General features: G+C 38.2%; 1 protein-coding gene across 2 annotated transcripts; it reads left to right on the top strand.

Moving 5' to 3' along the window:
• Positions 1-44886: 44886 nt before the first annotated feature.
• LOC131037446 (uncharacterized) lies at positions 44887-287589 on the top strand. 2 transcript variants are annotated; one of them, XM_057969589.2, is made up of 13 exons: positions 44887-45209; positions 57027-57065; positions 78448-78565; positions 79786-79970; positions 80089-80196; positions 80406-80470; positions 105444-105549; positions 120389-120472; positions 120692-120838; positions 190355-190483; positions 211104-211171; positions 250797-250830; positions 287386-287589. In XM_057969589.2, exons 1-13 carry the CDS (start codon positions 45021-45023, stop codon positions 287572-287574), a joined length of 1461 nt encoding a protein of 486 aa, XP_057825572.2. In that variant the 5' UTR covers positions 44887-45020; the 3' UTR covers positions 287575-287589. The 2 variants fall into 2 exon arrangements, with proteins under 2 accessions (XP_057825572.2, XP_057825577.2); XM_057969594.2 differs by lacking the exon at positions 57027-57065 and having other exon boundaries at positions 44889-45209.
• The last annotated feature ends 769 nt before the right edge of the window (positions 287590-288358 follow it).

Here is a 288358-nt window from a genome sequence, read left to right as displayed (position 1 = left end):
GGATAGGATGCCATGGGATAGGGGTGAGGAGAAAAGGTGTTAATGTAATATACCACAATCACGCAAGTACCAAACTTATGAATGGTCAAAGGTTTACGAGGTCACGGTAGCAAGTAATGAACCGCAGTCTTGCAAACCCTTGGCCTTAGTTTATTAAGAATTTAGCGATGCTATGGTAAGAAGAAGGCTAGTGCTTAAAGGTTATTGTGCTATCACATGCCTTAAATCATAACCCTTTGGGTGGGCTACAAGGTAGCAGTAAAAGGATGAAGTAACATAAGTGTCACCACAGTCCCTCATAAGTGACATGTTACATGATTATGAACTTTGCAGTGGAGTGATAAATTAAGATGATGTCCCCACTAAACCACATGGTGTTAGTGGTTGGGAATAAAGGATGTTGTGGTAGAGCGATGAATAAAATTATTTCTATCGCAGTATTGCGAGGAACATAAACGTAACATAAAAGGCTTTACAATAACATGGTAACCATTACCGCATCCCCACAACAATTGAAGAGAGTGCTTGGGGAAGGTTTGTGATATAGCAGTAAAAGGAGAAATAAAAAATGCAAGAAGGGGATGATGTCAACACATCATAGGCAAGCTTTTTGAAAAGGGTGGCAAGGTTATAAGCTGGTAAATCAACACGTATGAAATAAATGCTGAGGTGACATTCACAGACCCCCATCAAAATGATAATTCCCACTTGACAAACTCATTCTACACTCGAGGAAGTTGATGGTTGAAGCTCTGTGACGGCGAAGGGAAACACAAAATTGTCTGCAAACTTCACAAGTACTAAAATTCCTCAAAGATTTGTGAGTTACAAATAATTTAAAGCGTAGCCAACTGAATTTGAGCTATAAATAGATAGGAAATAATGCTTAAGAAAGGGGATAGTTATAAATAGAAGGGAGAATCATCAAATCCTAAGAAGAAGCAACTTCAGAGGTCCATGTTAGATGTGTTACCACAATCTAAAGATATAGGGTCTATAAGGAAGTTAAGTAGCGAAACAACTTCCTACACTAATCTTGAGATGAGGGTAATACAAAAACTTTTACAAATCATCACAATAGTTACAAAAAACAGAAATATATATAATAACATTCAAACCATAACACAGTGAAAACCCTTTCGGGAGAAAAACCCCCCACTCTAAAAGCCACCCAATATATTATTTAGCAATAAAAAACATATTACAATATACTTGCAGAGCAAGCTCTTTGCAGGAGTACCACTAATCAGAGATTCAAAGGTAACTCAATAGCCATGAGACTCTTATACCCAACCTCTATCTGATGCACCTCATATATAGGAGATACAATACAAGAAACCTTCAAACGGTATTACAAAACCATGGGCTAAAACCACCCAATAAGGTGTAGCCGAATTTATCTCCCTTCTAGATGCCCTATTACATGTCCCTCCCTTTTCACAACTCATTTATGTGTCTAATGTATTTTATATTTCCTATTTCAGGAGTACAAACTTCCAAAGGCCATAACTTGAGAACCTTGTGTTCGATTGACAAACTGTTTGAAGCATCGGAAAGCTCATGAAGTGCTCTATTGCCTTGTAAAAAGCTACACTATTTATGCCCACTTTTTAGGGCATTTTGGGGCCTCTAAAGTCCTCAAAATCAAATTTAAACCTTTCATTGGACCCTTCCAAAACATAAAATTTAATATCTTCAAAACTAGTTGTGATCTTGCGACATAACTTTACCGGAATGCTTATCTAGCCAACGAGAAGCTTTGGGGAGAATTTTGCACCATTTTGTGCTCAAATGAAAACTTACTATAAATAGTAACCTCATGTAAATGCAAGGTTGGGACACCATTTTCATAATAGGGTCAAGGAATATTTTTACAGACAATATGCAAGGGTGTAGAGATGGCCTAATTCTCATAGCTAGTAGATATTTATTTTGGTATTTTTATATAAATGAGGATGTGAAGGTCACAGTATTGAACCCTTGGACTTTGGAATTGGATAAGCTAATAGTGCCCAATGTGTTTATTAATGTTGAGTTAATTCAAATGCTAGCTGAAAATTATCATCCTATACAGTGAGAATGCCCAATGGAAACCCTTTGTTGGTAATGACAAGATCGGCTATCATGGATTGTTTCATGTTGAACAAACAGGCCCTAAATAAAATTAGGTTGGTATAATTTGAACAAGATTATAAAAGGTTGAGGAAAACATATAGAAAGGGAGAGCTCCCACTATATCACAAGAAGGGATTCAACAACCGAACTGCAGAGATTCTAAGAAATGAATCTTTTGTTGTTGATGGGCTTTAACTTTATTTTTAGAGGACTTATTTTTCCGTGTGTCGGGTATTGGGTAAGGATTCTAGAGATAAGATGTTGATTTCCATGATGTATATGGCTATGAGGATTCAAAATTCTGAATCAAACCCGGAGTTCAATTTTGCTTTGGAAATTGAGAGAACGATCCTTGTGCAATTTGTGGCTTTTAAAGAGAAGAAAGGACCCTGTAATTTTCACCACTATTCATTGTTGTGTTATTTAATACTGTATCAAAACAAATAGGTGTTGGAAAAGAAGTTGAAGCTAGACATTGTTGATAATTTGGGAAACAAAATGATAATAGAATTATGGTGTTCCATGTGGGATAAAAGATGTGCCAAGAGAGACTATAAAACCTTTCATGATGTTTTTGTTGTTTCAATTTTTTTTCTTTAAATCACCAAGTTGATAGGTTGTTACCTCATATAATGGAAAAGATAAGACCATTGGCTAGAAATCCTAAAGCAAGGCACACTCAAAACATTAGTGACTAGTTTTAAACGGTAAACGACACTTTGATCAAGGTGTATGGATGTTCATTGGCCCCTCATCAATTGCCAGTATTTGTTTTTGACAAGATTGATTTCTTGGAATTTATGTGGCAAATGATTTGGATGGCAAAGGAGGTTATGGAGAGATAGAAGAAGGGGGCCTTTTTGCCCCATGTTTCTAAATATGCAAGATTCTCCACTGGGTTGCAAGGCTACATAAAAATGAACTATTCTTCGAAACTAGGCAAGGAAATATTGTGTGACCCTGAGGGTCACATCAATCATGTTAAAAGAAAATTGTTAACTAGCCTAGGTGTCACCCATGAAGTGTTGTTAGATGAGGATGTTATCAGAAACTGTGTTATTTTTTATGAAAATTTCCAAAGAAGGAAATCGAATGTTTTGATATAGTTGGAGGATGAGAAAAGAAAGAGGGACCCGAGCTTCCCTAGATTTTTCAATGAGGAACCTAATATCCTCAAAAGGATTGATTTGTATACTAATAATTTTGAAAGATTATATGGAAAATCAGTTGGCAGTGATACCTCACCCAAGAAGGAAAAATTACCTATAAAGAAACCAAAAGTGGTTGTGATTTCAAATGCTCCAAATGCTCTCTATTCAATAATGTTCACCCAGTCCTCCCCCACAAAAAAGGTATAAGAAGGATGATCATATCCCTTTGGTGTCATATGATGACACTGAAGGAGCAGATGATACTAATGAAGCCATCAGTGCCTTGAGAACTTTAAAGGATGGCAAGGGAGTTGATCAACCTCAAGAATCACCCCCTAGATATGAAGAAGAAGTGCATGGACATGGGGCATAGACTGAGGGAAATGTACTTCTAGAAGATGAAGAGGATGCAATAATTGTCATTTCTTTTAAATTTATAGAAGATGATGAATTCATCAAAACACCTGAATTCAAAGACTTTTGGATAAAAATGAAGTCGAAAGAGTTTGAAGAAAAGAAACAAATGAATATTATGGGTGTTGATGAATCACATCACGATGAAATTGCAATGAAAATTTTTAGGGAACTGAGATTTGATGAGATAAATGTCAACCCAAATGAATCCAAAGAGATAGTGTTGAAAAGTAATATGAGATTGTCCCTGGGATGGCAATGAAACAAATGCTCCTATTGGATCAAGTTGGGCATCAAGAGGACCCATTTATAGTGGAAGAGTTTGATTCAGAACAAGGGGTAAGTGGGATGAGCTACAACCCTAAGATGAAGACTTTAGTAGCATGGGTAAGATTCAAGTGCACTGGCAAGCCAAAGTTAGTTGACATGGTCCAGGAAACCAAAGGAGTTGCTATATTGAAAATACTTAAAGATACCCCCTCCTTAGAGGCAACCACCATGACAATGCATTCTACAGTGTTCACCAAAGATGTTGTAAAAGGCATGCAACAAAAGTTGGACGAGTTTGAAAAAAATCAAATTGATATGAATGAAGAGATAAATAAGTTGTACATTGAAAATGTTAGGTTGAAATATTAGTTGAAGGGTGGAGAGGCCAGTCAAAGAAAGGCACTTATCCTTCATAGACATGCACCACCAAAGACCATTGATAAAAATTTTGATACCGAGAGCTAGATTGCAGAAAACAAAAAAATATGAAAAAGAAATAGAAGAGTTGAGGAAAATTAATGAAGGTAGCAAGCAAAAGATGTCACAACAAATTCTCTCAAGATTTGAAAAGATATTAGCTCATAGGGTAAAATATGTTGTTGATAAGCTGGAAGATGTGTATAAGGGATATGACTTGTTGGTGAAGATAATGGAGATATTCAAGTAAAATAAACCTATATTGGAGTCATTATCCAGGATATGGAAACCGATGAATAATACTTTGATCACATTATGCAAAGTGTTGCAAACAGATCCAAGTGCTCCCCCTACCATCAAAATAACTAAAAAATGGTGAAAATGTGATTGAAGAGCTTAAATATATCTCTCTAGAACAACCTAGGGTGAAGGCTAAGATTGATTTCTTCCACAAATTCAAATATTGGGCTATCCATTCAATTGTGAATAAAGACAAGCATATCAGAGATTTCAATGATTGGAAGTGAATTCAATCAAATGGTGTCACAGATTCTCGCTCATATGCAAGAAGAAAAAGATATTAGTGTGCAAACTTTCAATCTCTTTCTGGATAGAGTGATAACATTGGATAATGAATACACTAGGTTCATCTTTGAGGTACATTCCATTAAAAACAAAAGATGAAAAGATCACATGTTGAATGTCCCAGAAGTGCAGAAATACAAGTGGCCTAGTGATTTTGATGTCTATCAATGGGAAAGCCAATGTTTAAAGAATGATGCAAAGAAGTGTCATCCAGTGGTCATGAAGCCTACTCCAACTAAAAATAGAACCTTTCTAGACCCATTGGTCATGGGTTACTATTCATATTATGAAGATAAGGAGTTGAACTTGTGGTCACCAACTTTCCTCATGTTTTATTTGTCTCTTGTTCAAAAATTTGGTTTAATTACAAACATTTCAAAATATTTTAATTATGTTTTGTTATCTTTAATGAAAAGGTATGTCCTTTCATTTTGGGTGGTTAACTGATATATAAGGAAGAAACCAAGACCGATAAATGGGTTAGGAGAAGACTCAGAAGAAAGAACACAAACAGCAAATTGTTGTACTTTTTTTTGCAGTGGTGATAATATAAATGCAAGGATATTGTTTTTCTCTCAATTGTTTGTATGGTTATATTTGATATGTTATGTGGTTGTCTCCAATTTGATTCCTTTCTTATTGTTTAAATTAGTATATCAAGGGTATTTCTGATTTATCAAAGCAACTTTCTAGCTATGTACGATTTATTCAATTGCCTTATGCAAGGAATTAAAATCTATTTGATAGGTCACAATAATTTGAAATAATCAATTGCATTAAAAATAAGAACCTAATAACATTAAATTTATGCATGTTTATGCAAGGCATGAACAATTAAGGTTCCAAGAAATTCGAATTATGATAAGGAGATAGACATGTGTGGTTAGACTATTTTGCCCTGCAGGAAATGCACCAATCCCAGATGTTCTCAGAGTTTCTTTCAGCTAAATTTTTAGATTATATTATTTTCATTTAAGTAGTAGTAGAAGTAGTCTCGTATTTATATTCATCTATTTCAATATCCTCATTCCAAAATGTAATAGATAAGGGAGAATGATTATATGATTAAAGATATTTACTCTCACCAATTGTGAGGATTTTAATATGCTTTGTTGTCATCAAACGGTGAATAATAGTTGATGATAAAGGTATACCCACCAAGGAATAGAAGAGCCTAAAGAGAAAAAGATATCTACCTTTGGTTTGATTCTTATTTGTTGGTCAAATCACTTCTGAAGCCTAATTATAGAATTTGGCATACTCTTAGGGTTTTGCAATTTGTTGATTTGGGAACCAACAAATTGGTGACTCTGCTTGGGACAAAACAGAAAATTTAACATTGTTGTTTTTTCCTTCTTTCATAAAAGAAGGTGGTGACTCCTAAAAATCTATGTGATAACAAGATCAAAAGGTTTTAATTTTGAATATTTGGAAGAAGGTCATTAAAACAAGGGCATCATATTCACCTTGTAAAGATTAAACAAAAGAGTAAAAATAAAAATAAAAATTTTAAAAATTCAAGCAGTACCCTGACAAACCCTATGTCTGCAAGTGATACTAGTACTTCATCCATGGATCAATAAAAAATATTGTCGGGAAGGATAAACCAATATTATAATCCACCTATGAGTTGTCTCACAACAATTGAAAAGGAAATTCAAAGACAATATGAAGAAGAAATGACTCTGGCTAGAGAATCAACTACATATAAACAATTTTGTGCGGGAACATCGACTCAAGCATCTAGTCTACAAAAGGGGCATCAAACACCTAGTACCCCTCCTAGGTTTTCTTCCTTGTCAAATGTTCAAAGGTTATTCTTTACCCAAGTGCATCAGGTTGCTTCACCGAATGCACAAAGTGAACCCACATAACAAGAATTGCAAGATCAGATAAGGGATATATTGGCAAAAGTAGAACATTTGAAGTTAATAAAATAGAGGGACCTTTTGGCTTAGGAAATTTTGAACCTGACATCTCAAACCAATAATATACCTTCATCTTAGAGTAATATGTTGCAGTATTCACAAAAGATGACTAGTACGCATGTGTCATCTCAGTTGCAATAAAGTATGCCAATGACGAATGTCATGCCTACCATGCAATCTACCATTATTGTTCATCCTTCTTCTTAAGTAAGCACATCTATTAGTGATGTATCTAGCTAGAACATTCAGTCATCTATGGTACCTGGGACTGCCCAAGTAAGTGCCCCTCAATCGTCAACTAATACTTCTCTTCTACCTAAAGTCAGGCAAGCTCAAGGGGGGAATGGGTTACCATAAATATGGATATAATTCATATGTAGGTGGATTTCAAGCACCTCAATATAATTACAAGTATGGTGGCCTAAATCAGAACTTACAAAATTTGCATCAGTATCAACAAGGATAAAAAAATTATGTATATCAACAGTTTCAACAAGGCCCACAAGTGTAAAATCAACAAGCACAGTATCATCAATATCATAGACAAAATCCATTTGCAAGGAGACCCATGAACCTGGTTAGGTTTATACAATTGGATGTTTTTTGAATCCTGGGATACCCAAATCCAATTGAAAATAAAGTAAGGAATGTTGTACCAAAATTCTCAGGGAATCATGCAATTTTTGTAGAGGATCATATAAGAGCCTTTGAGACTATAATGGATAACTTTGACGTCCAACATGAAGATGTTTATATGAAGTTATTCATGCAATCCATGATAGAGGATGCAAGGGATTGGTTTAATAACTTGTTGGATGCAGCAATTAGTTCATGGAATGAATTAAGAAGGAAATTCAAGGAACAATATGGGGATCACTTGGATCCCAAATTTGCTTTGCATAAGATAACCAACATTTAGAAGAACTAGAATGAATCAGTCTTAGATTTTAACATGAGGTTTATGAAATTATTGAATAGGATTTCACCACATATGAAGCCTATAGATCCTATGTGTTTGGAGTTTTGTCTTAATGCATTTGATCCCAAGACCGGGTATGACTTGAGAATGAGAAATCCTAGTGATTTAACTGAAGCATTCATACTTCCCTTGAAAATGGAAAATAATAGGAAGGCATTAGGGAAAGTTGGAAAAAGAAAAGGGGTTAAAGTGCTGCAAAATCCCAAGAATAATCAAAATAAACAAAAAAAAAAAGAGGAGGACAAGCTGGAGAAGGTTTGGGATGTAGTGAAATATTTGTCTAGAAAAATATCAAAAGTTGATAAAGTAGCAACTTATGATATCCCTAACTTTCATAGAAATGATAGACCTAGATTGCATGACATGCCTTATAGGACTAATTGGAAGGACGGTAAGCCTATTGAGGAGAAGTGGAATGTTAGTGAGGAAACTACAGACCCATTGAAAAAGCATGGAGCTGATATGGTGGAAGACATTCCATGGTGTATGGCTTGCAACCTGCCCCATGCCTCTAATTTTTGTGTGATTTCCCAATCAATAGAGGATGAAGCAGTCCATGAGCTGGATATAGGAGATCACATTGTTAACATGTTGTCATTTAGACTACATGGAATCAGTAAGGAGTACTCATCTTCAGATGATGATGGGCTAGAATATGACGTGGATCACCAGAGGTATAACATGCATATGGGTCAACAAGAAATATTTTTTGATCAAGGAGATGAAGATAGAAGAGATTCTTAGGTGTGTGTTTCTAAACAACAAATGAATCAAGTTCATTTGAGAAGGTTGATAGAGGAGGAAATCAAAACATTAATAGTTGTAGTAGTTGTTTAGGCTAAGAGCAATTATAACCTCGGGAATAGGAATGTAAACCCTGATCAAGGAACGCCAGCCGGTATGTTTATAAAGGATCAGTATGGTGGTGGTGCAAATTCCTCATCTACTCAAATGAATGAAGGAAATTTAAAATCTCAAAATGTCACTCAAAAATATGTCCCAAAGGAACTAGTGATTGGTGAGTATAATAAAATCAAGACTCTTCAAAATAACTATAAAAAACAACAAGGTACTGAAAGAAAGAAGTCGGTTGAAGCAGAGGTAAGTAAATTTGATCAAGTAATCAACTCAACATCATTGATATAGCACAAGATTTGTCACAAATTGAAATTTCAGTACCTCTTTTGGAGATGATGAAAGTAGAAGAATATAGAAGTAGTGCTATGAAATTGATTTCAAGTGTATCAAATAAATCTGGGGCTCCTATAGGTGATATTGATAACAAAGAAATGGTAATAAAAAAGAAGGTAAAAGTAAGGGGGAAAAGATGAAAACTTTTGAGGTTTACCTAGGAAGCACTTTAACAAAAAATCTCTCTTAGGTTGACCCTTTTTACACTTCTATCTAATTAACAATAAGCTGGTTAGAAATTGCATGATAGATTCTGGAACAGTAATAAACATTATGCCCGTGATAGTGATGAAGGAGTTGGTTTTATGGGTGGACACTATGTATGGGAAATGTTATGCAATGGATAACTAATCTATCCTAGTTATTGGAGTTATGTGGGATGTAGAGCTCAAGTTGGCATCATATCCTGAGGCTTCATACAAAATAAAAATTATAGTAGTTGACACCCCACCATATTATGGTATGCTTCTATCAAGACAATGGCCAGCCATAGTAGGAGGAAATGTTCACTCAGACCTATCTTATGCAACTATACTAGTGAATGGGAAAGATGTGAAATTTTATAGAGAGCTAAGAGTTGAGCACTTGATAGAATATATTGATTCAAATCAAATTAATTTATTCTATGATGTGGACTTGGGAAGTTTTAAGATTGAGCCTTCATAGCCACAACTTCAAAATAATCATCCAATTGATAATGAGGTTCAACGGGATGAGGAAGGTATCTAGAAAATGTATTTTGACAGAGCCTGTAGTAGAGAGGGCAATGGATCTAGGGTGGTTTATTGCACCTAGTGGCAAAAAATTTAAATTTTCTTTCTTAGTGTCATTTGAGTGTACAAACAATGTAGCAGAATATGAAGCATTGTTGCTAGGGTAAATTTGGCCATCAAGTATGGAATCAAGCTATTGAGTTTTTTTCGAGATTCGGAGCTGATTGTTTCACAAGTTAGATCCAAATATTCATCTAAGAATTAAAGACTAAAGTGGTACAAGCATGCAGTGTGGAATTCGATGAAAATATTTTATGCCTTTTCAATTGATTGGGTTGAAAGGTCAAAAAACATAATGGCTGACTTTATGGAAAATATGGCGTTGAGACAAAATGACCTAACTTGTGTTGGTATAACAAAAGTAGAGATCAAAATAAGACCTTCAGTACTTGATAATGTGTATCATTGGCAAGTTTTGACTGATTATGATGATTTGTTGAAATTTTTGCATGGTATGGACCAGTACGAATCATAATAAACATACTATAATTCTTTGGTCTAGGTTGTGGATGGTAAAGAAATAGTATTTAGAAATGAGGTGGTGCAATTGAAGACTAATAAGATATCAAATGGATTGGTGGCCTTAGAATGGGTCTTTGATGGAAATAATAGACTAAATACCAAGGTAATGCCTGCAAATAATGAAGACTTGGAGGAAATAAACTTGGAGACTGATACTACTCCAAAGATGGCATACATTGGTAAGAGGATCAGCCCAAAGATCAAACAATTGATCATATACTTGTTAAGAAAATATAAACATGTGTTTTCTTGGTCATATGATGATCTCAAATCATATAGGGAAGACTTGTTTCAACATGAAATCCCATTGAAACCTGATGCTAAACTATTTCAGACAAAAGTAGATACCCATAAATCCTACGCTAGCCCCAAAGATGCAAGTTGAGTTGCAAAAGCTTAGAGAAGGCGGCATAATCAAGCCTATCAGATACTCATCGTGGGTTTCTAACTTGTTTCCTATAAGGAAGAAAAATGGTGATATAAGATTGTTAGGATTCCCACAAATACTGAGAGGGGGGGGTGAATCAATATCTAACTAGTTTGATGATTTTCTTAACTTAAAACATGTAGAACATATTAATATTGTATACCGGTAAACAAGAAATAATGCAATAAATAGAGATAACAGCAACCACATGAAAAACACACCATAATACAGTAGTTTAACGAGGAAACCCGATGTGGGAAAAACCTCGGTGGGATTTGTGACCCACACTATTCACTTACTGGCCAATAAGAGAATATTACTGCTACAAGAGGGGCCTGCACATGCAGGAAGGCCAAGTGCCTAGAGCTCATTGCTCAATTATAAAATGGGAAGTCTCACTGACTTACAAAATGGATTATATAAATCCAATATCTTGTACTGCTTCAAAATATCATCTACTATGCTAGATCCAGTACCGGTTTATAGCTCTGCTTCATACATAAACCCTTATCCTATAATTCGCATAATAGGTCTGCCTTATTTCGCCTATATATTTTCTTCCATCTATTACAAAATGTTCTACAATGATCTCTTATATATATGAGTCATTTTACAACTTGCCAAGTCGGCTTACAATGATTTTACAATAATAAACAAAATATATTACAAACAAAATTCATGTCGGCTTCTGTGTTGGTATGCTTCCTTTTCCTGCTAGTGTCAGTGGTCTGTGTGCCGGTATAAAGTCTGATCTTGCTAGTGCCAGTAAATTGTCTTGCCGGTGTCATAGGATTGTAAGGTTGCCATCAATGACAAAACCTTCAATCACCTACAATGTCTCATTGGAGTGTACATTTTCCAACAAAGATTGTGTGTAGATTTCATGAACTTGAATATATCATCATTAAAGAACAAATATCCATTACCCAACATGGAGGATTTATTACAAAGGGTGGTTGGATTTGAGTTGTTACCATGATAGATGGCTTCTTAGGGTATAATCAAGTTAAATTTAAAGAACGAGAAGAGTATAAGATTGCATTCACCACTCCTTGGGGAACTTATGTCTACATCAGGTGCCTTTTGGCCTCACCAATGTTGGTGCAGCATTTCAGAGGATGATGGACATAGCTTTTGTAGATTTAATAAATATTATAATGGTGATCTACCAAGATGATTTGATAGCATATTCAAAGAAGGAAGAAGATCATAGCATGCACTTCGAAAAAACATTCATCAAGGCATTGGAGTATGGCATTTCACTAAATCCTAAAAAATGTCATTTTGTAGTCACTGAAGGTAAATTGTTGGGCCATATAGTTTCCAAAGAGGGTATTAGAATTGATCCTGAGAGAGTTGAGGCCATAGAAAAGATCTCCATTCCCAAGACAGTAAAATGTATTCAATCTTTCTATGGTCAGATAAACTTTGTTAGGAAATTTATTTCTAACTTTCTTGAGATCGTTAAGCCCATTTCAAATATGCTAAAGAAAGAAGCTACACTTGATTCGACACTTGAAGCAATAGATGCCTTTGCAGCTATCAATAAGGCTATAAAAAAGGCTCCAGAATTGAAATCACCAAATTTTTGTAAGCCTTTTCAAATTTTCTCATTTGCATCCTTTCATACCATTGTTGTTGTCATGTTACAAAAGAATGATGATGAACATGAACAACCCATTTCATTTTTTAGTAAGTCACTTCAAGGGACTGAACTAAAATATGACATCATTGAAAACAAGCATATGCATTGGTAAAAGTTGTAAAAAATTCCAAGTTGTACCTAGTAGGACCACAAATATTTGCATATGTACCAAATGAGGCAATAAAAGATGTATTTGTTCAAAATGGGCAGAAGGTGCAGATGGATAAACAGGATTCAAGAGTTCAAGGTTTGGCTATATTAATGGTGGAATCAAATTTTGAAGCGACTTAGGTAAATAATGTTGACACAGAAGAGGGTGCAGTTTGTAGCATTGAACACACCTCCTGGTATACTAATATAGTATATTTACTTAAAAACATAAAGTTCCCAGATGGTATGAATGACAATCAGAAGAGAACATTGAATCTCCAAGCATCCAAGTATGTCCTCATAAATGGTGATTTGTTTTGGAAAGATAAAGATGGTGTTTTGTTACTATGTCTGGATGAAGGGCAAGCTAATGCCATCTTGAAGTAATTGCATGGAGTATGTGGAGGGCACTTCTCAACAAAGACTACAACTCATAAAATATTGAGGGTTGGGTATTATTGGCTGATAGTGTTCACTAACTCTCATCAATATGTTAGGAAATGTGAAGCATGCCAAAAAATTTCTAGCAAATTGAAATACCAAGGTGCATTACCTTTGAGGCTAGTGCAAGTTGAAGCATTGTTCCATTAGTGGGGGATTGACTTCATAGGATAAATACTCGATAAATCTAGTGGAGGGCATAAGTGGATTTTGGTAGCCACAAATTACTTTATAAAGTGGATAAAAGCAATTCCTACAAAATAGACCACTAGTAAGGTGGTGATAAAATTCTTGATGGATAATGTCATCACACACTCTGGGGTGCCTGTTAGAATTATCATGGATAATGGGATGTGATTTAGATCAGAGGAGTTCAAAGAATTTTGTGAGTCAAATGGCATAACAATTTCACATTCTTCACCCTATCATCCTTAAGGTAATGGGCAGGCAGAATCAAGCAATAATAGTATATTGAAGATAATCAAAAGGATGCTTGAAAATAATAAAAAGGCCTAGGATTCCAAGTTCAAATTGGCAATATGGGTTGATAAGATAATATTTAAGAGGTCTATTGGAAAGTCTCCTTTTGAGCTGGTATATGGGGCTTAGGCTAGAATGTCGATGCACAACTTGTTGCCTATGTATAGATTCCTTCTGTAGCAAGATTTGAATGTTTCTGAACCCATGGAGGAAATAATGGAGCAGTTAGTAGAGTTGGATGAAGTCAGGGTTGAATCTCAAAAGCAAAATGCCAAGTTACAAAAATAGGTGAAATATTTGCATGATAAGAGGGCCAAAGAAGAAAATTCATGATCAGTGATCTTGTTCTTATGTGGAATGCAAGGAGTCAAGACAAGGGGAAGCATGCAAAATTTGATGCCTTATGTTTGGGTCCTTTTGTCATTATGGATAAATGTAGAGAGAATTCATACCATCTACAAAATATGGCGGGTGAAAATTAGGAATTGATAGTGCATGGACAATTTTTGAAACACTTTTTTTCTGAAAGAAGTTATTTTCCATGCACAGTAGTTTAGGTTTTTCCCCTTTCTTTGTTCCCTTTTTATTTTATTTTTGGTCTACTTCTCGAAGTTGTTCTGGATTCTTGCAATGACTAAGTTAGTCATTCATCCCCAATTGGAGGCACTGTTAGAAACCTTAAAAATCCTTTAGAAAACATGAATTGCAAGCCTATATTTTTGCCCATATGTCTTTCAAAATTTTAACCACCCCTATGAATTCTTGCATGTATCAAAGTTCCCCATTTTTATGACCTATAACTTTTATATTTTTTTCCCGTTTATCGTAATTAACTTATTACATTGTCTCAATAGTTCCCCATCACATGTTACTGCAATCCTGTAAGTACTATATTTCATAGTGGCTAGGAGGTCGCGGGATAGGGGTGAGGACAAAAGGTGTGAATGTAATATATTGCAATCCTGCGAGTATCAAACTTTTGAATAGTCAAAGGGTTGCAAGGTTGTGGTAGCAAGTAATTAACCACACTCATGCAAACCCTTGGCCTTAGTTTATTAAACATTCAGTGATGTTGTGGTAAGAAGGCTATTGCTTAAAGGTTATCATGATGTCGCAAGCCTTAAATCACAAACCTTTGGGTGGGTTGCAGGGTAGCAGTAAAAGGATGAAATAACATTAGTGTCACTACAGTCCTGCACAAGTCACATGTTACATGATTATGAAATTTGTAGTGAAGGGATAAACTAAGATGATGGCCCCACTAAGCTGCATGGTGTTAGTGGTTGAGAGTGGGTTGGGAATAAAAAATGTTGCAGTAGAGTGATGAATAAAATAATTGCTATTGGAGTACCACAGAGAACATAAATGTAATATAAAAGGCTTTGCGGTAACGCGGTAACCGTTACCGCATCCCTCAATGGTCGAAGAGAGTGCTTGGGGAAGGTTTGTGATACAACGATAAAAGGAGAAATAAATAAGCAAGCAGGGGATCACACCAACACACCATAGCTAATATTTCTTTAAGGGTAGCGAGGTTATAAGGTGGTAAATCAGTTTGTATGAATTAAATGTTGAGGTGACATTCACAGACCCCATTAAAATCATAATTACCACTTGAGAGACTTATTCTGTACCTGAGCAACTTGATGATTGAAGCTTTGCAAAAATGAAGGGAAACACAAAACTTCTTACAAACTTAACAAGTATTAAAATTTATCAAATCTCTATGAGTTGCAAATTATTTAAAGGGTAGCCTGCTAAATTTGAGCTAGAAATAGACAGGCAACAATTCCTAAGAAGGGGGAGAGTTCTAAATAGAAGGGGTAATCATCAAACCCTAAGAAGAGGCCACTTTAGAGGTCCATGTTAGATGTGTTACCACAATCTAAAGATACAGGGTCAAGGAAGTATTTCAGGGACAATATGCAAGGTTATAGAGGCGCTCTAATTCCCATAGCTAGTAGAGATTTATTTTAGTATTTTTATTCAAATCAGATGGGAAGGTCCCCATATCAAAACCTTGGACTCTAGACTTGGCCAAGCTAATAGTTCCCAATATCTTTATTGACGTTGAGTTGATTCAAGTGCTAGCTGAAAATAATCATCCTGTTACTGGGACAGTGAGAATGCCTAGTGGAAACTCCTTGTTGGTAGTAACAAGGTCAACTATCATGGATTGTTCCATGTTGAACAAATAGGTCCTAACTAAAATTGGGTTGGTAAAATTTGAACAAGATTACAATAGGTTGAGGGAAACATATAGAAAGGATGAGCTCCCATTGTACCACAAGAGGGGATTCAACAACCTGACTATGGAGATTCTAGGAAATAAACCTTTTATTGTTGATGAGTTTCAACTTTTTTTCCAGAGGACTTATTTTGCCTTGTGTCAGGTATTGGGTGAGGATTCTAGAGATAATATTTCAATTTCCATGATGCATATGGCTATGAGGGTTCAAAATTCTAAAATAAACCTGAGTTTGATTTTGATTTGGAAATTGAGAGAAGGATCCATGTGTAGTTTGTGGCTTTGAAAGAGAAGAAAGGATCCTGTCATTTTCACCACTATTCGTTGTTGTGTTATTTAATATTGTATCAAAATGAATAGGTGTTGGAAAAGAAGTTGAAGCTAGGCATTGTTGATAATTTGGGAAACATAATGCTAGTACGGTTATGGTGTTACATATGGGATAAAAGATGTGCCAGCAACGACTATAAAACCTTTCATGATGTTTTTGTTGTTTCAATTTTGCATTCTTTAAATCACCATGTTGATAGGTTGTCACCTCAGATAATGGAAATGATAAGACCATTGGCTAAAAATATTGAACCAGGACACACTCACATTTTGGTGATTGGTTTTACATGGCAGACTACACTTTGAACAAGGTGTATGAATGTCTGTTGGCCCCTCATCAATTGCTAGTATTTGTTTTTTAAAGGATTGTTTTCTTGGATTTTATGTGGCAAATGATGTGGATGGAAAATGAGGTCATGGAAAGATAGAAGAAGGGGACCCTTTTTCCCTATGTTGTTAAATGTGCAGGATTCTCCATTGGGTTGTAGTGTCCTCATGTTTTACTAAGTCACAAAAACAGGATAACCCTTTCAAATTTTGTCCAATTTGTAGCTCATGTGATCTAAGCATGCTTTTCAAAGTAGTCTTCATTCCCCCTCATGCGTGATTTAGGACCCTTGATTCTCGATTCGAAGGTTATGGTCCTTTTTTGGGCCTTTTAAGTTAGTTTTTGTGTTTTGGTGTAAATCGAGTTTACAACCCCAAATTACACTTCTCTTAAAATTTTATAGTCAAGTGCAAATTGGGTTTGTAACCCCGATTTATACTTCTTCATTGCAATGCCAAAAAACTTGATAGGTGTAGGTCGGGTTTATAAATCCAAACTACACATAAGGCATTAATCCAAGATCTCCCATTCTGGTGCAAGGCAGGGTTATAATCCCGACTTGCACCAAGTCCACCCATTCTGGTGTAGATAGGGGTCGTAACCCCGCCCTACACCAAGTCTTCTCAAAATAGTGTATGTCGGGGCCTTGACCCTGACCTACATCGAGGCCTTACCCAACAATGCATGTTGGGGCCCTAGCTCCGCCATACACCATTTCCTTTGCATTTTGCCAAGTGTAATGCCCCACCAAGAAACCCAAAAGGATAACACTAAAACATAGGAATAAAAGTGGATATAATTTATTTTTTTAAACATAACATATAATCAAGGTGCATTAAGTTATAACATTGCACTAGCTAATTACACAAGCAAAAGACATATCCATACTCCTAAAGGGTTTCCAATGAAGATTACTTTAAAAAGAAACTGAAATCCTAAGGTTCACTTAACCACTTATGATCCATGTTAACTATCCCTAATACATTGCAATGATATTCATTTAAAGAACTGAATTAGACATGCTTAACATTACATACTTGCATATGATTTCATTACATACTAATGATTACATACATCTAGTTTACTACAATAAATCATTCAATAACCTTATAATTATCATTATAAAATTTAATAACTTATAATATCTCACATACATTGCATTCAAATTATAGGATAACATATGAATTAAATAAAGATCATATAATGAGTTACATAGTTTACAACATGCAAAGAAGGCATAATAATACAAATGATACAGCTGAACTTATAAGGTTCAAATAGATACAATAATAAATCCATGAAGTACAAAGGAATCCAACTGGAACAAGAAGATGATCAAGACCAAAGAGCAATTGGAACACCTGCAAAAACAACCCTCGCAAGAAGGAAGCGAACATGATACCGATGGAAAGTGACACTGCCACCCAACCATGTGGCTCAAAAGAACCACCCCTCCGTGCTAGGAGATAGCACTAAGACCCACTAGCAAACAAAGGAAAGAATACATGGTCTAAAAAAACATCGGATCAACTCACAAACATATAAATACACATCAAATAAGACTTCGCAAGTATGCTAGGTAACCTCTACAAGTCTACACACTAGTGCATATAAGAGAAGAGTGTCATCGCATAGTTTGGCATGGTTATCCTGGCAAGCCTCCATAGGCCCCGACCCCCATCATGGGTTATCTTGGTAGCCTTTCTCGAAACCCGACCCCATCCAAATCTAATGCGGACCCAAGCTATCCTTTTGTGATGACAAGGAAAATGGTTTTCCATTATAGGCCTTCCCACCACATCTTGAGTCTATACGAGCACTCAACCATGAGCGAGGTAAATTACTCTTGTTTAGTGTTAAAGCTACCTAAACCCCTAATTCATATTAGGATTATCACTTATTATCTAACTTTCGATGGGTTATCCTGCTAACCACTTTGGGCACGGCCCCCACTCGAAAGCCACTCTCCCTTACGACACTACAACCCTACTGAACTCTAAGGTACGACTCATGATACCAGAATATTTCAAGAAATTATGTCACATAAACAGTTTACTTGGTCACACAAACTTGGTACCTAGGTTGAGTAAACTAGAGGACTTGTATAAAACAACTTAAACAATACAGAGAAACTTAATCATAGTCAAATACATAAGCAATCCAGAAGAATATTTCATGATATAAAAGAATCCAGTAATGTTGTTATTCCATCTATTTTATTTGACCAAGTACGCTATGTTTCCAATTTTTGTTTGATTCCAAAAATAATTACCATTTCACTATCCCAATTTAAATAATTCATTAATGATCTAATTAAAATATCTAACAACATAACTAGATCACTAAATCATTAAAAAAACATATATGAATATATAAATTTCCCAATAATTCATTCTCCACTAAATTTCCATCTTGCGAATAAATATTAATACATATAAATACATAATATTTTATACATATATATGTCTAATATATATATACCCCTCCCCTCCGTGCAAAACAACATTCGTTGCTTCCCCCCGTAACCATTAAAAAATAGTGGTTTAAAAAATATATATATTTAATTTATTTTTATTAATATATTTTCTTTTAAAAAGAAATAAATATCTCTATCAAATGAGAGAACTCAGAAAATTTTTTGGGTAATGAAAATTCTTTTATGAGTAAGAAATTTTTAACAAAGAGGCAAATAACAATTTTTTTTTTAAAACTCACAATTAGATTTGAACAAAGATAATCTAATTTACAATTCTGAAAAAAACAAAAATTAGAACTAATTAAGTTTTTATCAGCATGTACAAAATACATAAATTGGCAAAATTTTGCCAGCATAACCCCCACACAGGGATAAAATTAACAAATTTAAAGACTAATTTGACAAAGAATGAATTGATTTTACAATTCAAACACTAAGATGAGAAAATCAAAATGAAATCTTGGGTTTTCAACACCCAGAAAGAAATTCACAAAACTAATTTTTTTTAGTTTATTCTTTTCACAAGCAAGAATTTTGATTTGGGGAAAAATTAACTAAATATGTTTTACAATCATTCTAATTTTTCATTCAAACTAAATGAATGTTTCCAAGAAAATTTGAAATCAAACCATTCGCACAGGAAACTCACAAACCTGATTATTAATTCAATTCTTTTCCCTCACAACCAAGAAAATTGATTGAAACCAACACAAAAGGATTCAAAGCCAAAACTTAAGCACTTTTTTCCTTTCTAACAAATTTGAAAGAGCTTCTTAAATCAAATTCATTTCCCATAAACCAAATTTTTAAAAAGTCTTTCTCTCCAAATTTTATTTTCCAAACAAATTAAAACTTAAAATTCTATTTCAAAAATCAATGAGGGAAAATATTTCTTTTATTTTAATTACTATTTAACTTTTCAAAGAAATGCAAATACATGATTTAATTTTCACAATTTAGAATATCAATTAATCAACCCTTATTTTAATGCATACAACAAATTGATTTAATCATTTATAATACTAAGGGATCTAATTTAACTTTTATCTATTTATTTAAATAAACAAATAAAATGCATTAACTAATAAAATACTTTAAGATTTAATAATCAATTTTACCCAACACATTAAACACAACTTAAATAATTCAAATAAACACACGACTCACATATCGACAAAGGGGAAAATGACAAACAACAGGGACACTCACTTTGAGCATGACTAGGGTAAACCGTAGGTCTTAGGACTACCTCCTCCACTTCCATCAAATCAATAAGGTACACTTAGATCTGTGGAGCCAGATGGAGACGATGCCCCGTACTTACACGATACTTGTACCTACAATTCCTTGTGTCAACGAACCACATGTGCATATATATACAGACACAAAAAACACACTGGTGAAGGAGAATCGTGATGTTCCCTGTCTCACCGAAGTGAGTGAAGGAAAATCATCTCCTCGCAGCCCATACACTTACAAACATGAAACATGAATATAACTCATCGTACGTATAAAATGAATATGTCGGTCCATGTCAGTAATCCAATAAAATCGCATTTAACCATCAATAAGGAAATATTGCATGAAAACATACAGTGCAACTCAAATTAAAGCATATTACAACATCACATAAAGTCTAAATAAAATATCACAATATAATGTATCCACTGAAAAAGTCAACTGCAGTCAACATGAGCCTTAAAAGTCTAATCGAGGAAGGGGTACTACACCAAGTGCTAAGAGTTGATGCAAATTGGGGTTGTAACTCTGACTTGCACCATGATTCTTTCTTAGGTGTAAATCGAGGTTATAACCCAGATTCATACCAGAGACAATATTTCTTTCCTTTGTCTTTTGCATAAGTGCATATCAGACTTGTAAGTCTGATATGCACCTATATGATTGTTGACCCTCCCCAAGTGCTTATCGGACTTATAAGTCTAAAATTCACTTTAGGAACCACATCTTTGGTCTTTTTTGTCCAACTCTGGGAATTATTCAAATCCATTTTTGCAACTCCGCTCTAGATGCCAAATTCAACACATTGAAACCATATGACAGTGAAATATAGGCTACCTTGCGATAATATAAAGATTTCTTGAAGAAAAATGGAGATAGTAATGAATAAGACGAGGCTCCAGACACTTAGTCATTTTTATGCATCTCTAGTTTAGTGGCATTTTGTAATTCCAATTGACATTTCAAGTGTCATTTTGTATTCAAGTTTTTGTATCTAGAATGTGCATGAGTTCTAAGTCGAATAGGACTTCTTTGATTTAGTCATAATTTTCCTAGATTAGCTCATTGCACCTCACCTATATATATGAGGTTGCTCTTTGAAATATGGAGATCTAGAATCTTTAATCTATATGCAACAAAACTTTGCCGAAGTGAAGGGAAAAAGTGAAACTTTGTGTTCCTATTGTTATTTTGGAAACTTGATCAAATAAGAAGAAAGATCTGGTATTCAGACTTTGTGTTGGATTCATTGTGATTTATGGTGAAAGTGTTCTTATGTAATTCTTTTTGTAAATTCTTATTTTGCTCAAGTAAAGGTGTAGTTGAGGAGATATTGTTAAAGAGTAGAAACAATTGTTGGTTTGTGAACTTTGTGTCATATTTTAGCTCTTGTTAATAGAATTAGGAATTATTAAATGTGATATCATTTTGAAGACTTTGAGCTTAATATTGGCATTTTCCAGATAAAAGTTAGTTGAAATATAGTAAGATAACACCTCGAAGACTTTGTTCTTTATTGTGCTATCTTGGAAAAGAAATCTTAATTTGAAGACTTTGAGCTTCATTTTATCATTTTGGAGAAATATTGTTTAAAGTTGTAATAGGATATCAAGATAAAGACTTTGTGCTTTACTTTGAATATCTTAACTTGATACCATGGGTTACAGAACAAATTATTTGAAGAAAGGTTGATAGGACAACAGTGATTTTTAAGACTTTGAGCATAAGCACTCTTCCCATCCCAGAGAAGCCACGAAGGACTTTGCGCCTTTATAGAAATTTTTCTTTTGTTAGAGTCAGGGATCCCTGAGAGGGGGGAGGGGGGTGAATCAGTGATCTATTAGAAATCAAATTTAGAAACTTATTCTTTATCCACCGGTTATCAATGCATAAAATTAAAGAACATAAACAAGCAATAAATAAACCACAAATCCACAACATTGGAATTTTTACGTGGAAACCCAGAAAGGGGAAAACCACGGTGGGACTGGAACCCACAATATTCATATACTATGCCCAGGAGTACATAAATATTACATAGATGGGGAATGCACTTGCATTCAGGCTCACTGCCTAGAGCTCACTACTCAATTACAAAGACCCAGAAGGCTACAATCCTCAAGGAAGTCACACTGACTTACAATTCAATTACAATGAGGAAATACAGTGAAATGAACTCTGAAGTAGCATTTGATAATGCATGAAATTGTTTCAGTTAAGATTTATGACTGTACTTGCTCTACAAATACTCTATTTTTGTCTCAGTCAACTACCAGATTATCTATAAACCAAATGTGCATGTGAAATTGCGCTCAATTGCACCAAAATGGATCACCCCAACTATATCACACCAAAAACCAATTGCCAAATCAATCTTATATATCCGGTCTTATAAAAAATAATCTCCTCCAAGTCGGCTATCAAAAGTGTAACATGTAGCTTCAAGTTGGTTTGAATCTCTAACAAAACATAGCACCATACCAAAAGAGTATAATCACGCACTTCCTAAGGATCTTACCATTCATCGAGATCAAAAAATAAATCACCGCAATCACCGAAAATATTTCTAGACCAAAACATCACTGAGATAGCCTTGATTTACCGGTTAACTCCTGCTTCTGGATAATAGGAAATACAATCACCGGATTGAATCTCCAAAAAGAGTTGCCATCAATGACAACCCTAAACCATGAATCAAGCATTGAAAGTCACCGGATGAGTGTCAATTGCCAACAACTTCTTTACCTATTTGTATCTTAAGCATTCATACATTTTGTATTAATTTGTAACATTGAAATTGTAAAATTATTGCTGCTTTATATTGTAAATTCTTTCCTGAAGAAAGAGGAAAGGATAACATCTATTGTTAAAAAAAAGGATAAGATGATACATCACCCAAGTTTAGATTAGAAATTGAAAGTTGTATCTTGTTATAAAAAGTAGAGTAGTAAGTTAAAGGGGAGGCCTTCCCTTAGAAATTAGGAGAGATTTAATCTCACACATTGTGGTTGAAACCATGATTTTGTAAACTCACCTAGTTTGCAAAATTTTCAACCAACAATTTTTTGGTGACTCTATTAAGGATACAATACTCATTCAAAGGCCTCATGCTTTTGGTTGAAGTATACCAGTATCCTATTCATTGTAATTTCTTTTCTTGAAAATTGTCAAGTTTTCACAAAGGACATGAAAAAATGACTACTCAAGGTCTCTGGGGAAATTCTTTTGGTCCATTGAATCTAACTCCTCCTCTACATGCTCTTTTTGATGGCTTGTGAAAAACTTCTCCAAGTTCTATGGAGATGGAAAACAAAATCCAAATGAACACATCACTACTTTCTACATTGCATGTGGGATTCTTGGTGTTGAACATGAAGATATTTTAGTAAGGTTGTTCATTGAAACACTCCAAGGTGTTGTTGCTAACCAGTTCTATCATCTTGCACCACAAACCATCACCAATTAGCAAACACTCAGAACATAGTTTGAAGAGAGGTTCAAGCATATAGAAGATGCTCATGTATTGTTAGCACAGTTGACTCAAACGAAAAAGGAACCACAAGAACCCATGCAAGAGTTTGTTGCTAAATTTAACAAGTTGTCTAACAGAATTCCAATGGTTGCTCAACCCACTACTAAAAATTTGAAGTGCTTCTTCATCAATGCTCAATTACCTGAGGTGATTTTCTTGTTGAGAAGGGAAGTTCTGAGAGACCTTGCAACTGCACAAGCCCTAGCAGTTGAGGTTGAAGATGATCTTATCCTTGCGAGTAAGATAAAGATAGAGCCAAATGGTTCCAGAGAAAATTATCCTTTGGAATCATCATCTACAAAGAGAACAGATCCCATGGTGCAGAGGTTGGATAAGGAAGTGTTAGCCCTTAAAAACCAGATATTTCAAGGTGTATTCTCATCCCCTTACAAAGGCATTCCAAGGAGGACTTATCAAAATAATAATATCTATGACTATGTTGAAGGGAATTTCAACAAGCTTTTACCACTAGAAAATATTGTACTTGAGACACCATCAAAAAATGCAATGGAGAACTCTAAATCTGAACAAAGTGATCTTGATATTCTCTTCCAAGAGAAGGAAGCAGACATAGCTAGTGACTCTCATATCTGGTCAGCGTGTTATCAAGGAGTTGTTGAGAAAGATATCATGAGAAATAAACAAAAAGAGGTTGAAGGCCACTTTTCAAAGGTGTTGATAAATGAGGACCATCACATCATGAGATGTGAAGAGATGGACATGCATGAAGGTATCATTCAAGTTGAAAGATAATGCATCCATGTTTCAAGGTCATGAAGTTAGAAATATTATGCATGAAGAAACTAGCAAGGAACTTGATGAAGATCTTTTTACCAAGTCTTACTGATAGCTCAATATATCTCCCAAATTTGAAATTTGTGAATAACATGATGAAGCAAGAGGTGCAACCATGTTTTCACTTGAATCACATGAGGAAACTCATTTCACTCAGTATGAGGTTGTGATTGAAGAAGAAACCAGTAAAGCTGGCGCAACAGGTGAGAAGAGGTTAGAGTTTGTCATATCAAGGGGATGTCCTATAAGACATCTAGCTTGGTTGGAAGCTAACAAGATGTCAAAAGTCACACTTGAACCTGAACATGAGGACATATATGAACATGAAATCAAGCATGCATTTTCAATTGAGAAGAGGCAACCCAGATTCATTGATCTGCTTTGGAGCAACAATACATATGATCAACTTGAGGAGGCAATTGTATTTGTTCATTTCTTCCAAGAATCAGTGAATCATCTCATTGTGCTACTATTTGTTATTCATCTACACCTAGTGGTCTATGATCATGTCAAACGTGGAACCTTGCTAAAGAAAGGAAGCTACCTTGGAGTACTAATCAATGGATTTATTTGAAGGAGTTCTTGTTGTTGGTTAGTCTTTAGGTAAGGATAGTTTCTCTTTCCAATAAGTGCAGTTGCACAAAGTTGAGTCTTGTTTCAGTAGTTTGTTTTTAGTTGTCTTGTCATCCTTTTGTCCTTTATGTCTTTTGTTGCTTGACTATGTAGCCCAATGGATGATAAGGGCACTTATATTTCTAGATTCTTATCCCTTCTATTGTTCTAGTGATCGAAGGAATTTCCCTTGTTTGCTATAGAAGAAGCATTTGTCATATATTGATGTTGAAGCCCCTTTTTTCACTCAATTTCTCTATCATACTGACTTCACACAATTCATACTCCACTAATATATCGCATGTACCTTCCTATTCACCTCATTACCTTCACAAATTATTTTTTCTTCTATAAATGCCCTTTGCAACACTTCAAAACATCAATAAGGTCGATTCCAAAAAGACTTTTCAAATGAAACCTATGATAGAATATAGGTTGGCTTCAAACATATGTATCATAAACAAAAATAGATTGCAAATAAACCTAAGGCATAAATGAATTTCAAACACATATCAACACATCCTTTAAAGCAAATAGGATAGGTTAGGATCAACCACAAATGAAGGAACTCAATCTGTTAGCCCAATCAACATCAACACCACCAAAATTGCTAATTGTTCATCTTCAAGCTATCGGGGAGAAACCAAAAACATCATGTAGAGCAAAATTAAAGAAATGTGGACCATCTACAACCTCTATACAACCATCTCCCAAAGTAAAGGATTATTATGTGTCAACGCAAAGGAAGAGGCCCACAAAATTAATAGAAACAAGGCATCCTGGTCTAGTTGTGTCATTTTATTTCCTTGAAATTTGCACTTGTGGACCAATAGATCAACTAAAAACTCAAATATATCAATCTTGGAACATAAAAAACATACCCTCAAAACTACATGAACTAAGCTATCTATATGATGAAGTGCAAAGCATTATACTAGAATCTACTAACTATATAACACTATCACAACACTATTCGGTACATAGAAACTTATATATATTACTGCAAAGGGGGACATCTACTAACACTCATGAAATAGAATGCTTATAACTATATCAACCAGTTTTAAGAATTGCAAGAAGAAATCTTGTTGTACATAGAGATGAAAACTAAAAAACCAGAGACTCCACCTTAGAGAAATCACTATGGAAGCCTTAGCCAAAAAACCTAAACCTTCCACTGTATGTGAAGCATTAAGCCAACATAACATTACTATAGGAAGCTGAAACATATCATCAAACATTTATTTCCTCATCCACATCATACTTGAGTACAAAAGAGATGACAATCATTTATGTCTTCATCATCATTCATATGCAGATCAACATTCTTGTCAAACCTTCTCTCTCAAATCTTCCACTACCTTACCAATCTCTCTAACCGTTTCTTAGCCTATTCAACATCACCAATGACCTCAAGTTGACATCATTGATAAAACATATTTCCAACATTAACATTGTTGTTTATTGTGTAAAACACTTGAGATAGTTTAAGCAATCTTGTGGTGAAGTTATTTTCCCTTCGTTTTTGTCCTATTTTCCTTACCTTTATGCAAAAAATATGAACTATTACAGGTCATAAATTTTGTCTAACAGGCAAATAAATATTTTAGGTTATAATAACACTTTTATGTCCTTCCAGATGCTCTTCTTAACATATTGAACCTAGTTGTGAAACACTATTGCAAAGATATATGAAAATTTGAATTGTGTATGGCATGGGCCAAGTTATTGATTATATTGTGTACCTAAAACATAAGTATAAGTTTTGAAAACTATTTTGGTGCATAACCTTAGTAGTCATAGGTTAGTTTCAAAACATCCTTGTTTTCTTTTTCCAAGCAAGCAATAGTTTTAGGTGAGAATCCAAGCAAACCAACCCTCTCTAGAGATGCACTCCAACTTTTAGGTAAACCACATGATTGTGAGTGTTTTCATGTGTCACAAGGTTGGTGGGTTAATATCTCAATGAAGGGTGCAAGCTTGTGTGATTATATTACTAAAAATCAAAATATCATCCAAGTAAACAAACAAATTTACTAAAAAAATCTTTTAATACCTCATTCATGAGTCACATGAATGTGCTTGTTGCATTGGTTAGCCTAAAAGGCATGGTATTATTGTTCATAATGTACTTGAATACCTTTAAGTACTCTTTTCCTTAATGTTTTGAATAGTTTTAGTACCCCTTCTTATCTGTAGGTTTCTAGGAGTAAGCCTACTTCTAGGGGGGATGTAGTACCCCTCCATGCTTTGCTTCAGATACTTATTACTTTGACTTGTTAGACTAAGTTTGAATCATTATATGTGGTTCATTTCGTTGGTATGTGTGTATGGATACATTCACATGATCTATTGTATTGAACTATTTTATGATGCTTATATGTTTCACGACGTGACTATTGAGATGCTTTCTTTGAGATAGATATATTGATGTTAGTGATGGTATACCTATGACTTGGATTCTTTATTGGTGATACATACATACATACATATATATATGTGTGTGTATGTATGTATATGTATATATACATGTATATGTACACACACACGCGTATATACATGTGCATGTACATGTACATACATATACATATACATATATACACTTATATATATATATATACACACACACACACACAAGTATACAACACTTTGGTGTAGGTTGCAGATACCAGTCATCAATTCCACCTGGTCCCACAGGTCTAAGCATATCTTCAAATCCCAATGGTGGTACAGGAGATAGTACAAGGCCCAAAATGTATTTAACCCTAGCCATTGTCCTAATCCAGGGACATTATCTAACCTTTATTTTATCCCATTAGATGTGTCATCTAGACAATATCCGATCACCTTGTTGTCAGTGATAAGTCTTGTTTTGATATTGGCATTATTTTATAATTTATTTGTGTGTGGAATTTTATGTTATTTTAATTATTGATATTAATTATAATTTGAGTGTCATAAATTAATTAATAATTAATTATTGTTTATTGTTGTTTTAATTGTATTTTTGAATTAATAAATATATTCATATTATTAGATTTTATTTATTAATTGATTAATTATTGTGCATGCGACTATTTTTATTGTGGGAATTATTTTATTGTGGAAACTATATTTTATTATGGAACTCATTGTTATATTTTTATTTTATTTTGGTGGAACTAGTTGTCCCATTTTTATGGATAATTATATTTTTAGTTGGAATTGATTATTTATTTTTTGCTTAGTTGTTAAGTGGGAGTCAACTATTTTTAGGGGATTTTTAATTGGCAATTTAATATTTAATAATTATTGCTTAATTCTTTTTGTGGGGATTTTGATTTTGGAATTAATTTAATATTTTTATTTTTATAATTTTTGAATTAGGGTTTTTGTGTGTGTGATTTTGTGAGCTTTATTTAGCAGATAGTTGATCTTTATTTATTCTTTATGAGAATTATTTGAGGTTACTTTATGAAGTTGTTGGGAAGAATTGTGGTTGTAATTTTGCGAAGAATTTACGAAGGAGAATTTTGTGTTAGGGAGTTGGAGAAGGTTTGCAGCTCTGATTGGAGATTGTTTTCTCCGTTTGCTTGGAACATGGATTGGTTTCTTGATCTTTCTTGCTGATGTTTTATTGCTGATTGGAGAAAGATCCGTGGTTCATAATTCATTTGCAAATCTTCTCTCTCTTCTATATCTTTCTTAGTAAGTTTTCCAAGTAGGTCCCTATTTCCCAGTTTTAATTTCAGTTTAATTTGTAATATTGGTTAAAATGAATTATTAGGGGTAATTTGGAATGTGTTGTTGAATTTATTTACTATTTGAAATCAGTTATTTAATTCATGTTTTCAAAGATTGCATTTTTCCAAAATCGAGTGTAGGTATTTAACATTTTTATTTGTTTGTTTTTTCTCAATTTTTGATTGAAATACTTGTATGAATCCCTATGATCGATTTATTAATGTTTTAGAAGGTTATCGGACCCTTCCCAAATGGGTTTTGATTTTATTTTGGCACTGGAGTCTCTGTGTTACCTATTTTTCAATGTCAAGTCTCCCTATTCTGGCAAGCAATCTACGTCGTGTATGCATAGGAACAAAGTGCATATGTGTAGCAATAAGAATCATGTGAATAAATATGATTCATATGTGAGGAAAGATGAATCATATGTGTAGCAAGATGTAAAAAATGTGCAACATGATTGAATGGATGCACAAGATCACTATTTTGGGGGTTTGATTGAGTTGTAAGTTTTCATTTTGTTTCTGGTTAGTTCTAGAGGCTTGTGTAGGATCAATACTCTATTGTTAGTGTGATTTTGAGATTTTAAGATCTTATTGTATTTTGTTTGTGTTTATTTTACCATTCCCATGCTTGGTTGTGGAAAGATCCAGTAATTTATGCTCCAGTTTCAGTTTCAAGACTTAGCCCTTGTTGTTAGGGTCTTGCATGTAAAGTCCTATTTCAATTATGAAATCTGAGCTTGATAATGGATTCATTATAGTTTATTTTATGTTGTAGTGAATTCTATTTTAACCTTATGTGTTAGGATAGCTAGGTGCATTAAGGGGGAGTGGCTCTCTATGGGGGTCGAGGTCTTAAGTGGCTGCCATAGTAGCCCATATGAGAGTAGATTAATAAGTGATAACATTAATAATAATAAAAAATTGAGTTGGGTTTCACACACTAATAAGATGATGGTTTTTGCCCCACTCATGGCCTCATATGCTCGTATATATAGAGAATGAGATTGGGAAGGGCTATCTGTTTGAAGAGACATTGGAGCTAACATGTTGTGCAATACCTTCGCTTAATGAAATGATTGTATAGTATCACATGATTTCTCCATGGGGGTTGAGGTTTGGAGTTAGGAGAGGGTTAGACTGTCAAGGTAACTCATGAGAGGCTATGCGATGACACTCTCTCCTTATGTATCCTAGTATCATATTGAGTTGTTTGTTTATGTGGAAGCGTTTGGGAGCCTTTTGGATGCTTTTGGTTGTTTCTTAGGAGTCTTTTGTTAGTTCTTGAAGGTTTTGATTGATATCCTTTTCTTGGATTTTTTGGATGTTTATTTGGTTTTTATCCTTACTTCTTTGTCTTGAGGAGTGTTATCTTATGTACCTTGATATTGGTGTATGTTTTTTTTCTTTTATCCCTAGCCTTGTTTTTTGTTGTTTGGGGCCTCATGTCTATCTTCAACATGGGGGGTGGACCTCTAGGTTCCACATGGTTGAGTGGTAGTGTTTTAACCATCCATTGGGGTTTGTCTTTAGAGTTTCTTGTTTGTGAGCAGTTGAATGGATCTTACCTTGTGAACCAGTGATTCTATATTCATATGCAGATCATTCCACCTTTGTAATGTATTTGTTATGTATCTTCTAGAAATGATGTAAAGAATGTGTAATTGCATAATTGTATTCATATTTGAAAGGATATTTTCAAATGAATTTTCCAAGTGGAAATGATTGTATAGGGTTGTTATGATAATTTCAATTGTATTAATGGATATCGTGTAAGTGAATGTATTCATGTGGATTATTTTTATGCTCTTTTCTTTATGAAGGTTATCATAGGAATCTTTTATTTGGTGCAATAAAATGAACAACATATATCTTTCTATGATGAGTGTAGACATCTAAAATTAATTAATATTTAATCAATTTAAGCCTTTCCACATAATTAATTAATTTAATTGTGTTGATCCTTTCCTCTAATTAAAACAAGTTTAATTATCTCATCACTATAGTCCTATTATTAATTTATCAAAATTAATTATTTCACCATTCTTCTCAAGTCATTCCAATCATTATTTCTTCTAAACATCTATTAGTTAATTAATTTCAATTAACTAAGCTAACCATGTGATTCCTACAAATCACCCTTTGTAATCCTATGATCTAGCCTACTTAACTCATTAATCATGCTTATCATTTTCCCCAATTTTAAACTCCTCCACTCATTATCTCTCTTCATGTCACATCCTCCTAACTTTCCCACTTGCACTCTAATCCTCTATTAACTCACCTAATCTATTTCCCTAATCATTCACACATTCCTAATCACCTTAATTAGGGATGAGTCAACTCTTTTCCATAAATGGTTTGTCCCTCTCACCTTCCAGACTTAAATGCACACACTTTGTCTCTTCCAAGGTATGCCAAACCATTGCACATTCCCATGCCCCCTCTTCCCAATGAATTTTCAATTCCTTTTCTCATTTAGTCTTCCCACACAATCTTCTATTTTGAAATTTTTAATTCCTCCACCCTTCCTCCAAGGAATTTAATATTCATTTTCTCTTCTTAATGTACTTGGGTAAATCTTCCCCATGTACCTTGAGAAGTGTGGAGATAAGAAATGCCTTTGTGGAAAATCTCTTGGATCTCCCACATTGTCTTCTCAATCCTCTCCCACTTTCTTTCAATCCTATCCCTCCAGTTCAAATCAATCTTGGCCCTCTATTTTGGCCTCCTCCAATCTATAAATTGGAGCCTCCTCCCTCCATAGATCATCCATCTTTTGAGTATTGTCTTTCTGTCCATTTGAGAATCAAAATCCTTTATCACACCCTCATAATTCCAAGATCTTTCCACACTTAACCAATTCATCATCCTATCTTGTTGTGTAGTGGAGAGCAATCTACACATCACTCTTTGAAGAGAAAATCAAATCAAGTGAAGCATAGGGCACATCCACTTCATCAAGCTCAATTGGAGGAAGAAGTGATCATCTAGATATAATGGTTGTTCATGTTATTTGAATGCTTTTATTCACATTTTATATGATTTATACAACTAACCATTTATCTAAGTTTTCCCCTTTTCAATGAGTTATATGATTAGTGAATGATAGTTAGTGTTTCTTAGTAGCGATGTTAGGGAACCCTTAGAGTTTTATTATGAGATGTGATAAAGTTTTTTGCTTAACATTATTTCCATTCATCTATGATATGTAATTCATTTACGTAGTATTGAATGAGTTAAAAGAAGAATGATATGTTATGTTTCCTTTAAAAAAAAGAGTTATTTGTTATGTGTTTCAATTTATTAGTTGATATCCCTCTGAGGTTCCCTATCGGGGTGTTACAACTTGTACAAGCCCTCCTTGGTTTTGAATGCTATATTCCAATTATCTCCTTCTCTAATATGGATTTCATGATATCCACTCTTCAAATCTATTTTCACGAAGTACTCAACTCCACTCAAACAATCCATTATGTCATCCATCCTTGGCAAATGAAATCTATACTTGATATTAATCTCATCGATGACTCTAGATATTATACAAATCCTCCATTCTCCATCCTTCTTTAATGCTAATACTAGGGGTATCACAAATAGACTCAAACTCATTTGAATCAATCCTTTTTGCAATATTTCTTGCACTCATCTATTCAAATTTTCACTCTACTAGAGTCATTACATGGGTTGCATTATTCAACAAACTGGCTCCAAGAATAAAGTCCATCTAGTGACTAATCTTTCTTACTATGAGAAAACCCTCAGGCACACCATCAAACACAATATCTTGAATTTAATTCAACAATTATGAAACCTCTATAGGTATTTCTTTATCATCTTCTCCATTAATTCTAGGAATCAAAGCATAACACATTTTTTCGTGCTTCATAATTTCCAAGCACTTTCTTCCATTGACTAAACAAATTTTGGCATTACTGCATACCTTTTCCTCCACCTCTTTTAAGGGCTTCAACTTATGACAAACTCTATCATTTTTCAAGGAATAGATGTTGACATGTCCATCATTTATTGCACATTGATCAAACTAGCATGATCTTCCTAACAACATATGACAAATATCCATAGGAATAATATCACATAATAACTTATCATGATAATTTTTAATATTGAACTTTACAAGACATTATTAATTGAACAAATCTTTATGGTCCTTTTGCAACCAAGAAACCCAATATGGGTTAGGATGCCTTCTTCTCTGTAACTACAACTTACTAACTATTTATTTTGAAACAAAGTTGTTTTTACTGCCTTCTTCAAGAATCACTTTACAAAATTTACCTTTAGATTTATATCTTGTGCAAAAAAAATCTTCCTCTAACCTAGTTCTTTCTCTTCATTCATAAAGGATCTTCTAATAACAAGAACCTCTCCTATTTCAACATCTTCGGAATGTGAAGACTCAACATCCTCATCTACAATGCGATTTATGCGTTATCTTTGTATCTTCTATTTTTCCTCCCTTGATGTTAGAGATAGTGATATGCTCTATGTCCTTGTCCACACTAGATACAAGCTCCACATAATCCGCCTCTTCTAGATCCTCATCCAAATCTTCCTCTTTGTCTTTGATCACCATTTTTTTAGTCACAAGGTTAATAGGTATTATCACCTTTCTAGTTTGACTACTACTAGATTCTTCAATCTTCTTCTACTCTCTATATGATCATTTGCCAGTCTTTCCTCCATGACCACTTCCTCTTTGTTTTCTCTCAAATCTTCTATTCATCTCCTCTTGAACATTTATGGTAAGTTGATAGGCATCCTTAATAGAATTCATTATGACTAAAGTTAATTGTTCTCCAATACTTGGCTTCAACCCATTAATATATCAGGTACCTTCTCCTTGTTGGCCTTAAAATGACCTGTTTTGATCAACACTCTATAGAACTCTTCAGTATACCCTTTAATCCTTTGGTATACTCTTTAATAGATTTTCCTACTTGCTTCAAACCTTGCATCCTCTTTAACAAATGTAGCGTATAATCAAGGAGGAATTGCCTCTTTAACTTTTCCACCATTCGATCCCATTTTTTTATCTTCTCTTTTCCTCTTCTATTTCTTTCTATCTGGACCTCTTTCCATCAAATCTTGGCATAGATTTTAGTTTGTTCTTTGAAAACTTGACCCTCTCAAGATATTCTACTTCTTCATACTCAAAAATTTTTCCATACCATTGATCCAATCTATCAAATCTTCTAGATTAAGATTTCTAAAAAATGTGGAAACTTCAATCTTTCGCCTTTTTCCAATCTTGAACATGACCCTAAAATATATAGCCTCATCAAGATCTCTTGTTGCTTCTTGTTCTTCTTCAAACTATACTTATTTAGATTCATCCCAAGTTTAATCTCTTCCTCTAATATCAACTCCTCTGTGTATCTCATCTTGCAATTCTTGAACTTGTCTTTGGAGGGCTCTAAAACCCTCTTCTATCACAATAACATTTGTTCCACCATGGTTCCTTCGTGGAGACACTTTTCTCACAAACCAACAACCACAATCCTAGTAGAAAATGCCTCACATTTGGAAATCTATTTTACACTCAGGAACTTCTAATTTGACACCACTTGTTGAAGGGATTTTCCACCCAACAGACACACATGGAATAATAAAAATATTAACGAGACAATTACAAGAGAGAGAAAACTACTAATTTCTATTACTTTATGAAAATACATTACAATACTATTGACAATGGTGTTAGCATAGCCAACAAAAAAAGATCCATAATGAAAATACTCTCTTGAAAAGCACACAAAGTATCCTCCAAGGTTCTGGAAGGCTAGGTCTTAGTCGGGCAGGATAGGTCAATGGGAGCCAATGTGCTATAAACAAGGGGCTTGCTGGCTTTATGCCTAGAAAATACAACTATCTTTCCCTAATATGCACATTTTTTTTGGTATTTTTGAAAATATATAAAATGAAATGCAAATATAAAATAACAATATATGCTAATTATTCTTATGCTAACTGTGATTATAAAAAAATGCAAAAGATGCAGGGTTTAGAAATGATTGCGTTAACAAAAACCTTAACAAACAATGTCAAACAATGAATAATTTGAGAATGGAAGGTAAAACCACAACATTAAACCACACATAGAAATCAAATCAACACAATTTATATGAACATGGTGCAATCATCAAAGGAATACACAATACCATGGTCATTTTCAAAACCCATCAAATTGCATAGTCAAACTGAATGCGCACATGCAAGACAAAATTCTTAATATTCTCCCAAGAAATATGCCATAGCTATTTTATCTGTTTTCTTCAAATCATTTAATGATCAACAATTCCAACTACATAAGTTGTTTGAACCCTTAAGCACAAAACTGGGATATCAAAATATGAATAAAGTTCATCCACATTGAGCAAAATTTTAGCAGAAAATTCACACCAAAATTGCATTAATATCCCAATAAATGTCCATGCCAAAAATCCAACCCCTTTTACAAACAATGGAGGGGTTTATATAGAGTGTAGAACTAAAAATGTCCAAGCCCAAAATTAGGGTTTTTGGGTGAAATTAACACCCGAAATTACATAAAACTAAATAAAAACTTCAATAGAAACAAGTCTAAATTGAAGCTTAAGCTTCCTAAACTCTATCTAACACCTAAACAACCGATTTGGGTGGTTGAAACCATGCAAAAGATGTGACAGATCCACCATTTCGAACTGCCAAAATCCAGTTGTATTTTTCTCGTGGGAATGCACAAAACAGTTTTGCTACTGATCATTCGACTTATTGAGATTAATAGGAAGTTAACTGGAGGTTCTAGGTGTGGAAAACAATGAATAAAAATATTCCCTACTCTCCATATCTGACCCCACCAAATTGGGAGCTTTGAGTTGGAAAACTGCAGTCTGAAATTTAGCTATTTTTAGAAATTTTACTGTACAAGCTGAATTCAAATTTTAGAGGGAAAATGTTGTTCAAAATTTTACAAAATTGCCTACAGCTCTTGTACATCTGGAATCTTTATATACTTCCTCTTTATTATTAGATTCTGAACAAAAGATCGAGATTTCTTACTGGCTTCAACTAACTAAGGCAACTTGGCTTGCATTGTCTCCAAGTGCTTCTTTGTTGACATAATCTCTTCAATCAATTGTGGAGAAATTGTTATACATTTTATCTTTAAAATCTTGGATGACCTCTGTAGCAGCTTCCTGGTCCAATTTTCCATTTGGAACCATCTCATGCAAGCCTTTGATGAACTCTTCAATGCAAGAAAGAAAAGAATGGATAAAGCTAATCTAATTAATAATTTTTTTGTGTGCCTTAGTGTTCTCTTTTATCACCATTTTTGTGGCTCTTATCCATTCTACTACTATTTCCTTATCGACTTCCTCCTCCAAAATTTCCTTATCATGCAACAACTTCAAGTCAATCTTCTTTATTTTTCTCAAAATAGGGAGATAGTCTTCCCATAAATGAATTGAATCTTGAGTATTAATGTCTTCCTTCCTAGTCCCTTGCAATAGATCATTCAAAACTATTATTTGGGATTACAATTGAATGTAATCTGACAAAACTTGGTGAATGAAACCCTTTCCTAATTTCTCAATCTCATCTCTCCAACTAATTGCTGTAGGAATAAAAGAATCTTTAATTACACCTATGCCTGACTGTTGGCATATGCACACTCCAATGAGACATTGTAGGTGATTGAAGGTTTTGTCATTGATGGCAACCTTGCAATCCTATGGCACCGACAAGCCATTACACCAACAAGATAGTGCACCGGCATCAACAGATCACACTCTACATCGGCACTTAGGACACCAACACCGACACAAAGAAAGGAAGTATACCAGCACAGAGGCCGACATGATTTTGTTATATTATATTTTTTTTATTATTGTAAAAACTCTATAAGTCGACTTGGCAAATTGTAAGATGACTCTTATATATAAGAGAGATCATTGTAGACATTTTGTAAGTAAATGGAAGCGAAAGAAAAAGAAAAAATATAAGGTAGACCTATTATGCGAAATATAGGCTAAAAGGTTTATGTAAGAAGCAGAGCAACAACCGGTACTGGATCTGGCATTATAGATGTTATTTTAAAGCAGTACAAGATATTGGATTTGTATAATCCACATTGTAAGTCAGTGAGACTTCCCATTGAGCAGTGAGCTCTAGGTAGTTGGCCTTCCTGCATGTGCAGGCCCCTATTGTAAGTAATATTCTCTTATTAGCCAGTGAGTGAATATTGTGGGTCACAAATCCCACTGAAGTTTTTCCCACACCAGGTTTCCTCGTTAAATCCTTGTGTTATGGTGTGCTTTTCATGTGGATGTTCTTGATTATGTTTATTACATTATTTCTTGCATACCGGTACTCTGTTATAATATGTTCTGCATGTTTTAAGTTAAGAAATTCTAATTACCGATTAGATATTGATTCACCCCCCCTCTCAGTATCTGTGGGATTCCTAACATTGACATACTCTGTGTAAGAGTAGTCTGGATGCTCAAAGATGGGGCAACTGAATCAATTGGACCAAGGAGTTGACTGATGCAGTTCTTCAATTCATCTTTTGATTCCTTCAACTCATCCTTGGTCTGATCCTCTTTGTCCATCTGACAAAAAATGGTAACAAATTGCCTCAACAAATGCCTCTCTCCCTCTTTATTCAGTTGGCCGAGATCTACCTCTTGGATTTGGTAGTCTTGCTGTCATTTTTTACTTAGGCTTATCAACCTTTGACATGACAATTTGGGGCTTTTGATGCCCAAATTCATCTATTGATACAAAGGCCAATTTGTAGGCTCGCTTCTTACTTTCAGGAGTCTTAAGAGCTTTCTCCAAGATGGAGAAATCAGTTTCAATCACCTCCTTATAGGTTCTTCTATGACCCATAGAATGTGCAAGCCAAGGAGTAATAGAACTAGCAGACGCATCAGTTACCTATAAATCATCTATTTCTTCCTGATGTCGTTGCTCCTCTCTATCACCAAGTTGCACTTGCATCTTGTTCTGAGGTTCTTCCATAGCTTCCTTTGTTGGTTATTTAGAGATATCTTTTGGAAGCTCTCCAGTAGGCATCTGTTGTTCTTGGGTTGTTTCTTCTTGTATTGGACTACCTGCAATAGTTTCTCCACCTTCTATTTCATCTTGTTCTGTTGAGTATTGAGAATTAGGAGGGAGAGTTTCTCGATTCTCATCTACTACTACTATCAAATCTCTCTCGAGCATTGACAGAAAAGTGTCTTCAATGACCTTATCAAATATTTTGATATCTTGAGGCACTTGGTGTTGTTGTTGTTGTTGTTCAACAAGGATTTTAATAGATTCTTCAATCCGCACTTTCAGGGATGGATCCTTGCTTCTCAATTTATCTCCTTCTTCTTGCACATGAGGCAATTGTTTTGAATCTTTCTCTTTTTCAAGCTCAGCCTCGGTACCGATTTCTATTTGGATGGTGTCATGATGAGGTTCTTGGGAGGAAGGCTCTGGAGAGGAAGTCAATGTAATCTCTTGTTAAATAGTTGGAGCTTGTGTAATATCTGGAGTTTGGGAAGAGGGGCCTTCAGATTGAAGTTGTTCAGATTCAACTCTCGACCTCTTCCTCCTAATCAATTGGGGACCTACCTCACCTTCATCCTCCTTAGACTAGTCCCTTATGATATTAATTGGTGGGACACACTTATGCTTCTTCAACCTTTTGAAGACCCTTGTTGGATCAGTAGGGGAAAGTCTAACTTCCTCTTTATCTCTAGCTATTGTAGACCTAGTCCTTTGATGAACTGAAGAAGTGACTGGGCCTGCAGGAGTACTAGGTTGTTTTTTTCTCTTTTTCGATTGATGAGGAGTAGAAGAGGAAGACGTAGGTTGGTCGATACCCTTTCCCTTTATTTTCTTATGCACTTTAGAAGGAAGTTGCTCCACATAAGGTCTAGCATGCCCAGTTGGATTTCTTAGAGTGGAGTGTTTCCTTGAAGAAGAGGAGGAGGGGGAACTAGGAGTTTCCTTGCCAATGAACGAAGTGGGTATTTGCTGCTGAGATGGAGTCTTAACAGAAGGCACCCGAAGCATATCATATGGATTTCCCATCCATTGTTTCATCCAAAATAATACATCCTTATCTCTTAGCTCCATATCTTCCCGCTCTAGCAAATGAGGATAAATATTATGAATAGGGATATCAAAAGTTGTATTTTTTTTTTCGTAAAATGGGTGCAACACATTTTCATCCCCATAGGCCTTATGTTGGTTTGAAACCCATAGATTGGAAACATTTGATGCGAGGTTCAGACTCAACTTGCGTTAATCTCTTACCCGAATCTCATGATCATTGATGAAATTTGCCTAGTGATCTTAAAGATTCGGTACATGTGTGAAGTGAGTTCCCATTACTTTGCTAAACGTGCCAATGGGATCAAATTTGTCCCTATCAATGCGTAGCAGGTCAAGAGAAAAGTCTAGCAACTCAGCCTCAATATTCTTTGCTACTTTCATATCGGAGCAAGAGTGGGCCCTGACTACAATCGAGAGATGAAAACATGGCTTACATTTTCTCTTTATTAAATTATGTGCATATGCTACCTGCCTGCATAACTCCAAAACAATGAGATGATCACAAGGATATCGGGGTAACTTATATGGTGGCACCATGCACCCTACAACCCTTATATATCCTCTTTCTAAAATATCCTTCAATAGATCTTATTACTGCAAAAACAAAGAAAACATTGACCACCTGATGATCTTTTCTACTCCTATTTAGCTGCAGTTGGGGGTAATGATGATAAATGTGAGTGTTAGGAAGGGATACCTCTCTCCCTAGCCCGAGATAGGTGTAGTGTCATTTTATTGCAACCCTAGCAATTTTCGACTGCATTAGGGTCTTCACACATGTGAGTTCGAATCCTCTAGCCTGATCGAAGACCAAAGATTGCTCAGCCCTCAGAAACAACTTCTTCCTTGACCTCTACATCACCTCGTCCGCACTATGCCCTGGAGAAAGGGGTAGGACAGGGGCGTGGCGCCCCTGTCCCTGCCCTATTTTGGGGCTGGACCCTTCCTAGGGTTGCATTATTGGTTGTGCATCGGGCGGGAAACTCCCCCGATGTTGGCCCGTGACGAAATTTAGATCCACTAACATGTATTTAAGGGGTCAGCCGTACTCACATTTGCATAATTTGGATAGGTCAAAGTTGGATATGTTCAAGTTGTATAAGCAATCAAGCATTCAAGCATTCTTTTCCAACATTAAACATTCTCAAGTCTCCCTTCAAGGCTAGGTGTTGCATTCAAGTCAAGGATTCAACCATTGAAGAGAAGATTGATTTTAACATTCAATTTCACACAAGCATTTCTATCAACATTGCTACCACAACCGTTGAGGTGATTTACAATTCAGTCTTTTATTTACATCTACTTGCAAGTACTTTCTTTTATTACTTGGTTAATTCCAAAACTAGGGTTTGACCTAAAAGCAAACCCCCAATCCCAACCCATTTTCCTCTCTTTTCTGTGTGTAGGTTGCAGGTGCGCAACTGTACTTTTGGATTCGGGCTTCATTTGCAGAGGCAGAAAAGCCCTTTTTCGTTTTGTGGATTTTTGGGAGGACCGTGTACATTCCTACCACGGTCTGGGCAATGTTTCCTCAAATTCGTAGGGCAACTTCGTCTTGACATATTACTACCAGATCTAGGTGTGCAACTTCATCCCATATTCCAATCTCAAGTTATAATCAATTCTTTGTCACTTTTGCACTACATAATTCAATCAATTCCTTTCCATTTCAAACAAGGAAGAGGGGATCAACTTAACATTCCTAATTCATTCAGAATTCAATCTACCATCTTCATGTGGAGAGATTGAATCTAGTGAATTCTCCTCTTCTCTTCATAATGTAACATGGTGAAAAGTGTTTGAAGGGTAATCAATAGCGAAATTCTCATCTCTCTTTGAGGGAAAGGGTAGTTTCCTTCTTGATCTATCATTCACCATTTTTCCATCATTACAATATGTAACTTGGGCTGCAAGCATGTAGACAACATATGAGGTCATGTATAATTGTGAATCCGTCTTTACTTGCTGGAACTTCTCATCTAAGTTGTCATTGATCATTTGTCCCTAGTCAATATACTCCTTCCTATCCAAAATTCTATTGATGTAGAGCAACATTCATGGATGAAACTCCTTGGCATTAGGTAATCCTGCCACTCTACAAAGGAGAGTGACATATTCTTTAACATCCATATGGAAATAGGCCCGGTGAAAGATTTTAATCTATTCCATTTGACTAGGCTTCTTACTTTTCTCCATCAAATTTTTATTTATATATGTCATGGGGTCTCCTTCCTCTTGAAAGTAGCACTCCCCTCAAGTTATTGTAACATGAAAATAGGAGTCATATTTAGGAATATGGAAGACATCTTCTAAAACATCTAGAGAGATATAAAGGATGACATTACCGAGAGGGCCATAGAATCTCCTTTCATTAGGCTTAAAATTGTATGCATAGGCCATTATTGGATCTAGAGACTGCAATGCAACTAGAAATTTTGTTGTCGGAACAAGCCCCGAATGAACCAAAAAGGTAGCCCAAGTAGTCGTTCCATCTGGCTTGGCCATCCTTTGTAAGAACTCATTCAAGCCCATGTGACCAATACCAGTGTCTCTAATATCCCTGTCTGATGAGTGTAGTTTAGTAGGCAGGATGTAAGAATCAAACTTGTACTTCATGGCTACTACCCTTGATCTAGACATCAACAATTTTGCACCCAAAAGAGTCATATAAGAAATCCTATTGAAACAAAACAAACATAGAAACAACTACAATAATTGGTGTCTTCCACCTTATTAAGAAACAACATAAACTAAACTAAGAACATGAAAACTGTACTGCAAATAATCGGGGGTCGGGGATGGGAAGATTCCCAATCCCAAGCTTTATTCTAAATCTACAAACCCATCGAGGGTCGAAGATCTTCACATCTCTAATCCCCAATTCATACATAAGAAGGAGGCATGGGGTCATTACTTCCCTGATCCTCAAGATATCAGACATAAGGCAAGGGTCGAGGGTTAGACCATCCCCGATCCATGAACATGGGAATTGGGGATGGACAATCCCCAATTCCCTGAGAAGGATAAAAAAAGAGGAAAAGGGCGGGTTTCTGGGATCATACCATCCCCAATCCTCAAAAATGGGAAGCAAGGATATAATATCCCTAATCCCCCAAAAGATCAAAAGAACACAAGGGAAAGAAAAAAGGAAGACTTGGGAAATAAGAAAAGAAGGGAGTCGGGGATCGGACATCCTTGATCCCTGAAACGAGACCTAGAAAAAACTCAGGCAAAACTAGAGAGAAAAGAGAGGAAAACAACAACAAGGTCGAGAAACAAAGAAGCTAACACAAAACTAGGACACAACCCCAAGTTGAAAACACGAGTAAAGACAAGGATAAAAAGGACAAAACAGAGACCCTAGATAAACTAGAAGAAAGAAAACCAACAAAAAGACAACAATGCAAAGGAAAAACAAAAATAAAAAAGAAAAAAAAACACAAGAGGAAAAAAGAAAGGCCTACCTCAATAGTAATGAAACCAACACAAACCAAAGAGTTGCCCAACACCACTCACTTGATTAGCCTCCGAAAATCACTCGGGAAAGAACACATGAATCACACATAGAAGGATAGAATTCACAATCACAAGTGAGGGAAAATGAACAAGAAACCAAGGGCATTTATTGTAAGTCATGGTGGGACCTAGAGGCGGATGTCAAGGATCGGGGATCCTCGAGATACACAATCGAGGGTCGGGGATAGGACCATCCTCGATCCCCGAAAGACTAAAAATTAAAATGAAAGAAGAGAAATCGAGGATGGAGGATCTAAGAAACCCAAAGCCCAAACCGAAAAGGGAAAGGGGGTAGCTCGAATGCCGACCCCCCAAAAATAAAAAAACAAAAGAGAGAAAGAAAGAAAGAAAAGACAAACATAATAAAAGAAAAGAAAGAAAAGGAAAGGGGGGCACATCTCTCGAAGAGAAAGATGGGGTGTGGGTTGTGAAGGCACAACAAATACCAAGGAATTATTCTAAAACCACATGGACTTTCTTATTACAAGAAATCTAATTTTATCAAGAAAAAATTGCAAGCCAAAATCACAATCTGCACTACTGAACTATCCTTTGTAACCCCTGTTTGCCTTCTTTATCATGAAAAGTATAAATGCTCTAAAATGCATTGGAAAGTGTAACCCCCATTTTGGGCACCAGAAGTCCAACCATCTATCTTCTCGCTCAAGAATATATTTTATTAGAAATTGAAAATTTGGATTGTGGTAGAACAACTTCTAGAGCCATAAATTTGATCCAATTGTTGGATCTCCAACCATTATATATTGTTGGAAATATCATGAAGAAATCTATGACTCAAAGCACACTTAGTCCAACTTTTAGACCTATATGAGGCTTCTAAGGGCCACAAATTTGAATTTGAAATTGTATTGAAAAAAATCCTAGAACAAAAAATTTAATATATCTCAAATGTTATAGGATATTGAGATGTTTCTTTCACCATTCACTTCATATTTGGGTTTTGCTCCTTGGAGTAAGTTTTTAGGTTCATACACGCACAAATGAAAACTTCCTAAAAATAGTAACCCTACCATTTTAGTGCTTATTGAAAAACAAACAATATTTTTGGGTGATGCAAGATTTCTCTTACACCTTAGATGCTCCTGCATTGGTATGGAGTCAATTTGTTGGCCCAATAACAATAGATGAAAAATTAAATAGAATAAAGAGCATATGGATAAAACAATATACCAAGTTGATGGGTAGATGGAATATTAAAATGTAATCTTGAGAGCCCAAACACTAATGAGGGAATCAAAGTATATGCGAGAGAATAAGTTAAGACAACCACGAGGAAAGATAGAGAGCATAATATTAGAGAATTCAAGCCCACATATGAGCACAAGCTTATAACATATAGTGGACTGAAAATAAAAAGGAAAGAAACAACGCTGATAGCTAAACTAAGTACTAGCTCATTCATATCATTTTAGGTGTGAGACTAGAAAAGAAGATTGGGTAGATATAATATGCTATTTTTACACTTTAGGATTAGTGGAAACATAATAACACTACCTCATGAATTGTCTTGGATTACAAAGATATTAAAGATATTTGGATTAAATACACTAATATTTTGAAAGCTAAATCCTTAATAGTCATATTACAATATTAATTATAAAGAACATAATAATCAATTATACATATATAGAACAACAAATATAAAAATATTTCTATACAAAACAAAATTGTCTCTTTTAAGCCTTTCTACAAGTAAAAATGGTTACTTTAAGGCTTTATTCTGACATATTTCTTCAATTTGTTTCTCTTTTCACACAATTTTAGGTCTTATCAATGAAGAATGTTAAATCACATATCAAATTCAACAAATCAAACAACAAGGTATGAAATTTCAAAATTAGGTCTTATCAACGAAGAATGTTAAATCACATATCAAATTCAACAAATCAAACAAGAAGGTATGAAATTTCAAAATTATAACAAATTTGACCAATATAAAAGAATTTGGTAGTTGATAAAATGATTGTATTGTCTCTTTCAACCTTCTACTAACTACTTTGTATATATTGACAATTTGGTTTATGTTTTTTTTTTCAATTGCCTATTAGTAGCTTTGATTCTTTAATTTGTTTTGGTCAATATAAAATAGGGGAAAGGACCTAGTAGTCGCCCACCCAAACTTTTTTACTCTAAGCTTCTAAAAGGTAAATCATTTTTGGATCAATTTTTTAAATTTCTTTGTATGTGACTTTAATGTTTTTAGCTATTGTTTTAGCTTTTAGATAGTTACAACAAATGTGACATGATCTGTTATGTACATAAAGATCAAAAACTAATCATTTAGAGACTCTTCATTATAAATGCCCCAATAACTATACATATACAGTACAAAGAAATAAATTATAAAATGTTTAAACAGATATCTTATAGAAATACCTACCCGAGTAATGGACAAATGGACGACTTTAAGTATTTATGAAATATTGTAGTGTAATAAAAATAAAGGGTGGCAGATTCATAAATAACGCCAAACAGATACGAGATCATATTTGGATGGAGGTGTCCCACTTCGTCTCCACAAACACCCAAACCATCCGAGTCCATGGAAGTGAATAGGTGTTGCAGCACATTCACCATAACTCCCACTGCCACTGCGTATGAAGACGAGTAGCATGAGCATGGGGTTCACACTATCACTATCCTCTTCCTCATCAATTATTTTCCACCCTTGTACTAAAACACATGATGTTTTCTGTTTAGCAAGATATCACAAGAAAAAGAGGAAGGGAATTAGAATGCAAATCGCTTCATCAACGGCGCAGGTTTCAGCTCCTTCCAGGACTCAGGTCGGTGTTTCATGGGGTTTACTATTCTCAATGAATTTGTCGTCGTTGCTGGATTTTAGGACCTTTATTGTCAATCCAGGTAATTACTGGTGGGAAGCTAAGTTGGCCTCAATGCAATTGAAACCGAATCCATTCGGATGATACTGCCAGCTTTCCTTCTTGCTCAATAGAAATTATTCTGCTAACCTCGGACTGGAGAATCTGATAATATATATTTAAAAAAATATCATTGACGAGAGAGACCCCATTGTGGTCCTCAATTTGAACTCCAGGAATTTCAGCTAAAACTTTGGGAATGTGGCCGTTTGAAATCCTGAACACTTGTGGAGAGAGTGCAATGGCACACCTCTTTCAGTGGTCTACAATTGAATTAGTTACAACCCATCAAATTGACAAAGTGTTCGTTATTTTTGGTTGGATTCAGAACTTATTTGAATTGTCAAAAGGAGTAGAACAATTAATTTAGTGCCTGAGCTGAGCAGCCATTATTTAGCACTGGTTTGATGCAGGAGCATTCCAACAAACCGCTAGTTTTGAGGGGTAAATGGCATATCTGGGAAGAGAATTTACATTTTAGTGAATTGGCTATTTTAGGAGTTTCTATTTTTGGTAATGTTATTTTTAGGCTAGGAGGATAAATCTTTATTGAGTTGAGAAGCTTGGTAGGAGTTTCTTCCAACATAGATAAGTTGAGGAAATTTTTTTAGAAACGCTTTGCATGTTTTGCAATGGTGTATATATATCACATTAATCTGGGTAGTTATCTTATCTATAGAATTTAAAGAACCTTAAGGAGCATGAGTCATATATTCTGCTGGAGGTTATTCTTGCTAGGGTTTTATATTTTTTTAAACTCAGGTCAAAACCATTTGGACACCTTAGAGGTCCTAACGAGGAGCACAAAGACCAAAAAAATGCATCTCTTCACCTCCAAAAATAACTTCAATGCATAATGTATTTACCTGAACCAAGAGGCCCTTGGGTAATCCCCACAATAGCTTGAAGATGTTGGTCTCTAACTAGAAAAGTGAATTCTTGTGCACTTGTGCTTGAGAGGCCTCCAGGCAAGTAGGTCCATAGAGTTCACTGGGATAAATTGTATTGTTAAACCAAACAAAAGGACAAGCAATGAAACCAAAGATAGAGAGAGCTGCTAAACAATAGGATAAATAAGCTACTAAATGGAGTCTTGAACTAGTTTCCACTTGTGCGTTATGTGATGAAATCAAATTTAAATCTGATTCGTTGCTCACTTGTAATCAAGTGACTTATGTTTATTTGGCTTGATCAAATTGTACTTGACCCAATCTTTTCTTTTAATATTGAACCGAATACTGAATGGATGGGATAGATGATTCGTCTAGAGGAAAGGTATTTACCTCTAATATAGAAATGTATTGTTTAGATTATTCGATGGTGTTGGTGGATTAGTCAATCTAGGCCCATAATAAACTTTAAGTTTTAATATAAATAAAAATTACGAAGTATAATATCAATATCCATAATCTATAAATGGGTGTCTTGAACTAGATTGTAATGATGTAGCCTCTTGTTGAAGAACAACATCATCCTCAATAGGAGTGTCAGGCATATAATTATATTTTGAATGTGATGAAGGCCCCATCAATTTCTCACCCTTTGCCTCATATACCAGTACATTCCTTTTCCATTTTGTTGCCTCTTGAACCCTTTAACTGATATTGTTAATTTAATGACCAATTTCTCCCTACAAGGGCTTCTCACAACATTAAATGGTATGTTTTATAGTACCAAAAATTGACGCTTGCCAAGTTGGCCTCATGAGGCATTTCTTGATTCCATGTAGTACTTGCCAACAAAGGGTGCACACCAATAGTGCAACGAGGAACATAAAAAAATTAAATTATGATTGCTTGGAGTTTGAAATCTTTGTATTCATGGCCCAATGGAAGATGAAGAGCCCCCAAAATTTCCCTTTGACCTTGTAGAACTCATGATAGCTACTAGTGCCTCTGCTTTCCTCTTTTTCTTTGTTTTCTTCTAATCATATGTAAGGAGTGTTGAGACATGGACCAGCTAGGACTTGAACCTAGGACCTTCCATACGTTGCTGGAGTGCTCTACCACTGAGCTACTGGCCCCTCTTGGACCAGTCCATCATCGGTCCGGGTGTGGCTTATTTCCAACACCAACAATACCATGTTGAGACATGGACCAACTAGGACTCGAACCTAGGACCTTCCATATGTTGCTGGAGTGCTCTACCACTGAGCTACTGGCCCCTCTTCGACCAGTCCATCGTCGGTCCGGGTGTGGCTTATTTCCAACACCAACACCCCCCCTTAAGCCACACCTCTCGTGTGCTTGGGGCTCCTAGCCTGGACTTGGCTCTGATACCATGTTGATGTATTTCAATTTTCAATTCAAGGTGCAAGTTATATTCAAAGTGATTTTCCTTTCAAGTATATGTTATTTCACAATATAATAAATCTGATTTCTTTTCTTTGTTGCAGGTGGAGAGAGAGCATTAATGTTTTCTATGTTCTCTCCACAACATTTTATCGGTGTATATATATCATGGAGGGGACCGATCAAGTGGTACCTTGATCGATCATGTCCTTTGGACATGACCGACTAAGATACCCCTTGGTTGTGTCCCTCCATAACCGATTGCTTAATCGGTGCCATCACATATGCAAATGAACCGATATCATTTCGGTTATTAATATAACTAGGCCGATGGTAATCGGTGGCAATTAAAGCGGTTTAAACCCGATAACTTAAGTTAGTCGGTTATCAATTAGTTTACCCCGATAACATTAGTTAGTCGGTGGAATGCATTAAGCCCGATCATTGTAAATTTGGTGGCTATTAAAGTGGTAACCCGATAATGAATCGGGAGGGTTAGAATAAGACCCGATCATTATCGGTTTATCAGATTAATAGTTTGCACTCAATTTAATCATCAGTTTGCATGAGTAACATAATTGATAAATGCTATAACAGAATAAGGAGAGCAATTATAACATAAATATCAAATAAAGGAATAATCAGTGAGATTTGAATTTATCTATCGATGAGATAGATGATTGAATGGGAGACTTCATTTATCTCCCATTCAATCATTTATCTTACCGAAGCTATTATGTATCAACACTCCCTCTTAGCTTGGGAAGATGAATAACAGACAAAGTGTCTAGCATCACATTTCTCTTGATGACCAGTATTCCTTATATAGTTTATAATCTCATTCTCCAAGGGTTCATATCATTTGAACACATGACATGAAGTATCATCAAAACATATGATACAAGTAACCATATCACCTAAGCACGTGACATGGAGTATCACCTAAACACGTGATACAAGAAATTCATCACCTTGTGATGATATGATATCACCTAAGCACGTGATATCAGTATTGCAAAACAAGCAATACTAAGGATTAACACATGAGAATAATTAAATTCTCAACTTATCCACATTGTGGTATGTGCACTAACATCTTTCCAAATGTTTTACCACAACATAATCATGGCACATCCATGACATATCAGAAATCACACATGATAACTGGTTTGATCATTATAAGATCGTCACCTTATAATGTCTATATACAAGTGTTCATTATCTGAGAGATCGTCATCTCTAAGAAATGAACATAGGGGGTTGAACCCATAAAAGTCCTAACACGACAAAGAAGTTTACACATTAAACATCTTATTGATATGTAAGTACAGATTACAAAGCAAATTACCTTTCTATCATACCCAAGCCTTTTCTGAAGTGTTCAACCTTTACTTTGGAAAGTGGTTTGGTAAGAATATCTGCTGTCTGATCTCCTATACAAATATAGTCCAACTGAATCACATTCCTGTCTACCATATCTCGCACATAATGGTATGGAATCTCAATGTGCTTGGATCTGTCATGGAACACCGGATTTACTGAAAGTTTTATGTAGCTCTGGTTGTCACAATGGATAACAGTAGGTTTCATTGGTTCATTGAATAATCTTACAAGCAACTTCCTGAGCCATACTACTTCTCGGGCAGCCATGGAAGCTGCAATGTATTTGGCCTTAGTGGAACTCTGTGCTACTGAAGACTGCTTTCTGTTGTTCCAAGATATCATGGCTGAACCTAAACTGAAACAACATCCTAAGGTGCTTTTCCTGTCAGTCACACTTCCAGCCCAATCTGAATCTGTGAATCCGTGCAGATCTAGATCAACTCTCTCATACTTGAGACCAAGGTTTAGAGTACCTTGTAGATATCTCATAATGTGTTTTACTGCTATCAGGTGTATCTCCTTTGGCTCACACATAAACTGACTCAAAGCATTAACTGCATAACAAATATCTGGTCTTGTATTTACCAGATACATCAGGGCCCCAATCATTTTCCTGTAGTGAGTAGGATCAATGGGTTGTGACTCTGCTGCTGCTTCCTTAAGTTTATGAAGATTTGTTTCCATTGGAGAGGTCATGGGTCTGCAGTTTATCATTCCAAATCTCTTCAAAATGTCCAAGGTATACTTTCCTTGGTTTAGTATAATGATATCAGAATTTTGCCATACTTCCAAGCCTAGGAAGTAATGAAGGAGTCCCAAGTCCTTCATGTCAAATTCTTTAGAAAGATCTTTCTTGCATTGATCTATAAGGTGATCTTCTCCTGTGATTAATAAATCATCAACATATAAAATCAATATTAGCATATCACCTTTGTTTTGCTTATAGTAGAGATTAGGATTTGCATCATTCTTAGAGAAGCCTAGTTCTGAGAGGTAAGTATCAATTTTTTCATACCAGGCCTTGGGAGCCTGTTTAAGCCCACAGAGAGCTTTCTTGAGTCTACACACATGAGACTTTGCATCATGAATCTCAAACCCTTCAGGTTGCTCTAGGTATACTTCTTCTGAGATCTCACCATTAAGGAATGCTATCTTAATATCCATCTGATGAACTTTCCATCCCTTTGCTGCTGCAATGGCTAAGACGACCCTTACTGAGGTGTATTTGGCTACAGGTGCAAATGTTTCTTCATAATCAATTCCTTCCTTTTGAGAGAACCCTCTGACTACAAATTTGGCCTTGTGTTTTTCAATACTGCCATCTGCAGCATGTTTGATCTTAAAAAGCCATTTGGAAGAAACAACAGATTTTCTAGTTGGCCTAGAAACAATTTCCCAAACATCATTCTTCATTATGGACTGATATTCCTCAGACATGTCGTCCTTCCATATTTGATGTTTAAGTGCATCTGATACATTGTTAGGTTCAGGTTTTGAAAGATCATTCATAAGGGCAACATAGCTAATGAATTTGTTAGGCGTTTTGCTTTCTCTGAAGGTTCCTGAAGGAGCAACATACTTTTGAGCTTCTTCTATAGTTTTGGTGGCCCAGAGTGGTCTTTTCTTGAGACTTTCTCTAGGTGAGTTTTGAGTTTCATCTTCATTTTCCTCAAGATTCTCCCTCTGAAGCTCAGGAGCAAGGTCTTCATCTGTGCTAGGGGTAGGGATATAGGCTTCAGGTTCTATTGAGCTTTGGGCTCTTTTGAAGGCTAAGTCTTCTTCAAAGATTACATCCCTACTCAGTTCAATATTCCTCTGACTAGGTATATAGATTCTGTAGGCCTTGGAGGTTTCACTATATCCTACAAGTATTCCCCTTTTTGCAGAAGGCTCTAATTTTAATCTTTTCTCCTTAGGTACATGAATATAGACAGGGCACCCAAATATCCTAAGGTGGCTGATATCTGACTTTGTTTTAGTAAAGACTTCCTCATGGGTTTTATCTTCAAGATGAGAGTGAGGACATCTTTTCTGTATATATACAACAGTGTTGGTTGCTTTTGCCCAAAGATTGGTATTTAGATTCTGAACAAGAATCATGGCTTTGGAAGCTTCTACAATTGTCCTATTTTTCCTCTCAGTTACCCCATTTTGTTGAGGGTTATAAGGTATAGTAAGCTCCCTTGTAATCCCAGTATTTTTACAAATATCCTTAAACAAATCTGAGGTGTATTCCCCCCCATTGTCAGTTCTCAAGGTTTTAATTTTATTTCCTGAGTAGTTTTCTGTTAGTGATTTAAATTCCTTAAAACTTTTAAGGATCTCTTCTGATTCTTTACATTTCAGAAAGTAGATCCAAGTTTTCCTAGAGTAGTTATCAACAAATATTACATAATACAAAAATCCCCCTAAAGAAGGTACGGACATAGGTCCACAAACATCAGAATGAACTAACTCTAAAACTTTGCTTGTTTTCTTAGTACTATTTTGAAAAACACCCTTAGTATTTTTACCTAGGGCACATCCCTTGCATGCCCTTGAATGATATTGCTTTAACTTAGGTAGACCTGTGACAAGGTTTCCCATTGATGACAAAGCTCTAAAATTTAGGTGACCTAGTCTTCTATGCCAAACTTCATTAACATTTGTAGCTTCATGGATTAGGGCCAGGTTGGGCTCTGTGCACAACTCATACAAGTAGCCTTGTCTTTGACCAATGGTTTTAGCTTTCTTGATAGATGAATTCCTTGGCCAAGCCAACACTCTATTGTCTATGAAGGTCACTCTGTACCCATTATCCTCTAGTACTGATATAGAGACTAGATTTCTCTTGATGCCTGGGACATATAGTACTCCTTTAAGTTGCAATGATACGCCTCACTTTAGTTTGATGGTGAAGGTTCCAACTCCTCTAACTGGATGTGTGGAGTCATCTCCGATAGTCACTTCCTCATCATTCTCCTCTATCATGGAGTCTAGCACTTCTCTAAACCCTATAATGTGTCTGGATGAGCCACTGTCGATCACCCAGGAGTTAACCTTGTTTGATGCTTGGTTTGTAAGTGCTAAGTAGAGTACATACTTCTCGGAGTCGTCTTCCCTTTTAGATTTTCCTGCTTTGGCAAATGTGGCTTCTTGTTTGGTTCTTTTTGGACATTTGGCAACATAGTGTCCGAATTTGTCACACCTGTAACATTGAATATGTGAAAGATCCTTCTTGGAAGTGTTCTTGCCTTGACGACCTTTCCTCTTCCTAACTTGTTTCTGCTTGCTTTTCTTATTAGAGTTTGTATTTAGGACTTGAAGATCTATATTCTTTTGTTTGATCCCTTTCTTATTTAATCTTGATTCTTCTTGGAGACAGTCTGCCCTTAGCCTTTCAAACTTTGGATATTCAGCCCTTGCACTGATGCCTTGGACGAACGTTTCCCATATACTAGGCAACCCATCTAGAGCAATGAGTGTTAATTCTTTGCTTTGGATCTCATATCCAAGGGCTACTAGCTCATCCCTTAGGGCTGATATCCGCATGAAGTAGGCATTGACTGACTCCCCTTTGATCATAGCTGTATGATTTATTTCTCTCTTTAAAGCCAAGGTTCTACTTGCATTGGATATCTCGAATGCATCTTCAAGTGCTTTGAACATGTTGTAGGCCATTTCATGTTTCCTTATGATGGGCATAATATTATTCCTCACCCCATCAACTATGATTTTGATGGCTTTTTCATTTCCCTCTATCCAAGTCGCTTTGTCAGGTTCAGTCTCAGGTTCCTGTAGTTTCAGCTTTTACAAATTATTCAACTTTATTTTCTCTTAGAATCATCTTAATTCTGAACTTCCATGCTGAGAAATCATCGCCTCCTCCGAGTCTATCTTCGAATCTGATAGTGCTAGCCATTTGGAGAAATGTGATGTTGGATATATGCTTGTCTTGAATTTTCCACAAAATTGAATAGCCTCAGGTTCGATTTAACTATAGCTCTGATACCATGTTGAGACATGGACCAGCTAGGACTCGAACCTAGGACCTTCCATACGCTGCTGGAGTGATCTACCACTGAGCTACTGGCCCCTCTTGGACCAGTCCATCGCCGGTTCGGGTGTGGCTTATTTCCAACACCAACAATACCATGTTGAGACATGGACCAGCTAGGACTTGAACCTAGGACCTTCCATACGCTGCTGGAGTTCTCTACCACTGAGCTACCTGCCCCTCTTGGACCAGTCCATCGTTGGTCCGGGTGTGGCTTATTTCCAACACCAACACCCCCCTTAAGCCACACCTCTCGTGTGCTTGGGGCTCCTAGCCTGAACTTGGCTCTGATACCATGTTGATGTATTTCAATTTTCAATTCAAGGTGCAAGTTATATTCAAAGTAATTTTCCTTTCAAGTATACGTTATTTCACAATATAATAAATCTGATTTCTTTTCTTTGTTGCAGGTGGAGAGAGAGCATTAATGTTTTCTATGTTCTCTCCACAACATTTTATCGGTGTATATATATCATGGAGGGGACCGATCAAGTGGTACCTTGATTGATCATGTCCTTTTGACATGACCGACCAAGATACCCCTTGGTTGTGTCCCTCCATAACCGATTACTTAATCGGTGCCATCACATATGCAAATGAACCGATGTCATTTCGGTTATCAATATAACTAGGCCGATGGTAATCGGTGGCAATTAAAGCGGTTTAAACCCGATAACTTAAGTTAGTCGGTTATCAATTAGTTTACCCCGATAACATTAGTTAGTCGGTGGAATGCATTAAGCCCGATCATTGTAAATTCGGTGGCTATTAAAATGGTAACCCGATAATGAATCGGGAGGGTTAGAATAAGACCCGATCATTATCGGTTTATCAGATTAATAGTTTGCACTCAATTTAATCATCAGTTTGCATGAGTAACATAATTGATAAATGCTGTAACAGAACAAGGAGAGCAATTATAACATAAATATCAGATAAAGGAATAATCAGTGAGATCTGAATTTATCTATCGATGAGATAGATGATTGAATGGGAGACTTCATTTATCTCCCATTCAATCATTTATCTTACCGAAGCTATTATGTATCAACAAGGAGACTATTAACCTTTGTTGAACTTCTACCTCTTTACACGCTATGTAATAACCACCTTGAATTCAAAATCATATATTTAAACCGATTTTTTTTGTGATTTTCACAATGTGTGACACACAGGCATTTTGTCAGACAGCTTGCATACATCAAAATAAGTAGGATTTCTGAAAACTAGTAATCACATGAGCTGCAACTAAATTTATGAATCATATGTTCATCATTAAACAAATGATTTTTGCCAAACAATTTGCAGTTTACTAAAGAGCTGGGAACAATGGAGAATAAGGAAACAATCTGCTGTTATAGAGATTAGAAAATGCAAATATACAAGTATTAATTTCTCTAACCTCCAATGAGGCCAAACAATAAGAAGATAGGGAATTGATTCTCCTTCTCTGTTGCTATTATTCCTATAGACCCACGTCCCCAACGAGGATGCTAAGCAGCTGGACTTGTTTGTTTTGACCTACTATATGCTTCTCTTAGAAAACACTGAGACAGTTGTGTTGCAAGGATAAGTGCTAAGCGATCAATTGTAGGAAGGTTAGTTTACAATGTATGCAAATTTAACTTAGCCGTTCAAAATTTTGGAGACCTTTAGAATACTTCCCATGTCTTCTTCAAAAGATCATGGGCTGGAGTTTGTTCCAAGTTGGCCAAAGACAGACCTTCCAAACTTCACGTCACTATTCTTGGAACAGGGGTGACTAGAGGTATGTAATGTAGCACCAGATATAGGGTTCCACAATTTTATTTTTATTTGCTAAGCACTTGAAACTTCATATGGCTGGTAGTTATTACCTTGACGTTCTCTTTTACTTTTTACCATTCAACTTCATTTCTCACATCTCCTTAGATTGGCCTTTAAGGTTGGTTGACTAATTCAAATAAGTTGCCCTTTGTTCTTTGATTCCCCCTACTTCACTTACCTGCAAGCTCACAGCTCTTATCCTCGATGAATATCATATTAAGGAAACTGGCAACTATGTTTTTTGTCCTTTCCCTTTGACCAGCAACCAGCTCAATATGTTCCATGCCTCTTTTAATCCCTTTTCTATTGCGATGGCCTTAAGGTATTGATTTCCACTTGATAGGCTGGTGGCCAAGGATTTAAATCTCGTATCTGCAATAGGTCTCTCTGTAACACTAATTTTTCATCGCCTATTTTCCCAAATGGCCGCTGCTGACCAAATTCCTCCTTATAATATGAAGTCTTTCCAACAACAAGGTAATGCCACTCACATAGAGTTGTTGAAGTCTTCCCAATGACAAGGTAATGCCACTCACATAGATTTGTTAAATCATTATTTGCTTGCATAACTTCAAAGATTCTTTTGTTTGCTCACATTTACGAATATAAATGAAACTGGAAATATATATAAATCTCTATGAATCTCTGTTCCACATCAATCAATCTCAGACCTGTATTTTTTCAACACACGCGTGAAATCTGAATGACTCCACTTGCAAGCTGGCTAGGGCAGATCTCTTACTACCAAAAACGATCTTTGCTATTTGTCCTACAATTGAAAAATTAAATGACAACTCAAACTCCCACAAAGAGCTTCACTAAAGACGATTAATCCAGAATGCCTCAAATGAGTCTCTTGAACCCTTTTAATAATCTTCTTGGGAACTTTCCAAAAATTAGATTTTGAAGTCACTTTTTAATTAATAATCCCCATTTGATTTATAATATGACTTTATTTTTTCTAAACTTTTCCAACATTTCAGTCACTTATAATTCACCTTCTTAAATAATTAAAATAAGTTGTCTTTTAATTTTGTTTTTTTGACAGCTTAACATAATTATTCAATTATTCTCTATACATTCAGCTAAAGTTGCAGAAAATACAAAATAGCATGTAGGTGAATTGTGAATGTGCCAACATACGTGGAGGCCCAGTAGAGACCCAACCTGATAAAAATTAACACTTACCATAAATAAAATATTCCTCCAAGAAGTTTGGAATGAATCTGAAATGGCAAAATCACCCTTGGAAAGCATAACCATCAGCAGCCTCATCTATCCCCTGAACATGTAATGCCAATAACTAAAATTTGTTCTAAAAATGTTGGCACTCTCCAAGAAAGGTGGAGCTAACCAAGATGTTGGAAATTGAATGACCAAAAATGGGGACATTACAGTTCTCTCTCCCCAAAGATTGCTTGTCCTCGAGCAAAGCGAAATCATATACTAATTGATCTTGGATTGAACCCAATGCGATTCCAAGATCCCAAATCAATTTGAGGAATATACCTTCTCCATGATTCCATTGCTCTACTTTGATACAATCATCCACTGCAAATTTGTTACACCATGAAGCAATTCCACCAATTATATATATATTCCTAGATTCCAAATTTTTATATCACCATACACAGAGGCTGAAAGGAAGATCATCACTCCTCAAATTACCAGCAACAATCACACATCCCCCTTTGAAGTGGCTGACAGGGACTGATTCAATCACTCATTAGGCCAGCTCCTGAGGCTTATTGGGTTCAGCGTCAGAACCCCATCTTTGTCAATAAAAATGTATTATAGCCGCACTTATGACCTCCAATCGGGCAACTAAACGGCAACTATAGTTGCAGCCCGAGAAATAGAAGTTCCGGCAGGATATAGGCAGCCGGGTGGTTAAGTTGCGATTCAGTTGTTGCTAATAATCCCACCTCCTCAATGTATAGAGGAGATGGGCAGTTAAATCTGGAAATCTGTCACGAACCATATTTATCTATAATTACTTATTTTGAAAATGATGCTTATTTTATTTATTTATGAAATGGAAATGGAATTCTTAGTGAAATAGATGATAATGAAATAGGAATTCAAATGCAATGAAAAGATTTACATTACGTTATTTATGTAAATGCAATTGAATGATCAGTATTATGTTTTTGTGAAACTGGGGATCTTCATTGCTAATGAGCAATTGAGTGCAAGTGAATGCAGGAACTGGTGAACGCGGATGAAGGCGAGAACAGGGTTCAGGTAGAGTTGTTTTATCTCTTGGACTTCGCTAGAATAGATGGGAATCTCACACACCACATTAGAATTTATAATCTGCATCTTGTAAAGATGGATAATTTAAATGACTTTATTTGAGTGTTTGTTTAAATTGGAATGAGTAGTTTTAATTGATAGATTGATTTAAATATTTTTACATGTATTTTGATGTTTGTATGTGCATCTTGTGAAATGGATTAAATATCGCGCTTATATTTCCACTTCTTGATTTATGATAATGATATATATATAAACATATATATACATATATGAATTATATGATGTCTTGAAAAAAAAAAAGATAATAAAATTTGAATTGATTTATTGCTATAGTTATATTTATATATATATAATTATACGTATTATATATGAGTTCGAATAAAAATTCGATTATACACACACATATATATATATACGTACATAATTATTATATATGTAAATATATTGTTGAAATTAAATTATTTTGTTTTATGATAAATCATTATTTATATATACATATATAAATAAAAATAAATATATGCATGAAAGTGACTTATTTGAAAGCAACCTATCCAATAGGGTGGCGGGTTATCATTGCAAGTCACAGTCGACAAAGTACATTTATAAGGGGGTCGATACTAATCGACTTAGCATAACGTAGAGACTTAGAAACTATTGCAAAGTGAAATCAGTATTAATTGACCATGCCGCAAACAAAACTTAGAGTTCAAGTTGAATATGGACTGATCAACGTGACTAAAAACCGTTAGAATAATCATCGCATGTCATGCAAACTAATCCGCATACCAACGGTGGTGCATGGGAAGCTAACAAACTGCATTGATAGCAGTGGGAGTCGATAGTAATATCGACTAAGCAATTGCCTAGCCCACATAATAACACCAGTAATAATGAACTTAACGGCTTGAGCAGTTTGGTGTCACGTAGTAGATAATGAATATCATTGCATGGAGAACACATAAGTGTTCAAAACCATTTAGGACTGTGATGTTGCAGTTAAACAATGTGTGGTGTCACTTAGATACCAATAAATCAGTCCACCACTATGAGAGATTGGCTCGAAAATAGGAATTAATATAGATTTGGTCACGAGGGAGAAACACGAGGTAGAAATATGCAGAAAATATAGATGAAAGAATAGAGAATAGAGATGATAGAATAAAGAATAGAGATGATAGAACAGAGAATGGAGATGAAAAGATCACAGCAAAAGGAATTGTAAAACATAGAGAAAGAAAAGCATTGGAAATCTAGAAGTCTTGCGGTTAGATTTAGAAGAAGAATTAGTGTTGAACATCACAGTTTTTGGTGTCGAATTTCAGAGGTAGGCTCTTAATCGAGCAATAGTTTATTATATATGAGTTAAACTTTGAATTAGTTTATGCATTAGAAGTCATAATTGATTATATGAAATTTCGTTTGAAGAAGCCATATAGGTATGTGCATTATGAAATGTCGTCTTACTTAATACTCGTTGTAGAAAATTTATTGAATTTAGATAGTTCAATTCGCAAATCATTGAAAACACATTTTAGTGTCAAATTTAATATGTTATTTGAAGGAAGAATGTGTACTCATATTCTATTCGTTTATATGTAAATATACATACATGTGTTACACCTTATTTTAATTCTCGTCTTTGATTTACTTGAAAAGATAGAAGTGAAAGATTGTTCTCTTTTCGGATATATATTTGTTTGCCCATGAAAGATTGTTTTCTTGTCAGATAAAATTGGTTGTAAACGAAAGATTGTTTCCTTCTATTTCTATTTAACGAAAGATTGTCTTCTTTAACATTGTATTTTTATCATGCGAGAAATAGGAAGCTAGATTTGGAAAATGAAAGATTGTCTTCTATATATTTATTCTAGTTTCATATGAACATAGAAAAAGCTAGATAGGTTTGTGTTTGTGGGAAAGTTACCTTCCGGGACGGGTGCTGAATGTGGAATTATAGAGAGAATAGTTTGTTTTTCCAAACTATATTTTATTGCTATGCATGACATTATACTCGACCGAGTAACTAATTGACCATTGAAATAGATGGATTTATTTATGCTCTTTACCATATCCTTGATTGATCTTGCTTGTTTCTTAATGGAATTAGAAAATAGAAAATGCATGTATCATTCTAGGCACGCACCAGATTCCCTCTTGTCTATCGAATTCTTTTTGCTAAGCAATTCGTGCAGGGTCGGGTATTCTTGATTGACCAAGAATTCTGGGGAAGTGTAAGCTCCAAGGTTGGGTGGAAAAAGCGCCTAAATCTTGTCCTCGTCTTCATTCTAAAGATTGCATTGAAGATAGCTTGGATTGCAGATCAAAGGACGCATCTCATTCTTTACTTTATATTTTCTTGTTATTGAACTTAAGGCATTAGAAAGGCCTAAGTATTGTATGTAGATATGATTAAAATACTACTACATTTTCTCATTGAATAAAGAATCTTTATCTCTTTATAGAAATCTCGTGTCTATTATGATATAGATAGAATAATGATTTAGAGATAAGAATGGGTTATGGAAGAAAATAAACTTATTAAAGGAATTATGAGTTTATTTAAGAATAAAGAGTATTTCGTTTTATTATTGAATTTAGAACGTTTTATGTCTTTACAAAATCAGATTCATAGCTATCCTAGGAATGCTTCCTCTATCATAAACTAATAACACTCTTTAATACTCAACCTCTGGGTGCTGTACTGGCAATTCCATGCACACAAATTCATGCAGTCAGCTGCAATCATCAATACAACATCTGAAAATATGAAGGTTAGCAACATGAAATGATTGCAACAATCATGAATCACCATTGTGGAAAACTACCACAATACATTCTATATTGTTTAAACTTTGCCAAACTTGTGAAGGAAATATTTGTTCATCCACTAATAATGAATGGAGAATAGCAGATTGGGAATTGGAAACCATGAATTTCTCATTCAATATCCTCCTTAAGAGAGTGACCAATACAAACCAAACATTATCTTAATGAAGTATCTTTCCAATAGGTAATCTCATGGTTTTTTTAATCATCTATTCAATAAGATACATCGAATGCAAACTCATCATGATATCAAATTCCCTACATACCTTACGTCCTGCCATTGAGATAACAAGTAGTGATGTCTTCATGATGCAAGGAATGGTAGGCCTATCATGGATGTCATATCTCGTACGTAGCTTGGTTCCACAAACACCATCTCATGCTTAGTTATGAAATCTAGCATAACCACAAGGTTATGCCTCCTACTAATGACGTCCTCATAAACTCATCAATCACCTTATGACGTGCTCCTTACTTTGTACACCAGTGTCTTCCATAGTATCTATAAGTCCTCAAAACAAATTAGCTCACTGGCTGATTTTATCAAAATCAGCAATGTGAAACCGTGACAGCAGCTGCAATAATGAATAATTATAATATATATAGGAGATGTGAGCATATAATTGATTGAAAACACTTTTTTCAAAGATTGACAATTTGTAATATCCCCATTTTGGAAGAAGAATTAGTTAATTAATTTAATTAATTAAGTTGTCCAAATTATTGATATTTTTTATGGATAGCTTGATTAATTATTTTAATTAATAATATTAAGTTAATTATTTATAAAGTTGTCAAATAAATAAAAAAATTAAAAGATGACTTTATATTTAATTAATTTAATAAAGTGACTTAATTTAAAATAATATCATAAAGTCACTTAAGTGAAATAATAATAAATAATATTATTTCTAGAAGCTTCTGGATGATGGGTTAGAAAAGTATAAAAGGAGGTTTAGCTCAGCTTCTTGGCATCTAGAATTTGATATTTGCTTTTCTGAAATTTGTGGAACCTAGGGTTTTTGCAGATTGTTGGTCATTGGGAACGATACCTCCCTTTGATTCGCATAACTGAGGGGGTGAGAGATCCTCTGAGGGGGTGCTTTTAGAGTGAAGGACATCTAGTCTTTCACATTGGAGCTCATCAAGTTGCAACACTATCCATGGTGAATAATCTGAAGACATATTTAGATTTGCAGAGTTTTGAAGACTAATTGATTTCAGCATTGTGGAAGGAGACAAACGATTTTTGTGGGAGCATTTGGTGAGATTTTGTGGTGTTTGCAGGTGTATTTCAGATGTGAGAGAAACTAAACTAGACTGCTAAAACCCTATGATTTTGTCATTGCTTCATTGTTGAGCATTGATTGGGTCAGCACACTAAGAAAGGGTTAGGCGATCCTTAGGAGCAATTTGGGAGGTGATTTTGAAGGAGAAATCAGACTCATATCAGGTCTGATACAAGGTCAATCCGATCGGTCATACCCCACATTTTTGCTCATACTAACTCTTTGGTGCATCGATTCCTTCCCTTGATGGGAGTGCTCACTTTGGAGAAGGTCAACGATGATGCTTAAGGCTTGAAAGGAGCTGTACCTGCTGTTATTTATTTATTATTGACATCAACATCAGAACAGGGGCAGATTTGCAAAAGGGGTTATTTTGGCATAAGGAAAGCATAAGGGTTTTCGATATTGCTTACTTCTTCATCTATGCTCTTAGGCACTTCATTCCAGGTGCTTTTGGCATTGTTTTTATTGAGTTTCAGTTATGTATGCATGAGTTATTAGCAACCATTAATACTCAGAAATTTCTGAGACATACTTCATTGCCAGCCAAGAGTATTAGCCATTATTTGACATTTGTATCTGGCCTATTTTCTATAATTAAAGGAGGAATAAGGTGGCACTTTGTTCATATGTTGTTGCTTCAATCTTTTAGATGCATACCAACTGTTTGATTAAATGTCAGTTTGTTGTAGATGCATATTCTCTCTTTGAAAGTCATGTATATGGCATTACATGTGACTGAAAACTCAGACCAGCATACTATGGTTTTGTATATGAACTGTTTGACAGTATTCCTTGCATAAAAAACTATCATTTCTACACCTATATGAGCAGGGGATATTACAGTGGTATCAGAGCCAGGTTTCCTGCCATCTTGTTGGGGAAGTCTCTTACAATCAGAACAGACGGAAGATGGCCTTTGACAAATCCATTGTTGATTTGTTGCAGAACTTGTATGAATTATTGAGTGATCCGGAAACACAACAGGGAATTCGAAGAATGTTTTCAAAAAGGAATAGAGTTACTTCACCCATGATAGGCAGAAATTTATATGAAGACTTTGTTAGACATGCTGATTCAAGGACAACCATGGGGAATGAGTTTTCTACATCATCTTTGCAAGAAGTTTCACTCGAGATTTCTACTTTGGAGGCTAGCATAGAGCATGTTAATGGTATGGGTGGCAATGGCATGGATGATCATGTTGCTTCTTCACCTTCACATGATGAAAAATCAGACTATGGCAGCCAAAAACAGTTGGAAAATCAGTCCCTTGTAGCAGCTACTCCTAGAGAAGGAGATGAGACAAATCAAGACTTGTTGGTAGTAAGTGTTGAGGATGGAAATTCCAATAGAGATGCACTTGTGAAGCTTGAAGAATATGACAGTGTTGCGTCATAAAATTGTGACCTTGCAATTTTCAACCACATTTGGGTCTTCACATTGGCGAATCGAATCCCTAAGCCTGACTAGAGACCCGAGACATGCTCACACTGCCTGAAGCTTGCATCTCCTCACACCCCACACTCTCCTATGCTGCTTCCTGTCCTGAATTAGGGCAGGACAGGGGCGTGGCGCCCCTGCCCTTGCCCTATTTTGGGCTTTCTCTGCATTTATCCTTCATTGGGCTTTGCATTTGGAAAGCGGGAAAAGTTTCCCTATGTCAGCCTATGACGAAAAATCAGTCAATTAACCCTAATTGACGAATATATAAGACACATTCTCTCTCTCATTTGCATAAGTCAAGAAGTTTGATAAGATAGATACATGAAGAGGAAATTGCGATCCTAAGTGAAATCAAGCATTCAAGCATTCAAGTGTCCATTCAAGCATCCATTGAGCATATCAAGTCTCCTTTCAAGGCTAGGTGTTGCATTCAAGTCAAGGATTCAACCATTGAAGAGGAGATCTCTTTCATCATTCAATTCCACACAAGCAACTCTATCTACATTTCAATTGCATCCTCCCTTGAGGTGAATTCTATTTCAGTCTTTCATTTACATTTACTTGCAAGTACTACTTTTCATCATTTGGTTAATTCCAAAACTGGGGTTTGACCTAAAGGCAAACCCCTAATCCCAACCCCTTTTCCTCTCTTTTCATTGTGTAGGTTGCAGGTGCATGGCTGTATTTGCAGATTTGGACTTCATTTTCAGAGGCAGGAAAACCTTTTTCGACGCGTAGATTTTTTGGAGGACCGTGTGCACTTTCAACACGGTCCCGACAACTTTCGCTCAAATTTGCAGGGGAGCTTCGTCTTTACATTTTACTGCCAATTCCAGGTGCACAACTTCATCCTGCATTCCTATCTCAAGTTATAGTCATTTCTTTGTCTCTTACATTTAGTCTTAAATCGCATAATCCAACCTTTTACATTCTAAAAGAGGGGTTACTTTTACTTTCCAAATCCATTGTCAATTCACTTAGCATTCAATCTCTTCCTATTGAGATTGGATCTAGTGAATTCTCCCCCCTCTTTTAAATTGTAATGTGCGTGAAAAGGTTAAGGAGAATATTTTGTGAAATTTTCACTTCTTCTCTTGAGGAGAGAAAAAATTTCCTCTTGATTTCTTCATCACCCTCTTTCACCACCATTACAGATAGGTATACTGATGACAGCAGAAACAATTCTTCACTTCATCATGAGAATGATGATACCTTGGAATCATCTCTAGATGGTACCCAAGAATTGGGATTTAGAGATGAGTTTGGAGGGATGAATTCAAATCTTGAGCATTCTGATTATTCGCATCAGACTTGGGTGGATGTGAAAGTTGATCCTCTTCTTAGTGGAGTAGTCACTAATGTTTCGATTACTCATGATGAAGGTAGCAGTTTGCAATGGCATGATATCATCACTGATTTGTTTGAGGACAGCAGCATTATCTTCCATATTTCTCATGAGATTGCAGTCCTTACATATGGGAGAAATTGTGAAGATGAATCTACAAGTATGGGGCATGAAGCTTGCATTGAAGAGGTGCTTGAGAAGGGCAAATGCTCTACACAATGATATGACAACTATTCTGTTTTTTATAACAGCAGTCATACTTCTTTACATCAACATGAAGGAACTACATTGTCACATGAGAAATTCGAAGGCAAGGACAAACAAGATGAAATCAGTCCCTATTTTGTGCGCATGAACAACAGTGGTTTCAGGCACTTTGGAGCAGTTGATATGGAGTAGTCCCAAAGGTTGATTGATGGATGGCTAGAAAGGGCAAAGAAAGCCAAGTTGTTAGCTCAACAAACCAAGCTTCATCTTCAACACATTCATGATAGGCAAAGTTTGACTAATTCTGAAAAATTTGAAGGTGATGATGATTTTTGTGATGACACTTATAGTGGATCAGCTACTCAAGAGTTGTATCCATCTTTGGATTCATATGATATTGCAGCTATCTATTTTTTGGTTGGTGATTTCATCTTCTTAGATTTGTCATTGATCGATGGCTGCCTTACTTGGGTTCCCATTGCACCTTTTCCTTTGGCATTGTCTACATCAGCTATTCAGCGGCACGAGAGTGTGTGGGAACATACCTACTTGATGGGCAGTGAGTATATGATGGATGGTTTATTTGATGGCTCACTTTGGGCAGAGATTAGAAGCAAGTATGGTCAGTTACTTGACTTGCTTCCTCATGAGGCTTATACTCATGTGGTGCGTGATGAGGTGATTGAATTGATTCAGCAGATTCAGTTGGTGTTACAGGAGCTCTTTGGTGATAGCAGGGACATTACACATATTTTTCCTTGGGATCTAGGTGGAGTAGAGTTTTCCTTGCAACTGAAATTGCTTGTTTAGGAGGGGCAAATTGTAATGTCCCCATTTTGGAAGAAGAATTAATTAATTTAATTAATTAAGTTGTCCAAATTATTGATATTTTTTATGGATAGCTTGATTGATTTTAATTAATAATATTAAGTTAATTATTTATAAAGTTGTCAAATAAATTAAAAAATTAAAAGATGACTTTATATTTAATTAATTTAATAAAGTGACTTAATTTATTTCTAGAAGCTTCTGGATGATGGGTTAGAAAGGTATAAAAGGAGTTTTAGCTCAGCTTCTTGGCATCCAGGATTTGATATTTGCTTTTGTGAAGTTTGTGGAGCCTAGAGTTTCTGCAGATTGTTGGTCATTGGGAATGATACCTCCCTTTGATTCGCATAACTGAGGGGGTGAGAGATCCTCCGAGGGGTTGCTCTGGGAGTAAAGGACATCTTAGTCTTTCACATTGGAGCTCATCAAGTTGCAACACTATCCATGGTGAATAATCTGAAGACACATTCACATTCACAGAGTTTTGAAGACTAATTGATTTCAGCATTGTGGAAGAAGACAAACGATTTTTGTGGAAGCATTTGGTGAGATTTTGTGGTGTTTGCAGGTGTATTTCAGATCTGAGACAAACTGAACCATACTGCTAAAACTCTATGATTTTGTCATTGCTTCATTGTTGAGCATTGATTGGGTCAGCACACTAAGAAAGGGTTAGGCGATCCTTAGAAGCAATTTGGGAGGTGATTTTGAAGGAGAAATCAGACTCATATCAGGTCTGATACAAGGTCAATCAGATCAGTCATACCCCACATTTTTGCTCATACTAACTCTTTGGTGCATCAATTCCTTCCCTTGATGGGAGGGCTCACTTTGGAGAAGGTCAACGATGATGCTTAAGGCTTGAAAGGAGCTGTACCTGCTGTTATTTATCTATTATTGACATCAACATCAGAACAGGGGCGAATTTGCAAAAGGGGTTATTTTGGCACAAGGAAAGCATAAGGGTTTTCGATATTGCTTACTTCTTCATCTATGCTCTTAGGCGCTTCATTCCAGGTGCTTTTGGCATTGTTTTTATTGAGTTTCAGTTATGTATGCATGAGTTATTAGCAACCATTAATACTCATAAATTTCTGAGACATACTTCATTCACAGCCAAGAGTATTAGCCATTATTTGACATTTGTATCTGGCCTATTATCTATTATTAACGGAGGAATAAGGTGGCACTTTGTTCATATGTTGTTGCTTCAATCTTTTAGATGCATACCAACTGTTTGATTAAATGTCAGTTTGTTGTAGATGCATATTCTCTCTTTGAAAGTCATGTATATGGCATTACATGTGACTGAAAACTCAGACCAGCATACTCTGATTTTGTATATGAACTGTTTGACAATATTCCTTGCATCAAAAACTATCATCTCTACACCTATATGAGCAGGGGATATGTTTTGCGAATCGCACACCCATCCCCGTCTTGGACAGGGACCCCCCAGTTTGTGCCTTTTGTTTTTGCGGAAGAGGAAGGGGATATGAAGGGTCAAGTGCCGCCAAAACCAAATTCGGCCTCTAGGGGCTGTTGTGATGTATTCACATTGCCCCATAAATGGGACCCCTGCTTTTTGCTTTCTGTGGTTTGCTTTTCTGGTTTTTTTTAAGGTTTTGTTTGTTAGCCTTTGCATGATGAGTGCTGTCAGGGGAGTCGCTAGGATGGCAGGCTCTGCTTGAGCCAAGGTGAGTCAATAGGGCCCCAGAATTAGGGTTTCTTTGAGAGTCTTCCTTAGGGCCTGGTTTTGCTCTTGTTGCTCATTGTGTCTTGCTTGGTGAGTGAATATCATCCTTGAAGGTCTGAGTTAGGTCAAGTTGGTGAGTGATGGAGTCTGGAATGTCATCTTGATCTCCAAATGCCTTGAAATTTGGCAATGTCATCTTGATCTCCAAATGCCCTGAAATTTGTCTAAAGTTTGGAATGTCCTGATCTTGAAATTTGGCTGTCTAGAATGTCTTGATCCTGAAATTTGACTAAGTCTGGAAAACTGAGGAATCCTCCAAAAACTAGAATTTGCAATATAACTCCTGGAGGTCCGAAACCACTCTCAAACATCTTGAAAGTATATATGGAATATAACTTAAAGTATAAGTGACATTTCCTTATATCTTACTTAAATGTTATATTCCATAACATGATCCTTCGGCGAGATCTTGACAAACTCGCCCAAGTGCCCAAGCTCGCACTTCTTGAGGAAAACGTTTAAAATCGCTAAAATGCCCAATTTCGGACCTTGGGGCAAAAAGTTGAAAATGTGAAATGTTGCAAAAAGTGGGTTTAGGTCCGAATTGCAAAAAAGACCCTTTAGGTCCGAATTTCACTTAAAATACCCAATTTCGGACCTTGGGGCAAAAAATGTGAAAAGGTTCAAAAGTTGCCAAAAGACCCTTTAGGTCCGAATTTCACTTAAGTAATCCAATTTCGGACCTTGGGGCCAAATTCAAAGTTTCCTACTTGGTTCGAAAATGCTTTTTAAATATTGCAAAAGATGGGTTTAGGTTTGAAAATCACTTAACATGTCCATTTTTCGGACCCTGGGGCGAAATGTGAAAAATGTTAAAAGTTGCAAAAAGACCCTCAAGATCCGAAATTCGCTTTAGACCTCCAAATTCGGACCCTAGCTCCGAAATTTCAAAATATGACAAATTTGCCAAAAACGCATTTAGCTCCAAAAATACTCCCAGTTTGCCAAAAAACGCTTGAAAACTCCGAAATCACTTAAGTCCATTTTCGGACCTTGGGGCGAAAACTAGAAAACGTGAAATCTTGCAAAAAGTGGGTCAAGGTTTGAAAATCACTTAACATGCCCATTTTCGGACCTTGGGGCGAAAATTAGAGAATTTGAAAAAGGCAAAATCTTGCAAAAAGACCCTCAAGGTCCGACATTCCCTTTAGACCTCCAAATTCGGACCCTAGCTCCGAAATTTCAAAATATATCAAATTTGCAAAAGATGTTATGAGGTCCGAAGTTTTTGTGAAAGGCATTTAGGTCCGAAAACTTTTCTAACTTGCAAAAACGCTTAATGCTCCGAAATTTGCAGAATCATATGAAAGGTCCGAAGTTTTTTGGCAAGGTGTTAAGCTTTGGAAATCGTCAAAATTGCAAAATACCTTGAAGCTCTGAAGTTTGAAGATGCAAAAACTTGCGAAAATGGGCCTAGGGTCCGAAGTTTTTGAAAATTGCAAGAGGTGTTAAATACTCGGAAATATCTCCAGTTCACAAAAACCCCAAGCGATCCGAAATTCGCCATAAACCCATTCAAAACGCCCAAGACTCCAAAGGTAAAATCACGCAGAAGTAAATCGCCCAAACACTATCAAGACCAAGGATCAGATTTCACATTCGAAGAGAAAGGAGAAGCATTTTCAAGATACATCTCACAAAGAGCTTCTCAAGCCAGACGTCGTAATTAGATTTAATATTTGTTAAATTAATTAATTAATTTTTCAAATTGATTTAATGAAATGAAATTGGTTGATTGATTGCAGGACGTCATTGGAGAACCAGGAGAAAGACTTGAAACGCAAATCGAAGAAGGATCGCAATCAAGGCCAGGTGCTGAAGACTGGAAAAGAAAAGATGCAAGAGCGCGAGAACAACCGAACATTGGGAACCGTGCCACTGAACAAAGATGAAGTCCACCGGCGAGATTGAAGGCAAAAAGAAAAAGAACACTCAGTCTATGCATTCTCAAGAAAGTGCACAACTAGATTTAAGTCCAGAAATTCAGTTTTAAAACTGAAACTGCTTTATTGTAAACTGCCTATGGGTCCCGCACAAGATATTTTTGTGGATAACTATTCCCAACCACCAAGAAGATTGGATAGACTCAAATTGAAGCCAAATAGTGGCAGGTAGTTGAGATAGTTTCTGGTTGGATAACTGAGAATTTAATGGGCATGGGTCAAAGCTGCTAGCTTTTGGAAGATAGATCAGGACCCTTGGATGCAGTCCATCCTGGCCTCTGATTCAAAATTGTAAAAACTATAAAAGGCAGAGGCCTTTCTTTTGTTGGAGGGTTAGATAGTGAGATGGTTAGATAGTTAGATTTAAGAGTTAGAATAGGTTAGATCTTAGCAGGAGCATAGAGATTCTGCAGAAATTGTTGTAATAGGCAGCTGAAATCAATATATAAACATTGATTTGGTGTTTATTGTCTTGTTTTCATCCTGTTTACATGGTTTCTCTCAGCATTTTAGATAGATCTTTCTATTTTGGGTGTGTAGGTATTTGATAGATTAAGGCTCATACCACTGAGGATATACTGATTGTGTATCCTTTTGTGTGGTTAACCTGAGCCTTTAATTGTGCTTAGTTCAATTGCAGGTGTTCGTCTGAGCTGCGCCAGAATTGGGTGCTTAGCCGTGCGTCTCCAGTTTGAAAATCTTCCAAGTCCCTTTGAAGATTGCACCGTTCCTGCAAGGTTGTGAGCTATTCTGGCCAAGCAGGAGTTGGTTATGTTGAATCTGTCTACCCGCATACCCGTGTTGTTAGTTTTAGATCTCCTAACCCTTTCCTTTTGCTCTTTATTGCGTAATTTGAGAATCACAGCAGACCTCCCACAGTCAAGACCTGACAATCAAAACCTTGAGGTCGTCCCCTTTGATCAAACCAAAAACAGCATTAGGGACTTCCTTATCTCAAGAGAGGATAGGATACTCAGCTGGTTATTCTATTCTGCGTTGGCTGTATGGAGTTTGCAGCAATGCGATTTCAGACACGTCAACAGAATTGGCGCTAGGAGGGCCGATATGATGAAATGTGTAGAGAGCTAATTCAAGATGATATCAGTCTATATTTTTGAGGAATAACTTTATAGCTTTTACCCTCCGCACGCAACAAAATTGGGGAGGGCACCTTAACAGTTCCTTGCAGCAAGTTGAGTCTAATCAACCTTTTAAATGCTATACTTGGGATATGCAAGATCCCTGTTAAACCAAAAAAGCCAAAAAATCAGAAAACCAGAAAATACCAAAAATATTTCTGAGTCAGTATGTTGAGTTAGTCACTTCATGAAGACTGCCTGCAGTCCGAAATTTTTCAAATCCAGCAAGAGCTAAGTTGGCAGTTCTATCCAAGGCAGCTGTTTGAATTTGCATCTTCAGCTCACTGTAGAATTCATGACACCACAACGCACGATGAATTGAATTGCTTGACATTTTTGTCAAGGGTTGAGCTCGCATTACAGGGGCAGATATTCTTTTGGGATGTCCCCAAACCAGAGGCGACTGTACAGCCGGATATCCCCAGTCCTCCGTCCAACATCGAAGAATTTACAAGATTCAAGAATTTGATTGAGAATCAGTTTGGTCTCGAAGAGGAGTTATGCTTGGAGAACGTGCTGTCACCTTGGTGGTGCAAAATTCACTGCACCCCACATTCAGAGTTCACCTGCTCGCTATGCATAGAAGCAGTCAGTCAAGTCAAAGCCCAATTTGGACTACCGGAAGAACCAGAGGAGAGCATCACTAGCAAAGTGTGGAGTGCCTACCTTGCTGCAGACGAGTATAGAAGATCGCAAAATCAATACAACACCACACCTTCTGATGATGTTAAGTTGGGGCTATCAAGTGCTGAGCAAGATGAACCAATCAATCAGACCAAGGTAGCAGATGAATTTATTATCCCTGCAACTGATGAGAACAGTGTTCAAGAGGACAATCAAGCGAGCTTTGTGGATCAGCCACAGGTTGAAGAGCAGTTTGCAGCAGCCCCACAAATGGACGATGCAGTCCAAGAGTCCGTCGAGGATGTTTTTGAGAGCCAATCAATCAAAGAGTCTCTGCTGTTTGAGGAAATACTGATACAATTGCATAAGGCCGCATTGAAGGATTCACTAATAGATGATGCGCCTCTCTTTCCTGAGTTCGAGTTCGGTTTCAAGACTAATTTTCAGCCTACGCAACCTAATGTGGAATGTGATGCTGATTTGCATACACCAGACGCTATCGAGATGCTACACTACCAATGGCCACCTCTTGATACAGTTGCTCAAGCCTTTCCGCCGCACAACCCACCGTACAAAACTCTGCATGACTCATAAACCTGCCAGGTTGTTTCTTTCCCTCTGGCTGTTAATTCTGAAAATTTTCCGTTTAATTTTGAATATTCTGGAAAAACAACCTGTAAATGGATTAACCACGGACCTAATGAACTCCCTCAATTAATAATTCTACCTGATGTCTTGGTTAAACCTGAGAGTGGCCAACTGAAAATTTTCTTTTCAGAATATAAAGACAAACAGGCCAAACTAAGAACCGTTCCCACTGCCCTGTTACTGCTGCATATACTGAGAAATCATCATGGATCGGGAACGCATGTATATAACCCGCCTTTTGTACAATCGGTCTCTTCTTGTACATAGTTAGTTTAGGTTTTTGTTCGTTTTCTGTTCTTTTAGCCTAGATTTCTTGTTTTCTACTTTAGTTTAGTTTGCTTTCCATAGTGTAGGTGTCCTTTCGGAAGGGTTTGTCTCCCTGTCAGTTTTTGAAGGGGTTTGTTTGCTTTTCCCAGCTCTGGTGTACGAAGTCGGAAAATTTTTTCCGGCTCATTTCTTGGATGCCGACTTTGGTAGAGCGCCTAATTGACGGTTGCCCCCGTAGTCAGTCCATTTTGGTTTAAGGCTTAGTCAGTCTAAAAATTTAGTTGCTTACTGTGTCTTGTCACCAACGTTGTGATCACTGCACTTTTAAATGCTTAAAAATGCTTAAGTCTGTCGTTTTATCAAAGGGAGGTCAATGCAAGTGAAAAAATTCTGAAGCTCTGCTTTAGCGACCACTGTAACGCTCAATCCCACGTAGGCTTCACTGCTTACCAGCCAAGGTGAAAAAGTGAAAATAAAAGAGAAAAATCAAAAGAAAAGAAATTGAAAAGCAAAGAAATATCAAGTTGCTTGGCTTTGGGAATGCAGACACCTCTGCCGATTTTCAACAAGAAAATTTATCGAAAACAGAGCAATCTTTGTGAGCTTACAGGTGATAACTCCGTCGGGGCTATAGACGCTTGCTGGTAGCGGGGCTCTATCCAGGTTGCTTTTGGAGTTAGAGTCGCTCTACGTAACTTGCATTAACTAAACAATGATATCTCAACCTTCTTTAGGCTTGAATAAACTTCACTGCACATAATCAATTTTTCAAGGTTGGTGACTTGATTCAGTTTGCGACCTCATTTTTACTTTGAATCTGTCTTCTGTCATTTGGGTTGTTTTGTGGGGTATATACCAGAGATTCTCGGGTTCAATCCGGATAGTCATCCTTGAAATGTTCAGGAACATTTCCTAGCCGAGTCGCCATTTGTTGTTCTAATCGCACACCCATCCCCGTCTTGGACAGGGACCCCCCAGTTTGTGCCTTTTGTCTTTGCGGAAGAGGAAGGGGATATGAAGGGTCAAGTGCCGCTAAAACCAAATTTGGCCTCTAGGGGCTGTTGTGACGTATTCACATCGCCCCATAAATGGGACCCATGCTTTTTGCTTTCTGGGGTTGTTTTTCTGGTTTTTTTTAAGGCTTTGTCTGTTAGCCTTTGCATGATGAGTGCTGTCAGGGGAGTCGCTAGGATGGCAGGCTCTGCTTGAGCTAGGGTGAGTCAATAGGGCCCCAGAATTAGGGTTTCTTTGAGAGTCTTCCTTAGGGCCTGGTTTTGCTCTTGTTGCTCATTGTGTCTTGCTTGGTGAGTGAATATCATCCTTGAAGGTCTGAGTTAGGTCAAGTTGGTGAGTGATGGAGTCTGGAATGTCATCTTGATCTCCAAATGCCCTGAAATTTGGCAATGTCATCTTGATCTCCAAATGCCCTAAAATTTGGCAATGTCTGGAATGTCTTGATCCTGAAATTTGGCTAAGTCTGGAATGTCCTAATCCTAAAATTTGACTAAGTCTAGAAAATTGAGGAATCCTCCAAAAACTAGAATTTGCAATATAACTCCTGGAGGTCCGAAACCACTCTCAAACATCCTGAAAGTATATATGGAATATAACTTAAAGTATAAGTGACATTTCCTTATATCTTACTTAAATGTTATATTCCATAACATGATCCTTCGGCGAGATCTTGACAAACTTGCCCAAGTGCCCAAGCTCGCACTTCTTGAGGAAAACGTTTAAAATCACTAAAATGCCCAATTTCGGACCCTAGGGCAAAAAGTTGAAAATGTGAAATGTTGCAAAAAGTGGGTTTAGGTCCGAATTTCACTTAAAATGCCCAAAGGGGCGAATTTCGGACCCTGGGGCAAAAACTGGAAAATGTTGAAATGTTGCAAAAAGACCCTTTAGGTTCGAATTTCACTTAAAATACCCAATTTCGGACCCTGGGGCAAAAAATGGGAAAAGTTTCAAAAGTTAAGGTTCGGGTTGTAAGTAAAATGAAAATCTAAATTTCTCCTTTAATTCCAAGGGTCAAATTTTATGAAAGGGGATCATTTAGAATAAAGTCGCACATTTAAACAAAAATGACCGAATTTTATAAGCAAGTAAGAAGACACTTTGTTTTCAAAAGTGACATCTCACATTTTAGGTGAAATGCCCAAGATTCAAGAAGAGGTTTTTTTTTAACATAGCTAAAAATCTCTCATTTTGGCTCAAGGACCCGAATTTTGGAAAATAAGGCACTTTGCACTTAAAAGCAAAATCTTGCAAAAATACCATGTTGCCCGAAATTGTTGGTGTAGACAAAATTCTAGTTTTTAGGCTATCTTGCATGTGGTCCATTTTGCCCGAAATAGTTGAAGTAAAGGTAAAAGGCATGAAGAAGTCTTACAAAAGGACTCCGAAGCCCGAAGTTTGACTTAGAAGGTGTTTCAAAGTGTGTATAAAACATCTCGCGTTCAAAGTAAAAGGTCCAAATTTTGTTGCAAGAGAGACATTTAAATTAAAATTGAACATCTCTCAAAACACCTCAAACGGCTGAAAAACTAGTAAAGTGCAAGAGCATTAAAAAGGAAATCTCACGTTTTGGGTCGCACACTTGAAATTCGGCCAAGGAGGCATTTAGCATGAAAAAAGAAACATCTCTCAAAGAGCTTCTCAGGCCCGAAAAACTAAAATGAGAGTTATTGTGACTTGAAAGGTCATCTCGTATTTTAATTTAAAAGTCCGAATTTGGCAAACAAAGGCATTTTGAACTTAAATGTAATCTCTCAAAGTTGCTAAAAGGTCAAAAAAAACCCAAGCAAGTTAGACATTTCACTTGAAAGCCAAAACCGCTCAAAACATGTAGAAGGCCCGAATTTCGTCTAAGTAAGAGAGCGAATCAAGAGCAAGGACCGAACTTCATATTGGAGAAGAGGGGCATTTAAAGATAAAATATAATATGATTGTTAAATTAATTATTTAATTTTTCAAAATGATTATTAAAAGTGGAATTCATTGTTTGTAGGATGATGTTAGGAAGAGCTAAAACGAAAACCTAAACGCAAATTGAAGATTTGATCACGATTAATGCTGGGAATGAGGAGCATGGGATCAAAATGACAAAGCTAGGTGCTGTTAATGAATAGTGTGTTGCAGAGGATCAAAACCAAGCATAGGGAAGCGCGCCACCACGGACCACAAAGTTGAAGTCCATCCTCAAGACCAAAGATGAAAGAACACTCAAAATGTGCAAAGTCAGAAATACACAGCTGGAAGTAATTCCAAAAAATCAGTTTAAAAACTGAAATGATTTATTGTGCATGATTGCTTGTGGGCCCTGTTCAAGATATTTTTAAACAAAGGAACACAAGACAGTTATTTCCAACTACCATATTGACCCGAATTGATGTCAAATAGTGGTCGACAGTTGAGAAAGTGGTTAGGAGGATAACTAAGGATTAAATGGGCCTGGGTTAAAGCTACCAAGTTCTAGAAGGCAGATCAGGGCCCTCTTGGATGTAGTCAATCCTGGCCTCTGGTTCAATTTGTAAAATCTATAAAAGGCAGGATGCCTCTCATTGTAAAGGGTTAGAGTTTTTGTAGAAAGTTAGATTCTAGTTAGATTGTTAGAAGGTTAGAATTTAGTAGCTAGGAATAGAGTAGAACTGCTGCAGAAATTGTTGTAATGACAGTGAAAATCAATATATGAACATTGAAGTATGGTGTTTGTTATCTTGGTTTTCTTTTGTTTTCATGGTTTCCTTCAACAGGTTTGGATAGATCCTTACTGGTGTGCAAGTATTTGATGGATTCGGGTTCATACCATTGGGGATATGTTGATTGTGTATCCGTGTGTATGGTTAGTCTAAGCCTTTAAAATCATGCTTAGTTCAATTGCAGGTGTAAGTCTGAGCTGCGACAGAATTGGGTGCTTAGGCATGCACCGACAGTCTGAAAATCTTCTAAGTCTCCCTTGAAGATTGCACCGTTCTTGCGAGGTTGTGAGTTATTTTGGCCAAGCAGGGATTGGTTATGTTGAATCCGTCTACTCACACACTCGTCTTGTTAATTTTAGGTCTTCTAACCCTTCTCTTTTGCATTTATTTCGCTGTCTGAGAATCGCAGTAGACCAGCTTATTGCAAATGTAAGGCCCCTTGTGTTACCAACAAAACACTTCAAATCACTGAGTTATCTTGCAATCATGACCTGACATTTGGAACCTTGAGGTTGTCCCCATTGATCAACTAAAACAATATTAGGGTTTCCTTACGCAAGAGAGGATAGGATACTCAGTGAGAACATTCTATTCTGCGTTGACCAGATAGAGTTGTAGCAATACGATTTTAGCCACATCAACAGTTACCATAAAAGAAAAACCCATTGCAAAAAACGACATTGCGAGTTTTATAACTTTTTCCTATTTCATTCTTTAGCCTATATCCGTCCTAAACACTTAAATCTGATGCTACAATCCTTTGCTTATGTTCATGAGGGGTCTTTGATCCCTTGTTCGAAGTTTGGTGGCACAAAATGACTAAAACTCATCTCTTTTCATTGCAAACTCATGAACTTCGGGGAAAAACATGATCTTCAGCCTAAAGTTCGGCCTTAACCTTAGGCTTTTCAGGCCAAACATTCTGCAAACTCTGAACTTTCTCAGCTTTTGTGAAATTCAGCCTTTTCTTCGACATTTTGTAAGGGACTGGAAGGAAAAAAGTCTTGAAAGGGCCAAACTTTTCTCTGGCATTAGTATAAACTTCAGTGTTTTCTAGGGGATATGAAGAGGCTTTTGAACATGACTTATTCACTTTTCCTTGCCAAAGCCGAACTTTGAAGAGGTCTATAATGAATTTTGTTCTTTAGGCATTTGAAAGAGTCTTTGAAACAGCAATAAGTCTGATTTTGATGCCTCAACCAAACTTTGCAAGGTGAAGAATGAACTTCGGTGCTTCCAAAGGCATTTGCAAAGGAACAAATCTGATCTTCTAGGCTTAGGAACACCAAATTTTTGAGCTGTCTTTGTTCCAATTCAGCCTGGGATGAAATGGCTTGGGCTCAAGATGGAACCAGTGAGTGATTTCAGCAGATAGAATCTTTTGGCAACAATGTTTATTCCTTTTCACTTACTTTGTTCCTCTTATGCCTAAACTCTCAAACTCCTATGTTGCAGTACAAATACAGGTCCATGGGCCCGGATTCACCCCATTTCCTCATGCTTGGACTTCACTTGGACTTCCTATACTCCCAAGGCTCTCTCTCTCTCTCTCAAGTGGCTAGCAAGGCAAAACGGAAGGAGGCCCCCATCGGAGACGGGGAGTGTGTGCACAACACAACATAACCCTAACTCATTAGCTTACAGTAACCATTGGATAGGCTAAAGGTCCACCAACTCAACTAGTTAGGAGGGGGACATTAGAGAATTGCACACTTATCTCAAGATCGCTTTATTGATCAATGTGGAAATCTGTTTATACAATTTGTATGATTTGTTTCCCATCCCATTTCTTAGGATATACTATCTATTTTCATGCTAATATACTTTATCTCTCAACCAAATGTATTCTATGCACAACCACTTAAACCGTTTTTTAGGTAGACTAACCCCTAACAATTTCTAGCAAATAGGATTAAATAATAACAATCATTTAATTCTACCTCAGTAACAAGTCAAGTAATTATTTAATTAACTAATACAACCTATAGTATATTATAAAATAATATATTATATGTAATAATTTCTTTCCCTATTATAAAAGCTTAGAGAGATGCTGATATAAAGCTATAAATCTCTCCCCAAGGATTGGATGTTTCTTGGAAAAAAGAGAGAGATCATTCTCAACCAAAAATCTCTAGTACCATTTAATCATAATGTGGGTTCTAGTGGAACTTTATAAGATGAGCGAAGACAATTGTCCAAAATCCACCTTGCTCTCTCACATAGTCATTGTTTTTTGGAAAAAAGGTTAATATACTTATGATAAGAATGGTGGTGCAAAATGGCACAGACAATTGATGTCACGACTTTCCAAAAGTTGGCTAGAAGAAAGCTGTGACCAAATTGAAACTATATTAAGCTAAACAAGATTTCAAGAGAAAATATGATTCGGTTCTAGTTCTACTAGAGAGATTCTGATTGCTATATACTGTATTATAACTGCAGATGTTACACTCAACTAGGCTGTTGCTCCATTAGGCAGTGAGTAGAAAAGAGATATATTAAAACTGTTTGTTAGTTATGGTTTCTGTAAAACAATTACCAAAAATGATTCCTTCGAGATAAGATTCTTGTGAAATTTCTACATCATTTGTAGGTAGGTGTGACATGTGCTTCCAGGAGTTGGCATTTGGTTGGAAAACAAGTACCTGCATATAGTCATGAATTACACTTAATTACTAATTACTTATTGTCAAGTCCAAAGCCAATATCCTTTTTAATATTAGTTTCTAGCAATTAGGTTTCTTTTGTAATGTCATAAGCCTTGCCCCTTAGAATGTGAAATATAGGGAATCAATTTTCCATTGGTTTAGGTCATGATTTTGGTATTTTGGCTGAGGTACTTTTGAATTTACTAGTTTTTGTTGATGCCAAAGAATATTGTCCTCAACTTAAAAATATTATCCTCCACAACATTCTTGGTACCCCATGACTATGGATATTTATTTTTGCTCCCTTTACCTTCTATTGAAGGCTATTCTAAGCACTGATATTATTACTTTAGGTACTCTTGGCAAAGGGCATGGATTTGGCAAGGCAAGAAACTCAGAACTTCAAATAATCATATATATGTGTCTCAAGCTAGTACATTTATTTCAGAGAATCTTAGAGAATTTACATATTGGATTTATTGCAATTTTTGAATTAGAGGTATCTTATTGATTGTTATATAGTCCTAATGCTTGTACGTTATGACATGTTTTTGAAGTGGTATATATTTAATAAGTCGCTTTCAAGGGTTTTAGGAAGTCAATTTCAAAATCTATGTTTGACAGGTTGTGAACACAAAATTTTACTATTCTTCATTTTCTTTTATTATGTGGTTATGGTTTTATTTCTTTTACTGTGCAGAAAATAATGGAGAACATTTCAACAGTAAGTGAAGCAGGAGGTGCAGGTGGTGCCTCATCTTATCATGCTTTAAAGCGTTTAGACCAACTGTGGCTTGAAATTCGTACACATAAGTCAGGTTTGTTGACCTTAAAGGAATTTATATCTATCTTCTATTTGGAGAATATCTTTAAATGAAAAAATGGTAAAATTTCATGTTGAAGAAGCTTTTATTTTCAATACACCAGTATGGGTTCAGTTTAATTGGATTCATATCTGTCTTTTAGTTCATTTTTATAAGATGCACGTTTATTATTCCAATGCCACTGTCTGCAAAGGGTTCAACTAGTAAATATTACAAGTTTCCACTCGTAGAAAGTATCTCATGTTCCCACATTAGGTTCAAGAAGTTTGTGGTAGTTGAAGTGAGTACTTTATACTTTATAGAATGAATTCAGACGAAGCAAAAAGTAAAATGAGCAATATAATTGCAGGATCTCTCTCTCTCTCTCTCTGACACACACATACACATTCACATTTAGCTGTTTTGATAATGTTTAAAGGTTTCAAATTGTACGATTTAGTCATGACTAATGGTCTGAAGTGTTTCTTGGCCAACAATAGATGTTTGGATCATCCAGAAGACCACGGTCTAGTGTAAGGAAAACAATTGCCTTCTAGTCTTGTCGGCATGTTCTTTGTATTAAAGAGATCGCAATAGTATGAACCAAAAAGGGACTGTCAAATGCAATTCTTGAGTGGATATTGGTGTATTATAGACTTCACACAACACAAATAATATGCAACCCAAAGAGGTCTCTGATAAGAATCACATGGATTTTTGGGTATCCGTATGACCATTTGAACATGATCAAAACTATGGGAGCAACTAGGCAAGTGGTGAATTATACTAGTGTTGGCAGCCATAAAACAGACTGGGTAGCTATTTGAATTGGATGTGTACTTTTAGAAGAGGGATAAAAGGAGAATCTTTCGAGATGTGCCAATGGAGGATGCTCAGACTGATTTCTACTAATGAACTTGCATTAAGTGTGCAAATAGAAATTATACGAAGCAAACTTCAATGCATAACCTCAACGTTTTTTTATTGATGCTCTTCCTAGGTCCCCATTTTAGCTCTTAAAAAAAAACAAACTCAATTGACAGCTTAATTTACTAAGCCAGTGATGATATTAAGAAATTGGCTTCTTCTAGGATAGGGTTGTTGATTCTTATTAGATATTTAAATGTGATCTTGTCGAAACTCAAGCAAAAGTAACAATATTATATGAGTATTGATGATTTTCAAACATTTCTTTCCTCTTTAAATTAAGATTTATAAACTAAATTGTTATGCAGATGCTAGTGCTCCTACAGAAGTGGTGAAATGTCTGTCAGGTTCCTACCTACAAACAGGAAGCAAACCTAGAATGTTACAATTTGATGTGATTATTTGTGGAGGTACCTTAGGCATATTTGTGGCGACAGCTTTAAGCTTAAGAGGTCTGCGTGTATGCATTATTGAGAAAAACATTTTGAAAGGGGTAAGTTGGAATTTGAAATGTTGACCCCTAATGGCATCATTGTATTTTTGGATCTTTAGTAAACATTTGTAATCTTTGATAGATAAAGTTATGTTCTTACAAATATTTTGATGTTCAGAGAGCCCAGGAATGGAACATATCAAGGAAAGAGCTCATGGAACTTGTAAAAGTTGGCATATTATCAGAAGATGAAATTGATGAGGTCATTGCAGTAACTTTCAACCCTGTAAGTTAATCTGTATGCTCGGTACTTTTCTAACATCCTCCAAATTAGACATTATTTCAAAGAAAGAAACTTTTCTTGTGCCTGAGCTGGATTTGGTGGATTTTTTATATGCGTTGCTTTTCTATGGTCATTTAGATTAAGATTAACTCGATGAAGTAATCCTTTGATTTTATGACCTGATATGAACTAGTTTCATTTTTATTCCCCAGAATAGATGTGGTTTCATGGGCAGAAGTGAAGTCTGGGTAGAGGACATTCTCAATCTTGGAGTTTCGTAAGTGGCACCCCAATTTTTGAATTTGTTAACCTCAGTGTTTCCAATATCAATATGAATGTCAATGAATATATAATCATTCCCAAATGAAATGTAATGCATAGTCAATTTGTTGGAATTAAATGTTTTGAGCTCAATACATACACGCTAAAAGGGTAATCCCAAGAACAAGTCTTAAAAATGCTCTTGTTACGTATGCATGAATGTGAGATATTGAACAGTTGGGGTAGGATGACCTGATCTCTAAAGCCATTTTGGGGGATGTACAATTATAAGTGTTTAAAGATGTCCTACTGACAAGAAGTTGCAGTGTTTTGATTAAATTTTATCTAAGAAACAGTAAAAATACTTCTCATTTGAAGAATCATAGCCATGTTTTTTAAACAGAATTTGAATATTTTACGAAGGATAGGAAGTTGAAACATGAAATCAAAATGCAACTTAAAAACCTATGATGATGAGCCTTGCTAGGGCACAAATATGTATTATAAAATTGCTTTGTTAATATTCCTTTTGTCAAAAGACTTCTTGGACTTTTGCTTCTATTCTCATTGATTTGGGTGGCCTTGGTTAGAGCTATCATGTTGCTAGAACTATCCCTCCGCCCTCCGATTGCCTAGCCTGATTCTTGTTTCCATATTCTGATACATGGGGATGGATAGGAAATGATTCCTAGCCGTTTATACCCAAAATTTTCAGTGGAAATGTTTTGGAGACAGCAAAAAGGATTTTTGATATTTCTGAAATATTTCTTAAATGCTGCATTTCTCGTATGAAGGGGATGACAGGCCATCTGTCATCTGTATCAATGATGTACCACCATTACCAACAACAATTTCCAGAAAGAAAGAGGAGTTGGGGGCCCCAGCAAGGTCCCCCTACCCATTTAGACCCACCCTGACCCTAGACTAAGCCTGTTATGAGAAAAATAGACAAACGCAAGCAAAGAGGGCATACAAACAAAACCAAAGCAATAGGCTGTTAAAAGATCAACCACGAGGAGGCACTCAAGCATGACATTGAGGAGGCATTAGGAGCATTCAAGGGTTACATATCAGAGGTTTTTTAAATAATATTTTCTTCAGCAATTTTAATTTTTAACTTACATTGAAATCTAGCTTGTAATTTTGGTTTTCCTTTATCAATATATTCTTTGAAAACATACATGGATAATATTAGTAGTAAGGGAGACATGGAAATGTATGTGTATGCCTAGGGGTCACCATCAAAGGCAAACAAATGAGGGGAATTGGTAGTAGGTGTGGGAATGTTGTGGTAGTGGGTCTATAGTGGACAACATTAGAAGATTTGCAAGATTTTAGGAGGAAAATGTTTGGACATCATTGTTAAAGGAGAAGCCATTGCTAGTGGTCGATTTCCAGAAGTCAGTGACTTGGGCAATAGTATTCCTTGTGACTGGCTGCCACAAATTCCATTAGCAAGGCGTGAGTTTTCGTCTCCATTGGTGAGTACCAAAGTCAACTATTGCCTGGCATTAATGTCAAAGATTGTGGGGTGTTCCATTGTATGATGTTAGGTGTCCAGATACATGATGATAGGTATCGCTTTTGGGGGCATATTTGGACAGTTTCCTTGTGATATGCTGGCCCCTGGGTGTGAGGAGCAGCCATAAGGGTTAGAAGAGGGCCAAGGAGAAATCTGAACTAGGTGTGATGTGTGAAATCTATCCAAGAACCATTGCAGATGTAACGAGTGCGTTTGCAGGAAGATTTTCAATATTACTCATAGAGGCGATTTCAAGGTTAGGCCATTGGAATAATTTTCAGAAATCTTCTGTTCTATAGAGCAGTTTGTATTGCATGTTATAATGTATTTATTCATAGTGCATTGGTGCAAACTATTTGTTATTATTGTTCATCAATTGTATGAATGCTGAGTTGAAATTTATGAATGTCCATACAAGAGCAATGTGAACCAAAATCCACCAGATATCTATCATAAAATATTTCTCTCTGGAATCCTTAGGTATAATGCTGCGAACTGTTTGACAAAATGCCTATACAATAAATGTTGGGAAAAGTGAAAATATTTGGCATCGAAAAATTATCTTGGATCTTTACATGAATTGCAATTGGAACAAATGTATGAAATGTGTCACTGTGACAGCAGCAAATAATGACCTAGTGATATTAAAATAATCAACAGTCTATAAATTACGAACAAGAAGCAACAAAGAAGGAACTAAGTAATGATATCAATAAGGAATCATGCAACATAGAATCTTTGATCATACAGCAGCAGCTATTGAAAGATTAACCATTGACAAACTTGGTCAGCCAATAAATATTTGAAAATCGCTCCACACTACTGATTTAGTTTGGTGTAGTAGACAATGACAACACAAATTTGCCAATTTGTCCCCACAATTTGCATCTAGTAGATTTAGAAAAATTGAGGGTTTTCATCCTTAAGGCATTTCCCACAACCAAGGGCTTTTGTCCTTGAAAGCTTTGATTTGAAAATTAAATTTGTGATAATGATAATGGTTGCCAAAGGAGAGCGCTAGCTTTTGCTTTTACATGGATTACTTAATTTGGTCCCTTAAACTGTTTTTTCCCTCCAAAAAAAAGTTCAAAAAATGTAACTTTTTAATAACCAAATACATAAGGCATAAAGTCTCATTTAGATGACCTCATTAAAAAACACTTAAATTAACCAAATAAAGCAATAATTGGGCCCCAAAAAGTGACCAAAGCCTTCAACCTCAGAAATGGGACATGGCATGAAAGATCCCTGATGGATCTCTTTTACCAATCTGCTGTAATTTTTATTTATTTAAATTGATTTTTCTTGCTTATTAATATTTTCTTTCAGAAATAGACAGAAGTCGCAGAAGGGTTGAATTCTTTTTGTATTTTGATGATTTTTCAACAAGTAAATAATGAAGTACAAGTACATGAACAAAGTACTGAAAATGAAGTTCATATACAGCCAAAACAAATTCGATTCAAGGCAGATTTCTGAATATAAAATCAAATATTTGACCAGATGAAGATTTCCAATAATTTCAGGAAGATTACAATCAGGAATAATTCCAACCTAGATGCTGAAACAGTAAGATAACCAGGAACGAAGTTGTGGCAAGATTCCAGCCCTCCAAGTGCTGCACGTGGGAAGGAAAGTGGCTGCCAGGTACAGCCATACGGCTGCCAAGTACACCCAATTGGTTAGAAACCCCAAACCCCACGCTAAACTCTGTCAGAATCGCTGAACCTCCAGAAAGAATGCCGTACAATTTCGAAGATGCTAATAGCTACAAACAAATCCAAACCACTGTAATGGGGGCTACGTCCCAAACAGGCAAGGCATTGGGGTTGGCATCCTAGATGCTGAAAAACTCTTCCAGAGCCAAATCTCAAATCCAAGATGTAAAATGTGTAAAAGATAATAAGAATTAGGTCTCAACTTCCTTATAACACCTTCCCACTTAGCTCGAACCCTAAAAGTGACTCAATGGGGTGTTTAGGGTTAAAATGTTATAATTCTCATTTTAAGTTGTCAAGTGCATAGAAAATGACCTTTTTTCAAATATAAAGAAATCCGTTCACCGAAAGGATCTGAGTCAAAAGAGAAATATTTAGAAAAGTCCAAGACCTTTCCAACGAGCTATTACACCAAGGGATACAAATCCAGATGAGGCCAAAAACCCCTTATTACTCCAAAATGGCTATAAACATAGCCTTATTTAAATAATTAAACGCTAAATTAGGAAATATTTAAATATATTAAAAATATATCCCAAATAGCTGTAGAAGGCTCAAATGACTCCAAAAGCCTGAAACGGAACCTGCCACCTGTTTGTGACTAAAGTCGGAAATCATGGATCAACTGACAGTCTCATCCCTAAAATCTAGGGATGCTCCTAGAAACTAGGAAACACACCCAAATCTCCTGAAACTGAAACCATCTAAAAGGTCATGAATAACCTCACGACTGGCAACTGTCACGACCTCCTAAAATTTAGGGATACCCCCTAAAATCTAGGAACTGCTCCAAACTGGCTCCAAACTGCTTGTAAAGCCAAAATCCAATCACTATATGCACTAAATGAGTCCCAATCAACCTTTGCTAGCCTATGAGACTCCAATGATAGGCCAACTCCTCCGTCTCTGATGTCCACTCTAGAAAGGGGACATGACATGGCACTCAAAAATTCACAAAAGCAATCAACATATTTTTAATTTTCTAAGCATCAACAGATTTTTGGAAACCATTTGAGGAAGAAATAAGGAAATTCAACAATGTCTTGTTCCTTCTATTTTTCCAACCATTAGTCTTGATGGAGCAACCCTTCCTCCATATCTTATATCATTCAACAATAGTGGCCTTCACATATGCCATCTTTTTACTCAAAATTAAGCTCTTTATCTCTTTGTCATTAGGGGTTTTTAACTCTATCCCACAAAGAACATTGACATTTGCTAGATATTGCTAATAAAGACACCTAAAAGAAAACAAAATAATTCTATAATCTAGAATCTAAATTTAAAAAACTCTTAAATTAAAAAAATTCAAGAGACAGAAATCAAAATTTATATTTTAAAACAAAAATAAGAAGGAACTACCTAGCTGCATGAAATGAAATGGAATAGTATAACTAATTGATTGATGCTCGTCCTCAATACAACCCATGTTCTCAATTGATGGCTGGGAAATTAGTTTAGTGCATGGCATAAGATATCCAATTTGAATCCATAAACTCTTGGCCCAATATTAGCATTGCCATTGGTGCTCAATGAACCAGGGAATGGAAGAACCAAAGATCCAGTTGCCTTTTTTAATTACCATTTTTGGGTCAAAGGTCTTTAATTGAGTTGACCTATACCCCACACACAACATCAATAGGCACATTACATCTCAGGTTGCAATTTGTGCAATATTATAATTGAATCAATTAATGTCTCTCCCACTAATTTTAAAATAGTAAAATTTGCAAACTGGCTCTCCTTTCTTAGCTCCTAGGATGGCATGTTTCCTACAAGGTTCCTTTCTAAGTAGGGCCAACATTAGGGCAGCTGATATATTTGAAATACACTACAATGACAAATAGATTTAAAATTAATTAATATTAGGGTTTCTTGATAAACTAAAGTCTAAGATAGAAAATTAGAAAAAACGGTTAGGGTTGTAAATAAAAAATCAGAAAAAAGAGAGGTTATGTTCATAAAAGAGATCAATAACAAAAAAAATCATTATGGAACAAGAAAAAAAGAGGGAAAATGTGTACTCTTCAATTTTATCTCTTTTATTTCTCATTCCTTGATCCTCTTTTATTTCTTGTTCCATGAATCTAAAATGAAAAAACAAATTAAACAGTATAGGGGGTTAGGGGTTGGGTGTGGGTGCGGGTTTAGCCCAGGTCCGGGTGTGGGCTTGGGTACGAATTGGGTTTGGTGGCGTCCGGTCTTGGCTTGACTATTTTTTCCTTCTCCCTAACTAAAACAACAACAAATCTCCATCCTTTCCTCCCTTCAATACGTGGAATCCCTAGCATCTCCATCAAGCCCTTTGCAGGACAATCTTAAACATAAATAGGACAATCATACTCGTTTCTTCTATCATAGGAGTCTCAAACTCTTCCTCGGGAATTTTGGTAACACACCCATATATGCGATCAAAGTTCAAACTGATTGACATATGCTGCAATGCATGCTATGACATCTTTCTTTTTTTCAGAATCTATGCAACCAAACCAATCGACATTTGCACTAACCTTTGATCTCCAAATGTAAGGGCAACGTGTGATGGTACTCCCAGATTTTAGAAAAGAATGAGTTAGTCAAATAAATTTTTATTAATGAAAAAAATCAAAGTCCTCTCTTAAGGGATTCACAGAAGAACATGATATCGCTCTCCTAAAAAAATCGTTTATAATATATAAAAATTGCTCTACTAACAAATTCCATTCTTGAAAGTTGAAACTCAACACCCCGCTTAATATATATATATATATATATATACGGATGTACTTGTACCCAAGGGAATTTTTTTTTGCCATACCTCTATACACAAAAATGTATTGTGTCCATATCCGTATCCATACCCATACCTGTAATTGAATCAGCAACATAGGAAAAAATAAAAAAATAAAATATAAATAGGACAATACCTTTTCAAATTAGCTTGAAATTAATGGTGGGCTACTCCAAACTATTAGTGGACTCTTCGGAATGCAATATAGGCCCTTTTATGTGCATTGAGGGCTTCTATAAACTTTCTCAAGTTACATTCAATCAACATTTTCTGCCAATGAGTGCTAGTTTTTGTTTTGATGGATCACATTTTTAGCTTCTATGCTCCTTTTTTTCTCTTTGCTTGCTCTTGCAAATTAAATGAATACCATTTTGATGTGTTGTAGGTCATTTAAAGTGTTTAAGGTTTGACTATTTTTTATTTCTTTTTTCTTTTTTTTCCTTATTTTTTTCTTGACTCTCATGGCAAGTCTATTGATGAGACACATTGAGTTAACCAATTCTAGTGGATTCTTCAAGTTTGACTAGGCTTGCCAGCAACTTGGTTCTTGAGTTCTTGGCCTTGTTTTGATTGGCTTGCCTTAGGGATTCCCAAAACTAGCAAGTTTTTGGCGAGTCCTATCTAAACAATATATTAAGATTGTGTTACAATGAAAGAAAAGATGCAAACCTAAATTTATGTCCGCAAATGTAAAATCATTTTAAATTATCTTCACAAATAACTTGTGAAGACCCACAAATGCACAAGTATTTAATTTGATGAATTTACATCATAGGTAGGACCATAGAGTCTTGGATTGAAAATTTGTTGCTTAGGGAGGTTGAAATTTATTGTCAATTCAATGAAGCTATGTAGAAATTTGACACCCAAAATGAAATGATTGAGTAATTATAGGAGGAGATAGAGGAAGATTAGAAAGAATGGGCAAGAAACATCCCAAAATTGAAAAGCATGTCAAAAGGTCAACCCAAATATTTTAATAAGCCTTGGCATCTTCCCCACTCACTAGGCTAATCATTCTTTTGCGTGGCATGCATCTTCCAGTTCTTTGCGAAGACAACACAACTTATTGTTAATTATTTGAAAGAAACAACCAATAAGTTGGATGGAAAGAAATATTAAGTTAATGTATTCCTAGATTCCATTTGTTTTTCTCTAGAAGATACAGATGACAACATAAGAGAGAACGGCAATTTAGAAAAAGACTTCACTAAGCATGTGAAGGAAGACATGGCAATTTTAATAGATTTTGGTAAGTAGAGGATTGGTGAGCCGATGAGATTGCTAAAAAATAGAGTTTGAGGAGCAAGGGAAGCATAGCAAGAGGTTGATTATTGAGAATGACAAAGTGCTCAACATTCATGACTCAAGGCTTTGTAGTATTGATTTACCAAACCTAGACAAACTAAAAGCTGCAGTCAATTTATTCAAAGAACATTGATGAAAGGAACCGATTAACTTGAGTTCACTTTGCCCTTAGAGCAACTGATGAAGTTCTCTTAGTGGTTGCCATAGTAGTAAAACTCGAACTTAGCAATAACTTGGTAGGCCCAAAATTTTTAAAAACTTGGGACTCTGAAAAAACTGGCAATAATTTGGCAAATTTATCAAACATTTGAGAATACATAATTTTTTTTTCTTCAAAAATGCGCATTTATACTGAATTTGTAGAACATATTATTGATTTCCATCATATATATAGTGTTTTACAGTGTACACATTTATTATATATTATTCTAACATATATATATATTATATATTTTTTTATAATACAATATAATTAAATTTCAATTAAGGTAATTAATTTTTCTATAAACTGTATAAGGTCTCAAATTTAAACCACATTTTGAATTTTTGTATAATATAGTAAATCAATGATGGTAAATCAAAGAATTTTAAATTATGTATATTACAGTATGTATATTTTAAAAACCGATTTTTTGTTTACAACAACTAATATTGTAAGAAAATCAAAGAAAGAATTTTTTGTATACTGCAAATAGTCAAGTCGTGAAAAATAAACTAACATTTCTTGTCACATTCAGCCAAACCCTAGTTACTTTTCAAACTTGTCTATTGCATCATGAAAAACCCTAGTTACATTGCAAAAAATGATAAAAAGGCTTTAAAAATTTTAAATGTTAATCACACTTTGGCGTTTATTTTCATTTTAGACAAGCTTTTGGCTGAATTTTAGGAAAAAGCTGTGGGTTTTGGCTAGTTTTAAGTTTAACAGACAAATTGCTGCGATTTTTGACAAAAATGAGGCATCCAGTTTTCTTGCAAGTTACTTGCCATCAATTTAGATGCACGAGGACTTGCGAGTTGTAGTATCCCACTCCAAAATGCAACCCAATTTTTTCATACCTCTTTCACCTACTTAGCTATGAAGGTATTTTGTCAAACATTTGACCCCCCTTACTGATTTGCATCCTTTACCATGTTATTTTTACAAACAATTTGCTTGCAAGCTTGAATGCTTAGCTTCAGATTTGCAGCTAATGAGATGTGTGACTTTAATTGCAAATAAGAAAACTGAATAACATATGATTGCTACAATCTTTCATAATGAGAAGTAAATTAAAGGGAATATAGTAAATATCATTCATATATTTCCAACCTTGAATTACATGTAACAGTAAGTAGCAAACATCAGTTCTATGTCCTCAAATATTAATGAAGTTCTGAAGATACAATGATAGTGAACAGCAGCAAGAAGTAAACACCTTGAATCCCAATAATACTTAGAATCCCATTCCCACGTTCAGAGATTTCATAATCATGATATCAGAGATTTCATGATTTAATTTTTTGTTGTAAGAACAAAATTATTGCATTTAACTCTGACCTGTTAAAATCACAGAATTCTGGAACTGATTCTTTCAAATGTTGGCACTGCAGTTTATTACAAACTGCTATATGTAATCGACCTTCCTGAAAGTGCTTATTACAACTCCAGAAATGGCCCACGCATCATCCAGAAATAATCCTTGGTTTCCTTTGGCAAGATCTAAATGTTTATCACTATTCACGCCACTGTAGCTGCAAGTCACTATTCATGTCACTGTAGCTGTGAATCACTATTCATGTCACTGTAGCACCAGCAATTGTAAGATGCCTTGCTGGAATCTGATGTAAAACCCTGACTTTTTTGCCTTAGACAATTTGACAAACACTTTGCTGTCAACCTGTATGCTTGCTGGTTCGGTGTTATAGTTTGATTGTTTTGTTTTGATTGGTACCAAATATGTTTTTGATGCTTGTAAATGATCACTAAGATGTCTAGTCAAAGCTAAGATGCAAATGCAATTCTTTTTTTGTATTTTTAGATGCATATATATGACCTACTCATGAGAAAAGTGCACCTACAGCAAATAGACATTAATACAAACAGTTGGCATGCGAACTCAACTACAATGCTCTTATGCAATGCTGTTATAAAATGGATGGATTACAAAACTTTGATTATTATGTTCTACAAGCAAATTACAATGACTGATTTTCCCACTACCAATCCCTAACATAACAAGATTATGCCATGTCTAATGGCTGCGATTTGCTATAGTCTGATTACAAGCAAACAACATGAGAATTCAATGGAAAGAACCTGTCACAAGTTTCTGGAATGATCTGCTAATGATGACACGAACCCCTGAAAATTATAGCGGCAAATCTGCAATCTAAACCCTGGGTAATACTCTACCAAAACAGATTAATACTGCAGCAATACTGTAGTGCGGGTACTATTCATGTCACTGTAGCAGCAGATCAATAACTTCAATTTTTTCTTCTCCAATAAGCTCAAACTTGACTACTGAATGAAGCCAATCCATGGGCAACCCTTCGAAAGATATTTCACAACCTCAGTTATGCCAATCAATGAGAGTTTTCGTTCTCAATGATCAAAGAACTGCAGAAACCCTAGGTTTCTTCTCCAAGAGAGGAGCTCTCCAAACACACAAGTATAAAATGATCTAATGATGCCTCTTTCATTTCTTTTGGTGCCTTTTATATTCATCTCCAATTAGGTCGATTTCTCTTGAGGCCTTTTAAACTCATTAAAAATCATTAAATGCTTTTATAATTTCACTTAAGCCATTTAAATGACCACTTTAACCATGAAGTTATATTATATCATTGAGATGCACTTTATAAATGACTTTTTAGTCATTAAGTGGCCCCATTCACATAAAGTGGAAATATAACATTGTAATTGTACTTTATAATTAATTATTAATAAAGTATTACTTTATTAATAATTAAAATAGGTGACTTGGGGATGGCGTCATGCGTGCGGGAGAATGCAGGTTGTCGAGCTAGGGCACTGATGTCCTAGCTCGTGGGTGGCCGTTTCTTGCTGGTGCAGGGAGGGGAGGAGTTGCGAGTGCTAGGGGTTGAGCGGTGGTCGCGGGAGGGGGTGCGTCGGGGGAGGAGGTGCGTCGGGGGAGGGCAGTGGAGGCTTGTGCAGGGAGGGGAGGAGGCTTGTGCTAGGGGAGGAGGTGCGTCGGGGGAGGGCAGTGGAGGCTTGTGCAGGGAGGGGAGGAGTTGCGAGTGCTAGGGGTTGAGCGGTGGTCGCGGGAGGGGGGTTGTGCTACGCGCGGCTGGGGTTCGGGATTCTCTGCGGGCCCGTGGTTTGCCTGTGGGGCAGGGGGTTGCGGTTGGCTCTGCCTTTCGGTGGTGTTTGGGAGGGGTGGGATCTTGGGTGTTGTGCTTTCTTGCTTACCCCCTTTGGGGTGTAGGTTTTTTATTTTTGTGAGGTCCAATGTCGAGTATTGGTGGAGAGGCCTCGAAGGCACCTCCCGCCATGGATTTTCGTGCTGCGGTGGGTTCAAAATCCCCATCCCAAAGTATGAAGACTTTTAATAATAATCTTTTTTCCTTAGATTCGGGGTCTAGTAGTGCTGGTGGCTCTCGAATTACGAAGATTAATGGCTGTCTGGAGAGATGCAGTGAGAGGCCGAGGTTGGTTATTCCTCCGGAGATGATAGCTGAAGATGTTGAATACTTTTCAAAACACTCGCTATATTGCAAGTTTTTGGGGATGAGGGTTTCTTTGCAGTTTTTGGAAAATTGGGTGCAGAGGACTTTGGCACCGGAAGGGGAAATAGAGATTATGCTACTGGCAAACAACTACTTCATGGTTACTTTCAACTGCATGGAGGATCGCAATAGGGTTTTTGAAGGAGGCCCGTATTTTTACAACCAGGTGGGGTTGTTCATCAAACCTTGGCATGTGGGGTTTAACCCTTCGGAGGAGCTCCCGAATAGGGTTCCAGTGTGGGTTCGTTTACCGCATTTTCCGGTGGAATGCTGTCGGGAGGATGTTCTGCGGATGCTTGCCTCACTACTTGGGAAGCTAGTGGGATCTTCAATGCAAACCCTGGGGAGAAAGGTAATGAATTTTGCTCGTATCTGTGTTGAAATTGATCTTAGTAAACCTTTACCAGATTCTACAAATATGTGTGCGGGCTCTTATTCTTGGGTTCAACAGTTAGATTATGAGACTTTACCATTTCGGTGCCATCTGTGTCATGAGTATGGTCATTTACAGCGCAAGTGCCCTAGATATAAACCGGTGGTGCGCCAACCTCAGCAGTCGACCCATAACCTAGATGGGGCTGATAAAGGAAAAGTTGCTATGTCGGACGAGGTAGTGGGTGTTGATGGTTTTGTCTCAGTTAAGACAAAGAACATGAATCGAGGACAAAAGAGGTCCTTGCAGGAGACATAGGAGGAGGATACCTTTAACAGATTCGAAGCCTTGGATGACCTTAGCCAATAGGAAGTGAATCCGGGGTTAATCCCTTTGGATCAAGGTGAATCAGGGGTGGTTCCAGAAAGCGTGATCGGGGACTCTACCCAGGCTTTGTAAGTGGTTGGAAGCCAGCAAATGGAGATGGATCAGCCAGTAGTGGTCCAGTTGGGACCCACTTCTGGTACATAAGTGAATTTGGCTAGGGGGGAGGGTTCTCCGACAGCTCAAAAATTGGAACTGGCTAGGGTCAAAAGTAATAAGACCTCCGTATACCTGGGTCTTCATCAGAAAGATATTAAGAAAAGTGCTTCGGAGAAGAATTCGAAGGTTGGCAGAAAGAAGGATTTGGATAAGATCAAATTGATGGGGGAGAATTTTGTTGAGTCAGGGTCAGTAAAGACTTTGGATTCTCACTTTTCCAATCCTTCGAAATGATTGTGCTATCATGGAATGTGAGGGGCTTGAACAGTGGCCCTAGACAAAAACCTGTGTCATAACCCCTCTTTGGACATTGGATTATCGTGATTAAATAAATACGATAATTAAAACATTTATTAATTAACATTTAATAATATGGGAAAATCATCTCATTTATGAGACTTCACGATTTTCCTCTGAAGTGAGAGGGTTGTCATAACCCCACATCCTGGTGATGTAATCAATAATAGATTTTGTGATTCTTCATCATAATAATAAATTATCATTTATTATGTAATTAATAATATTAATAGTAATATTAATCATTCATTAATATAAAAATAATATTAATATTATAATAAGACTGTCATATCCCCTCCTTGATCATTATATATATATATATCTTAAATAATGTGATTATTAGTAATTAATATGATAATTATGAAACCAAAGATTATTTGTAATGATTAAATATTATTATTTTTTAATTAATATATTTATTAATATTTATTATTAAACTTTATAGTTTTATCTTATAATATTACATCTTAATGTTCTATATTTCTTCCATTATCGAAGAGACAAGTCGTAAGGAAAGAGTCTACAGCATGTTAAGGATTATGTCCAGAAGGGAAGCATGAATATGAAAAAAAGATAACTATGATATCGAAGGTAGCGATGCATATTTTGGTGCTAATCTAGCAATGAGTGGCGAAAACGATATTGGTGTTATTTAGTATTAGTCATCCATTAAGTTTGAGAAGTACTAGATGGATGGTATGAAAGATCTAGCAATCCTTCTTGTCCTATATCGATCCGTAGTCTCCAAGGAAGTGCTAAGACAAACAACAAAACACATCAAATAATTACTGACAAAGAATTGAACTATATGGTCTCCCTATTATTAACAACTCAGGTGTCATCAAAGAAATGTTGAAAATCAGCGATCAACACCAATATCATCCAGCAATTATCCGGAAGACATCGACATTATATATATATATATATATATATATATATATATATATATATCATTAAGCAAATTCCAATTAAATAAGTTTAAATAGGATTATTTTATCAAACAAATATCAATTAAGACACGTAAGACATAGTCAACAATTAATAACTTATGGTTATGATTAGACTATAACAAATATTTATGAAGAAGTATGTTTAAGGGAAATGATATTAAGTAAATTAACTAAGGAGGACGTGGCTGTTAGAGAAAACCATTCCATTGAAAAGATATTACTCTTGACATTGCAACTATTCAATAGGTATTTAGAGAGGGAAGATAGTGTATCGGGAAGGGATGGAGATATATAATCTGTGCTCATTAAAATGAAATTATTATCAATCAATTCAGAACTGTTATCTAGTTACAGGCATAACATCCTTGTTCCTAGTGGTATGCATGTTGATGTGCTTAATATGCATGCTTAGTATATGAAGCTCGATAATGTCTTTATACATAATTTTAACAATAATATTAACATAGTTTAAAATATGTATTATAGTAACACATAGTTTCATGACAGTGGCAGACCATGTCTGACATGCATCAGATCTGTCTGCCATTCCCAGCCACTAAATATATTCATAACTAATAATGTTTTGCAGTGGCAGTGTTAATAATAGGTTATTAGCAAATATATAAATTATTGGTAACATTATTTTTTATATATATATATATACTCAAATCACAATAAGGAATAATATAAGGGTTATAAATATGGATACTGATATAATAACAAATATTAATACAATAAATATAATTAATGTAGTATCTTTTAGTAACGACTCTATAATAATATATAATAATTCATAAAACTGGTAATTTAACAAATGTGAATGATTTATAAATGAATTGGAATAAGATTAAATTATCTAGTACTTGATCTACTAAAGAAAGAATGTCTCAGATTTGTTTTCATATTAAGATAGCCTTGACTCTTGATCAAGTTAGTTTAAGTCGTAAGCACTTGAAAGTAGATTAATTATGGTTTAATTAGACCAAATCCTAGTAGGGGACATTACAACCTATTCGGGAATTGATTAGGAATAATTCACCTGATGTCCTGTTCTTGCAGGAAACTAAAATTTTTGTGGAGAGTATGATGGGTGTGGTGTTGAAGCTTTGGGGGCGAGGTGAGTGTCAGTGTATTGGGGCAGCTGGCTCCTCTGGAGGGGTGGCCTGCCTTGGAACCCCTTGAGGATTCATCCTATTTGGTGAGTTACTTCCAGATCTTCTTTGTCTGGGGTTGCCTCTAGTCTTGAGATTGGGGAATATATTTTGTTTACTAACATTTATGCCCCCAGGAAGTGAATCAGGAGTTAATCCCTTTGGATCAAGGTGCATCAGGGGTGGTTCCAAATAGCGTGATCGGGGACTCTACCTAGGCTTTGTAAGTGGTTGGAAGCCAGCAAACGGAGATGGATCAGCCAGTAGTGGTCCAGTTGGGACCCACTTCTGGTACGAAAGTGAATTTGGCTTGGGGGGAGGGTTCTCCGGCAGCTCAAAAATTGGAACCGGCTGGGGTCAAAAGTAATAAGACCTCCGTATACTTGGGTCTTCATCAGAAAGATATTAAGAAAAGTGCTTCGGAGAAGAATTCGAAGGTTGGCAGAAAGAAGGATTTGGATAAGATCAAATTGATGGGGGAGAATTTTGTTGAATCAGGGTCAGTAAAGACTTTGGATTCTCACTTTTCCAATCCTCCGAAATGATTGTGCTATCATGGAACGTGAGGGGCTTGAACAATGGCCCTAGACAAAAACCTGTTCGGGAATTGATTAGGAGTAATTCACCTGATGTCCTGTTCTTGCAGGAAACTAAAATTTCTGTGGAGAGTATGATGGGTGTGGTGCCGAAGCTTTGGGGGCGAGGCGAGTGTCAGTGTATTGGGGCAGCTGGCTCCTCTGGAGGGGTGGCTTGCGTTTGGAACCCCTTGAGGATTCATCCTATTTGGTGAGTTGCTTCCAGATCTTCTTTGTCCGGGGTTGCCTCTAGTCTTGAGACTGGGGAATATATTTTGTTTACTAACATTTATGCCCCCACTGATCTTCAGGGTAAGCAGAATTTATGGTCTCACATTTCTTTTATGCGAGGGCTATTCCCTTTTCATCCCTGGATTATGGTGGGAGATTTCAATGCCATTTTAGAGCTGTGTGAGAAGAAGGGTGGTGTTACGCGTTTGGAACCTTCTTCTTTCCTTCTCTGGGATAGTATATCTTCATTGCATCTTGTTGACATTAAGCCTGGTAATGGTCTGTTCACTTGGAACAACAGGAGGGTAGGGGAGTATTGGATTGCGGAGAGGTTGGACCGCTTTCTGGTTTCTAGTTTTTGGGTTGGTGGGGGGTGGTCCACATGTTTGGAGATTCTTGATTGGAGAGGATCGGACCACTGACCCATAAAGTTGGTGTCTTCTTCTGCTCGGGTCGCTCGCACTCCTTCATTCAAATTCCAGCTTATTTGGTTGCGGGATCCTTCTTTGCAGGATCATGTTGCGGGGTGGTGGAGGAAAGGGAGGCTAGCTTTTGGCATTGCTATGTACACTTTTGCCAAGCAGCTGCAATTTGTTAAGGCTCAACTTAAACAGTGGAACTGCCAGTGTTTCAGGAATATTTTTCATGCTAAGAAAGTTGCTCAAATAACATTGAATGACATTACCGGGGTAATAAGAGAGCATGGTTTGTCTGAAGCCTTGCTTAGTGTGGAAGACAGGGCTATCAAGGATTTAGAGGCATGGGAGCTTAGGGAGGAAATCTATTGGAAACAGAGAGCTTGCATTGATTGGCTTCAAGCGGGGGACAAGAATACTGCGTTCTTCTTCAATTCAGTGAAAGCAAGAAGACATGGCAATTCTATTCCTGTGTTGGTCAATGATAGAGATGAGCAGTGTTTATCCTTGTAGGAGATCTCTAGGGAGGCTTTACAGTATTTTCGGTCCCTCTTTAGCGAGGATACTCAGGAGGAATCGGAAGAGGAGAATCAGGTTCTTGCTTGTATTCCTTCTCTAGTTACTAGGGAGATGAATGAGCAGCTTATGGGTCCTATTTTGCTGGAAGAACTTGAGAGGATTGTTTTTCTCATGAGGAAAGGAAAAGCCCCTAGTTCGGATGGGTTCCCAGTTGAGTTCTTTCAAGATTTCTGGGATATTATCAAATTGGATTTATTGGAGGTGGTCCAGAAGTCTCAAAGGAATAAGCAGATGCTTCGTGCTTTGAATGCGACTTTCATTGCACTAATCCCCAAGTGTGATGCGTCTGACCGGTTAGGCCAGTTCCGCCCTATCTCTCTCTGTAATGTGATCTATAAGATCATTTCTAAGTTGATAGCAGAGAGGTTGAAGAACTGGCTTGGGGATGTCATCTCAGAGGAGCAGAGTGGGTTTGTGGAAGGTCGCCAAATCCTGGATGGTGTGGTCATTGCTATTGAGGCCATTCATTCTATGGCGACTTCTAAGGAAAAAGCTATGTTTATTAAGATGGATATGGCTAAGGCTTATGATAGAGTCCGTTGGTCCTTTCTCCAGAAGATCCTTAGGGCCTTTGGCTTTGCTGATGAATGGATTCAATGGGTAATGAGTTGTGTTACTGTTACTGAATTTTCATATTGATTGCAATTTAGTGGAAAATTCAAGTGTCAGGCAAAAGATACATTTTTTTTGAAAAAGGCCTTGATTATGATATTCGGTTTCCTTTTAAAAGAATACAATTATATGGATAATATTCTAGATCTTTCAATTGTTTTCAATTTATAATATTTCATTTTTATACAATTGGAAAGATTAAGAGAAAGTAATCTACTGAATAAATGTTTCTCTCACACAAGACCGTGAGAGTGATCTTTATTTTCCTATGCAAAGGAGAAATGCAAAACTAAATAATACAAATGCATAGAAAAGATAAGAAGGGAACCAGCCATGGCCTGGGGGTATATGGCTGGCATAAATTTGTTTCTGCTGGTCTAGGTCTGCATCCCCGGTGTCTCTTAGCCTCCAATTGTCTCCTGGTCCTGAAAAAGTGAAAAGAAGTATGTGTTAGATCCAAGGGATCCAAGCAATGACTGATTAGCTCCTAACCATGCCTATGCATTTATACTATTCAATCATGATCCTTATTTGATCAGGAAAATAAGCATCAGAAAACAGAAAGGAAAGATCATTCTCATTGCATTGGAGAATCAATGTTTTTTCTAACTAAGTTTGCTTAATGTGCAGAAATGGGTTAAATAAAAAACTGCAGATTTTAGATTTCATGTATGAGTGGGATTAAATGAGGCTCCCACAAGGGTTGAGCCCAACTCATAGAATCTATATGACTGTTCAGAGGGGAGTGCTTTGATATGCTTGGTCCCAATGGTGCTGGGAAGACTACCTCCATAAATATGATGATTGGACTTTCAGCTACTACTTCCAGAACAGCATACATACAGGGTATGGATATACGTACAGATATGGACAAAACCTACACAAGCATGGGTGTTTGTCCACAACATGACCTAATCTGGGAAACTCTTTCCGGAAGGGAACATCTTTTATTTCATGGTCCATATTACTCAAGGAGACCATGTTGGTAGGAGAGTAATTGTATCGTATCATGGGTCACAACCTCTGAGCCTGGGTCCAATACTGTTCTTTATGGTACTAAGCAGTCCAAGTACAAGTATTCAGCAGAGGGGATTGTTACAAGCTACAAGTATTCTAACTATACATCAGGCTACATTCATCATTGTACAGTGAAGAATTTACAGTATGATACTGAGTATTTTTACAAGTTTGGATTGGGAAATACAACCCGCGAGTTCTCATTCTTTACACCCCCCAGAATTGGTCTGGACACACTGTATACATTCGGTATCCTTGGAGATCTTGGTCAAACATTTGACTCAAATAGGACCTTTCAACATTATTTAAAGACAAATGGACAGGCAGTTTTGTATGTGGGAGATCTTTCTTATGCAGATAACTATCCATTGCATGACAATAGGAGATGGGAAACCCATTAGCACAGTTTCTTGCATGATCATTTATTGAAAAGTCAAGCAAAGCTCATGAACCCATTACACACTACTGAGATTTCAAAGGAAAAATGCAAAATTGCAGAGATTTCCTTTAAAAATGCAGCTCGAAAATACCTTGTTTCGATTTTGTAACCGAAAGAATGTTGCGGTTTATGAAGAGACCCCTGCAAATTCGAAATTTGAAAACCCTAGTTCAAGCCGTGGATGAAAAAGGAGAAGGTCAGTTTGCAGTTTGCGTTCCTCATCTTCCTGTTCAAACCCTAACATGGCGACAAAACTCTTCTACAACGATGTTTAAAATGCAAGAATGAATGGAAACTTAGGTTTCGCTGTTGTTTGTCTCCTTTTCTCACTTTTTTCCCATTTTTATGGGATTGCATTTTTATTTTAAAGATGCAACTAATACATAGTGGTCGAGTCCCAAGACTCCCACTTATGAGATGTTATACTTAGCCGTGGGGAGGCTATAAAACCCTTAAGTCTTTTAAAAGGCTTATTTCTTACAAAGATGCTATTAATTTTAATAATTAATTATTATATTAATGTTGACTAAAATAAACTTATAGCAACATTAACATAATAACTAATTATTAAAATTAATTAGTTTTACATATAAAAAAGAAATTTCCTATCATCATATCCTTATGTGGAAATTATTAATTTTGCATCTTTGTAGCCCTTTTTGAGTTCAATACTTTCCACCCATAGACACATTGAAAATTGTAAAATGAATATTCTAATTGGATGAGTTATAAATCCAATTAATATTTATTATAATTGTGTCTTAAATATATATTCCCAATATGCATATGCAAGAAAAATATTGAATTCAAAGAGGATGGAGTTATCTCATGAGTTTGGGGGTCGGATTTGGGCTTAAGGTGAAGTTATACATGGGTTTGTGCCAATTCTCCAGTAGTTGGGACTTGATTTTGAGTGTCACATGGGTCAACCTTTAGTTGACCAAGAGTTTGGGCCAGATTTCACACATTTATGCAAAATTTTGAAGCCTTTTTTGGTGGTTTTTCCTCTCTGCTTGGATTTTTGGGATATTTTGAGTTGGAGATCACTTCAGTTCACCTTTAGTTGACTTGGAGTCATCTTATCCTTGCCTTTGGAAGGCCTTTTTGTATAAGAGTAAATTTCATCTTTTGCCAAGGGGGGTTCTGGAATATTATTCTCATGCTTGGCAAAGAATCCTTCTTTTAGCTCACATTTATAGTTTTCTTGACAGAAAATTCAATAAAATTACCAGCTTATACCTTATATTTTTGAGCTTATTATTTCATGTGTGATTGAGAGTCATTTTTATATTGTGTTATTGATTAAATAACCCTTTTTGGAATTTCTATCTCATGCATGAATCACAAGTTATGTATTGTGATTTATCAGTTGATTGTTTGAGAAAGCCATTTTTTCCTTTCAATTTTCTTAGTTAAGATCCTTTGCATAAATCATTTTTGTGATATAAATCAGAGGTGCTTTTGAGTAAAACAGGTGATTTTAGAAAGTTTTTCTTTTTTTTTAAGATCAAATTGGTGTATCACTTTACTTAAGTTATTAGTTTTTTCCTTTTTTTAGTTTTTTAATACCTTCTCCCTTTTCCAGGCAAAGTTTCCCAAGTTTTATTAGAATAGGTGATCCATCATTCTTAGGAACCGACCTATCCAGAGGTCCAATCATCCCAGTAGTTTACCCACAGACTCATGATTGTTCCCATATTATCCCAAAGTGCTGAGTTTTTAAGGACTTAGTTTTCGGGTGCACTTTTGGGCCTTAACAGTTACGTCTACCTCCTTCTCTGTGCTAATCAATGGAGATCATACAGAGTTGTTTGGTGCTTCTAGGGGTCTTCACCAGGGGGACCCCGTCTCCTCGTACTTATTCATTCTTCTGGTTGAGGGTCTTGGGAGGTTGATTAAGCATAATGTGGGTCCGGGTATTATTCAAGGTTGGAATTGGGGAAATGACCTGCATCCTCAATCCCTTTTGCAGTTTGTTGATGACACGGCCCTGATGGGACTAGCTCGGATTAGAGAAGCCTCTAATCTGCGCAATTTTTGGATGTTTATCTTGTCGCTTCAAACCAGTTGATCAGTGAGGATAAATCTTCCATTATCTTCTTCAACACACCTAGAAATATTCAGAGGAGGATTGCTCATATCCTGAGGTTCCAAGTTGGTTCTCTTCCCTTGACTTACCTGGGTATTCCTATCTCTACTGGTAACCCTCCCAGGGATTCGTGGCAGGGTATCTTGGACAAATTTTGCATGAAGGTTGAACATTGGACACACAGATGGTTATCCTCTGCCGGGAGGGTTCAACTGATCCGGTTGATGGTTCAAGCTCTTCCGATTTATTGGTGTATGCTCCAAGTGGCCCCTAAGTGGTTCCTGAAGGGATTGGATTCTCTGGCAAGGCAGTTCTTATGGGTAGGCAACCTATCCTCCTACAAATGGTGTCTTGTCAATTGGGACTTGGTGTGTAGCCCGAAGCAGTTGGGTGGGCTCGGCTTAAGGCAGTCTGTTTTATTTAGGGAGGCTTTGGCGGCTAACTTGTACTGGAGGTGGTATGTTGAACAGGATAGAGGTTGGGCTAGGATTTTGGCCTGCAAATACATGCAGAGGATCCTGAAGGAGGAAATCCCAAGGTATCCGCTTGAGGGAAAAGGTTCTTCGATTTGGAGTACTCTCAAGAAAGGGGCTTCTCTTATAAAGGAAGGACTTTTTTGGATATGTAAAAGGGGGGAAGAGATGCTTTTCTGGTTCGACTCTTGGGATGGCTATCCCCCCATCCTTGATCAGTTTCCCAACCTTGGGAATCTTTGCCAGAGGTTCTTGGAGGCAGGGTGGTCTAGGGTGAGTGACTTTAAGGCTATTTATAGGTGTGGGCGTTTGGAGTTGGAGTGGTGGAAGGCTCCTAATGAATGGCCGGTTGCTGGTATGGATGAAGAGTGTGCTGAGCTGTATGGCATTTTGGCAAGTAGACACTGTAGCTCCCTTAAGGGTAGGGATAGACTTGCTTGGTCTCCAAATCCTAAGGGCGTTTTCACTGTTGCTAGTGGTTACCAGGAGTTGTTGTCCCGAAGATTGGAGGGGAGGGAGGTGCTTTGGTGGAAACATGCGTGGAATAATTTTTCTTGGCCGAAGTGTAACTGTTTCGCTTGGACTTTGGCCTTGAATAGATGTCTAACTTGGGACAACATTTGTAAGAGGGGATTCCTTGGGCCTTCCATCTGTGTTTTGTGTGGTAATGGGGAGGAGGATTCCTCACACCTGTTCTTCAGATGCCCTTTCTCGTTGCTAATTTGGCATTACTGGTGGGGGGTGTGGAAGAATCCTTGTGTTCACGTGGATTCTTTGGTGGAGTTTGGGCAGGCCTCCTATCTTGTCCTCTTTTCTCCAGACTGTTTGGCATATTGGGCCCATTTTCATATTGTGGCAGATCTAACTGGAGAGGAATAGGAGGATCTTTAGGGAGGTCAGATTGTTAGTTCAACAAGTGTGGAATAGAATCATTGGTATGATTCGGGAAACGGTGGAAGCCAAATGTGCGGTGAATTTTCCTCTGGATAGAGGAGAGGCTGATATTGTGAGTAGGTTGGGTCTGCAGGAGATGTCACCCACCTCGGTGTGTGTCAGGAGAGGTAGATTTGCTATGAATAAGGTTCAAAGGATGGGAAGGTGGATGCCTCCTCAAGATGAGTCCATCAAGATTAACACCGATGTCTCCTCTAGGGGTAATCCGAGCCCTGCTGGGATTGGCAGTGTTGGTAGGGATAGTAGGGGAGAGGTGGTTTTCTTCTTCTCGGTGCATAAAGGGCGGCCGTCTAATAAATTTATGGAGGGATTAGCAATTTTCTATTCTCTGGAGCAGGCCTTGGAGTTGGGGTGGTGAAAGGTTATCTACAAATTGGATTCGCAAATTATTGTTAACTTGTTGATTGAGCAGAAGGTGAGTGGGGTTCATTGGCAGTTGGCAAGGATTGTTCACCAGATTCTTGAAATTAGTTCTATGATGGAGAAGGTGTCTTTCATCCACATTCCTCGTGAATGGAATAGAGCAGCTAATTGTTTGGCTAAGTGGGCCTCAGAACATGATGATGATTGGAAAGTTGAAGGTTGGGAGCAACTCTCCCCGGATTACTGTCAGGACCTGCATAAGATATTTGCTGAGGATATGGATAGTTATGAAGCCGGCTGATCTTGGGTTGGGCTTGTGGTTCCCCCCTAGGGCCTTGAGACTCTGGTTCTCTCTTGGGTTGGGCTTGTGGTTCCCTCATGGGCGTTAATTATTTTTATTCAAATAATTAAAATAACATAACTCCAGAAATAATCATTATTTCTTGTTTTCGTCTGAACCCTGGAGTTAACCATTGTATCCACTGTGCATCCAATTGTCTTACTAAAAATAGTAAGGGTCCCTCTCTAACATTCCCTGACTTACTATAAATAGTAAGTCCCTCTAAACTGAACCAGAAACCTTTAAATATCAATGCCTTAGAACATATGAAGGATCTAGAGAGAAACACTTACAATTGCCACTTAAAGAGCTCCATAATGCCCAAACTGGACCCTTTAATCCACCACACTAGCCTACGAGGGTCAACTGATAGGCTAATCCTTCGAATTTTGATGCTCATGCAAAATGGGGACATTACAACAATGTCCAATATGCAGCTCAACAAGTTTGTCAAACCCTCCAGAGAGATTTCTAGTTGAAACCTTCAACAATCTAATAATGAAGCGCAATGGTGAATCCTAGATGTATCCATACCAAAGATAGATCTGGGTTTCTATCCAAACCACCGAGAAACTTCAAGGGTTTCCGTCCTCAGATTTCTTGCAAATGAAGCTAGATCTCCCAACATCACAGGGAGAAAATAAATTAACCAAGTATATTCAAATGAACTCCAAATGCCCTCTTTAATAATTCTCCAAGGAAGCTTCCCGAAAACCCATTTAGTTTCCCTCCCTTTTAATATTCATATTTGCTTGCAATTGGGAATAATAATAAAGTGACCCCTTATATAATTTTGATTGACATAAAGTCACTTTATGAATTAATTTTATATTCACCTTATATCTTCCAATATTGGCGCCTATCTCCTTAAATTATTTAAAACCTTATAACTCCCTAGGTGCCAAAATAAAGTCACTTTAAGCCCCTTTATGTCGTCATATCATAAAGTCATTTAATATAATTGATATTATTAAAGTTAAACTTGATCTAAATTTAATAATTTAATTTAAATCATTAAACCCCCTATAATTACCAATATCAACTCATGGAAATTATCCATCCACTTTCCAGATATAGATATGATGCCTACTGACACCTCGGTGACTTATTATAAATAGTAAGTATGAGAAAAACATCCAAGTGACTTTCTAAAAATAGTAACTGTGAATCAAAGTGACCTGAATGATCTCCGGAAGGCACACCACAAATAAACTAGGACACTGAGCTGAAGAATACTGAAATAAGCACCAAAAGGTCAGTTGAAGAGCCATAAAACACCCTTAGAAGGGTCCCTCTAATCACCATGTTAGCATTTGGGGACCAAAGTCATAGGCTAACCTCTAGAAATAGCTGATGCCTAGAAAGGGGACATTACATGAGTCCTGCGAGCAATCATAGGGTTTTTCACCCCTAGTGGTTGCCATATTCAAAAAGTGTGCAGATTGCCATTTTTTTGATTGTCTAAAAATAAAATCAATCGACTTTATTTAGAGTAGAGGTATCTCATTTAAGGCAGAGCCATTTTGCGTTTTGGATAATTATTGAACAAGATATTTTTGACTTTAGTAGAATTTTTCAAGGAATAAGCTTTATCCCAAGAATGAGTTTTATTTATAATTATTTTTATTTTCAATTTGACTTTTATTTTTAAAGAAATTTTATTTTGAGAAGAAAACCAACTGTGCAAACTGCAAAGTGAGGCTTTCAAACCCTATATATAGGTATTATATTTATGAAAAACTAATAAGAAATTTGCTACAATTTGTGCAAAACTTTTTCGTTCAAGCTCTCTCTTTGTGTTTGTGATGAGATTGTTATGCTATATGCAATTTTGTGAAGGATTTCAGTTATTGAATTTAGATTACCCATAATTCCAGAATTTTTGTTGTGATAGTTGTTAAAATAGGTGTTTGTAGCTTTCTATACAACATTTGGGTTTTTGATTTATAAAATCTTATCTTGTGTGTAATCAAAATATTCAATACAGCTCTTGTACATGTACATTCTTTCTAGTGTTTATAATCTAGCTAGAAAGCGTGTTTGTGCATGTGCATGTTGTAATAGGTTAACTTGTCCATGGTGTGACAAAAGATATAAAGCTTCTCATTTGTGTGTGGAAGAATTGTTAAGTTTTCTGTGAAGCAAAAATAGATGTGGCAGATTATTTTGTATAACACAAAAAATTGAAATATCTAATGTTCCATTCTTGTTCTTTTACTAGCAAAAATCTTGTCCAAACTCCTTAAATATATTTTATATTAAAAGAGGAATGTATTTCTTTGCTGTTGGTATTTTTTGCTTGAACCTTTGCTTTATCTTCACAATAGCATGCTTGTGGTAGATGGTTTTTTCCTTTTGTGTATCACTGGCTTTTATGAATCATCTTGCAATTTAGTTGACAGTTACCATTATGAATCTTGTAAATCAGATGACATTGACATCTATTGGGTTATCGTATTGTTCTTCAATACCTTCATATGCATTTTAAGTTGTCCTTGACCAATCGAGAGCTGATTATTATGATGGGATTTTGGCAGTCCAGTAAAGCTCATCGATATTGTGAAACAACGTTTCCTAAGGCTAGGAGGAATGATAATTGAGGGCCATTCTGTTTCAAGTATCCTGACTTATCAAGATGCTGCGGTGAGTAAACAAACTTCTGTTCTTGGAGCATACATTAAGTTTCTAGTGCACGAAAACTAATGTTTCTTGCAATAGATTGTAGCATCAAAAATTGAGCCACATATAGATTTTGGATACAGAACAGTGGATCAAAATTTTATTGAAGTACATCATAGAGTTTTAACAATGTGATATTATGCATGCACAATGATTTGTAACAGTGTTATGAAACTAAAATTTCCTTTTCATGGACCTGTCTAGTTATAGAAGCTGAAAATTTTTGCAAGAGAAACATCTATCCATTAACTTTTGAGAATATGTTGAAAATATAGCCAACATTCAATACCACAATGAATCAGAAGGTTTGAAAGAAATCCTTATGCAAGTTCATTTAGAGTCAGACAAGCAGGCTTGTTTCTTTGAGTGATGGGGAACATTTAGAGTGCCAGTATGTTCAATCTTTATATTACTTTTCTTTTTTTCTCTGCTAGATAATGGCGGTCTGTTGTTCAGAACGCAGATAATGATTTAATGTCGCTAGTTTGAATTTATATCCTTGTCTTCCTTTTTACAATATCTATATTTTGCACATGTAACCTGCTTGAAGAAAAATTGGTAGTGCAACACTATTCAAACATCTTTACATAAATTGTAATCTCTTACCTCAAGTTTATCCTGAGTGCATTTTTGTTGATTTAGATGTCTTATTTCTGCTTTTCTCCAATGTGACGTGACAAATGATTCATGTAGCTAATTCAAAACTTCACCACTTTTACAATAACTGGAATTGTGATATATTTCAATGTATCTGAATATCATACTCAGAGAATCCTTGAGTCCACATTTACTTGAAGGATCCCCCATTTTTATTGTTCTCTTCAAGTCTATCTTGATGATTTGGATTCTTGACAACTTCAAGGTCAATACACAGATAAAATTTGAGATGAGCTGGCTACATATAGCATCCATAACTGGAAGCCTCATCAAACACATATAACCTCAGTATCAACATTTAATCTTTCCAACTCCTTTACAATCCTAAGCAACGTGAATTCAATGAGTATCAAATAAAAGCCTTAGCATTATGATCAGTCAGATATGTAATTGAACATTGTCATCTAGTACATGACCTAAGAGTCTAAGACTCATAAAATTATTAATTATCACCTTCCAAGGAAACCAAATAAAGCTTGTTAGAATCCTCAGATACTTTTTTCGTACTTTTGAATGCACTTATGTAGCCTGTCATTTTTTTGACTAATCAATTAATTGTGTACAATATTTTACATCCAATTCGAAAATTGATTGTATTATCATGTCACCCATTTTCTGTTATTAGTTTACCAACTAATTGTGTGTCAATTTAGATTTGTGGTGATGTTTTTTGGTCCAATTGTATCTTCTTGTTTCAAAGTCTAGTATTTTGAATTACCAAAATCTTGCAGATTGTTCATTGTGTTTTATTTATTAAAAAAAAAAAATTTAATTAACAATTGAAAAAAATATTGATTAATAATTGATAATTTAAAACTAAGTTGCCGGTTCGGGTTCGAAGAACTGGTACACTGGTACAGCAAAATTTTGAAAAGGGGTTTGGGTTCGTTAGTACAAACACACACACACACACACACACACACACACACACATATATATATATAAGTTAATGTTTTAAAACTCATTTTTAGGGTTATATTATAATTTTTTATGTGGTGGATTTCAAAAAAAAAAAAAATTTTGCAAAAAAAAACACCATTTTTGGGCCATCGGACCCTTGGGTTCGACCTGGGTCCTCTTGGGTTCAACCTGGTCCGAACCAGGCGTGTGAATCACAGACCCTGTCCGGACCACAGGCAGACTGGACTAGGACCTCGGACCAGGACCAAACCGGACTAGTACCAGGGGTCTAGGGGGGTGAACCTTGCAACATAGTTTAAAAATAATAATAATAATAATAATAAAAAACAAATTGTAAAAAACGAAGAGTCAAAGCACACTTTTTAGAATGATTCTTGTTTTTTTAGTAAGTGCCGCCAACATGGAAGAAGCACCACTGTTTGAAAGTTAAAGAAATCAGATTTTTCTTTTTTTCTTTACCCTTCTAAAAATTGAACACCAAAGTTGAGAAATTGCACTAGGCAGTCAAAAGGAATGAAGCAAACTTTTTCACAGTCTTTGTCTTTTCTGTAAAGGGTTGATCAAAGTCTTTGTCTTTGACAAATAATTACTTCAAACTGAACAACATAGGATAATTTTATTAATCTAACCTTAATTAATATGAGTACTAATGTATGAATCTGATACAAATTGTGCCAATACTATGCTCAATTCTCGGCATAGAAATCAGTCAATACATGTATTAGTGACGGTGCCAATAAGTGCCAACAACTATTTGAGCCAATGAGGGATTTCCAAGTCCACTGTAGAATGCATACAATGAAGCTTTAGCCACACCAATACCCTGATTGTTGTGCCTCAAAACCAGGTCCAAAATCCATGTCTCAAGGGGAGAGATCACGTCCTCTCTATTCTCCATGCCACTCCATACTATGTCAGTACGTCCATGCTCGGTATTTCTTTAGCTTTCCTTGGAATTTACCAGACTGTATGTGTAATTGCAATGCTTAGAATAGTAGAATGACATACATACATTGCATTTAATGGACTAAAACTGCAGTGTCTAGCATTTCCAAAGAATTACATAACTGGAAAAGCATGCAATAAGTCTCTAGTCGGTGATAATATGCACAAGATCACAATTGAGTACTCCTATGTTTGCATCTGGAAGGTATTCATTGCTAGTAGAGTCCCAATCTTGCCCAACAGAGGAAGATAATAATGAATACTTCTTATCCCACACACCTAGCAAGAATCACTTCCTTTATACACCTCACATATCCTGTATTTTGGTCCTAAATCAGATTTGTTTTGCCAAATGTGCCCAGCTCCAAAGGAAACAAGTTCTTACGCCAATATTCATGGCTTCACACCTCAATCCAGGAGGAATCGACCTCCAAAACTCACATAGCTAACTTAGTGACAACAAAGAACTCACATAGCTAGTTAGAATAAGACCCTCGACTTAAAAAAAACACTATTAATTCAAACGCCCAGCAGTAGAGTCTATAAAGTTCAGTTAATAGCTCCGAATTGCCCAACATATTAAACAATGTATTTCATTCGCCACCTAATAGAATACAAGTCAATGAATACCAAAGATGGCGTCCAAGATAACAATTAACATTAAATCTTCAAATTCTAAAAATTTGTCTTTTATAAAAGACTTCACAAATTTCAATACTTAAATTGATTAAACCAAAAGCAAGCTTGAAACCTCTTTTGCACCAATGCAAACCCTTTTCGGATTTGCCTTTGAATCTTTTCCAAGAACAAGGGATTTCGTCCCCAGACTCCCGCCTCAACCTTCAACACCTTGTTGCTCCCAGTGTGGAACCACTTTGGTGAAGATAGAGGGTTTTTGTCCTCAGCTCCAAGAAATCGGTGGGGTTTTCATTTTACTAGCAAGATTTTAGCCATAGGCACAAAACTTAGAATCTTCGTAGAGAAATAAACAAGCTTTTAAATTCTTTTGTATGTTACAAATGAGACCTCAACCTTCTTTTATAACCATCTCTAGAACTTTTCGAAAAGTGCAATATAAAATCACTTTATAATTTAATTAAACCTTAAACCTCGAAAAGTGATTTATTTAAATATTTAATTATTTCAGGCAATTTGGTCACGAGGTTAAGCGTCCAACATTTAAAACTTCTCATTTTCATTCCAACGAGCTATTATACTTCAGGTGCCTGTTAAATTATGTACACACTCCCCATCGCCGACAGGGACCCCCTTTGTCATTCTTCTCCTCTTCAAGGTCCTGTAGGATTTTTTGGTCTAGTTTGCAGAGTTAGATGCATGATGAGGAGAATCAATTTGGTTGAGAGATGACAAAGTGAGGATTGAGAGGAACTTGGTAGACTTGTGTCTGAGGAGTACAAGTGCCTTTTCTTGCACTTTGATCTTAAAATGCCTAACTCTTTCCTTACTAGGCGAAGTGAAAAATGAAAGAAAGGGGAAAATCAGGGAAATTCGGGTGAAAAAAGCAAAAAGGTAAAAGTTTGCACTTTTGCCTCACAAAGCCGAATTTTCCCCTTAAGTGATAAAATGGCAAATCAAATAAAAAAGAAAAAGAAGGTAAAGCATTTGAAGTTAAGTTCACACATCTCCTAACAAAGCCGAGATTTCCCCAAACGCCTAAGTTAAGCCTAAAAGCGAAAGTAAAAGGAAATAAAGTGAAGCGCCTAAGCGAAAGTTCACACTCTCTGCTCTGAAGCACAAACTTTTCCCAAGTCAGCAACATAAGAGAGACAACAAAGGCGTCAAGTTTACTTTCGCCTTCTCCAAGCCGAGGTTTTTCCTAGAAGACGGAATGATAATAAATTTGCCAAAGGCGTTCCAAGCTAAGTTTGCATTTTGGCTCCCAAAGCCGAAATTTCCCCTCTAGTAGGCAAGGAAAAAAGAAAATAAGAATGGAGCGTTTTAACTGAGGACTCATATTCCCCGCTTTTTCCCAACAAAGCCGAGTTTTCCCCTTTAGGGCGCAAAGTAACAAACATAAAGCGATTTTGAACAAAAGGAGGGGGGGGATTTAAAAGTGCGGAGGTTTGCATTTTTCCTCCAATCGCCGAAAATCTCCCTTAAGCGCTTAAGTGAAGATTTCTTTTCAAGCAGTGAGGATGTTTTAGGGTGTAGGGGTGCATTCATATTCACGTTTTTTTTTCTTCTTGGTATCGCCGAATTTCCTCCTTTGGGCAAGAGGCGCCAAATAAGTGCAGGTCAGGGAGATTGGAAAGGGTTTCTTTCCTTTGTAAGCGTTCTGGAGCTTTGAAAATATTAGACCCAGGGGCGTGGTCTCTCCATATTTATCTTGTGCTTAGTACCAAAATAGCGGCAAGAGAAAGACTTGGCGGCATAGCATAAGAGCCTGATAGAAACCCTATATCAAAAAACGTGGGCCAGTATTGCTCGGATTTTGTCCGAGTTTTGCAAGTGCAAGTCGAGGGGATCGGGGGGGAAGAGATTTCTTCTTCGAATTGCTGGTAGAGAAAATGTTCTGACTTGAATAAACATTCAACGCCTAAAGCAAGCAAAGCATCATTGACTAGTTTTTCAGGTATGCTTCAATTCTTTGAATCTTGGGCAAATAAATTTCCTTTCCAAATGATAATGAGTATGGACAATCTTAAACGCCAGAAGTTTACGTTTGGTTTGCATTTTGAAAATTTCATCTAAAATTAAACTCAAAGTCAAACCTTGGATTAGTCATGCATAGTTGAACTCATAATCACACTTTGAAAATCTCAGCTCGGGAAAACTCTGGGATTGCAACTAAAATTGGAAACTTCAGAAATTTGTCCAAAAGACTCCCAAATGCCTAAGATTTTCCTACCATTAGACAACGCAAGTCTGAAATTGAAAAAGAAGCATCAAATGGAAATCAGGGACTTTGCTCCTAATTGACCGCCAAATGCCGAAAATTCCCCTATAACTAAAAAAAGATTTGAAACTCAGAATATATTGAGAAATCAATGCCCAAATTGCAAATGCGCCCAAATCAGAAAAATATTTTAAACTAAACCATGCAAAATCAAAATTTCCAGTTGCGCAACAAAATTTGAAAATTAGGACAGCATGTTATAACTTTTTTCAAATTCTTGCCGTTATGATGTTCCCTAAGCGTTATGCTGTTATCCTAATGATTTTGTTGCTAACGCCCTTGTTGGGCATCACTAACTACTTTTACATCTTGAATCCGCCTTGTAATTCACATCCTGTTGTGTAGGGTAAATGCCTCCCAAGGTGGCAGAATCCTCTAAGGCACCTGACGCACTGGGGACATCCCAGGCACCCAAATTTGACAACCCCCGCAAGTTAGAGAAAATGACGTACCGATATCAAGGAGTGATACGGGAATCAAAGGTCCAAAGTAACTGGGAGAATATAGGCCACACGGATGTTGGACATGTTGATATTCAACATTTCAGAGACATGGTATATGCTTCTAATGCTTACGAGAAAGTGAAGATGATGGTGGAAAGTGGAATTGCACAGGCAATAGGTATCCCACAAGCTGTCCAAAATTATGAGCTTGTTGTAGAAAGCTCCAAGCACTATAAGTTGGACAGCAGGGTGGTACTTGCAAACGAGACGGTAATGGCTGATTTCAACCCAGAAGCTATTGGAGATGCCTTCGACATCCCATTCCATGAGGATGCAATTGTGGTGGCAATAGAAGAGGCTCAGTCAATGTATGACACTAATCCCAATAAGTGCAAAGGGAAGATCAATAATTGGTTTAAGGAAAAGAGAGCCCCTAGCAGCAAGATCCTTAAAAAGGTCTACCATAGTGAGTTCATTGAAGAGTACAGAGACATGGTCACTTTACTCAGCCGAGTCATGGGACTCCCTCACTCCAATATGTTTGAGGAATGGATGTTTTACTTTGTAGAGCAGGTCTTCATAGGAAAGCTCAATTTTGACTGGGCTCGAATCATCAGTGATAACATTCATACCCATCTAGTCCAGCTCGCAGAGAAGAAATACTTCACAATGTCTTCCTACTTGGTATACATGTTTGCAAGGCACCCTAAACTGTCGAGATTGATTCGCTTGGGTGAAATTGGGAACGGGCTAAATCAGGTGAAAGTGTATGACTGCTACCCTCAACTACATTACTACAACATAAAGCAGAGGGAGAAAAACAACATAACCTATGTAGTGGGCCAATATGAGCACGTGAATGATGCATTCACCATGCGCATGGTCAGGACAATGAAAGAAGGATTGCATCAAAGGCTATCTAAACAGGCCATCGCACTGATATGGAAGTACGGAACGTGGTTCATCCAATTTCCCCGATTCTCCTACTTCAAAATTTCAGGTTTCAAAGGCTCCCCTTACAAGCTCCCACGGTACCCTATAGATAGGATGATTCTCTTGGAGGTTGCTAGGCAGGCACATGCAGCTGGGCAAGTCCTTAGGGACAAGAAAATGTCAGGGGTCATGTTCCCAATGGTCATAGGGTACAATGATGTGTATTTTAAGACTCCCGCACAGGTCGAGCATTCAAGCGAGGAGCTGACATCCTATTTCTTATAAGAGCACCCCTTCAGGAAGAGCTTTGACCCTACTGGATTGGGAAGGAAAACTTATGGCAAGCATTATAAGCACAAAATGAATATAGAGGATTATTGGGCCAGTTGTGCGGATGATTTTGAGGTTCACTGATGGGAATACTCAAGGCTTAATGTGCATCAAATTAGGACTTTCGAGTATGCCCAAGTCCCAGATCAGCTAGTCGACTATGGGGATTGCCTGCAATTCCACAAATATGAAGCAGTAAAGGACCGCCTACCTTCAAGATCCGGTCACTGTGTAGTATCCCTTGACTAATCTAACCTCAAACTGCTGATTAGAGGCTCAAGGAATATCATCAAACACTTTGCCAACAATCTGGTCTTGATGTTGATTGTTTTTTATTTTTATTTTTGTTTTTGAATGTGATTTGATATGCTGATATAACTTGAAAATATATTTGAGATGACCGGAAATAGATTGCAGCTACTAAATGAACTTGAAGTGCAAGCATATGATTGAGAATGATGATGTATATGCAGCTACAACACTACGACAATTCTACAAACATTTACCATGCATCCTAAGGACTACAATATTCATCTACAACAAAGGGACATTATTACAAACACTTGGCATGCATATTCAAGACTGAAATCTTCGTCAACAGCAATGGGTAATTTGTCAAACAGTTAAAATGCAACCTTTAATCTATTGATTATCTCTTTAAAGCCTTTACAATACCAAAGCATATCTGGAATTCAAAAGATAACAAGATTACCAAAATTCTGGAAATGAAAGAGCAGAGTAGATGACTGATAATCCATTAGATCTGCTATACTTATTAATGTCTCCACTTGAATAATGTAGCACAAGAAGACTCCCACGTGCCAATGTTGAAGCAAGCACAAACCAGCATTAAATGTATTCAATAAATATTTATCTTCAAATTTCTGATCCGCCAAGAATAAAATTCAAAACCCCTCGTGAAACAATTGATGTTTCCTCCAATAAAGCTCAAATGCGACCTCCCTGTGAAGCCACCAGCACAATCGAAGAGAGGCTGCGTTCTCCAAGATTGAATTTACAACAAAATCCTAGGTTTCTTCTTCAAAGCTAAAGCTTCTCCAGAAAAGACAAATGTTGAATGATTCAAGAATGAATGAAATGAAATCCAAATCCCCTTTTATAATTTTTAATTTGCATTTGTCTTCATCTCCTTTAATTTACTTTAATTTCATTTCTTTTTCCCTCCTTTTGGTGCACAACATTAAAATATAAAGTATACTTTATTAAACACTTATATCTCCCCTTTAAATAACACTTTATCACTTATTATAAAGTATACTTTTAGAACATTTAAGTCTCCCTTTAAAATAAAGTCCACTTAATTTATCAATGATATGCACTTAATAATTAATTATTATTAAAGTGTAAATTTAATAATAATTATAACATTATAACTCCATCATTAATCATTATTTCTCAATTCTGACTGAACCAGGGAGTTAACCAATATATCCACTGTGCATCCAACTGCTTTACTAAAAATAGTAAGGGTCCCTCTCCAACAACCACTGACTTACTATAAATAGTAAGTCCCTCCAAATGGAACTAGAAACCTCTGAATAGCCTAGCCTCAAAATATACCAACAATTTGGAGAGGAAAACAGTGCCATTTGCCACCTGAAGAGCTCCATATCACCCAAACTAGACCCTCTAATCCATCATACTAGCCTACGAAGGTCAAATGATAGGCTAATCCTTCTAACTCTGATGCTCACGAAAAATGGGGACATTACAGTCACCGATTTGGAGACCATAATGGAAGGCCCTAGGAGACTTACAGATGCCTAGCTATATCAGCCAATTTAGGCACTCACCCATGATGGATGCAATTGACTTACAACCTGATGGGAGGCTTTGAGTCTCACTTATCGGAAGAGTCTCACTTATCGGAAGAAGAAGAGGCATTGATTGCTGCAAAGGAAGAAGAGACTGGGAGGAGGCCCGAAAAGAAGAGAAAGAAGGCGAAGGCTATTAAAGGAACGTGAGCATCAAAAAGGTCTATGAAGGATAAGAGCTAGTCACCTGAGGCTCTTGCATGGGAAAATATACCAGTAAGGAGGCCATCTGCTGCCACCTCACCACAAGACCCTAATCCAACAAAGGATGCGATCGAGCTAGAGTGTCAACCTACCCCTCTCACGCAACAAATTGATTCAGCTGTCACTGAAGCAATTGATTCATAGGAGCTTAATGTGCAAGAGACAAAGATGCAGATCACTGATCTAGATGGGCTGGAGAATCAAATTTAGCCACAAACTCTTGCATGGGTTCTCGTGGTTCTTTTTTCATTTGAGTCAACTGTGCTAACAATGCATGAGCATCTTCTACAGGCTTGAACCTTTCTTCAAACTTTTTTCTAAGTGTAGCCCAGTTGGTGATGGTCTGTGGTGCGAGGTGATAGAACCAATCTGCAGTAGCACCTTGAAATTTTTCAATGAAAATTCTCACTGAAACATCCTCATGTTCCACACCAAGCACACCACATACAATATAGAAGGCAGCAATGTGCTCATCCGGATGTTGTCTTCCATCTCCAAAGAACTTGGGAAAGTTCTTCCTCGAACCATCAGGAAGAGCATGTAAAGGCGGAGTTAGATTCAACAGACCAAAAGCATTCCCCCAAGGACCTTGAGCAGACATCTTACATGTCCTTGGTGAAAGCTTGACAAAATATGAGAAATGAAATTACAATGAATAGGATACCGATATACTTCAACCAAAAGCATGAGGCCTTTGGATTCGTATCATATCCCCAACGGAGTTGGGAAAAACTGTTGGTGACTCGGATGGGTCAATTTGCTATGTAATGATTCAACAAATTTATATAAGAGATTTTAGGATAGAATTAACAAAATATTTTAAAATCTCTCTCCAGCAGAGACCCAAGGAAAGGTATTTTGAAAATAACAAGACACTAGACTTCAAACGAAAGCGTGAGGCTTTCGAATGCGTTCGTTTCCCCAGCAGAGTTGCCCAAAACTGTTGGTTGAAAACTTAGTACACTTGGGTAGGCATGCAAAATTGTGGTTTTAGCCACAGTGTGTGAGATATACTCTCCTATTTTCAAAGGGAAGGCTCCCCCTTTGCTTTCTACTTCAACAATTAAAAAATAAACTCTAACTCTAAATCTATTCTAAATTTGGGTGAAACTCTTTCTTGAAAGCATTCTATAATTTGCATCCAATGAATTGTTGTTGTATCTCTTCTTCTTTTGTTCACTGATGAAGAACCCATAACACCTTATTCAAGATGAAATTGTTATAAAGCAATGCCCATGCCTTAGTTTATTGATTTGGTAGATCGTGCGTGCAAACAAGATTGACAAGGGAAGGGATAAATTGATGCAAAAATGGGCTCACAAGTGAATTTCGGGTTTTGAGGACTGCATTACATGTGTATAAAATCAACAACATTGACTTGCAATTATGGAGAATGAACATGCAACTTCATATTTGTAATGGGAAAATACAAGTTTGCACTTGTAATTGGACCCTAGACACTCATTTTCAAGCGTTTTTGAGTGCATTTTGGACCAATTTCGGGTTTTAGGAGGCTCATTACAAGTGCAATGTAGGGAAAGACTTTTACACTTTCACTTGTAATCAGGTCTTGAAGACCCGATTGCAAGTAAACCTTTCTTGCATGTTTGGGAAATAATATGTGGATAAACCACTTGTAGTCGGGTCTTGAAGATCCGACTACAAGTGTTCAAAGAGCACTTGCACATAGGATGGAAAAACCTGATTGCAGGTTGGGCAATATGAGGGGGAAAAATCGCAATAGATTCACTCAACAACGCTTGAATGATCTTGTCTATGTTCGATACAACCTTCGATTGCATGAAAAGAAGGTGCAAGGACAAGATTCACATGAAGCACTTGACTTGGATGACATTGATCCGTATTGAGCAGATTGGGTTGCTGCTCCTAATGATGTTGATGATGATGTGGATCCATTACTTATTGATGATCAACTAAGTGAGTTGGAGAGGGTAGGAGAGGAATGGGATGCATAAGTGGCAACATGTGAGGAGGAGGAACACAAGGTTGGTCATGTAGCAAAGGCACCTATCGCTATGGTCGAGGCACCCAATGAGGATGTTGCAACTACTTCAGTACCACCCACCCAGCGGCAACAATCTATTTTGAGCTTTAGTCGTAGATGCAATTTATGATTTCTCATTCTCATTGATACCAAAACTTGAACTTGATATGTATTTAAAATTTCAAAGGTTTTAGTTGTTTTGTGAGCTATGTCACTATGATACATTGATATGTATTGAACTCAATTTTATTCACACGTTGCACTTGTTTTTTGTTCTATATTGATATGCATTAAACTCAGTTTTATTCACACGTTGCACTTGTTTTTTGGTCTATGCAATGTATTTAACTCAAACTTGAATTTATATATCATGGAAATCAGTAGATGCTCTACAAATTCGGTGTAAATGTGTGTTTTGAAGAATATTTAAAAAAAATGTATTTTCAAATGTTCAATAAAGTTGCTAAGTTTATCCCCGAGTTTAAAAAAAAAAATGGGCTTGCCGATGTCATAACCCATCCCGGTTCTACGTGCAATTTCTGATTTTTTTTCTTTTTCTGAAAATTTTCAGATTTATGTTTTTTTGTTCTTTTTTCTGAATTTTTTCTGGGTTTTGCAAGTTACTGATTTTTTTGTTTTTGGCAATATGAATAATGAAAAAGTAAATTGCTTACAAATAATGCTATAAAGAAATGTTTCCAAACATTTAAACTTCACATAACTACAAACCCTAACTCCAGAATGCATTCAATTGATGAAACAAACATACCATTTCAACTACAGATGAGAGGCTTAATTTTGAGATTAACAGATTGCTATTATTTCCTGAACAGCAGCAAACAGCTAATTTCTTCCAATCTCCTAGTGATTGCCAGGCAATTCCCAAAGACCACGCCCAGCTGGAGCTAACAAATTTGCTAATGATGAAGGTGATATTGATAGGTCTGTACGATCTGATAGAAACAACAACAATCTGATCTATATGAGCTCCACGAACCCATGATACCTCTGGATACAACTATGCTTGCTGGTAATGATGCGGCTGGGCTGTATGAATGGTTGGTGCTGACTGTATAATGCCACAATGTTCAGATCTGCTCCATATCTCTGACGATAACAATAATTTCTCTGCTAATACTCTTTCTAGCAATCTAAAAATGAATTTCTTCCACTGATTTCCTTCAAACTCCTCAATTCTGCAGTCACATCAGCTTCCTTCAAATCTGCTTTTAATGTTCTGTGAATTCTTCTCTAAATTAATGCAATATAGCTCCCCAAATACCTTCAAAATAAGCACAATTGAAACCTTTGTGTGAAGTTTCTTGTAGAGTAACCCTTGGGTGGTCTCACACACTTGTAAGCCCATAATTTCCTGAGAGTTTTTGTTCTCAGAGAAGAAATCTGCTGAAAAACCCTTCAAAGAGCTCTCCACAACATTGCTGGTTCAAAAAATGACTTCTGGATGCCCAATTTCCCTCCAAAGCTTCATTTTATTCATTTTCATTTTTCCCTCCAAATATAATTTTGAATTAGGGTTTTTTATTCACCCCTTTTAATGATAAAATAATGTTTTATTTTATTTAATCCCCTCCTAGGAATCGAACTTCATGAGGGGGTCATTATTCAATATTCATTATAAACTTGGCCCCTTATTAAGTTTTATAAACTTATTTTTTAATTGCCTAGGTACTTGGGCCAAATATTATAATAACTTATTATATCATAAAGTGATTTAAATAATCACTTTTATTATTTCATTATTCCCAACTTAGGAAATAATTAAATTATTTCCCAAAAATTCGTAGCTCGCTCATCTGGACCCTGATCTGGATTTTGTCTGATGCCCCTTGTCCATTGATGTTGTCTAACCACTGCGAGCTAACTGGCAGTCTCCTCCTAAAATTTAGGAACTCTCCTAAAAAATAGGAACTGTGCCCAAAGTGTCCAAGATGATCCCGGAGGTCTTCTGGTGTGTCCCTGCTAACTCCTAGTTCATCCCTAAAAAATAGGGATTCCTCCTATAAACTAGGAGACTACCCAAGACTGGTCAAACTGGCTCTCTAAGCCCTAATATGTCATCACAAGCCTCTGAAAGGATTCCCTGCACAATCTGCTGGCCTACGGGAACCAACTGGGAGGCCAACCTTATCTGTCAACTGACCTGCCTAAGGAGGGGACATTACAGTCGAGTCATTGCCGAGTCCAAGTTTTTCAACTTTGAGGTGAATAGACACAATCGTGTGGTGATGAATTGATTTATATGCATAGGAGCTAGATGATTTTATTCCATAAGGAGAAACCTCTCTAGTAGGTGAAGGAATTATGCCTCCTTCTAAAGTTATCTAGCAAGATCCGAAGGTTGTAGTACTCTTGTAGGAATAGTAACTACCACATATTGGATTTGATCTTCTTCATCTGTGCCTTTGACATATGCAACCTTGAACTCAATCCAAGTATCATCTTCTAGTAAAGGCTGTAGATGTTCATAGAAATTTCCATCACCTATTCTTCATATTTTGGATCTACAACTGGTAACAGTTGTGCACCTTGTGATGGGGGCATTTCTTCACCATTTTTATTAGTTGATCCTTTGTTTAGTAACTTGTTAAAGGTTGACTTTGAGAGACTATAAAAGTCTGAATCTTCAAGTAGTGGATCATTATCCAAAAGACATATTGAAAGATATCCATCTCTAGCGAAAAACTTTGCCACCCATCATCCTCTGACATACAAGCAGAAATAGGAACATGATACTCTATTATTTGTGGTTCCTCATTGATATCTTTGGACGTTGTTCACCCTCTATATTTAGTTCACACATTTTGATTTCCATCACATATCGCTTGCTCAACACACTTTATGATAAACTCAAAGAGTTTTTGAATTTTCAATACCTTGTCTTCACTGATCATAACATAGACCAATAACTAGTTAACTATGACATCATTAACCCCATCTTTGATCTCATCAAATACCTTATTGAAGAAAAAAATAACTTTTGCATATAAACTTCCTATTTTCTCTCTATTGTTTGTATTGGCATCAATTACTTAAAGTTTATGAATTTCTGTTCAGGTGCTGACTAGTTAAGACGTCAATAACATCCAATCCACCTGAATCACCTGATAACCATAAATATTCACCTCTAACACTGAAGTTATGCAATACAAACAGAAGAGATCAAATTGAAGTATATAAAATATTATAAAGCCATCAACAACAGAAATGCATAGTCATTAAAACATCATAAAAGAACCCAACATAAAGTACAAAAAATACTTTATGGTGTGATCCCTGAAGAGTCTTTTGTTTCAGAAAACCATAAACTCTACCTATTTCTTGAGAGACTGCTATGAAGGATAAGTACATAGCAATAAGACAGTTTTCAGCTTGGATTGATAGCATTAAAAACCATTTTGTTAGTTTTCTTCTGACACTTTTTGGTGTCATGATGACTATAATTATGTGTATGAATTGGGCTTCTTTATGTTGGAATTTTGGAAGTATACGATAACGGTCTGGTTGAACTTCTTTACTTGTTGAGATGCTGGTTGACATTTTTAAACCGTATCCCAGATGTAATAAAATTCCTCTGAAATTTGAGAAACTGCAGGTTGTTAAACTTGATAATGGAGAGGCTTTAGATGCACACCTCATTATTGATTCAATGGGGAACTTCTCCCCCATTGTCAGGCAGGTTTGAGCTCTCTTTTTTAAAAAGATACCTAACTATCTTTGGATTGATTATGGATTAGTTTGTGCATTTAAGTTTGCTAAACAACCAATTAATAACACCATATTGTATTATAAGATATATATTGGATAAGTAGGAAGGCATGTAATATGTAAAATCAAATGTGAAATGAGTACAATGTGCAAGAAAAAATATTTTACATACTGATATTGGATTGTGCAGATAAGATCAGGAAAGAAGCCTGATGGTATGTGCCTTGTAGTTGGGTCGTGTGCCCGTGGTTTCAAAGAAAATTCTACAAGTGATATAATTTATAGCAACTTACCAACAAGAAAAGTTGGAGAATCAAGAGTTCAATACTTTTGGGAGGTACCAATTAATTGTGTTAATTGCAGTTACTTGTTTGCATGATACCTGCACCACACTTATAACTATTTCTCCTTAGAACAGAATTAGTTTATGAAATCCCTTGATTCTTTTGATATTTCATTTAGGGTAGTTGTAGAATAAGTGGGTATGTTATAATTTACTCAAACAAAGAATCTAGCCTAAAATCTGCTGCATTTTTTTTGAAGTACAAACATCTGCAGAATTGAACTATCTGCTACTGAAGCAGCAACATAAATTATCTTATCAGATAAATTCAATTTTGTTGGTGGCAGAACTAAAACATGTATGGGAAACATGAAGAGTTAGATTAAATTCAAATTTTCAATATGGAGCCAAAATAATTTTCAGCCAATTATAAGATGTATTAATTTATCTCGTTTAGCAAATTTTCTTGGTGACTTGAGCTTATATGCTGCAATTCTCAATGCAATTTCCATCAATTTATCCTTAGAGTCAATATCAAAGGCCAATCTTCCTAGTTGAGTTATGACTAACTGTTCAAGTTTACTCTTTAGAACATCCTGATCACATCAGTAAATGTGAAAGGTAAAGGTGAACAAAAAGCCAAAATATCTTGTTTAGCAACCTGCAATTTTTCTATGTACTCCTTAATTGTCTCTAAAGGAGGCTCCTGCAATTCAAATAATACTTGGAAATTGGCTATCCACTTTGGAATTTGATTACTTCCTGGATCAGCTATTACTTTCAAACTCATTAATTTATCAACACCCTAAAATTCCATGGGTTCCAGGCTGGTCAAAACACTACTAGATGCTGCTATACATGTTGTCACAGAACACTCAAACTCATCAGAATTCTGAATGGTGTCTCTAATTTCCTTTAGTGAATTGAACAAAATATCTACTGTTGTCAAGTTGTTGGCACATAAATTTTCAATCTACTGGGTATAGTTCTCCCATGTGACACCAACTCATCAAGTTGTTGTCTTTGTGGTATGTTTTCCAGTTTCGGTAGTGAACTAACTACCACTTTTGACACTGGTTCACAAAATGAGTAATGCATGCCCTCAGTTCCCTATTTCGTTTCCTTTACTTCAACATCTTTTTCCATCATCTTCTTTGCATTTTCATCAATAAAACAAAGCAAATCAATTGTTCCTCTTTTGTTGGCAAGACCAATATTAATCTCAGAAAATGAAAACTTAGCAGCATGTACTTCACAAATAGTTTTTAAACTTTTATCAAGCAGAGGAGTGAAAGTTTCAACAATTAAATGTCCTTCCTTGTTATTCTTGAATATCATCTATCTTTTGGATTTCTTTGTCTTCTCTTTGGAAATAAGGTTTGAAGCTGCTTTCAAAGGTGGTGCTACAACCATTCTCATTTTTCTGTTCAAAGCTTCTTGACCCCAATTGGTGTTTGTTGTACTTGGTGCTTAAATCCCACCTTCAAGGCTGTAATTTCTTCCATGGGCTGCATTTTTGGGGGAGGGGAAGTCTGTAAATGAGATTTAGGAATCTAAGGAGATTCTTCTGACTGAATTGAAGTTGAGGGAAAAAGTGTAACCGTTGCTGCTTTGGATTCTGGATAGCCGCTTCTAGGAATAAGCTTTGGAAATTTTACTTTCTTCTTAGGCATTAATTTCAACTTATTAGGTCTAGAACTCCTTTAAGCTTCACGTGAGATTTTCATCTTCCCTTTTTGATCTTTACTACCGCCCATTGAAATTGTAGTAGTTGCCTCATGACCTCTTTCAAGTAGTGTTGAACCTTTTCTTTGTAGCACAACCTTTGAATGTTTTGCCAACTTCTTCTCTAAGAATGCTCAAGACCTATCCATGTTTTTTTTGTTCATCCAATCTTCAGCTATAGCATCTCAGATTGACCAGTCAATCGGAGCTAATGTTTGAACATATCCTCTTGTTTGGAAAAAATTGGGAGACAAAAAATCTTCACTCAGGTTTTCATCCACTTTTTTACATATTGTGTTTTATAGCTTTTTAGCTGCTTTAAACAGCATGAAACTGTTAGAGTAATAAGGACAATTATCTAATTATTTAATTAATTAGGTCCTTTAATTACCCCGTTCACTTAAACTAAATTTAGGTTCTTTTTAGCTTTTATTTAATTATGCTAATATTATCTTCACTTTAGTTTTGCATCTATTTTAGCTAGACTTGAGATTTTTTTAGCTCCTCATGCTTGCACTTTTGTTCTTCTAAATTTAGCTTAGGGCATCTTTGTGCTTTCTTTATAAGCACCTCATTGTACAATTGTAATTTATTATGTATTCTTTGCTTTTGAGGAATATATCATTCATTTGCTTAGGAGGTACCTAACTGTATAGCCTGAGTTGGCCTAGTGGTGGAGAACTTGTGCTCTTAAAAGAGAGGTCACAAGTTCAAATCCCACAAGGGGGTAAGGTATGTACGCCTCATTTGTAGTGCAGTTAGGTACCTCCCGCAAGGAGTACGAGGTAGTCCCATACTGCTCTAACCCATCTGTAGGTTGGCATCGTGGACTATAAAAGCCCCTTTCCTTTCCTTTCCTTTGTGCATCTCTCATTTGTGGAAGGTGTTTTTTTTGCCTTTTGATCTTGCACCTAGAACACCTTCCACAAATGAGAGTAGCAAGAAAAATATGCCATATTCCTCAAAAGCAAAGATTACTATTGTGTTGCAAAATTCAACATGGTATCAAAGCTCAATATTTAATTCAACAGAAACTATGTAAGTTAACTTATATTTTTCCTTCAGTTCTTCTCATTGCACTTTTTAACCATGGTGACGAGTCCTACTACATATTTTAGGCATCATTACCAGCTCTTAAAGGTGTGAAATAACTTATATTTGGAGTCTTTGATGCTTCTTCGTGGATTTTTGCCACTAATGCCACTAACTTTTTCTTGCCAGTCACATTTTAAAAAGATGATTTTCACTTAAATTCAAACCTTTCATTAACTTGTTGCACATTTTTGCTACCCTTGCCACTACATGGTTGTTCCCCTTACAAGGTTAAATTGAAGTGTGAAATGACTTAGTTCCTCTATCCTTTTACTCATGTGATGCTTTTCTTCCACTATGACGACCTTGGTCATACTTTCTTTCTAGCATATCCACTCAAAATATGTAAAACAACTTAACACCTTGAACTCGTTTATGCTGATCACACAGTTTTCTATCATTTCCATTTGATTGCCATGTAATCTTTAGTTTGACATATCATCTTCAATTTCATCTTGGTGTTTTCAATTGCTAGATGCTTGAATCACCATACTAATCATCCTATATTTGAAAATTATCTTTCATTGTTGGTGAACAACCTATATCAGAACTTGATAACTTCACAAATTCACAAAAGGAATCACTTTTAACATTGATAATCATATCAAAGATACTGACTGTATATTCACCAAAGAAACGGGACTCGGACTCGGCTCGGACTCGGCAAGGCTGAGTCGGACTCGGGACTCGGCGTCAGACTCGGCTCCAGACTCGACTGGACTCGGGAAAGTGAAAAACTCAAGAAATTTAGAGATTTGTAAAGATTACATACACAAGTATACATCAAACTTGGCTCATTTGATTACATACACAAGTATACTTCAATCACATAAGCATAAACGCAAATTGTAGCTGAAGGAAATAACAAACATAGATATATAAATATTGTCAAATGTATACAATATTACAAAACTCATGGAATAAAAAATCCATGTCATCATATGATCATCATCAAATGTTTCATACAAATACCAAAGGTAAATACAACTACAAGCCTATGGCTCAGAGGAGCCTGCACCCTCCGGCCCCGGCCCCTTGCGAAGGCGTCTAAGGTAGGTCCCGGATGATTCGACAGCCATAGCCGCTCCTCGTGACACCATGCCATGCTCACCAACATCAGGAACATCCGTGTCACTATCTGCCTTTGAATCTCCTGTCTGTGCTCGTGCTCTCCGCTCCTCCTCTGCCATGGCTATAGTCTCAGCCTCTATATCTACCTGGTCGATCCAATCAGTGTCAGACTCGGAGCTTAAATTTTCCCTACTTCTATCGACGTAGTTTCCCCCCATATTTTTCGACGAGGGTTTGGGGGTAGCTCCCCCAAGGTGGGGTCAAGGGGCATCGCCCCTTGTGAGGTCAAGCGGCAGCGCCCCTTGCGCGCTCCTTGTCGCGATACAGGGCGAGGTCAAGGGGCAGCGCCCCGCGAGGCCAAAAAAACTTATTATTTAATAAAGGTGTCGGGTGTTATTTTTCAATTGGCTGACATGTTGTAACGCTAATTTTTCTCATTCTCAGGCGAAGGTTGTAGTGAACAAAGACGATACCATTCATTTAAAAAAAACTTTTTAAAATGTATTTTTTTTGTCATTTTACTAACCTAGCCAGTAGTTGAGTTTGGGGCTCGGGACTCGCCGAGTTTGGCGAGTTTGAGCCAAACTCGCCAAATTGGCGAGTCTAAGTCCGAGTCCCAGAGACTCCGCGAGTGTGATAACCCCTATGGTATCACGAGATGTAAAAATCACTTGCGTGGGTAAGGATATTGTAAATGAATAAATTAAAATAAATAATCTAAGTAATCTATGAAAATTAAAAGGAAATATATTTAATTTTTTTAAGGAAATGTTATTTAAATAATTAATATATATTGAAATGGAAAGATATTTAAATATACTTTGATGTGTAATATTGAATATATTTAATGAAATGTTATGTAATATAAACATTATGTAATATTTATTATATTTAAAAAGAAATAATATATATATTTAAAATGAAATATAATTAATATTTAATATATTGAAAGGAGATAATATATAGTATTTTATACGTTTAATGAAACGTAATTAATATTTAATATACAAAAAAAAGGAAGCAAGATATAAATTTTAATATACATTATATATTAAACATAAGATAAACCCGCATGGGGCTGGGTTACCTCCGCATGAAGCGGTGCGTGGGTAACTGCAGCCTAGGCTGCGATCACCCCCGCACCCCTTCATGCGGAAGGGGCCCGTGGAGGGGCACAACCCCTCATGGGTTATAAAGGAGGCAGCAGTAAGGCAGGGAAGGGAGTAAGGAGGAGGTTGTGGAAGAAAGGAAGGAATAGCAGACCGCGGAGGGAGGTAAGAAATCAAATTCCCACTTATATTAAATAATATAAGTATAGGATACGAAATTTCATCCTTACTAATAGTAATAGAGGATGTTAATTATTAAGGTTCATTAATATTAGTTAATATTAGTTAATGAATAATAGATAATGAATAAGGTTCATTAATGGATGATGTAAATTATAGTCTAGTGGATATTTATACATATACTAATGTATAATATTCACTAGTCATTAAAAATAGGTAAAGATATAATCTTGTAATTGTTGTATACATTTGTATACATAAGTTTGTATATTAAGAAGGATTATGAATACAAGGGTATTTTAAGGAATGTAATTGCATATGTAAAAGATGGAAAATCATATTGATGTATATATTAATTTAAGAATACATTAAGAATTCATGTTAATCCAAGGAATAGTTTATGAACTGAAACTGTTATACAAATGTATGGCTTGGTTGACTAAACCCAACCAAGAAGAGGAGGATCTGGTCAATCCCCTTTGAGGACTTGGATGGTGGAGGCATCACCCAAGACAAGGAAAGGCAAGGGTCTTCCTTGGTTGGCTTGGGTGTAAGAGGTTATACCCAAGACAGGACTCAAAGGTCAGGCCGATCCCCTCTGAGGACTTGGATGATGAAGACATCACCCAAGGCAAGGAATAGACAAGGGTCTTCCTTGAAGGGCTTGGGGGAAGAGGTTACACCCAAGACAGGATTCGAACTCCTCTTCGATTTCCTGAAGGGCTTGGAACCAAGGGGTTCCAAGAAGGCGAGCTTCACGGCCGCCTAAGGACATACTTTCGTATGGCATTCGTATCCTTTTTATTAGATGAAAATTATGATCATGTTAATTAAGTATTAAAGATAGATTGCAAATTAGAAAATGGCTTATATATATGTATATGTTGTATCCTAACAATCTGTTTTGCAGGTTAATGATCTCTAATTAGTAGGGACATTATAGCGAGCATGACTTGGACTCGGACTCGCCGAGTTTAGGCGAGTCCGGGCGAGTCCCGTTTCTATTATTCACGTTACCAATTTGGACTCACATATCACCACCATAGCCTCTACCTCTTTGAAATCCTCCTTGGCAATTCCGAAACCATTCTCTAGAAGTTACTTCTTCCACCATATTGGATGATGCAAATTTTATTTTCTTCTACTTTACCATACTTTTCTATTCAAATAACTTCTCCAAACTATTCAATCAATCTATCAAACTCCTCTAGTTTTAGACTACCTCCATATTCTGAAACTTAACTTTTATTTTGTCATTCCTTCCGTCTAATGCCCTAATCATTCTTTCTTTGATGTATTGTCTCTACTTCCTCTTCCTTCTCTTGTTGAATAAATAATGAATCACATTCTTAGATTTCTCCTCCTTGCTCTCTTTCTTCATTTGTATAATCTGGTTCTCTTTGCCTTTGTCTTTGTCCTACAATAGTTTTGGTAAGTTCTTCCACTCATAGTAGCAAAAATCATTTGGGGAAAAAATCGGCAAACCAAAAGTATAAGATCTTTTGAAAAAATGGGGAAAAAATTGGGAAAAATTAGATTTAAAAAAAAACCATAAAAAAGTGTAGAAAAAGAGAAAAAAACTATTTTTCTATAAAACTTAAGGGCTTTTCCATAGCATAGAGATATAAAGAGCAACTAAAATAGAGTTTAACCCATGATTTGTAGAAATTTTTTTTTGTTGTTGTTTATATTCATATTGCTGATTACATAGTGTTGACGTGTCTGAAATCGCATTACTACGGTCCCATCCGGCCAATGTAGAATAGAATACTAAGAATCCTATCCTCTCTTGAAATAAGGAAATCCCTAGTGCTGTTTTTAATTGATCAATGGGGATTACCTCAATGTTTCGGTTGTCAGGTCTTGACTGCAGGATAGCTTAGTGGTTTGATGTGTTTTGCTGGAAACACAAAGGGGACATAAGGTTAGACGGTTGGCTTCGAGCGAGTTCCCTAAAGTTTAACAGTCCCATATCATTTGATTTCACCTAGATTGATATTATCTCAGCTTGACTGTATGGTTTCTTCTTGATTAAAAAAAGGGGGAAAAAAAGAAAGGGGTAAAGAGAGAGAAAATCTGATTAATTTATCTTAAGATAACATGTCCAGGAAAACAGACAGAAACCTCCAAAAAACTAGATTTAACATTATTAGCTAATAAAGCACAATGTTGTAAAATCTAGTGCAATCTTCAAAAGGAACTGAATTTTCATGCTACTAAACATAAATGCAGAATTTGACATACATTCACTTGATGTTTAACAACTGAACTGAGCACAGAAATGGGTTCAGACTAACCGTGCAGGGGGAGTGACAATCAGCCAATCCTTAATGGTATGAACACCAAGGCTTCTATCAAATATTATTCTAAAAATACTATCTAAAAACAAAAGACATAACAAGAATATTAAATGGTGAAGAAAGGAGACCATGCACTCACAAAGAAATGAAACAGCTTTAATTTCCATTAATTCTGCATAAATTTCGCCAGAGCTTCAGCAACAATCTTAGACTTCTTACAAAAATAAGGGAAACCTACCCCTTTAAATAGAGTTTCAAAACTCAGATGAATGGCCAAGATTAAAACAAAACAAGTGGCCCAGATTCATCAATACAACATAGTACCCATGCCCATAAATAGGAGGTAAAATATCAACAACTACCCAAGGAGGAACAATAACTACCTAAAAAGGCAATTAATAACTACCCAAAAGCAGCTCAAAAAGTGCACATGCAGGGAGCTCAAAATTTACAACTCACTTGGCAGTTAGACATGAACTTTATGGCCAAAAGTGTCTTTTTAAACTTTAAAAGAATTATGCACTTTATGAAGGCACCTTTTCCTTTTCTGCTGCAGCTCCCATTTCTAGAAATTCATCCTCGGCATGCAGATATTCTTTCCAGAGGTCCCGGCCTGCCGCACGAACTGCCCGAACATACTCTTGAAATTTGATGCACAGCTGGAACGACACCATGAATTGGGGCATAGGAGGATGACGTATCTTATATTGCATGCCCTCCAAATGACGATCTACATGCTTTAATCAGTCCTTCTAGTCGGACCGATGAGCTTCAAAATACAAAATGTCTGAATATAACCCAGTGGCGAACTCCAGGTCCTCTGTAGAGTAGGCGATCTTATCCATCCTCAATCTATCCTCCCAGTCCGGCTGCACTTGGTCATCGGACAAACTATTTTTCTAACCCAAAACCATTGATGGGAGGATCCTTCCACCAAGGTCCCTCATGTCTCTCAAAATTTCCTCACATGTCTCTTTCTCTTTGTTAATGGTGCCCTTTGTGTCATTCTTCATGCTGATGGTCCAGTACAATTCTTTAAAAGTGCTGACGTTAAAGGGATCCAGGATGGCAGACAATGTAGGAATCTGCTCATAGGTCCAGAAAAGAGCCCTCATGAGGGGAAGAGTTGTAGCAGCGACCTCATGAGCCCTGATGCATTCCTGCTTTACTTCGAATAGTTTGACCAAAATGGTCTCTCGGTGGTGGGCCATTTCCTTTACATCCTCAATGATTAGCTCTCCCCTTTCTTTAATGATTAGTTGGCTTATCGATAGGCGGGGTAGCGATATTGATGGTGCGGTTCCTCTGCTCATCCTTGGTGATTCGGGAGTAGGTCTTAGGCCTTTTCTTCCCTTTGGACTTTGTTCCCCTATGCGAGGAAAAATATCATCCAAGTCGATAGGTGGCTTGGTGGTTGCCTTCCGCTGTGCACGAGCAACTAACCAGTCTTGAGGTATGGTCTGCCCAGATGCTATGGTCAAATTCCCACTCTGCTCTTTAAAGGTTTCAGCTGGTTCATTGCATATCTGTAACTGATCTGTTATAGGAGGAGCAGAGGAAGTGTCCAGTCCTTTGCTTATAGCTGAGTTCTCCCCTACCTCACTGAACAACTGTTGGGTATCCCCATGTGATGGGTGCTCCTTAGTTCTGTCGGGCTCATGGGTCTTATCCGCCCTTCGTTCTCCTTCGACGGTGGTGTCATCTTTGCCGGTACTATGCAGTTGCAACTCGTGCCGACTCTGTTGGGTGAATTCATGTACATCAGCCTCTTGATTGAACGGAATTTCTCCTTCCTCAACTTGGTTTTCAGGTTCGCTAGAGTCAATGATCCTCACTTCTATATTTAGCTCATCTTGTGCCGGAGGATTATCAGCCTCAAATGCATCAACATCGCTTTGGGAGAGCGGAGCAGGTATATAATCAAGTTCAACTACATCATCATCGGAACTGGGGTCCTTGGATGATGAAGTGACTTCTGGTCTTCTATTAGGGATCTTCTCCCTTCTAGTTCTTTTTGATGTCCGATTCCCTCTGCTAGCTTTGGCTTTCTTTCTTTTTTCGGGCCTCTCAACCTCTTCCTTTGGTGCACTTGAGGTTCCCTCATCTTCCGAGGACTGAGAATCAAGACTACCCATCATATGGTATGTGAATTGAACTTCCTCATGGGTTAGTCTGTCAATTTGCTGGTATAACCATTGATTGGTGTACCTTCCCAGGGCTGCCATAACTGCCTGAAAATCAGTAATTGGATCTTGTGACAAATTGATGCTCGACAAGAGATTCCTTACTGCTTCAAAATCCCGAACCTATAAGAAATTTCCAGAATCTGTTACCTGATCCGGGACCCGACGGTATTCATAAAGTCACATTTGCTGCACACTTAAAACTTGAATATTCACGCCATCGGACCTCATAGTCATCAGAACAATTCTTCCAATAGTCTTCAATTGATTCCTTTTCTCTGTAGTGCCTGCCATAGGCTCTTTTTGCCAAATTGTCATGATCAAAACATTTCCTTGGGAAATGTTCTTAACTCAGCAAGTGACTCATCGGCATGTGCTGCATTCTTTAAATGAACGTCGAGGTTACCCAAAATCATAGGGAAGGTGAACCCGGACTACTTCTTGTCTCTGAGTAAACTGCTCGCTGGATGTGCTTGCCTTGCAACTTCCAGAAGAATTATTTTGTTGGTTGTATAGCGTGGAAGTTGGAATGGAGGTCCTTCAAAGATGGCTATCCGGATATAGAGAACCTAGGAAATTGAATAAACCAGGCGCCGTACCTTTGTACCAAAATGGTAGCCTGCTCTGAGAGCGTTATGTGTAATCCCCCCTGCATCAGCCTGACTAGGCGCATTGTGAAGGCGTCATTGACACGCTCATACTAACCAATAGTAGAAGCAGGGTTGTTCTTTTCCCTCTGAGCTATGTCATGATAATGTAGTTGAGGATAGCAGTCGTACACCTTTACTTGATTGGGCCCGTTCCCGATTTCACCCTTCTTGATTAACCCTGGCAGTGGCTGGTGTCGGGCGAACATATAAACTAGGTAAGAGGTCATGGTGAAGTGCTTTTTCTCCTCAAGCTTGAGCAATTGCGTATTGATATTGTCACTGATGATCTGGGCCCAGTCGAACTTGGATTTCCCGACGAAGACCTACTCCGTGAAATAGAACATCCACTCTTCAAAAAGGTTAGACTGAGGGAGTCCCATAACCCGGCTGAGCAAGGTGACCATATCTCCATGCTCATTGTGAAAGTCACTTTTGGGGGTCTTTTTCCCAATTCTAATACTCGGAGGCCTTCTCTCCTTATACCATTCCTCGTTTATCAATGTCTTGCATTTAGCAGGGTTCATGTCATATGCAACTTGTGCTTCATCTATGGTTGTCACAATGGGGCTATCCGGGAAGGGGATGTTGAATGCATCGCCAATGGCCTCAGGTGTGAAGTCAGCTAGGACCATATTCTCAAGAACCACTAATCTGGTATCTGGCTGATAATGTCGGGCAGCCTCAACTACTAGCTCGTAATTCTGCACTGATGGAGGAAATCCTGTTGCCTGGGCGATGCCACTTTCCATCATCCGCCTTGGCCTGCCATAGGCGTTATGGGAAAATACACGGTCTTTGAAAAGTTGAATGTCAATGTTGCCTAAGTCAGTAACACCTACGTTTTCCCATATGCTTTGGACCTTTCACTCCCTTGGTCCTCCTCTCTGGTACTGGTATTTCGTCTTCTCGCCTTTGCGAGGGATGTTTGATTTAGAAGCCCGAGATGTTTCGGCTGCACCAGGTGTCTTTGAGGATTCTACTGCAGATTTAGGCATCTATTCTGCACAACCGGACGCGGATTATGAGACAAGATGAAGGAAACAAAACAGGTTAGTTAAAAGGGATATGTTAGTGCATAAGGATCAATGGAAAAACCGAAATTTTAAAAAAGCACGATGCTTCAGTAAAAGAGCCTGATTAATTTGGGCATGGAATGTTATTAAGCTCCCCGCTTTAAAATTTACTACTCGATTGCGGTTCAAGGACTTGGGTGTTTAATGATTGCTAAATTTGCACTTAGTCTTTAAGATTAGTTTTTTCAAAAATGGATGAGGTTCAAAATTCCCTAAGTCTGAAATTTGCATTCCTGGTTAACCTTTTGGACAGACTCTGATTTTGTTGCTTTGCTTGATGCCTTTCGAAAGGTAAAAGATGCGGTCTACGGGATTTAATCATTTAATCAATTTTGTATAAACACATCTAACCAATCTTGCATATATTTCAAATGATTCCAAGGGAGACAATGCAAGCTTACCTGGCAAACAAGTTGTCAATCCGCACAAACCCGGCCTGCAGGGTTGGTTTTCCTTTTTTTTTAAATTTGAAAATGCCCTTTCCCAACTTGGACTTTCACCCGCCTGCCGATTTTCGGGATAGAGGGCATAAAATGCGAACACCCTACCTTATGCCTTGCGTTTTTGGAAAAGAGATAAAATGCACAGCTCGTGATTCATAAAAAGAATGACGTTTTCCGTAAGTCTGAAATTTGTTCGCGATTTTCACGCGGAATGGTAGGTTTTTGCGATTTTGAAGTTTCTAGACGCCTTTTGCACTTTCATGTTTTACGCCAAAGTTGGGTGAGTTCCGCGATACTGCGAACCTTAAACGCTTGGACACTTTCTTCTCATCCGTCGAATTTTGGGGATTTGGGCTTTCGCGATTTTTCGAAATTCTTCCCCTTGTCGCCGAAGTTCGGGTTTCTGGCCTCTTTTGCAAGCTTTAAAATTTGACTCTTGCGCTTTATCGCTGAAGTTTGGCGTTTTTGGAGCTTTTTCAAACTTTAAAAAGTTTCGCGTTTTAGTCTTTGGTGTAGAGTTCGGGCTTTATGGCCCCTTTGGAAGCTTTTACACTTTGACTCTTTAACCTCTTATTCCGAAGTTCGACGTTTTATACCACTTTGCAAGCTTTACAAAATTCCGCACTTTATCGCTGAAGTTCGGGGAAATATACCACTTTGCAAACTTTTAAAAATTCCGTGCTTTATCGCTGATGTTCGTGGAAATATACCACTTTGCAAACTTTTACACTTTGACTCTTTAACCTCTTATGCTGAAGTTCGGCGTTTTATACCAGTTTGCAAACTTTTTACTTTTTTGCATATATATCTCTTTTGGCGAGAATCGGGGGTTTGGCCCCTTTTGCAAAGTTCAACTTCCTTTTTTACGTTTCACTGAGTAGCGCCGAAGTTCGGGACTTATACCACTTTTGCAAAGTTTAACTCTTTTTTCACATTTACTTTTGGTGAAATTTGGCATTTAGACAACTTTTGCAAGCTTTTGACTCTCACTTAGGCGATTTTGCAAGTCGAAAAAGGACATTTGTAAAAAGTTTCAGACTTCGGCGTTTACTTCAGTTTAAGCGATTTTTGAAAAGTTTTCAACTTGAGCGATAAACTCACCTTGCAGATTCCCAGGCTTGCGCTTATGACAACATTGTCCTTTGGACTGATTATGGGCACTCAAAAAAGACGCGAGACACCTTGCGCAGAACTCAACAGGGCGAAAGCTAAAAACCAACAAGAGGGGGACCCTGTTGGTGACAGGGAGCGTGTGCAATGCACAACAAATGGCAACTTTGTTGGAGAAATGCTTCCAGTCATTTCGGGGACGTAAGTCTGGACCGAACTTAGAATCTCTGGTTAACCACCACAATTTAGACTTGAAAAGGTCTTTCAAAAGCAGATAATGTTATGGGTGATATCGAATCACACGAAAATCGGATTAACCAGTGTGTGCAAGTGAAGTTTATTCCAACTTAGAAAGAGTTGAGGCATCAATGTTTCACTATATCAAGTTGTCCAGCGAGCTGATACTTCAAAAGCAACCTGGATACAGGCCCGCTGCCAGCAAGTGTTCATAGCCCTGACAGAGTTATCGCCTGTTAGCTCACAGAGATTGCTCTGTTTCCGGTAAGAAAAAAATTACTTTTTGTTCGATATCGGCAGAGATGCCTGCATTCCCATTTGCCAATTTTATGCTTGATATCAAGTTGATTTTTAAGCATCTTCACTCTTGATTCTTTTCTCTTTTTTTTTGTTTGGCATAGTAGGCAGTGAAGCCTACGTAGGATTGAGCGTAACGGTGGTCACTGAAGCAGAGCTTCGGACCTTATCGTTGACGTAGTGTCCCTTTGACGAACAACTAATTGTATGCGATTTTAAAATGTATTTGTGCAGTAATCACGATGCCGGGGATAGGTTTTGACAAGAACAAGATCTTGCAAAGAAAGGCTATCTAGATCAATCCGACCTCATGATGGGGCGCTCCAATAATCAAGTGTCCTGCCCGAACTAAGATCCTAGAAGCGAAAGGTTGTGAAACTGTAACATTAGACAAGTGTCGCACATAGCACACAAGCTTCCTTACAAATTGACAGGGGTCCCAAAACAAAATAGGAAATAAACTAAACTAAAACAGGAAAGCGGAAAGACTACCCCATTATATACATGGGAAAGGTTTCAAAAGAAACCCAAGGCTGGAAGTAATGCTTGAGGAATTGACCGTTTACAGGCAAGGGAACGTCCTCACCGGTTAGGGTCATTAGTCGGAATGCATTTTCTCCCAAAATTTCAGAAACTTAGAAAGGACCGAGCCACAGATTATCAAACTTGTCATGCTCTCCTTTCCGTTTATGTGCTTTGTCCCAGCAAAGGATGAGGTCAGAAATGTGGAAGGCTTTTACTTTTGCCCTTCTGTGAAACCAAGGCTTGACCACCTCCTGGTGCTTAGCAAAATTATCAATGGCATTGTCTCTTTTTTCTTCTAAATACAGCAATTGGGACAACCTGGCCTCGACGGTGCGATCGATCCCCATATACTCCTGCATGAACTGCAGGGTTGGTATTCTCAATTGTATGGAAAAAATAGGGTCGAGGCCATATACCAAATGGTATGGTGACGTTCCAATGGCGGACTTACATCTAGTATGGTTTGCCCAAAGGGCGAATCGAAGTTGGGTATGCCAATCTTTTGGATTCTTATCAAGAAGCTTCTTGATCACTTGCAACAGGTTCTTGTTGGTGGACTCAGCCAAACCGTTACCTTGGGGATAGTAATTTGATGAAAACTTTAAAGTTATCCCATAATCAAAAACCCAGTGAGAAAATTTTAATGATGCAAATGCAGAACCGTTATCACAGACTAAAGCATGAGGACAACCAAAGCGTGTAATAATGTTTTCTTCTAAAAATTTGATAGTAGCATCAACATTGCATTGCTTTAAAGATTGAGCCTCAAACCACCTCGTACAATAATTAGAAGCGGTTAGAATGTACCTGTGCTGCGTAGAGGAGGGTGGGTTGATCATACCAATGAAGTCGAGAGCCCACTGGCCGAATGGTTTTACCTCTATGATTGGCTGAAGCAGCACGGCTAGGGTTCGCTCCTTGGTTGCAGCTACCTAGCAAATATGGCAGGTCCTTACGTGTTCATGGGTGTCTCTGAATAGGGTGGGCCAATAATAGCCTGTCCTGAGGATTTGGTGGGCTGTTGCCAAACCTGACCCATGACCTGTTCCATACTTAGCATGGAACTGCTCTATGATTTGACCTGCCTCATCTCTATTTACTCACCTCAAGTAAATCCCCTCGTGGTTTCTCCGATACAAGACAGCTCCTTGCAGCATGAAACGACCGCTCTTCATCCTCAAAGCCCTTTTTTGCACTGGATTGAGGTGTGATGGACATTTTTGATTGAGGAGATAAAAGGTTATGTCATCATACCATTCATCTGGCGAGACTTGTTCGATCAAGTACTGCTGATGTATAATTCCTGAGCATTCCGACGCGAGAGTCTGCGTCAGAGCCTGACCTCTCACTAGCTTCATGGGCTGAATCTCAATGTCATATTCTTGGATAATGGTCACCCACTTACCCCTCCTTTTGCCCAGCTCATTCTGCATTAGTAATGTCTTTACAGCAACATCCGACACTATGGCATATATCTTACTCCTTAGAATATAATGCCGGAACTTCTTAATGGCTTTAACTAATGCGTAAGCTTGCTTCTCAATATTTGGGTACCTCAACTCGACATCTTTCAGCGGGGTGCTCATGAATGCTATTGGGTGTTCTCCTTCTTCCTCCTTTCGCTGAGTTAAAATTGCTGCACAGGTTTGTTTGGAAGCGAAAGAATATACGTAGAATGGCCTCAGGTAGTTTGGGCTTACCAAAACCGGCGCCTGGACAATAGCTTGTTTGATCTCCTCAAATGCCTTTCTGGTTACTGGGGTCCATTCTATCTTGGCATCTTTCTTGAGCATGTCGTTGAGCGGGCAAACTATTTCTGCAAATCCGGTTATAAATTTTCTGACAAAATTTATCTTCCCAAAGTATGACTTTAGTTCCTTTTTGCTTGCAGGGAGATTAATTTGCAGTATGGCTTTGATTCTGTCAGTATCAATTGAGATCCCCTTTTTTGAGATAGCACGACCGAGAAGCTTACCTTCGGTCACGCCGAACATACACTTTTTGGGATTTAGAGATATCCCGAACTGGCGACAGTGCTGAAAAACTTTCCACAAATCATTCACATGGTCCTCTCTTCTCTTGGAGAATACCGTCAAGTCGTCCATATAAATAATTATGCATCGACCCGCAAGGTCTTTAAAGGCGATGTCCATGGCACGTTGAAATGTTGCTCCTGCGTTGATTAGGCCAAAAGGCATTCTTCTGTAGGCAAACACTCCCCACTTGGTGGTGAATGCGGTCTTCAGCCAGTCCTCATACTTAATCATTACCTAGTTGTACCCGGAATATCCATCCAGAAAAGACATCATCTGGGATCCATTGACCATCTGCAAGACCTCATCTAGCGAAGGTAGTGGGTAGTTGTTCTTTTCTGATGCTCTGTTCAAGTTGCGGAAGTCTACACACAATCTGATTACACCGCTCTTTTTCCTTACAGGAACTAGGTTAGCCACCCAGGTAGAATGTCGAACTGGAAAAATAATATGAGCAGCCAACAACTTTTTAACCTCTTGATAGATCAAAGGCACTAGGAGAACATTTACTGGTCGTTGTCTCTGCCTGAAAGGTTTTGAGTCTGGCCTTAGGGGTATAGTATGAGTTATTACTGAAGTATCATAAGTCTTAAGATCTTCATACCCCCAAGCGATGATATCTGGGAATTCCCTCATGTTCTTGAGGATTCCATCCCTTTCCTGAGATGTACATACCTTCCCAATCAACACATTCTTCTGATTTTCTTTTGTGCCAATGTTAATCTTATCATAGGCACCTCCTTCGGAAGTACCTTCCTTGCGGGATTTGAGCTGGTCCTAGTCGAAGATCCTTTCCAGTTGCACCATACCTCTAGGAATAGTGTTTGTCTTGAGATTCAAGACCCCTTCGATGTTGATCACGGCTTCCTGAGGTTCTTCCTCATCAATAATTTACGCTGCAAACACATCGGAGCTTGTGATGAAGTCGATGATGTGCCTATCATCATCGAACACCTGGAAATTAGTGACATTGTCCAGAATAGATGGGACTGATGTCAACTCAACCATGAATTTCTTTAAACTTTGCATTGACAGGGGTTTTAACGAACTTGCGGCCTGTGCCAATGAATCAACAACTTGATTTTGCGATCGGAAGATGGCTTTGATGTTGAAGGCATCAAAACTCTCGATTATATCCCGCACACGGTTGCGATAAGCACTGAGTCTTTTATCGTGACATGTGTACTACTTTCTAACTTGTCGAACTACTACCTCTGAATCCCCGAAACAATGTGATATTTGGGCTCCCTTTTTAATGGCTAACAGCAAGCCATAAACCAAAGATTCGTACTCTGCTATGTTGTTAGTACAATGAAACTGTAGTCTATAGGTGGCCAAATAGGTTTCACCGGTAGGACTTATCAATTCTATTCCTGCTCCAGCTCCTCGCTTAGATTTCGAACCATCGAACCTCAATGTCCAAGTCTGATTTGGGTTGGTAACCGTACCGATTGGGATTTCCGGGCTCGGCATTCCATTCTTTTCTTGCTTAGGGGCCTTCTTTTTAGGAACTTCGGGCGAAGCGGTATCCCCTTGGCTAAGAGTATGGACCTCTAACACCTCTGAGTGTCTCTTACATATTTGGTTTAATGCTACCCTACATAATGAACATGTTAATTCAGAATGGGTGGCATTGTGGACTCTACACTAGTCGGATAGAAGCAAGTCCTTAATAGAACTTCGACAGTCTAAATGTTGTATTTGTTGTGCGTATCTACAAAAAAAGTTTCTAAAACTGCTGAACAACTCGTTTTCTTCTGATGATGGCACCACCTCATCATAATATTCTACAATTCCTTCCAGATTTGAACTGGATTCGAGCATTGCATCTACAAAACTTCGTTTGTTGAGCCTATGTCAGCCCTGTAAGTGCCCATATTAGATTCTAGAAACAGAGTCTCATTGGATTGGTTATACTTGGTAATCATCAATTTAAGCCTGGGTTCAGACACAATTCAGATTTGGTTTGCTACACCTCTCCATGGCAGCCACATATGGGTGAAGCTTGAATGTAGCCAGTCGTTAAGGACGCGGGTCCAGTCTCGGTTGAGCAACATACCATATGGTCTTGGAATATCTACTACCTGGATATCAATGTACATCTGGATGCGCGGATCTGCTGTCAACTGCATATGGATATTATTCAGCTCACCCACCACAGTTACTTCAGACTTATCTAATTGGGTCACTTTTCGGTTAGTCTTGGTGGGGGTTAGGCCCAAAGCAGTACATACGGATAAAGGCATAACATTAGCTGAAGCCCCTGAATCTATGAGACAATTATGCAGATTCTTACCAAAGATTCTAAGCGTTAGTAAGAAAGGTGGGGGTTCTAGCTTTTTGGTGAACAAATTGATAGTGGGTTTTGATGGGAGTGTATCATTGTTTAGGACTGAAATATCCTGAGCCCTTCCCCCGTGCACGTACTCCAAAACCAGTCTCCATGGGCTGATCACTTGAGAATTCTGGTTGTGCAACGTAATTAACTATTGCACCCCTAGGATTTGTCAGTCCTCTTACTTCATTATTGACCTTTTGAGGTTGTTCTAGTGGCATTCTTAGTCCCGAGTTCTCATCGGTTCCTTTGGATTGAACAGTTGAGGGCTCCCTAAGGCTGCCCAAGACCGTATCCCTGACCTCAGAAACCCTCATTAGTTCAGCAAGGGACAAACTGACTTTGACCTTCCTGAATTCATCTGCCACCAATTGGCCTAGCCTGATAATTTCTGCATTGCTAGATGGTTTAGTACTTGGGCCCTGGTTTGTGGCAGCAGTCGATTGATTTGGAAAAATAGGTGCTTTTGGGGAAGCATTTGCCTTTTGCAGCTGACCTTGGCTTGCATACTACTGTGGTGCCTTGGGATAACTTGGGTTATTATTAGCATTCTGATCTGGGGGGACTTGAATATCCTTTGGAGGCGTGGAAGTAGTATAGGGGCCACTATTGTTGTTCTGATTATTATTGTTATAATACCCCCGGTTGCTGTGTTGGTACTGCTGAAAAGCATTTACATTTGCGGGCAGGTTTGGGTCTGCCACTTCATTTTCGTCCTGATTAGGGAAGAAAAAGGGGGGAATATAGGTTTCCATCACAAGGGCTGTATCATACCTTGGCGATGGAACTATCTCAAATCCGATGGGAGGAAGCGTTGGTTGAGATATTGTGTTCTCAACCTCCCGCTGGAATATATTAGTTGCCACCTGAAATTCATAACATTGCAGCTTTGAGTGTTGGTTGGTATTATGTAACCTGCACCAATTGGATAGAGCTGCCTCTGCCAAAAATACCCTATCTGCCGACCTGCTTCTGGGTGCAGGTGGGTTATCTAGTGGAGTGGGGACTCCTCCATTGTTAGGGCGGGTGTTCCATGTTCTTGTAGGCCTTTGATATCCTTGGTTTTGATATTGATTCTGGTGCTGACCTTGTTGCTGATTCCTCTGGTTACTCTGCAACTGATTATTTTGGTTTCGCAGATAAGTAACTTCAAAGGAGAGCTTCTTCATTTGATCAGTCAACTCCCGCATCTCATCTTTCTCCTCTTGAGTTCCAGAAGATACTGTAGTATTTTGCAAATATACGGGTTGTTTAGGAGGGATTTGGGATATAGGTGGTCCCGGATGGAGCACCAGCTGATTTGCAGGTTGCGGGAGCTGATATGCCAATTGCGGGGATGGGTTCATGATAGGCGTTTGGTGAGCCAAGGCCTAACTGATCTCTTGAATTTGGTTGGGCATTGCAGGAGGTCCCAATTGTAGCAACGGTCCCACGATATTTTGGCCTAATCCCTTACTGATCTCCATAGCCTTAGCATATGCTTCTGTTAGTGTGGTCGGTGCAGGTTGGGACTGTTAGATAAACATTGTTGTTAGATAGTCCAGAGTTGAATAATAAATTTCCCTTGCCAAAGCATCACTTACCACATATGGGTCTTGCAACCCGGTAAAGGCCTTGTGAAATCTGTTGTTGAAGGAACTAATTGGCTCATGTCCCTGTCTTTTCACTTCCACGAACTATCTGTATAGCTCTGTGGGAGTTGTGGGAATACCATATTTTCCTGTAAAAGCCGTCTTCAGCTTTTCCCAAGAATCAATAGATGATACTGGCAAGTGGATAAACCAATAAAATGCGTCTTCTCCCAAAGAGTAAGGGAAGAGTCTACATGCAACGTCTGCATACTCAATCTGTTTGTTATGTAACACATCTTCAAATATTTTGATATGCTCTTCTGCTGTTCTGTTTAAATCATTCACATGAAAAATCAAACAAAATCTATCCGAGCTTTTGGGCATATCATGGTAATTGACGAAAATTATTGGTGACGGGTTGTCCACCAACCAGGTTGCACCATTTGGAGCAGGTTGATTTTGTGCCATCTGTGGCTGAATTAATGGAACCAAAGGGGGAACTGGAGTTGTAACAGCTGGGGTCACGAAGACCGTGCTTTCTGGGACAACAAACTGCTGGTCTGACGAACTGGGCTCACTGGGGTCTGCAACCCTGCGATAACTTTTACGCCTATAGAAGTGAAATCCAATGAATTTTTCCCGTTCTGGGTTGGACTTCAGGACTCTTTCGAATCTCTCTGGAGAGAAGGATCCTATTCGTTCCAGCGTGCCCTCCTTCTAGCACCAATTCTATTGACGTGTCTGAAATCGCATTACTACGGTCCCATCCGGCCAACGCAGAATAGAATACTAAGAATCCTATCCTCTCTTGAAATAAGGAAATCCCTAGTGCTGTTTTTAATTGATCAATGGGGATTACCTCAATGTTTTGATTGTGAGGTCTTGACTGCAGAATAGCTTAGTGGTTTGATGTGTTTTGCTGGAAACACAAAGGGGACTTAAGGTTAGACGGTCGGCTTCGAGCGAGTTCCCTAAAGTTTAACAGTCCCATATCATTTGATTTCACCTGGATTGATATTCTCTCAGCTTGACTGTATGGTTTCTTCTTGATAGAAAAAGGGAAAAAAAAGGAAAGGGGAAAAGAGAGAGAAAATCTAATTAATTTATCTAAGATAACATGTCTAGGAAAACAGACAGAAACCTCCAAAAAATTAGATTTAACATTATTAGCTAATAAAGCACAATGTTGTAAAATCTAGTGCAATCTTCAAAGGGAACTGAATTTTCATGCTACTAAACATAAATGCAAAATTTGACATACATTCACTTGATGTTTAACAATCGAACTAAGCACAGAAATGGGTTCAGACTAACCATGCAGGGGGAGTGACAATCAGCCAATCCTTAATGGTATGAACACCAAGGCTTCTATCAAATATTATTCTAAAAATACTATCTGAAAACAAAAGACATAATAAGAATATTAAATGGTGAAGAAAGGGGACCATGCACTCACAAAGAAATGAAACAACTTTAATTTCCATTAATTCTGCATAAATTTCGCTAGAGCTTCAGCAACAATCTTAGACTTCTTACAAAAATAAGGGAAACCAACCCCTTTAAATAGAGTTTCAAAACTCAAATGAATGGCCAAGATTAAAACAAAACAAGTGGCCCAGATTCATCAGTACAACATAGTACCCATGCCGATAAATAGGAGGTAAAATATCAACAACTACCCAAGGAGGAACAATAACTACCTAAAAAGGCAATTAATAACTACCCAAAAGCAGCTCAAAAAGTGCACATGCAGGGAGCTCAAAATTTACAGCTGACTTGGCAGTTAGACATGAACTTTATGGCCAAAAGTGTCTTTTTAAACTTTAAAAGAATTATGCACTTTATGAAGGCACCTTTTCCTTTTCTGCTGCAGCTCCCATTTCTAGAAATTCATCCTCGGCATGCAGATATTCTTTCCAGAGGTCCCGGCCTGCCGCACGTTCTGCCCGAACATACTCTTGAAATTTGATGCACAGCTGGAACGACACCATGAACTGGGGCATAGGAGTATGACGTATCTTATATTGCATGCCCTCCAAATGATGATCTACATGCTTTAATCCATCCTTCTAGTTGGACCGATGAGCTTCAAAACACAAAATGTCTAAATATAACGCACTGGCGAACTCCAGGTCCTCTGTGGAGTAGGCGATCTTATCCATCTTCAATCTATCCTCTCAGTTCGGCTGCACTTGGTCATCGGACAAACTCTTTTTCCAACCCAAAACCATTGATCGGAGGATCTTTCCACCAAGGTCCCTCATGTCTCAAAATTTTCTTGCATGTCTCTTTCTCTTTGTTAATGGTGCCCTTTGTGTCATTCTTCATGCTGATGGTCCAGTACCATTCTTTAAAAGTGCTAATGTTATAGGGATCTAGGATGGCGGACAATGTAGGAATCTGCGCATGGGTCCAGAAAAGAGCCCTCATGAGGGGAAGAGTTGTAGTAGCGGCCTCATGAGCCCTGAGGCATTCCCGCTTTACTTCGAATAGTTAGACCAAAATGGTCTCTTGGTGGTGGGCCATTTCCTTTACATCCTCAATGATTAGCTCTCCCCTTTCTTTAATGTCTCGAATCCATTCCTTGACAGCCTTGGCGGTATCCCGTACTCCTTCAAACTCTGTTGTTGTTCTTTGCGCCAATGCTGATGGGGAACATGAGATTCGGGGGCATGATGCAACGGTCTTAGCAGGTGATCGATGTACCCCTCCGCCTGCTCAGCACGAACTCGGTACATGTTTCTCTCAGCAGTTATCTCGTCGAGTTGCTTGAGCATGTTTTGCACGGAGTCCTTGAACTCCTCCCTTTCTTGTTCTTTGGTGACTCGCCCTATTGGGACGGTTGTAATGCTATAATCGGCCAACGCAATTTGATTTGCTGGCTTATCAACAGGTGGGGTAGCGATATGGATGGTGTGGTTCCTCTGCTCATCCTTGGTGATTCGGGAGTAGGTCTTAGGCCTTTTCTTCCCTTTGGACTTTGTTCCCCTATGCAAGAAAAAATATCCTCCAAGTTGATAGGTGGCTTGGTGGCTGCTTCCGCTGTGCATGAGCAACTAACCAGTCTTGAGGTATGGTCTGCCTGGATGCTATGGTCAAATTCCCACTCTCCTCTTTAAAGGTTTCAGTTGGTTCATTGCATATCTGTAACCGATCTGTTATAGGAGGAGCAGAGGAAGTGTCCAGTCCTTTGCTTATAGTTGAGTTCTCCCCTACTTCACTGAACAACTATTGGGTATCCCCATGTGATGGTTGCTCCTCAGTTCTGTCGGGCTTATGGGTCTCATCCGCCCTTCGTTCTCCTTCGACGGTGGTGTTATCTTTGTTGGTACTATGCAGTTGCAACTCGTGCTGACTCCGCTGGGTGAGTTCATGTACATCAGCCTCTTGATTGGACGGAATTTCTCCTTCCTCAACTTGGTTTTTAGTTTCACCAGAGTCAATGATCCTCACTTCTGTATTTAGCTCGTCTTGTGCCAGAGGATTATCAGCCTCGAATGCATCAACATTGCTCTGGGAGGGTGGAGCAGGTATATAATCAAGTTCAACTACATCATCATTGGAACTGGGGTCCTTGGATGATGAAGTGACTTTTGGTCTTCTATTAGGGATCTTCTCCCTTCTAGTCCTTTTTGACGTCTGAGTCCCTCTGCTAGCTTTGGCTTTCTTTCTTTTTCCGAGCCTCTCAACCTCTTCCTTTGGTGCACTTGAGGTTCCCTCATCTTCCGAGGACTGAGAATCAAGACTACCCATCATATGGTATATGAATTGAACTCCCTCATGGGTTAGTCTGTCAATTTGCTGGTATAACCATTGATCGGTGTACCTTCCCGGGGCTGCCATAACTGCCTCAAAATCAATAATTGGATCTTGTGACTAATCGATGCCCGGCAAGAGATGCCTTACTGCTTCAAACTCTCGAACCTATAAGCAATTTCCAGAATCTGTTACCTGATCCGTGACCCGACGGTATTCATAAAGTCGCATTTGCTGCACACTTAAACTTGAATATTCACGTCGTCGGACCTCATAGTCATCAAAACAATTCTTCGAATAGTCTTCAATTGATTCCTTTTCTCTGTAGCGCCTGCCGTAGGCTTTTTTTGCCATATTGTCATGATCAAAACATTTCCTTGGGAAATGTTCTTGTAGGCCATAAGAGGCTAACTCAGCAAGTGACTCATTGGCATGTGCTGCATTCTTTAAATGAACGTCGAGGTTACCCAAAATCATAGGGAAGGTGAACCCGGATTGCTTCTTGTCTCTGAGTAAACTGCTTGCCGGACGTGCTTGCCTTGCAACTTCCAGAAGAATTATTTTGTTGGTTGGATAGCGTGGAAGTCGGAATGGAGCTCCTTCAAAGCCGACTATCCGGATATAGAACCTAGGGAACTGAATAAACCAGATGCCGTACCTTTGTACCAAAATGGTAGCCTAATCTGAGAGCCTTATGTGTAATCCCCCCTACATCAGCCTAACTAGGTGCATTTTGAAGGCGTCATTGACACGCTCATACTAACCAATAGTATAAGCAGGGTTGTTCTTTTCCCTCCGAGCTATGTCATGATAATGTAGTTGAGGATAGTAGTCGTACACCTTTACTTGATTGGGCCTGTTCTCGATTTCTCCCTTCTTGATCAACCCTGGCAGTGGCTGGTGTCGGACGAACATATAAACTAGGTAAGAGGTCATGGTGAAGTGCTTTTTCTCTTCAAGTTCGAGCAATTGGGTATGGATATTGTCACTGATGATCTGGGCCCAGTCGAACTTGGATTTCCCGACGAAGACCTGCTCCGTGAAATAGAACATCCACTCTTCAAAAAGGTTAGACTGAGGGAGTCCCATAACCCGGCTGAGCAAGGTGACCATATCTCTATGCTCATTGTGAAAGTCACTTCTGGGGGTCTTTTTCCCAATTCTAATACTCGGAGGCCTTCTCTCCTTATACCATTCCTCGTTTATCAATGTCTTGCATTTAGCAGGGTTCATGTCATATGCAACTTGTGCTTCATCTATGGTTGTCACAATGGGGCTATTCGGGAAGGGGATGTTGAATGCATTGCCAATGGCCTCAGGTGTGAAGTTAGCTAGGACCATATTCTCAAGAACCACTAATCTGGTATCTGGCTGATAATGTCGGGCAGCCTCAACTACTAGCTCGTAATTCTGCACTGATGGAGGAAATCCTGTTGCCTGGGCGATGCCACTTTCCATCATCCGCCTTGGCCTGCCATAGGCGTTATGGGAAAATACATGCTCTTTGAAAAGTTGAATGTCAATGTTGCCTAAGTCAGTAACACCTACATTTTCCCATATGCTTTGGACCTTTGACTCCCTTGGTCCTCCTCTCTGGTACTAGTATTTCATCTTCTCGCCTTTGCGAGGGATGTTTGATTTAGAAGCCCGAGATGTTTCGGCTGCACCAGGTGTATTTGAGGATTCTACCGCAGATTTAGGCATCTATCCTTCACAACTGGATGCAGATTACGATCTGAGATGAAGGAAACAAAACAGGTTAGTTAAAAGGGATATGTTAGCGCATAAGGATCAATGGAAAAACCGAAATTTGAAAAAAGCACGATGCTTCAGTAAAAGAGCCTGATTAATTTGGGCATGGAATGTTATTAAGCTCTCCACTTTAAAATTTACTACTCGATTGCGGTTCAAGGACTTGGGTGTTTAATGATTGCTAAATTTGCACGCACTTGGGTGTTTAATGATTGCTAAATTTGCACTTAGTCTTTAAGATCAGTTTTTTCAAAAATGAATGAGGTTCAAAATTCCCTAAGTCTGAAATTTGCATTCTTGGTTAACCTTTTGGACAGACTCTGATTTTGCTGCTTTGCTTGATGCCTTTCGCAAGGGAAAAGATGCGGTCTACGGGATTTAATCATTTAATCAATTTTGTATAAACACATCTAACCAATCTTGCATATATTTCAAATGATTCCAAGGGAGACAAAGCAAGCCTAGCTGGCAAACAAGTTGTCAATCCGCACAAACCCGACCAGCAAGGTTGGTATTCTTTTTTTTTTAAATTTGAAAATGCCCTTTCCCAACTTGCGACTTTCACGCGCCTGCCGCTTTTTGGGATAGATGGCATAAAATGCGAACGCCCTACCTTATGCCTTGCGTTTTTGGGAAAGAGATAAAATGCACAACTCGTGATTCATAAAAAGAATGATGTTTTCCCTAAGTCTGAGATTTGCCTCGCAATTTTGAAGTTTCTAAACGCCTTTTGCACTTTCATGTTTTATGCCGAAGTTGGGGGAGTTCTGTGATACTACGAACCTTAAACGCTTGGACACTTTCTTCCCATCTGCCGAATTTCGAGGATTTGGGCTTTCGCGATTTTTCAAAATTCTTCCCTTTGTCGCCGAAGTTCGTGCTTCTGGCCTCTTTTGCAAGCTTTAAAACTTTGACTCTTGTGCTTTATCGCCAAAGTTCGCTGTTTTTGGAGCTTTTTTCAGTCTTTAAAAAGTTTCACGTTTTAGTCTTTGGTGCGAAGTTCGGGCTTTATGGCCTCTTTGCAAGCTTTTACACTTTGACTCTTTAACCTCTTATGCCGAAGTTTGGCATTTTATACCACTTTGCAAACTTAAAAAATTTCCGCTCTTATCGCCGAAGTACTGGGAAATATACCACTTTGCAAACTTTTACACTTTGACTCTTTAACCTCTTATGCCGAAGTTTGGCGTTTTATACCACTTTGCAAACTTTATACTTTTTCGCATATATATCCCTTTTGGCAAAAATCGGGGGTTTGGCCTCTTTTGCAAAGTTCAACTTCCTTTTTTACGTTTCACTCAGTAGCGCCGAAGTTCAGGGCTTATACCACTTTTGTTAAGTTTAACTCTTTTTGCACATTTAACTCCCTTTTGGCAAAATTCAGTATTTAGATGACTTTTGCAAGCTTTTAACTCTCACTTAACTTAGGCGATTTTGCAAGTTGAAAAAGGACATTTGTAAAAATTTTCAGACTTAGGCGTTTACTTCAGTTTAAGCGATTTTTGAAAAGTTTTCAACTTGAGCGATAAACTCACCTTGCAGATTCCCAGGCTTGCACTTATGACAACATTGTCCTTTGGACTGATTATGGGCACTCAAAAAAGACACGAGACACCTTGCGTAGAACTCAACAGGGCGAAGGCTAAAAACCAACAAGAGGGGGATCCTGTTGGCGACAAGGAGCGTGTGCAATGCACAACACATAGGCAAATATTCAGTTAACTTGGTAAGAGGGAAGTCACCAAATACATCAAATAGTTGTCTAAGTCTAAGATCAAAAGTTAACAAACAAATACTAAAAGTGGAATCCATTTTGAAGTGATCCAAGAATTTCATTGTGATTGAGGCAAGGAGTTTTGTAGCGTTAATTCAATATTTTAGAAAGCTTTGTTGAGCACTATTTTTTAAAAAAAAGAAAAAATATAATAAAAATAAAAAATAATACTATATGTTTCCATAAGCATGAAGACTAATGGATATTTCGGCCAGTAAGCTGTGTCGAGCACTGCAGGAGAGGTTTCATCGAAAGAGCGTTTTCATCGACACAGGGCATATAAAGCGCTAAGCAAAGGTGTTTCGGTAAGAAGTTACCTTCGATGAACGCAAGAAACCGCTCATCGATACCCCATGTTTCATCGAAAAGGATAAAAGCAAAAAGACAAGAGGTGATTTCGAAGAAACATCGTTACCAAGGAAACTCAAGAGGCATTCATCGAAAAGCAAGTCTCATCGATGAACGTGGTGTCGAACAAAAGAAAGGCTGTTTCATCGATAAAAAGGGATATCGATGAAAAGGGGGATATCGATGAACACTCATAAGCCTTCATCGAAGAAAGAAACTCATCGAAAGTATGGCATCGATGAAACTCACGAGCAATTTGTCGAAAAGGGAGACCATCGATGAAAAAGTAATTTCGATGAGTCTTAAAAGCGGCTTCTCGACGTAAGTTTTTCACCGAAACAGTATTATCGAAGAAAGTAAGCTTTCGATGGAAGATTCGAACACTCGGCCGAAGGCAAGGGTTTCATCGATAATTCGAAACGCGCGCACTTTGAGCGGACTGTACTTCCCGCGAAGGAATTAAAAGCCCAGTTGAAAAGTGTCACATCTGCAATTAAATTTAAAACACTTGAGTAGCCGTTACAGATCCAGAACATTAACTATACGCAAGTTGCCCATTCAATTACAGTTAAGCTGAGTGAATTTTCGTAAGAATCAAATCGATGCCAAGAGATTGAAGGCTGTGAAGAACTTGCAGAGATTTGCAAACGATAACCAGAAGAGTTGAGCATTTTACCAAGTAAGTATTGTCTCTCTTATTTGCTGTAACTATGGAACCTTCGTCTTCTTCTTCTAAAAAGAGTAGGAAAGGAAAAGAGTTAAACCCTGAAGAGAAGCCCAAGAGACAGAAGAAAGAAGGGAGAGCTTTGACTCGGGACTTATTAGACCAGTGTCCATCGTCTAGTGTAAGGTCCAAAAAGATTAAAAGTGAAGAAGAAGGATTAGAGGATAAATTTGAAAATCTAGGAGACATCTGGACTGAGATACGAGGGCATGAGTTATTTTTGTTTGGTTACAAAAGAAGGGATGCACCCGAACCCATTAGTAATCTGTGGAAGAGGAACTTGGGCAAGTTAGCAGTTCCGAATGTATTTGTAGACGTAGAATTAATGAAAGCTCTGGTAAATTGCTACAACCCGAGAACTAAAACCATATGTGATTACAGAGGGAATACATTAGTAGTAATCAACAAGCAGACTATTGATATGGTCTTTGATCTAGACTGGGAAGTCGAGGAAAGCATTGATATGAAGAAACTCTCACAGGAATTCTTTAGTTTGGAGAATATCTACAGGACTTGGAGGCTACCTGTTCATAGGCCAAAAGTGGGTGGGTCATTTGTTCAGTTTGGCAAAAGTGACAAAGTGCCATTTGATGTCAACCACTTCCATCCATATTTCAAATATACATATTACACTGCAGCCCAAGTACTAGGCATAGAGGCTCATCCACTCATGGATGTTGGGATTATGGTTCTGTGTGCTGATATTCAATCAAAAGACCCTAGGTCATTTGATTTTGCTACTTATGTTGCGGATACCTTGAATCATGGGCTGGAAAAGATGAAAGGAGACCTTGTGAATGTTCACTTTTCATTATACTCCATGTTAATGCATATTCTTCTTTATTGTGGACAAGAAATTAACTTCTGGCCAGATGAGTTCAGCATCAGGTCTTATGATAAGAATGGTCTAAAGAAGCCGGTTCAGCTGTGGGTATCAGCATGGGACCAGAGGTTTATAAACAACCAATATTGGCATTTTCAAGAATACTTTGTGAAACCTCTCAGTGCAGCTTTTGGACAACGCAGGGATTATACTTTGTCCCCTGAAATTAAGAAGTTCCTCAGGCCAAAGGATTTCTCTCCAGAATCACAGATTGAACACAATTGGGGTGATTGGTATTGCCATGATAATCACACGGAGATAAGGGTATTTGGATATGAAGGGCAACCACACATGCTTCCAATTACGGTGCCAGACAGAGTGGCTAGCTTGGAGATTATAAGGCAATTGTCTATTGCCAGTGCTAAACATTTAACTGATTTTGGTAAACAATCTATTGTTCCAGGTCTATTAGTTTTCTCTGATTTCATTATCAAAAGTTCAAAGAGTTATCATTTATTACAGAATAAATTAAATTACTATGGCATGACTCTGGGTGAGCCTAGGGAGAATTTTGATCCCGAAGGATATATAAAAACTGCCAGAGCCTCACAGAAACTCAAAGCTGGGATACATATGGCCAAAATGCCAGACGACTTAATTAAGAACCTTGAGCGAGAGGAGGCCAAAGTTTTGAAAGGAAAGAGTGAATTAGTCTGGGAGGCCTACAAATGGAAAAGGGCAAGGGGAATGATAGACGGAGACCTAATTGGAAATATCCAAGATCCTCTGGAGGTGGCTAAAAGGCTACTTCAACATGAGGCTGAAATTATGCACAGAGTTCCTTCACAATTCCTTCGCTTCATTAATACTGAAAGAGACAGTCAGCCCCTAGCTCACATGTCACCAAAATCAACCGCCAGTAGTATCCCACCTGATTCTCCTCGAGAGGATTATCCTCCAGGTTTCGAAACAGAAATGAACATGGACACAGGAGAAATCAACATCAAAGATGTTGTTGACATAAGGATGACTGAGCATGAGGACTTTATTGCTGATGATGGATTCGCCTCCTCTAGGGAATTTCTCTCATTTCTATATCAATACAAAGGGGCTCATGTCAAACGAAGCATGGCTGGAAAACCAGAGGAAGAACAGATGAAGAGATTACAGGATGAAATTGATGTCCTCATGAAAGATATGACTCCTGAAAAGGGGAGGAAACTATTAAAAGAGGCCGGTGTGATCATCTTCTCTGGTTGGGATATCAATTCAGCACTCTTATTTGATGGTTTTTTGAAGAAGCAAGATTTGAATCAGCAGGTATTGCCCCAGGAGGTAGATAAACTGTTCCTAGGCTCTGGATATGATCCAGACAAGAAGGCTCTCCTACAGTGGGCACTATATCCAAAAGGGAAGAGGCCAATCATTGTGGATATAGAAGAAACCTTTGGGCACCTCATGGTTCATCAGGTTGGAAAGACCGACCCTAGGGTCACTGCGAAGCTCAATCTGGATGTTGCAAGATTGAACTTGGACCAGACAGAGTTTCTGGTCAGAGAAAACATTACATACAAGGGATTATATGAAAAGTCCAAGGAGGAAAACCAGAAGCTGCAAGCAAAGGTATTGCAATTAGAAACGGGGACTCCTATCAGCGAATACACCTCATACCCTGCAGGACGCAGCTTGGATGACGTCTCTGATGCCCTGTACTGGAAATATCAGGCGGAGAAGGCCAATAAACGCGCAGACAATATCCAGCAAAAAATGGACAAATTGGTCAATGACATCATAGGACATCGGTTTAACACCATGCTCTTACAGGTCGAACCATATTGGATAGTTTACAATGGAACCATGAAGGCGCTAACAGAGCATGAGCGGTTAAGAGCACGATTGCAGGGGGTGCTAAGCAATGGCGATTCCATGACGCCAGAAGAAAAGGCTGAGGGTAACGCGTATATGGATAGTCATGTCAAATTCGAAGATATGCTGAGAAGAGATCTAAAAGAATTAGATGATGAAAGACCCGTTGGAATGCCCTCTGTCTACAAGGAAGGAGAGGTAATAACCTTGGAGGATTTGCGAAAGGAGCTTGTCAGCGTCAAGGATTGGGCCTTGTCAGAAATTGATCGGAGTAAGGATATGGCCCCTACCGTCAACCAGATGATATTCAAGTACCTGACGCTAGGGGATGAATTAAAAAAGCAAACACTTCGAATCAAAACATTCAAAGATGATGATTACATTCATCATTTGGGACTTTTGAATCTCTTTTTGCTTAAGTTTAGAAACACTCGAGTTGATGACTAATATTTTGAAAAGACGTGTCTCTTCATGAAAAGCTTGCGTCCTCATATATATATGAGAATGTTTTTGTAATGTAAGGGAGAGACATTATTAGATAGGATTATGAGCAAAAGAACAACAGCCTGTAAGTCTTCGTGTATAAACTTCAATGGAATACAAATCTTGATCAATTGTTTCCCTGCATATGCGTTGTGGATTATTTCATTTTCTTTTGGCAATCATCTGTGATATTATCTGATAAAGATAGGGTTATTCATATTCTTAAGATCAAATCTATGCTTTATGTTATAATGTTGTAACAAAAGTTTTGCTTGCGGATTGTAATTGTTCCCTGCAAAGCTTAATTGACTGGTCCCTTAAGGGTAGGGTTAAATTCACTCAATCAGCACATAATGTAAGCATTCATTTGGTTTTGAAAGAAATAGTAACTGACAGGTTCATAAGGGATGAGTTAAAAAACTGTCTCACAGATTCGCACTATAAGCCCTGAAGAAAATTGTAATGACTCTGTAACCCATGCAATAAAGAAGGCACTGGCTTAAATCTCAAGTCATACTCATCGTTTATTTTCACAATTAGTTATTTTGATAGCTACAGGAGTAATTAAGAAACACAAAGCGAAATAACAACCTTGAACTCGTCTGCAATATCTCCATTCAAGGAATTCATGCCATTTCAAGGTCAGGAGATATCAGAATAGGATAACATATCTGCTATAAAAAGCACTGTTTATTGGAGACATTCAGTGAATAGGTATACCCGCCTAGGTCCTGCAGAGCCTAAAGAGAGAGAGTTAGTAACTAATAGGTTCACTCTATAAGTTGGCCAAGTCAATTGGAGGGTTTGATCATAGGAGTTGGCATTGCCTTAGAACCCATCCAATCTGTTGATTTGAGACCCAACAGATTGGCGACTCTGCTGGGGAAATTGTAAGAACTCTGCTGTGGGAAAGAGCTCAGAAGAAATAAAAACAATTCATGTCCTCTAGACAAGAGGTGGCGACTCTAAAATAAGAATTTCAATGCACGGGACAAGATCGGTTGCGAAAGGACAATCTTTATCCCAATTAGATTTCCCTCAACGAAGGAACAAAAATAAAGAACCCATGAATGATTCCATGAGAGAAAGATACAACCAGTATAAACATGAAAGTAGCCAACACTCGCCCTCGAAGGAACAAGATAGAACAACATCTTCAAGCCCGATGAACGAAGATTTGGTTGCGGCATATAAAGCTCAAAAGGGGCGATGCCAAATTCCCCCTGGTTTTGAAAATCATGAAGCACAGTCCAGACAACATACACCACCTCCATCAAGATCAGGTATGGCAGATCCTGCAGATAGATTTACAGATTTAACCAGACAAATGATGGAGGCAGCTGCTGAAATGAGAGATTCAGGAAGGACGCAGGAATGTTTGGAACTGTGTGCCAAGTTGGGCATAAATGTTGGTGAGGATGACTTTAATAAAGATGTAAACAACTACAAGAAAACATATGCTCAGGGAGTGGGTAGAACAAAGAGCAATGATTTCAAAGCTTATGAGAACCCTCTGTTTGGTAACAAAAGGGATGATCATGTGCAATCAAGTGCACCACCAGTCCAGCAAAACTCACATGCAAGCTTTATCCCTCACAATCAGTATCCACCTCCTGGTCAATTTTATAACCAACATCCACCCCCTAATCAGTTTCAGTATCAACACCAGAATCAATACCCTCCTCCTTATCAAAACCAAATGCCCTTGTATGGTAATATGAACCAGAACTTCGTGAATCCTCATGGAGGGCATGGACTAATAAATATGGAACAAATGAGGCAGTTTGATTTTTCAGGAATGATGGTGTATCCATATCCCATCCCAAATGAGATCAGGACAGCAATACCAAGGTTCACAGGAAGTAATGCAGTTTCAGGTGAGGCTCATTGCAAAGCATTTGATGCAGTAATTGAGGATTTTGGTTTGCCATATGAGGATGTCAAAATCAGGTTGTTTATGCAGTCATTAATAGAAGATGCGAGAGACTGGTTTAGAACGTTGCCTGATGCGTCCATTAGAAATCTTGCAGAATTCAAAGAAATGTTCCTGGAACAATATGGAGACCATAATAGTCCTGAGTTTGCTTTACATGAAATCATCAGCATTAAGAAAGAGCAAAATGAATCAGTAATTGACTTTAACAAAAGATTCAATAGGGTTTTGAACAAAATCCCTAATAGGATGAAACCAGTACCTGAAGTGAGCATTCTGTACTATATCAATGCTTATGACAGCAAAACAAACTATGAGTTGAGAACCAGAAACCCAAGAGATCTCCGAGATGTTATGAAAGATGCCATTGTTATAGAGAACAATAGAAAGGCTGCTGGTAAGATTGGAAAAAGAGAGGATGCAAGATTGTACAATCCTAAAGCACCCAAGGCCAATAGGGAAGAAGATAAGCTTGACAAAGTTTTAAATGCCCTGAAAGATTTATCTGTAAGAGTAAACAAAACAGAGAAGCAGCAATACTACCGTCCTGAGAGACCTAGACTACATGACATGCCTTACAACACTACATGGAAGGATGGAAAACCGATAGAAAGGAACCATAGAGACAATCAACAAATTCCAGATCCTTTAAAAAGAGCAGTAAATTATACTCAAGACGATGACATGTGGTGCTATGCTTGCAATATGCCACACGCTTCCTCTTTGTGTGCAGTAGCAAAAGGGTTGCAAGAGGAGGAGGATAGCTATGAAAATCACGTGGATGATTCAACTATTAATATGATGTCATTTAGTCAGGAAGGAAGGTCGGACTCTATAAATATTGATCAGTACTCTGTTTTACCTGTGACCACCAGCAAAAATGAAAGTGTCAAACTCAGAGTCCCTACTGAAGAAGAGAAAAGAAAAATTACAGCTTATGCTGTTGCACAAGCAAAAAGGACTTATGACTTAAGAAACAGGATGGTGAACCCAGAACAAGGTAAACCTGCTAGTCTTTTCATGAAAGAAAACAATGAAGCATTTAAGCAAATGAATAAGGCAACTAAGACTAGGCAAGATGATAATCAGGGTCCTGATGTTCAAAGGAAAGAAACGGTAAAAACTCTTTCATCACAGCAATCTACCTCGTTTGATATCTCAGCTGCACTAACACAATTAAAAGTCTCTGTCCCATTGATGGAAATCATGAGGTTTCCTGAATATAGGGAAAAAACTTTGGAAATGATTTCAGGTGTCCAAGAAGGGAAGGTTAATGAAAAGAAACGAGAAGTCCCAACAGGTGGCAGTAATGAACAAATGGCTCCAATTATATACTTAGGGTCCACTATAACTAAAAATCCAACACAAGTAGACCCATTTTACCTCACTTTGGTGATAAACAACAAAAGGGTAAAAAATTGTATGATTGATTCAGGAGCAGCCATAAACGTCATGCCTGTTGGGGTGATGAAAGAATTAGGATTGGAAGTTGATACTACCTTTGGGAAATGCTATGCCATGGACAATAGATCAGTCCCAGTGGTTGGTATCATGAAGAATGTAGAGTTCAGATTAGCAGCCTGTCCAGAAGCATCGTATAAAACAGATATCACGGTGGTAGATGTTCCACCAAACTATGGAATGTTGTTGTCTAGACAATGGTCGAATATGATTGGTGGATATGTGCAGCTGGATTTATCTTATGCTACAATTCCAATAAATGGACAGGAAATAAAAATTGACAGGGAGCCTCGGTCCACATATATCATAGAAGACATGGAAGGAACAGTGAACCAAGTGTGTTTTTTACAAACTGACATGGACAACTTCCAGGTACAGTTGACAAAACCTAAATTTAAAGAGTGGATCCCCATTGAGTCATGTCTAACTGAAAATGATGGTCAAATATGGAAGATGTTCTTTGATGGGTCTTGTAGTAAAGAAGGGAGTGGGGCTGGAATCCTTTTTATTTCACCTACAGGAGAAACTTACACGTATTCTTTCAAGTTGTTATTTGAATGTACAAACAACATTGCTGAATATGAAGCCCTACTCACTGGTCTTAACATAGCAGTCAAACATGGAATCAAGTTGATAAGTGTCTTTGGAGATTCAGAACTAATAGTCTCACAAGTAAAGGAGAGATATGCCTCGAAGCATTTAAGACTGAAACAATACAGAAATGCTGTATGGGATACCATGGAGCTTTTTGATGCTTTTCAGATAACCTGGATAGATAGATCAAAGAACATCATGGCAGATTTTCTAGCAAATGTTGCACTAAAAGGTAATGATATAACACTAACTGGGATATCTGAAGTGGAGATGAAAGTGAGACCATCTGTTCCTGACAACTTGTATAATTGGCAAGTGTTTCAAGATGATGCAGATCTGTTGAACTTCTTGCAGTGTGCTGATCATTATCAGGCTCAAGCTATAAATTTTAATGACTTTGTGGAACAAACTGAAGGTAAGGAGACCTTATTTGGACATGAAATTATACAACTGAAGACAAATAAATTACCAAGAGGCCTGGTAGCGTTAGAGAGAACTTTTAATGCTCAAGATGTAATTGAAACCAAAGGGTCAGCTGTTAAAGAAAGTGATGTTGAACAAATCAATCTAGGAAATGAAGAAGCCCCCAAGAATGTTTTTATTGGAAAAAAATTGACTCCTACTATGAGGCAACAACTGATAATCTTGTTAAAGAGATATAAACATGTGTTTGCATGGTCTTATGAGGATCTCAAAGCTTACAGGGAAGATCTCTTTCAACATGAGATACCACTTAAGCCAGAAGCTAAGCCATTTAGGCAAAAACAGAGACCAATTAATCCTACATTGCTACCAAAAATGAGAGAAGAAATTATAAAGATGAAAGATGCAGGAATAATAGAACCATGCAGATATTCCACTTGGGTTTCTAACTTGGTACCAGTCAGGAAGAAAAATGGGGATATTAGATTATGTGTAGATTTTAGGAATTTAAACATATCGTCTTTAAAGGATAACTATCCATTGCCAAACATGGATAATATGCTGCAGAAGGTAACAGGGTGTGAGTTGCTGTCCATGATGGATGGATTTTCGGGTTACAATCAGGTGAAAGTTAGAGAAACTGAAAAATATAAAACAGCCTTCACAACTCCATGGGGCACTTATGTCTATGCACGAATGCCATTTGGATTGACCAATGCTGGAGCTACTTTTCAAAGGGCAATGGATGTGGCTTTTTCAGAATTGATTGACATAATCATGGTAGTATACCAAGATGATCTGACTGCGTACTCAAAGAAAGCTGATGATCACTGTGAACACCTTGAGAAGATATTTAAAAGAGCCTTAGAATATGGAATTTCCTTGAATCCCAAGAAATGTCACTTTGGTGTTGAAGAGGGAAAACTACTTGGACACATAGTATCCAAGGAGGGGGTGAGAATTGACCCTGAAAGGGTAGCAGCTATTAACGAGGTTCCCATCCCCCGAACTATCAAAGCAATCCAGTCATTTTTGGGACAAATTAATTTTGTGAGAAGGTTCATTTTGAATTTCGCAGACATAGTGAAACCTATAGTAAGGATGTTGAAGAAAGAGGCAAAAATTGACTGGACTGAAGATGCAATTGATTCCTTTGTGGCTATTAAAAGAGCAATTTCTGAGGCACCAGTACTAATTTCCCCAGATTTTGGCAAACCATTTATGATATTTTCATTTGCCTCTTGTCATACTATAGCAGCAGTGTTGTTACAGAAAAATTCAGAGGGGTATGAGCAGCCCATTGCATACTTTAGCAAGTCTTTAAGCCCTTCAGAAGTAAAATATGAGATAAATGAAAAACAGGCCTATGCTCTGGTCAAAGCAGTAAAACAATTCAGGCCATACCTAGTAGGGGCCGAAGTTATTGCTTATGTTCCCAATGCAGCAGTAAAAGATATCTTCAGGCAAACTGAGGTCACGGGCAAAAGATGCAAATGGATCAATCAGATACAAGAATTTAACATTGAGCTTAAGATTTCACAGGTTATCAAAGGACAAGGACTGGCCAAACTCATGACAGGAACTGAAATTGAAGAGTCTGATGTGAATCAGGTTGGATGGGAAGAAGCTAATTTCAGTATTGAGAAAACATCATGGTACACTGATATCATGTATTACCTTAAGCACTTAAAGTGTCCAGATGCTATGACCGATAGTCAGAAGAGAGCTTTGAAGTTAAAATCAGCAAGGTATGTGATTATAAATGGGGACTTATACTGGAAAAATAGAGATGGGATATTGTTATTGTGTCTGGACAATTACCAGGCAGACAAGGTTCTTCATGAAATGCATGATGGGGTTTGTGGTGGCCATTTCTCAGCTAAGACTACAGCACATAAAATATTAAGAGCCGGATATTATTGGCCATGTGTCTTCAATGATTCCTATAGATATGTCAGAAAATGCGAAGCTTGTCAAAAGTTCTCAAGCAAAACAAAATATCAAGGATCACTCCCGTTGAGACCAATGGTGACTGAGGAACCATTCCAACAGTGGGGGATTGACTTTATAGGGGAAATATCGGAAAAATCTAGTGGAGGACACAGATGGATATTGGTTGCTACAGATTATTTTACCAAATGGGTGGAGGCAATACCTACCAGGCAGGCCACTAGCAAGGTGGTGATAAAATTCTTAATGGAGAACATTATTACTAGGTTTGGTGTTCCTGCAAGAATCATCTCGGATAATGGCATGTCTTTTAGATCAGAGGAATTCAACAATTTCTGTGATGAATATGGCATTAAGATATCACATTCTTCTCCTTATCACCCCCAGGGGAATGGGCAGGCCGAATCAAGCAACAAGAACATCCTGAAGATCATTAAAAAGATGCTGGGGCAGAACAAAAAAGCATGGGACTCAAAGTTGAATCTTGCATTATGGGCAGACAGGATAACTGTGAAAAGATCCACAGGAAAATCTCCATTTGAATTGGTTTATGGCAAAAGGGCCAGACTACCTTTGGATAATCTTCTACCTGTACATAGATTTATGATTCAAGAGGAAATAGATGTTGAAGATCCATCACAAGAAAGAATAATGCAGCTAGTAGAACTTGATGAAGTCAGGGCAGAAGCTCAAAGGCAAAATATCAGGATTCAGAATCAAATAAAGAGGTTGTATGACAAGAGGACATCTCACAGGAAATTTTGTGTAGGAGACTGGGTTTTAATGTGGAATGCCAGGAGTCAAGACAAAGGCAAGCATGGTAAATTTGAAGCCTTATGGATCGGCCCATATGTGATCATAGACAAAGGGGGGGAGGATTCTTATTTGCTCCAAAACGCGACAGGGGAGGTCCAGGAATTGCCAGTACATGGGCAGTTCTTAAAGAACTTCTTCTCCTGAAGCACTCTGCATCACCTGTACAGTAGGGTAGGATCCGTTTCCATTGTAAATACCATCATGTCTACGAAACCAGAGATTCTGGATTCTTGAAGGCATAGTTCAGAATGCCTCCATCCTCAGTCAGAGCCGCTGTTGAGCACTATTTTTTAAAAAAAAGAAAAAATATAATAAAAATAAAAAATAATACTATATGTTTCCATAAGCATGAAGACTAATGGATATTTCGGCCAGTAAGCTGTGTCGAGCACTGCAGGAGAGGTTTCATCGAAAGAGCGTTTTCATCGACACAGGGCATATAAAGCGCTAAGCAAAGGTGTTTCGGTAAGAAGTTACCTTCGATGAACGCAAGAAACCGCTCATCGATACCCCATGTTTCATCGAAAAGGATAAAAGCAAAAAGACAAGAGGTGATTTCGAAGAAACATCGTTACCGAGGAAACTCAAGAGGCATTCATCGAAAAGCAAGTCTCATCGATGAACGTGGTGTCGAACAAAAGAAAGGCTGTTTCATCGATAAAAAGGGATATCGATGAAAAGGGGGATATCGATGAACACTCATAAGCCTTCATCGAAGAAAGAAACTCATCGAAAGTATGGCATCGATGAAACTCACGAGCAATTTGTCGAAAAGGGAGACCATCGATGAAAAAGTAATTTCGATGAGTCTTAAAAGCGGCTTCTCGACGTAAGTTTTTCACCGAAACAGTATTATCGAAGAAAGTAAGCTTTCGATGGAAGATTCGAACACTCGGCCGAAGGCAAGGGTTTCATCGATAATTCGAAACGCGCGCACTTTGAGCGGACTGTACTTCCCGCGAAGGAATTAAAAGCCCAGTTGAAAAGTGTCACATCTGCAATTAAATTTAAAACACTTGAGTAGCCGTTACAGATCCAGAACATTAACTATACGCAAGTTGCCCATTCAATTACAGTTAAGCTGAGTGAATTTTCGTAAGAATCAAATCGATGCCAAGAGATTGAAGGCTGTGAAGAACTTGCAGAGATTTGCAAACGATAACCAGAAGAGTTGAGCATTTTACCAAGTAAGTATTGTCTCTCTTATTTGCTGTAACTATGGAACCTTCGTCTTCTTCTTCTAAAAAGAGTAGGAAAGGAAAAGAGTTAAACCCTGAAGAGAAGCCCAAGAGACAGAAGAAAGAAGGGAGAGCTTTGACTCAGGACTTATTAGACCAGTGTCCATCGTCTAGTGTAAGGTCCAAAAAGATTAAAAGTGAAGAAGAAGGATTAGAGGATAAATTTGAAAATCTAGGAGACATCTGGACTGAGATACGAGGGCATGAGTTATTTTTGTTTGGTTACAAAAGAAGGGATGCACCCGAACCCATTAGTAATCTGTGGAAGAGGAACTTGGGCAAGTTAGCAGTTCCGAATGTATTTGTAGACGTAGAATTAATGAAAGCTCTGGTAAATTGCTACAACCCGAGAACTAAAACCATATGTGATTACAGAGGGAATACATTAGTAGTAATCAACAAGCAGACTATTGATATGGTCTTTGATCTAGACTGGGAAGTCGAGGAAAGCATTGATATGAAGAAACTCTCACAGGAATTCTTTAGTTTGGAGAATATCTACAGGACTTGGAGGCTACCTGTTCATAGGCCAAAAGTGGGTGGGTCATTTGTTCAGTTTGGCAAAAGTGACAAAGTGCCATTTGATGTCAACCACTTCCATCCATATTTCAAATATACATATTACACTGCAGCCCAAGTACTAGGCATAGAGGCTCATCCACTCATGGATGTTGGGATTATGGTTCTGTGTGCTGATATTCAATCAAAAGACCCTAGGTCATTTGATTTTGCTACTTATGTTGCGGATACCTTGAATCATGGGCTGGAAAAGATGAAAGGAGACCTTGTGAATGTTCACTTTTCATTATACTCCATGTTAATGCATATTCTTCTTTATTGTGGACAAGAAATTAACTTCTGGCCAGATGAGTTCAGCATCAGGTCTTATGATAAGAATGGTCTAAAGAAGCCGGTTCAGCTGTGGGTATCAGCATGGGACCAGAGGTTTATAAACAACCAATATTGGCATTTTCAAGAATACTTTGTGAAACCTCTCAGTGCAGCTTTTGGACAACGCAGGGATTATACTTTGTCCCCTGAAATTAAGAAGTTCCTCAGGCCAAAGGATTTCTCTCCAGAATCACAGATTGAACACAATTGGGGTGATTGGTATTGCCATGATAATCACACGGAGATAAGGGTATTTGGATATGAAGGGCAACCACACATGCTTCCAATTACGGTGCCAGACAGAGTGGCTAGCTTGGAGATTATAAGGCAATTGTCTATTGCCAGTGCTAAACATTTAACTGATTTTGGTAAACAATCTATTGTTCCAGGTCTATTAGTTTTCTCTGATTTCATTATCAAAAGTTCAAAGAGTTATCATTTATTACAGAATAAATTAAATTACTATGGCATGACTCTGGGTGAGCCTAGGGAGAATTTTGATCCCGAAGGATATATAAAAACTGCCAGAGCCTCACAGAAACTCAAAGCTGGGATACATATGGCCAAAATGCCAGACGACTTAATTAAGAACCTTGAGCGAGAGGAGGCCAAAGTTTTGAAAGGAAAGAGTGAATTAGTCTGGGAGGCCTACAAATGGAAAAGGGCAAGGGGAATGATAGACGGAGACCTAATTGGAAATATCCAAGATCCTCTGGAGGTGGCTAAAAGGCTACTTCAACATGAGGCTGAAATTATGCACAGAGTTCCTTCACAATTCCTTCGCTTCATTAATACTGAAAGAGACAGTCAGCCCCTAGCTCACATGTCACCAAAATCAACCGCCAGTAGTATCCCACCTGATTCTCCTCGAGAGGATTATCCTCCAGGTTTCGAAACAGAAATGAACATGGACACAGGAGAAATCAACATCAAAGATGTTGTTGACATAAGGATGACTGAGCATGAGGACTTTATTGCTGATGATGGATTCGCCTCCTCTAGGGAATTTCTCTCATTTCTATATCAATACAAAGGGGCTCATGTCAAACGAAGCATGGCTGGAAAACCAGAGGAAGAACAGATGAAGAGATTACAGGATGAAATTGATGTCCTCATGAAAGATATGACTCCTGAAAAGGGGAGGAAACTATTAAAAGAGGCCGGTGTGATCATCTTCTCTGGTTGGGATATCAATTCAGCACTCTTATTTGATGGTTTTTTGAAGAAGCAAGATTTGAATCAGCAGGTATTGCCCCAGGAGGTAGATAAACTGTTCCTAGGCTCTGGATATGATCCAGACAAGAAGGCTCTCCTACAGTGGGCACTATATCCAAAAGGGAAGAGGCCAATCATTGTGGATATAGAAGAAACCTTTGGGCACCTCATGGTTCATCAGGTTGGAAAGACCGACCCTAGGGTCACTGCGAAGCTCAATCTGGATGTTGCAAGATTGAACTTGGACCAGACAGAGTTTCTGGTCAGAGAAAACATTACATACAAGGGATTATATGAAAAGTCCAAGGAGGAAAACCAGAAGCTGCAAGCAAAGGTATTGCAATTAGAAACGGGGACTCCTATCAGCGAATACACCTCATACCCTGCAGGACGCAGCTTGGATGACGTCTCTGATGCCCTGTACTGGAAATATCAGGCGGAGAAGGCCAATAAACGCGCAGACAATATCCAGCAAAAAATGGACAAATTGGTCAATGACATCATAGGACATCGGTTTAACACCATGCTCTTACAGGTCGAACCATATTGGATAGTTTACAATGGAACCATGAAGGCGCTAACAGAGCATGAGCGGTTAAGAGCACGATTGCAGGGGGTGCTAAGCAATGGCGATTCCATGACGCCAGAAGAAAAGGCTGAGGGTAACGCGTATATGGATAGTCATGTCAAATTCGAAGATATGCTGAGAAGAGATCTAAAAGAATTAGATGATGAAAGACCCGTTGGAATGCCCTCTGTCTACAAGGAAGGAGAGGTAATAACCTTGGAGGATTTGCGAAAGGAGCTTGTCAGCGTCAAGGATTGGGCCTTGTCAGAAATTGATCGGAGTAAGGATATGGCCCCTACCGTCAACCAGATGATATTCAAGTACCTGACGCTAGGGGATGAATTAAAAAAGCAAACACTTCGAATCAAAACATTCAAAGATGATGATTACATTCATCATTTGGGACTTTTGAATCTCTTTTTGCTTAAGTTTAGAAACACTCGAGTTGATGACTAATATTTTGAAAAGACGTGTCTCTTCATGAAAAGCTTGCGTCCTCATATATATATGAGAATGTTTTTGTAATGTAAGGGAGAGACATTATTAGATAGGATTATGAGCAAAAGAACAACAGCCTGTAAGTCTTCGTGTATAAACTTCAATGGAATACAAATCTTGATCAATTGTTTCCCTGCATATGCGTTGTGGATTATTTCATTTTCTTTTGGCAATCATCTGTGATATTATCTGATAAAGATAGGGTTATTCATATTCTTAAGATCAAATCTATGCTTTATGTTATAATGTTGTAACAAAAGTTTTGCTTGCGGATTGTAATTGTTCCCTGCAAAGCTTAATTGACTGGTCCCTTAAGGGTAGGGTTAAATTCACTCAATCAGCACATAATGTAAGCATTCATTTGGTTTTGAAAGAAATAGTAACTGACAGGTTCATAAGGGATGAGTTAAAAAACTGTCTCACAGATTCGCACTATAAGCCCTGAAGAAAATTGTAATGACTCTGTAACCCATGCAATAAAGAAGGCACTGGCTTAAATCTCAAGTCATACTCATCGTTTATTTTCACAATTAGTTATTTTGATAGCTACAGGAGTAATTAAGAAACACAAAGCGAAATAACAACCTTGAACTCGTCTGCAATATCTCCATTCAAGGAATTCATGCCATTTCAAGGTCAGGAGATATCAGAATAGGATAACATATCTGCTATAAAAAGCACTGTTTATTGGAGACATTCAGTGAATAGGTATACCCGCCTAGGTCCTGCAGAGCCTAAAGAGAGAGAGTTAGTAACTAATAGGTTCACTCTATAAGTTGGCCAAGTCAATTGGAGGGTTTGATCATAGGAGTTGGCATTGCCTTAGAACCCATCCAATCTGTTGATTTGAGACCCAACAAGCTTATCAAATCATATTTCACAATTGCAATGCTTTATACCATAGCAACAAAAATCGTTTGGGTAGTGTGGGTGTGGCTGGTATTGCAGACCTTCATCCCAAAAGTGATGAGCTAAATGATAAGAGGGAGGATTATGAAAATGTGCTAGGTATGGCTCGTGATCATGCAATTGACACTTTTAGTTTGTTCAAGTGGCTGTTTCATGATCTTAAAGAGATCCGGATTAACCAAAGGGCCTTGGGAAGCAAAATGGATTCTTTCCCTGCTGGTTCTTCTCATGGTAATCCGAATAATGAAGGGAATTGGACTGAGGCTGAGAAGAAGTCGGTCATGGACTGTATCTAGAAAACAGGGGAAGGGGTTGATCAGCTGAAGAAAAGGCTGGAGGAACGCATCACCCGTGTCAAGGAAGGCTACAACAAGATCCAGGACACCCTCAAGACTATTATGGTTAGCAGTCATAAAATTGTCAAACAGTCTACAATGGTCATGAATACCATGGTGAATAGTCTGGAACAACCAGATAAGGTTGTTGTTGTTATTGGTGATGAAGTTGAGGCGACTCAAAGTGGTGAAGGACCCTGCAAAAGGACTCGAGGGAACATGAAGAAAAAGGTGGCCTTTCAGAATTTGGATCATAAAGCTATGAAGGCTGCTATTGATACCATGAATGCCCTTGAGGCTGAGGTCGTTGAGACCCTCAGAAGCCTAATGTAATTGGGTCGTTTTCTATTGCTGGTTCTTTATGTGTCTGGGTTTGGTCTTTTTCTATTGTCTTTTTGTGCCCGGCTAGGCTTTTGCTGTCTCTTTGGCTGCTGTTTTTTATGCCTATCCTTGCAGCCTGTTTTGTTTTGGATGTTGCTTTCTGATTCTATACCTCTTAGAATCATTTTGTAAAGGCTTTTGGGGCCCCTTCAGAACCTGTTTTTGCCTTAATCCAAAACAAAAATTGTTTGGGGAAAAAATCAACAAACCAAAAGTACAAGATTTTTTTTAAAAGTGGACAAAAATTTGGATTTTAAAAAATCATAAAAAATTGTAGAAAAATAAACACCAACTACTTTTTGAAAAATGTAAGGGCATTTCCATAGCATAGAGATATATAGAGTAAATAAAATAGAGTTTAACCCATGAGTGTAGAAAATAGGTTTTTGTTGTTTATATTCATATTGCTGATTATATAGGCAAATATTCATTTTACTTTTTAGAAGGGCAGTCACCAAATACACCAAATAGTTGTCTAGGTATGAGATCAAAGATTAGCTTAGTCTACGAAGTAGCTGAGATCAAAATTTATCAGACAGAGATCCAACTATTATTCAGAATTTAGTAAAACTGGAAGCCATTTTGAAGTGATCCAAGACTTTCATTGTGATTGAAGCAAGGAGTTTTCTAGGGGTAGTTCAATATTTGAGAAAGCTTATCAAACCATATTCCACAGTTGCAATGCTTTATATTCCTTGATGGCAATTGGTAAGTCTTTCATATGGGGTAGAATTCAACAAAAGGCATTTGTTTAGCTGAAGTAAAAGATTAACAAGCCACTAGTTTTGGCAATACCTAGTGTGCAACTACTATTTTTGGTAGAGACAAATTTTAATGATTGTGTTGGAGGATCCTTTATTACAACTATGTAAGCTTGTTTGTTGTCATTCAGATTTATTTCATGGAGCACTTTAGATATATTGCTCATATAATCAATTTTATGTCTTTGTTTGAGCAAAAATTAACTATATCAATTTTAAATTAAATATCATATATTTATATATATTATATATGTCTTTAAACATTTAGTGTTGTGGTAGAAACAATCCATTGGTGAGGTATCCACCAAGGTGCAAACCCTTGCTGGGCCATTGAGCTTGCGGGTTTTCTGCCTTTGCTGGCTTGTTGAGCTCGTGGGTTTGAACAAGTGAAGTGTGGGGAATGATGAACCGCCTGAAAATAGACATAATAACAAACTTTTTCAACGTTCTTTCTACATTGACTTTGATTTTGTCTCAGATCAACCCTATTTCTAAGCAATTCAATAATTTCACGAGTTTTCTAGGGTTTTGCAAGTTTTTACAATGATTTTTTTTCAGATTTGTTGCCATTTTGGGGGTTTTTTAACATGATTTTAACGTGATTTAAATGTAAAAAAATCTTTGAAATTTGGGTCGATGATTGGTCAACAATTTTTTTGTGAATTGGGATTTTTTCGGGGAATAAATCGGCTAGCTCCAAGATTCAAGATTAACTAGGTATAATCACGATTTTTTGCAGACTATTGCTTCTATGCTTCCACTTGCCTTTGTAGTTGTTATAAATTACTGCCCGTTTGCATGTTGCCTCCTTGTTCTCTTTCCATGTTAATTAAACCTTGAATTTAAACATTGAGATGAACCCACTCTAATACTAGATATGTATCCAAAAGTATAGCAAAAATATAGTAACAATATTTTACTGTAAAAAAGCCAAATCCAAACTTCTCACTCTTTAACAACTAAACCAAATACATGAAAGTATTTTGTTTTTAGAATAAGTCCTGATGCTTTCACTTTTTGGAGTAATTATTTTGGCACTAAAACTAAGAAAGGCTAAAAACTCCCAAGAGTAACTGAAATAGCTAAAATATTCAAATTGCTAAAATTGCTAAAATGCAAATTTAAAGCCCTAGATGTTTGAATTAGGGCTTGTAAATTATTGAAATGACCCTAAATTGGTGCAAGCGGATTATGGAAATTTAGAGTTCCTCGAGATTTCCATTCTTAAAAAAAAGGGTTCAATTAGCTTGTTGGGTCAAAAGTAATGGCCTTTGAAAGTTATGCTCTTGCATCACGAATCCAACTTGGTAGCCTGAAAGTGCCTTCAATGCCTTCCATGGAAATAGGAAATTATTGTATTCCAAACCCTAGGTCCTATTATGGAAAATTTTACCAACCTTAACCTATTGATGTATTTGTAAACTAGAAAACCATTGTTTTAGGGTTCTGTCAAGATCAAAAAACTTGTTTGAAATTTTGAATCTTTGGTTTGAAGATAGGAAAATCCCTTTGATTTACAACTTGACAAAAAACTATCGACAAAGATGTGGAGTTTTCCATATAATTTTGTAGTGGACAAGGCTTGAAGAGTTGTGACCTACCCTAAAACCCTTTGGTATTGTAGTAAACTCTTCCAATCTCTAGGTGATTGAAAACTCAAAACATATGTTGAATTCATAGATGTGACAACTGATCATGATTTGCTGTCATGCCAAGGAGAATGCTGAAAAATTGTTGCACCCCTCTATTGATCAATAACTCCTGATTGGCACCTCTTTTAGTGTTCAATGCAACTTAATCGTTATTTATTACAACCAAATGCCTATTGCAGGTGTGGTTGTCACTCAAGGATTGAACTTTTCAAACACAGGTGCATGTTTGTCATTCTTCTACCACTAACATCACAACTCTCACCTTGAGTGCTTCCTTCAACCTTTGTAGTCAATGCAATGAATATCCAAGATCCGCTAGGTACCTAATCTCTCACTTCACACAAAACAACTCTCTACATGCACATTTTTGCCACTTAAACTAAGGCAAAAAGATTTTATGCATGTGTCCCTCATGCTTTTTCCATGATTAGACCCTTTAGGAATGTTACCACATCAACTTTGTAACCTAAAAAACCCTAGGTGCATGATTCTTCCATTTCAGCCAGTAAAGGTCCTTGGGTGCATGTTTTATATGTCTTCGTTGTTGTTTATCTATGAGGAATGCAATATTATGATCCTCTTAATTTCGGACGCAATAGATTTGTATTTTCTACCTCCCTGGTCTTGTAACAGTCTTATCAGCATGCAATTTAATCTTCGTGTTCACGCAACACTACTAGGCAGAAACTTTAAGTACTTTTGCCACTTGTATTTATAACTTAGGCACTGATTTCTGCTACACTTACCTTTAAACGACCCGTAAATCCTTTTATACTCTTTGAATGTTTCTATGGCAAATTGAAGGTGAAATATCAGCAAGCTGTCCATGTGTAAATAGTATTTTGTGTTAATAATCAAAGTAGGCCAGGCCTCATCAACTTACCAACATAACAGGCCACCCCTATCTGTTTTTTTGCAATAATCCCTCTCTAAGGTCAACCAAAGTAAACCTCAAAGCCTAATTTATCGGTTCCAGTATGGTGGTACGGCAATTTTTTCCCTTGGGTATGGGTTTAAGTGTGTGTATGTGTGAGTGTGTGGGATATATGTATTAAAAAGTTTAAAATTATGTAATATAAAACAGCGATACTCATAATTGCCAATGATTTGTCAAATGTCAATACACAATGAAAATTATAGTCAATATTTAATAATCTTTATATTGCTCTTCTATAGGAGTTGAGAAATACAACCCCATGGTAGCCTGAAGATTTTCTGCAAGCCGAATAACCTGTTACAAGGAGAAGCAATGAAGCAAAATCTGAAGAACATACAAAACACAGAAAACTATTCTCAAAAGATGAGAGCTCCAATTTACCAAAAAAGTACTGTGAAAAGATAATACAATGAAAAGCAAAATTAACCTTTAATAGGTCAATAAACCCTAAAAAGGGAAAACCCTAGGCTTGCACATAATAATTAATAATTAATTATATGCACCTGATGTTAGCTTAAGTGTAAAAAGATAATTGGGAACTTAAAGAATTAAACAAATATTGTTTAATTAATCATGTAAAGACTCAATTACTCTAACACCCCCCTTAAGCTAGACTTAGGGAGAAGCTAAAACCTAGAACAACTACTGAAAGCATGAAAGATGGGTCCCAACAACAAGGCCTGATCAGGTACCCAAATACATAGAAATCTCTATGAAATGAAGACAAAGGAGAAAACCCAGTGGGAAAAAACTCCTCTCCAAAAAGAGATAAAAGAACATGTTGAAAGAAGAAGAAGGAAGGAAGGCCTCATAAAGACCCCCCAAGGACAACTTCCTTCACCCCAAGCATAGAGCGCAACTGAAGATAGCGTGGCGATGCAAAAGGTTTCGTGAAGATGTCTGCAACCTGCTTGGAAGTGGGAATGTACTCCAGAATGAGAACACCATCCTGAATCAACTGACGGATGAAATGCATGTGAAGCTCAATGTGCTTCGTCCGCTGATGCTCTACCGAGTTGCGGGAAATATGAATAGCACTCTGATTGTCACACCAAAGAACAACAGGACTATCAGGAGGAAAACCAAACTCAGTCATCAACTGTCGAAGCCATAAGATCTCCTGACTAGTGAGCACAGCAGCTCGGTACTCAGCCTCTGTAGATGATAATGCATGAGCAGTCTCCTTCTTGCAAGACCATGTGATAGAACCAGAGCCAAGACAGAAAACAAAGCCAGAAGTAGACTTCCGATCAGTGACATCACCAGCTCAATCTGAGTCAGTGTAGCCAACAATGTGAGGGTCCCTTGATGTGTAGTGAATGCCATGAGAACTAGTGCCCTGAATGTACCTCAAAATACGTTTGGCAGCTTGCCAATGACTCTCATGAGGATCATGGGAGAATCGAGAGACAAGATCAACTGCAAAGGAAATATCAGGATAGGTGAGTCAGGTACAACAAACTGCCATCCAACTGCCTGTAAAGTGTAGAATCGACTGAAGGAGTGGGACAAGCTATAGTCAAAAAAACCCTTGACTGAAATGGAGTGGGAGCAGGCTCGCAATCAAGCATGCCGAAGCGCTGAAGCATGTCAAGAGCATACTTCTACTGGTAGAGAGAGATCCCATCAAAAGACTGAATCACCTGAAGACCAAGGAAATAGTGCAAAAGACCGAGATCTGTCATCTCAAACTGATCCATCAAGGCACGCTGAATATGCTGAATCATAGAGGATGAGCTACGTGATGAGAAGATCATCAACATATAGCACAAGAATCAGGATGTCACCCTCAAGAAGCTGAATGTACACTGTGTGATCAGAATGACTGCGGGAGAACCCAATGGAGAGCAAGAAAGAGTCCATCTTCCCATACGAAGCCCGAGGGGCTTGTTTGAGACCATACAATGAACGCCGAAGTCTGCAAACCAAAAAACTATCCTGCACAAATCCTTGAGGTTGTTCCATGTAGATTTCCTCCTGTAAATCCCCATGCAAGAAGGCACTCTTCACATCCATCTGAAAAACAAGCCAACACCGAGAAGCTGCAAGAGATAGTACAAAGCGAATGGAATTCATCTTGGCAACAGGGGCAAATGTCTCGGAGTAATCAATACCCTCAACCTATGAAAACCCCTTCGCAACAAGACGGGCTTTGTACTTATCAACGGAACCATCAGTAGCATATTTAGTGCGATACAACCAGCGACACCTACCATCTTTCTGCCCTTAGGAAGAAGACAGAGATCCCAAGTATGATTCCTCATCAAAGAAGAATACTCCTCCTCCATAGCACAATCCCACTTAGGGTGATCTGTCGTCTCTGAAAACTTTTGAGGATCATCTGAAATAGCATGACTCAAAAGGTTGGAACCCACTGTATGAGAACGAGTGCGACGAGTATCTGAAGGATCACCAGCCATAGGACCTACCGCCTCAATAGTAAGGCGAGCCCACTTGGGCATCTGAGGTGGAGCAGGGGGAGGTGGGGATGGTGGATCAACAACACCATCATCAGAATCATCCTCAAAAAGATCCTGAAGGGGTGCAGAGGCCAGAGGAGGTAGAGGAGTAGACACTAGAGTCGGGGTATCCACTGTGGGAAGACGCTCATCAAACTGAACATCCCGTCGAAACAGGACCTCTCTGGAATTAGGATCAAACAACCTGTACGCCTTAACATCCTCACAGTAGCCAACAAAAATAAGTGGTCAGCTCTTTCGCTCCATGGCGTGCCTCTGAGTATCAGGAATAAAAGCCCATGCCTCACTGCCAAAAACTTTGAAAAAGGAAACATCAGGCTTGACATGAGACCAAGCCTCCTCAGGAGTCATATGTCGAATAGCCTTGTGAGGCATCCAATTCTGAATAAAATTGGCACAATTGACTGACTCAGCCCAAAAAGACGAATCCATGGACTTGGATTGAATCATACAATTCGCCATCACCCGTAAAGTTCTATTCTTGCGTTCAGCGACACCATTCTGCTGAGGGGTGTAGGGAACAATAAACTGATGCTGCAAACCATACTCAGTGCAAAAATCTCTGAAAGCCTGATTCACATACTCCCCCCCATTATCTGTACGTATCCACCAAATAGAACAACCAGACTGCTTCTCTACATATGTCTTGAAGATTCGAAATGAATCAAAGACATCAGACTTGTACTTAAGAAAGTACACCCATGTGCGTCTGGAGAAGTCATCAATAAACGTGAGTACATACTTGGCCCCTGAAAAAGGAGTGGGAAATGACATGAGGTCACTGTGAATCAACTCCAAGGGTGCCAAAGCACGAGAAGCTCTCCCCTTCGGAAAGGGATCTCTGTGATGCTTACCAAGCCCACAACCATGACAAACACCATCAGTGTAGGAAATCTGTGGGAGCCCAAGAAAAAGTGCGTGTGTACTCATCTGCTGAAGATATCTGTAATTGACATGGCCCAATCGCTCATGCCAAAGCTTACTCACTGAATCTGCATGTGCTATGAGAGATGAACCTGTACCCGAAGAGGGCTCAAATTCATCAAATCTGTAGAGACTAGATGTAGAATCCACACTACCAGTAGCCACAACCAAATCAGGGTCATGGAGGTCCCGAATAACCACATCTTGTGGTGAGAACTCAATTGTCTTACCAGAGCCAGAGTGGCAAATCTGATAAATGGACAGGAGGTTCATCGAGATGTCAGGGACAAACAAAACATCCTGTAGAGTACCCCCATCCAAAGAGACAAAACCTGAACCCAAGACGGAAAGTTGAACTGAGTCACCCACTGCAATCCGTGAAATACCACAAGAGGCAAGAGAAGTAACCAACTGCTGAGTGTGTGTCATAGGGTGAGAAGCACCAGAATCTAGAATCCATGTGGACCCGTAGGTCAAAGCTCTAGTAGTGAGAGCATGACCTTTCCCTGTGGAAGAAGAAGACGCCTGAGGTGAGGAAATGAGATGCTGCTGCATGGCTTCCTCTAAAGCCTCTAATCGTTTCCAACACCTAGAAATTGGATGTCCTTCCTTGTGACAAAAACTGCAAGTGTCTGATGATTTTTTCTTAGTCTTGGAGGAAGACTCACCAGACTGTGAAGATTTCCCTTGTTTGGGAGGAAATGGTTTTGAATCAGACTTAGGAGCAGGCTTGGAGGAATTCTCACTACCTGCAGAAAGCTTCTTCGGCTTCAGTTTCTGCTTCTGTTTCTCCTTCTCCTTAGAGGACTGAGCAACCAATGCTTTTTTCTTGGAACCTGAGAGCGTATCCAGCTGAGAAAGATGAGACTGCTCACGAGACAATCGCTCACAAAAGACATCAAAGGTAGGCATGTTGAAACGAGTACCCAAGCCATCCATGGTGGAGTAGAAAGTAGAGGCAAAAAACTAAAAGTGACCCCGAAGCTTCAAAAGAATCAAATGAATGCACTCTGTATCAGTCTTGTTCTTTCCACATCCCTGAAGAACAGATCTAGTAGTCTTGAATTTGTTCAAAAAATCCTCAATAGTGGGAAAGGAATCAGATGATAAAGAAGTCAACGCTGCCTCAATCTGTAATGCTCGAATCTCATTGACCCTCCCGAAGAGAGAATCAAACTTCAACCACATATCCCGAGGAATAAGCAACTCATCAAGGTGAAACAGAAAGACTGTCGGAGACATGCAAAGAGATCAAACCCATGGCCTCATCCAGCTTGTTTCGGTGCATAAGAATCTCATAAGGACGCTGCAGTACTGGTTGAACCTCATCCAAAGAAGCCCACAACCCTCGTGCCCTAAGAAGCCTCGTGATGCGGGGCTTCTAGGTGTGATAGTTGTGTGAAGTCAACAACTCAACTGAAAGATCTACCATGAAAACAAAAAAAACTCTGCACTTGCACCTACACCTGCTTGTTGATTGTTTTTATCATGTGATCTTTCAGAATAGACAGAAGATGCAGAAGGGTTTGTTTGTTTTGAGAGTTTCGGTGTTCTTGATTTCTGATATAAAGGATAGAAAGCGAGAAAAAAACATCCCCCCACAATAGATAAACCCAAGCCCTAGTACAAACTGCTGAGAAGGAAGTAGTGCATAAGCAAAAAAACTTCAAACTGATATCTCATGTACCTGGTGAAAATTCTCAGAAAAAAGATCACAAATCTGAATAGAGCATGCTGAGAGCTTTCCAACGCCTATTCGTTTTAGAAAAACGGAGTCCGTTTGCCCATTCTACGACTCCGGAAGTGCAAAAAAGGAAGCTCGACTTTGACTGGTAAAAAATACAGTCAATCAGCAGATTCAAGAAAAAATTCCACCACCACAAGGTCCGGCTCGGAATCACCTTTCCAACGCCTATTCGTTCGCCAAAATCCGACTCCGGATGCGCAATCTAGGCCCAAAAAAACCAATTCCCTCTCAAAAAGACTAGAGAAGGAGAGTTGGTGGTGATCCGGGTGGAGGTGTGGTGCGGCCAAGGCGGAGGTGGTGCGGCTCAGGCTAAGCAAAGCGCTGGCCGGGCGGAGGGGGCAGCGGAGCATTGAGGCGGCAGTGCTGGGCTGAGCGGAGGGGGCTGCCGGAGCCGGCGGGTGAGGGCGTCGGAGTTTGTAGCCGGCAGTGGGGGCCGGAAGCTGCAGCCGGTGAGGCCGAGGTGACCGGAGGGCCGGTGGGGCCGGTGGGGCTGGTCTGACTGGCCTGCAGGCGCCGGACAGTTAGGTCTGGTGCCCAAAAAATGAAACCCAAACTTTTTTTCGCCCTCCTTTTTGTTGGTTCTTTTTTGTTTTTTTGTGCAAATTTTTTTTAAAAATAAAAAATTCGGCCTGCATGCCATAAAAGACAATTTTTTCCTCAATTTGCGTGCCAGGGCCGTACGGCCTGGTGGGGAGAAAAAAAATCACCTAGATGCTTAGGAGTAAAAAATGGACAAATTTTGTATGACTATAGGGGTTTTTGAGCCTTCTAAGCACGATGGTGAGGTCTGTTTAGGCCCAAAGTGCTAAAAAAAAAACCTTAACCCTAAGCACACAAAAAATGCCTGAAACCCCAGATCTGCTTCAAATGCAAAATTCTCAAAAAACGGGAATAGGTAGCTGCAGATCTGAGCTCTGATACCATATAGGAGTTGAGAAATACAACCCCACAGTAGCCTGAAGATCTTCTGCAAGCCGAATACCCTGTTACAAGGAGAAGCAATGAAGCAAAATCTGAAGAACATACAAAACACAGAAAACTATTCTCAAAAGATGAGAGCTCCAATTTACCAAAAAAGTATTGTGAAAAGATAATACAATGAAAAGCAAAATTAACCTTTAATAGGTCAATAAACCCTAAAAAGGGAAAACCCTAGGCTTGCACATAATAATTAATTAAAATAATTAATTATATGCACCTGATGTTAGCTTAAGTGTAAAAAGATAATTGGGAACTTAAAGAATTAAACAAATATTGTTTAATTAATCAAGTAAAGACCCAATTACTCTAACATCTTCATCAAAAGTATTGAAGTCTAACATTTGGTTCAATTTCTTTTGAAGCACAATGAGTTACAATGCCACCTCCACTAGCCATGTGCTACAAGCTGCCTCATCTAAAGATATTTTCTAGCAAGTTGTGTAACATTAATGTCTAAGTCAACATACTCATGAATTAGATCTCATTCCTTGTCATCCCCTCATTTAATTAAGTTTCTTAATATGTATTAAAAATTAAAAATTATATAATATAAAACAATGATACTCATAATTGCCAATAAAAATATATTTGAATACCTCATAATTTGCAATTCCATGATTTGTCAAATGTCAATGCACAATGAAAATTACAATCAATATTCAATAATTTTCATATTTCTCTTCATCAAAAGCATCGAAGGCTAACATTTGGTTCAATTTCACTTGAACCACAATGAGTTACAATACCACTTCCACTAGGCATGTACTATACAAGCTGCCTCCTCTAAATTTTTTTCTAGCGGGTTGTGCAACAATAATGTCCAATTCAACACACTTATGAGGTAGATCCCATTCCTCATCACTCGCTCATTGTAATCAAGTTTCTTATGTGACAAACCTTCATGACGCATGACATTTTCACAATTTTATCGCTTAAGGGCGAAATTGTTTATGTAGGCATTTTTTTGTTTATAAAAAATCTTTTAAAAAAATAACTTTTTTTCTTTTTTGTTTTTCTTTTGGGGCAGGCCTTGGGTCCTACGTTCGCCTAGGGTCCCTCCTAGGGACCCTGGGTTCCATATGGATCCTTCATAGAAGGACCCCTAGGGAACCCAGGGTGCCTTGAAGGGACCTTGGGAAAACCCAAAGAGGAACCAGTAAAGGACCAGAACCAAAACTGTACCAACAATGGGTATGGGGAGGTGGGGTTTAGAAGAACCCAATAACATAGCTAAAGCCAAATATAACATCTAACTCCATTATGCAACAAGTCTGACTAACAAACTTAGAGAGACACAAAAAAGTAATCTGCAAAAGGCAAGTATTGAAGAGGCATAATACTAGACATCTAATTACAAGTGATTCTTGTCAATGAACATTGGTAAGAAAGTCTAAATTTTGTTGCAACAAGTACATGTGTAATCAATCAAATGACCAAGCAAATGTTAATTTTAATGCCAAAAATATTGTGATCTCAACAAAGGAGAAATATCATTCATCGTTCTCGAAAACATTATCTTTAGCATCAATTTGTTCTTTGTTTGGGAATATTTGACTCAACACCAACTGTAATGCCTCAAAAGTAACCACTCAAAAAAAAACTACAAATGCGTATGAATGTTACCACCAATACTTATATTACCTACATTTTGAAATTAATATTTATTGACTACATAAGTTCATATTAAAAAATATTCGACAAAGAATAGTTTAAATTTTTTTACCATTTAATTACCCCATCATTTAATATTTGAAAACTTTAACACATCATTTAATTACCACCGTTACTTATATTACCTACATTTTGAAATTAATATTTATTGACTACATAAGTTCATATTAAAAAATATTTGACAAAGAACAATTCAAGTTTCTTTACCATGTGGTTGTAAGAAGAGATTTTTGATATAAACACAATTGCAAAAAGCATAAAAAATGGGCCTATAAGAGCATTCAAGACCATTTTTTTTTATCAAAACGACAAAATAAAAGACATTCAATTTATTAACTCCAGATGAATATAGCACCATGGAATAATTTGTCATGTCCCTTTTCCGGGTATAGTGCCAAGGAGAAGACCTCTAGTTTATCCCACTTCTCATAGGCTATAGGGAAAAGCAACGAAAATAATTTTTAATATCATTTTAAGTTTGGCATGGTGATTTTACAATTAAAAGGCAACTTGTAATCTTATTATTTAATTTAATTAAAAGTGATTTTGAATACTTAGTTTAAAAAAAAAATTCAAATACTTTGGAGGGATATTACTAATCAAGGACGAGGGACAGGGACCTAAGTTTGGGGACAGTGGTGGGGGACTGGTGCTGAAATACATCTAGTACTTGAAAAATTAGCTATAAAAAGATGTATAACTGTCTAAGCCTAAGGAATAAATAAAGTTTAAACGCATCGCAATGATTGCATTGAACTAATAATAGTTTTTAAGAGTGAAAATCAAAATATAGACATTGGAATGAGAATTTTTAAAATTTTGTAATCATGATTCTTAATTACAATCAACAGTGTTCAAAGTTCAAAGTTCAAATGACAAAAACAAAAGAGTAAATGCTAGATAGTAATACTAATGACTTAGGACTCATGAGTCAATGGCTAATAGCTAGATGCCTCTAATCACCCCCAACTCCAAGCTCCTCGCCAATCTCCTCATCAATGGAATTGCTAGATCCCACATGCTTAAGCTCATTTATACCAATACCAACCAGCCTTGTCTGTGTAACATCATCATCGATCTGTGTTGGCTCTTCTAGCTCTACATCCCATCTGGCTATTGGACTCTCCTTGTATGCAAGTGTGTTGCTGTCAATGAGACGCAAGGCACTATGTATAACCACAAGCTTCTTTGCCCTTCTAGAAGTAATCCTATTCCTCTTGACAGAGTGTATGAAGCTATAAGTAGACCAATTCCTCTTAGCAACAAAAGAACTAGAAACTTGAGACCATAGTTGAACTACTTGCCAAAACCAAAAACTCGCTAAGGCTTGGGAAAAAAACTCGGGGAAAACTCAGCCAGTACTAGGCAAAAACTCGGCAAAAAACTCGGGAACTTAAAAAATTGCTTAAATTTAAGTAGAAATGCATTTTTTTTTCAAAATTCAATGAGAAGATGTATCCAATGAATCAATAAATGAGAACACAAAAGAAACAAGCTGAGACTAGATATATTTAAACGCAAAGTGGGTACAAAATTGCATCCTCATGATGAATGTTGATGGTTGGAAGCAAAATAGTAAATAGTTTTTGTAAAACTAAAAGTAAATACATCATTACAGTTACATCTTCCTCTTCCCAACTCTAGTAAAAACTAAGGGAGAGGTAGAACTAGAGGGTATAGTCCTAGAAGTCTGCATTGGGCGTGACTGTGCCTCCTCGCTCGGTATGTCTGACTCAGGCTGTGGTTTGTCCTCCATCCTGGATGTAGCTCTGCCTCTAGCTTCTCCTGGCACTGGCAATGACTCCTCATTCTCCTGAATGTCATCCAGTGTGAAACCAAATCCACCCCACTCCTCCTCCATAGCCTGCTTCTCCAAATCATTGACATCATCCTCTGTAAACAATGGAGGCTGCTCCTATGATGTCCAATCACTGTAAGGGTCTATATCATCCAAATCTATTGGACCAGTTGTTGCTTCCTCTACCTTTCTTATGCGCAACCGAAGATTACATTGCACAAAGACAGGGTCATTGAGGCGTTTTTGAGCTAACTTGCTCCTCTTCTTCGTGTGGATGGCCTGAAACAATCTGTAATTGCACTCACAATTGGATGAACTACAAGGTTGACGTAAGCTTCTGAGGGCAAATTTTTTGAGATTTGGGGTATTTCCACCCCAACTTTGCCACCAAGCATCTCCAAAAATAAAATATTGAAAAGTTAGAAAGCAAAGAGAAAAGCGAAAACATATTTTATCAATTTATCAATTGCTTTAGACCCCAAAATCCAAATGGCAAATGTTATACTTGGGGTTTGAGTGGTTCTTCCTCTCCTTACCAGCTCTAAAGAGAATAGCGTACCCCTTGCTTCCTCATAATTTTGGAGTTCGGCCACAACGAGGTCTCTCACCTCAACCTCAGGTATCATCCTCTGAATGCATGTAGTGAGGCCCTCCATGACCTCTCCATTAGGATCTGAGTAAGAATCCACGAACTTAAAACAAGGGTCGAGGAAGTACCTTGTTGCATGAATGGATTGGTGGAGTTGATTGTCCACCTCTTATCAATAATTTCCTAGATGGGATCAAATTTGATTCTATCCACCTTGTAGTATTTTTTGATAGACTCCTTGGCCCTATCCATGGCCTCATAAATATACCCCATTGGGGTTTGATCCCCATCTACCAAGCACAAAAGTCTAACCAAGGGCTCAAACACCTACAATTGAAAAATACAAATTACAAAAAGATTAATTAATGAAGTTACAAATTAATAATGAGAGACTTGAATCAAGAATAATTAAACATTCAAGTTTTGAAGTTACCTCCACAATCTCTACAGCCTTTTGTGCAAAATGGTCGTTGAAGACTATGCATGCGACACCCTCTCCTTCAGGCTTCTTTGAATAAGGTGAGTCTAGCCATGCTTGACTCACAAACATCTGTTTCAAATAAGTCAATGCACCAAGAATGCTTTGCAACGTCAAGAAAATTTTTGCAAACCTTGTGACACTAGATCTCACCAAATCTCTTTCTTGAGTGTGCTATCTCATCAAATGTAGAACCCAAGGGTTATTGTAAATATATTTTGTGATCCTCCTTGCATCTTCCACAATTGGAGTCACCCAATCAAGTTTTCCTATGTCCTCCAAAAGAAGGTCAAGGACATGTGCTACACAAGGTGTCCAAAAAAGAGTGGGGTGCCTATCTTGGAGGATTCTACTTGCTGCCACATATGCTGCTGCATTATCTATGATTATTTGCACCACATTCTCTACTCCCACCTCCATGACAACGTGCTCTAACATTCCAGCCAATGTTTCTGCATTTTTCACCTTATTGGAGACATCAACCGATTTCAAGAACACCACATTGCCCTTGCAAGCAACCGAAAAAGTAATAATGGTGCGGTTTTTGCCATTTGTCCACCCATCGGAAAGAATGGTGCAGCCATATTTTCTCCATTCTTTTCTTTGGTCCTCCACCACTTCTTTTGCCCTATCAACTACATTTGTGAGTAACCTACAAGAACAAAGTGAAATTAGGTCTGAGTACACAATTTTGATTTAATAAACAAGAAAAACAATTAAAAAGGAAATCAAGTGGACTATTTACTATCCTCCCACCCAAATCCTTGCGAGAAGGGGCCTTGTACCCTTTTCCTGAAACTGTCATTGCGGTAACCAAATTTAGCCAATAAGGTCTGTTTGCCACATTGAATGGGATGTTGTTGAAGTACCAAAAATCAGCACATGCAATGTCTATTTTCTCATGTGCCTCCCTATTCCATCTAGGGGCCTCTAATGATGGTTGTGCTCCAGGTGTGTTCCTGGGCACAAAATAACTACCTATAGACTGTGTCCCTGATGGTGATGCAACAGGTACTCTACTAGAAGAAGCAGAAGTGCTGGCTGAGTTGGTGTTGGGTTTGTGGATACGTGGGCCATGACGAGAGCCCACTATGCTCTGAAGTGCTTCTTCTTCTTCAATTTCAACTGAAGCACCTTGAGATTCAACTATGGCTTCTCTCATGGCTAGTTTTGCCCTCTCCCTTTGTAATTTTTTCTCTTCCCTAGCTGAAATTATTGCATTAATGTCTCTTTTGATTTCTTCAGCGAGTATTTCAACTATGCTTGGGACAACAAACGAATAGCTAGAGTATAACCAAAGATCTAGTCCCATGCATAGTCCACCACAACTTGGGGTCCTCCTGTGACATAGTCTCCAAATCTATCTTGGCCGCCTTTGAATATCCCCAAAGAGTCGAAAAATTCGACCACTCAATATGAATGAAACTGGCCTCTAATAGGATCATACATTTTCTCAATTGCCTTCATGAATCCAGCCTTCACCTTACATAGGTATAATTGTGCCAGACCTTTGCATGTACCACTTCGGATTCAATGCATAGGCAGCCATGTGTAAGGGAGTGTTGAGCTTCTCCCATCTACATTGAATGATCGATTGAATATGCTCGGTGTAGAATTGCACTGTGTTCTCTTGCACAACAACCTTCATTTGATCAAGCATACAATCAATACACTCATACACCTCTCCTAGGGAAGGTGCATTATAATCCCCATATCTACTAACTGTGAAAACTAGAGTGATGATGGATGAAATATATTTGGCATTTACCCAAAAGACATCATTCTTCATCACCTCCTTCACCCTCAACCCTTGCCATGTCTTTGACTTAGGCAACCGGTTCCATTCTATTGTCATAACCATTAGTTGCAATACCTCGTACAACTCATCCTAAAGAGTGCATGTGAAGTGTGGCAGTTGCAGATAAACATCTTCATATCTCTAGCATCATTGACAATTGTTTTGATCCAATTGATTTTAACCATATCCTTGAGTGCATTATTCATGGCATGCACACAACAAGGAGTCCACCAAATTTGTCTATAGGCTGCCTCATTCAACTTCCCTACAACTCTGCACACATATCAAACCTGTTGCAGACCCAAGGAGAGACCTTACTTGTCAGTGGAATTTACCCAGGTTTGGAAATTGCATATCAAACCTGTTGCAGTCATTTGAAGTTGTCCCAGAACTCAGATCGGACTCGGAAAATTCATCAGTCTGATATCAGACCTGTCTACCTCAGTCTGGAAGCTCATATCATCTCCAATTAAGGCTCAACATCATCTACAACGAAGGGCAATCATTCCAGGTATGTTGTGCATGTTCTGTGAATCCAAATCTTTAATTTGGATTAAGTTTGTAACTACTGTCATAGTCTGAAACTTTCATATCGGACATGTTATAAGTTGTAAGAGACCTAGTTTATATCAATAAAGGCATAATTGGGTGCGGTATACTTGATATGCGCTTATGTAGTCACTTGTTTATCATTTCTATGCAATTGTTTATATATTGGCACCGAGAAACTTTCAAACAAACATCAGAATTCAGAACTGAAACACTCTTTATGCCAAGTGTTTGACAAAATGTCAAGCAATTAAAACTGAAAATTTTGGGTCAAATTAGATTGGGGATCTTGCAAAATTGCTCCTCTTGTGACTAGTAGATGTTCTTGAAGCTGGATGCAAAGGGGGTTTATTTAGACTTAAACTTGGCCTCTGATTCAATGTTTGAACCCAATTATTAGCTTCATCCTCTTCTTTTTGGTATTTTGCAATCTTCTTAGCTAACAATCCCTTCCTTGGACTATCACTAACATTTGGACCAGGGTATACTTCACTTCCTGTACCTTTTATGTGACAAAGGTGCCCACGAGCCCTAGTATAAGAACCATTATAATCCTTTAAACACTCATGACACCTCCATTTAAAACCTCCACCCCCTTGATATTTTTCAAGGATGGTGACATATTTCCATAATGGAAACTTAGCGTTTGGTTTGATCCACTTGTCGTTGTCTAATGCTTTGACATCGGATGATGACGCCATGATTAATAGTGTCCTACAAAAAAAACAATTTAATCAAAGTATAAAATATAAATAATTAATAATTATACATTGAGTTTATAAAACACAAATTATAATTTATAAATTGATTTAATAATAATGTAATTTAATTAATTTATATATATATTTAATATTTACTATTTCAAATTTAATTTTACAAATATAGAATCTAACTTTAAAATATAAATCTAAGTTGTTTATTAATTTAAAATAAATTAAATATATTATATATAACTGTTATAATATTAATTAATATCATCAAAATTAATTTATATAAATTAAAAAAACTAAATATAAAATAGTTATATAAATAAAAAATGTTAAAAGCTAAATTATATTAAAACTTAAACTATTAAAATTGTAAATTAAGACCGAAACTACTAAATTTAAACTCTTTTTTAATTTGTAAATTTAAATCAAACTATGTAAAGTTTTACAAATTGAACCGTATAAAGTTTAACTAAATATATAACTAGCTCGAACCCTTTTAAAATTGCAAAACTGAAATTTAAAACTATTTAAATTAAAACATGCGAATAAAAACATAGGAATTAAAATTTTAAAACTATTGAAATCAAAGTCAAATAGACGCACCTGTACGAAGGAAGCCAAAATTGCAGGAAGGGAAAATCATAAGACGAAGGAATACACACGACGGGCACCAGGGAAAAGAGCGTAGGTTGCAAGCAGCCTGTAAACGTGCCAATGCTGCAAAAAACTTGCAGACTCTGTGAAACCCTAAAAAATAATTATAGATTCAGAAAGAGCTTGTTGGAATGATAATTGAATGTTGTGTCTTCCCATCACTTCGAGGGTTTATTAATAGTGAAAATATCTTGTTATTTTTGGATTAAAACTACAATTAATTGAAAAAGTTTCTAAATTTGTCTCTCTTTTTCTAGAAATTCCATTCCTGCGATTCTAACAGGGGTGCAAAAATATGAAGTTTTCTGAAACGAGTGGAAACGTTTTCCCACTGTACACGCATCATACCGTGTCCGTACCAAGTAGGATAGTACGCGTGCTAGGGGTGGGGGGTGGTGTTTTCGGTAACTCTGATTTTACTTTATCTTTGGCCCTAGGTAAAGTCACTTTAGAAAGATAAAATATTCAACTAAAAAACATAATTAATTAAATAAAAGTTGCCTGAAAACATTAATTTAGACAATTTAATTAATTAAATTAATACCTCTACAAAAGCCTAGGCAAAAATGGGGACATTACATGAGGTTTTGACCCTTCAAGGAATCATTTGTTCATAAGCTTCTCAATTTCTCCAAAATGCCATAACTCACTCCAAAAGACTCCAATCTTCACCAAATTTTAACCATGGATACTCATTTAGACCTTCTACATGATAGACTCCTTGGCCAAATTAATCTAGAAGCATACTAGCAAAAACCAACCCAAAACAGAGCCAAAATAGAGTTGGAACTAAAAGATAGCTTGAAATGTTTTTGGACAATAAGGATTGCTTGTGGATCTCAATACTTTTGCATAAATATAAGTTGTCTTCTAATTTTCTACTTTATGACAACTTAAATAATTAATCATTTTTTTCCACAACCACCAAATTTATAGAAAATGTTAAAATAACACTAAATATGAATTTTGACCACACCAATATCCTAATTGCATAAGATATTCTTCTATATAAAAGTTGGTGCTCTGCCAAGACTATGAATTCTCCAAGAAATGTGGAATGCTCGTAAAATGTCAGATTTGCACACAAAAAGTACCATTGTACTTATCTTGACTCAAGGAACTCTTTGCCATTATCAAAATACCTTTTCGATAAATCTAGTGCTCTCCAATAAGTTTGGGGTTTCCAAGGATGTTGAAATGGACTAGGAAAGGGGCATTACAATCACTTCAAAGGGAGAAACCACAAAACTCTATTGCTCGAATAACTATGCTTTAGGAAAACATGTTGAAAAAGGAAATGAGGAGATCTAAATTAGGCCCTAACAAAAAGACGAGTCAAATAAGGCAAAATGAGAGCATTGTTATTGATTTGGAAAATAAGTGATGGAGGATCATCTGAAATGCCTAAGTGAGGAGTGGAATACGGAAGAATCATTGAAGGATATTTCCTCTTCCTACTTGTAAGTTTGGTGGCCTTTGTTGTCCTTGTGTTGTTGATTTGTTGTTTCTTTATTATGCTTAAATTTGTGTAAATATTTTGTTAGAAATGAAACATGAACAATAACAAAAGTAAATCAAAGAAGAAAATTTCACCCCCACTGTGAGGATGTAAGAGACCACCCTTGTTTGAATCATTTATTTTGGTTCACTTTCCCAATTCTCAATGTAGGCATTTTGCCAAATAATTGTATGCATGCGCATGCAAGTAATGGTATTTTCTGTTTGTAAAGGTCTCTGAGATGTTTGGTTGCGATTTTAAACTAACTTTTTTTGCAATTTTCCCACAGTTCACTAACAAGCATTTTGTCAAAGAGGTTGCATGTAACCACAATATTGTAGATATAATAGTAAATATTCCTTAGCTGATAAATAGTGATTTGATACAATTTGATATGCTCAAGGAATCAAACACAACAGTAATAGCATTAATAAATAAATAAATCTTTATTTATTTAATTAATTCATTAATCCTCTTCTAAGCCTTTCCTTGAATTTAAATAAATACTTTATTTATTTAAATTGTTTTTTTAAAAATTAAATAAATATTTTATTTATTTAATTGATCCCACTTTTTCTATTAATTAAATAAATCTTTAGTTATTTAATTAATTCATTAGCCTTTTCTACCCATGACACATGTCATTCATCTTTTAACTCTTCTCTTACTTACCCCCTTTATCATTCAATTATTTCTTCTACCTACCCTTTAATCATAGCTGACTATTTATCTTTACACCTCTTGATCTTATCCCTCAATTTCTTATAGTGTTCTCTATATAAGAGGATACTCTTCTTCATTATCAACCCTAATGAGCATACTAATGTTACAATCAAGCCTTCTTGCGATCAAGCTATCAACCACATTTCCGTTTTTTGTTGAGCTATTGTGCACACATAAAATCTGAGAGCAAATATATCAAACAAGATCAATGGAGATAGGAAGAGATGAATATTGAAACCCTACTAGACATGTAAATGGTATATTTGGTTTATTTTGTTTATTTGCATGGTCTTAGGTATCTTCATTTGTGTATGGTGGATTGCTTTCATTGTTAGGCTAGGGTTTTGTGGTTGGATCCTTGTTAGTCTTTCAATATTGTTGTTTTTTACTATCCACTTTTCACCGTATACAATGTGTACGACATCATTTTAGAAAATATTAGGATGCATTCAAACACTAATAGAGACATTTTTGAAAGCCTTCAATAATTTCCATAAATTGCTTGATATGAAACATAAGTGGTATGGCTTCTTGAAGTTTCTTGGAATAGTCCAGCTGGGTATTTCAGCTCCAAATAAAAATATAATAACTTCTATGCTCTCTTTCAAAATGTAATGTCCTCTTTTGGGATTTCCTATATTTTGCCCTTGAATTCCCAAAAAGGTGTGAAGTATATTTAGGAAATGCCAATTACCAATTTTCAAATCTTGATTTAGATCCCATCACTTGAAAATATACAAGCCTGCTGACTATTCTTATTAATTCTGAAACTGATTGTTTCTTCCTTGATCGTGTTTGATGTATGAGTACTTTTGCTCTTCTTCGATTGCCTAATTCCTTTTACACTTCCATACTATATTGAGGAGACACATCCCTTTGAAAAGAGACACCCATTGTAAGGGTCATATCTCCTCATTGCTTTCCTTATCATTCAAATCAGATCTGCACTTCTGATTATAGAGTAAATGTTGCTTCCTCTTTTCTCCCCCTCTCTAATTGAATTTGTCCTCCCACTTATATCTTCAAGTGAGGAGTCACACCTCTTCATCATGTCTACCCTTTGCAATGGTCACAACCTTCATAATTATCACCTTTTGAAAAAGTCAACCCTTCATTATTTTTGCCCTTTTGAGAGAATCACTTCCTTATTTCCTTCCCATTCCTTCTTCAATTTACCTTTCCTTAATTCCTATGCTCCATTCTTTTTTTGTTTCCCTTCCTCCTTGTCCTCTTTCAAATGAATTTTTCTCCCTTTTATATCTCATGTTTAAGGGAGTCACAACTCTTCATAGCATGCCTTTGACTTTTCATTAATATTAATTAACTTGTAATTATAGTATATTATATTTTATTATTTATTTATTTATATTTTAATTTAATTATTATTATTTATTATTAAATCCTATTTCAAAAAAGGGACATCACAGTCCACCCTACCAAAAAATACTTGTCCTCAAGCAATGATCATGAGTGTTTCAAGATGATTCCAATATGAAATGGCTTTGGAAGCACACATGGAATAAACTTGTTGTAAACACATCAAACATGATGTAAAGCATATTCAAGACATAAGACATACATTAGGAAGGCACGTACACACATGTAGTAACCATGCTGGAAACACATCAGGTATGAACCAAACACAGAGAAGCAGACACAGAGCATACACATGAATATATGCAGACATAGAGTATACATGCAAATACACGTGTTGTTAGATCCCTTCTTTTTTTCGAGCCAAAAAGTGGGCCTAACCCCAATCTTGCTACTCATAATCTATTTTGAGCCAGAAAGTGGGGCTAACCCCATTTGCTACTTGTAATCTATTTTGAGCCAAAAAGTGGGCCTAAACCCAACTTTCTGCCCATAATCCATTTTGAGCTAGAAAGTGGACCGAACCCCATCCTTCTGCCCGTAATCCATTTTGAGCCAAAAAGTGGGCTAACCCCATCTTTCCACCCATAATCCATTTTGAGCTAGAAAGTGGGCCTAACCCCATCTTTCTGCCCATAATCCATTTTGAGCCAGAAAGTGGGCCTAATGCCATTCTTCTACCTATAATCCATTTTGAGCCAGAAAGTGGGCCTAACCCCATCCTTCGGCTCATAATTCATTTAGAGCCAAAAAGTGGACCTAACCCCATCCTTTTGCACATAATCTGTTTTGAGCCAAAAAGTGGACCTAACCCCATCCTTTTGCCCATAATCCATTTTGAGCCCTTTGGCTAGGTTTCATTAACTACCTTTCACAGGATGGTAGGAAGGATAGCTCTAATACCAATTGTAATGTCCCCTTTTAGGATTTCCAAATGCAAATTGCCTATCTTTGAATCTTGATTTAGATCCCATCACTTGAAAATATATAAGCCTGCTGATATTAATTATGAAATTGATTGTTTCTTCCTTGATCGTGTTTGATTTATGGGTACTTCTGCTCTTCTTCAATTGCCTAATTCCTTTTACACTTTCATATTATATTGAGGAGACACATCCCTTTGAAAAGAGACACCCATTTTAAGGGTCATATCTCCTCATTGCTTGCCATATCATTCAAATCAGATCTGCACTTCTAATTATAGATTAAATGTTGCTTCCTCTTTTCTCCCTCTCTCTAATTGAATTTGTCCTCTCGCTTATATCTTCAAGTGAGGAAGAGTCACACCTCTTCATGATGTATACCCTTTGCAATGGTCACAACCTTCATAATTATCACCTTTTGAAAGAGTCACAACCCTTAATTATTTCTGCCTTTTTGAGAAAATCATTTCCTTATTTCCTTCTCATTCCTTCTTCTTCCATTTACCTTTCCTTAACTCCTATGCTCCATTCCTTTTTTTCCTTCCTCCTTGTCCACTTTCAAATGAACTTTTCTCCCTTTGATATCTCATGTTTAAGGGAGTTACAACTCTTCATAGCATGCCTCTTGACTTTTCATAAAAATTAATTAAATGCCTCTTGACTTTTCATTAAACTTAATTAACTTATAATTATAGTATATTATATTTTATTATTTATTCATTTATCTATTTCTTTATATTTTAATCTAATTATTATTATTTTATTAAATCCTATTTCAGAAAAGAGATATTACCCAAAAGCACACACAACACAATATCTTCCTGTAAATAAGTTATGAATTAAAACTTGCGATCTTGGCAAACTTGAAAATCTCCTTTTTTCTCAATGCAAACCCTAACTAGATTTGCCTCCAACAAACAAGGGTTTTCAGCTTTGCTCAAACCTTCAATACCCTATTGATCCTTGTGTGGAACCACTCCAGTGAAGCAAGAAGGTTTTTGTCCTTAGTTTCATAAACAATTAGGGTTTTTGTCCTGCTAGCAAGATTTCAGCCACAGGCACAAAACTCTAAATATCGACAGAGGAAGAAAAAGCTTCTGAATATTTTGTATATCCCAAATGAGCCATCAATCCTCCTTTTATAACCTTTTCCAGGAGCATTCTGGAAAGTGCATTATAAAATCCACTTATATCTTAATTAATCCTTATAACCCCAAAAAGTGATCTATTTAAATAATTAATGATTCTAGGCATTTGAGGTACAAGGTTAAGCATCCAACATTAAAACTTTCCATTCTCTTTCCAACAAGCTATTATATTGAAGTGGCCAATAAAATATTTTAATTAATATGGCAACTTCAGTAAAATTAACTAAATATAGCTCAAAATTGCACCCAAGCTGCTGAAATGGTTGAAAAGCATCGAAATTGAAAACTAAATAAATAGGAGAGATACTGATAATGAATGATGATAATTGGTCACAACTGGGTGACTTATTATAAATAGACACTCTCTACAAGAATCTTGGAGAGCACACTAGAAACCAGAAAAAAGCCACAAAAAGTGCCCACTAAGTCCTCTAGGCCATTTGAACTCGTTGGTAACATTAAATAACCACTATGATATGCCCAACTCACACCGAGAAGGACAAAACCAATTGCAAAGAAAGTGGACCTGAGCATGGGGACATTACTGGGGAAGACTAGTTTTGTATTGTCAACAGAATACCAACCCTTATCCCTTCAACTTCGGTAATTTGGAAATAGAACAATTGAAATGTTATTGCCACATTTCAACACTGTGACACTGATCTTATTTATTTGCTACCCCTTATACCTCCTTTGCTTACAAACAACTGAATTTACATGCTTCCTACACTTATGCTTTTACAATTGGACCGTGTCTATTAATTATACAAAGATTGGAGGTACCCTTTTTGCACCAAAGGGCCTACATCTTTTAGGAGTTTGAAGAGACATTGTCTTGCAGTCATTTATTATTGTGTTGTTAGATTTTGACATGCCACTACTTGGTGAGACATGATATTTATGTAGTCTATGATAATGAGAGAACTTCTAGATGTAACTGTGTGTTAAGTTTAGCATCAACATTTCAAAACACACTCTGTAATCCATCAATAGGAAGAGGAAACATTTAAGATAGATTGCAGACTACGCTCCACAAAAATGGAGAGGGAAGGAGTAGAGGAACATAAAATGAGAAAACAAGGAGTAAAATAGGAATAAAGGGGTTATACACAAATAATTAAAACAAAAATAAAATTTTTGTGGGGTTATACGCAAATAATTGAAACAAAATAAAAATGTTTGTAAGGAAGGATTACCAGTGATGCTTGCACAACTGTTGGTACAATCATGCAACCAATATTTGTTGTTTCCTAGTGAGGACATCTTCGGACTGCCTGTGACATGTGACTATTGGTTTCCAGAGGTAGGTTTGTTGGGGTGGACGTATCACTATACATACAGAACCTACTCTAACTTCAAATGTTGTAGAATTCCCATTTTTTTGTTGAGTGTTTTTGTTTTCTTCTGATTCAATGTGGATTATTCAACCAGTTATTAGGTTCTTAGAAAGATAATTAACTTATAAAGAGAGCTAATGGCTACAATGTATGTATACTGATGTAGGCATTTCCAGCAGCTTCTGGTCCCCTGGATCGCACTACCTACCTTTTTAGTTATATGAATGCACAACCAAATTGCCCTTCACTAGAGCAAATGTTGGAGGATTATTGGGACTTGATGCCAGAATATCAGGTTGGCATTTTTCTTTAATGTTTGGTGCATCTTAAGGAAAAGAATAGTTCCATTATAATTTTTCTTGCCATGCATTTGTATGGAAAACTTGTGTCCTTCTAAGTTTCTTTGAGTTTAAAACATCAATATTTAATTTGATTGTTCACATTTGGTCTTAGAGATGAACTCACACTAACATGGGAGATCTCAAGTCACCCAATTTATGAATAGTACTGGAATCATATGGATTTAAATTGTGATCCAAATTTCTTATTTCTTTATCTTTGCCTTAAAATTGCCAATTCTCTAAACTGTCATTGTACTTAGTTTTGCTCCATATAAGTCTGTTTCCTTCCATTTTTGTGGAATGCAAGAGACGAGTTATCAATTTTTTATAAAAACATGCACGTTTCATTATTGTCTTTTCTTTTTTCTTCTTTTTCTCTTTGTGCCCAAATTACTGTATTGGGAGACTGACTGTATAGCTTATAGTTTTTTTGGTCTTGGTTTCTCTTTGAATTCTCAGGTAGAATGCTTGGAAACAGAAGTACACACTAATTGGTTTTGTAGGGCATATATGAAATATTCAACACCTTCATGGAAGGAAAAGCAATCATCATCTCTATCTCCATCAAGCCAGGCACATGCACCATAGTTGAGTCATTATCACAACTCAATATAAGAAGAGATCCATTCAGCATCCACTGGTCTTCACATCCTGATACAAAATAAGGCGAACCAACTATATCTTTATATAGGAATGTATAAAGTAGAGCTGAGATGCAATTGAGACAAAAAGCACATAATATGTACTATAAATGCCAACAAAGTTCTTACAATGAAAATAAGAGCATGCAATTCAGGCTTCAACACTTGTTTTGTATCATCCAGCCACAAAATCTAAAAAGTATACATGATATTTGCAGTCAAGAATGGAAGTATACTGAAAGTCGGCATTCAAAATGGTGCAACATGCATATGCCAAATTAAAGAACTGAAAAGGGGAACAAGAAGATTCAATTTTGAGTTGATTCTTTCATCTCTACCACCGTCAATACCATGCTTTTTCTTCATTTTGGGAGCATCATTTGCTCACTCCAATGCTAGCAGCGGAACCATTTTTATTTTTGATAATCAACCAATTCTAATGCATGTCTTAGAGAATTATATCTTTCAATCTACCAAGTTGCCATCCACATGCTTCTCAATCTTCATTTTCTTGGAAATAGTTACAATGGGAATGACTGAATTTGATCTATTTTTTTTGGGGCAGCAGGTGACAAGGATCTTTCTATCATCTTTTCTTTGTCAACATCACTCTGCCCAATATTGTCAACGCACCTGTTTCTTATTCCTTTCTAGTTTCTACTATACTAGGGATTGAATCATAGAAGCAAAATATGTGAATAAAACACAATTAGCCCCCAAATAAGTTCTTAACAATTCGTATATGCATTCTATGGTGTGCCTTGGGCATGAAAATATTTTTACACTCAAATCAAACAAGGGGTTCCAACAACTAGAATTTCATGAGAGCCAAGGTAGGTCAACCCTTGTAAGATTTACACCATAGTTTGCAAACTTCGAAGACCCAAATTTGGCTCAGACTTGGCAACTCAGCAATAAGTCAACAACTTACAAAAAATTAAATTCCTTAAAAAACATCAATTGATTGTCAGCTGCTCATATGTGCAAAAAATTTTTTCACTCAGCATGTAGAAACCCTAAGTACTCGAACATACTCAGCAAAAAAATGCATCCAATAACATTGCAAAAAGACCAAAAACACATTTATTTTCAGCATTTTTTTCATGTTTTGTTCTTGCTTTACAATCATCTTGTGTTTGGGATTCCACACAACGTTTAGTAGTTGATTTACTTGGGGGAAAAACACAAAAACACAAATAACAGTGGTCAATTACTTGGGGAATGTTTACTCCCTAAAGGAACTAGTTTTGATTATGCAGAGTAAACAATAGACAAAAATTGTATCACATAGCAATATAACATGACAGTAATAAACATCAAAACATGGCCAGAAAGATGCATCTTTTATTCTAAAATGTAATTTGTACAATCAATTATGGTTTCCAAGACAACCATGAAGTACATATAGTACTGTTGGTTAAGATTACCAACCATCGGCAACTACCAACAAGTAGTCAAAAACAAATGTCATTACATCACCAATTATTACTTAACAAAACATTAGGTATTAACTACGACAAAATTGTTGACTGTACATCAGCCCCCCCCCAAAAAAAAGTCTTCTAGATGACGAAAACAAATTTGGGGCTATGCACAACAGTAAATTACTGAGAAGAGGGTGAGAGGATGTACCTGGACATGTAGAGGACGTCGGAATGGATGTAGCCTTGGAGGTGGAAAGCCTCTGGTGAAGACGCTACACTTGCTTCATACGAAGCCTCAGATTGTGTTCTACTACCAGCTCTCATTCTCGTCACCTCTTCACCATTTGCACTACTTCCATCAAATCCTTCTTGGACTTCTCCAACTCTCAGGCCATGACTTTTTGGCGCTCCTCCAATTCTGCCAACCTAACATCCTTCCCTGTCAAGACAACCTGTTGCTGCTTCAGTTGCTCCTTTAAGGCTTGTTGTGACCTTTTCACACATCACCCCATTACAAACGGGGACCCCCTCTTTCCTGCTTTCTACGTTGGTTAGTTTAGGGTTTTGGCAGCATAGTGGGCAATTTTGAGTTCCCGTGCCTGAGTCTCGGAATTTTGATCATGCCAAATTGTCGTTTAGGGGTTTTGAAGTTATAGGATCAAGTGCGTAAAAGTTGAGAGTTTAAATGATCCTAATTTTGTCTAAGTGTAGATCTTTTGAGCGTAAACATGCTTTTGAATGTCCGCGTCAGTGATATTTAGGCGCCTAGGTGTTTTAGGACCTTTAGGAGTTGTTTTCTCGCTCCTAGGAAGTTGTTCAAGTTGATTTTTCTCTTTATCCTGATAGGTTTCCTTGTCTTTCGCTCAAATTTTGGTAAAATTGCCTAAGTCCTGATGCGTTTTATTGAAAATTCTTAGTTCCCAGGTAATTTTGAGTAGTTAAATTGTTAAATTCCTGATGAAAATCCATATTCTAAGGGGCAAAATGTCAAAATTCCTGATAGGAGGTACGTTCCCCCACATTTCCGATGATCCATGATTTTTTCCCACTCAAAATCTCGATGCGAGAAGAATTTCCACTGGATTTCCGATGGAGCTCTTTTTTCCCCCATTCAGATTCTTGATGCAAGGCAATTTTCCACCAGGATGACATAAATTTGACTAAGTGTTGGGAAATCCTCCTGATGACCCATGTTTTTCCACTGGCAGTGCGGATGACTTCAATCCGGATAAATTCATGTTCCTGATGATGATCAATTTTCCACTAGGGCTAGTAATGATCAAATTTTAAGCATTTTAATGCAAATAATGATTCCAAACATGAGGCGAATTTCCACCAGTGACTGTTTTGACAAAATTTGTTCTCGAAAGTTGTCCAGATAGGGGATTATTTACTCCTAGAGGAATTTTTGTGCGAGTTTGATGAAATTTTATTGGGATTTTTATCCCAATAAGGGGCGATTTTTGTCCCAATATGGGGCAATTTTCCCCAGGAGGGCAAAATGATTAAAATTTTGAAAATTTTTAATAGGTCTGCCCCAAATTTAATTACTTTTGTGATTGCTGACGATTATTTAAAAATAAAAAATAATAAATAAATGATTTGCAATAAATATTAAATGATTTACGCCTTCTAGAGGCAAATCGATTTTTCTTAGGCGAGTATAAGAGAGAAAAGTTCTATCCCACATTGCTTGTGTGGTGATAACTTGAGGTGAAAACTAGTTTAAAGAGAGAAGACCAGCAATATTTTATTAATATATTTGCTGAGTGTGATTGCTAAGTTGCTGATTTGGGCGAACTTCTCTAGCTGGGCGATTTTATCAAGTGTCAACTTGACACCATTGGAATTGAAAGTCTGCTTTATTGATTATTTTCTTCATTTCCAAACCTAGGCGATATTTTTTGGGCCACCATTTGAGTGAGTTTGAAGAGCATTTTTCTGCCTTAGGCAATTTTAGGGGTAGCACCATTGCTGGAAGGAGGGCGATTTTGTTTGTGAGGTCAAATTCCTCCATTTTTGGGTGGAATAATTCATTTTCAGGGGCTGCCATTATTGTTCATTGCTGAAGTGTTGACTGAACCTGCATATTTCCACCATTGTTGAAGCTTACTTGACCTCCATTGTTGGTTGGGAACACGTTTTCAGACTTCATATTTCATTCGCAGCTCATTTCCATCATAGGCGATTTTGTTTGAGGGCTGTTTGGAGGAGTTTTCAGTGCATTTTCAGAGGTTATTGTCACTGTTGCAGGTCTGAGACACCATTGTTGCAGGTTGTCCTCAGAAACTTTTTGATTTCTAGCCATCTCCGAACTTTGGCGATTTCACTTTGAGGGAATTTGTATGCCATTTTGAGATCATTTTCAGGGTTTATAATCACCTTTTAGTGTGTTGGTTGTCTTCAGACTTATTGGCAGCCATTGGAGCTCGGAAGGGTGTCTTCAAACATTTTTTGAGTGAAAATCAGACTTTTCACAATTTTCCTAGTTCATTTCCAGATTTGGTATACTCCTTTGAACCTTAATTTTGACGGATTTTCTGAGTATAAGGATGTGTCTTCAGTCTTGGTTTTTCATATCAGATTTTAGTTAAGTTTGAAAATGATAATTTTCAAGAGTGTCATGAGGGTTTTGACCCTATTCTTATCACATTTATGTTCTATTTTCAGAATTTGTTAGGAATTTGGATATAATCTCTGATTTCCATCCCTAAAAATTGTCTAAATCATCAGAAATCAAAACTTGTCTAGTTCTGAAAATAGTTATCACGGAAATTTTCCGAAGTTCTAACTTCTAGCTTTGTATAGGTGCAATGTCAAAGTCCGGAATTATCATTCGGAAGGAACAACAGAAGATAGTTGAGAGTGGATTCTATCTAGAATCCAAGATGTCATCCAGATGGAAGGAGATTATAGACACGAACATGCATTTATTGAACATGGACCAAATGCGGTAGCAGATGTTCGGAATTGGAAACCAGATTCCTTCTCCTACTTATACAAACATCATGAGGAATGGTATCTACCAGGCCGCTGGATTTCCACAGTCCATACAGTGTAGTGAGCTAGTCTTGGAGTGTGCAAGATGTTATGATCCCCGCTCTAGAATGATCAAGACTCCCAAAGGGGTCACCATTGCTTTCCTTGCTAAGGATGAGTTGCTGAGGTGTTCGGAATTTCACGTAGTACAGACTAGAAAGATAAGATAAAAGTCGAGTATGAAGTGAATTATAAATCGAACATGGATGCATGTAAAACTGTAGTAAACAAGGAATGGATGATTGAACCTAGGGCTCATCATTCCAAGGCTCCCAAGACACTCATGTGAATGGATTTGAAAGATTAATATAGCGACTTGGTATTCCTATTGAACCGAGTGATGGGAATGTCACAAGGTGCATTATATCATGGATGGATGTTCTATTTTATCCAGGATTGTCTAAAGGGAACATTTATCAATTGGTCAAAAATCATAAGTGACAATCTGGATTTTCATCTGAGGAATGTGGAGAGATCTAAATCATTTGCCATGACTTGCTATCTCGTGTATATACTTGCACGATTTGTCACTTACAAAGGGTTGATATGCAGAGGTGAAGTCGGGAATGGACAAGGGCAGTACAGGAGTTATGAATGTTATCCACAACTCAACATGCATCAAATTGAAGATTATAAGAGAGTGAATGATGCATTCACCATGTACATCACACGAATGTTGTAGGGCGGAATCCACAAGAGGTTGTCCAAGGAGGCAACATCGTTGATTGAGCAGTATGGATCATGGTACATATAGTTTCCCACTTTCACATACCTAAGGATTCATGGATTTCAATCCGAACCTTACAGGATTCCTAGGTATCCTATAGACAGAATCATATTACTTGAGGTGGTGAGACAACTTCTGGAGTTTGATTCTATCCAGAAGGACAAACACAAAACTGGGATGACATTTCCTATTTCGGTAGGGAAGACGTTGGAGGGTTTTCATTTTGCCACTGCAACTAACACAGTGATTGAGGAATTTGCATTCTATCGCCTTGCGACATACAAGAAGAGAGAAAGGTTTGATCCGCATAAGAAATTTGGAAGGACCAGAGGAGATAAGTTTGTACACAAGGTGGACATAGAGGATTATTGGGCCAACCTAATGGACGAGCAAGCAGTGAAAAGAAGAATGTGGTCCAGAATGTATGTGGATTTCATGAGGAAGTGTGAACTTTTCCTCATTCCTGATTAGATATTAGATGACAAGGATCATATGCATCCACAATATGAGAATGAAATGAAGAAGGTGATTCTATTGCCTAATTGGTCAGAACAAGAAGTGACAGATTTGAGTGTATTGATGAGAGAAGTCTTGAGTTTTTCCAGAGGATGGGTAGACAATCAGATGAACAAATTAGTTGATATGGGTAAATCTTCACATATGAAAAGATGAAATAGGAGGAATCCTCTTCCGAAGATGATCAAAGGACTTTAGCGACATAAGGATTCATGCGGATAAGGAGAGTCAAGCCCCCAAGCGAAGGAAGAACACACCAGGAGAAGTCAAGGCTAGAGGGAAGAAGATTGAGGAGGTTAAGAAGAAGCAAAAGTTTATCATTCCTTCGCCTATCATTCCTTCACCACCCCTCAATGTCTCATCAATCAAGGAGAATGAAGTGCGAGAACAAAACAAGGAGTTTGAACAATGTTCCAACACGGTGATATTATCAGAGAGTGTTCAAGACTTATATGCCAGAGCTACATCTGCTCCACCTAATGAAGATGATGATCAGCCGTGATCTCCTACTATTCTTTTGGAGGTTAGTTTGGGGAAGAATGTATATGATTTGACTTAGGATAATCCTGATGACGATGATGATGTTATCTCGACATTGAGGGAACTTGATTGAGAGATGTGTCTCGGTAATGGTATGGAGATGGCCACTATTCCTTATTGGCTGATGAGGAGTATGGAGAAATGTAAGAAGATGGTAGAGGCGCAGCCAATCGACGACATTGATGACTACTAAGCTAGGAGCAACAAGGAAAAAGAACCAAAGAAGGCTGAGTTTTTGTCACGTATTACTAGAGATGAGACAGGAATGCGGATTGCACAGGTAGTTGTTCCTATTGGAGATGTGACAAAAGATGTTGCTACTCCCATGGATTTCCAGATTACTTCAGTTGCCCTTGGTCGTACTACAAAAGAGCAGGATTTCCAGGAACTCGACGATACTCTCAAGGCGATCAATGCTAGATTGGATATAGAGATAGAGAAGAAAGAGAAATATAAGGAAGAAAATGTTAGACTTAGAGAGTACATTGTAGGTTTAGGGCGTAAGAATCCCATCGTTATTTCCCCTATTGCAGTTGATCGTGGACTACATGTAGATTATGAGGCGGCGAGAGATACTCTCGGTATTGGAGAAGTGGATTGAAGATACGAAGAGACAGGCTGATGATTTCCTTACTTTGTCCAGGCTTTTGACAGGACAACGACACTCATATTCAGGATATAGTATCTAGAGGGAGTTTGGGAGGAATTTAAACCTATTTGTTGTGCATATTGCACACCCCACCCCGTCGTGGACAGGGGACCCCCATCTCTGAGGTCTTCGTAATGAGAAAGTTCAAGTCAAATGCTACTGAAGCCAAATTCGGCCTCTAAGCCAAATTGCGAACTCAATACTGGAAAATCGGCCTTGTACCCAAAATGACAAAGTCATAAAAGGCTCTCAAATCGGCTCAGAAGGCCGAAATTCAACTAAAGCTCTCAAAGTCGGCTTAAAGGCCGAAATGGAAATCAATGTCAAACTCTCAAAATTGGTGTTTAACCCAAAAATTACCTAAGTTCGTGCCATGCCACCCATGTAGGCCGAAAATGAGAATAAGTCGAGTTCAAAATCATGAAATTTCTTCTCATAATGCCGAAAAGATTAATGAAACAGTATTTCGCAAAAAATAGGCAGTTAAGTTGAAAAGATAATAGACAGTTAAAAATCGCACAATGTACATATTTGGCCCGAAAACCTTAAGGACTCACGAAATTAACTCTTTATCCGAGATGAAAGGTGGTCTCCAAAACTCGCCAAATCGGTCAATGAGCCGAAAATACCAAGTAAAACCAAAGCCCCGGGCATAGTGAAGATCGCGCAAACACAACATTTCGCCCGAAAGTCGTTAAAATCTAAATTCGCATTTTAAGTCAATAGGCTGAAAAATTGTGAAGGAATGAAATTGCGTGAGAAGCCCGAAGTTGAAGACTTAAGGAAAAAGAGACGTCAAAGTAGATAGCTCACAAATTCTCCTATTAGGTCGAAATTCACCAAAGAGTGAAAATCGTGCAGAATTTCCTTGGAGGCTGAAAATTCAAAAGCCCGAAAATGGAGAAACACATTAAAACTCGCGAAATACTAAGCCCAAAATCGCACTATTCCCCATTTTAGGCCGAAAACTAGAGCTAAGGAAATAGATCGTTTCCTTCATTAGCTGAAAATCACAAGAAAAAGAAGACACTTGCCCAAAGTTTGAAGAAAGCTTCAAGGAGAAGATCGTGCCAAAAAACTCCAATATGCCCAAAATAAAGAACATCTCGCATTTTGGTGAAAAGACCCAAAATTTGGCAATAGGAAGGGGTAATAAAAAAACAAAATCTTGCAAATTGTCAAAATTGGCCAATAATTCTAAAATGAAAAGCATTATTGACTTGGATGAAATCATATTTTTTTTTAATAGAAAGCGTGAAATTTGCCAACGGAATTTCCAACTTAAGCATTTAAATGAAATCTCTCATTTCATTCAAGTGAGCCGAAGTTTGTTAAAGGAGGAAACAAGTAAAATCGCACTATCCAAAATCTCTCATTTCGCTTGAAATGTCTGAAATCCATAAAAGTGAAGTGTTCAAAATTAAATCTCTCAAAGTGGCCCCAAAGGCTGAAATTCAAACATTAAAGGTCGAAAAGAGGAAAAAGTTTTAAAATGCCTAAAGCTCACGAAATCTCTCAACTTGCCTAAAGGTCCTGAAATCCGAAAGAGAAGGCAAAAAACATTTAAAAGATACATCTCACAAAGAGCTTTTCAAGCCCGAACTTCATCGAGACGAAGCCAGACGTTAAAAAATTTAATGTTTGTTAAATTAATTTAATTAATTTTTCAAATTGATTTATTAAAGGTGAAATTGATTGTTCGCAGGAGAACGACATCGGGAAGAACCAAAAGAAAGCCTGAAACAAGACGCGATCACGACCAATGTTGGAAGAACGCGCTGCAGAGTGCAAGAACCAAAGCGATGAAACATTGGGAAGCGTGCCATTGGACCCTGAGTTGAAATCCACCACCGAGACCAAAGATCGAAGAATATTCAGAATGCAGCAAGTATGTGCATTCCCAGAAGGATACACTGCTGGAAGAAATTCCAGAAATTTAGTTTGAGAGACTGAAACTGTTTTATTGTAAAGAGTTGCTTGTGGGTCCCGCTCAAGATATTTTAAAACAAAGGGACACAGGTCAGTTATGTTCAACTACCGGATATACCAAAATTGAAGCCAAACAGTTGTAGGTAGTTGGAATTGTGATTGAAGGGATAACTAAGAATTAAGTGGGTATGGGCAGCCTCATTTTGTAGAATAAATCAGGACCCTTGGATGCAGTCAATCCTACCCATCGATTCATATTGTAAATTCTATAAAAGGTAGAGGCCTTTCTTTTGTAAAGGATTAGATTTTTGAGTTAGTTAGGCTGTTAGATTTCAGTTTTCAAATTAGGAGTAGAGTAGAACTGCTGCAGAAATTGTTGTAATAGGCAGCTGAAATCAATATATGGACATTGATTTGGTGTTTATCATTTTGGTTTTAGTTTCTTTGCATGGTTTCTTTCAGCTGGTTAATATTAGAGTGTAGGGATTTTAATGGTAAAGTGTGGAGGGGTATTTGATGCATTTCAGGTTCATACCATTGGTGGCCTGTTGATTGTAGGTCACCGTGCATGGTTAGTCTGAACCCAAACTGTGCTTAGTTCAACTGCAGTTGTTCGTCTTAGGCTGCGCCAAAATTGGGTGCCTAAATGAATGTCTCCGGTCTAAAAATCCTTCATCCCTTGGAGATTGCATAGTTCTTGTCTAGTTGTGAGTGTATCTTTGGCAAAAACAAGAATCTATTTATCGAAGTCTGTCTACCCACTGCATCAACTGTTATCATCACTTTCCTTAGGTTTCCTAAACCCTTCCCTTTTGATTTTATTTCGCAATCGGAGAATCGCAGCAGACCATCTTGTTGCAAATCGTAAGACCCCTTGTGCTCCCAGCAAATCACATCAATCACTGAGTTATCCTACAGTCAACAACTAACATTTGGAACCTTGAGGTTGTCCCCTTTGATCGATTAAAAGCAGCATTAGGGCATCCTTACATAAGAGAGGATAGGATACTCAGCGAGATCATTCTATTCTGCGTTGACTGGATAGAGTTGCAGTGATGCAACTTTAGACACGTCAACACTATTCAGGAGAAGACTATTCCACACCTCATAGTATTGAAGAGAATCCCTATGTCCACATTGATTAGGGAGAATATTTTGCATAATGGAGATAGATACGATTTACATGGCTGGTATAGTTCATTAACCATGAAGAAACCTACTCATGAGTACGCACAAAAGAATTGTGCAGAGATGGAAGGATCAATTCATGAGATCGAGTCAAAGATCCTTGCCTCAATTGAGGAATTATTGGGAGTGTATGTCAGTGAAGTCAGTGGTTTACACTTAGCAGAATTGAGAGACACGATGAAGTTCATGTACTTCAATCAATTGAACTCTTTAAAGAAGAGTCAAATAGATGACTTAGTTTTTTTCTTAATTCATGTCCACAATTCACAGAAGCTCATGCCAGATTGGGAGAACACCTTGGAAGCTTGCTTGGATGCATTGGACGTGTTTGATTTGCAACAGGATGCCTTACCTAGCATTTCCATGGAGGAATTAGATTCTGTATTAGCTAGATTCTTGGAATATGCTATGAGAGAAAGAGATGCAGGACATAATCTTCTAGAAGATTCCCTATTTGATGACTAGGTGTCTTTCTATTGGGCCATATTTTGGTGGCTCCATTTTTTATGTAAACCCTAATTAGGGCAACTCTAGGGCTTTGTTGGCATGATCTTGGCCCTTCATTTTGATTTAATCTTGGCCATCCATTTTGTTTGAGACTCTATATAAGCCCCATTGCCTCCCATTTGTAATAGAGAGATTTTTGAGAATTGTTGGTAGATGCTGCAGATTTAAATGCAAATAATTGTTCGAATTGATGGTGATTTTTGTTTAAGTGTTGTCTTGCATTCAAGGTTCTCAATTCCTATAAGTTAGATTAGAATTTGCTTTCAAGTGTTGTTAGATTGAATGAAAGAATTTGTTGAATGTATTTGTGTGGAATCCATTTATCCATTCCACTAGCCTCTTGCCGATTGTAAGTGTCCCTTGCATGGTCAATTGGAGTTTATATGAGCTTAAGTTCAATTATTATACGTCCATTGTTATGGATTAACCTGAATGGTATCAATGTTTGATGGTAACGATTTGAACATCTATGAAATATACCTTAGATGATTGCACTAAGTTTGCATCAAGTTGTTCGACTTGATGGTGAGACCTTGCCTTGTTTTGGTTCCATTGAATTTGTTCATCACTTCTTGTATTCTAGGCTTTAGAATAGAATTCCTAAACCCTATTCCTTTTGCCCCTTTTTTTAAGAAATTCTTGTTAGAGTAGTCTCAATAGATTCATTTTTAAATCTTAAGTTATCATCACACCTACTTCACATTCATGATAAGCAAAGTTGATATGAACAATTGCGTAAGTCCCCAAGTGAAAACAACAATTCACATCGACCATTGAGTTACCCAATCGTCAAGACCTGACTGTAGAAACCTTGGAATCATTTTAGTTGATCTTACCCTTAGCATGTGAGGTGATTTTGTTGAAGAGAGGGTAAAGTACTTTGGTATTTTATTTTGATGCTTGCATGTGCATAAAACACACATCAACATTTTTTGGTGCTAGAAGGACGACCAATCACAATGAATGTCTAAACAGCTAAAATCCAGATTATATAAATTCATGTTTGCGGGAGTAATGCTATGGACTTTTTGTCCCTCCTTCACGCTCAACATCTTTTGGCGCTAGGAGGGCCGCAATCATCTTTTGAAAATTATGTTACGGAATGGTGTTGCTTGAAGAACTTATCCAAGGTGATCAAAGAGATATCATTTCACAGTTCAACACTCTTGCTTGGAGAAACCAAAGAAGTCATGCTGAATTCAGACAAGTGAGAGTTGTAATTGACAAAGAAGAGCGGTTGGGAAATTTGCCTCTGATTATCTTTGTTCTTGGTGCAATTAATCGTGAGAACCAATCTACCAATCAACAGAGAAGAAATTGAACCAGTTGAGGTTTCCATGTATAGTATGAGTCACGTGGTACTACCTGCTCTCGTTAGAAGAGGCAACCCTGTTAGAGAAGGTGAATTTAAGCAACAAAACTTGGGAGACGAAAGAGACATTATATCTAGTTTGAACAATCTTGCTTGGGAAGTGAAAACAAGTGCACCACAATATATTGGAGTGACTTTTGTGCTAGACGAAGAGGAAGACATAGATGAATTCATTGATGCACAAATTGAAAGGGATCAACTTGCTCAAGAATTACAACAAGTTCGGATTGATCCTAGATAAGTCACACTGTAGCGCATCAATTCATTTTCGCTCGAAAGATTTTAGAGAATTTTAAGATCAGCTCCAGGAGAACAAAGACATTGCGAGTTGAGGTCTCCTCGTAGATCTAGATTTGGGAGTCGAGAGGCTTCACCAAGTTCCGATACTGCAGATAGAGATAGATTTTTCAATCAAGAGGACGTGCTAGGAGGAGAGAATATTTTCCAAAATCCTCTATTTCAAGATCAGAATCAAGAAGAGGACCAGTAGTTTCAAGAGGAAGATCGAGTGATGGATCAAAATCAGGGTCCACCTCCAAACGGTGCTACCTGGGTTGTCACCAACCCCTCACCGCTTGCATTTGAAGACATTCATGAGATGCCGAAGAATCCGGAGAACTTTTGTTTGAAGTACAATGCTAGTGATTTGAACCAGACGGCGGAAGATCACATTAAGATGTTCAAAGACCATTTGAGAAACAGATCGATTGAGTATGGAGATGTGGCTTGCAGACTTTTTCCCTATTCCTTGGGAGAAGAGGCGTATTACTGGTTCATACATTTACCTGCATGATCCATCACCTCATGGGAAGGATTGAAGGAGGTGTTCATTGGAAACTTTGGTATCCAAATTTCTCCATCAGAATTGCATAGACCATTTGTTGAATTTAAAAGACAAGAGCACGAACCTATTGCCTCATTCAACAACTGGTTTCAGAAGGCTTATACAAGATTGCAAACTCCTTATCTTATTCCAGATGCTCGAGAGATATATTATAATGCTCTAGATCCACTTACAACAGTGTTTGTGCGAACTAATCCCTCTCCAACAAATTTGAATGAAGCATATGCAAAGGCAATATAAGTTAATAAAGTACCGTGTCATAATCTCAGTGGACCTTTGCTCAATTTGGGGTCGCTTGCGGCCGCAAATCAAATTCAGAACCTTAGTCAAGCTGTGGTGCATCACATGCCAATAATGAATCAAGTTCCACAACCGATGTATCCAATAGTTAAAATGTCAAATCAGTTAGTACTTCATCCTAGAGCACCCATTTCTCAAGCTCCGTAGACGCATCCAGTGTACCTACAAAATGCCATGACATCCATGAGGACATAGGAGGAGAAGGAAGAAATGAAAGAGTTGATAGATCAAGTGAAGAAGTTATCTACAGAGGTTACTCATTTGAGGAATCAGAACAACCAACTCTATAGTATGCATAGAAATTGCCAAGGTGGTAACCAAAATTATTGGAACAACAATCAGAATTATCAAAGCAACAATCAGAATAATCAGAGTGGCAACAACCAAGGATATCGTGGCAACAATCAGAACTATCAGAAAAGAACGTGTAATACTACACCCAACAATGGAAACGTGCCATCACCTCTTGACAATCCGCCAGCTTCGGAGAGTCAACCGACAGATAGGGTCTTCCTTGCGGAGGCTGCTTTATCAAATTGGTGTAAATTACACAACACTAGTCAGCATTCATAGTTGCATTGTCCCGAATTCAAGGTTGTAGCTGACATTTGTCAACAAGAAGTGCGTAACAGTGAAGCATCGGAGAGCACTCCAACAACGGGATATGAAATTGTCCCTACTACGAGATATGATCAAGCATTAATCATTGAGGATTTCAAATTTCCTCCAGTTTGTGAAGAAAGTTTAGAGTGTGAACGGAGTGGGAGATTTCCTCCAGGATTGGCTAATGGACCAATGGTTCCGCCTGGTTCTCAGTTCCCACCTGCTTCAACCAATGGACCTATTAAAGATTCAGATTATTATTTCCTACCATTGAATAACAGTGTTCTAGTTGAAGGAATAAGAGAGGCATTCCACTTGTCATCAGGAAACACAGGACCCAAAGTTTATCAGAGGAACCAAAGAAATCAAGAGCCTTAACTACTATTCCTCCGAACAATTTTGCTACTCCACCAAATCTGAATGCTAGTAATAGTCCAAGCTATCCACAAGATTCACTAGAGTATAGATAGAAGAATATTCCTACTCGAAAAGAAGAGTTGAAGAGGCTGAGTTTGTATGTGTTAGAAGAATTCAAGAAAGTCAAGGTGAGCCTGCTATTTTTTGAATTGATGAAAGTACCCGAGATTAGAGACACATTGATAAGTGGTTTAAGTGAGAATACTGCGGGAAGAGATACTGCTCCAACAAATTCCAACATTTTAGGAGGTGCTACAAACGCTCATCAAGCTCGCATAAATGTGGTTCAATATGAGCCAAATGATCAACAATTGTCAGATACGGTGTGTGTAATTCAAGGATCATCCAATACACCAGTTGTGCCAAAGAAAGAAGAGATGTTAGAAGGCAAAGCTTTGCTCACAAGAGATAGTGTGAAGAGAATTAAGGATTCACCAATTATGACTGAAGATTCCGCTAAGGGTGAAATCCACCCGAAGAATGAGATCGCTTGAAGATGCAACTAAAAATGAGAAGATAACAACAAAAGATGATGAAGTTTCCAAAGAAAGTGTGAAGAAAGAAGAAAATTTGCAAGTCCAAGGGATAAACCAGCAATCAACTATCAAGATGAGTCGGCGCCATTCTTGCTTTCAATAAGAATTTTCAGCAAGCTTTTGCACAATTGTCTGGTGGATTCCAGAGCTTCAATCAATGTGATGCCAAAGGCTATGTGCGAAAAATTGGGTCTCATTTCCATACAAACTAGTAAAAGAGTTACATAATTGGATAAGACAGATGTACCTGTGATCGAAGAGCTAAACAATATTCATATGCATGGCTGCAGATCCAAGAGTCCAGCACTTCATAGATATATCAGTTGTAGACATTCTCGATGGATATGGCATGCTTTTGAGTCGAGATTTGTCAAGGAGATTGAATGGTTATTTTTCGACCAATTTCTCTCATATTTGGCTGCCATTGAGAGGTGTACCCAACCAGATCAAGATTGATAGTACCCCTAGATTAAGATTGAAGATTACAAAATACAGGGAAAACAATGAGATTCTTTTCCTAGAAACTGATTTAGGAAATTATAGACCGAAAGTTGTAGAGGTTTTGATTCTTCAAAGCCCAATAAAAGAGATAGAACAAGATCAAGAGATTGTGAACTCAACAAAGATGGTCATGGAGAGTGATCATGATTCAGATGAAGATAATGATATGTTTGAAAGTTTCAGAAGATTTGTATTTAAGAGTATCCAACAAGGAGTTGAGTTGGGCGATCGTGCTCGTATTCAAGATTTATTATTGCCTAATTGGTGTCAAATTCACAATGTTGCTCATTCTGAATTCTCTTGCGTGATGTGCAAGGTAGGTTTGAATCAAATACACAAGAGAATTCATGAAGTTTTGACACTTGAAGAAATTAAAGAGGCCTCTCCCAAGCCAGATGGGGATATTGCAGATGAAATTAAAGAACAAGAAGAAGAAATACATGATGAAGGTCAAGTATGGACATTGAGATTTGATAGCTCAAAATCTAATAAAGGATTAGGAGCCGGGTTTGAATTGATTAGTCCCTCAGGGGAGACTTATTTGGCCACTCATAGATTATGGTTTCCATGTATGAACAATGTTGCTGAGGATGAATCCTTAGTTCATGGATTGTTGTTAGCCATTCAGAAGAAAGAAAAGATTTTACTTGTGTTTGGAGATTCAGAGGTTTTAGTGAGACAAGTGTGAAAACAATATGTCTACCACGACAGAAGATTGACGAGATATCATAATAGGGTATGGGACCTCATCGAAAGCTTTGATGCTTTTAATATCAAGTCAGTATACAGATCACAGAACCAAGTGGCAAATGCACTTGCACAGGCTGCCGGTTCCTTGGCATCCATTGCCATGGAAGGATTGAAAAAGTTCACAGTGGAGCTAGTATCAGTCCCATCCGTACCAAATAATGTTATCAATTTCCAGGTTTTTGAAGATGATAAGCATATATTGGATTTTCTGACAAACTCAGATATTTTTTGGAGTCAGATTATTGATGAAGAGGAAGCTAAGGAAGCAGAATATGATTTTGATGGTATCTTAGATTTGAAGATGAACATCATTCCTAAGGGGATGATAGAGCTAGAAAGGATATTTGATCAAGATAAAATGAAAATAGATAGACCGCATGACTCAAGTGGAGGTGCATGTGAAACAATGAATTTGGGAAATGACTAAGAAGTTAAGAATGTATTCATAGGGAAAACTTGCACACCTAGTGAAAGGGAAGGCATACTGAAGAACATGAGATATTTTCCCGATGTAATTGCTTGGGGATATGATGATTTAAAGACATATGATACATCAATCATTACACACACAATCCCCTTGAATCCAGATAGTAAGCCATTTAGATAGAGACAGAGGCCAATGAACCCTTTGTTGGAGCCTCTCATATATCAAGAAGTGAAGAAATTGCTTTCAGCCAAGATTATCTTTCTCGTGCGACACTCGATGTGGGTCACCAATTTGGTCTCAGTTAGAAAGAAGAATGGAGAGATAAGACTCTGTGTTGATTTTCGAAATTTAAATAGAGCATCAGAAAAGGATAATTACCCACTTCCATCATTGGACGAAGTTTTATAGATTTTGAATGGATCATAGATGATGTCCTTTTTGGACGGATATTCAGGATATAACTAGGTGATGGTAGAATATGAAGATAGATTGAAGACAACCTTCACCACGAAGTGGGGAACATTTGCATACAGAAGGATGCCATTTGGCTTAATCAATGTTGGAGCTACGTTCCAGAGAGCAATGGACATTGCATTTCAAGATTTAATCAGAAAGCGCATCATTATTTACATGGATGACATTACAGTTTTCTCCAAGAAAAGAGAAGATCATATTGAAGATTTGAGAAAGGTATTTTAGAGATGTAGAAAATATTGGATATCTCTTAATCTCAAGAAATGCATGTTTAGAGTTACAAAAGGGAAATTACTAGGACATGTTATCTCAGAGAAAGGAATTTCTATTGATCCAGAAAGAGTTGAAGCTATATCAAAGATCAACCTCCCATGTAGTAAGAAAGAACTGGAGTCCTTCTTCGGTAAGATTAATTTTGTGAGGAAATTTATCTCTGGATTTGCTGAGATCATGGTTGAAAAACTCGGACTCAGCAAGGCCAATTTTGTTTTAAAAAACTCGGGACTCGCCAAAACTCAAGGAAAAACTCGGCAATACTCGACAACTTTCCACACCTCAGAGTATTGAAGAGAATTCCTATGTCCACATTTATTAGGGAGACTATTGTGCATAATGGAGATAGATACGATTTCCATGGCTAGTATTGTTCATTAGCCATGAAGAAATCTACTTATGAGCACACACAAAAGACTTTTGCAAAGATGGAAGGATCAATTGAGATCCAGTCAAAGATCCTTGCCTCAATTGAGGAATTATTGGGAGTGGATGTCAATGAAGCCATTGGTTTACACTTAAGGGAATTGAGAGACAAGATGAAGTTCATGTACTTCAATCAGTTGGACTCTTTGAAGAAGAGTCAGATAGATGACTTAGTTTCTTTGATGATTCATGTCCACAATTCACAAAAGCTCATGCTAGATTGGGAGAACACCTTGGATGCTTGCTCGGATACATTGGACGTGATTGATAGGCAAGGTGCTGGTAGCTTTAGAACCGAGTGATTGATTTGCAACAGGATGCCTTACCCAACATTTCCATGGAGGAATTAGATTCTGTATTAGCTAGATTCTTGGAATATGCTGTGAGAGAAAGAGATGTAAGACATAATCTTCTAGAAGATTCCCTATTTGATGACTACGTGTCTTTCTATTGGGCCATATGTTGGTGTCTCCATTTTTGGTGTAAACCCTAATTAGGGCAACTCTAGGGCTTTGTTGGCATGATCTTGGCCCTTGATTTTGATTTAATCTTGGCCATCCATTTTGTTGTAAGGGTAGTCAAAATCAATATATAAACATTGAAGAATGGTGTTTGTTATCTTGGTTTTCTTCAACAGTTTAGATAGATTTTATTGGTGTGCAGGTATCTAATAAATTCAGGCTCATACCATTGAGGATATATTGATTGTGTGTCCTTGTGTATGGTTAGCCTGAGCCTTTAATTGCGTTTAGTTGAATTGCAGGTGTTTGTCTGAGCTACGCCAGAATTGGGTGCTTAGCCATGCATTTGCAGTCTGAAAATATTCCAAGTCCCCTTAAAGATTGCACCGTTCCTGCGAGGTTGTGAGCCATTCTGACCAAGCAGGGATTGGTTATGTTGAATCTATCTACCCGCATATCCGTCTTATTAATTTTAGGTTTCCCAAACCCTTCTCTTTTGCTTTTATTTCCCAGTTTGAGAATTAGATACAGACCAACTTGTTGCAAAACGTAAGGCCCCTTGTGCTCCCAGCAAAACACATCGACCGTTGAGTTATCCCGCAGTCAAGAACTGACATTTAGAGCCTTGAGGTGGTCCCTTGTGATCGATTAAAAACAACATTAGGGATTCTTTATACAAGAGAGGATAGGATACTCATCGAGAACATTCTATTATGCGTTGGCCGGATAGAGTCGTAGCAATGTGACTTTAGACATGTCAACGATAGGCATGAGGATGTGCTGAATATGTATGCTTAATATATAAAGCCTGATGATGTTCTTATGCAGAATTTTATAGTAATATTAATATAGACTGCAATATGTATGACAGTGTAATAATGTCTTTCTATCACTAACTGTTCATATGATGATTAAGTAAATTATATGGAGTCTATGATACCTTTCTATCTCACCATCCAATTATGGAAGGAGAATACAAGGAAGCAAGAGCACTAGGCTTCAACAGGTACACCAAACCCAAGTGTGGGCCAAGAGGCCAAGTTAATGAGGTCCTTGGTGCTCTTGGGCTTGTTGGAGAGGGATAGACTCGAAGAGACTTATGTGATTCTCCTTGAGCTCCATAATGTGGACAGGTGTAGGGAGAGAAAGGGTTGTTGAATCCTTCATATAAACTAGGCAATATATAAAGAATGTTGAATATATGATCTATCATAGCATAATGGAAATGTTGACTAACTTGTTGTGTAGGTTCCAGACCAAGCTTAGTTGACAATAGTGTCCCTCTATTGTATTTCCTATGCACTAAAATCGTGATTCTAGGTCAGAATATAAGAGGGTCCCATTAGGGGACATTACATGAAAATAATATATATCATATTTCAGTATTTACATTGTGTTGGTTGGGGTTTAATCATTAATCCTATCTTGTCTATGCCTCTTGGTTCTTGTAATGGTAGGGTTCCTTGCTAATCCTTTTAATATAATTAAAAAAACATAAACATTCATGGTTCAACTTAAAGGTAATCTCCAAGGATTTATTTCTTGATAGTTCACAAGGATGGATATTGATTACCATAAAAGTAGCTATCAAATTAGAAATCATTTGTAAATATTTTTTGGTCTGTGATTTCTTGCTTGTGTTTCCATCAACTCTATGATTTCTTGAAGGGTTCTTCTCTTTTAGGAAATTGCACTTGTACTTCGGTGCTTAAATGTATTAGGTTTACACCATTGTTTGTTATTATGCATTTAAAATTTGTTATACATAGTTACATTTTCTAATCTATGACCTCCTTTACCTTTGTACTCTCTATTAGTATTCAATGTACTTTTAAGTTCGCATGGACCTACTTTTGGTCGTTAATGGACATTATTGTATTTTCATTTGTTCTTTATTTATTTCTCATTTGTTGTTTCCTAAGAACCAAATTTTAAGGCTATATTATTCTATTTTTATGTTATCAAGGTGCTCTTAGGATTTTTATCATGTGGTGAATAATTAACTCTTATTTTTTACATATTCTTTGTAGGGTGCTAGACTTGATGATTTGGAGATATTGCGAGTGGTTTTTGGAATTTTCCCAACATATCGTGAGAGGTATACACAGGGAAATATTGATGCAAAAATAATGTTTCTTAAACTTCTTTTATAAGCTCAAGAAAGGGAAAGGACCAAATTGAATGAAGTAAAAGACATCTCTTACTAAAGATAAAAAATAAGTTTAATATAAAGAAAAATGGGGTTCTTTTCATGACCAAAGAGAGGAAGAAGAATTAACGTAGTAAGACAAACAAGAGGTGAAACTTCTTAGGGTTGTCTTGAAATGGTCAAAAGGTGCATTGAGAATGTGTTAAATGAAGTAATAATGAAATCAAAACTTTTCTACATTGCTAAGATCTCCTAGTTGTTTGTGATTTGTTTTTGTTAACTTAAATCAAGGCCCTTATGCTCCAAGGCCTTCAATGCTATTTGTTGAGATCTTTGACTAGGTGAGTGTGGGTGCAGAACTCTTGATGCAATATTTGAATCACAATACTTAGTCTAAAAATTCATCTCTTGTTCATCCAAGTGTCCATGTCTTTTCTTGACTTTCTGCAAGTTCTCTCTTGCTTGAGAGGCTTTTATCTTGGCATGTTTAGCTTTCTCATCCCACCATTCACATAGTCGTAGAGTCCTTTCCACATCTTCAGCACTATCCATTGTTTTCCCTAGTTCTTTGCTTTCCATTGATTAATCAAAGATTTTTCTCATTTGCTTATCTCTATTGTCTTCTAGATTTTGTGTTTTTGTTGACTCTTTTCCTTTCATTCTTTCTTCTATGACCCATAGCTGTCTTTTACCATTTTAAAATGTCATGGTTCCTTGTTTGTTTCCCTCAACATGATTTGAGCTATCACACAATGCATTTTCTGATTCACTTCTATTTGAAATATTACTCCTCTCATCCATAACCATTGACTTATTAGTGGATACCATGTACTTTGCAAAAGGTGAAGAGGAATCATGATCGACATCCTTATCTCTAAGCCGCTTCAATATTCTGATTGATGATAACTAGATTCAATCCCTTCTATGCTATCCTCAATACATGACTCTTGAGAAGAAGTAAGAGTAGTATAAGAATCACAAAGATCATTGTTTTCCATAGACTCGTTTCGGAAGTCAAACCAAAAGTCTCCCTTATTGTTGAAACGAAATGAGTCATCACTTGTAGCAGATTTGAAGTCATTATCATTTTTCGCTCACTCCTCATGTATTGACTCCGCATTAGCAGTTGTTTCATAACCCTTATAAATCCAAGTACCCATTTCATTTGGGATAGAAGAAGCACATGAAGAATCAATCACTTCCATTTCTTTATAAGTGTCAAAAACTAATTCCTCTCCTTGTATGTTATTATCCTTATTTTCGGCATGTACAACTAAGGGAAGATTTGGAGAATCTTTCTTCCCTTCATTTTCTAACTTGATTCAAGTGAGGTTTGATTTTGTCCTCACATGGTTTGAACACCTCATGGGATAATGTGTACCCATTTCATTTGTGATAGAAGAACAAGTCTAGCACAAATTCAGCAGCACTTCATTACAAAATATTCATGGATACCACAACAAGAGCCCAACACTCTTATTTATAACCTCGGTGTCTCCAAATTCAAATTCACATTCCCTCCAAATGGACGCCAAACCCAAATGCACACTAATTTCACCTTAGTTTGAAATTTGCATTTCATTTCCCCTCCTTTCCAAGTCGACCTTGACATAGAAGCAAATATACTTTATAAAAATGACAATAAAATAATAATATGGCGTCCAAGCTAGACAAGTGAAATATATTATAAAATTAACTTATTTCCCATAAGGCGTCCATCTTGCCTTATTAATATTTCACTTTATAAAATATTTTTCCTCAACAATAAATCGCCTAACCATATGACATAAAATAATACTTTGTTATCTCAAGTCGTCCCTTTAAGTCATAACCAAAAATACATAAGTCATACGCCTAGGCCAAGGGGGGCATTAAAAGATATTAAAAACACTTTTCCCACGAGCTGAACAACTGCCATAGTGAACTAAAGGCCAAAAATACTGAAAACTACACTGCCAGAAATAGCCTCTGAACTGGACCACTGAAACCTACCAAAAATAGGACTTACTAAAAATAACATATTGCTCAAAATAGTGTGTCCAAATGCATTCTAACCACAATCTGAGCATCTATCGCAACTTACTAAAAATAGTAGTCCGAAAAAGTCCTCAGATTCAATTGCATGTCACACCATCGCGTAGCTCTTTGAAAACCCAGAAAAATAAGTTCTCCTTGCCCCCACTTACTAAAAATAGTAAGTATACCAAACTCCATTGATTGCTATGCATGTACCATCATTGTGAAGCTTTCTAAAAACCCAAAAGGATTCTAGAATCAAAACTATAAAACTCCAACATGCAAGCCACCAAAATTGCCAAAACATCCTCCTTGAAAAATAGGAAACCCTAATTTTGCCTCTAACTGACCAATGGGTCTCGGGATTGGGCAACAATCCCCAAAACAAACTAGAGCGGAAAGGGGACATTGCAGTCCGCCCTTCCCAAAATTGCTTGTCCTCAAGCAATGCCACCACAACTTCGGAAAATTTTAAACTGATCCACACCAAAGCAAGTATGAACCCAGGGTCCCATGTCTGTCTCAGGAAGAACCCACCATGCCGATGTTGTGCCACTCTAATCACATCAGTGAAAACATCACACCAAAACTACACTAACCTCCCTTGTAACTCCAAAATGTTACCATCCATGATACTCAAACTGAAAAATCTTGAAGTACTGAAATCAATATCATGCAGCATCTCATGCCCATAAAGCTCTGAGTAATCAATATCAGCAATGCCACTGTTTATCACAAACCTAGGCAATAGGAAATAAAGTCTACTCAACTCACAATCAATTTCCACAACATATCTCCCCAAGGTGTCAAGCAGAGCCATGACTGTAAAGGTGACTTCTCCAAATCTCCCTACAAAGAGGAAAACAATCCTTTGCAAGAGCTCAACAAACTCATCCCCATAACTCCACATGAATCTACTAGGCCTCAATTGAATTATTTTGATACAACCATGGGGACTTCTAAAAACTCTTATAGTTCCCACTCCAAACACCTCAGAATGATGAACCATAGAAAGCAAAGGTTCACTATCCCAATCATAAGTAGAAGAGAGGGCATAAGTATAACCACTAGTTAAAGCTTGAACACTTCCCATACATGGATACTGATTGCCCCAACTCGCCATACCTCTCATCTGAGACCATAAACCCGTCCTTCCAGGAGACTGTGAAGTCTGAAAAAGAGTACACCAGCAGCCCACCAAGTTTGAAATGATTGACTTGAGATCTGATTTTAGGAAAATCAGCATCCAAGAAGATGAATAGTTTCTGCCACATAGGAAATCGTCATCCAAAACGACACATCTGCTCACGTCCAAAGATGGAAATATCCTCTCTAGTGACTCTAACTCCACATAGAACCATCTTTTGCTTATAATATCCTCCCAATCCACTAGTTGATGAGAAAAGGGAACCATCAAATGGCTGGTAAAGAAGGGAACAACACCATCAAGACTGAAAATTTGTTCCTTATCCCTCCAAAGATCCTTCTTTCCACATGTAATAAGCTCCATCAGACTATGTTAACAATCTTGAGCCTGAATACCCAACCGAAAGTGATTTTCAACACACTGAAAAGAAAACTCAACACATCCCCAAGTGCTAGTAAGGATCAAGTGCATACTTAAGAAATTGATGTCTCCTTTAGTGAACCCTTGAAGTCTAACCATGAAAGCTTCAACAACATTGGAGTATGGAACAAATGTTGTCCTCAAATCCAACTCCCAAAATGGACTAGTATGAGCCTTATTATTATTCAACCCAAGGAATAGGTTATCAAGCATGCAATCACCACATTCTGGTCCTTCTTTCTCCCCTACTTCATGAGTAACAAGTCTGAAATCTTCACTCTTTGCTGCTGCAATGAAACCTTGGACAACTACTAAACTGTGTTTAGACAACACCTTGATGCCAAAGATGTTGAAATCATCTTGATTCAACACTTCCCAAGTGGAGTCTTCATCCTCAACCCCACTTATGCATTCAGTATCATGTAGACTCGGAAGATTACTATTCACAAAACGTGGCACATCCTCATGGTTTGACATCACATCATCCATACACTTAAAACCATACTCAGTCTCATGTTCAATCACTTCACCACATGTTTTATCATCCATCACGAAGAGAAGGTTTTCATAACTTTCCTCAATACCCACTTCAAAGAGAGGGTTATCAAGAACCTGGAAGCCATCCCTTTCCTCTTGCTCACTTCCAACTTGCTGATCTGAATCTGCACATGCAACTTTAGTTTTACTTGTGAAGTTCTCAAGAGCAAACTCTTCTCGAAGACTATCAAGCTCACCAATTACATGCTTGATTTCTTTACCACTTTGTGCATTCTCTTGCTCCCTGAAAAGTTTGAATTCAGCAAACTGATCTTCTACTTCCATTAGAACCAATTGAGTATTTTCTAACATGTCCTTTGTTGACTCGAGCTCAAGGGTAAGCTCTTCAATTTTCCTCTCTTTTCCTTGGAAAGCACTAAGGATCTTCTTTGCAGATTCGATGGCATAATCACGACCTGCGATCAATTGTATGCACTCTGATTTTAATGTCTCCAAAGAGTCTTTGATTAGTTGCAGATTAGGGAGAGCAACTTCATTCTTAACTCCTTTCCGTCTCTCTTCAATTTGAGCCTTCCAATAGAGTTCTATCAAACTATGTGTACGGTAGAACTCACACTTCATTCTCAAAGGACCTCATGAATTTATCCTTCCACTCGTGAACATGCAAAGGTGGTGTACTGGTGATTGGCTGTAACTAAAAATTAGAACCTTGTTTCTTGCCTTTTCTGTCCTCAAAACTGCTCCAAGACTCCTTTTCTTCACCACCCACTAGCTACAATCGCTCAATATCATAAAGAGGATCCGATTCTACTAAATCTTCTAGTTTTTACTTACCACCAACTTTATGAATAGGTAAATCATATTTGTATTTTAGAACCTCTTTAAACTTTCCATCATCAAGAACCATATGGTCCTCTAGCTCTACATCCTCCTCAATCTCCTCTTGATCAAAGGATGTGGTAGCCCCCAACTTGATCAATGAGTCATTGTTGATCACTGTTCTAAAGGTTTCTGCAGAAACATATTCTCCGTTAGTGGTTGCAACCATCTCAAAGGGGTCATTATGGTCTTTTGCCAAGCAAACTCTTTTTCCAAAGACAACTTCTCCTCTAATGGCCTCTTCATAGCTTACAACACAATCTGTTTTGGAGCCCCATCAGGATCAAAGGGAAATTCATCCCATACTATTTCCTCGTCGTCCTTACTTGCCTTCACACCTGGATCCCAAATGCTAAAGGGTTGTTTGTTTTGATCAAAAGGAAAGTGCTCACTGTACTCCTCTTGGAGTGTTGACCTTTTGAAGAGGCCATCTCCTAACTCACTAAAACTGACATCTTCATAAGTATCTGTCTCCAAGGTATTAGTTTGATAATCAAACTCAAGACCACCCATGTCACCAACTTCGTAATGTGGTAAAGAGTCTTCAATGCTAGCTGATCGGAAAACTGTATCATCTTTACCTTCAATGTGCTCACCATGAATAGGCATATTTTTGTCCTTATCATTGATAGTGACATGCATACCAAAGAGGTCTTCTTGTTTACTCATCATAAAATCCTCTTGTGAAAACTCTTGCGAAGTTTGGACAGCAACAAGTGGGAAATCAACACCAACTCTTCAACATGATTAGATATGAACTCATCCGAATCACCATAAACATCATCACCATGAAAGTTTTCATAAGTTGATTCTACAACACCACCAAAACTACCTTCAACATGCTCTTCATTAGTGAACTCATTAGTCTCAAGACTATCATTGAATGAATCTGAATTAGGCTTTTGAATTGCTGTTTTGTTCTTTTCACCAAACCAATCATCATTATTTCCAATCACATGCAAGTTTGAGGGAGTATTTTGGGGCTCTATCACACATTCTTCATATGTCAAGGCAGCCTTCGCATCGAAACATTTGGATTTTGCAGCACTTGTTGAGTATGCCCTTTTAATGTCAGTATCTCTCATAAGCATGGCCAATTCTTGTATCAACTCAGATATAGAATTCTCCGTAGTCATCTTATTCTGTAACTTTTTTCTCTCTCAGTTATAAAGAAGGTTGCATAACTGTAGCGAAGGCACGGGATGGCAGGAACTTCTGCTCTGATACCACTGAAATGTCCCCCTTAGTTTTTTTTCAATTTTTAAACACAATAATCTCACCCATTTGTGTTAACAAGATGAAATACTGAGAGCAATACATGTTGGTGGTTAGACTAGCCACTTCAACGGGATAATGAAATACTAGAAAATTAAACAACTACTTGGCGGTATAACCAGCCAATAACAAAGCCAAGAAGACTGAGATTAAGCAAATGACAATCACTCTACCACTTTTTAGTGGGAGGTCTGGGAATAACGAAACTATCACTCAACCACTTTTCAGCGAGAGGACTAGAAATAACAAAACTATCACTCAACCACTTATTTAGCGGGAGGACAAGAGTACAATATGAAATAGAGGTAGGCGGCGAAGCCAACCTCTTCCACTTATGCAGTGGGCAATACAAGAAACTATAATGCAAAATGAAATGGATTGTTTCAGTACTACTAATACAGCCTTACAATGGACAACTTTGCAAGATGCTATCAGTACATTAAAGCTCCAATCTCAATAGATAGAAGAAGGTACAAGCTAGGAAGCTCACAACTTCGAAGCACAGGTCTGGCACAGATTCGGCAGCACTTCATTACAAAATATTCATGGATACCAAAACAAGAGCCCAACACTCTTATTTATAACCTTGGTGTCTCCAAATTCAAATTCACATTCCCTCCAAATGGATTCCAAACCCAAATGTACACTAATTTCACCTTAATTTGAAATTTGGATTTCATTTCCCCTCCTTTCCAAGTTGACCTTCACATAGAAGCAAATATACTTTATAAAAATGAATAAAATAATAATATGGCATCCAAGGTAGATAAGTGAAATATATTATAAAATTAACTTATTTCCCATAAGGTGTCCATCTTGCCATATTAATATTTCACTTTATAAAATACTTTTCCTCAACAATATATCGCCCAACCATATGACATAAAATAATACTTTATCACCTCAAGTTGTCCCCTTAAGTCATAACTAGAAGTACATAAGTCATACGCCTAGGCCAAGGGGGCATTTAAAAATATTAAAAATACATTTCCCATGAGTTGAACAACTGCCATAGTGAACTGAAGGCCAAAAGTACTGAAAACTGCACTGCCAGAAATAACCTCTAAACTGGACCACTGAAACCTGCCAAAAATAGAACTTACTAAAAATAGCATATTGCTAAAATAGTGTGTCCAAATGCATTCTAAGCACAATCTGAGCAGCCATCACAACTTACTAAAAATAGTAAGTCTGGAAAAGTCCTCAGATTCAATTGCATGTCCCACCATCGCGTAGCTCTCTGAAAACCCAAAAAACCCAAAAATATAAGTTGTCTTCGCCCCCACTTACTAAAAATAGTAAGTATATCAAAATCCACTGATTGCCATGCACGTACCATCATTGCGAAGCTTTCTGAAAACCCAGAAGGAATCCATAATAAAAACTGTAAAACTCCAACATGCAAGCCACCAAAATTGCCAAAACATCCTCCTAGAAAAATAGGAAACCCTAATTCTGCCTCTGACTGACCAACGGGTTTTGGGATTGGCCAACAGTCCGCAAAACAAACTAGAGTGGAAAAGGGGATATTATAATCATAGTCATGAGGCTTCAACAACTTTCAAAGGCTCTAATAACGTTTGCCATGTTTTAGAGGATTTGACAAAGTTTGCAAGTCAAATTGCTTTAGATTTTTGAAAATCACTTTATTGACAAAATCTTCTATTTATTCAACACAATGGTTTTGGCCACCATTATCATTAGTAATGTGTTGGTTGAAAATTTTGTACACTTGGGGAAATATACAAAATTGTGGTTTCAACTACAGCACACGAGTAAAAACTCTCCTAATTAAGGGAAGGCTCCCCCTATCTAACTACAACTTGGAAAATAAAATTGGATGGGACAGCAATCTTTCTTCTTTTTTTCAAGAAAGACAATATCCTTTTTCTCTTCACAGAAAAGGGATAGCGATTGAATAACAACAGTAACCACTTTCAAGTAAAATGAGAGAAAGGAAGTGAAGTTTCCTGAAAGCTCAAAGACTCCCGTCACTTCCTTCGGGACGGGACAGCAATATCAAGCTCAAAGACTTGACTATTGGAAGTCCTATCTACCCTTAGCTATACTAAATTTTACAACGAATAAAAGATAACAGCTCAAAGACTGAAATAATCTATTCTTTTAACACAAAGACAAGAATTAATGCAAGCTCAAAGACTTGCTGCTATTTCTTATCAAACAGTAATTTTCCTCAAGAATAGACGCATGCTCAAAGACTTGCTGCTCCTTCTAGAGATTTTCCTATTTTAATTAATCTTCTCTACTTGCAGCTCAAAGACTTCAAATCAGATTGGACTAAGCTCCTTTAGAAACACTTGGCATAGAAGAAATAAAAGATTCAAACTCAAACATGTAGCTCAAAGACTCAAAACTTGAGTAGTCCTTCTTTATTATTTCTTCAAAAACTTTCAATCCACATACATAAGCTCAAAGACTTCTTGCTGTAAATTTGGCAGAGTTTTTGCTTGCTTTCCCAAAAGATATATTTACAATGGACTTCTCAAGTATTTATAGAAGAGGAGCCTTGAGAAAAAGGTGGGAGGATCATAACTAACTTGAGAGATTCTCTCAACCACCAAGACTCCTTCAATAAATAACTGAGACTTCATTAATTAACTAAGAGTCACTCTAACTAACTAAGACTTATTCCAACTACAGTCCTAATCGGACATAACTTGTAGTTGCCTTACATGTAATTACAAAAGTACAAGTAATGTGTAACTTGTATTTTACAAAAATTACTTTTACATGTAACTTGTCAAAACGAAATTACAACTAAAGATTACGAAAGAGAGAAAATTCAACTAAGTGTTGAAAAACACTTAGGTTGCCTTTTGTGAAGACATGAATCCTTGAAATTTCCGGATGCTCGCTTGTAGTTCCTCGGGATTCGGTTCATGAGTGTTCTTAGCAACTACCATAGTCTTCACAATAGTGTCGTGACAGCGGAGGAGCGCGGAATTGTCTCTATCCAGGATGGACTGGATCTCATGCAAAAAGGCTTGATGTTTCATCAATGCTTGAATTGAAACTGCCGAGAATTGTTCACTCCTCCATTCACCATGAATCCTCATCTGTAAGTCCGCAAGAACTTCTTCTTCTGGAATTAGCTCTCCATCCTGACTTACTATATTGCAAGAGGCCCTTTCACAATGTGAGACAATACCTTGATAAACTTCATTCCGGAATCTCCTTGCATCACTGATCTCTTCGATGAGGGACTTAAGAACAAGGGTTTTGTTTTCCATGAGTTCCTCATATTCCAAGTACATGACCCTGGAAGAGATGATGGTGTGCTCCTGCAAAATACTCAGCTGTTGTTGGGGCATGGTACGCCAGATTGCCAGACTTTTCTCAACACTTTCCAGATTCTTTTTGAAAGTGCTAGAAGTCTGATCCAATTTCTCCTCAATGGTTTCCAGCTTAGACATTATTTGAAAAATGTCTTTTATCACTTGCACGCATTGATCATGAAGGTGATCAATCCAGGAATCCAGTGCTTGTACTTTTTGAGCAGCCCTTTCTACTCCACGAATCGATTCTTGGGAACCGGAAGAACCTATGGAGTTACTCCCTTCAGCAGCAGGTTTTGTGATTTTATTGATGGCTGCCATGAGCTGTCGGTTTTCTTCTTCTAGCTTGTCTTTCTTTGCAAGAAGATCGTCACACCTTTGCACTAGTGAAGCAACAGAAAACTGAGCATCATGTTTAATGACTTCATGTGTTTGCTTGCCCAATTCTACCCTTGTAACCTTATAATCAGCAGCTGACATTTCATCAAGTGGTTTATCTGCAATAGGTTCCACAATTTCAGCTACTTTCATCTTGTTGCTATCAACAGTTACCCTGGAAATAGTCTTCGCCTTCTTAGCAACTTTGGATCTGGACTGTTTGAGTTGCTGGTAGTCGAAGGCATCAGGTGAGATCTCTTTCTTCTTTCTTTTCGGGGTGAAAGAACTAAGCCATGGAGGCAAAGTCATCAACTCACTTCCTGTAACAGCTGTAGGCAAAGGAGAAGCAGTTTCTGTTTGAATCACTGTGGTCACCCTGGGAGGAATATCTGTTTGAATAGCGACTATGTTTTGCTCAGTTACCAACGGACATGAAGATTGCCTCATGAATTCTTCAAAACCAGAAGTGGAAGTATCAATTTCTGATAACTGAATGCAAGTGGGATTATCTTCAGGAACTTCCAACACACTTTCTCGTTGTTGCTCAGGAGAAGGCCCGTATGCTGAAATGGGAACTGCGTTCTGAGGAGACTCATCAATGAGCAAATCAGGGGGAGAAAGAGGCGTCTCAATAGAAACTGGAGGAATGACCTCATGAGGCGTGTCTGAAACTGGAGACTTAGGCGCATCATCAGATTGCTGCCCCTCTTCTGGATTATCCAGATCGATCACCCGAACATGGAACCGTGATTTCTCCTTCCCACGAGTAGTTGTCTCCTCAGGAGGAAGCACTACTGCACGACTAACTCGTAACTTGATCCTTGTGCTTGAAGATGAAGCACCCTCCTTATTATCAATCTGAATCTCAGACTTTCGTCCAAGAGGCCCTGTAGAATCATCTTCTTTACCAACCTTGATTTTGATAAGTCTAACAGCATTGCTTTTCAACCATGCGTTAGTGTTGGCCAAGATAGGCTGAAATCTGTCAAGAATGGAGACGCACTCTTTATGTGACCATTGGATCAAAGGAAGTGGAGCTTCCTCAACCCTCCGTGAAGTGTATTCAGGATCAAGTATACGCCCATCATCAATCATCCCTTGTGGGATATCTGCCAAGTTCAAGTCAACAATTTGCTCAATAGTGAGCCTGCAGTAATCCATCTTCAGGACTTCAGCTTCTGTGCGGAGATCTGCCCAGATGTCTTCAATGCGATGAACATGTACAAAGGATTTTTTGATCTTTTCCTTCATACCTCTATAATCAAAATCAGCTCTAGGTTTGAACCTCTTAAGCTTGATTTCCTGCAATTCAACCTCCATGGCCTTAGCCTTCACAGATGTGACAAGGGAGTATCGACCAATTTTCAACGGATTTGTGCTGGAGATCCCCATTCCAACCTTGTGTCTAGCAGACTGAAGAGTATGAACAGCCATAATCTGTCTACCCAACTCCATAAGAATTATCCTATCGGTCGGGTATCTTGGTAGCATGTATGGTTGTCCATCATAGCACCCAATCCTCATGTAGGTGAAGGTGGGAAATTGCAGGAATAAGCACCCATACTCAGATACCTTGACCCATGCCTCATCTGATACTCGCTTATTTCTGAGATCCATGTCAAACTGACACATAAAATATCCAAAGAATGCGTCTTGGACTCTTCTAAAATGTAGTCTGCTAGGTTTCAAAGGCAGCTGGTCATAATATTCCCAAACTGGTATGAGAGAGCGATCACCCTTGGTAGAAAGACCTGGAAAGTGTCTAAGTGATGCTGCTAAATATACCAAATAAGAATTCATAAAGAAGGTCATAGTGGTAGGAACCGCTGCAAGTTGTTCGCACAAAGCATCGCTGATGATTTCACCCCATGAAATGTGATGCGACTGCCGTATGAACATGATGAATTGATACATCCATGGCTCAAAGACATTAGAGTGCTCAAGGCCTAACATTCTGCTGAGAAGAGTGATGGTGTCTCCTATCTCCCACTTGAAATCACAACGGTACAACTTTGCCCATCTTGAGAAGGAAGGACGTGGCTCATGAATCCACCTATTGATGTGGCGCTTGCAATCTTTTTCTCTTTTCACATAATACTCTGCTGCACTTTCTTTGGTGATTTCCATGTAAACAGGTGCAGGAGGTATTTTGAAGACCTTCTCGATTGTATCCGCATCAAGACGAATTATGGCTTCACCATCATCATTTTTTATGACTCTTGACTCTTTGTCAAAATGATGGGCGCATGCAAGAACAAATTCAGGTTCTAGGGCAGCCACTGGGAAAGAAGACGCATGATGGATATGGCTGTCCAACAGCCGCTGCAAGTTGTTATCCTGTGGATCTTCTACCCTGTGAATGAATTCTGCCATATCAACATGCCCTATTTCTGTGTCCTTGATGCGATCCAATGGCGAGGAGACCTGGGAAGGTGTAACCTCATTCTGGTATTTATCATATTTGTATTTCATTTTCTTTGGAGTTGGCGATGCCGGCAAATCTGACATTGATTGCGAACCTGGAATGCTGTGATGAAGACTTAAAAGGGTTAAGGCCACATCATAATCAGCTGCAAATATCATTCTTTCTTTTTTCAAATGGGTAAAACTTCGATCTCTGAATTTCACGGTTTTGTGAGAAGAAGAGAGAAGACATGTAGAAATGGGAAAATCTTGACTTTGACCAATTTCGGATCTTGGGGGAATTTTCGCAAGTATACAAGTTGGAAAGTACATACATGCAATCGGGATTTTAAAACCCGAATACAAGTATACTTGTAAATTCGAAAATGGAGAAACGGATGAAAAATGGGATTTTGACTTGCGGGAAATGATGGAAATGGAAAGTGCGGATATGGGGAACGTGAATGGATAGAAATGGGAATATCCGGGATAGTCATTTTCATGAAAATGGGAAGATCTTTTCAACATGTAATCCGGTTTTCAAAACACGAATTTGCAAGAGAGAGGTATTTCACATTTTTCAAGCTTGGAAATTTAACCAAAAATGATTAAATTTCTCAACCGTAAGGGAAGAACAACAATTTCCAGCGAACTTGTAATCGAGATTAAAAATCCCGAATACTAGCTAAGATGGAATTTTGAGAAGAATAATGCAATTTAACAATTGCATTTCAAAGGGAAGATTTGTTTCATGAAAACCAATTTTAAGGGAAGAACAACACATGTGAAGAATGCAATTAATAACAAAAAATGAAGAAAACATGAAAATAAAAAGAAGAGAAGAAAGGAAGAACATACCTTGATTGGAAAATCAAAATGCTTCTCCAACAATGCAATACTTCTTGAGATGAAGAAGCAAAACTGAACTTTTAAACCCTTATCACGTTTTTGTGAAAATGCCCCCAAAAATGGTAGCAATCTTAAACTTGCAAGAGTAAAATGCCAATGAAAGTGTTCATTTCAAGTTTGTTGCAGCAAAACGATCAAGGTATTTGCTAAAGCAATAATACCAAAGGTGTTTGAAGAGGTATCAATGCCAAAAAACGCAGCCAAGAGAGTCACGTTTTTGTGAAAAAACGTGGCATTCATTACACATTCAATGCACCATTAAATGGTGCGAACCTGCTCTTACCCTCCACGCCTTAGGAAGAAAGGCCAAAACGATTTAGGAGTGTGGGCAACATTGAAGATTTAACCGCTCAAATCGTGGCATTCATGAGGCACGTTAAAAAAAACGCAGTTGCTGTTTCTTAGGGTAAAAACCAGCGGATTTGTCTTTGAAATGGCATGATAGATGTCAAAAAATGCAAGAAGATAGGATGCAAACTCAAAACGCCCCCATCATCCAACGATTCATCCACGAATTTCGCCTTGAAAAAGTCCAAAATCGCTTCATTCTTGCATTTCGGGTTTTGAAAAATGAATGACAAGTTCGAAGGAAGCAAATCGGGTTTTAAACATAAAATGACAAGTTCGATTTTCTCCTTTTTCCTTTTCATGCTCAAAATCGGGTTTTAAATATAAAACAACAAGTTTAAAAATTGTCAAAAATGAACTTTATGTTAAAATCGGGTTTTTTTGGACAAATGACAAGTTTAAAAATTGTCAAAAATGAACTTTATGTTAAAATCGGGTTTTAAAAGACAAACTGCAAGTTTAAAAATACTTGTAAGGGGGAAATAAAATCCCTACAACAAGTATTAAACACTTGCACACATGTAATGGGGATTTAAAATCCCTATTACATGTAAAACCCATTAAAGTAGGGGTTTTTTGGACAAACTGCAAGTTTACTTGCAGTTGAGCTAAAAAACCCCTATTTTAACTAAAAATGACCAAAAAACAACAAAAAGATAAAAACATTAAATGGGAAACTTAAAATAAATTACAAGTGACATATTTGAAATAAAAAATGCACATGTAAGTGATCAAAAATTCCCCTACAAAGACCACAACAATGAATATCATTAAAACTTGCATTTTGAAGAAAATTCTCCACCTGCAGTCTGGGTTTTAAAACCCGAAATTGAAGGAAAGGCATGGCAAACGAACCCAGAATTGGACGAAATTTGAAACGTAGTTCGAGAATGGACTGAGGATTAAGCTAGTCCAAGGATTAGTCAAAATTTCGCCTCGGGAAGCATGTCATAGAGTAATAATTTTCATTTTTCATAAAAATTCCATCGTAGTGGTCCTTCATTTTTGGGAACAAAAATGAGGACAACAACATAATGGCTATTACAGGGAGACAAAGATGAGCCTATTAATAGACCTTTGTTTTACTATTTGTTTTAGAGACAGTTTGCTTTAAATTTGTTTTATTTCATCTTTTCTTTAGACGGGTATATGATTGCTTTAAAAAAGTGGTTTTTCTTTTGAAATATTTAATTAATATTTTAATTTTTTTCCGCTAAAAACTACCTCTTGAGAGTTTAAATAGTTCTTTGAACACATAATGTGTAATATGAGAGCTCATGGTAGACTTATGTTGCAGAAATTTTCATTTGAACTTTTAAGTCAAATTATTTTGTTTTTGTGTAGTGAATGAATGTGAACTGATGTTAAGCCTCTGTTGTAGAAGCTTATGTTGAGGTTATTGATCTTGTGTTTGTACTTTCATTAATTAAATTAATTAACTATTGTCAAGCTTTGTATTGATGCACATTATTCATTAAAGTAATAACTTTGCATAACACAAGAATTTATTTTTAGGAGTCGTGTAAGTATATTTTGCAAGATTTTGTTTTAAAGAATTTAATTATTTTTAAATATTTTGATTTTTATCTAGTTTTTTGTTGAGTTGCCAAATCCAAGTCAAAATTGGGTTTGGCCCAATTTTTGCTAAGTTACAAGTTTTTAAACTATCTCTTCAAGTAGCAATCCCACAATAGAAGTAGCAACATGATTGTCCTTTGCTTATTATTTATCTCTAGTTCTCTCAATATTATGACAATGAACACAATGAAGAGGCTTTTTGGAAGCTTCATATGGATCTCCACCCCTCTTGTCTAAGGTCCCCTCTATCTCATTCACTTTCATGCCATCTTATTTAAAAACCACTCTTTGATAGTTGGAACAACTCAAACCTTTGCATGTTTTTCTTTTCCATCTTTTTTCATGCTTAGGGAGAACTTTGAGGTGAGCCATTAGAATAGTGTGTTTCTCTAAAACTTGTCTTTGCATTCTTCCTTAGCATGGATTTGTGCTAACATTGCCCTTCAAATAGAGTGCTAGAGGAGTTTACTGAGTTCTTTGCCAATCTCAATTCTTTGTCATTTCCTTCTCTTCTTTCTACTAGTGGAGCCACCATCAATTAGGGACTTTTTCATCTTTCACTATAATAGTTCAATCTTAGGCAATCCGCAAGTATGGTTAGTTGAAAAACTGGACCATGACCAGACAACTTTGCAACTTGATAGGGGAAAAGCCTAGTTGACATTGATCATCACAAGGATGACATGATAAATGACAACAAATTGATCAGAAGTGAAACAAATACTGGGTTTCATATGGGCACCAACAAGTTTCTCCTTAGTTTATCATTGGTTGTAATATTACTCTTAGCTCAGTGTGCAAAATATTCCACCCTTGTCATTATTCTAGATGTTTGGATTAACGTTTTGTCTACTCCCTCCTCACTAAACCCTTACTCCCCCCAGTCCCCAACAAAAGAGAAGTTGCATGTATATATGGGAAAATAACATGTGAATATAACAACATAGTTGGCATGATAAGAACCCTATAGACTTTATTCAAATATGCAAGTAATGCAAAATAGTTATGCTTTCATTTACTTTGCAAACTTTAACCCATCACACCCCTTGGTTTTCAAGCCTCTATCTTGTTTTTTTCTTTCGCCCTATATATCCTATAATCCGAGATTCTTCTTGGTGATTTCAATTTGGTTGACCAGCTATAGATAATATATTGGTTCTACATAGCCTACCACTTCTTGTTTTGATGCATATTTATTTTTGTTTAGGGGACTATGTTTGCCCTAAAAAGTAATGGAAATTAGCTGAGAGCTAGAATGAATGTCTTTTTTCAAGTCGCTCACAATGACTCTTAGAAATGAAATTAAAATGGATTATTAAAAACAATGTTCAAGTTTTTTAGATTGTTTACAATTCATGTATTAAAGTTTGAACGGATTGTTTTTGAGAAAAGATGAGAAGTATTTGTGGGAAGATCCTTTCTCTTTTTTTTTTGAACAATTTTTTGGATGTTGTTGCTATACTCCTAAGATTCCCATTTGGCCCCCATTGAAAATGCATTCAATGATGCTTGTAGATTCATCACCAATGCAATACTCCTCGTCAAACTATAGGCTTCTAAGGTCAACCATTAAATCATGGCAATCCACACCATCATGGTCCTCTGTAGAGAGTAAGTCACCAACAAACTTGGATGACCCAATAGATAACTCGACCTGTTCTACTTCACAATTACATACCACACCTGGATCCCATATCTCATTCATGTCATCAGGGTTAAGAGCCATCTCACCATCCAACTAAAAGAGTGGATTATCTAAGGTCACATCAACACTCATCACAAAAAGAGGGTTATCAACAATCTGAAAAGTATTTCCTTTTTCCAACTTAGACCAACTATCTTGCTGTCCTAAATCCGAAAATTCCAATTTAGGACACTGCTCCAAGTCAAAGACTTTCAAAATTTGGTCAAGATCATTCTTCAAACTATGAGTCTCAACACCATTATTCTGAAATGCAATGTCTAATTGGTCCTCTAAATCTGCCCCTTGAATGTCATCATCTTGGTATATTTTAAACTCACAAAATAGGACAGCCTCTTGGTCATTAGGAACTTCTTCATTAGCTGCAATATTTTCAGCTTCATAACATGAATCTCCATTCAACAACTTGTTAACCTTTTGCATTTCTAAATTTACCATGTAGGCATCCTTAGATGTATCCGTTTCCTCATCAAATGAAGTTACATGAACTTCATTGGGGACATCCCAAAACAATATGAATTTCTATCTTTTTCCTTTGGTTTAACATCTTCAATTTTCATCTTCTCTTCCTCTAGAAGCACATGAGTGCATTCAACACTGTCACTAGCTCCATAAGAAACATCATGCACAATCTCAATTATTGTTTTTTCATCTTCTTCCAACATTGGTCTCAAGGACAAATAATTGTCCAATTTCTGAACCCATGATCTAGTAGAACACTTATCACTTCCGTCAAAGTGGGCTAGAGTAACCTTTCCAAGGGCTTGTTGATAATCTCGTGGAGCATAAGGGCAATTATCATATCTTCCACCTCTCTTCTTCTTTTGGTTCATAAACTGGTCCAAGGTGAGGATATTCTGGATTTCTGCACAGAGAGAAGCATACTCCATGTAACTCTTCCTTATTTCATCCACTATTGGTATCTCAATTTCAGCTTGAGACACTTCCTTGGGTAGGAAGACGGGTTGCAAAGGTCTTGATACTGACCCTCCAGGTGCTCCTCCATTGTTGCTTCCATGGCTACTCCCGTTTCCATTGGTATTTTGATTATGATTTTGACTATGACCTCTTCCAACACTATGATTAAAAGTGGCCAACAACTGGGACATCATGTCCATCATAGTGTCAAACTTTTTATCAACTCTCTCCACAACCACATGTGCATCATCCTGACCAAATATTCTCTCTCCCATTGAATCCACTGAATCAACTTCCCGATCTTTGTTTCTCAAAACTTTTGAAAAGGTTTCCTCTACTGGCACTAATGGTATCTGAAACTGCTCCCTTCTTTGTTCCTGATTGTAGTATCTGATATTTCTGTCACTCATGGAACCCTTCTGTCACACAGGCTGGCAGGAATGGCTCTGATACCACTGTAATATCCCCCTTAATTTTTTCCCAATTTTTTCCACAATTACATTCAACACAACACTTGTTATGGTTAGGAAATGAAAACCAAATGCTGCTGAAAGTAACCCTCCACTTTCAGTTCACCGAGAACCCAATCTGGGAGGGTGAGAGCATACAGTGTCGAGGGGATCATTAGATGCCAATAACTGAAAATGATTACAATCTTCGGGCGGCAAGCCAACCCCTTCCGCTTATACAACGGGATATTGAAAACTATTCAATCATCTAGCAGTAAACCAGCCAAGGACAAGCCAAAGAACTGAAGAATGCAATCACTCAACCGCTTGTGCAACGGAAGGACTAGAAATAGAAATTAATATCAACTCCACCGCTTATTCAGCAGGAGGACAAAATTACAAACTCAAGATAGGCAGCCAAATCACCCTCTTCCACTTATGCAGTGGGAGCCAACTAAGAAATCTGAAAGATGGTTTTTAGTACTACTAACCAGCTTTACAAATTCATTACAAGATTTCTGAATATAATAAATATTACTAATCTAAGATAGGCGGCTGAGCCAACCTCTTCCACTTATGTAGTGGGACAGCAGAAAGCCAAAATGTTGCTGTTAGTACTACTAACCAGCATTACAATAAATATGAAATTTGATAGCCAACTGTTGATTATGAGCTGACAACTGCAACAACACCTCCAATCATCATCTAACCACCCAATCTACTCACACTCTCAAAAGCACACCCAATGACCAACTTTCAAAAATCTGATATTTATGATAGCAAGCTGGAAATGCATAACCAGCAACACCAAGACACACCAAAATGCTCCACTCAAATCACTCAACAACATACCCCAACAGATAAATAACATAGACCGACTAAGAAACAACAGAAAAACAACAACAATATAACCCCAAACACTCAGCACGCATCTCAATGCACTCCCTAACAAAAACGTCTAAGCTGAAAAGTTCGATTTGCAATTAAAATTTGGAAACTCAATACTAGAGGCTATAAACTTACAAATCTTATCACTCGGAGCATAGAAATCTTTAGAACCAATACCCAGAATCAATAGGAGCCTACACAGGAAACTGGGAGTGAAAATACGCTTCAGCCATGACGCCAACCAGCAACCCGGAAAAACACAAACTCACACCAAAACAGAAAACCGATTGAAGCAACCATTCCCAATACGCTCTATCTATTCCTTTGAGTGAGAAATAGTCTCTCCGCAGCTAGGTGCTATCTCTCAAGCACGAAACTGACATAGGCTAGGAAGCTCACAACATCGAAGCACGAATTTGGCACCATTCCGACAGCACTTCGTTATACAAATTTTCATGGATGCCAAATGAGAGCCCAAGGCCTGTATTTATAACTTTTTGCCAACCAAATTCAAATTCAAATGTTCTCCAAATGCACCCAAACCAAATGCCATTCCATTTCATCATTTGGCGTTGCATTTCATTTCATTTTCTTGCACAAGTTCGCCCAACTCACATTCACCCAAAATTGCTGTTTTTAATAAATATAAGTGTCATAAAATAAAGTGTAAAGTGGCCGCCCAACTATGACTTCCAAATAAAAAATATTAGTAAGGCAATATACTTAGAAAATTGCTCCATTTGCCTTGAGTTATAATTTAATTATTAACACCATGACGACCCCCTTGAAGTCATATGCAAATTTCGCCCAAATAGACTTACGATAAAATTAATATTTTCTCCCCTCCTAAGTCATCCATCCATAAAATAATCAAATATTAATACCTCATGCCTAAGGTATTAATATATTAAAAATACCTTCTCCTCAAATACTGATTATTGCCAAATTGAGCCGGAGACTGAAGTGCTCGAAATCACCAAAACTGAACTGAGTTGGAGCTCTGAACTGAACTGCTTAAAATAATCACTGAGCTGAGTTGCAAAATCCTTGCCAAAAATGGTACTTACTATAAATAGCATACTGCTAAAAATAGTAAGTGTTTCCAAAGTGATTTTTACCACATTCTAAGCAACTGCTAAACTTAGTAAAAATAGTAAGTCTCGAAAAAGGTCCTCAGATTGGTTTGCATGTTATACCATCACAGAGCTCTCAGAAAACCCAGAAAAACCCAGAGAACTCAACTGCTTCTGCCTCCACTTACTAAAAATAGTAAGTTGGTCAAACTCCATAACTTGCTATGCATGTACCCTCACTGCAAAGCTTTCTAAAAACCCATAAGGAATCCGCAATCCAATCTGACAAATTCCAACATGTAAGCCTTTGAAACTACAGAAACATCCTCCCAGAGGTAAGAAACCCTAATTTCTGCATTCGACTAGCCTACGAGTCTCAGGAATAGGCTAACGGTCAACTGCACTGATTACTGCTGAGAAGGGGACATTACAATAGCAAACAACGATTAATCATGGAAGGCAACGATTATACAAATGAAAAGTTATATGCATAAGAAACTAATTGGTATCATGAAGGGATGTGATTTGTATAATAAACCAATCTGTTTATCCTAGGAAGAGGTACGTTTTGGAAGAGATATGTCCCTTAGACCTTCAAGTGATGCAACCCCTTTGATATTGCAAGATATATAATAAATATCAAATCCATTCTCTCATCGTCATTGGATTACTTCTTATTTCATTTATATCCTTATTAGATCACTCAAGTGAGCAAGCATCATTGGCATAAACTGGTTGCATATACATAAAGTACGAAATCAGGAAACACACCATTGTTGCAAGTTTACAAAGACAGAGCAGAAACAACACTATGTTGCTATAAGCAATATCATATACATCTGCATATTCATAAAGACATATCAGGAGCAACAAATCACCCATCGCTATATATATAATCATGGAAGGCAACGATTATACAAATGAAAAGTGATTTGCATAATAAACTAATTGGTATCATGAAGGGATGTGATTTGTATAATAAACCAATCCGTTTATGCTGGAAAGAGGTACGATTTGGAAGAGATATGTCCCTAAGTGTTGAATCAGAGACAACAATGGTATTGTTCTCATATATCATATATCATCAAATTATAAATGATATCAATTGTATAACATAAGGACAAATTTTTAGAAGTGGTATCAGAGACTATTATTCTTAAATTATTATTATCATTTTAAGTGTTATTAGCATAGAAACGAGACTTAGACTCGACAAGGCTGACCCGACTCGAGACTCGGCAAAAAATTGACATGACTTGGCAAAATAACCAATTTCTAGTGATTTTTGCCTAGAGCGAGTCCTGGAGAGTCATGAGTCCCCAAGACTCGGCTATACAAACAGACCTCTTCCCAGCATAAACAGATTGGTTTATTATCCTATACAATAGAAATCTACCATCGGGGCTGTCATTGCCTTTGCTGCCCTCTTTTTATCTGCATTCTTTTTCTCATATGCTATAAGCATTGATTTTGCCTCCCTCTCAACCTCTTCGAGACAACTATCACATGGCATAATGTTATTTCCAATGATCCATGCAAGGTGATAGTTGAGTCGATTTATGCCATTGCTCATACGCCTCGTGCAATGGTTACAAATAACTTCTCCTTGCTTTGCACCAAGTGTCCCATGTTTCCAACAAGGATCCCTCTTTCTACCACCAGCTCCTCTTGTAAAAGCCATTATCTTTTGTAAAAATATGAATGAAACCTAACAAAAGAGAGGCAACATAAAAAATTGGAGAGGCTTTTGATTATGGGAAATGAAAAAATTGTACCATGTGCAAAGAATAGATTTGTTGGAAAGGCTGAAGAAACTTAATATTGAAATGACATTCTATACATATCTATACATAAAGAAAATGTTACTCTAGGATCTGCAGTTAGGGAAGGAGAACATGTGTTTGGTTTCGCCCACATATTTGCTTTGTTGTCCTCATTTTTGTTTTAAATAATGAAGGACCATTACATGAAATTTTTGTGAAAAAATGAAAAAAAAAATCTCTATGAAACGCTTCCTGAGGCATAATTTCGACTAATCCTTGGACTGGCTTAATCCTCAGTCCATCCTCGAACTACGTTTCGAATTTTGTCGCATTCTTGGTTCGTTTGCTATGTCTTTCCTTCAATTTCGGGTTTTAAAATCTCGACTGCAGGTGGAGAATTTTCCTTGAACTGCAAGTTTTAATGATTTCCATTGTTTTGGTCTTTGTAGGGAAACTTTTAGCTTATTACATGTGCACTTTATTGAAAAATAAAAACTTGTAATTTTCTTTTTATTTCCCCTTTGATGTTTTTTGACTTTTTTAGTTAAAATAGGGTTTTTTTGGTTAAGTTACAAGCAAACTTGTAATTCTTTCCAAAAACCCCTACTTTAATGGTTTTTACATGTAATAGGGATTTTAAACCCCTATTACATGTGTGCAAGTGATTTAAAACTTGTTGTAGGGATTTTATTTCCCCTTTGCAAGTAATTTTAAACTTGCATATCTCTCTCAAAACCCTGATTTTGCCTTGAAAAGGAACAAGTGACAATTTTAAACTTGCACTTTGTCTCCAAAAACCCGATTTTGCTTATAAAGTGCATTTTTGACATTTTAAACTTGCTATTTGGTCAAAATATCTCGATTTTGCTTAACATGTTGAAAAAGTGAAATTTTAAACTTGTTATATCCTCCAAAAAACCCGATTTTCATTGTTTTATGCATTTTGAACTTGCACTTTGTTCCAAAAAACCCGAATTGCAAGGAAAAACGTTTTTGAGGATTTTTAACAAAATTTTGTGGAGAATTTGTTGGAGGAGGAAGGCATTTAGGATTCCTTCCTATTTCCATGCATTTTCAAACACCTTTCACGCCACATGGAGGTTAAGATTGCTGGTTTTTAGCTTTATAACAGCAACCACGTTTTTTGCCATTTGGAATGCCACGAATCAGCAATGTTATGAATCATTTTGGCTTGGTATGCTAAGGCGTTGAGGTTAGAAAGAGTTTTGGCCACTTTCCATGCCATTTTCCATGCATTTGACACCACATTTTTATGCAAAGGACGTTTTTCAAAAACGTGGCAAGGGTTTGGGATTGTAGTTTTTTTTGTTTATTTATTGGATTGTCTTCTTCATTCCAAGATTGATTAATCATCTTGTTGAAGAAGCATTTTCAGATTGGAGCAAGGTAAGATTTCTTTTCTTCTTGTTTCATTTTTCTCGTTTTCAAATATGTTGCTTCTTCCCCAAAAAATCGGTTTTGTGAGAGAGATTTTCCCCCTTGATTTGCAATTTTAGAATTGCATTGTTCTTCCCCGTTTTCCCTCTTTACTTGTATTCGGGAATTTAAATCCCGATTACAAGTTGGATGAAAATAATTGTTCTTCCCTTACGGATAAAAGATTTAACCATCTTTTGTTGAAATTCCAAGTTGCAAAGATGAGAAATACCCATCCTTTCAAAATCGGGTTTTTGGGACCGGATTGCATGTTGAAAATTCTTCCCATTTCCTTGAAGATGATCTTCCCAAAATCTTTTCATATTCATTTCCATCATCCGTACATACCATTTCATCCACTCATTTCACACCTTCATTCATTTTTCCCATTTAAAGTCTACCTGCGGTCAGCCATCTAGAACTTGAAATTGGTCCAAAATGCACTCAAAAAACACTTGAAAATGAGTTCTAAAGGTCCAATTACAATTGCAAACTTGCAGTTACCCATTACACATATGAAGTTGCATGTTTGTTCCCCACAATTGCAAGTTAATGCTCCTGTTTTCCCCACACATGTAATGCAACTTCCAAAACCCAAAATTCACTTGTGAGCCCATTTTTGTATCAATTTCTCTCTTCCCTTGTCAGTCCGGTTTGCACACACGATCTACCAAATCAATGGATTAAGGCATGGGCCTTATTTTGCAAACAAATTTAAAGAATGGAGGACGATACAAAAAAGAGATACAACAACAATTCATGGTTGCGAACATAGAATGCTTTCAAGACAAAGATGGTCATGACATGGAAAGAGGAAGGCAACCCTTTCCCTCCTGAAAAGATAGTACTACCCCAAGCAAGAAGACAAGGATGCAAGTTCCCGTTCCGGTTCAAGATGTCTATACCAATCCAGAATACTTCAAGTTCTAGCATCTTGAAGTGACATGAAGATCATCACAGACAAAGGATGATGTAGTTAGAGTCATGTCTTTAGACACATGGAATAGTTTTAGTTATGCATTTGTCATTTTGTTTTGACAAGTTACATGTAAAAAATAAACTTTGTAATTGCAAGTTAATTTATTACTTGCACTTTGTAATTACATGTAAAGCAACTACAAGTTGTGTTCAATTAGGATTGTAGTTGGAATAAGTCTTAGTTAGTTATTGAATAAGCCTTGGTGGTTGAGAGAATCTCTCAAGTTGGTTAGGATCCTGTTGTGACGTTTTCACACATCGCCCCATTGCAAATGGGGATCCCTACTTTTCGCTTTCTAGGATTAGTCCTCTTAGCTTAGTTCGAGGTTAGTGTTGAGTCTTTCGCTATGAACCTTTGCATTGAAGAGGTATAGTGAGTCAAGAGGTCAGAAGTTGATCAAGTTTGTCTCTTTAAGATGAACCGAGGTTCGACACTTCCTTTACCCAGCCAAGATTTTATCACTTCCACTTCTCCTAACACTACCCGTGGGTGCCCAAGCCCGATCACTCTCATTTCCATTCCTTGCCTTCGCCATCACCATTCCACCCTTCCATCCTTTCGTCTCTCTCTTCATTCCATAACCCTCCATCTTGACGGCTTTCCACTTCCCCTTTCCTACCATCACCATTTCACCCTACCCTTTCCACTTCCATATCCCTTACCTTCTATCTCTTTTTATGTTTTATCACCTTCACCTAACATATTCATCTACTACCCTTCACCTACATTTAGCCCTACCACTACACCTCTTAACCTCCATCTTACACCCTCACCTCCCTTCACTAACTTCCTTTCCACTTTACCCCTACCCCTATTCTATTCTAACATCTCCCTTCCCCTCATACCTTCTACCTCACACTTCCTTTAGCCTACCATCCACACTACCTACCCCTTTACCCCTTTATTCCCCTAAAATCACTTATTCTAACCCACATCCCATAAGTCTCACTTCCTTTATTTCCCTAAGCTTACCTCTACCCCTACCCCTAACCTTCTTACCCATCTATTCCACCTTCCTTCCCCTAGTCTAAACCTCATCCCATTATAACCTACACCCCTCTACCCTTTCATTACCCCCTCATACCTCCCATTACATTTTACTCCCTAACCTTCCCTAACTCCATCCACTACCTCTTATACCTCCTAACCCGACGCATCTCCTACTTCCATCATTTATATCCCCTATGTCCCCCTTTCCTCCAGCATCCCATTTCCCCTCTTTCTCCACGTAGCAGCTTCCCTTACCACTTCCCTCACATTCCTCTCATCACCTTTTTGGGCCCCACTTTAAACTCAAAATGGAGAATTGAATTAACTTTTTATTGAAAAAGACTCTTGTTGGGACCCACCAACCACTGGTTTGGGGAATTTAAATGTTTTTTTTGTCTTTGATATTAAATGGGCCCCCCCAGAATTTTTGGAATGAAAGAAAAGTTCTTTTTTTTAATAGAATTTTTAAAAGGGAGAGCATCCACCTCACTCTACCCTTCCACCTTATTCCCCCGTGGCACTTCCTTACAACATCACCCCATCCTCTTTGCCACCACATCCTCTTTGTTGTTACACCTTTCATCCCTTCTCACATTCGTGGCATGTTTTGGACTTCACTAAGATTCAGCGGTAAAAAATATAAAGCAATTCACTTCAAAGTTGATTCAAAACTTCTAGGTTTGTACCTACAGATCCACCTTGAAGGGAGATATTAATCACTGATTGGCTCCAAAGGAGAGAAGATCTTCAAGCAAAAATGAGGTGAATTATAAGGGATATAAGAAGAAATTCAAGCAAGCTGGTTCCTAATCACGGGAAAATTTGTCAGATCTTCAGGAAGAGATCAGGCCTCATTCACTCTTGGTTTAAATGCAATTTCCAGTGGATTAATTTCTCTGAGTTTAGACCACAATCAGATCTAAGTATTATTTCATACTCAGAAATATGATTAATGTACATGATAATTAATTCCAGTTTTGTGTCTTTGCAGGTATGGTTGTAAACAAATAATGGAGCACAAGGAATATAAGATGATGATAAACCAAGAATGGGGAATCCTCCACATGAGGGAAGAGATCTGATTTGTGCATCTCGACATGAAGAATGCACTCAGATAGAATTAATCCTGCAAATGCAGAAAGTCCTAAAATCAAACCAAAGCTTATGAAAATCAGGCCTGATTCAATTGTGCAAGCAAGTGAATTTGATTGATCAATCATCTGCTACAAAAGAACCTCTGATGGCCGATTCAGTGAAGAAGGTTTTGACAACGAAAGATGAAGTTTTGACTGATGTCATGACCGATTTTCCTTAGGGATTAAAATTTGATGAACCTAGTTTCTAAATCTGGATGAAGCTTTGGAAAGAAAATGGATTTCAAAGGTCTTCTTGAGGTTAATCTGATATGGATGACTAAGACTTAGGATCTGAGTTGATGGAATGAGTTTCGTCAAGTGAAGAAACTGTCCAGTATTCCCAATTTGAAGCGAAATCCCTCCTAAGGCCTTCTTTAAAAGGTTGATTTGATATTTTTCACATTGGAGTGACAGAGACTTGTTTGAACGAGTTATTGATCATGAACAATGAGGAAAGTGAGCAAAGAGAGAAATTTCGCTCCTGACCCTTCCAAAGGTATAGGAGCGAATTTTCTTAGAACACCACCTTGCTCCTTACTTGGATCCAAACTCACGCTTTCAGGGCTTGATTGAAAGAAATTTGAGTTATGTGTGCCTTTAGAAGTGAACTCAATCAAGTTGAATGATGAAGTCGGGAGAATTTGAACAATATTGCCAATTTCGCTCCTGACCCTTCCAAAGGTACAGGAGCGAATTTTTCTTAGAGCCCTCCATTGCTTCTAAGTTGGACCAAAATCCTTGCTCCTATGGCGTGATTGAAGAGGAAATGATGTGTGCATGCCTTGAAATTGAATTGAAACAAGTTTGAATAGCAAAACATGAGGAATCTAAGCCAAGAAGCAAAATTTCACTCCTGACCCCTCCAAAGGTACAGGAGCGAAATCCTTGAAAGGTCCTAATTTCTCACTCAAGCAATTGAACGAATCTTATTAGGGAACAAACTGACTTGATCATGATGGAAGAAGGATTCAAAAGCTAAGTTCAAGGTGAAGTATTGAGGAATGGTGAAGGAATTGAATCAAAAGAAGAATTTCGCTCATGTCCCTCTCTAAGGGTCCAGAGCGAAATCTCTTGGAAGGACCTCCTATCTCACCTAAAGCTCTAAGAGGATCTTGTTTTAAGCAAAGTTGGGAGTAGATCGACTTGAGCACGATAAGAAGAGAATCTGGAAAATCAGGTCTAACGCAAAGTGAAAAGATTTGAGTGTGAAGTGAGCAAAGAGAGAAATTTCGCTCCTGACCCTTCCAAAGGTACAGGAGCGAATTATCCTAAGGGTCCTGTCCCTCTCTAAGATACCAGAGCGAAATTGTTTTCAAGGACATGTACCTCTTGAAGGTACAAGAGCGAAGTTTGTTGAGAGTAAAGTGCTTTGTGATAAACCGAAAAGATCAAGAGAAGACTAAGTGCAAGTCAACCTAGAAACATTTGATGCATTAATAAACCAATCTCACTTTAGCGGCAAAAGCAAATTCGAATTTTTAAATAGAAGTCGGCTAGCACTAAGAGGGATAATTTACAATTTTGTTTACACTAGATCAAGTCGGCCTTGCATCCCAAAGACATGTCTCTACCCTAGGCCACATATATAAAGGATTTCATTAGATCATTCTAACATCAAAACAAAACAGCATCTTTTCCATCAGCGAATTTTGTAAGCAGCTCCAACAGTCGGCGAAAAGAATTCAATCATTAGCAAGGCGAATTTACCAAAGAAGCAATAATATCATTCTCACAAAGGCAAATCAGACTTTGAAGGTGTAGACCTGATGATCGAGGAAGACAGATCTCATCATTAGACAGCTCAAATTCACCCTTAGACAATAAGGATACTTCATGGACAGTGAATTCACTTATCGACAGGAGGAATCTCCCCTATAGAAACACATATCAGACCTGCAAATGTAGAATAAGAAGTCAAGTCAAAGTGGGAGTGTATATAGGTTATATATCATGTGAGATTGATACCCATTTGTTTGTTTTGCAGGAAGCAAGGAAAGAAATCAAATGGACCAGGTTAGAGGAAGATAGGAGTAAGGATCTAAAGGAAGAGATCATGCAATCACCCTGAGGCAAGCAAGCAAGGATGGAAGAAGGGCCCAGCTACATCAATAATTCTCATCATCATCATTACATTAAGCAGCTGAATAATGTTGAGTATCAAGAGATATCTCTCAACATCCCTTCATGCTGATAAATCAACTCAAGTCTACAAAGCGCAAGATTGAGGTGGCATCCTAGTCACTACTTCACCAATTCGAGGGTTCCACATCAACATGTCTAGATACAATGTACTTGACTCACCAATGATGACACAAACTCCGAGGCACCTACCCCCATTATCCATTGGTCGAATATTCCAGAGAAGACATGTGTCCAAATAATGCAATTATTTCAATGGCCAGAATTGAGTTTGTTATAACAAACCCTAATTAGGGTTTTCATTGTAAAATCTCGGCCATTGATCTCAAATTGATCTGAGCCATTGAATTGTATTGAGAGCATTATAAAAGGCTCAAGCTCTTCATTTTGTAAAGAATAATATTTAGTCAATAGTTGATAGTAGGTGAATAGTTAGCTAATAGTGAATAGTCAGTTGATAGAATAGCAATTAGAGTAGAATAGCAAGAGAAGGCAAAGATTGTTGCCAAGATGATGTTGTAAAAGACTTGTAAAACTTCATTGAAGAAATGGTGAAATCTATGGGTCGATTCAACGATTTCCATGGTCTTTATACTTCTCAGTTTTGATTTCATGTTATTAGATGAGTGGAAGAAATGTGTTTGATTGATGGTGAAATTTGTATATCCATACTACTAGCAGTTTGTTGATTGCAGACTTGCCTTGTGTAGTCAACTGGAATCATTCAGCTTAAGCTTAACTTCAATTGTCGCTTCTTCATTGATATGCATCAGCCTGATGGTGTCTATGCCTGTAGCGATGATCTGAACATCATAAAGCTTTCCTCCGAAGATCGCACTAACTTTGTGGAGATGGTCCTGGGATGTCAAGACAAGACTTAGTTAGAATTTCATCAAAGATCATTCATTGCTCCTACATTCTTAGTGTCAGAATCAGATCCTTTCCTCGCCCTAATCCTTTTCCTTTTTTTTCAAAAAAATCTAGGCTAGTGAAATCCTGTGATTCCAACAAATCAGACGTTTAGGTCGTCAAGTGTAAGTCCCCTTGTGATTCCAGCAAAAATCACATCATACCACAAAGAGCTTATCCACAAGTAGAGATCCTACATACAGAACCTTGGAGTTACTCTGACTGATCCTTCGGTGAGATCTTTAGCAGTCGGAAGCTTTGTTCAAGAGAGGATAAGGTACCTTTAGGTATTTTATTCTGTGTTTGGTCGTGTACAAAAGACATGTCAACAGATCCTCCCACCTTTTTATCAAGGCTCCTCTTCTATAAATACTTGAGGGGTCTATTGTAATCTTTATCTTTTGGAAAGCAAGCAAAAACTCTGCCAAATTTACAGCAAAGAAGTCTTTGAGCTTTCATGTGTAAATTTAAGAATTGAAAGGAATAGAAGGAAATTGCTCAAGCTTTGAGTCTTTGTGCTACATACTTGAGTTTGTGTTCTATATTATCTTTCTTGCAAGTGTTTCTTAAAGAGCTTAATCACATTTGATTTGCAGTCTTTGTGCTGCAAGTATTTGAGGTTAATATAGATTAAAATAAATATTCTGTTGAGAGAAGCTGTAAGTCTTTGTGCTTTCACTTGTTCTTAAGAGAATTTAGGAGCAGATTTTGTGAGAAATAGCTGTGAGTCTTTGAGCTTATACTACTTCCCATTGTTTTGAGTAGAAAAGATTAAGATATTTCAGTCTTTGAGTTGTTATAATTTGTTCTTGATAGAATTAGTATAGAAAAGGGTAGATAGGACTTCATATAATTAAGTCTTTGAGCTTGATATTGTTGTCCCGTCTCAAAGGAAGTGACGGAAGTCTTTGAGCTTTCAGGAAACTTCATTTCCTTTCTCTCATTTCATTTCGAAAGTTGTTACTGCTGTTTTATATCGAATCACTATCACTTTTCTGTGAAGAGAAAAGGATATTGTCTTTCTTGAAAGAAGAAGAAAGATTTATGTCCCATCCTATTTTATTTTTAAAGTTGTAGTTAGATAGGGGTAGCCTTCCCTTAATTAGGAGAGTTTTACTCACACTGTGGTTGAAACCACAATTTTGTATATTTCCCCAAGTGTACAAAATTTTCAACCAACATGCTTCTTTCAAATTTTCAATGATATATTTGTGCACGTGACTGATTTGTCTAGAAGGATACTCTTGCTCATGTTACTAGTGGCACGAAGGTCAATGCTAACATAGATACTCTTGCTCATGTTACTAGTGGCAGGAAGGTCAATGCTGGCATAGATGAATCATCACGATATGCTGCAATACTTGTAGCACAAGATGTTGCACAAAGATGCAAGGAGCTTGGTAATTTAAAACCTATCCAAGCTAGTGTTTCTTAACAACTCTTATGGACGCAAACCATATTCTTATGGTCTAAGCAAATGAGGTTTTCTAATGTGTGAATTTATTGTATTAAGTTTTATAAATATTTATTCACCAAGCCTAACTTCTTCTAAAATATAAAACTGGTATTATATTAGATAAAATATTTTACTTGTTAATGCTTGCGTGTTATATACACCAAGGTAGTTTCGAGTTTTGACTTTCATGCCACCAATAACACACCAAACTTAATATTTTAAGAATATCTTAATGTAATTTTTTTTAATTGTTTGGGTTTTTTATTGTTGACTCAAAGTGAGTCTGCATTCAAAATATGAAAGCACAAGCAAAGCGCATGAACTGTTCATGCACTTTTCTTGTGCTTTCACATTTTGCATGCATGGGCCCACTTAGAGGCTACAATAAAAAACCCAACGATTTTGAAAAAAAAATCAACTTTAAAATTGTAAATGCCTTTCGGAATTTTCAAAGCAAATGCAATGTGTAGGTCACAAAATACCTTCAGTTTGTTTTGGTCCTTGTGAAAACAGGCATCTCAAGTCGTTGTTGTGCCCTAGGTTGCGTGTCAAAATATCCACCTCTATTACATCAAAAAACGAATGAAAAAATTTAGGTCTTCACATATTACGTTTTTAGCTTCTGTTCTACCAATTTTTTAAATATTTTTTGTCAATTTTTAGCAATTTTTCTATAAAAAAACATGGCAATTTTTTTAAAAAATCAGCCTCAAGTTAAATTGCAAGTAACTCCCTCCCATTACTAGCACGTGAGTACCTGCGATTTTGCAAGTTTTTGTTGAACACCCAGCGGGACTGAGAGGGGGGGTGAATCAGTCTGGAACTTTAAAACAAATTATTAATAAACTTATTCAATATCAGCACTTAAATCATCAACACATCAAACAAAAACACATGAACACTAGATATACCTGGAAAACCCAAACAGGGAAAAACCACAGTGAGAATCTAACTCACAATATAATAACAGTGTTTACAACTTTTTAGGCTTATATCCAAGGAGAACCAACACCTGAAGGACTTGCAGAACTAAGGCGCACAACCGTAGGCAAGATACAAAGGACTTGTGCAGTTGAAGAACACTTCTTCAGGACAAGATACAAACTGCTGCCAAAAAACTCACTTTCAATTAGCAACAAATGAAATAGCTGAACTGAAATTGAGAAGGATTCTCCTGATCATGAAATAGTCCTTGAACAGTAATCAAGTGCCCAATAACATGGCATACATCTCTAACAATCTCCATTGTCACAACACTCTATCTAGCAGAATATATCAGCTTCAAAGCTCTTCCCAAACTGTCTTTTGCATCACTGCAAACTCAAATCTGCCTGCAAATCATTCGCATACACTTCTCACACAATTCACTTCTCATCCACGCTCAATTCATCCTTCCACACATCTTATATATGATATTGCAACATTGAAATCTTAAACAAGGGTCGGACAAGACAAAATAAGCCACCCAGACCAAAGATACTTAGATCAGTCCACTACACGAGAAAGAGGGAATCAAAACATATCATAATACATCATCCCATGAACAATTCGACAAACCACACACACTAACACATATCCCAAAAGACGTTACAAAGTATAATGTGTAGATATAATCAACTAGTCGGCCACATAATCACTTCCGATGCAAAATACTCCATGCGGATCTTCACAAGCCAAAGTGACCCAAATAATCACCTCAAAACATTTTCCAGCACATATCCGGACTAAAAGAACATGATCCACTAAACCGCAAGGCAATTAAAAACATATCCGGAGGGTACCAAAAGCTTTCCAGACCACCCTAAATATAGGATGTCACAACCAACATCAAAAGAGTATCTGGACCAAACTCTATCCAGATAACCAAGGTTTGACAAAGCATATCCGAACCAATATCCGTCCAGATAACTAGGTTTGACATCAATGACAACCATACAAGCTCATGCTCCTAACAATCTCCCCCTTTGTGATTGATGACAACACCAATAAACAACTAAGAGACATCAACTGATAATCTCACAAAAACTCTCTCTCCCCATTTGACAACAATGACAAAGGGTGTATAAACAAAAACATACTAACCGCTCACAACACTGCTCCCCCTAAGAGTAGCAACAACATCAATCCAGGAACAAAGATAAGCACACTGTCTCTTTTTGGAAAAATGCACCACCAAAACTGCATCTAGTTGGAAGGAGGGGCAATGACTCCTAACTTCTGTTTGAAATACTCAAAAGTATCCTTTGCCAAAGGCTTTGTAAAAATATCTGCTATCCGCTTTGATGTAGAAATGTGTTCCAGTCAGACTTCTTTTTGAACAACCTTCTCTCTCAAGAAATGATAACAAATTGAAATGTGTTTAGTCTTTGAATGCATAACTAGATTCTTTGAAATGTTTATAGCATTGGTATTGCCACACATGAGAGGAATAGCTTCATCATATACAACTCTGATATCCTTAAGAGTCGGATTCATCCATAAAACTTGAGTATAGTAAGATGTTGTTGCAATATATTCAGCTTCAGCAGTAGACAATGATACAGATTCTTGTTTCTTACTCATTCATGAAACCAATGTCTCCCAAAAAGAACGTTCCACCACTTGTACTATTCCTATCATCAATACTTCCGGCCCAATCAGCTTCTATATATGCCTTCAACATGAAATTTCCATCTCTTTTTTACCATAGGCCAAAATCCTGAGTTCCTTTCAAATATCTAAAGATCCTTTTCACTACTTGATTATGAGTCTACTTCAGATTAGCTTGAAATCTTGCAACCAAACATACAGCCTGCATTATATATAGTCTAGAAGTAGTAAGATACAATAGTCCTCCAATTATAGATCTATACTTCTTCTGATCAATATCCGGAGATGCATCATCTTTCCTTAACTTGCATCCAATAGCTAAAAGGGTAGTGGTGGGTTTACAATTGTCCATATCAAACTTCTTCAACATCTCTTTGACATACTTAGCTTGAGAAATGAAAATTCCATCATCCAAGTGAGTAACTTGAAGCCAAAGAAAAAAAACATTTCACCGAACATAGACATCTCAAATTCTTTTTGCATTTCTTCAACAAACTCTTTGCACAAACTATCACTTCCTCCAAAAATAATATCATCAACATAGACAACAACAATCAACAACTTAATGCCTTCAACCTTGAAGTATAGATTGTTGTCAATAGTACCTTTCCTGGAATTCTGTTGCTACAAGTACTTGTCCAGTCTCACATACCATGCTCTAGGTGCTTGTTTAAGTCCATACAATGCCTTCTTTTTAACCTGCAAACCATATCCGTATTTTCTAACAGTCTGAAGCCATCGGATTGTTCAATGTACACTTCTTCCAACTCCCCATTAAGAAATGCTGACTTAACATCCATCTAATACACTCTAAAGTTTCTGTAGGCAGAAAATGCAAGAAATATTATGATAGCTTCCATCCTAGCAATAGGGGTATAAGTTTCTTAAAAGTCAATACCTTCTACCTGAGAATAGCCTATACATGTTAGTGTTGCCCTGTTCCTTGTGACTTGTCCTTATTCATTTAGTTTGTTTTGAAACACCCACTTTGTTCCTATCACATTCTTGTCCACCGGTCTAGGTACCAGTTACCAAGTTTGATTCTTCTGTATCTGATTCAATTCTTTTTCCATAGCTTTAAGCCAACTTTATTTCTTGCTTACTTCCTCATATGATTTTGGTTCAATAAGTGAAAAAAAATAGCAATTAGTTTGCTTGTTCACCTTTGGAACACTTCTTCTTGTCTAAAATCCTTAATTTTTGTCTCCAATTATCTGATCTTCTAAATGATTCTTCTGCACATACTTTGGGGTCTTGATTGCTTGTTCCACTTCTTCTCTATCTTCTTCTTCTACTTCATCAGGTTTCTCCTCATTGCTTCCTACCAAAGGAGTCTTTTCTTCTACAGCAGTAGGTATGATCTCAAATTCAGCTTCCTAAACAGGCTCCAAGGCAATTTGATCCCATGCTTCACATACTTTTCACATTTGTACTCTCCATTATCTTGTTCAATCTTTTGTTGTAACACCAGTAAGCATTGTTGTTCGTTGCATATCCCAAGAATATCCCTTCGTCAGTTGTGGCATCAAATTTTTCAAGATAATTCTCATCTCTTCTGATATAACATTTGCTTCCAAAGATTTTGAAGTACTTCACAATATGTGGTCTTCCACACCACAATTCATAAGGTGTCTTTGTATGAGTTATCCTTATTTGAACTTTGTTAAGAATATAAACAACAATATGCATAGTTTCTTTCCAATAAACGTTAGCCAAGTTGGTATCTTTCATCATAGTTCTAGCCATTTCAATAACAGTTTTGTTCTTCCTTTCTACCACACCATTTTGCTGAGGGGTTCTCGTAGCAGAAAGATGTCTCCTAATCCCATATCTCTCATAAAAATTGTCAAACTCATTTGAAGTAAATTCTCCTCCTCTATCAGATCTCAAACACTTGATTCTATCATCAACCTAATTCTCTACCATTGACTTGAAAACTGTAAATCTTTCAAAAGCTTCAGATTTTTCCCTAAAAAATGTAACCCATGTCATTCTAGAGAAATTATCAATGAGTAGCGTAAAATACCTTTCACCATTGAGTCCACATGTCCTTGTAGGTCCACATAATTTTGTGTGAATTATCTCCAATGGGTGTGATGTAGAATACTCCTTGGTCTTGAAACTTCTCCTTGTTTGCTTTCCTAACTGACATACCATACACACAATGTCAATATGTTTGATAATCCTTGGTAAATCTCTCATTGCTTTATAGTTATTGATCTTTATCATGTTAAAGTTAGCATGTCTCATTCCCTTGTGCCATAACCAACATTCATTACTCTAACTCAGATAGCATGTGTTTCCACTTTTGTCCTTTATGTAGTGAACATTTCCACTTGTCTAGATTCATTCTGGTACCAACTTTTCAGTTTTACCTCTTCTAATCATACATCCAGTTTCCACGAATACAACTTCATAACCTCTATTGCAAATCTGACTAACACTCAATAGACTGTCTCAATCCTTCTACATAATAAACACCATCAGTTTTATACTTACCATCAATAGAGATACTTCCTATCCTACAGATCGGTGCAGCTTCCTCTCCTGCAAATTTTATAGATCCACCATCATACTTCTTCAAGTTAATACACTTGTCTCTGTCTCCAGTCATGTGATTTGAATATCCGGAATCAATGATCCTTGATCTAGGTTCAACTTTAGCATGCAGTGTAGTCTTCTCTTCTGATCTTCCGATACATTCTTGATACTTCTCTTCAATTGCCAGAAATAGGGATTCTTGATTCGAGTCTTTAGCATCTTCTTCTTCAAATGAGTATACTTCGGCAGAATACAAACACTTTTTCCCTTTATCATCAATTCTTCTCTTAAAGTCATTTCTTCTTAACCTACTTTTCTTTTCATCATCCTCTGACTTTCTATAATCTTCTTTATATGTACATTTTGAAGCATGATGACCAATTCTTCCACAATTAAAACATTTCAAGGGTAACTTACCTTTGTACTTCCCAGTTCCTCACTTCAGCCTTCTTACAAAGTTTGCTTCAATCTCATCCAGGTTCTTGCTGGTTTTCGATTCATCTCCTGATATCCTTGAAACATTAAATGCGGCTTCTCTTCGATAGGACTTTATATCTTCCATTTCACCAATCTCGTAGGCAGACAATTTACCAATAAGCTAATCAATTGTGTAGTTGTTTAGATCGTGACATTCTTCAATTGCACACTTCTTTGGTTTATAGGGTTTTGTCAAAGCAAATAGGATCTTTTTGATAACATCAATTTTTTCAAGCATTCCACCAACAGCTCGTACAGCCTCCACTGCATCATTTACTCTATGTATGTAACTTTCAACACTTTCATCATTAGCCATTCTAAAACCTTCAAACTTCTGCTTCAGGTTCAAGAGGCTTGCTTGTTGTGTCTTCGGATCACCTTCATATGCATAGCTCAACTTGTTCCAAATTCGCTTAGCTTCCTTCATTCCTTTGACTTTGCCAAAAACTTCATCACTGAGACAGCTGATCAAAATTGTTCTATCCTTTGCATTTGTTTCTTGAGCCTTAATCTCATCCGGAGTTGATGGTCCATTAGGAGGTCGTTGATAGCCAGTCTAGATAATCTCCCAGATTTCATTCTGCAATGCTTCCAAATATGATTCCATTCTTTCCTTCCAATAGTTGTAGTTCCATCAAACATCAGAGATTTAACATGAAGGTCATGCGCCATCTTTAGATCTACCTCAAGCGGTTAAGCTTTCCACAAAGGAACCTCGCTCTGATACCAATTGTTGAATAACCAGCAAGACTAAGAGGAGGGGTGAATCAGTTCGGAACTTTAAAAGCAATTATTAATAATCTTATTCAATATCAGCACTTTAATCATCAACACATCAAACAAAAACACATGAACACCAAATATATGTGGAAAACCCAAATAGGGAAAAACCACGGTGAGAATTTAACTAACAATATAATAACAATGTTTACAACATTTTAGGCTTATAGCCAAGGAGCACCAACACGTGAAGGACTTGCAGAACTTAGGCACACAACCTTAGGCAAGATACAAAGGACTTGTGCAACTGAAGAACACTTCTTTAGGATAAGATACAAACTGCTACTGAAAGATTCACTGTCAATCAACAATGAATGAAATAGCTGAACTGAAATTGAGAAAGATTCTCCTAATCATGAAATTGTCCTCGAACAATAATCAAGTGACCAATTATATGGCAAACATCTCTGACAATCTCCACTATCACAACACTTTGTCTGACAGAATATATCAGCTTCAAAGCTCTTCCTAAATTGTCTTTCACATCACCGCAAACTCAAATCTGCTTGCAAATAATTCGCATACACTTCTCACACTATTCACTTCTCATCCACGCTCAATTCATCCTTTCGCACATCTTATATATGAGATACAACATTGAAATCTTAAACAAGGGTCGGCCAAGACAAAATAAGCCACCCGAACCAAAAACACTTAGATCGGTCCACTCCAAGAGAAAGAGGGAACCAAAACATATCATAATACATCATCCCATGAACAATCTGACAAACTACATACGCTAACACATATCCCAAAAGACGTGACAAAGTATAACGTTTAGATATAATCAACCGGTTGGCCACATAATCACTTCCGATGCAAAATAGTCCATGTGGATCTCCACAAGCCAAAGTGAGACCCAAATAATCACCTGAAAACATCTTCCAGCACATATCCAGACCAAAAGAACATGATCCACTAAACCGCAATGCAATTAACAACATATCCAGAGGGCACCAAAAGCTTTCCAAACCACCCTAAATATAGGTTGTCACAACCAACACCAAAAGAGTATCCAAACCAAACTCTATCTATATAACCAAGGTCTAACAAAGCATATCCGGATCAATATCCATCCGGATAACCAAGTTTGACATCAATGACAACCATACAAGCTCATGCTTCCAACAGTTTTCGAAGAGTTTTTCAAGTATGGGTTTTTCAACTTTTGTAAAGGTTGAAAACATTGATATGGAAAACTACTTGAAATTTGAATAGGGTTCAAAATGGTGGATTCAAAATTACATGAAGAATTCCATTTCGCATTATGATGGGGGAAATAGCTTATGATCATTAGCAATTGCCATGTGAGATTGTGCAGTGAAATTGTGAATTATGTTAGGAATAACAATATTGGTATTTCTCATAAGGAAGAGGTGTTCGTAGTGGGGGTGGTTGTTCCTCAACCATTGCACCCATTTGCAGAGAAATCCATATAGATGGATTGGATATGGATTGCCAGTACAGATCAAGATTCTATTTGCTTCCATCATAGTTAGGATTTGCTTAGCATATGTGATATCAATAGTAAAATCCATATAGTATATTCTATTTTCATTATTCTCTGTGCGATGTTGTGAGTCATGACCCTATACAATGCACGTGGGGAATTTTATGGGATAATATATGTATATGTGAAGTTATAATCCTACAAGAGACTTCCAAATCAGATTTATTCAAGACAAAGGATTTAAGGTGTTTGTTATATGCTATTAGATGAATCTTTTATGTGGATATTAGTTCTATAATTCATAGGGTGTAGTTTTATGAGGTAGAAATATTAATTATTTCAGCACTTGATTTAAACCTGACAATCATGAATAAGAGTGATTTTAGTTTCAAGTTCATTTTCTATTCAATGTGTTTTCTTTAAAATTATGTTATTTGTTTGCATGCAAATTGTATGTTGTGACTTTTAAGTTCGCTTATTGGCAGTAAATAATTACTATGATGATCCATTTCTTTAAAAAGAGCATCCTCTAGCTACAAAAGCAGCAACTAGATTAGTTGCTTATGAAAGTTGTATTCACTGATCAGAAAGGCATAATTAAAGGACGAATTCTTTTTCACATGGAATAAGTTTATGGACTTACTATTATAGGACATTTTTAAAATGGTATTGTAACCTTAGTCGTTAATGGAAATTGTATAAAGTCTAACATTTGACGTGTGTGGTTTGACGAGGACAATTCCAATATCAGTCCACTGCCAGCAGCATTTGATCGCATTTTACAGGTATTTTGAATCTTCCTATAGTTCAATAGTTGTTTAATTTGCATTGAAGAAAATTATTTCTGGTTTTCTTTAATCATGCATACAAGACAAAATAGACTAGAAATATTCACGAAGACACAAGCCTTGTGGATTTTTTTGTAGGTGTAATGATTATCACTTAAAGGTAAATGAAAGAAACAATATGAATAGCAATACCATACTAATTCAAAAGGTTGATTTGACTATGCAGAGTTTTCTGCCATCATTGCTTCTTTATGGAAATAATTTCCATAAAATAAATGTTCTAGTGTCATAGCTTACAATGACAACCTTCAATAAAAATTAGGTTTTCTATAATCTTCGATATTAAAGGCTTCACGTAATCTTTCTCTCTATCATTTTAATTTTTTCCATTTTCCAAACTGGAATTGAAGCTACTAAAAAGAATCTTTATTTGTGCTATCCTCTATTTTTTATGTTAAGATATGTTGAATATACGTATGTTAATGTTGGACTGAAATTCTGAATATGTAATTTCATGATCAGAAATGTCTTGCCATATTTCTATGAAATATGGAAATACACCGAAAGCTTCTCATCTAGACATCTAATTATATCATTATCTTGATACTCGTACATTCTACTTGGCATCCCAGATTGGTGCAGGCTATACCACTCGTTGATCTTCATCACGTCACAGGCTATATCACTCATCACTAATTCCTTTATAATTTCAAACAGAAGGAGATTTGGCTGTAGAAATCAGTTCTTCAAAATATCTGGTTTTCCTCACTATTTGGATTCCTGTATTGACTTCACTTTTCTGAAAGATCCCTGATGGATCCCCTTGCTGATCCGCTGTAATTTTTAAAATAATAAACTATATTTTTCCTGTGATTTTGCTGATGGTCTTACAGAATAGAGAGAAGTTGCAGAATGTTTGGTTTCTTTTTGTATTTTTTGAATATATAAGCAAGTAATAAATAAAGAACAACAAATAAGGAAGGAAGCTGAAACAAGTAAGAACATTCAATTAAATCAGAATTGATACAAATCGTACCACGCAAATTTCTGATTTATAATATCCAGATTATTCCCTACGCACTGGGGATGTGCTTACATCCAATAATGGCGCCAACTGAAGGGTAGATGATGAACAAAAACCAAGAACACCAGCTATGGCTGAATGAAAGTCTTCACCACTTCCAGCGTAAAGTGTACCTTCTGTAATGGTGGCATCAAGCTGAAACAATCACGCCCCCGCTGGGAAATTCAATCACCCTGCTAAAACCCTCACCAAGCAATCTGAATCTCCACAAGGAATAGTGCATACACTCTGACCAATAATGCCAATGCCAAAAGAATCCACTGCCAATCAATAGCTGAGGGCTACGTCCCAGCCAGTACCAATCATGGGGTTTGCGTCCCAGATTGAAAAATTGCTCTACCAGAGCAATATCGCACCAAACAAGTTTTCAATATGTAAAAGATAATGAGAAATTAGGTTTCCTTCTCCTTATATTTCTTTCCTTCCAAATCGAACCATAAAGATATATGAAAAGTGCGCTTTAATATAAAGTCATATTTCCTAATATTGGGCGCCCAAGTATAGAAAAAACACCACTTTTTCAATATAAAATAACTCCAAGCGCCAAAAGGACCCTGGCAAGTGAAATCATTTTGAAAAGTTCAAAACCTTTCCAACGAGCTATAACACATGGGCATACGAATCCAAATGAAGCCAAAAACCCCTTATTACCCGAAATGGCTATAGACATAGCCTTATTTAAAATATTAAAACGCTAACTTAGGAAATATTTAAATATATTAAAAATATAACCCAAATAGCTACAGAAAGCTCGAAACACACCAAAAGCCTGAACCTGAACCTGTCACCTGTCTGTGACTGATGTCGGAAATCATGGATCAACTGGCAGTCTCATCCCTAAAATCTAGGGATGCTCCTAGAAACTAGGAAACACACCCAAATCTCGTGAAACTGAAACCATCTGAAAGGTCATGAATAACCTAACGAGTGGCAACTGTCACGACCTCCTAAAATTTAGGGATATCCCCTAAAATCTAGGAACTGCTCCAAACTAGCTCCAAACTGCGTGTAAAGCCAAAATCCAGCCACTATATGCACTGAATGAGTCCCAATCAACCTCTACTAGCCTACGAGACTCCAATGATAGGCCAACTCCTCCGTCTCTGATGTCCACTCTAGAAAGGGGACATGACAATCCTCCCCTCGCAGAGTTGCTTGCCCACAAGGAACTGAAACACCAATACTCCACCATATCAAATAAGACGTAAACAAATCATTGCATGTAACTGCTGCTCATCTCTGATATAAGCAACATGTAATACCCCGGTCTGGAATGACTCCTCAAAACGCTGAAGCACCTGTGCTGTCAAATCAACACTACCTGGGTCTCAGAGTGAAGCATAGCTCCCGCTGAATACCTCAAGTGAGCAATGGAAAACTATATCATCTCCATAGATCAAATATCCCTAAATGCCAAGATCACTAGTGTGTCTGTGATCACCAACATGCATAACATCCGTCATAATATCCAATGAATGCCAATCCATGGAAGACCCTCTGTGATCTGACCCCATCTGACACAAATGACACACAACTACCACACACTGCTGCTAATATGCAAGAAGATCTAATGCCAACTCACTAGACAATACATAATACTGACTAAAATCATCACTGTCCAGGCTGGCATCTAAAAATATGTAATCACCAACCATTAATGAAACAATGACACTGTCTAGAGAATCAGGTGAAACTGCCACATCAACTGGTTCAAAGTACTCACTAGGAGTAACATCACATAACTCATCCATGTCAGCTATCTAATGACAATCAACCTGTGGATCAACTATCGTCTCACTCTGCTCGATAAACTGAGATGGATAGTGGGTAAACTCTAGCTCCATCCTCGTGAAATTCCGAAGATACCGTCCAAGTGTCAACAACCATTGTACACCCACGACTACATCTATACATCTGAAGTGAAGCAACCCATGTAGGATCCACGAAAGAAAGGTACTACACATGTCTATACCATGATCCCACACAAACCACCGGTAGGACATAAACTGCTCCTGCTGCTCTCCTCTGATATAAGTGCCATATAATCTTAATATCTGGAGCAACATACTATAATCCCTATAAGATGCTGTATCAAATGAATCAACACCTCGATCCCAAATAAAACTAAATCCACATCCATCTGTCATGAAGAGACAATGATAGTAAGAGGCATCCTCGATACCGTGTCTCTCTACAGCCACTGTTAAACTCTCACACCTGTGATAACCATCCACAACAACACACCTGCTAATCCATGCATCATCCTTCCCCCATGATCCTGGATGAAGTCTTCATGTCAAGGAGATGAAAAACTCTGACGGTCGCTGCTCATCATAACGGTTGATTGTTTGCTGATCCCGCAAACAATCCATCCCAAACTGCTCGATTAGGTGCCTACAATCAATAACTCTATCCTCTGAAGATGGAAGAGCACTATCGCAACACTGATAGTATAAGTCCCGAACCAACTCACATCTGCAAGCCATCCAATCATCTACAATCGGACTAAAAGAGAAATGAAGTGCACTCCTCGCGAGGTAATCTAAATGGACTCTTGTAGGCTCACTCAATGGCTCTGTGTCATAATCTTGTCCATCAAACTCATCATCACTCCCACTGCTCTCAAACCATGAATCTGAAGACAACTCATATGTCTGAGATCCAAAATCCAAAATACACCTCAATTGAGCACTGTGGCTCTGCGGTGAAACATACTGGTTTCCCTCGTCAGCTGTAAGAGGTGTAAAAGAAGATTTGCTTTCCAGAGCAGGAAACAAGTCAACAGGAGTATCATACTCCCAACCAGCTGACAAACTGCTAGTCGCCTGTGAAAACAATGATGGAGTAATATCGTGAGTCAAATCACAACTCTCTGGTGAATCTCGTAGTGTCACAGTAGAACACTGTACTTTATCTGTCGCCGATGATGTCTGTGCCACTCTCAATCTATCAGAAAGCTCCTCCAATCTGGAGTTCGCTTCCTGAAGGGACAACTGGGTATCCTCCCATGCAACAACAGTCGCCTCAAGCTCCTGAGAGAGGATATCAACTTCCTCCTCTTCCCTCAACAAAGCACCATAACTAATAAAATCCCTCTGAAGGAGATAATCTTGGTCAGCCACTAACTGTAAATACTCATGCTTCAGTATCCCAATGGCTCCATAAAGAGCATGAAACTCTGATAAGGAAAAATCACTACTGCCTTGCTCATCAATCATGAGGGTGCTCCAACTATGTGTAGCCAACAATTGGCGAGCGACATTGAAATGCTCAATAACTGTGTCTATACTCCTATCATCAACCTTGAGTTGTCCAATCAGGTGATGAGGAGTCCGAGAATGTTGTCTCTCTTGTAACTATACAAACTCAAAATCTACATTGTGGAAAGAAGTTGTATCTGTATCCTGTACCTCTCTGTAGTCAACATCGTGTATGCACTCGGCCATGGATACAACCTCATCCAAAGTATTGCTGCTCTGTGCCTCTGAGAACACCACATCCATCAATGATGATACTACGGAAAATGCACTGTCATCACTCTCTTTTGCATCCCATGTGTCCGCACAACCCACTGGCTCACGATCCTGGGGTCCAGTGCTACTAAGAGAACATACTGGGCTGGATTCTAAGGTCTGATCTATAAAATCAGAATCATCATGATATGAGTTCTCAACATTCAAAGCATCATTGATACCCGAATTTTGAATACCTTCATGTGACAGCCCATTGGCACCATCTTGTACAAGTGTAGACATTGATACCTCAAGTTGATGCAAAGGTACCTCACTGCTGTCATGAAAATTAGAATTGCTAACCTCTAAATCAGTTGCCTCTTGGGAAATCCCCTACACGGAAGGTGAGGACAATTCATTATCCAAAGTTGTCCTAATGTCTCCTTGAGTTGAATCCATATGTCTAACAAAACCATCACATAAATTCTTGTCCCACTCATCGGAACTTGAGGGCACCAAACCATTCTTATGTAGAGGTATATTACCCCTAAATGAAAGTTCTCTGTCCATTCCTGATTCCTGCACCCTTGATTCTTCTTTCCTTCTTTGCCACTGATCTGAACTTGTAGCTACCAAGTTATCTTCATCTGCTCTGGGTACACCCATAAATTGTGTGAAAGAAAGGAGCTCACGTATCATCTTAGGAAGAGAACAATATTGATGATAGCTGCTCATAACTTTATCATTAAATCTCTTGGCAGGAGGCATCCTACTTTTACGTGTTGGAGAAGATGAAACTTTTGAGTGCCCAATTTTAGTTCTAGCCATGGTATTTCCCTATAACTAAACTGATATCCCAACGGATCCCGAAGGTCGAAATAAAGTTTGTTCTCAACAATTTTGGGACTTTGGCCAATGTATTGTCTTACCAGCTGTCAACTGTAAGCATAAATGTGTAGGCTGACAACTACCCAGTTGCTGATATGAATTCTCAAAACCTTTTATCAAATACCCAGATGCTGGAATGAATTATCAAAACTTTTTATCCAGTACCCAGATGTGACAATTTCTCATAAACCCTACAGGCTGGCAGGATGTAGGCTCTGATAACACTGAAAGATCCCTGATGGATCCCCTTGCTGATCCACTGTAATTTTTAAAATAATAAACTATATTTTTCCTATGATTTTGCTGATGGTCTTACATAATAGAGAGAAGTTGCAGAATGTTTGGTTTCTTTTTGTAATTTTTGAATATATAAGCAAGTAATGAATAAAGAACAACAAATAAGGAAGGAAGCTGAAACAAGTATGAACATTCAATTAAATCAGAATTGATACAAATCGTATCAAGCAGATTTCTGATTTATAATATCCAGATTATTCCCTACGCACTGGGGATGTGCTTACATCTAATAATGACGCCAACTGAAGGGTAGATGATGAACACAAACCAAGAACACCAGCTATGGCTGAATGAAAGCCTTCACCACTTCCAGCGTAAAGTGTACCTGTTGTAATGGTGGCATCAAGCTGAAACAATCACGCCCCAGCTGGGAAATTCAACCACCAAAAACCATACCAACTGCTACTAGGAATTTTATCAAACAGTTTGCATCCAACTCCTTATTTCTTCGTTTAATGTTTTAAATTCCCTTATGGCTCCGGAAATGAAATGTTGGGTTGTTTTACATGGAATTGAAATCACAGAATATGAACAAGAATGAAACTACAACAATATGCAAACTGGAAATTAAACTACTGCTGATATGATATTATTTTCAGAATTAATCAAATACATAGCAGATTTTTCAACTCACTAAATACTCCAGCAATTTTGACATAATGCTCCATCAAATCTTTCCAATCTTGCTGCTACAATGACATGAATAGTGCTGTGTGAATAGTGTCACGTGAATAGTGCCACGTGAATAGTGTCATGTGAATAGTGCCACGTGAATAGTACCCACGTGAATAGTGTTGCGGCCTGTAGCTAAAAATGCACCCAAATAGTGTTGCTGCCTGTAGCTGGAAATGCACCCAGAATGCACCCAATCTGGCTATTAACGAAGCTGAAAGCAATGGATTCCGAAGGCCAAACCCCAAGGGAATAACGTCTAGAATGTCACACGAGAGGATAGACGTCCTCTAATGCCAAGAATGGATCTGCAACTCACACATCAATTTCTTCTCAAATTCAACATGCTGAATGAAGCTACAAAAGCTTCCTTTTATTCTTTCTCCAAGGGTCGACCCAACTCACTTAAGCAATGTGGGATAAACCATGTGCAATATAAAACATATTAACATATTCACTTATGTCTCCCTTGGATGCCCCTTTGATTTGCAGACATCCCCATAAAATAAATATTAAAGTAACACTTTAATATTTTACAATTAAATTAAATGTCACTTTAATAACACTTCAGGCATTAAAATATACTAGCAATCGGACTCCAAATAGCGCGACTGATAACTCGTTGGAAAGCTCTCGCCAAGGAGTATCGAATCCAATCACCAAAACTAGCCTCCGTTGTGTCCTGTTGACTTACTAAAAATAGTAAGTATGCCTGAAACTAAGTAAATCAACTCCGTTTTGGCCTGAACTGGAAATGACTAGGCCAAAACACTCCAGGATCCCTTTAAAGCTTTCGTTAGCCCTCGGGACCATGTAGAGCTAGGCTAACGCACATATGCTTGGTGAACTGCTAAAGTGGGGACATTACAATCCACCCCCCTTGAAATTGCTTGTCCTCAAGCAATCTCAGTCCAGCCTGCTATATCACCTACTCATTCTCCCATGTAGCATCTTCCTCCGGTAGGTCTCTCCATCTGACCAAATACTCCATCACTATCCTGTTTCTTTGTTTCCTCTCTCTGGTGTCCAGAATAGCCTCAGGTACTAACACGAGCTTCCCCTCCTCATCCAAAGGGGGTAAATCTGCAGAAGGTACTACACTCTGACCAATAACTTTCTTAAGCCTAGACACATGAAATACATTGTGTACTCAACTGCCCTCTGGAAGCTCAAGCTCATAGGCGACTTCGCCCACTCTGCGAATCACCCTGTAGGACCATAAAATCTAAGCTTCAGCTTCTCTGCTCCGCTCCTCTTGAGCGATGACTGCCTATATGGCTGTAGCCTCAAGTACACCATATCCCCTACCTCAAAACTGCATTCTACCCTGTGCTGATCAACATACAACTTCTGCTGATTCTGAGCCTGTTGTATGTTCTCCTTGAGCGCTCTCAGGATATCCTGACTATCCTGCAATAAGTCTTTGGCTTTGGGCACCCTGCTGTCTCCCAAAACCACATCCATGAAGCTTGGTGCTTCATAACCATAAAGTACCATGAAGGGTGTCATCCTGATGGACATATGATATGTAGTATTGTAACAGTAATCTCCCATATGCAACCATCTAACCCAAGCCCTCTGCTGTGTAGTCACATAGTTCGTCAAATATCCCTCCACCCATTTATTCACAATCTCTGTCTGCCCATCTGTCTGCGGATGATAACTAGTGCTGGGTGTAAGATCTGTGCCACACAACCTAAACAACTCTTGCCAAAAAATACTCATAAATTTACTATCTCGATCACTGACAATGAATCTAGGCAGCCCATGTAACCTGAATATCTCTCTAAAGAAAAGATCTGCCACCTGTGCTACTATGTAAGTGGACGGAATAGCAAAGAAGTGAGCGAACTTCATTAAGCGGTCTACCACCACATAGATGCAATCTCTCCCTTGCACTCGTGGTAACCCAGTGATAAAGTCCATTGAAATACTTTCCCATTTCCTGTCCAGAATGGGCAAGGGCTGTAGTAAACCTGTAGGGAACGTGTGCTCTCCCTTATTCTGCTGACAAACTACACACTCCCTGACATACCTCTGAACATCATCCTTGAGCCCTCTCCATGAGAACCGCTCTCGGATCTGCCTGTAGGTCTTGAAGACCCCTGGATGCCCAGCTGTAGGTGCATCATGAAATGCCCTAAGTATCGCTTCTCTCAATTGTGATGACGGAATCAAGTAAACCCTGTCCTGAAATCTAATCAATCCATCTATCACCTCATAGCGATCATCCTGTATAGTACCTGAAATCAAACCAGAAGCCCAAGTATATCCGACATACTCTGCTATAATCTTATCCCTCCAATCTCCTGTAATCTCTGCAAGAGCACAAATGTGACGTCTTCTGGATAAGGCATCAGCTACTACATTCTTCTTCCCTTTGACAAACTCAATGTCAAAGTCATAAGCCTGCAATTTATTGACCCACTTCTGCTACCTGTCATTCAAGTCTCGCCGGCTCATGAAATACTTTATGCTGTTGTGATCCCTCTTGATCACAAACTTCCCTCCAACCAAGTAGGATTGGAATTTGGCCAAAGCATGCATGATGCCCAACATCTCACGATCATAAATAGAATAGCTCCTCTCCACACCTCGGAGCTTCCTACTCTCAAAAGCAATGGGGGTGCTTCTCCTGCATCAATACTGCTCCAATCCCATCACCTGATGCATCACAATGAAGCTCAAAAGGCTTCGTGAAGTCTGGTAGAGCTAGAACTGGACATGAAGACATCACCTGCTTGAAATGCTCAAAACACCTCTGTGCTGCCTTGTTGACGTGTCTGAAATCGCATTGCTGCAAACTCCATACGGCCAACGCAGAATAGAATAGCCGACTGATTATCCTACTCTCTCTTGAGATAAGGAAGTCTCTAATGCTGTTTTTCTAAGTTTGATCAAAGGAGACTACCTCAAGGTTTCTTTTGTCAGGTCTTGACTGCGGGATCTCTCAGTGGCTTGATGTGTTTATGCTGGAAACACAAGGGGGCTTACGTTTGATTGGTAATTTCATATGCGAATTCCCAGGGACCTCTTTTGGTTTTCTTTCAGGTGATGTTGATTTATTTGAAGCTGACTTAGCAAGACTGGATTTCTAAAAAAAGGATAAAATTGGGAGGAAAGAAAGGAAGGGTAGCGAGAGAGAACAGTAAATATTAACTAGGACAACAGATTTACCCAAGCAGACAGACACCTCCAGGAAACCAGGTTAAGCATCATCAGTCATTCAGACACAATGTTTGCATAAACTTAGTGCAATCTTCAAAGGAGAAACCAGATTTTCATATTACCAAATACAATATTAGAACTTCTATATTCATGATACGTGTACTTTTGATAATCGAACTGAATCATAAAATAGCCCAGATTAACCATGCAGAAAGGAAAAAAAGCAATCAGCTATCCTCTAATGGTATGGACTGTGGAGATTCTATCAGATGCTTGGTAAGAACTGCTGTATAAAATGAACAGACATAATTAAAAGCTTTCTAATTTAAATGAAGAAGGAGACCATGCACTCACAAGGAAATTTGAAGGTAATTTCAATCCATTGTATTAATTCCTGCAAAATTTCTTCAAAGCTTTCGCAACAATTCAAGAACTTCCTCCTAAATGAAGGAAAACCAGTCCCCTTAAATAGGTTTCCAAAAATGGATGAATGGCCAAGATCTAATCTAAACAAGTGGCCCAGATTCATCCTTACAAAAGGAGGGACCCACACTCATAAATAGGGAGATAAATATCTACAATTACTCAAAAGGAGCAATAACTACCAAAGGATAATTACAACTTTGAAATAATCCAAAAAGGGGAGGTGCACAAAAAACTTTACAATATGTTGACCAAAAGTCAACTGTCACCCTTTTGGGACAAAAGTGCACTTTTTAAGACTTGGGGGGAAAAAAGCATTTTTGAGAAACTGCTTTCTCTATTCTGGTTTCACATTCCTTTTGCAGAAACTGGTCTTCGCCATGCAGGTATTCTCGCCATAAATCACGACCTGCTGCTCGTTCCTCGCGGACATATTCCTGAAACTTGATGCATAATTGGAAGAGGGGATTAAAAGGGGGCATGGGAGGGTGGCGAATTTTGTATTGCATGCCTTCGAGATACTGGTCCACGTGCCTTAAACCGTCCTTCCAGCTGGAGCGATTACGCTCGAAGCATAATATGTCTGAATGGAACTGACCAGCAAAACTTAAGTCTTCAATGGAATAAGAAGCCTTATCTGCTCCCAATCTTCCCTCCCAATCCGGCCGGATTACACTGTCGGACAGGTCATTTATCCACCCCGAAACCATTGATCGGAGGATGGTCTTGCCTAGTTCTTGCATGTTCCCCAGAATCGCCTCACACGCGTCATTTTCTTTGTCAATAATTTCCTGGGCATCGTTCTTCATGGTGACGGTCCAATACCATTCCTTGAGAACACTGATGCTATGGGGACTCAAGATGTCAGGCAGTGTGGGAATTTGTGTATGTGTCCAGAAAAGAGCTCTTAGGAGGGGAAGGGTAGAGGCCGCTACTTCATGCATGTGAAGGGATTCTCTCTTTACTTCCAACAACCTGACGAGAGTGAGCTCTCGATGGAGAGCCATTTCCTTTACTTCTTTGAGGATCTGTTCTCCCCTTTTCTTGATGTCTTGCACCCATTCCTTAACGGCCTTTGCGGTATCCCGGATTCCTTCAAATTCAGTTGTGGTCCTCTGCGCCAATGCCATTGGGGGAATATGGGATTCAGAGGGGTTGTGTAGTGGCCGTAGGAGCTTATCGATGTATCCCTCGGCTTGTTCAGCACGGGCTCGATACATGTCCTTTTCAGCCGTGATTTCCTCGAGCTGTCTGAGTATGTTTTGCACCGAGTCCTTAAATTCCTCCTTTTCTTGCTCTTTTGTAGCTCGTCCGATGGGGACAGTCGTAATGCTATAATCTGCAAGGGTTATTTGATCTGCTAGCTTGTTTACGGGCGGGGTAGCAATATGAAGAGTGCGGTTCCTTTGCCCATCCTTGGTTATCTTAGAGTATGTTCTCGGTTTCTTCTTCCCTTTTACTTTTGTTTGATCCATTCGTGAGAAGATGTCTTCAAGGTCGATGGGCGCCTTGGTGGCGGCCCTACGCTGAGCTCTGGCGATCAGCCACTCTTGAGGCACCGTCTGGGTTGAGGATAGGGTTAAGTTAGCACCTTGTGCTCCCATACTTTCAACTGGCTGATCACAAATTAACAGCTGTCCCGCCATCGGAGGGGTGGAAGAAGGAGGAAGCTCTTTGTTTGCATCTGAGTTCTCCCCTATCTCACTGAATAATTGTCTGATATCTTCCTGTGATGGTGGCTCCTTGGTTCCCTCGAGCTCATGGATCTCGTCTGTTCTTTGTTCCCCTTCGACAGTTGAGTCGTCCTTGGCTGCATGGAGGAGTAGTAATTCATGGCGGCTCTGCTGGGTAGGTTCATGCACGTCGATCCCCTGGGTGGATGGGATTTCTCCTTCCTCTATCTGGTCACCCGGCTTGGTCGAATTGGGGCCCTTTTGCTCGGTGTCCGGCATATCTGGAGCAGGAGGATCATTGGCTTGGAATGCCTCTATGTCGCTCTGGGAAGGCGGAGCAGGTATGCAATCCAAATCTATGGCACCATCGGGCGAACTGGGGTCTGAAGATGAAGCGGTCTCTGGCCTTCTTATGGGAATCTTCTCCCTCCTTGTTCTCTTGGACGTCCGAGTCCCTCTGCAAGCCTTAGTTTTCTTCCTTTTCTCTGGTTTTTCAGCTGATGTCCTTTCATCTTCGGAAGACTGAGAGTCGAAATTGCCCATCAGATGGTAAGTAAACTGGACCCCTTCATGGACTAGCCTCTCGATCTGGTGTTGTAACCATTGATCTGTGTATCTTGCCGGGGCTGTCATGACTGCTTCGAAATCCGTGATTGGGTCTTGAGACCAATCAACGCCTGGCAAGAGATGCCTCACTGCTTCGAATTCCCGGACTTGGAGACAATTCCCCGAGTCTGTGAGCTGATCCGGGACCCGACGGTACTCAAAGAGTCGCATTTGCTGCACACTCAATCTAGAATATTCCCGTCGCCTGACTTCGTAGTCATCGGAGCAATTTTTCCAGTAATCTTCAATTGACTCCTTTGCTCTGTAGCGCCTACCGTAAGCTCTCTTTGCCAAATTGTCATGATCAAAACATTTTCTTGGGAAATGTTCCTGTAGGCCATAAGAGGCTAGCTCTGCAAGGGACTCTTCTGCTAGGGTGGGAGTTCTCAATTGGACATCATGGTTGCCTATGATCATTGGAAATGCGAATCCAGCCTGCTTGCTTTCTCGTAATAATATGCCGGCAGGGCGTGATTGCCTTGCCACTTCCATGAGGACTACTTTATCGGTTGGGTACCGCGGAAGTCGAAGGGGGGCACCTTCGAAGCCAGCAATTCGGATGTAGGAGAATCTTGGGAACTGAATAAACCAGGCCCCATACCTCTGCACTAAAATGGTAGCTTGCTCCGAGAGCCTTATGTGTAACCCTCCCTGCATTAGCCTGACTAGGCGCATTGTGAAGGCGTCGTTGACACGTTCGTACTGTCCAACTGCGTAAGCCGGGCTGCTCTTTTCCCTTTGAGCTATATCCTGGTAGTGCAGCTGCGGGTAGCAATCATAAACCTTTACCTGACCAGGCCCATTCCCGATCTCACCTTTCATTATTAATCCTGGCAGTGGCTGGTTCTTTGCGAACATATAGACCAAATAGGAGGTCATGGTGAAATACTTCTTTGTCTCAAGCTCAATCAGCTGAGCATGGATGTTATCACTTATGATCTGAGCCCAGTCAAACTTAGACTTTCCGGCAAAGACCTGTTCTGTAAAATAGAACATCCATTCTTCAAAGTAGTTGGACTTAGGGAGTCCCATGACTCGGCTAAGTAAGGTGACCATATCGCCATGTTCATTATGAAAGTCACTTCTGGGGGTCTTTTTCACAATCCTGGTGCTTGAAGCCCTTTTTTCTTTGAACCATTCTTCGTTAATTAGTGCCCTGCATCGAGCTGGGTTCATATCATACGCCCCCTGTGCCTCGTCCATTGTTGTAGCTATGGGATTATTTGGAAAGGGGATATCAAATGCATCGCCGATAGCCTCAGGGGAGAAGTCGGCAATAGTGATATCTTCCAGAAGCACTAATCTGGACTTTGGCTCGTAATGCCGAGCAGCTTCCACTACTAATTCATAGTTCTGGATTGCTGGAGGAAAACCTGCTGCTTGGGCGATGCCACTTTCCAGCATTTGCCTAGGCCTGCCATATGCATTGGGTGAGAAGACCCGATCCCTGAAATCCTGAATATCAATGTGGCCAAGGTCGGTGTCACCAATGTTGTCCCAGATACTCTGGACCTTTGACTCTCTTAACCCTCCCCTCTGATACTGATACTTCATTCTTTCAACTTTCCGTGGGATGTCTGATTTGGATGCTCGTGAGGTTTCTGCTGCAGCGGGTGTTTTTGATGATTCTGCCGCTGATTTAGGCATTTATCCTGCACAGCGAGACACGGATTACAAGGTGACTCGAGAATGACGATGCGGGTTAGATAATAACAGAAGTGTTTCAACAGACCGAGATTAGTTTAAATATCACTCTGGGCTAACAATCTAATTAACTTCTACAACATCATATTCCTGAAGATTCATGACTAAGCATTCTTACTCTCGAATTTTTTTTTTTTTTTTTTTGATTAATTTTAACAAAGGCAAAACATGAGAATTTTGAAAAGAGATGCAGTTTCCGGTCAAACCTCGGGTATGAATCCTAAATTTTGGATGTTCGAATGACGGAGATGCAGACTCTAAGCATTTCAAATTTTGCGTATTTTGCCTATTTGATTCACACATTTTAAATGACCGTACGCGATAAGGCGTACTTACCTGATTGGAGCGAATGATGGGTGATTACCCGACCTTGTCGTGCGGGGCGAGCGGATGACCCTGCAAAATTTGAATCCCAACGGTTATCCTTCCTGTTTAAATTTTCGCAGTTTGGAAGATGAAAGAGGATTTATTAATTTCACATGGTTCTGTGTCTAACAACCTGAATTTTAAATGGTTGATGGGAGGATGATGCGGTGTCTTACCTCCTTGCTTTCGGATTTAAGAGTTCCTTTCGAATTTCGAATTGGAGGTTTTCGAATCTAACCTTCGCGGGTGTGCTCGCCCTGGCCTCCGCGTTACAAACTGTGCCTTTTGCGTTAAAGTTTCGCTTGCTTTTGGACTTCGCTTTCTGCATTAAAGCTTGGAGCTTAAGTCGGGAGAGATGATCGCATTGGCTTTTAACTTTGCCTTCGTTTTGTGTTCGGACCTAAGGTTCGAAAATGATTGTGTCGCCTTCAGCTTCCATCCCCGCCGAGGTTCGGACCTGGGGTCCGAAATGCGATCTCACAGGGTTAATTTCCTCGCCTTTGCCAGCGCTCGAGGCTTAGGGTCTGGAGACGATAATCGCACTATGTTTTGCTTTTAAACGTTCATCTTGGAATTTCGGACGCTTAGGGTCCGAAAACGTTGTTTGCACTATGTTTTTACTTAACTTCGCCTTGTTGGAGCTCGGACGCGGGGGTCCGAAATGGATGCTGCGCTATGTTTTTAAAACTTTATTTGCCTTTGTTGAAGTTCGGACGCGGGGGTCCGAAATGCGCGTCGTTCGCACTATGTTTTAAAACTTAACTTCGCCTTGGTTTAAGTTCGGACGCGGGGGTCCGAAATGCGCGCTTTGTTATGTTTAAAAAACCCAACTTTGCCTTTTTCGGAGCTTAGGGTCCGAAGCGCGTGTTTAATATGGTTGCTTTTAAAGCCTTGCTTCGCCCTTTTTATTCGGAGCTTGGGGTCCGAAGTATGCGTTTTGTTGTGCGTTTTTGCTTTTTAAAACTTACTTCGCCCTTTTCAGAGCTTAGGGTCCGAAGTATGTATGGTGTGCGTTTTTGCTTTTTAAAACTTATTTCGCCCTTTTCAGAGCTTAGGGTCCGAAAACGGTGTTTATGTAGCTTTTTTTAAAAAAACTTTAACTTTGTCATTTAGGGTCCGAAATGCGATGTTTGCACAATGTTTTAAAACTTCACTTTGTTGAAGTTCGGACCTAAGGTCCGAAATGGATGCGCAGCGTTACGTTTTAACTTGATTTTGGATATTTCGGACCTGGGGTCCGAAAATGGATGCGCAGCGTTACGTTTTAACTTGATTTTGGACATTTCGGACCTGGGGTCCGAAAATGGAATTCCACCTTACGCTTTTAAATTTTGAATTTTCACTTTCGGACACTTAAATCCAAAAAGAGGAGCGCATAACGTTTTTTTACCTTAACTTGACTTTCGCCAAGTTCGGACCTGGGGTCCGAAAAGGAGATGCATTATGTTAAGTTTTGAAATTTTGGAACAAACTCTCGGTATTTACGCCCGAAAGCCAGATCAGTCAAAAGGGCTCATTGGTTCACTACTCCAACGTTGATCAGCTTACGGACTGATCACGAACTCGCTCGAGGAGATACGAGAAACTCTGATTCAATTCTCGGGATGACGATCAAAAAACTCAAAACTGGAAAGGGGGACCCTGTCGGCGACAGGGGGCGTGTGCAACGCACAACAAATGGCGACTCTGCTGGAGAAATGCTCCCAGTCATTTCGGGAACGCAAGTTCGGATCGAACCTAGAATCTCTGGTTAACCACCACGACCGAGAGGAGAGAAGGAGAAGAATCTTTCAAAATAAGATAATGTGAATAGTCAAATCAAATCACACGCAAGTCGGATCAACTAGTGTGTGCAAATGGGGTTCATTCCAGCCTAGAAAAAGTTGTGGCATCAATGTTTCACTGTGTCGAGATGTCCAACGGGCTAATACTCCAAAAGCAACCTGGATAGAGCCCCGCTGCCAGCAAGCGTCTATAGCCCCGGCGGAGTTATCGCCTGTTAGCTCACAGAGATTGCTCTGTTTCCGGCAAGAAGGTTTTATCCCTTTTTCTTTTTATACCGGCAGAGATGCCTGCATTCCCTTTTGCCAATTTTACGCTTAACGCTTGATTTCAGAGCGCTTGATCAGTTTTCTTTTCTTTTCTCTTTTTCTTTTTTTTTTTTTGGAATAGTAGGCAATGAAGCCTACGCGGGATTGAGCATAACAGTGGTCGCTGAAGTGTAGCCACGGACCTTTCATCGATATAGCGTCCCTTTGATTAGCAACTGATTGTATGCAGTTTTTTTTTATGTGTATCTGTGCAGTAATCGCGATATTGTGGATAGGTTTTGACTAGGACAAGATTTTGTAGAGAAAGGTCGTCTAGATCTAACCGGACGGATCATGGGGTGCTCCATTAATCAAAAGTCTCCCCGAGCTTGGATTCCAAAAACAGATGGTAACAGTAATCTGGCGTCGCACCAGCGTTTGTACATGGCGAAGGCCTCTTTCGAGAAAATGACAGGGGTCCCAAAAATGGAGCAGGAAAACAAGAAACTAAGCTAAGACAAGGAAGGAAAACGGAGCCGCTATTCACAATGAAAAAGGCTTGGGGAAGCCTATGGCTGGAAATAATGCTTGAGGAATTGACCATTCACGGGCAAGGGAACGTCCTCGCCTGTTAGGGTCCTGAGTCGGAATGCATTCTCTCCCAAAATTTCTGAAATTTGAAAAGGACCGAGCCACAGATTATCAAATTTGTCGTGCTCTCCCTTTCTTTCATGAGCTTTGTCCCAACAAAGAACAAGATCGGAAATGCGAAAGGCCTTTACTTTTGCCCGTCTGTCGAACCAACGCTTGACTACTTCTTGGTGTTTGGCAAAATTATTTATAGCGTCGTCTCTTTTTTCATCTAAGTATAACAGCTGGGACAACCTGGCTTCCGCAGCGTTATCGATTCCTAGGTATTTGCTCATGAACTGCAAAGTTGGTATTCTCAATTGTATCGGGAAGATGGGGTCAAGACCATATACTAGGTGGTATGGAGAAGTTCCAATGGCGGCCTTGCATCGGGTACGGTCTGCCCAAAGGGCAAATCGGAGTTGGGTATGCCAATCTCTCGGGTTCTTGTCTAGGAGTCTCTTAATCACACTCAGGAGGTTTTTGTTTGTGGATTCCGCTAAACCATTACCTTGGGGATAGTAATTAGATGAAAATTTTAAAGTGATCCCGTAATTGAAGGCCCAATTTGAAAATTTTAATGACGTGAAAGCAGAACCATTATCACAGACTAGAGCATGAGGACAGCAAAAACGTGTAATAATATTCTCCTCTAAAAATTTAATAACAGCATCAGCATTGCATTGTTTCAACGATTGAGCTTCAGACCACCTTGTACAATAATCGGAAGCGGTTAGAATGTACCTGTGTTGCGCAGAGGAGGGTGGGTTGATTGTACCTATGAAGTCGAGCGCCCATTGGCCAAATGGTCTTACCTCTATGACTGGTTGGAGTGGCATAGCTGGGGTACGCTCCCTTGCTGCGGATACTTGGCACACATGACATTTCTTTACATGTTCGTGGGTGTCTCGAAATAAGGAAGGCCAATAATAGCCTGCCCTGAGGATTTGGTGAGCCGTTGCTAAGCCTGATCCGTGGCCGGTTCCGAACTTGGTATGGAACTGCTCTATAATCTGGCGTGCTTCATCCTCATTTACGCACCTCAGGTAAATGCCCTCATGATTCCTACGGTATAAGACGGCACCTTGCAGCATGAAACGGCTACTCTTCATCCTTAGTGCCCTTTTCTGCACTGGGTTGAGGTGTGCTGGGCATCTCTGATTAAGAAGGTAGAAAATTATGTCATCGTACCACCTGTCTGGGGAGACCTGTTCAATCAAATACTGTTGATGTACAATTCCTGAGCATTCAGACGCGAGGGTTTGTGTCAAGGCCTGACCTCGCACTAGCTTCATAGGCTGGATTTCAACGTCATATTCCTGAATGATGGTCACCCATTTGCCTCTCCTTTCGCCTAGCTCATTTTGCATCAATAATGTCTTCACTGCGACATCTGGTACTATGGCATATATCTTACTCCTAAGTATATAATGCCGGAACTTCCTGATGGCTTTGACTAGCGCATAGGCCTGCTTTTCAATGTTTGGGTATCTTAGTTCAGCCTCCTTCAACGGAGTACTCATGAATGCTATCGGGTGCTCACCCTTTTCCTCCCTTCGCTGAGTTAAGATTGCTGCACAGGTGTGCTCGGAGGCGAAGGAATAAATGTAAAAGGGCCTTAGGTAGTCAGGGCTTACCAGAACCGGCGCTTGGACGATTGCTTGCTTGATCTCTTCGAACGCCCTTTTGGTTATTGGGGTCCATTCTATCTTGGCGTCCTTTTTCAACATATCGTTGAGAGGGCGAACTATTTCAGCAAACCCAGTTATGAATTTCCGAACAAAATTTATCTTTCCGAAATATGACTTAAGTTCCTTTTTACTTGCAGGGAGGTTGATTTGCAGTATGGCCTTGATCCTATCAGGGTCAATTGCTATGCCCTTTTCTGAGATAACATGGCCGAGGAGCTTACCTTCGGTCACTCCGAACATACATTTCCTTGGGTTTAAGGATATCCCGAATCGACGACAGCGTTGGAAAACCTTTCGCAAATCATTCACATGATCTGCCCTTTGTTTGGAGAAAACGGTCAAGTCGTCCATATAGACAATGATGCAGCGACCTACAAGGTCTTTGAATGCAATGTCCATGGCGCGTTGAAATGTAGCCCCTGCGTTGATCAAACCAAAGGGCATTCTCCGATAAGCAAATATCCCCCACTTAGTGGTAAACGCAGTCTTAAGTCGGTCCTCGTATTCGACCATTACTTGGTTGTACCCAGAGTAACCGTCCAAGAAGGACATCATCTGGGATCCGTTGACTGTTTGCAGGACTTCATCAAGGGAGGGCAGCGGGTAGTTATCCTTTTCTGATGCTCTGTTTAGATTACGGAAATCGACACACAGTCTGATTCCCCCGCTCTTCTTTCTTACTGGGACTAGATTAGCGACCCAGGTAGAATGTCGTACTGGAAAGACGATGCGAGCAGCCAGCAACTTCTTTACCTCTTGATATATTAATGGTTCGAGGAGGGCATTCACTGGACGCTGTCTTTGCCTGAAAGGTTTTGAATCTGGCTTGAGGGGTATGGTATGAGTTATTACAGATGTATCATAGGTTTTGAGATCCTCATACCCCCAAGCGATGATATCTGGGAATTCCCTCATATTTTTGAGGATTCCGTCTCTTTCTTGGGGCGTACACACTTTGCCAATCAGCACGTTCTTTTGATTTCCTTGCGTGCCGATGTTGATTTTATCACAGGCGCCTCCTTCTGCAGTGCCCTCTTTGCGAGACTTAAGCTGGTCCCAGTCGAAAATTCGTTCTAACTGCACCATACCTTTGGGAATCGTATTTGTTCTGAGATTTAAGACCCCCTCTATGTCAATCTCGGCTTCTTGGGGTTCTTCCTCATCTATGATCTGAGTTGCAAATACATCTGAGCTTGTAATGAAGTCGATGATGTGTTTGTCATCATTAAACACCTGAAAATTGGTAATGTTGTCTGGGACTGATGGAACTGAGGCTAACTCTACTGTAAATTTCTTCAAACTTTGCATTGATAGTGGCTCAAGCGTGTTTGCGGCCTGGGCCAACGAATCAGCGACCTGGTTTTGTGACCTGAATATGGTTTTGATGTTAAAAGCATCGAAGCTTTCCATTATGTCCCACACGCGATTACGGTAAAGGCTGAGTCTCTTGTCGTGGCAAGTGTATTGTCTTCGAACTTGCCTGACTACTACTTCGGAATCTCCGAAACAATGCAGGATCTGGGCTCCCTTTTTAGTGGCTAATAGCAAACCGTGAATTAAAGACTCATATTCTGCTATATTGTTGGTGCAGTGAAACTGTAGTCTGTAGGAAGCTAAATAGGTTTCACCAGTGGGGCTTATCAGTTCTACCCCTGCTCCAGCCCCTCTCTTGGATTTAGAGCCATCGAACCTTAAGGTCCAAGTCTGATTTGGGCTGGTAACCTTGCTGGTCGCGGTTGCCGAACCTGTAATTCCATACTTTTGCCGCTCAGGGGGTGTGGTGGCCTCCGGTCTGAGAGTATGAGTTTGTAGCACCTCTGAATGCCTCTTGCATGCCTGACTCAACGCTGACCTGCATAGTGAACAAGTTGTTTCTGAATGGGCAGCATTGTGAACTCTGCACCAACCGGTTAGGAGCAGATTTGCAATAGAATCTTGATAGTTGAGCTGGGACGCTGGTCTTTCACATTTACAGAAGAATTCCCTGAGGCTGCTAAATAACTCCCCTTCTTCTGGCGATGGGGCCTCCTTATCATAACTCTCCGCAATCTGTCCGAAATTTTGGACTGGGTTTGAGCATTGTACCAATAGGACTTCGTTCATTGACCCGACGTCTGCCCTATATGTGCCCAGGTCTGATTCTAAGAATAGGGTTTCATTAGCCTGATTATATTCCGTAATCATCAGCTTGAGCCGAGGTTCGGACTCGATCCGGATCTGATTTGCTACCCCTCTCCATGGTAGCCACATGTGAGTGAAACTAGAATGCAGCCAGCCGTTGAGGACGCGGGTCCAATCTCGGCTGAGTAACATGCCATAGGCCCCTGGGATGTCCACCACTTGAATGTCGATGTACATCTGAATACGTGGATCAGCTGTTAGTTGCATGTGTATGTTGTTTAGCTCGCCCACTACAGTTACTTCAGATTTGTCCAACTGGGTAACCTTTCGGTTAGTCTTGGTGGGGGTCAAGCCTAAAGCACTGCATACTGACAAGGGCATAACATTTGCTGAAGCTCCCGAGTCAATGAGGCAATTGTGCAAGTTCTTACCAAAGATTCGGAGAGTTAATAAAAAAGGGGGGGGTTCTAGCTTTTCGGTGAACAAGCTTATTGTAGGCTCTGATGGTATGGTATCATTGTTCATGATTGAGATATCCTGAGTCCTTCCCCGTGCACGTGCTCCAAAGCCGGCCTCCATAGGTGGATCATTTTGGAACTCAGGTGGTGCAGAATAATTCACTGTCGCATCCCTGGGAGTTGTTGGTCCTCTCACCTCACCACTGATCTTCTGGGGTTGTCCTTGTACTATCCTTTGTCCAGGGTGATCGTCCATCCCTTTGGACTGAGTAGGTGTGGGTTCCTTAAGACTATTCAAGACCATGTCCCTGACTTCGGAGACTTTCATTAGTTCAAAAAAGGGTAAGTTGACTTTCATTTTTTTGAACTCATCTGCCACCAACTGGCCAAGCTTAGCAATTTCTATGTTGCTGGATGACCTATCACTAGAGCCTGGATTTGTGACAGTAATTGGCTGGTTCTGCGGAATGAGCATCCTTGTCTGGGGTGGGGTTTTCTGGGGCTGCCCTTGGCTCGCGTACTGTTGCGATGCCTTTGGATAACTTGGGTTATTACTAGCATTCTGATCTGGAGGGACCTGGATGTCTTTGGGAGGTGTGGAAGTGGTGTAGGGGCTGCTGTTGCTGTTCTGGTTGTTATTGTTATAATACCCCCGATTTGCGCGCTGGTACTGCTGAAATGCATTCACATCGACGGGCTGATTCGGGTCAGCCACCTCGTTTTCATCCTGATTGGGGAAGAAAAATGGGGGAATGTAGGTTTCTAGAACAAGTGCAGTGTCGTACCTTGGTGACGGCACTATTTCAAATCCAGAGGGAGGGAGCACTGGTTGAGGCATTGTGTTTTCCACCTCTCGTTGGAATATGCTGGCAGCAACCTGAAATTCGTCGCATTGTAACTCTGAGTGCCGATTAGTGTTGTGTAACCTGCACCAGTTAGAAAGTGCTGCCTCTGCCAAAAATACCGTATCCGTTGGCCTGTTTTCCGATGCTGGCGGATTGTCGAGCGGAGTAGGCACTCCTCCGTTGTTGGGACGGGTGTTCCATGTCCTTGCGGGTCTTTGATATCCTTGATTCTGATATTGGCCCTGGTGTTGGTTCCTCTGATTACTTTGCAACTGATTATTCTGATTTCGCAGATGAGTAACTTCAGAGGACAGCCTTTTCATTTGGTCAGTCAGTTCCCGCATCTCATCCTTCTCCTCTTGGGTTCTTGATGACACAGTGGTATTTTGCAGATAGATAGGCTGCTTAGGGAGGATTTGGGCTATAGGTGGTCCTGGATGAAGTACCAGTTGGCTGGTGGGCTGCTGAGGCTGATATGCCGGTTGTGGGATTGGGTTTAAAATGGGCGTTTGGTGGGTCAAAGCTTGAGTAATTCCCTGGAGTTGGCTGGATGCAGCAGGGGGGCCTAATTGCATCAAGGGCCCGGCGATATTTTGGCCTAGCCCCTTACTAATTTCCATGGCCTTAGCATAGGCCTCAGTCAGTGTAGTTGGCGCAGGGTGTGATTGTCGGACGAACATGGCTGTTAAATAATCCAGCGCTGAATAGTAGATTTCCCTTGCCGAAGCGTCACTCACCACATACGGATCCTGTAATCGGGTGAAGGCCTTATGGAACCTATTGTTGAAAGAACTTATAGGCTCGTGTTCCTGTCTCTTGACTTCCACAAATTGCCTGTACAGCTCCGTGGGGGTTATAGGGATGCCATATTTTCCTGTAAAGGCTGCCTTCAACTTTTCCCAAGAGTCGATAGAGGATACTGGTAAATGTATGAACCAGTAAAATGCGTCTTCCCCCAATGAATAAGGAAAAAGCCTGCATGCAACATCCGCGTATTCAATTCGCCTATTGCGCAACGCATCCTCAAATATTTTGATATGCTCTTCCGCTGTCCTGTTTGGGTCATTTGGATGAAAAACGGAACAGAATCTGTCTGGGCTCTTGGGCATATCATGGTAAGCCGGGAAAATCAGCGGTGACGGGTTGTCTACCAACCATGTGGCACCATTTGGAGCAGGTGGATTGTGCGCCATCCGTGGCTGAGTTATCTGTGTTGTAGTAGGAACTAGATTTGTAACCACTGGAACCGTAAAAACTGAACTCCCTGGAACGGCGGACTGCTGATTCGCCGAGCTGGACTCACTGGGGTCTGAAGGTTGGCGATAACCCTTGCGTCTATAGCACTGAAAACCAGTAAATCTCTCCCGTTCTGGGCTTGATTTTTGGACTCTTTCGAACCTTTTAGGAGAAAAAGACCCAATTCGTTCCAGCGTGAGTTGTCTAATATGATCTTTGAGCTAGACTGCTCGGAGGTTCAAGCCCTCCTTCTAGCGCCAATTCTGTTGACGTGTCTGAAATCGCATTGCTGCAAACTCCATACGGCCAACGCAGAATAGAATAGCCGACTGATTATCCTACTCTCTCTTGAGATAAGGAAGTCTCTAATGCTGTTTTTCTAAGTTTGATCAAAGGAGACTACCTCAAGGTTTCTTTTGTCAGGTCTTGACTGCGGGATCTCTCAGTGGCTTGATGTGTTTATGCTGGAAACACAAGGGGGCTTACGTTTGATTGGTAATTTCATATGCGAATTCCCAGGGACCTCTTTTGGTTTTCTTTCAGGTGATGTTGATTTATTTGAAGCTGACTTAGCAAGACTGGATTTCTAAAAAAAGGATAAAATTGGGAGGAAAGAAAGGAAGGGTAGCGAGAGAGAACAGTAAATATTAACTAGGACAACAGATTTACCCAAGCAGACAGACACCTCCAGGAAACCAGGTTAAGCATCATCAGTCATTCAGACACAATGTTTGCATAAACTTAGTGCAATCTTCAAAGGAGAAACCAGATTTTCATATTACCAAATACAATATTAGAACTTCTATATTCATGATACGTGTACTTTTGATAATCGAACTGAATCATAAAATAGCCCAGATTAACCATGCAGAAAGGAAAAAAAGCAATCAGCTATCCTCTAATGGTATGGACTGTGGAGATTCTATCAGATGCTTGGTAAGAACTGCTGTATAAAATGAACAGACATAATTAAAAGCTTTCTAATTTAAATGAAGAAGGAGACCATGCACTCACAAGGAAATTTGAAGGTAATTTCAATCCATTGTATTAATTCCTGCAAAATTTCTTCAGAGCTTTCGCAACAATTCAAGAACTTCCTCCTAAATGAAGGAAAACCAGTCCCCTTAAATAGGTTTCCAAAAATGGATGAATGGCCAAGATCTAATCTAAACAAGTGGCCCAGATTCATCCTTACAAAAGGAGGGACCCACACTCATAAATAGGGAGATAAATATCTACAATTACTCAAAAGGAGCAATAACTACCAAAGGATAATTACAACTTTGAAATAATCCAAAAAGGGGAGGTGCACAAAAAACTTTACAATATGTTGACCAAAAGTCAACTGTCACCCTTTTGGGACAAAAGTGCACTTTTTAAGACTTGGGGGGAAAAAAGCATTTTTGAGAAACTGCTTTCTCTATTCTGGTTTCACATTCCTTTTGCAGAAACTGGTCTTCGCCATGCAGGTATTCTCGCCATAAATCACGACCTGCTGCTCGTTCCTCGCGGACATATTCCTGAAACTTGATGCATAATTGGAAGAGGGGATTAAAAGGGGGCATGGGAGGGTGGCGAATTTTGTATTGCATGCCTTCGAGATACTGGTCCACGTGCCTTAAACCGTCCTTCCAGCTGGAGCGATTACGCTCGAAGCATAATATGTCTGAATGGAACTGACCAGCAAAACTTAAGTCTTCAATGGAATAAGAAGCCTTATCTGCTCCCAATCTTCCCTCCCAATCCGGCCGGATTACACTGTCGGACAGGTCATTTATCCACCCCGAAACCATTGATCGGAGGATGGTCTTGCCTAGTTCTTGCATGTTCCCCAGAATCGCCTCACACGCGTCATTTTCTTTGTCAATAATTTCCTGGGCATCGTTCTTCATGGTGACGGTCCAATACCATTCCTTGAGAACACTGATGCTATGGGGACTCAAGATGTCAGGCAGTGTGGGAATTTGTGTATGTGTCCAGAAAAGAGCTCTTAGGAGGGGAAGGGTAGAGGCCGCTACTTCATGCATGTGAAGGGATTCTCTCTTTACTTCCAACAACCTGACGAGAGTGAGCTCTCGATGGAGAGCCATTTCCTTTACTTCTTTGAGGATCTGTTCTCCCCTTTTCTTGATGTCTTGCACCCATTCCTTAACGGCCTTTGCGGTATCCCGGATTCCTTCAAATTCAGTTGTGGTCCTCTGCGCCAATGCCATTGGGGGAATATGGGATTCAGAGGGGTTGTGTAGTGGCCGTAGGAGCTTATCGATGTATCCCTCGGCTTGTTCAGCACGGGCTCGATACATGTCCTTTTCAGCCGTGATTTCCTCGAGCTGTCTGAGTATGTTTTGCACCGAGTCCTTAAATTCCTCCTTTTCTTGCTCTTTTGTAGCTCGTCCGATGGGGACAGTCGTAATGCTATAATCTGCAAGGGTTATTTGATCTGCTAGCTTGTTTACGGGCGGGGTAGCAATATGAAGAGTGCGGTTCCTTTGCCCATCCTTGGTTATCTTAGAGTATGTTCTCGGTTTCTTCTTCCCTTTTACTTTTGTTTGATCCATTCGTGAGAAGATGTCTTCAAGGTCGATGGGCGCCTTGGTGGCGGCCCTACGCTGAGCTCTGGCGATCAGCCACTCTTGAGGCACCGTCTGGGTTGAGGATAGGGTTAAGTTAGCACCTTGTGCTCCCATACTTTCAACTGGCTGATCACAAATTAACAGCTGTCCCGCCATCGGAGGGGTGGAAGAAGGAGGAAGCTCTTTGTTTGCATCTGAGTTCTCCCCTATCTCACTGAATAATTGTCTGATATCTTCCTGTGATGGTGGCTCCTTGGTTCCCTCGAGCTCATGGATCTCGTCTGTTCTTTGTTCCCCTTCGACAGTTGAGTCGTCCTTGGCTGCATGGAGGAGTAGTAATTCATGGCGGCTCTGCTGGGTAGGTTCATGCACGTCGATCCCCTGGGTGGATGGGATTTCTCCTTCCTCTATCTGGTCACCCGGCTTGGTCGAATTGGGGCCCTTTTGCTCGGTGTCCGGCATATCTGGAGCAGGAGGATCATTGGCTTGGAATGCCTCTATGTCGCTCTGGGAAGGCGGAGCAGGTATGCAATCCAAATCTATGGCACCATCGGGCGAACTGGGGTCTGAAGATGAAGCGGTCTCTGGCCTTCTTATGGGAATCTTCTCCCTCCTTGTTCTCTTGGACGTCCGAGTCCCTCTGCAAGCCTTAGTTTTCTTCCTTTTCTCTGGTTTTTCAGCTGATGTCCTTTCATCTTCGGAAGACTGAGAGTCGAAATTGCCCATCAGATGGTAAGTAAACTGGACCCCTTCATGGACTAGCCTCTCGATCTGGTGTTGTAACCATTGATCTGTGTATCTTGCCGGGGCTGTCATGACTGCTTCGAAATCCGTGATTGGGTCTTGAGACCAATCAACGCCTGGCAAGAGATGCCTCACTGCTTCGAATTCCCGGACTTGGAGACAATTCCCCGAGTCTGTGAGCTGATCCGGGACCCGACGGTACTCAAAGAGTCGCATTTGCTGCACACTCAATCTAGAATATTCCCGTCGCCTGACTTCGTAGTCATCGGAGCAATTTTTCCAGTAATCTTCAATTGACTCCTTTGCTCTGTAGCGCCTACCGTAAGCTCTCTTTGCCAAATTGTCATGATCAAAACATTTTCTTGGGAAATGTTCCTGTAGGCCATAAGAGGCTAGCTCTGCAAGGGACTCTTCTGCTAGGGTGGGAGTTCTCAATTGGACATCATGGTTGCCTATGATCATTGGAAATGCGAATCCAGCCTGCTTGCTTTCTCGTAATAATATGCCGGCAGGGCGTGATTGCCTTGCCACTTCCATGAGGACTACTTTATCGGTTGGGTACCGCGGAAGTCGAAGGGGGGCACCTTCGAAGCCAGCAATTCGGATGTAGGAGAATCTTGGGAACTGAATAAACCAGGCCCCATACCTCTGCACTAAAATGGTAGCTTGCTCCGAGAGCCTTATGTGTAACCCTCCCTGCATTAGCCTGACTAGGCGCATTGTGAAGGCGTCGTTGACACGTTCGTACTGTCCAACTGCGTAAGCCGGGCTGCTCTTTTCCCTTTGAGCTATATCCTGGTAGTGCAGCTGCGGGTAGCAATCATAAACCTTTACCTGACCAGGCCCATTCCCGATCTCACCTTTCATTATTAATCCTGGCAGTGGCTGGTTCTTTGCGAACATATAGACCAAATAGGAGGTCATGGTGAAATACTTCTTTGTCTCAAGCTCAATCAGCTGAGCATGGATGTTATCACTTATGATCTGAGCCCAGTCAAACTTAGACTTTCCGGCAAAGACCTGTTCTGTAAAATAGAACATCCATTCTTCAAAGTAGTTGGACTTAGGGAGTCCCATGACTCGGCTAAGTAAGGTGACCATATCGCCATGTTCATTATGAAAGTCACTTCTGGGGGTCTTTTTCACAATCCTGGTGCTTGAAGCCCTTTTTTCTTTGAACCATTCTTCGTTAATTAGTGCCCTGCATCGAGCTGGGTTCATATCATACGCCCCCTGTGCCTCGTCCATTGTTGTAGCTATGGGATTATTTGGAAAGGGGATATCAAATGCATCGCCGATAGCCTCAGGGGAGAAGTCGGCAATAGTGATATCTTCCAGAAGCACTAATCTGGACTTTGGCTCGTAATGCCGAGCAGCTTCCACTACTAATTCATAGTTCTGGATTGCTGGAGGAAAACCTGCTGCTTGGGCGATGCCACTTTCCAGCATTTGCCTAGGCCTGCCATATGCATTGGGTGAGAAGACCCGATCCCTGAAATCCTGAATATCAATGTGGCCAAGGTCGGTGTCACCAATGTTGTCCCAGATACTCTGGACCTTTGACTCTCTTAACCCTCCCCTCTGATACTGATACTTCATTCTTTCAACTTTCCGTGGGATGTCTGATTTGGATGCTCGTGAGGTTTCTGCTGCAGCGGGTGTTTTTGATGATTCTGCCGCTGATTTAGGCATTTATCCTGCACAGCGAGACACGGATTACAAGGTGACTCGAGAATGACGATGCGGGTTAGATAATAACAGAAGTGTTTCAACAGACCGAGATTAGTTTAAATATCACTCTGGGCTAACAATCTAATTAACTTCTACAACATCATATTCCTGAAGATTCATGACTAAGCATTCTTACTCTCGAATTTTTTTTTTTTTTTTTTTGATTAATTTTAACAAAGGCAAAACATGAGAATTTTGAAAAGAGATGCAGTTTCCGGTCAAACCTCGGGTATGAATCCTAAATTTTGGATGTTCGAATGACGGAGATGCAGACTCTAAGCATTTCAAATTTTGCGTATTTTGCCTATTTGATTCACACATTTTAAATGACCGTACGCGATAAGGCGTACTTACCTGATTGGAGCGAATGATGGGTGATTACCCGACCTTGTCGTGCGGGGCGAGCGGATGACCCTGCAAAATTTGAATCCCAACGGTTATCCTTCCTGTTTAAATTTTCGCAGTTTGGAAGATGAAAGAGGATTTATTAATTTCACATGGTTCTGTGTCTAACAACCTGAATTTTAAATGGTTGATGGGAGGATGATGCGGTGTCTTACCTCCTTGCTTTCGGATTTAAGAGTTCCTTTCGAATTTCGAATTGGAGGTTTTCGAATCTAACCTTCGCGGGTGTGCTCGCCCTGGCCTCCGCGTTACAAACTGTGCCTTTTGCGTTAAAGTTTCGCTTGCTTTTGGACTTCGCTTTCTGCATTAAAGCTTGGAGCTTAAGTCGGGAGAGATGATCGCATTGGCTTTTAACTTTGCCTTCGTTTTGTGTTCGGACCTAAGGTTCGAAAATGATTGTGTCGCCTTCAGCTTCCATCCCCGCCGAGGTTCGGACCTGGGGTCCGAAATGCGATCTCACAGGGTTAATTTCCTCGCCTTTGCCAGCGCTCGAGGCTTAGGGTCTGGAGACGATAATCGCACTATGTTTTGCTTTTAAACGTTCATCTTGGAATTTCGGACGCTTAGGGTCCGAAAACGTTGTTTGCACTATGTTTTTACTTAACTTCGCCTTGTTGGAGCTCGGACGCGGGGGTCCGAAATGGATGCTGCGCTATGTTTTTAAAACTTTATTTGCCTTTGTTGAAGTTCGGACGCGGGGGTCCGAAATGCGCGTCGTTCGCACTATGTTTTAAAACTTAACTTCGCCTTGGTTTAAGTTCGGACGCGGGGGTCCGAAATGCGCGCTTTGTTATGTTTAAAAAACCCAACTTTGCCTTTTTCGGAGCTTAGGGTCCGAAGCGCGTGTTTAATATGGTTGCTTTTAAAGCCTTGCTTCGCCCTTTTTATTCGGAGCTTGGGGTCCGAAGTATGCGTTTTGTTGTGCGTTTTTGCTTTTTAAAACTTACTTCGCCCTTTTCAGAGCTTAGGGTCCGAAGTATGTATGGTGTGCGTTTTTGCTTTTTAAAACTTATTTCGCCCTTTTCAGAGCTTAGGGTCCGAAAACGGTGTTTATGTAGCTTTTTTTAAAAAAACTTTAACTTTGTCATTTAGGGTCCGAAATGCGATGTTTGCACAATGTTTTAAAACTTCACTTTGTTGAAGTTCGGACCTAAGGTCCGAAATGGATGCGCAGCGTTACGTTTTAACTTGATTTTGGATATTTCGGACCTGGGGTCCGAAAATGGATGCGCAGCGTTACGTTTTAACTTGATTTTGGACATTTCGGACCTGGGGTCCGAAAATGGAATTCCACCTTACGCTTTTAAATTTTGAATTTTCACTTTCGGACACTTAAATCCAAAAAGAGGAGCGCATAACGTTTTTTTACCTTAACTTGACTTTCGCCAAGTTCGGACCTGGGGTCCGAAAAGGAGATGCATTATGTTAAGTTTTGAAATTTTGGAACAAACTCTCGGTATTTACGCCCGAAAGCCAGATCAGTCAAAAGGGCTCATTGGTTCACTACTCCAACGTTGATCAGCTTACGGACTGATCACGAACTCGCTCGAGGAGATACGAGAAACTCTGATTCAATTCTCGGGATGACGATCAAAAAACTCAAAACTGGAAAGGGGGACCCTGTCGGCGACAGGGGGCGTGTGCAACGCACAACATGCCTCTGTCCACATGAAGGCCCCCTTCTTAGTAAGATCTGTCAAGGGAGCAGATGTCTGAGAAAACCCCTTAACAAACCTCCTATAAAAACCACATAAGCCGAGTAAGGTTCGTAGGCGTGGGCCAATCAACAATAGCTCTAATCTTTTCAGGGTCCACCCGAACTCCCTTTGCACTGATAATATGACCAAGGTACAAAAGCTCTGTCATCTCGAACTCACACTTAGACTCCTTGGCATACAGGGACTCTCTCTCCAAAGTAGATAGTACCTCCTCAAGATGCTGCAAATGCTCCCCCCATGATTTGCTAAAGACCAAAATATCGTCAAAGAAAATCAAAACTTATCTCCTCAATTGCCCCCTAAACACTTGGTTCATGCAACTCTGAAAAGTAGCAGGAGCATTGGCTAGCCCAAATGGCATAACCAGAAACTCGAAATGACCATAGTGACACCGAAAAGCTGTCTTCTCAATGTCCTCTGCTCTCATACTGATCTGATGATACCCTGATCTCAAATCTATCTTTGTGAAGACACATGCCCCATGTAGCTCATCTATCAGCTCATCTATCCTCGGAATGGGGTACCTGTTCTTAATGGTTTTCTTGTTCAAGGCCCTGTAGTCAATGCACATGCGCATTGTTCCATCCTTCTTCTTAACCAAAACAACTGCTGAAGCAAAAGGGCTTTTGCTTGGCCTAATGTGCCCCATCTCCAACAACTCCTTGATGGCTTTCTCTATCTCATCCTTGTGTTTCTTTGGATGACGATAGGGTGTCATCTTAATGGGCTTAGCCCCCTCTTCTAATTCAATGACATGCTCTATTCCCCTATCTAGAGGAACGCCATGTGGAATACTGCAAAATACCTTGGCATGTCTATCAAGGATGTCCTGCATATCAAGCGGATGACTCTTAACTTGTGGTTCTGGTGATGCTGGCATAATCAAGCACTCTGCTGCCCACTCAACATCATCATGTCTGAACAACCTCTCCATCCTCCTCAAAGAAACTACCCTACAACTGCCATCTGATAATCCTCTGAGTACCATGGTCCTGCCCTCATGCTGGAACCTCATCTCTACTCTCTCCATGTTGAGAGTAAACTCTCTCAACGATGCCATCCAAGTCATCCCTAGGATGATGTCATAATCATTCATCTCCACAACATAGAACTCATCCTGAAGCTCATAACCATCTCCCAGTCTGATGCGAAGATTTGTAATCTTCTGTGTGCATAGTAACTTGTGACCACTAGCTACCATGACTCGGAATCCTGTATGTTCTTCAGTTTGCCACGCTCTCCTAGCCACTAACTGTGAATCTATGAAATTATGTGTGGCCCCAGTGTCCAGCAAAGCAACCACCTTCTGTCCCGGCATGGTGCCACGCACCTTAAAAGTAATTGCGTTTTGAGCACCTGTCAATCTAGCTAAGGACTTCTCATTCCCTGAACCCTCCTCAGTGGCACTGCTCTCACCATCAAACTTTGACTGCTGCTCCTCATCCTCTGACTGTGACTCCTTAGCAGAGAAGTACTCCATCTGGTTGGCCTTAGCCTTCAGAGGACACTTGTGAGATAAATCCCATGGTTCCCTACACTGAAAACATAGTTTTTTCCGCCTCAACTCGTTCAGTGTCTCATTGTCTAACCTCTTTAATTCCTTTTTCTGAGGCTGAGAATCCCTATGTAGAGGTTTATTATCCTTATCCTTCTTGAAGTGTGGATCCTTAGGAGTGAACTTACTCCTAGAAGCGGAAGGTGCAAGATCTCTCGCCTTCCGAATGGCATCCTGCAATGTGAGGGGATCATGTCCCTTCACCCAACCACGAAGAGGCTCTGACAATCCATCCACAAAGAGTACAATCAACCTCCTCTCCGAAATGTCTGTAACCAACACTGAGTCTCTGGAAATCTGAGATGTAACTGTCGATAGGACCCCACTGTCTCAACTGAGCTAACTCCTTGAAATGGAGTTCTGGATCCTTTGTATCAAATATGTCAATCAACCTCTCAGTGAACTCTGCATATATGTCTATCTGATTATGGCCCAATGTGACCATACCATGGTGCCACCACTCGTGTGCACTCCCATCCAAGTGCAATGCAGCATACTTAATCGCATCCTCCTCAAGCATGGGATTAAGCTGAAAATAAGTATCTAATTTTTGGACCCATGTCCGTGCTGAAGCCTTCCCTGTACCATCATAGTAGGGAATAGACAACTTTCCCAACTTCTTCCTCATCTCATAATTATGTTGTCGATTTCCTCTCATGGGTATATTCTTGAGTCTAACATCCATATATTCCCTGAATGTCATCTCAGCCTGTAACTCAGGGCTAGAGTCCCTCCAATCATCCATAATCATATTTTGAATCTCTTGCTGTGTAGGACCGACATTATTCTGGTCATTCTGTCTCGGAGGAAACTGTGGCATGAGTGGTCTCGTAGTAGAAGAACCTGCTCTAGCATATGTCCTGGTTCCCCTGTTAACCGATGCGTTTCCATTACCTCCATTACCCTATCCACCTCCTTGATTAGCATTATTACCCTGATTGGTATTATTACCTTGGTTGCCATTATTACCTCGGTTGGCATTATTGCCTTGATCTGCTCTCGTCAAATGTTGTGTAAATGCTATAGCCATCTGCTGCAACGTAGCCTGGAGCTCCCTCTGACCCCTAGCGAGATCACTGAGCATCTCCCTAGTGCTAGGTTCTCCCCTTTCCCCATCTCTGTCACCCATGGCTGGTGCTGAAAAAGGGTTACCCTCCTCTTCAAACTCTGGTGAATTCTGTAGGTTTTTTGTTTGACCTGTTTCTCCTCAAGTAATACTGATGTGCTGGACGCATGAAACCCTCACAGGATGGCAGGAAAAACAAGCTCTGATACCACTGTAATGGACACCCCGGAATGCCCAAAAGCCATACCAACTACTACTAGGAATTTTATCAAACAGTTTGCATCCAACTCCTTATTTCTTTGTTTAATGTTTTAAATTCCCTTATGGCTCCGGAAATGAAATGTTGGGTTGTTTTACATGGAATTGAAATCACAAAATATGAACAAGAATGAAACTACAACAATATGCAAACTAGAAATTGAACTACTGCTGATATGATATTATTTTCAGAATTAATCAAATACATAGCAGATTTTTCAACTCACTAAATACTCCAGCAATTTTGACATAATGCTCCATCAAATGTTTCCAATCTTGCTGCTACAATGACATGAATAGTGTTGCATGAATAGTGCCACGTGAATAGTGTTGCGGCCTGTAGCTGAAAATGCACCCAAATAGTGTTTCTGCCTGTAGCTGGAAATGCACCCAGAATGCACCCAATCTGCCTGTTAATGAAGCTGAAAGCAATGGATTCCAAAGGCCAAACCCCAAGGGAATGACGTCTAGAATGTCACACGAGAGGATAGACGTCCTGTAATGCCAAGAATGGATCTGCAACTCACACATCAATTTCTTCTCAAATTCAACATGCCGAATGAAGCTACAAAAGTTTCCTTTTATTCTTTCTCCAAGGGTCGACCCAACTCACTTAAGCAATGTGGGATAAAACATGTGCAATATAAAACATATTAACATATTCACTTATGTCTCCCTTGGATGCCCCTTTGATTTGCACACATCCCCATAAAATAAATATTAAAGTAACACTTTAATATTTTACGATTAAATTAAATGTTACTTTAATAACACTTCAGGCATTAAAATATACTAGCAATCGGACTCCGAATTGCGCGACTGATAACTTGTCGGAAAGCTCTCGCCAAGGAGTATCGAATCCAATCACCAAAACTAGCCTTTGTTGTGTCCTGTTGACTTACTAAAAATAGTAAGTATGCCTGAAACTAAGTAAATCAACTCCGTTTTGGCCTGAACTGGAAATGACTAGGCCAAAACACTCCAGGATCCCTTTAAACCCTTCGCTAGCCCTCGGGACCATGTAGAGCTAGGCTAACACACATATGCTTGGTCAACTGCTAAAGTGGGGACATTACACCCTGCTGAAACCCTAACCAAGCAATCTGAATCTCCACAAGGAAAAGCACGTACACTCTGACCAATAATGCCAATGCCAAAAGAATCCACTGCCAATCAATAGCTGAGGGCTACGTCCCAGCCAGTACCAATCATGGGGTTTGCGTCCCAGATTGAAGAATTGCTCTACCAGAGCAATATCGCCCCAAACAAGTTTTCAATATGTAAAAGATAATGAGAAATTAGGTTTCCTTCTCCTTATATTTCTTTCCTTCCAAATCGAACCCTAAAGATATGTGAAAAGTGTGCTTTAATATAAAGTTATATTTCCCAATATTGGGCGCCCAAGTATAGAAAAAACACCACTTTTTCAATATAAAATAACTCCAAGCGCCAAAAGGACCCTGGCAAGTGAAAATCATTTAGAAAAGTTCAAAACCTTTCCAACGAGCTATAACACATGAGCATACGAATCCAAATGAAGCCAAAAACCCCTTATTACCCGAAATGGCTATAGACATAGCCTTATTTAAAATATTAAAACACTAACTTAGGAAATATTTAAATATGTTAAAAATATAACCCAAATAGCTACAGAAAGCTCGAAACACACCAAAAGCCTGAAACTGAACCTATCACCTGTCTGTGACTGATGTCGGAAATCATGGATCAACTAGCAGTCTCATCCCTAAAATCTAGGGATGCTCCTAGAAACTAGGAAACACACCCAAATCTCGTGAAACTGAAACCATCTGAAAGGTCATGAATAACCTCATGAGTGGCAATTGTCACGACCTCCCAAAATTTAGGGATATCCCCTAAAATCTAGGAACTGCTCCAAACTAGCTCCAAACTGCCTGTAAAGCCAAAATCCAGTCACTATATGCACTAAATGAGTCCCAATCAACCTCTACTAGCCTACGAGACTCCAATGATAGGCCAACTCCTCTGTCTCTAATGTCCACTCTAGAAAGGGGACATGACATTTTCAATTGCTTGGGAAAATATTATCCATCAAAAAAAGTCTTGTATATTTGTAAATGTATGTCTGTTTAGTTTCTATACAGTCCATGAACATAGAATGTTATATTATGCAATCACCAAATATATAATATAATTATCAGTTTAATGGTATATAGTAATGGTTGAATTATTATGTAATTAGATAATGCAATCAGGCCAATCATTATATTGTCAGGTTATAAGTTATTTATGAGTAGCCACTCCAACAATTGTATCCAGCTTGGTTATTTAAGTTGGTATAACCTGATATCAAAAATACAAAGGCTTTTTTGAATTTCTACAATGTTTTTGCTAGATTCTAAATGAAACATAATTTCCCTGTCCTTTTATAAGTGGCGCTGAAATTTCAATCTGATTTATCATCCAACATTCTCTTACAAACTACCAGGTAGTAAGTATCACATATCAGTATTTGCTCTTCACCAAAATGGATCTGCTATTTACTTTTACCAAAATTGTCAATTAAATGCAATTTTGGTTCTATTTTATTATTTTTGAAAAGACCGTTTAGAATATTCCATTTTATTTGTAACCTCACCATTTTCTGTTAATTTTTTGCCAATCCTTTCCCCACTTTTATAAAATAATATCATCTTTCTATTTCATAAAAAAGTATCATCCTTCTTTTTGGGGAAAATATTACCTATTTTCTCATTTTTGTTGTCATTTGTTAAAAATCTTTATGGGATCCTTGCAGGATAGTTGTACACAATTTTGGCAACATTGGTCATTTGAGATTCTGTCAGAATGTTTGGTTGTAACTTCAGCTGTTAGGACTGTAGCTTTGTTTGAAAATATCCCTGTATATGTTTTTGGATATCCAGTTAACTCTCCTACTATTGATTAATCTTCATGTTTTAGATGTGAGACGCAATTCTTGAGGTGGAAGAAATGTTTCACTTCTAATGGTTTGCATATATTGTAAAAAATGACTCTCCAGCAATAAAATTCTATTATCCTTTAGAAAGATCCACAGAAAACATTACTTATTAGTTATTTGTACATTTCTTGGCCACCTCTTTAGATACCTTCAACAATGTTTTTTGCTTGAATTACTTGTTTTTCTTTTTCTACTACAGGTTGGTGATGCTAGTGGAATACAATCTCCTATTTCTTTTGGTGGATTTGGAAGCATTTCACGTCACCTCGGCAGATTATCAACTGGTACTACATTGTCTATAAATCACTCATTAGATTTATTGTGGAGATCAGGTTTCTTTGCATGTCTAAACATTGTGTGTATCCATATAAGCATGTGTGACTTATAGTTTATTAAATCATAAACAAAGATTAAGTGGTTGGATCACATCCATTATCTGATACTTGGGAAGCCCTTTTAAATGTGGCTAGGACATCAGCGTAGGCAATTGTCAAAATAATCTAATAGTTGGCTGAGGTAGTTATCAATGCAGTGCAACATCTACCAACTGCCTCTGACTTGTAAATCACAGAAATAAAATGAATTGAATAGTCTCTCTAAATCATATATCTGAAATATAGCTTTCATGCATATCCTGTGTTCCAGTGGTGAATTGATCCTCTTTTAGATATTCATTTAGAAATAATAAATTGAAGTCCTATTGTTTGTATTTTCTCACATCTGTTGTATATGGTATTATTTGTGCATTGATATGTAGTTGTAGCATATATTAGATGGGGCTGCTTCATTTGTTATTGTGACCATATATTCATGCCTTTGGCATGAGTTCATGGTTCACTTTAATTTAAATTCAGAAAGGCATAAGTGGGTTGTAAAAAATTTAGGATCTGACACACGATCAGGCAATGCCTTCCAGAAGCAAGGTGTCAGCAGGTCCCACAACTACTGTTCACCATACATCAAGTTGAGGACCTTTTAATCAATATAACTGCACCTTATTTTGATAGTCAAGTTTCTATCCCCTTCATTTAACAGGTCGTGTTTGATTCCTTGATTTAAGGAGTCCATGGTCAGCCTGTTAAGGTACTTCACAGGAGAATGATATCATCAAGTAAGCAATCAATATGCAAGGATAACTATGTTTCAACTCAATATTTCATATACAAGAAACA

This window comes from Cryptomeria japonica, chromosome 6 (genome assembly GCF_030272615.1).
Source record: "Cryptomeria japonica chromosome 6, Sugi_1.0, whole genome shotgun sequence".
NCBI classification, from domain to species: Eukaryota; Viridiplantae; Streptophyta; class Pinopsida; order Cupressales; family Cupressaceae; genus Cryptomeria; species Cryptomeria japonica.
This window is presented reverse-complemented; position numbering and strand designations above follow the sequence as displayed.

Excerpts from the sequence above, each read along its gene's own strand:
- LOC131037446 (XM_057969589.2), top strand. The coding sequence starts at position 45,021 with ATGAAGACGAGTAGCATGAGCATGGGGTTCACACTATCACTATCCTCT. Across the intron at positions 45,210-57,026 it reads CAGCTCCTTCCAGGACTCAG|GAACTGGTGAACGCGGATGA; the intron begins GTCGGTGTTTCA and ends AAGTGAATGCAG. Across the intron at positions 80,197-80,405 it reads TTGCAGTAACTTTCAACCCT|AATAGATGTGGTTTCATGGG; the intron begins GTAAGTTAATCT and ends TTTATTCCCCAG.